General features: G+C 40.6%; 16 protein-coding genes and 2 long non-coding RNA genes across 35 annotated transcripts in view; 7 read left to right on the forward strand and 11 right to left on the reverse strand.

Annotated features, from left to right (window-relative positions):
* The window catches only part of LOC147338948 (uncharacterized), a 4,463-nt gene extending 3,709 nt beyond the window's left edge, over nt 1-754 (forward strand). Inside the window, exon 4 of the mRNA XM_086286638.1 lies at nt 1-754. This exon is cut by the window's left edge and continues 39 nt beyond it. Within this exon, the coding sequence (XP_086142764.1) occupies nt 1-296 (296 nt within the window). The 3' untranslated portion in view covers nt 297-754.
* Nucleotides 755-985: 231 nt separating this feature from the next.
* On the forward strand, nt 986-13,781 carry cog4 (component of oligomeric golgi complex 4). Its single transcript, XM_086286603.1, has 19 exons — nt 986-1,371; nt 2,574-2,656; nt 2,753-2,867; nt 3,252-3,426; nt 3,619-3,812; nt 6,491-6,596; nt 6,679-6,836; nt 6,921-6,979; nt 7,067-7,191; nt 7,302-7,420; nt 9,347-9,513; nt 9,626-9,791; nt 10,180-10,242; nt 10,343-10,456; nt 11,029-11,121; nt 11,201-11,284; nt 11,386-11,487; nt 11,775-11,903; nt 12,461-13,781. The coding sequence occupies exons 1-19, from the start codon at nt 1,237-1,239 to the stop codon at nt 12,593-12,595; spliced, it is 2,322 nt and encodes a 773-aa protein (XP_086142729.1). The 5' UTR covers nt 986-1,236; the 3' UTR covers nt 12,596-13,781.
* Nucleotides 13,424-20,001, reverse strand: gnao1b (guanine nucleotide binding protein (G protein), alpha activating activity polypeptide O, b). The gene is made up of 8 exons (XM_086286648.1): nt 19,606-20,001; nt 19,418-19,460; nt 17,091-17,232; nt 16,632-16,792; nt 16,413-16,541; nt 16,207-16,336; nt 15,290-15,443; nt 13,424-15,209 (listed from the first exon to the last, which is right to left on the reverse strand). The coding sequence occupies exons 1-8, from the start codon at nt 19,721-19,723 to the stop codon at nt 15,022-15,024; spliced, it is 1,065 nt and encodes a 354-aa protein (XP_086142774.1). The 5' UTR covers nt 19,724-20,001; the 3' UTR covers nt 13,424-15,021.
* Nucleotides 20,002-20,020: 19 nt separating this feature from the next.
* On the forward strand, nt 20,021-27,982 carry LOC147338951 (uncharacterized). Its single transcript, XR_015128413.1, has 3 exons — nt 20,021-20,520; nt 22,207-22,251; nt 27,120-27,982. It is a non-coding gene; the product is annotated as an uncharacterized LOC147338951 (long non-coding RNA).
* On the reverse strand, nt 23,456-34,925 carry tradd (tnfrsf1a-associated via death domain). Of its 3 annotated transcripts, none has more exons than XM_086286668.1 (5): nt 34,773-34,925; nt 28,637-28,800; nt 28,255-28,535; nt 27,094-27,241; nt 23,460-24,345 (listed from the first exon to the last, which is right to left on the reverse strand). In XM_086286668.1, exons 1-5 carry the CDS (start codon nt 34,874-34,876, stop codon nt 24,047-24,049), a joined length of 996 nt encoding a protein of 331 aa, XP_086142794.1. In that variant the 5' UTR covers nt 34,877-34,925; the 3' UTR covers nt 23,460-24,046. The 3 variants fall into 3 exon arrangements, with proteins under 3 accessions (XP_086142785.1, XP_086142794.1, XP_086142802.1); XM_086286676.1 differs by having other exon boundaries at nt 23,461-24,345; nt 28,637-28,797; nt 34,773-34,900; XM_086286659.1 differs by lacking the exon at nt 34,773-34,925 and having other exon boundaries at nt 23,456-24,345; nt 28,637-30,995.
* A 3,484-nt stretch (nt 34,926-38,409) lies between these two features.
* ogfod1 (2-oxoglutarate and iron-dependent oxygenase domain containing 1) lies at nt 38,410-50,638 on the reverse strand. 2 transcript variants are annotated; one of them, XM_086286706.1, is made up of 13 exons: nt 50,314-50,638; nt 49,157-49,302; nt 49,022-49,068; nt 40,928-41,028; nt 40,735-40,851; nt 40,561-40,652; nt 40,346-40,474; nt 39,736-39,849; nt 39,333-39,412; nt 39,022-39,263; nt 38,814-38,942; nt 38,678-38,736; nt 38,410-38,593 (listed from the first exon to the last, which is right to left on the reverse strand). In XM_086286706.1, the coding sequence occupies exons 1-13, from the start codon at nt 50,621-50,623 to the stop codon at nt 38,432-38,434; spliced, it is 1,728 nt and encodes a 575-aa protein (XP_086142832.1). In that variant the 5' UTR covers nt 50,624-50,638; the 3' UTR covers nt 38,410-38,431. The 2 variants fall into 2 exon arrangements, with proteins under 2 accessions (XP_086142832.1, XP_086142842.1); XM_086286716.1 differs by having other exon boundaries at nt 38,457-38,593; nt 39,038-39,263.
* A 2,054-nt stretch (nt 50,639-52,692) lies between these two features.
* Nucleotides 52,693-57,436, reverse strand: nudt21 (nudix hydrolase 21). The gene is made up of 7 exons (XM_086286727.1): nt 57,150-57,436; nt 55,912-56,112; nt 55,757-55,820; nt 55,587-55,676; nt 55,040-55,115; nt 54,823-54,937; nt 52,693-53,125 (listed from the first exon to the last, which is right to left on the reverse strand). Exons 1-7 carry the CDS (start codon nt 57,263-57,265, stop codon nt 53,104-53,106), a joined length of 684 nt encoding a protein of 227 aa, XP_086142853.1. The 5' UTR covers nt 57,266-57,436; the 3' UTR covers nt 52,693-53,103.
* A 1,688-nt stretch (nt 57,437-59,124) lies between these two features.
* On the reverse strand, nt 59,125-81,318 carry LOC147338955 (uncharacterized). 8 transcript variants are annotated; one of them, XM_086286755.1, is made up of 11 exons: nt 80,945-81,318; nt 73,467-73,760; nt 65,982-66,069; nt 63,703-63,987; nt 62,651-62,754; nt 62,096-62,561; nt 61,914-62,006; nt 61,796-61,832; nt 61,476-61,547; nt 60,115-61,395; nt 59,125-60,033 (listed from the first exon to the last, which is right to left on the reverse strand). In XM_086286755.1, the coding sequence occupies exons 4-11, from the start codon at nt 63,799-63,801 to the stop codon at nt 59,777-59,779; spliced, it is 2,409 nt and encodes an 802-aa protein (XP_086142881.1). In that variant the 5' UTR covers nt 63,802-63,987; nt 65,982-66,069; nt 73,467-73,760; nt 80,945-81,318; the 3' UTR covers nt 59,125-59,776. The 8 variants fall into 8 exon arrangements, with proteins under 8 accessions (XP_086142881.1, XP_086142911.1, XP_086142889.1 ...); XM_086286785.1 differs by lacking the exon at nt 63,703-63,987 and adding an exon at nt 66,721-66,791; XM_086286763.1 differs by lacking the exon at nt 80,945-81,318 and adding an exon at nt 76,239-76,444.
* Nucleotides 67,870-75,038, forward strand: LOC147338956 (transcriptional repressor CTCF-like). Its single transcript, XM_086286802.1, has 13 exons — nt 67,870-68,049; nt 70,012-70,257; nt 70,355-70,537; nt 70,637-71,006; nt 71,100-71,270; nt 71,468-71,601; nt 71,683-71,803; nt 71,887-72,036; nt 72,228-72,388; nt 72,478-72,660; nt 72,757-72,898; nt 73,202-73,348; nt 73,486-75,038. The coding sequence occupies exons 2-13, from the start codon at nt 70,033-70,035 to the stop codon at nt 73,740-73,742; spliced, it is 2,244 nt and encodes a 747-aa protein (XP_086142928.1). The 5' UTR covers nt 67,870-68,049; nt 70,012-70,032; the 3' UTR covers nt 73,743-75,038.
* Nucleotides 81,319-82,849: 1,531 nt separating the features above from the next.
* Nucleotides 82,850-98,508, forward strand: LOC147338957 (rho family-interacting cell polarization regulator 1-like). Of its 3 annotated transcripts, none has more exons than XM_086286809.1 (16): nt 82,850-82,996; nt 85,850-85,983; nt 86,113-86,191; nt 86,289-86,312; nt 86,390-86,443; nt 88,681-88,830; nt 89,073-89,136; nt 89,224-89,267; nt 89,349-89,474; nt 91,204-91,352; nt 91,474-91,582; nt 93,995-94,570; nt 94,647-94,894; nt 96,502-96,598; nt 97,271-97,361; nt 97,448-98,508. In XM_086286809.1, the coding sequence occupies exons 2-16, from the start codon at nt 85,892-85,894 to the stop codon at nt 97,507-97,509; spliced, it is 1,965 nt and encodes a 654-aa protein (XP_086142935.1). In that variant the 5' UTR covers nt 82,850-82,996; nt 85,850-85,891; the 3' UTR covers nt 97,510-98,508. The 3 variants fall into 3 exon arrangements, with proteins under 3 accessions (XP_086142935.1, XP_086142947.1, XP_086142940.1); XM_086286821.1 differs by having other exon boundaries at nt 96,505-96,598; XM_086286814.1 differs by lacking the exon at nt 82,850-82,996 and adding an exon at nt 85,479-85,729.
* A 1,537-nt stretch (nt 98,509-100,045) lies between these two features.
* Nucleotides 100,046-114,402, reverse strand: vrk3 (VRK serine/threonine kinase 3). 2 transcript variants are annotated; one of them, XM_086286833.1, is made up of 16 exons: nt 114,292-114,402; nt 110,989-111,200; nt 110,822-110,905; nt 109,466-109,579; nt 109,220-109,369; nt 106,445-106,591; nt 105,466-105,509; nt 105,247-105,313; nt 104,426-104,510; nt 104,226-104,328; nt 103,155-103,247; nt 102,933-103,065; nt 102,373-102,490; nt 102,234-102,292; nt 102,013-102,149; nt 100,046-100,416 (listed from the first exon to the last, which is right to left on the reverse strand). In XM_086286833.1, the coding sequence occupies exons 2-15, from the start codon at nt 111,197-111,199 to the stop codon at nt 102,013-102,015; spliced, it is 1,545 nt and encodes a 514-aa protein (XP_086142959.1). In that variant the 5' UTR covers nt 111,200; nt 114,292-114,402; the 3' UTR covers nt 100,046-100,416. The 2 variants fall into 2 exon arrangements, with proteins under 2 accessions (XP_086142959.1, XP_086142957.1); XM_086286831.1 differs by having other exon boundaries at nt 110,813-110,905.
* Nucleotides 114,403-115,739: 1,337 nt separating this feature from the next.
* Nucleotides 115,740-137,833, reverse strand: rab27a (RAB27A, member RAS oncogene family). The gene is made up of 6 exons (XM_086286834.1): nt 137,485-137,833; nt 123,584-123,752; nt 121,059-121,144; nt 120,879-120,982; nt 120,215-120,338; nt 115,740-118,510 (listed from the first exon to the last, which is right to left on the reverse strand). The coding sequence occupies exons 2-6, from the start codon at nt 123,734-123,736 to the stop codon at nt 118,315-118,317; spliced, it is 663 nt and encodes a 220-aa protein (XP_086142960.1). The 5' UTR covers nt 123,737-123,752; nt 137,485-137,833; the 3' UTR covers nt 115,740-118,314.
* A 1,547-nt stretch (nt 137,834-139,380) lies between these two features.
* On the reverse strand, nt 139,381-142,499 carry pigbos1 (PIGB opposite strand 1). Of its 2 annotated transcripts, none has more exons than XM_086286869.1 (2): nt 142,231-142,499; nt 139,381-139,724 (listed from the first exon to the last, which is right to left on the reverse strand). In XM_086286869.1, exon 2 carries the CDS (start codon nt 139,677-139,679, stop codon nt 139,521-139,523), a length of 159 nt encoding a protein of 52 aa, XP_086142995.1. In that variant the 5' UTR covers nt 139,680-139,724; nt 142,231-142,499; the 3' UTR covers nt 139,381-139,520. The 2 variants fall into 2 exon arrangements, with proteins under 2 accessions (XP_086142995.1, XP_086142986.1); XM_086286860.1 differs by lacking the exon at nt 142,231-142,499 and adding an exon at nt 140,081-140,235.
* pigb (phosphatidylinositol glycan anchor biosynthesis, class B) lies at nt 141,919-147,668 on the forward strand. The gene is made up of 12 exons (XM_086286848.1): nt 141,919-142,403; nt 142,491-142,614; nt 143,116-143,233; nt 143,334-143,438; nt 143,678-143,808; nt 144,333-144,473; nt 144,559-144,610; nt 144,711-144,922; nt 145,768-145,832; nt 145,918-146,140; nt 146,432-146,609; nt 146,682-147,668. Exons 1-12 carry the CDS (start codon nt 142,292-142,294, stop codon nt 146,793-146,795), a joined length of 1,575 nt encoding a protein of 524 aa, XP_086142974.1. The 5' UTR covers nt 141,919-142,291; the 3' UTR covers nt 146,796-147,668.
* On the reverse strand, nt 146,744-158,190 carry ccpg1 (cell cycle progression 1). Of its 2 annotated transcripts, XM_086286836.1 has the most exons (11): nt 157,941-158,190; nt 154,681-154,770; nt 154,105-154,222; nt 153,928-154,013; nt 153,651-153,834; nt 153,469-153,561; nt 151,950-152,294; nt 151,745-151,806; nt 150,823-150,942; nt 148,911-150,202; nt 146,744-147,641 (listed from the first exon to the last, which is right to left on the reverse strand). In XM_086286836.1, exons 2-11 carry the CDS (start codon nt 154,738-154,740, stop codon nt 147,449-147,451), a joined length of 2,553 nt encoding a protein of 850 aa, XP_086142962.1. In that variant the 5' UTR covers nt 154,741-154,770; nt 157,941-158,190; the 3' UTR covers nt 146,744-147,448. The 2 variants fall into 2 exon arrangements, with proteins under 2 accessions (XP_086142962.1, XP_086142963.1); XM_086286837.1 differs by lacking the exon at nt 153,469-153,561 and having other exon boundaries at nt 157,941-158,186.
* A 3,158-nt stretch (nt 158,191-161,348) lies between these two features.
* On the reverse strand, nt 161,349-189,213 carry prtga (protogenin homolog a (Gallus gallus)). The gene is made up of 19 exons (XM_086286881.1): nt 188,961-189,213; nt 187,262-187,564; nt 179,674-179,818; nt 179,362-179,495; nt 178,928-179,224; nt 178,678-178,837; nt 178,013-178,260; nt 176,681-176,845; nt 175,849-176,154; nt 174,971-175,159; nt 169,023-169,118; nt 168,745-168,931; nt 168,159-168,286; nt 167,867-168,037; nt 166,363-166,533; nt 166,147-166,270; nt 165,865-166,006; nt 165,508-165,621; nt 161,349-165,275 (listed from the first exon to the last, which is right to left on the reverse strand). The coding sequence occupies exons 1-19, from the start codon at nt 189,022-189,024 to the stop codon at nt 164,895-164,897; spliced, it is 3,525 nt and encodes a 1,174-aa protein (XP_086143007.1). The 5' UTR covers nt 189,025-189,213; the 3' UTR covers nt 161,349-164,894.
* Nucleotides 189,214-195,517: 6,304 nt separating this feature from the next.
* Nucleotides 195,518-238,434, reverse strand: nedd4a (NEDD4 E3 ubiquitin protein ligase a). 3 transcript variants are annotated; one of them, XM_086286902.1, is made up of 30 exons: nt 238,123-238,434; nt 236,974-238,007; nt 235,626-235,699; nt 231,456-231,534; nt 231,332-231,370; nt 231,017-231,070; nt 214,164-214,214; nt 213,710-213,771; nt 213,431-213,533; nt 211,695-211,858; nt 211,482-211,596; nt 209,480-209,641; nt 209,233-209,316; nt 207,973-208,092; nt 207,536-207,796; nt 207,255-207,332; nt 205,184-205,238; nt 205,030-205,088; nt 204,891-204,956; nt 204,289-204,518; nt 202,909-203,030; nt 201,123-201,193; nt 200,922-201,017; nt 200,749-200,822; nt 200,600-200,660; nt 200,445-200,504; nt 200,242-200,349; nt 200,029-200,125; nt 199,809-199,881; nt 195,518-198,285 (listed from the first exon to the last, which is right to left on the reverse strand). In XM_086286902.1, the coding sequence occupies exons 2-30, from the start codon at nt 237,016-237,018 to the stop codon at nt 198,183-198,185; spliced, it is 2,766 nt and encodes a 921-aa protein (XP_086143028.1). In that variant the 5' UTR covers nt 237,019-238,007; nt 238,123-238,434; the 3' UTR covers nt 195,518-198,182. The 3 variants fall into 3 exon arrangements, with proteins under 3 accessions (XP_086143028.1, XP_086143019.1, XP_086143036.1); XM_086286893.1 differs by lacking the exons at nt 231,017-231,070; nt 231,332-231,370; nt 231,456-231,534; ... (1 more) ...; nt 236,974-238,007; nt 238,123-238,434 and adding an exon at nt 223,296-224,861; XM_086286910.1 differs by lacking the exons at nt 231,017-231,070; nt 231,332-231,370; nt 231,456-231,534; ... (1 more) ...; nt 236,974-238,007; nt 238,123-238,434 and adding an exon at nt 215,995-216,021.
* On the forward strand, nt 236,501-238,480 carry LOC147338965 (uncharacterized). The gene is made up of 3 exons (XR_015128489.1): nt 236,501-236,858; nt 237,052-238,063; nt 238,150-238,480. It is a non-coding gene; the product is annotated as an uncharacterized LOC147338965 (long non-coding RNA).
* The last annotated feature ends 4,020 nt before the right edge of the window (nt 238,481-242,500 follow it).

The raw sequence follows: 242,500 nt of genomic DNA on the forward strand, positions 1-242,500 counted from the left end.
AGAGGGAGAGAGAGCTGATAGAAGCTCTGAGGAGAACGCAGAAGGAGGAGGCTCGGACTCTGGAGCATCAGAGGGAGCTGCTGGAGAAGCTGCGTGCAGCTAGTGCCAGAGAGGCAGCAGCAGAGAGGGAGCAAATTGAGTCTCTGAGGAAAGCACAGCAGGAGGAAGCCAACGACTTAAGTAGACAGCGAGAGGAGCTGCAGAAGGAAAAGGAAGAACTACAGAAGAAATGGGAAGAACTCCAGCAGGAAAGAGAAGAGCTCCTGCTGTTTTCCAGAGAGCAGCAAGTCTCTTGATTTTAACTTTGATGAATGCAGCCAGCATTGCTTAAAACACAAAATGCTCTGAATTTGTTTTAGTAAAATATGAAAATTTGAAAACAATAGGTGTGCAGTGGTTTGTTTGGGTTTCTTTTGTTACGGCTTCATCCTGGTATTTAATCCAGGACCCCATCTCACCTTGCAAAGCCACAAAAAGCAACTTTCAGTTAACTTTTCCCTTTAAAGATACCAAGAATATCAAATAGCTCAGACATAAAAATATGTTTTTAATACCATAGTAGGTGGGGATGATCTGCCAATGGCTTTCCAGGACAATATACAATAATGGTGGTGACGTGTGCTGGTCTATGCATTACATTTAACCCTCTACCGTAAACTATTATCAAGTTAATACAGAAATTTTCTCTTTTCATTAAGCAAACTTGAGAGCCACAAAACTGCTTTTGTTCATTCACATTTTTAGCAAATAATTATATGTTATTAAAATGTGTACTTGGTTAAATAAATCTTGGTTTATGCTTGTACATCATCTCATATGCGTCTGTAAACCTTTATACACCAATTTCCTTCCGTAGTTTTAGCCCCATACGGTCTCTCCGTTCACTGAGAAGTGTCGCAGTAGCGCCCTCTAGGGGACCAGTTTCGGTGCTGTGGGTTTGTGAGCATGCGTGGTGGTACGTGAAAAGTTTCTCCCCGAGTAACAGTTGTCAGGCACTTGTGTAAAAATGCTGACCTATCCTCACCACTAACAGACTTTAATATGTAATAAAATTTATATATTTATATTATACTTGGTTAAATATAACGTTGTCGACACGGTTATGATTTTAAGACGAGTTCGTCTTCTCTAAAGACCCGATAATAATGCGCCGAAACGCTGCCTGGCAGACTAATCACGGGGAATAGTAACAAAAATGATGACGTTGGCTTCTGTGTCCTGTTCCGGTGGCGGAAGATGGCTGACGGTGGACCCATAACAGCGAGAAGATGCGACTCCAGCTCTCTGTCCTCTGTGAGTATGGACACCATCTCCGCCCTGACGGAGCTGGAGGACCTGGAGAAAATTTACCAGCAGCTCTGCGAGGAGGAGGTTCGTACCAATGGCCGCTGACGGTGGTTTGTTTGCGACATACAGGTGCTGTCGTCATCCACGTAAACTTAACAGGCGCTCCTCCTCAAACCGCTGCTGAGAAGGATGTCTGCTTTAATAGATATTCACAAAAACAGCAAGCTTTAATAATAGTTTACTGTCATCAGTAGGAATGCAGTCATGCACCGTGTCACTTCATATTTATTGTTTTTCCTGTTAAATCACCATGGATCTCCTTCTTCCTGCTATCAGTTGTTTCCCAGTATTTGTTGTCGCTTCGTTTTTTCATTAAGTTTTAATGTGTTTATATTCAACAAGCTCCTACTTACATACATAACTCCTTTACTGCCTTTTAGAGGTGGGCAGATCGATCCAAATATCTAGTGTCGATTCCAAAACTAATATTGATATTGGATCGATACCTACTCCAGCATCCTGCGTTTTTCGCACCCATCAGATAAAAACCAGACTTTCGAGAAACACATGTCCTTAAGTCAAATACAGCCAATCAGCAATGTGAATATGCAAGATGGGAAATGATAACATGAAAACGCTCTACAGTGTTTGTCTCATCAGTCATGGTATATGATGACAGAGATGGACGAATTTACCCTTAAGTAGACCTGAATTTACAGTGTATTGTCTGAATGTTGGGGCAGAAACTGAGACTCATCAGACGAGGCAGCGTTGTTCCAGTGTTCTGTGCTCCAGTTTTGGTGATGCTGACAGGACTGCTGTTGTAGGTTCTTCTTCAAATGATTATTTCAATTACTGTTGCCTTCCCATCAGCTTGAAGCCCATTCTCCTTTGACCTCTGGAATCGGCAAGGTATTTTCTCCCAGAGATCTGCTGCTCACTGGATATTTCCTGTTCTTCAAACCAATCTCTGTAAACTTTAGAGATGGTTATGTGGAAAAATCTCAGTGGATCTGTAGTTTCTGTAATACTCATACCTGTCTGACACCAACAACCATCCCATGCTGAAAATAACTTAATTCACCTTTTGTCCCCATTCTGATAGTCATTTGAACTTAAGTAGGCTGTCTTAGTTACATCTACATGGCTAGATGAACTGAATGTGATTGCCTGATTAAATATTTGGATAAATGAGCAGTTGTACCTAATGAAGTGTGGATAAAGTAATGTGAGTTGTGGGAACTCTATAAAGTAAAAAACTGGTCTTTGTTTTGTTTTTATTGCAGAAAGAGGTGGAAACAGAGCTGGACAGACTGGTAGGGCAGGAGGGGGTCATTCACACTAAAATGCTGGCACTACACAGGATGGGGTACACACAAAATCAGCTGCTGGTCTAAAGTATTTAAATGCTAATCTGTGATGTGTTGTACTGAGAAAAAAAATGCTTTCTCTCTTTGCTCTGCAGACCCAACCTCCAGCTGATTGGAGGAGACGCCAGCCAGCTGTCGGGCATGATCACTTTTACCTGCAGCCTGGCTGAAAACGTCAGCCGTAAAGTACGACAACTAGACCTGGCAAAGGTGAGCATGCATACATTTTAAAGCACCTCCATCAGACCCGCTCAAAATCAGCAGTTTTTGTTTTGCTCTTTTTTTTTTTTTTTGCTTTTTGGCACTATAACTTGCAAATTTAAAACCAACAAACTTGTACCTTTGAAGTATGCAAAACATAGTATTTTTTTACCGTACTTGTTACAGGATTTTGGAGACCTTGTAACTTTATAAGGACAGGAGATGGCTTCATGAAATTTACAACCATCTTTGAACGTCAATAAAAGATGTTAGCATGTGAAAGGTCTCCTTTTAGGCCATCATTTTGATACCAGGTTCATTTTCTAGGCGTGACTCCTTCTGGGTCAAAACAGCTTTGATTTCTGAACATGTATCTCATTTGATTTCCCTCAGACGCGGCTATATAACGTCATCCAGCGTGCCGATGATATCCTCGACCTGAAATTCTGCACAGACGGGGTGCAGACAGCTCTGCGTAATGAAGATTACGAACAGGCTGCTGCTCACATCCATCGATACCTGTCTCTGGACCAGTCTGTTATCGAGCTGAGCAGGCAGGGAGAAGAAAGTATGGAGCCTCTTGTTCTACATCAGCATGCAATCTTAAACTGCAGGCTTAGGGTTAATTAAGCAAATGGAAAATGCAGTTACAGTTGATTTGAAAAATAAAGCTCCATATAGCAGTTAAAGTCGTTACATTAAGGTTTGGGTAAGTGCCACAAAGATACACTAACACTACCATTTCATCACGTCTGCACAGGCAGCGCTGTGGACGCCAGTCTGGTCCTACTGCAGGAAGCAGAGCAGAAACTAAAGGTCATTGTTGCAGAGAAGCTTGATGAAGCCGTAGCAGCAGTCGACCTGGCACAGGTGGAAAGGTTTTTCAAGATCTTCCCTCTTCTTGGCCTCCACCAGCAAGGCCTCGCTCGATTTGGCCAGTATCTCTGCAGTCAGGTCAGTAATGAAAACAAGTCCTTTATATTTGCTGCTTTAACTTAAAGAAAGCTGAATCTCCCCATCTTTAAGAAGGGGGACCGGAGGGTGTGTTCCAACTACAGGGGGATCACACTCCTCAGCCTCCCTGGGAAAGTCTATGCCAGGGTGCTGGAAAGGAGAGTTCGTCCGCTAGTCGAACCTCGGATACAGGAGGAACAATGCGGTTTTCGTCCTGGTCGCGGAACACTGGACCAGCTCTTCATCCTCTCGAGGATACTTGAGGGTGCATGGGAGTTTGCCCAACCAGTCTACATGTGTTTTGTGGACTTGGAGAAGGCATTCGACCGTGTCCCTCGGGGTGTCCTGTGGGAGGTGCTGCGGGAGTATGGGGTGTCTGGCCCATTGCTACGGGCCATTCGATCCCTATACAACCGTTGCAAGAGCTTGGTTCGCATTGCCGGCAATAAGTCGGACTCGTTCCCGGTGGGTGATGGGCTCCGCCAGGGCTGCCCTTTGTCTCCGGTTCTGTTCATAATTTTTATGGACAGGATTTCTAGGCGCAGCCAAGTGGCGGAGGGCTTTCGCTTTGGTGGCCTCAGAATCTCATCTCTGATTTTTGCGGATGATGTGGTTCTGTTGGCTTCATCGGGTGAAGGCCTCCAGCTCGCACTGGAGCGGTTCGCAGCCGAGTGTGAAGCAGCGGGAATGAGGATCAGCACCTCCAAATCTGAGGCCATGGTTCTCAGCCGGAAAAGGGTGGAGTGCCCACTCCGGGTCGGGGATGAGTTCCTGCCCCAAGTGGAGGAGTTCAAGTATCTCGGGGTCTTGTTCGCGAGTGATGGGAGAAGGGAGCCGGAGATCGACAGACGGATTGGGGCTGCAGCTGCAGTAATGCGGACGCTGCACCGGTCCGTCGTGGTGAAGAGGGAGCTGAGTGTAAAAGCGAAGCTCTCAATTTACCGGTCGATCTACGTCCCTACCCTCACCTATGGCCACGAGCTGTGGGTAGTGACCGAAAGAACGAGATCGCGGATACAAGCGGCAGAAATGAGCTTCCTCCGAAGGGTGGCTGGCCTCTCCCTTAGAGATAGGGTGAGAAGTTCGGCCATCCGGGAGGGGCTCAGAGTAGAGCCGCTGCTGCTCCACATCGAAAGGAGTCAGCTGAGGTGGTTCGGGCATCTGACAAGGATGCCCCCTGGGCGCCTCCTGGGTGAGGTGTTCGAGGCATGTCCCACCGGGAGGAGGCCCCGGGGCAGACCCAGGACACGCTGGAGAGATTATATCTCTCGGCTAGCCTGGGAACGCCTTGGTATTCCCCCGGATAAGCTGGAGGAGGTGGCTGGGGAGAGGGAGGTCTGGGCCTCTTTGCTTAGGCTGCTGCCCCCGCGACCCGGCCTCGGATAAAGCGGATGAAAATGGATGGAAAGCTGAATCTCATTAATCACAAACCACTTAAACATAAAGAGAGATCCGTGCATGCTGGCTGGTTCCGTGTGTGTGGATGAAAATTAAGGGGGGATGTGGATCCAGATTTGGCTTAATGGGGACATTACAATTCAGCGGTGATAGCACATTGGCAGTCCATGAGAGAGTGTCCAAAGTATGTGGAACAGCCCGTCAATGGACCACTCTTCATCTGTCAGCCAGCCAAGGAGACAAGTAAAGTTATAACGTTCAAAGAGCTGAAGTGAAACCGAGAGTTAAAAACAGAGAAAAGTGTCACTGCAGCCGCTGTTTGTGCTTTTCATGCTGTATTTTTTAATCTTTGGTGTTTGTTTCTCGCTGTTCTCGTTCCCGGTGATTTTCACTGCTGCTCCCTTCAGTGTTCCAGCCCGCTTTACAACCAGTGGTTGAAAACGCCTGTCTGCAAGGCTCTCCATAAGCAAATACACAGACAGCGGTAGCACAAAATTAAGCATAACTCATCATAGGTGGTGACCCTAACTGTAGACTTATGCTATTGTGTGTTATTTATGCATCATAAATTTCTTTTCTATTTTTCCTTAAATGTTTTGCTTTTCATCAAAGGATAGGTTTGGGGTTGGGTTCTTCACCAGTGATCAGTTAAAAGTTGTCTGGTTTACTGATGAAGGTCACCTGCCAGCAAACCAGAATGGGTTCACCGGTGGGGGTTTTACTTTGTTGTGAACACAGACAGCTGCAGAGACTACAGACGTACAGTCATTGTAATGTAACACATGTGTAATTGGTGTTGTTGTAGTGTAGTCCACATGGATGCCATTATTTAAAAAAAAAGAAAAAAAAAGGGCAGGTACGTCACGCAGACCCAAGTAGACCTCAGCGGACTCACAGATATGGAAACTAACCTCACCTCCTGCATGCTGGCTTGCCGTGCCAGCCCTTGGTCGCTCTATGACAGTGATTTTCAACCACAAAGGAAGGAAACAGTATGGTTTAAAAAGGCACAAGTAGTCACACATTGATTCTAAATGCGGGGATGCTTATCTGTTTATTAGGTTTTTGTACATAAAGATTCATATTTTTAACATAGCAGCTTAGTTTGAGTGACATGAGGGCAGTTGTGGCTGTAATAGTGGCCTTAGTCGAGGTGCATATTTTCTTTTTGTCTCCTATTTATGCATTTCATCACACTTGTAATTTCAGTTTATCCTGATTTGAGTCATGTATTTTAGTCTGCTACAATATGTCATTTTGATTCATACACTCTCACACAGCTTGCCTCCAAAGCTGAGGAGAACCTGCTGCTAGCGACTGGAGCAGATCTGGGTGAGAAGAGAGCTCTGCTGATATTTGCAGACACGCTAACGCTGCTGCTGGAAGGTGAGAAAACACAGACTGTGCGTGTCTGCCTGAATTCCCCTTTGCATGCTCTCTCCACCCGTGTGCTGGTTTGCGTTCACAGGTATCGCTCGCGTTGTGGAGACCCATCAGCCAATCGTAGAGACGTACTACGGTCCAGGCCATTTGTACACGCTCATCACTCACCTGCAGCAGGAATGTGATCGCCAGGCCCAGAAAATAGTTGACAGCTTCATCCAGCAGAGAGGATACCACACCAAGGTGTGTGTGAGACGCCAGCGCTGCGTCACATGGTTGCTTTCACTGCGTCCCTGACCCGGCTGTGACCTTGAATCTGCTCTTTAGTTTCAGGTCGTCCAAAGCAGCATGATGAAGAGTGTTCCAGGGGAGAGGATCGAGCCAAGGTGCGTGTGTTTGTCTAAGCGGGATGCTGCATTTCCTACATGTTTGAGGGTTTATATTTTTGTTTATACCTCTTCGTCCGCAAACAGGGAGCTGGATCCCGTCCTGGCAGAAGTCACTCTGATGAACGCGAGGGCGGAGCTCTACCTGCGCTTTCTACGTCGCCGCGTGATGGCCGACTTTGAAGTTGGGGACGCTCAGAGCATCACGCAGGGTAGCTTCATGTGTGATTTTCTTTTTCTTTTCTTTTTTTAATTGAAATGTGAATGTAAAGAAGTGTGCAGTTGAAAATGTGTGTTTTCCCCTCCGTGTTTAAACACACAGAGCATCAGCAGAACGTGGAGAAGCTGCTGAAACACTGCCTGCTGAGCACAACGATGCAGGAGCTGATTGGTTATTACATTCCCATGGAAGAGTACTACATGAGAGAGTCTGTCAACAAGGTCAGCTGAGTGCAGTGTTATTTCTGTACTTCAAAGACTCAGTTCACTCATCGAAGACTGTTTATGTGTCCGCTGCACTGACACAAACGTGAAAAGGTTGTGTAACATTTCTGTGGATGTGCAGGGAGCTGTACATGTCGAGTCTGAGGTTAATAAAAAAAAAGCTTAAATTCTGCAGGTCACCCTCTGCTTCAGGCTACATTAGCTGCTGATAGTATAATGCACTCAGATGACAGACCAAACTGTGGCGGTCATGTTGCATTATGGGTAATGTACACATCTGTTTTAGAAAGGGAAAGAGAATATGAGGGATTAAAAAAAAATTTTTTAAAAAGGCAGCTGGCTGGTTTTACGTGCAAATTCATCAGCATTTTCTTACTTGAATTTACCTGTGATTTCACTGCAAACATTAAAAATTGCTTAGATTACCAGAGAGCAGATGAGTCCCAAAGTGTGGCCTGCAGCCCCCTGGTGGGCTGTGAAGGTATTGCCAAAGGTTAATTGGCAATAAATACAGGCTGTGTCAAAAAGATTTATTCAATTTCAAAAGGTTGTATTTTTTTAAAGCAGTGGACATTTTAAATTTAAACATTTTATTTAAAAATTTAACACCATCTGCTTCTTGGAGTTTGTGTTTTTGTTGGGGGTTTTAAGCTATCGTCACTCCTGAGCAAATGCTTTGCTTCTCTCTTGAAAAAGGTTTACAGCTTTCCCTAGTGGAACAGTTCAGAGCATACATATTTCCTTCATCAGGGTTTCTTAACCTTTTCCCTGCACTTTAGAATGCCCAAAAACTTCACACATCAACTGTTTCTCATTTATGATTAGTGATGAAAAAAAGGCTCGGCGGTGCTCGTGTAATACAAGACAAGACAGGTCAGCCGGATAGATCAGCAATTTCCTGTTTGTTTACTTTTCCTGAAACAGTTATGTGCATTAATTTAACGTAGTTTTACTCCACATTCATCCCCTGGTTGTCCACCCTGGCCGTGCAGAAGATCTGTGCCTTACATAGAAAAATGAGGACATTTCAGCATATGCTAATTATAAATAGACAGACAGACTGATTCTCATTCAGTCGTGTCCTGAATGTGACAGTAATTTTACATGTGTTTGATGACTCGCAGGTCTGGCAATGAAATGGCTATAGTGACATTTTTAAAAACAAAATGTAATATTTGTAGACAAGATCTGAATATACTCCAAACATGCATCCAAAAACTTGACTCTTTAACACCCGAGTATCAAACAGGATGTCTGACTTATAAATAAAATATTTCTCATGTTTCTGGAACAGTTTAAAGTTTCTCTTTAGCCCAAACTTGTAGAAGAGCAACGGTAACGACAGCAGTACCTTGTCACTGCTTGTGCTACTGTATGATAAAGTCAAGTTGCTCATTTTACATCAGAGGCAACATACACTTTGATCTTAGATGGGCCGGACAAGTAAAAATACCCCTTTTGTCACTATAAAAATGTGTTAACTACACATTAAATACCTAAGATATCTCAATATAAATACAAAAATATAATATTAGAAAAAATGCCATTTCATCTTTAGATCTAATTTTTCTACCTTTTTTTTTTTTTTTTTTTAATGCGTTTGAGTAAATAAAAGAAATCTGTCAGCACCACTCTGTGTCTACATTTATAAGAAAATTCTGGTAGCTCATCGCCCAGACTGTCCTGTAATTATAAAGTTTTTGTTAATTCCCTAAAAACCTCCTGTTTTTATTACTTATGCACACATTGTGCATAAATCTGTGCACACATTCGAAACAAAAACCGTTTGCATATTATACAGTGAAAAAAAGAGTAACTTTCTATCATTTTACTGTTTATGTGTTACCTTATTACTGTAGTATAAAGTAACTTCACGTTTTTTATTTATTCGTTACCATGTTATTAACTCCTCTCCTCCCCCAGGCTGTTGCTATGGACACATACGAAAAGGGACAGCTGACCAGCAGCATGGTGGACGACTGTTTCTACATTGTGAAAAAGTGCATCAGCAGAGCTTTATCGAGTTCCAGCATCGACTGCCTCTGTGCGATGATCAACCACGCCAACTCCGTGCTGGAGTCTGACTTCAGGTCGCTCGCTCATTTTCTACCTCTTTAAAATCCTGGTTTTGTTTGGTTTTACACATTTATTACATTGACACGTGCCCCTTTCCTGCCTCATCTGCCTCTTCTCACCCGTCAGGGAGGTGTTGTATAACAAGCTGCGGCAGGGCTTCCCGGCTACAACACTGCAGGACATCCAGCGTGGTGTCAGCAGCGCGGTCAGTCTGATGCAGAGCAGCTTACAGCAGGGCAAGTTCAACACGCTGGGCATCGAGAGCACCGAAGACGCCAAGGCTGCGTTCCTGGTGAGACCGCTCGACACAGAAATACTTGCCTCACTCGTAGAGCAGTTCCTTAGAAATCTTTGTCAGACTGTAAGATAAATGAATCGCTCACATCTGCTGTATAAGCCCTTTAAAAAAGAGCTCAGCAGTAATTTAAAGGAGGAATCGAATGAATGAGCTAAGTGAGTAGCGCTTTAATTTTTAAAGTGGCTCTTTGTTAAAACAAGAGCGACTTCAAAAACCTTTTTAATATCATTATAAATTGAAATTAAGAAACACTTAAAGGCTTATAACTACCAGCTGAGGCAGGAGATGTCAAAATACCTCATCTCCAGCAGATTAGTTTTTAAAGCAGGACTGAGTCACGCTGGCTGTAAGAATCCTTCATTTGCACTCGTCCCCCACTCAGGTGACCCTGAATAACGTCGAGGTGTGCAGTGAGAACATCACAACTTTAAAGAGGAACCTGGAGGTGAGTTTGTGCCACAGCTCTTCCTTTCTCCTGTTCATCGCGTTATTTTTATTTTTCTCCCCAGAAATAAAAAAAAAATGTCAATTTTCTTTCCGGTCAGAACGACTGCTCCAAGTTGTTCAGTCAGGGGGTCGGCTCTGGAGAGCAAGCCAAGATTGAGAGCTGTTTGTCCGACCTTGTCAGCACGTCCACAAAGTTCAAAGATCTATTACAGGTTGGACGTGCACGCAGACACACACACACACACACCACATGCTTGTCTGCACAGACTTGTATATTTTCTTAATTGGAGTGGGAGCCTCAGGATGGAGAACTGTTGTTAGACCAGAGAGCGCCGTGGAGGGAGAGCTCTTATTTATTTAACAAGTCACAGGAGATCTAGAAGCGCAGCTTTAATGAGATCTTTTAATAAAGCCCTGTTTTCGAGGAGGTGCGTGTCGTTGTTGTGCAACCCCGGGGATACTCCGGGCGTGGCTGCCTGACATCCGGCTCCAATGAAGCAGATTGCACCTGCTCCACACGGTGCTTATGATTCCAGAAAATGCATCCCAGAAACAAGTTTTTGCTTCGTGTTGGCGCTGGAGAAGGCAAAGACTGGAACAGCATAGAGCACCCAGTCAGTTACTAAAATAACAGACCTCGTGCTCCCGGGGTATCCCAGTATCCCGTGAAAACATGACAAACCCACAACCCGTGTGCTTCCAGAATAAAGAGAAATGGAAAGAACTAAGAATTTATTTATTTATTTTTTAAGGTCAGGTATTTGTCTTTGGTTTTCTTTCACAGGAGGGTCTGACGGAGCTAAACACAACAGCCATAAAGCCTCAGGTCAAACCCTGGATCAGCAGCTTCCTGTCCATCTCACATAACATAGAGGAGGTAACGCTTTCACCTTTCTGCACACGAATAAATCAGAGGTTACAGAACGTCTTGCTGCAACTGTCTGCATCCCTCACAGGAGGAGTTTAATGACTATGAAGCTAATGACCCCTGGGTGCAGCAGCTCATCGTCAACTTGGAGCAGCTGATGACAGAGTTTAAGGTGTCTTTTAAGATTTGACTTTGTGTTTACCGGCTAAAGATACTCTTCCTCACTGTTTAGTAAACTTCTCTTCTCGTCTTCTGATCTGAACTCCCCGCCAGATGGCCCTCTCCCCGGTCATCTACGACACGCTGACCAGCCTGATGACCAGTCTGATAGCTATTGAAATGGAGAAGACGGTCCTCAAATGCTCGTTCAGCAGGGTGAGGCGCTTAGCTTGGCCACTGGGTGGCAGCGAGCTGCTTGTGCGTCACGTCACTGACACTCCCGTGAAGAAAGGCCTCCAATAATTTATTAATGAGTTCAGAAAGGCCTGTAGCAGAGGGTGCTTCCTTCTGGCACGGCAGCTTCTTCCTATTTTTGTGCAGCATGTTTTTACATAACCTCTAAATAAATTATGACACAATGTAGAACATATAGTCCTAAAAAAGAAAGTTGCCATGTACGTAAAACGCACCCACAGATGTTATTTTTGACTTTTCTGTTGTAGCTCGGGGGGCTCCAGTTTGATAAAGAGCTCCGGTCTCTCGTGGCGTACCTCACAACCGTGACAACTTGGACCATCAGAGACAAGTTCGCTCGCCTCACACAGATGGCCACCATTCTCAACCTTGAGCGGGTAATTTAGACTGTTTTAGAAACACACACACCATTTATGGGGGCTTAGCACCAGTGATGGATTGTAACTAACAATGTTTTTGCTATTGGGAAATATCTATGTGACAGCTTTAGCTGCTATCCATCCATTCTCTTCCGCTTATCCAATTTAAGGTCGCAGGGGGGCTAGAGCCTATCCCAGCTGTCATAGGGTGAGAGGCGGGGTACACCCTGAGCAGGACACCATTAGCTACGAGTTGCTTTCATTAACCTGGCTTTAGCCTACCTGATACAGCAATGAAATGTGGCCTGCTGGCTTAAATGCAGGAGTTCTTTCCCCTGTATAAGTCAATTTTTGGTATTCCTTTCCCCAAAGAAGTCGCCAGTCAGTATCACATTGTTAACTGGGATTTCTTTTATTCTTTTTGTCTCATAGCATGTTTAGAAATGACAAGAACAATGGGCTCATGTGGTTTCCACAGAGTGTGGACCACTCGTGCTTTCTGTCATACTGTTGTGAGCTGGAGAAAACACCAAAAATAACTGAAGTTACTATTACTTTACCGATTTCTTCTGCAGGTAACTGAGATCTTGGATTACTGGGGCACTAATTCAGGTCCCCTGACGTGGCGACTGACGCCGGCAGAGGTGCGTCAGGTCCTGGCGCTCCGCATCGACTTCCGAAGCGAGGACATTAAGAGGCTGCGGCTGTAACCCTCGGAACTGGTGTGCGGGTGCCTTCGATTGCTGTGAGAGTTTTCACTGCAGAACTCTGTTTGCAGTACGGACAAGCCGAGGATTTCTTTTTATCTGAATTCTTTGGGGGGGTTCAGACCTTCTGCTCTTCACCCCTGACTGATGACAGTCTATATCATTATAGCCGGGCTTTTATGGGGCAGGGATTTTGACGAATTTGATAGGAATTAACTGTAAAATATGAGAACGTTCTGTTAAATGTTTAATTAAAAGCGTGACTGTGTAATTATATCTCAGTGGGAGTTTAACCTGTAACTGGCTCTGAGAAACGAGGACACACTGGGACTGAGGAGCGGCGCTCTGCGGCTCTCAGTGAAACAGAGCAGTAATGAACATCGTACCCATTAAACTGACAGAAGCAGGTCAGACAGCTGATCCAGCCTAGTCATTCAATATATGAATAGCTCCTTGTCTACAGCGATGGAACACTTTTAACCTAATAAATCGAGAGCTGCTGTGCGACGCCTCTGATCCCCCGCCATCCGCCACATTTCACCGAGTGCCGCTCCGCTGCTGCGCAGGACCTGCTCCCAATCTTTTATACATATTTCTGACACTAAATACAAAGCTGTGCTCACCAGGCGATGAAGCATTAAAAGTGGTCCACTCTCATAATGTTCAGCCTAATTTCCCGGTCTAACCTTAGTTCTCGGCACAGATTAAAGCAGGTCAGCGTTTGTTTAAAGTTTTGTTTTTGTTTTTTCCTGAGCAGCGTTGCAACCGTGACGGTCTCGTTTTTTGTTTTCCTTTCAGTCCTGTGTAATCAGACTCAGACAAACGCAGGGATAGTTAGGAAAAGTGTGGCTTTAATGTAAACACAACATTCGATTGGCTCAGCACAAACATTCCACATGAGAGCAACCAATAAACTACTGAATAGGATGAGGGGTGCAGCACAAAAACATTCACAGTAAAAAAAAGAAAAAAAATCTGGTATAATCATAATATATATATACAGTACGGTGCTTTTTTTTTTTTTTTTTTTTTTTAAAGGTGAAAATGGAGATATGAGGGTTGATATGTGATGGCTAGAGAGTATACAGGGGTGGGAAGATGAATTTCTGGGTGCATGGGTGAAAATAGAGAGCTGGGTTTGTTTGTTTTTGTTTTGTTTTGTTTTTTTCCTTCTCTGTGAAAAGAGAAACATGACAGAAGAAAGAGGAGAGAAGGAGAGGAGAGGGGAGTGGTGGGATAATGGTTCCCTCCTCACTGATCAGGGGAGGGGAGGTGAGGAGGAGGAGGGAGTGGGGGAAGAAAAACTTGACTCCCCAGACAGAGGCTGCCTCAAATGAAATTGTTCTCCCCGTGCAGTCTTCTATTTGTACACAGATTCACATCGAAGGGTCACGCACCACACGGAGAACAAGATGTCATCGGAGGGCTGATTTCTACCCTCTGAACCGAAGGCGGGAATCTGTGCACCCCAGTTATTTTGTGACAGGAAATAAATAAGGTGGCATGGGATTTCAGGAGGTAGGAGGAGGCATGTAGGGCATGAGGCTTAAATAAATAAATCATTCACTGATAATAAAATGTTATATCTGTTGGTTAAATAATAGAGTCGATATAATGAGCTATGATTTCTGATGCTATTCCCCTAACTGTCGTTCTCAGATGGTTGGCACCGATATTTTTTCAAGAGATATCATTGGCTGTTAGGTATTTCCTCAGGCTACAGGAGGCCAGTGCTGATGGGCAGCCACTCTGAACAGAGGGATCCTCTCTTCTAATCGTGATTAAAGTAAAAGAGAAAACCGAGAGTGGAACAGGCCTGGGGGGCTACTCCGTCATGTGCACATCTGAAGGAAACTTTAAATAAGCCTCCTTCTTTTCCATCCATAACCCTCAGCCACAAGTACAGCACCTCCCTGACATCCCCGTCGTCATCTCCACACACAACAGCAGCTCTTCAAACGGCGCACCAGAGGCTGTATTCAGTCCAAAGACGCGAGCCTTGAGACTTGCACTTAAAAACAAAAATGCCCACAAATTCTGGGGACAATATTCCACGTTGTGCTTAACCCAAAAAAAAAAAAAAAAAGAGCACGCTCCTCGCATTACATTTCAAGCTCCGGCTGAATAAACCCCTGGTGCCGCCGCTTCTGACCCTCCCGGTTGTTGACACGGTCATAGACGAAACAGCAAACATTCAGCTCAAAAACACATTTTGAAAAAAAAAAAGACAAAAACGGGTTTTTTTATACTGAAATCAAAATAAGAGGAAGAGGAACAAATCATGGCAATAATCCAGTGTGGTGTCTGACGGCAGCTCTTTGGGTCCGTTTGGACGTGTAGAATTACATATTTATGTGTTTAAGTATCATCAAAATTATCATTATTAACACCTCATACACTCCATGACAACCTCTGTGCTTGGCCAGGCCTCAGTATAAGCCACACCCTCTGAGGTTGTTTGCAATAATGATGTCGGTGACGGCATCAAACACTACCTGGATGTTTCCCGTGTCTGTGGCACAGGTCAGGTGACAGTAGATCTCCTTGTTTGGAGAGCGGTTCTTACTCTCAAACTGAACCTGAATATATGCAGTAGCGTCTTCGTAAGTGTTAGCACCTGGAGAGAAAACAGCAGAGGGCGATTAAAGCGCGTCGCTTTGCTCGGGAAGCCGCTCCGACTGAGGGCGCGGGACTCACCTGTGTATTCTGGAAAACAGATCGTCAGCGGGGACTTCTTTATCTTCTCAGCGAACAGATCCTTCTTGTTGAGGAAGAGGATGATGGAGGTGTCGATGAAGAACTTGTTGTTGCAGATGGAATCGAAGAGCATGAGTGATTCGTGCATGCGGTTCTGCGGAAAGAACAAGTAAAACAATGAGGGGAGTCTAATAAAACACAGGCCCAAAGGAAAGCCGGCAGCGCTTCAGTAAAGATCGTTTCTTACTGCTTTTGTTACTTGGACACAGGCCCGGTCTGAGCCCAGAAAAACCCTGATAAACAATAAATCGCAGTCCCAGCTTTAATGATTGTTTAATCGCTTTTGTTATGAAACAGAACAAACACACATTTTACAGGATTATTATTATTCCTGTTAACTCAGCCGAGGCACTTGCCAAATATGCATGTGTGGGGGTTTTCCGTCACAGAGGCCTTTTAGAGCAGTTTTAGCCAAACACAAAGAGAAATCACCAGCCTTGTCACATTTTTTAACCACTTTTTCTCATCTTAGTCTGATTTTTTTTTTTTTTTTCACTAGAAACGGTTGGAAGTCACAGGAAAAGGCATAGAGTTCTGTCAAGTATGGTAACAAAAGTATTAAGCCAGGGGGGAAAAACCTGTATGTATCAATTTTATATTGAAGAAGAAAGTAAGAAAACGATAAATAAATGAATAAGAAGTGTTTTTTCCATAAAATTTAAAGTCTAAGAATGGAATGAGGTGATGTGTGGACTGTACAGCCTACCTCTGAGACAAATAGAGATTGCATAAATACATATTTTTATACAAATATATAACACGTGGCGAAAAAAACTTGCCAAGAAATCTTCAAGTTAATTGGACGACTTCTAAGTTTTATTGGATTAGCGTCAGTGGAGGGATTCAGGCACACTTACAGTTGTTTCATCTTCATGGAGCACCTGGTCGTACCCACTCAGAGCGACGCAGAAGATGATGGCCGTCACGTCTTCGAAGCAGTGGATCCATTTCTTCCTCTCTGACCTCTGACCTCCCACGTCAAAAAGCCTGGAAAAGGGCGGGGGGTGTCAATACAGAGCAGGAGCAGAAAACCTTTGAACTTCGAGCAGGAGCGGCTTCCTACCTGAAGTGGAGGTTTTTGAAGGTGAAGTGGGTTTCGACGATACCAGTGGTCTTCACACGGGTTCTCAGGATGTCCTGCTCTGTGGGCTGGTAGTCTGCCGCACCAATTCGGTCTAAACTGTCCAGATAGCTGATGAAGGAAGACAGGAAAAGCAGTGGATAAAAATGGTGGATTTTTTGTTTGTTTTTTTTCCTTTTGTAGTCTCTTTGCTCGACTCACTATTTAGCCGAATCATTAAGCTGGTATTCTCGAGCACGGTTGAAGCACTCCTGAGTCCCGGCGTCAGCCCATACACGCTTCATAGCGCTGAGGAGCTCTGCAGAGTACGGCTCTGTGTCCTCCATACGACTGACCACATCACAAACCAGCTTAGCATCGGCCTGCACGAGCACATTTCATTAGATCAGGGAAGAGCAACTAAATTATATCAGTATATTTATTATTCATCATCTGTCAGAGCTGTATATATGGGGCTTTTTAAATATGATAAATCAAAATACACATCTGTTCCTCTAAATGGATGCTACAAAGAAGTTGAAAAGTACACTAGATAAAACTGCTGCATCCAGTCCTTAAATCAAAACCCAAAGATGCTGTGAACTACATGAGACCAAAATTCGAGGTTATTTTGTTAAAATTGCAGCTTCTGAAGAGCTGAAGGGTGAAGGTAAGACTAACTTTTCGATCCTTGTCTCCAAACTCAATGCCCAGTGAATCCATGGCTCGAAGGATGGCTGCCAAGCTCTGGATGGTGTTGCTGTAGACCACAGGCTTGTACTGCTTCACATCATCCCCAGAAAAGCCATCTTCATGGATAATCCTGCACAAGTACAGAGATATAAAAGAGGGAAAAGTCAGACTAGTCCGTATGCTAATGCGCATGATGTGTGCGCATGTGTGTGAGGTGGTTACTGTCTTATCATGCTCTCTCCCGTGTTCTCTGCCTTAAATCCATCTTTAAGTGTGTGTATAGTGTGTATAATGAGGCAGAAATTGATCACACACTCCGTCTGTGATCAGTAATTGAGCAGTAATGCGATATTTATAATTTATGATGGGAAATGGGGTGGAATCAGTGAGAGCACCAATCAATCACACAGTTAAACTCCTCCATAATCCGGGTAGCATTAAATCATCCATCAGGACATCCTCACCCCCTGGCTTGATCGATAAAATGTCAGGTGCATCCTCCTGAAAACTGACCCGCGATCCACTCCTTAAAGCGGGCACCCCGTTCGCTCGCTTGTCATCAGCAATTGATATTTGATTTGGGGGGTGGGGTGGTAAATATGGGATGACGGTTTTAATATATTCATCTCATTAGTGCACATTACGAAAAGATGTTTCACGGCAGGGAGATCAGCCTCACGCCCTGAATCTCCACCACCATCATAAAAATTAACAGTCGTGTGAAATAAAACATTAACCCAGAGGGAAACAGGAGCAGAGGTGCCATCTAAAGCTGATAGGAATTATACCCGTCGATTAATCGCTCATGCAGTGAGTATTTCCAAAGTGAAAATACTCAAAATACAATTACGGATAAAAGAAAAGCACCATTCAATCATCAGAATAAGTTCCTGACAATTAACTAATTGGTGAAGCTCTAAGATAACTGTGACTATTGATCAATCCTACAAGGACGTGTGTGTGCACAAAATGCTTATAGTGACAAAAAAACCCTGCATAATAATAACTATTCTGACTAAACGAGATACAGGGAAGTGGATAGTTGTTATAAAATTATGAAATTATTAAGAATTCAAAGCACTAGTTTAAGGTATATGCTACTAATAAAGACCAATCACAGAGTGTGACAGTGGAAATGTATATAAATAGACATGCCTGACATTTCTGCAGCTGCAACTGACTGCTGTGGCAAGTGCTACATCAATCTATCGATGAAGCTGCTCCTTGTTTAATTCACTCAGTCCATGTGGAAAATCTACTCTGGTGTGTGTGTCTGTGCTGCACTTTTCTGGCTCTACTAAGGCTTTTCAAACATTTCCTGTTGCCTCTCTTTTACAAACTGGCTAGAGTGAAATTGCAATACTGCCTAAATACCAAGCTGCAAGATGATGAGTTGGCAAATCAAAATAAGGGCATGCAACCTGAACTCTCCAATACCTAAACTTTATTACTCATGATGTGTGTGTGTATGTGTGTGTAGTAAAAACCCATCCATCTGCTGCTTGCTTGGGCTGAAGGAAGCTCTGAAAGTGTTTGTAAACACTATCTGGCCCAGTGTGTGGAGTTCAGGGAAGAGTGGTGAGTTATGGGCAATCAGAGACCGCAAGGAGGGTAATGAGGTGAAGGGAAGAGGCATAGAGGGAGGGCGCAGTCGGTGCAGTTGCAGGAAGGAGACAGAGATGTTTCACAGGACAGAATAAGCAGAACAGCATGGCTTTTTCATGCTAAAACATCGACAAACTTAGCTAAGAGGGTTAGAGGAGATGACAACTGTGATTTAAAACATCAAAGAGTGATTTAGCTCAGACAGGGGGAGGTTTAGATGCTGTTTTAGAAGCCATATTTCTGCGTAAATCGGCTTTATGGGCAAAGTACTCCCGGCGATATCGGGCACTTAAAGCCATTAAGATTAAAAGCAGAGGTATTCACTAATGGACCTGTAGTCCTCACTGTAATTCACACACGCGCGCGCGCGCACGCACAAACACTCGCATACGGAGAAACAACACCCACACCTCCCCAGTCGCACACTCCCTGTAGTCAAGCCAAAGCCTCGTTAACTACATTTCAGCACCCCGGCGGTGAACAGCACCCTGGGACGCACCGGTGTGGCCTCCGCAGCCTCACTGTCGGTCTACAGGAGGTGCTCGAGTCACCGGCACTCCTCCTGGGCTATACGGCATCTCGAAACATGGCGGCTCAACCTGCCTTAGCCCATATAGGGGAGGCAGGCGCAATCTCAGGCCTTTCACTCTCGATGTGTGTAAGAGGGTCGGAATAAGGCCCCGAAAAAATTAAAATTAACGGACACTTACTTCATCTGCTTGACGATGGTGCTTTTGCCGGACTCTCCGCCGCCTGTAAAGAGGGGAGGAGGGCAAGAGTGAGAGCCGGCAAAGAAATCAGTACCACGGAGAGCACCTCCGCCCCATGCAGTCCCACCAAAAGAGGTAGACCGAGCCGAGGAGACGAAGCCCCGCGGCCGGGGCGGCTCTGATCTTACCGAGCAGGAGGAGTTTGACGTCCTTTGCGGCGACCATCCCGTCCTCTTTCAGGTTTTTCTCGATGGCCTTGCTCCGGTCCAGAGCGGCGCGCTCCTCGGCGCTCAGCGTACATCCCATGTTTCCAGGCGAATGAGCAATCCCGTCGTCTCCCCGGTCCGCCCTGTCCCTCGCCGACTCTCTGTCACTGCGTTGTCTCGCTCGCGCTCTCCTCCCGCGCGGTCTGCTACAGCATTAGGCCCGGATTGAGGGCGAAACGGAGCCGGGATCCCGAAAAGGTCTTTTCTCCGTGACTGTGAGTCTCTGGCTCCGTCCCCTCTATCAGAGGGGGTTGAGAAGGGGGGTGGGAGGTGGGGTCGTTGTGCTCGAGCCTGCGGGGTTGGGGTTGTTGTTAGGTGGGGAGGGGGGGTCTCGAGCGCGCGCTCTCTCTCTTTTTCTCTCGCTCTACAGGGCGGCGCTGATGGTGATGATGGCAGCGAGCGCGAGCGATTTCATCGTATCTTTTTTTTTTTTCACGAAAGCAGGCAGGAGGGGCGCTAGAGGATGAGGGAGGGGAGGAGGAGGAGGGAAAGCTGCGCGAGACTCACCTAACGCGGACAATCTGGCTGACGTCAGAGCAGCCGAGCTCTAATCACGTCCGATGAAAGATTATTCAAACGAAAGAGCCGTTTAAATGGCAAACGTCGCCCCCGTGTCTCGTGGCATCAGTGGAAATCGTGCAGCGGTGGGAACGTTAAAATGCCCCAGCGCGGTCACCGTCTATTCCCTGGGACAAGCATGACGTGCGATTATGTCAACAGCATAAATAGGCCTGACCTTGTGATCCCGGCGAGCGAGTTTACTGTGTAAAAGTACTACAGTGATTTTTAAATAACGTTTTAGGAGTTAAATACAAATTCCGTGTATCCTATGCACAGGTATGCTATATAACGTCTGCCGTTGGGTAACTGTAACGGTGTAAAGCAGCACAATCGCAGTCACTCATATAACCACTAGCATAAACAACTGTTTACGAATGCAAATATAACACTTTAAGTTTTTTAAATATTACATTTAAGATCTTAAGCTCATTAAAAGCTTCATGAGGAAAAATGTGAAGAACAAAAATTCCCAAATTAATGTGGTGAAAGGTACAAAAAAACCCTCTCAGAAACAGGGAAGTGGTCAAAAGTTTACATCCACTCATCATAGGTACAAATGTCACTGTAATATGGGGCTTTTAATTACTGTTTTTGTAACTGTTCTTTTTCTAGGGTGGAGTAATTGTACAGGATACATCTTTAATGACTTTAAAACACTAATTTGGCGAATATACACCCCAATAATTGCTTTAATGTCTCTTAGCAAGTTGCAACCAGACGCTTTTAGTAGCCAACAACAAACTTTTGGCATAATTCTGTCTGTATACTCAGCCATTATCCTTAGCAGAATTGGTAGAGTTCATTTGAATTAATATGGTGTCCTGGTATGGACCTGAGTTTTCAGCATAATCCACAAATTTTAAGTAGGGTTGAGGTCAAGGCTTTGGAAAAACTATTCCAGAAATTTAATGCTAGCCTGCTTTATCAATTGTGTCCAAGTTTCAACTGTCTAGCTGCTGTCCTTGAGGTGCAGTTGAACATTTTGGAGGTAATCGCCTTTTTCATTATTCCATTTATTTTGTGAAATGTACCAGTACCAGTGGCAGCAAAACAGCCCCAAAACACGATGCTGCCATCACCATGCTGACAGATGGAACAGTGTTCTACAGTGAAAGCCTCACCTCCTCCAAACATGCCTCTTGTGATCAGAGCATGGACTTTTTTTTCTTGGTCAGCACCCTTTCAGTCCGTGACTGGCTTCACTGTGGACAGAGACCCTGTTGTTACAGAAGTTTTCAGTTCATGGCAGGCCTTGTGGCTCCCAGCTTGTTCCTGAACATCCTAAACAATTTCCTCTCATCTGAGGGTGACAGGTTGAGTCTTCTGCCAGATTTTGGTAAAGTGAGGACATATCAGAATAACTTGTACTTATGTACAATAGTTTGAACTGATGATCTTGCAATCTGAAGTTCTTTAAAACTGGCTCCAAGAGACCTTCCTAACTTGTGTGAATCTACAAGTCTCCTTCTTAGAGCTTCATTGAGTTCCTAGGTCTTTCCTTGGAGTACTGGTCAGTCCAATGAGTGCTGTTAAACAAATCCTTTTGCCAGCAAAGAAAAACAACCAGTTGTAGTTAATCATAATCACTAAGGGGAATGAACGGTGGTGTTGTCAGTTTTTAAGACATTGTAGAACCTTTAGCACCACCTATTTAAAGTTTTAAGTCAGTGTTTGTACATATTTGAATCTGTATGATTGTGGCTCATTCTCAGCACCAAATTCTTGTTTTGTAAGTTATTAAAGATGTATTCTACACAATCATTCCTCCCTGGAAAAACAACAGTTCAAAGAAATACTTAAAAGCTCCAAATTGAGGTTGAAGACATCCACACCTGGACAACTGATTGCTCCAGACCAGCAAACTGCTTCCCAGGAAAGCAGAAGGGATGTAGCTACTTCTTTTTTTCACAGAACGACACAGAGTCCTGTAAAAACTTTCTTTTTGCATGTGCCTGTTTATAGGTTTGGGACAAACATACACAGCCATTCAGATGAAGTCTCTTTCAGGTAAGTCTTTGCTGATTTCGACAACACACAACCAAACCACATCCTGCACATATCCCATCGGCTTAGCTCCACAAAAAAAAAAAGAACATGTGTATCCAAACTGGCTGACCTGTTGTCACACCTGTTCACCTGCTGACCCCAACCCACAAAACATTATGTGGATTAATTTTATTAATCCACGGTGGTTAGCACTGTTGCCGCACAGCAAGAAGGTCCTGAGTTCAAGTCCACCATCAGGCCGGGGTCTTTCTGTGCGGAGTTTGCATGTTCTCCCCGTGTTTGCGTGGGTTCTCTCCGGGTACTCCGGCTTCCTCCCACCGTCCAAAGACATGCAACTTGTGGGGATAGGTTAATTGGATAATCCAAATTGTCACTAGGTGTGAATGTGAGTGTGAATGGTTGTCTGTCCCTATGTGTTGGCTCTGCGACAGACCGGCAACCTGTCCCGGGTGTACCCCGCCTCTCGCCCTATGACAGCTGGGATAGGCTCCAGCGCCCCCCGCGACCCTGAAAAGGATAAGCGGAAGCGAATGGATGGAATTTTATTCTCCATCATTATGATCTAAATGTTTTCTTGAATTCATCTTTTAACCTCCATCAGGCCTAAAAGTCATATCATTTAAATCACTTGATGGTATTAACAATATCAGTGTCAGCTTAAATCAACATATGCCACATCATGTCAGTGCGGGCGTAAACGTCTCTGTACTCCATAAACCCACAAAATTCCCAAAAATATTACTGAGGACACAGCCTAGCTATCACCAGCAGTTGGAGCAGCAGGGACGTGTGTGTTTAACTTAGGACACTATGTATGTCTATTTGAAGGGTCTGTATCACATTAGTGTGTGTGTGTGTGTGTGTGTGTGTGTGTGTGTGTGTGTGTGTGTGTGTGTGTGTGTGTGTGTGTGTGTGTGTGTGTGATAAACACGTCTAATCCACACATCACATCTGGATGGATGGTCAAGTTAAAAAAAAAAAAAGTAGGGGAGGGGCTCTTTTACAGTGGACCCTGAATGAAACCAGCACAGGAGCTCAACCTGTAGAAGCTCCATCCATCTTTGACAGCCAAGCTGAGATAAAACACACACACACCTACCTCAGATCTGCCCTGAAGCGCCCACATCATGACTCAAGCAATGACACACACACACACAGACGTTCAGCATCAGCAGTTCAATCATGTGCACGTGTGTGAGTGACAGCCAGCGCTGGTGGAGAGGGAGGGCGGATTAACACTAAATTATACCTGAGGGACTTTTGACAAAATGGTGTTTTCAGGTTTAATTACACTAATGCATCAAACAGAAACATGAAGCTTGTTTTTTTGTCTTTTTTTTTTTTTTGTTCCTCAATCATTTAATTTGAATGCACCCATTTTGTAGGAGAAAAAAAACAGTCTCGCACTCATTAGAAAGAAGACCCAACAGGTTCCATCTGTAAATAGACTTTAAAAGGAGAAACATGATGACAACGGTTTAAACAGTGCATTAAACTCATGACAGCATTTTTTAAAAAGTGATGACAGATCATTCAACTAAATTAAAACAATTATCAATAATACTAATAATTGAAAAGCAAAGACGTGAATCATTCAATATACGCACACACTCCCACACACACTCCTACACGCACGCACACACGGGGGATGATTTGAAGGACGGGATGCTGTCGATGACAGATGTGAAGAACAAACACACTGTGTGTATAACATAAGCAGGGAGGACAAAGTTGCTGCTCCTTGCACAGAGAGGACTCCGCCCCCCTTCTCTGTTTTCACAGCTGAGACTCAGAGTTACTCTCGCGGCTGCGGGTCCAGAATATTTTCAGCCAGGCTCGTGAGTTTGCAGTCCTCCAGTGCTTTGACCAGTCGGCTCAGCTTGGCCGCCCTCCCCTCCGCCTGGATGAAGCGGCTGAGAAGCTGATAGGCTTGCTCATACAGCCCTTCTCTCTCGTACTCGTAGGCCAGGTTGTCTATTGCCGGGCCCTTCAGAGCGCGGCAGTTCTTCCCCAAGGCCCTCCCTACGTGCTTCCACTGACGGCCAACTCCGTTAGAAAAGCTCTGCACATCTGCCGCTGTCAGCATTCGGTCCTCTGACGGGGCCACAGGATAAAGATGAAGGGAAAGCATTAATGTAAACCGCAATCAAGTACGATTACATAAACAGTGTTTTACAAACAGATGTAAACAGCAAGCTCTCACAGAAGAACTTAGGGCAGGGGTGTCGAAACTCCTATTAGTTCACGGGTGACAGTGAGTCGAACTCTAAAACCATTACACAATAATGTATATATAAAAAAATAAAATAAAAAAAACACTCCTCAAATGTTTCCATCTCTGAGGTATAAAAACCTGAGCGAGAGTCAAGATTTTAATAATAGCTGGAACCATAAAGCTAAATGAAAGACACCCATCATCCCACTCCACTAAAAAAAAAAAAAAAAAAAAAAAAAACACAGCCAGACAACAGAAATGAGCACTTTCTTTAAAAAAAAAAAACACTGCTCATTTAATAAGAAATGTATTTATACACCAGATGACAAAAATAATCTATGCGTCTCTCCATGTTTCCACATAAACAGAGTCCATCAATCCACCTTTTTAACTGCTTATCCAATTCACGGCTGCAGAGACAATGGAGCCAATCCCAGCTGTCACAGGGTGGAGGCAGGGTGCCCCCTGGACAGGCCACTTGTCTCTCAACTATTCCCAATCTCATTCACACCAATGGGCAACTTAGAATCACCAATAAACCTAATGTGCATTTTTTTTGAATGGTGGTGGGAAGCCTGTGGATTTAGAAAGTCACAACTTTTCAAAATCTACAAATACATTTTCACTTCCCAAACTTTTCCACTCCCGCGTAGTAATCCCAGCATCACTACGTGAAGAATCACATTTCAATTTATCGAAAAATTTGAGTTTTAAAAGAATTTACTGAGAGTCTTTAGCAGGCTGCTTCAATCACACATTTGACTCTTCTGATGTAGTGTTTCTTTTCAGCTGATAACTCCAAATGCTTTTCTAAAAATGTCCAGGTGAGAGCACCTTGGGAGGGAGCTCTAAGCAAATAATAGTACCTGACTCTAGTACAGCAAACTAAATAGTCATATAATCAAAACTACAGTATTTCATACTAATGCTGTAGTTTTCCAGGAGTAAGTGCACACCTGAATCCTCAGACCAGCAGTGTTACATTCTCCGCTGATGTCCAGTCATCCCCCACTATGAGTGTATGACTATGAGAAAAGCTAAAGGCTGCAGCTTTCAACCCAAACTTAAACACCAATAGGACTTGTGTACATGATGCATTATTAATTCCTTGCTTCTCATTTAGTGTTGATGTCAGTTTGGCTGCTGTTTTATATAAAGGGCCACACATAAGGGACACTCAGCACCTCTGGAAACTCCTGTAAACATCTGTAAAATTAACCACATTTATTTTCAAGCTTCAGATTTTTTCGAAACATGTAAACCATGTTTCTAATTAGGTAAGTGAAATTTAGCCATGTTGGTCCACTTTTAAAAGCAGGAGCAAAGAGTCAACAAGAAGGGCTCATCCAGTTGTGAGGCTAGAAGAGAGGCAGAGCATCTGCCAGTCATGTATCATGACACTGCTGGTGGTACACCCAGCAAACGTTTAAGACCCCTGAACTTGTATGACCTCCCTGTGGACATTTAATAAATCCCTTTTCTACATACATAGAGCTCCGATTGCATACGGCTGGAAAAAAGCTCAAGTGGATGCACCCCCACACTGTTTAATTTTAATGTACACCGACAGGACTTTCATACTTTAATACTGCACTGCCCTTTTGCCAGCTGTAGCTGCAGATTCTGCATATTCATTCGTTTCATGTGCTTTAAGATTATAAAACAGCTGTAATGAGTAATTTTCAGCCAGATGGGGACAGTGATAGGATACCTCTCCAGGCTATCTGGAGAGATGGACCGGTGGATTTGAACCCAGGACTTCTCACTGTGAGGCAACAGTGCTACCCAGCTGACCAATGTCCTAACAAGTCTAAAGTTCATCTTAACTTAGCTTAAGCTTTATGTCTTCACTACCTCCTGAAGTGCACATCGCACTTAGCACCTTTAAGTTCACTGGTTTGGTTTTCTGGCTCACTGCTTCAGCAAGCAGCTGGTCTCAAGCAGCAAACACTACTTGCTAAGCACCAAACAACAAACAGGCAAAGTCAGCGAATAGCCTGTGATCACAGAGCTGTGTAATCTCATTGTTCATATGGAAAAAAACTGATCAGAGCAGCTTTAAAGTTGTGCACTTGCATGATCAAAAGTACTGAAAAATCAGGTGCAATTAATAAAGAGCAGTCAGTTCATTAACAAAAATCCCTGCTGTTGTACTTTCACACTTTCCTTTTTTCCCATCAAGACCACCAACATCAATTTACAAACCCCAGGAGAGCCTTAATGTGTCACTGGGTGTTTAATTTCAGTTGTTTGGCAGCCACCAAATCTCCTGCATTTTTATTAATTCAAATTTTAGTTGACCCAATATGAAATCAGTCCAAGTATGAAAACCAAACACATTAGCTGCAGGCATTAATCTCTTCCCACTGACTGGCTGGATTAGGGAGTCAGCTGAAATAGTATTGAATTCATGTGCTGTCGAGAAAAAAAAAGTCAATCAACAAAGTTCTGTCAGCTTCTTGAATTTGTTTTTGCAGACACATGAGGAGAACGAGGAGATGGCAGTAAGCCCACCATTTGTAAATGAACGACAATCCCCGATAGTTAAATTACAGAGAATATCTAAATAATGTACTGTGGACAGCACACCACACACACGACTAGTAACAAGGACAGTCTCGACTCACCAAACACTCTGTTCTGAAACTTGAAGCAGTTGCTGGGAACGGGAGACTCTTCCTGCATGATGGTGACGGACTGTGAGGCAGGACCGCGGGCCTGACTCTGCAGCTGCTGCTCGAGCTCATCGATCTCCTCATCGCGCAGGCGCTCCGGCTGAAAGGCACAAAATGGCAGAAATCACTCAGAATAAAAATAAATGAGAACGTCAAAGTGGGCACACTCTCCGAAGGCCATAGTGACTACAATAAAGGGCAATGGCTTAAATTTGGCAGAAACAGGAGATTATTTGTTTCAAAATGCTAAATTTTGCGGTTACATTTTCAGTGGATCCAAAATCCTGCAGAGCAAGTACTCACAGGAACTAGAAAGAGAGAGGATATTTCCCATATTGGCTTCTCTTCTTTGGCTCTCTGGTAGAATCAAATTTAAAATCCTGCTCCTCACATACAAGGTCTTGAATAATCAGCCCCCATGTTAATGACCTCATAGTACCGCATTAGAGCACTTTGCTCTCAGACAGCAGGCTTACTTGCGATTCCCAGAGTATTTAAAAGTAGAATGGGAGGCAGAGCCTTCAGCCTCCCAGTTTGGATTCAGGAGACAGAAACCCTCTCTACTTTTAAGATTAGGGTTAGAACTTTCCTTTTTGGTAAAGCAAATAGCTAGGGTTGGATCAGGTGATCCCTGAATGCCCTCTTAGTTATGTTGCAATAGGTTTAGACTGCTGGGGGCTTCCTGTGATGCAGTGTTCCTCATTCTGGTCTCTTTTCACTCACTGTATGTTTTGACACCTCTCTGCATTTAATCATTAGTTATTATTAAATCTCTGGCTCTCTTCCACAGTGTGTCTTTTGTCTTGTCTCCCTCTCCTTAAACTCAACTGCTCCCAAAAGTTGGCTGTGTGGAACTCTAACGAGTGATCAGGCTGAACTGTCACTGAGAGAGTGTGGCTGTTAGCTTTCAGGAACAGGTATGATTATGACAAACCTGCTTGTGTGAATCTTTGTGAAAAGGTTTCACATTGCAGCTAAATTACCTTGCAAGAAAAAATCCCATTAGAAATCGGCCAGTGTCAGGCACGGTGAGGTGAAATGAGATCTACTTTTAAAATCTTTTTGCCTCTTTAAAATCACTGGAGAACAGTTTAACAGGAACATCAACCTTACCTGTGACAGGTGGATGTGCTGTAGGCAAAGATCCAGCTTGTCCAGACACCGATCCAGAGTATGAGTGCCTGCCTTGAGCTGGGTTTCCACAGTTAACTCCTGGGACAGAGCAAGCAGCCGGCAGGCGTGCTGGCAGAGATACTGTCTCACCGCTCCAGAGCTGTAGCTCTCCAGGAACTGATGACATGCTGCCACATTCACAAACTTCACCTCCACCCCCAGGAAGGGATCCGCGTCATGGACCTTTAGGATCTCAAATGTACCCAGGCCTCCAGCAGAGTCTTAACAGTGGAAGACTATGATTAATCAAGGTAAACCCTACAAGAGGTTTTTCCTATTTTAATGAGCATGCAGTATGAGAAATGCCTAACCGAGGGCTCACCTGTAAGTGTCAGCTTGATGACTTTGAAAATGATGAACTTTCCCTGTGGGTCTTTGTAGAGAGAGAGCAGGTTCACACCGGGACACAGCGACTGCAGAAACATGACTGCGCATCCCGTCCATTGACCTCCATCCACAGTCTTGTCCGCCATTCTCTGAACACTACTTGAGACAATTAATGCAGAAAGGTACACTTTCATATATTGTATATTCATCAAATATAAAGTGAAATATTTCAAGCTTTGTTTTTGCTTTAACTTCATTGATTTTAATGTACGGCTCATGAAATCAAGTATCTGAGATTAGTAGAATATTTGCCGAGATCAATGGGAATAAAAAAGGATTTACAAAGGAAACATCCGCATGTTTATACACTTGATACTTGGTTTGAGCTCCTTTGCCACTAATTACTGCATAAGTGCAGTAATTAGTGGCATGAAACCGATCAGCTTGTAGCACTGCTGAGGTGTTACTGAAGCCTAGGTTGCTTTGATTGTGGCCTTCAGCTTGTCTGTGTTTTGGTTTTGGGTATTTCTCGTCTACTTTGTAGATTTCTTGCGGTGGGAGTTAGGGTCAAGTGAGTTGGCTGGTAAATGTAGCAGGGTGAAAACATTGCCAGCAAACCATTTGGTGGTAGTTTTATCGCTGTGGACAGGTCCTAAGTGGTGCTGGGAAAGGAAATTGACATCACTATAAAGGTTGTTAGCAGATGGATTGATAAAGTGCTCTAAAGTCTCCTGGTAGACGACTGTGTTGACCACCACCAGCAGCAGCAGATGAAATGGCACCCTAAATTGTCACAGACTGTGGAAACTTCACACTGGACTTCAAACACGTTGGATTCTCCACTCTTTCTCACATATCCAGGACCTTGATTTCCAAATCAAATGCAAGTTTTACTTTCGGCTGAAGACGTCTGTATGTGGTGGCTCTTGATGCACTGACACCAGGCTCTGTCCACTCCTTGTGAAATTCTCTCAAGTTCTTCAATCCACTTTTTCCCCCTCTACAATCCTCTCAAGTCTTCTGTCATTGTGGTGCAAATTTTACAATACTCTTCATTCTTCCAGTCAACTTTCTATTTATATGCTTCAATACAGCAATGACTCTCTATGGCTTATCCTCCGTGAGGAGGGTGTTGATGATCGACTGGACAACTGTCAACTCAGCATTTTTCCTAATGATTGTGCTTGACCACGTGGTTAACAGAGTGTAAATATACTGTGAAATCCAAATTAAATATTCTACAATATTCCACTACATGAGCTACAAACCATAATCAACTGAATTTAATCAAAAACAAGTCTTGAAATAATATGCTTTGTGTAATGAATACAGAATACATGGAAGTTTACTTTTTTAAATTCAATTACATGAATGATATTCAATTTCTTGCACTAGCATAACAAATAAGACAGTGAGCCCTACTCTATCACCTGTTTGTAGGTTTGCTTGTTTGTTAAATTTGAGGATTTTCTCCTTTTCTCGTATTTCTCTTGTCTTAAATGTAATGTTTCTGGGTTTTGTTGTGTTATTTAAACATTTAACTACATTTTTGGATATAGATTTTTTTTTAACTGGTTCAAGGTAAGAGGCAAGGTGAACCCTGGATCGATCCATCACAGGGCTAACATTTGGAGACGGACATCCACACTTACTCACAGATAATTAAAAAAATACTGACAGCAGCAGCTCAGCCTCCTAGCAGATGCACCTGTTTAAATTTCAAGCTTTCAAAACTGACCTCTAACTTTGAGATCACGGTCAATGAGATTCAAACTCACCTGAGATTTTTAATAGATACACCAGCTGTATCAGACCATTGCTTCGTTCTCGAGTTATCACATTATCGCCCAACAAACTTGGGCGTCCACGTCCCCCAACCACTCGCTCAGCAGGATAATAAAAATACCCCATCAGCCTTTTACGACTAAGGGGCAAAAACAACTATTACTCAAACACGCATGTCTTTGGACTGTGTGGTGAAACCGGAGCATGCAGAGGAAACCCATGAAGATGTAGGAAATATGAAAGTCCACAGAAAGGCCCCAGTACAGCAGGAGGTTTGAACCCAGTGTAAATCACTGTTCCTCCACCGTCAGCAGGTAATAAAAACATGTGGTGAGAGACGTACGTCATCTCAAATTCAGGCTCTAAATTTTTGATCAGTGGTCATTAATTCTACGTCTCATTTTATCTGAAGCAGGAGATTCAGTTTCTAATCGTGTTCACTCAGAGTGATGGGATAATAAACCGTATCACCTCTGCTGACTTAACCGCCCGACCCACGGCAGCCAAAATACATCCACCATGTTTCTGGCCTCACTCCACCTTTTTTACCCCAGCTCCCTTCTGAAACCCTCATTACATAAAAACATGTTTAATCTCATCCCTCCCCTCCCCCACTCCAGCCCCTGACTCCTGTGCCCTGGATGAACCGCTGAAACCTGCTGGTGCTGTCTCTATGCATCCTGACTTGGAGCGCTCTGCAGGGAAAGAGGAACCTCTGAGCTGGATTAGGTGCACGTCCTCGCATTTTACTGAATCACAGTATGCTTGGCGGCTAGGTGTACAGGAAACGACTTAGGCAGTATGTAATTATTTGCTATCCTATCAACTGGTACACTGGAAGTATACTGTGAGATTAGTTTAGCAGCTGGATGAGGATTAAGTGATCATCGGGAGCTTAAAATATAAAATTCATCCTTTGCTGCCAAAAGCCAACCTCTAGTATTCCCTGGAGAGCTTGTTTGGGTAACAAAAAAAAAATTTGATTCAGAAGCATGAATCAAACGAATTCAAAAGTGGCTCATTTTGTCCAGTCCAAAAAAATACGAACAATAAATTCAGATGACATAAAAGGGTAAAAATGGAAAGTCCTCACATTTGAAAAGCATAAGCAGAAAACATTTCATAATTCCCCCTGACTAAGTTTGCAAATGATCATTTTCAATTATAAATGTAGCTTTTTAACATCTACTCGCTTCAATCCATACATAAATATAAGAATAACTGACACTGAGGGCTAATAATTTGTTTAATCATCCCTATAAATGATCATATCCTTATGACCACACAGCATTAAGTTACACTTCTAGCGTTTTTAGTAAAGCTCTCTGTTAGAAAACAAAACATGCCAACTACATGGTGACGCCATGCCATATATCATTTATCTGATGTCAAGTCTGGCAAGAGATTTAAAATGACCACAAATTCTTCTTTTTTCTTTTTTTTGGTCTAAAAAAACCTTGAAAAATGTGATCACAGGGTCTGAAGGTAACTCTGTTGCATGTGTCTGCCACACCTGTGTGGGAGTCATGCAAGAAAAAGGTCTTTATTGTCAGGAAAAGACCATCCCTACATGGTTATGTCAGCCTGGGGGGGAGCATCTGTGACTCAAGTGGTCAACAACCAGTAGTTAAATCCTTGGCATGTCCATTCTGTATGCTGTGGTGTTCTTTGGCAACATATTAAACCCCAAATCTCCTCCCATGATAATAATCCTCAGCACACCGACAAATCCACAAAGGAAGACCTCAGAGGCAGGAAAGGGAGGGTTATCGTTCCTGTGAAGGTAACACTTGTTACATGCAGGAAAACCCTCAAACATCTTTCAATTGATGGACATGAAGGAAGAGAGGTCAAAGATTTGCAACCCAATGTGAAACACCAGGTGGACAACACAAGCTTCTGTGGCTGAGAGCGTAATTACTTTTTCACACAAATGAATGATGTGGTGAAGCATGCGACCTTTATCTGTAGTCACTGTATCAAAGATCAGAGGTTTGCTCGTCAAAGAGAAAAGCCCAGTTTCCAGAGGATGTACTAGGTGCTATTTACACAACTGAATATTGATGGAAAACAGCTAAAGCTAGAAATATTGATTCCTCATATCCGAAAGATCCTTAAAGTAGTTTTAACAGTAACAGTGTGATCTGACCATCCAGAGATATAAAAATGAACTGACTCTGTCAAAATTCAGAGGTTTCAGCTCGTGAGAAGTGGGTGGCAAAATCAGAGCCTTCGTGGTCATTCATCATCCGAAGCTTCAGCATTCTGTGATTAAATCAAGTCGGTTTTTCCAAGGTTACAGTGTTTTTAAGTTTCAAGTTCAGTTTGACTTGTTTCTTCAGTGAACTGCTGGTTAGAGAGGACAAATTTTCCTCAGCAGAAGTTTGGAAAACCTGAGGCCTTACATGTTGGGAAGGCTCCTCTTTACAGTCAGTATGAATAAGAGGAGCACGTTTTGCATGCAGACGCATAAAAAGTGACTTGTGTTTTTGATCACCTTAACTTGGCAGGTCTTCCAAAACCATTTCAGTTAACCATAAACTTTGTTTACAGTCTATTTTTGCTCAGGCAAGTTTATAAACAGTTTGTAAACTGTAAGTAATGAATTAAGGGGCAAGAAAAAACATTTAACTCCTCTGGAATATCTGAGGTTTCTGAATTGATTCCCAGCAAAATATTATATGGAAAAAAGCACACAATGACTAATAACACACCAAACACAATCTGAAATTCCTCCTCTTCATCATGAATGCCTCTTAAAACTGCTACAGGAAGCATCTGACGGAGGTCGCGGCTGCTGAAGGCGGCTGTTTCAGTTACTAATTTCAAGAGTTCATTTGTTATTTTCCACCTTCACTGTTTGTTATCTAGCTGTTCATAAAGGACACGAAAATGTTTTCAGTTTATTCAGATTTTGTTTTTATCTTATTTTGACTTAGAAGATCAGATCACATTATTTCCAGTGTCTTTAAAACAGTTATCAATTTATTTTTCAATTTAGCCTTAGATTCCTTTTAATTTTGGGCTGCCATGGTATCAGAAAACCCTCTTCAGCATGGCTCTTGTGTTTCAAGTTAGAACATTCTAATTAGGGAGACACATCCAACGCAATGTGTGAGGGGTTCATCTCTGAAAACGACATTTAGCACATCTGAACTAACTCAAAGTTACATTAACAACAGGAGGCTAGTTGTGAATAAGTTATTTATCCCCCTGTACATCGAATATGACTAGCACTTCCACTATAAGTAGAGTATGGATGACCTGGGTAATGAAGCTGACTTAAAATAATGGTTCCTACACCAGCAGCCTGAGCCATGGATCCATGCTTTTATGTCAAATTCTGACCCTACCATCTGAATGTTGGAGCAGAAAACAAGACTCATCAGACCAGGCAATGTTTCCCCCCCCCTGATCTTCTATTGTTCAGGTTTGTTGAGCCCCTGTGAACTGTAGCTAGGGTGGCACTCGCTGTGCCCTCTGCTGCTGGTATGGTCTTGTGCAGCTGCAGCCTATTTGCTTCCAAGTTGGATGTGCTATGTTTTCATAGATGCTCTCCTGCATACCTTTGTTGTAACTAGTGGTTATTTCAGTTGCCGTTAATTTCCTATGAGCTCAAAGCAGTCTGCCCATTCGCCTCTAGCATCAACAAGGCCATGTGATTGGCTGATTAGAAATCTGTGTTAAGAACAGGTATATCCAATAAAGTCGCAGTTAAGTGTATAATAAATACGTACATCACGATTACAGCTTTAGCTTTGACTTCTAAAGTCAGGCAAGCCAGAAAAAGTTCGAGATCCACTGAATTATAAGCAAAAACATTAACAAATGTTGCTATCTGAGGATATTTTATTACATTGCTATGTTTCCTAGCTTAAAGTAACAACAAAACCTTCGATTACAGCTTATAAACTCATCATAAATTAAGCCTTACAGAAACAACAGAAAACACACCCAGAGTTTACTCAAATTATAGACTATGTAACTTTAATGTCAAAGCTATAACTGTTGTCCAACTTAAAACTAGGGGACGTGGTTGCTATGCGACCCGTACGTACAGGTGAGCTAGCTGATTACCTTCATAACAGTTTGACAGCTGCATTGGTTTGAGTCAGAACACCGCAAAGATAGCTATTCCGTTTTAAAATGTCAGTACCTTATACTGAAAGGGATGGAGGTTACTGTGAGAAATGTCACGCAGAATAGATAGAGCTACCGTAAAGCTACGAGCAGCCACGCCGCTGAAGCGGCCCAAAGCCTCGGGAAGCCCACACGCCTAGTTTCTGCCTAGGAGGTCCTTTGATTCACCGTGAAGTAACACTTTGACAAACTCGGCTCAAACTTACCTTAAAACTTTGTTAAAGTGTTTGGTAACGCTTCCTTCTGTGGAATCACACGGACAGTATGAGCTTCCTGGCTTCCCATTGGGTGAGCAGCAATCAAGCTGCATTCTGATTGGTGAAAATCAACGAGGAAAATCGTGACGGGAAGGAAGTGTTTTTTTTGTGTGCGTGAGGTTTTCTTTTTTTTTTCATTTTAACGTAAACGTTCATATGTAGTTCAACGAATCTCGTTACGAACAATTACATCTAGCATTTAATCATAAATATAAACCTGAACCAAAACACTGAAACACTTTACTGGCTCTTTGACGAGTCTAATTTCTCACTGTGTTCGCTGGGTTTTTGTGTGTTAACAGATTTAAACAGCTGCTGGGGAAAACCAAAACAATGCACTAGGCATATTTGCATAGTCACACAAAGCGATGCAGGGGTGCAAAGGTTTTCCGGAAATTTAGACACAGGTGCAACTGATCTAAGAAATCTAATCAAAAACATTAATCAAATGGAACTTTTATGTCATTTATGAACAAATATATCTGCTGGCTTCAGCTTTTAAATGTTATTTTGTTTAAATATATTTGTTTTTGGGGACTTTTAGCCTAACACAACTAAATCTGAATGTATATAGTCCTGTGCAAAAGTCTTGAGCCAACAGCTCATTATATTTTGTATAGTAAGAAAAATATTATTTTAAGATAAATATAACAACAAAATAATCAAAACATGAAGACAAAAATGTAACCAAGTTACAGCAAGTCTAAAAAAGTGAGTTTTTAACTGCTTTTTAATGAATACCACAGAGTCTGGAGGATCTCAGGCTCAGTGGGAGAGTCTGAGCACCACTGCTGCAAAAACTCTGTCTCCTTTAGTACTCACCCTGATCACATGATGTCTAGAACTTGCTAAAGATGTATGGATGTATGGAAGTTTACTGATCTAGACTAATGTTTGTCCATGAAACACTCAACACATAACTAAATTGGTAACAGTGTGACGTGTCGGTACTTCTAACACTTTTGCAGTGGCGTACAAAGAAGCTTTGTTAAACCAACAGAACAAGGAATTCCTATCATTCAGATGCAATGATATAAATGCAAGATATTAATTTCCAACTTAGAGCATGACACTATTGAAGAGTGAACCAGAGATTTAATGTGAACATCTAAAGTGAAAGCTGCATCAAAAGTTACCCCAAGGTTCCTAATAAAAGATTTAATAAATGTGGCATAGTTTCCAATATTTTAGACACAAATCTGCCAGGGGCACAAACAAGGATTCATGTTTTTCTTCAATAAGTTGGATAAAATTGTCAGTCATCAAGCTTCTAAAAGAGTCTATGCACCTATGCGATCTCTGTAACTTAGAAACACATTGGGGCTTAAGAGGTATATAACAGAATGTCATCTGCATAACAGTGATAAGGAATGTCCTTAAAAGCATTCAAAATGTGCTGAAGAGAGAGCAGGTATAACAAAAACAATCAAGGCCTGCAAACTGAGCCTTGTGGCACACATTACATCTGATTGGCAGCATCTTCATTTTTCTGCATGATCCCGAACACACTGCTGATGCAGTAAAAGCATACGTGTATAGAAAACACACAGTGGAACACTATCAGTAATGGACTGGCTTCCACAGAGCCCAAACCTCAACCTTGAAGCAGTGAATTGAAGCAGTGTGGGATCAAACAAAATGGCTTTGAAAGTCCATCAAGAAGCCTGGAGAACTATTCCTGAAGGCTAGTTAAAGAAATGATAATCAGAATCAGAATACTTTAATAATCCCTAAGGAAATTATGTGGGTTACAGTTGCTCCAAGACAATAACAGTAACAGACTAAACTAATTAAATAATACAATATATTACAAAGTTTACAAATAGCACGAGTATATACAAAATTGCTCAATTATAAATATCAAGAATATTACAGAGGTGAAATGTATATGATTGACATTTAACTGTAACCTGTGAAACTTTGTCATTTGTTATTTTACTGTAGAGCATGTGCAAAAGGGTGTAACTATTGCAGTGTGTACTGTGTATTAGATGGAGGAGTTGTACAGGAATGATTTCCTGTGTTGTAAATAAATGGTGGCTTTTTTGGCATCATTAGGGTAAAAAAAACAACAATAATCTAAAATAACCCTTTTAGCAAGTTCTAAGGAACCAGAGTGGTACTCCTCTTCCAGACACAGGCAGGCCACAGATAATAAGATCAGATAAGACCACATAATCGACACAGTTAATCTAAGAACGTTGTGAAAAGTTTATTTTTAGTCATGTTTTTAAAATGTTTTTCTCAAGCAATGCACAACGCTGGGCAACGAGCTTTCATAAATGTTTTATCTCATTTTTTTGTGTGTGTCAGAAGTCTATTTAAACCCTACCATATTAAAAAGGTAACACACAAAAGTGAACAGCCCCCAAAGATTCTCTGTCAGGAAATTTACAATTTGGATTCTTGTACATTTACTCTAGCCAGTCAGGTGAAGGTAACACGCCTAAATGTTGGATGTCCACAAAAAGAAGAATAAGATGAATCAGCTCCCGCATGCTTGACAAGTATAACAGCATGGATACATAAACAGTATAAAAGATTGATAAAGGCACTCTGATGCCATGTGTTGGTTTTGTGAATTCCCGTCCTGAAGCCTCAACATGAGCATTTTCGCAGTCGCCGTCTTATTTTTGAACCATTTTTGAAACAAGCACATGGTGGATTTAACTGTTAAAATGAGGGTTACTGCACAATCACAACTTGTGATTAAGAAGTTGGTATGCTTGTTAATACCCTGCCAGCTAGCATGGTATGCTTGCTGGATTATGCTCCTTTATAACTCTAATAATGACCATAATTCACAAGATGAACTTCATGTTTCATTCTGTATGACCTGAAAATAGCAACTGAGCCCATAAAAGCGTTTACTGAGGTCACAGAGTGAGGGGGGGCGAGGGTCTTTTTCTCATAAATGTGAATACAACCTGAAGTCTTCTTGGAAGCAGAGGAGTCGCCCCCTGCTGACCATTAGAAAGAATGCAGGTTTGAGACACAAGTTGGCATTACTTTTCAGACGCAGTAGCGCCATCATAACTACGGCTTTTCTATTTAAAAAAAAACCCGTTTTTGTCAAGTTTTGTTAGGCCTGAATGCAGCCCAGGTGCATACGCTATGCTGGGGACTGGCTCTGAATAAAGCAAGGAGAGCCATTTTCATACTTTTCCAGATTTCTACAACTTTAACAAATAATATAAGTAACTTTTTAAGGTGACCCCTATACCATAAGACTATTACAGAGGCCTGGGTTAAAATGTACACCAAGGTTGTTTTGTGCGTGTCTTTTTCCCAGCTTTTCTGTCCTCTCTCCACTGTCCTATTGCAATAGTGACTAAAAAGCCTAAAAATACACATTTTTAAAAAAAATTCCCCCTTCTTGGAATAACTAAAAAACTGAAGTGTCAGTAACATCACACAAGTCAAAGTAGCTTTGGTTGGCATTACACAGCATGTTGCCCATCATTGGTGGTTAGATCCAACCAAGACTCCATCCCTATATATTTACAAGTGAGAGGAGTGAGTGGAGTTCATCAGCCAGTGTAAATGCCCCCCCCCCACACACACACACACACACACACACACACACTCTTATGTATTTATATACATATTTATTCATAGTAGACAAAAGAAAAGTCATAAAACTCTCTGCAGGTGGAGCTGCCATCAGGTTCGGAGGTGCTTTTGTGGTTGACGTGTTTGACAAACTTGAGTGTCTCTTTGTCTCTGTAGACGAGTGCGAGGGAATTGTCCTCTGGGTAGACAGTCAGAAGCTGTGAAGAAAGAAAGCGATGATGATGACTGTCGAAGCAACATCCACACATGTGCGATTACATGTCACATTAATCAGCACTCACCTCCTCATCCTCTTCATTAGCGACATAACATGTGAAGCCGCCAAACTCTGACTGCCAGCCTATGAGAGAGAATTAAAAGTTCAGTACAGTCACATTGGTGTCCGACAGTTCGTTCTTCTCCTGGGTGTGAACTCACCGGCACAGCCGAAAGGCAAAACGAGGTCCAGCGCATATTCTGCCCGCGCTGCCTCTCCATCGTGCAACAGGGTGTAGCCGCCATGAGACCATCGACGTACTTCCCCACAGCACAAAGGGGTGCTCGGCTCTGAAAATACACAGAGGTCAAAACACACGAACAGCAGCGGCGGCGGCGGCTGAATGAAAGCACTCACAGCGATGCACACCTTTCTCTCTGCTCACATCTGCTGAGGATGGTTCATTTGACGACCCCGTGGCTTCTCCATCATCTTGCTGCTTTTTATCCTTCTCTTCATCGCCATTCTCTTCGTCGTCAGCCGGGCAAAGATAGTGCAATCGAAGGCCAGTGAAGTTGGAGAGGAGCAGGAAGAACGCTTCTGAATGAAGCAGCTCCCAGCATGCACTCACACACTGAGGCAACGAGTCCAGAGCAGCTGCTTCATAGCGCCTGAAAGCACACAGATTATTAGCCAATCTTAAATACAGAGTGCTACTTTAAAGAGTCAAACATACTCACCTCTTATTGGGTGGACCTCTCTTCTTCCACTCAATCTGAGAGAGCCGAAGTGCTTCACTCACCTCTTTGAACTTCTCCTCCTGAAGACAAACGCATAATCACTCAGCGGAAACAAATGAACACGGGAAAGACACGACACCGGTTCCAGCTCTGCTCTGATGCCTTTTTGAAAAGCAGTGCACACTGGATACTTGGAAATTACCTCATTACTCAGTGTTGTGTAGCTAAAGCTGAGGTACTTTCTGTGTGGAAAAAAAAAACCATGCGTGCTTCATCTGCAAATCATCTGTGAATAAGAATTTCCAGCTTTGGGAATTGCATTTCTATGGTGCAATGTCCGAAAACCGTTCTGAATAAAAAAGCTGCAGTACTGCGTCGGTGGAAAAGAGTTTTTAGAAGTTACCTTGAGAAATCCTTTGAGCTGAATTTCAGAGCTGTCTTCAAAGTTCTCCTGAATCTGCTCTTGATAAGAAATGTCCAAATAGATGGGATTGATCCACTCCAGCAGCACCGTTTCCTGCCACGAACACAAACAGCAAACACATGAGCTGGCAAGGAGGCCGTCCAAGAGAGGAACAATCTGACATTATAAGAAATCAACTGATGCTCACAACTGATTAAAAAAAGCTTACACTGGAGCCTGGAGATAGCTAGATTTGCATACAGAGCTCTCATAACACTATAATGTACACTCACAAGCCACTAGGTACACCAGCTCAACTGCTCGTTAATGCCAGTCAATGGAGGCATGTAAACATGGCAAAGACAACCTGCTGAATTTCAAACTAAGAATCCGAGTAGTCAAAAAGTGGTGATTCAAGGGACTTTGAACATGGCATGACTGTTGGCACCAGATGGGTTTCTCTTAGTCTTTATGCTGAGCTAAGCTAACAGATGCCTCCAGCTGTAAATTGATTGAGAATCATGCAAATTATATGTTATATTTATCAAACAAAACGTATAAAATTCTTCTTCCGAAATTTTTTGAGATATTCCCACAAGATAGCACCCACATCTCTCGGTAAGTGCGGATTCCTCTGGACGGGAGCCACTGTGTGGCGAGGAGGACGTTCCAGAGAAGGTCCGTGAAACCAGCCGCTCAGAGACAGCCGACATTTGTCCTGCGACAAAACTTCAGACACCTGAAGAAAAAAGAAACCCCAAACAGTGTAATTTCCAAACGCAGCCTTTTCAAAGAAATAGTAAAAACAAGAATATTTATTCTTACTTGGTGAAAGGAAACTGGAGAAACTTCAAAGAGCACGAGTGTGTTCCAGGAGGGTACGAGTGGCTTCACTATGCTCTGTGGCTGCAAATTACCTGACGACAAAAATGAAATACACACTTCTGTTGTGTAAGAGAATACACGCACGCGCACACGCAAACACAGTGGGACACTCACTGTCTGTTGTGTAAAGATCGAGGGTTCCCCCGTCGCTGCTCTGCCACGGGGGCACAAGATACAAGATGAACGCAACACGCCTCCCCTCCAACTCATCATCGTGGCACAAAAGAACATCTAGAAAGAAGACAGACAGACAATAACTAAAACAGAAACTCACAATGTAACAGTTTTCCTACTGAGCTAATCTCACCTGTATATTCATATTTGGCACAAGAAATATCCACAGTGGGCTCCAGCTCAACCCCCAGAACCTCCCCGAGCCAGGACCGGAAACGCCCAAACAGTGCTGCCCTACAGACAGTGGTACAGAAACGGGCACACTGTGAAAACCTGGCCGTGACCTTTAAACGCCGTTTAAAATTTGTAACTCTCACCACACGGACAGATTGTTTAGCTACCTGAAAGCCCTCTGTGACATTTTGTTAAGACATAAATAATAGATGACCACAGAGGGAGGCCGTTACTGTGTAATTACTGTATTTATTCCCCAGTGCTGCACTTCTTCAGCAGGTAAAGCGCATATACTCACAAATATGTATCCAGCACATGTAAGTGATTCACTGTAGACAGCTTATCATAATTATAAGAAGAAAGCAGCACGTTATTTCTCAAAGAAGAAAGGTTTACACTGGATTGTGCTATTTTGGCTTGTAGTTTGGCCCTGAGTTCTACTCTGCTCCGATGACTTACAGCCTTGTGTTCACTGCCAGCCTCAGCTCTGTAGTAGAAACTAAAGAATAAACCACCTTCCTGCTTTAACAAACAGTCCAAATATTCGCAAGACGTTTCAGTCATCATCACTAAATGTAATATACCAATTACGAGGGCATCTGTAATCTCTGGCTCCACCTGCTGGACCTGATAAATAAACTTCAGAATGTTTCTCATCCTTCCATCAACAGTCCAACAATATCAATATGGAGCTGGATACAAATACAAAAGTACCTCTTTTAGTCTCGGTAAATCTGCGAGCCAACATGAACAATGCCAGGACCCTGAAGGTGGCTCACTTAATGAAGTCCTCATTAATTTTCTTGCTTTGAAGCTCAAAACACCAGCTGTGAAAAGGATCTGTGACTTAAATCTACCTGATGAATTTTGTCCACATCTGCTTTGTGCCACCAAACACAACTCTGACCTGTCAGAGGCCTTTATTCCACAAGACCTCTGACACGAGGTGAGGCCACCATCGATCAGGATGCTCTGTGCGTACGGATACATTTTTATAGCGAGCAGTATTAAGGTTGAGGGTAGGGCTGGGCCATATCATACCGTTCACGGTAATACCGGGATAATGTTGGGCAACGACAAGAAAATGAAATATCGCGATAGAATATGGGTAAAACGCACATGCGCAGTGCCTTTGTTTTTTTTTTTTTGTTTTTTTTTAATTTTATTAGTAATATAAACATACAAACAAAATGCACCATATATTACAGATTCAGAGAATAAACATTTCTTACATATTAGCAACTTTCATATATAGTGAAAATAAAATATAAAGATGGGGTCACATAAATTAACAGATTATTAACTCACTAAATCAAAATCTTCTACAAAGGAAACAAAAAAAGCAGCCTTTTTCTTTTTAACTAAAGTCAAAGATTTAACCAACAGGTTTAGGTCGTTTTTTCCAGTGAGCCAGTGTTGGTTTAATCTTAAAAAAGCGACATTTATGTATAAAATACTTACACAAGATTAATAACACATTAACACCATAATTAGCTTTCTTTTCTTTCAAAAACACTCCAAACATTATCATATTTAAGGTAAATGGGGTAATTTGAATCCCACTGGAATAAAGCCAGGTATGAAAATCCAACCAAAATATTTGTATAAAATTGCACAAAAAGAATAGATGGTCCAAATCCTCCTCTTCTGTTTCACAAAATACACAATTACCCGTTTCTATTTTGAATCTATCACTAAGGAGTCTATTTGTCGGGTAAATTTTATTCAAGATTTTAAATTGGACTTCTTTCCCTTTAGGAGCGATAGGGAAGGTGATATAATCAGTTCTTATTTTTTCAATTTCTTCCCTTTGGAAATCTTTTAATATGTAATTACGTCTAAGTAAATTTGGAGAATAAAGACTCCTTAATGAAGATCTAAGAAACTTATTGTTGCATTTAACATCACAAAATCGAATACCATCTATATATAATTGCCTTAACTTGGGGGAGATGTCAGAATATATTATATCATTTACAACTATGTTTTTAAGTGACAATGGAATGGATTTTATAACCCGATTAAATTTACTTTTAGAACATTGGATATTAAACTTTTGGCAAAAATCTTGATGTCCTAGAACATGTCCTTCCTCATCTACAAAATGGGCAATTGCCCAAACACCTTTTGATAACCAATCTTGAATAAAAATAGATTTTCTGTTCATCAGTATATATCTATTGTTCCAAATTGGGCTATTATGTGGAGTGAAATTATGTTTAAATAACATTTTCCAATAAAGAAGGACCTGTTTATGGAATTCAGAGAGTTTAGCAGGTAGCTTAGTAATTTCAAAGTCACACTTTAGGAGAAAGTCGATACCCCCTAGTGTGTTAAAGACCTTACTTGGTATAAAAAACCAAATGGAGTGTGGATTATTTAGGAAGGATTTTAGCCATTTAAGTTTCAAAACACCATTCATTATGTCAAAATCAATTGCGTTTCCACCGCCTTCAATGTATGGTTTAACCAAATCATCTTTAGATATATAATGGCACTTATTCCTCCAAATAAAATTAAAATTCAAGCTATTAATTGTTTTAATAACTTTATTCGATATTGATAGAGAGTAAGCTGGATATATAAATCTAGATAAACTATCCATTTTGGTTAATAATATTCTTCCAAAAATTGTGATGTCTCTTTGTAACCACTTATTTAGGATTGTCTTACATTTGTCAACATTATCTAAAATATTTACTTTTTCTAAGACTTTGTGATCTTTTGAAATTGTGATGCCCAAATATTTTACCTCCCTCTTCACCTTTATATCGTACAGTAATTGTGAATTACACTCCTTTAATGCCAATAATTCACATTTATTTAAATTTAACTTTAAGCCTGAAGCTTTTGAGAATGTAGTGATTATTTGTTTTACCAGGGGAATCTGATGTTCATTTTTTAAGAAAAGAGTAGTGTCATCCGCAAGTTGACTAATTATTAAAGAATTGTCCATAATCTCAATTCCGGCAACGCTGCTGTTTTTAATTAGAATTGCGAGCATCTCCACAACCATTATGAACAACAACGGAGAGCTTCCACACCCTTGCCTAATTCCTTTTTTGACGCCAAATCTTTTACCAGTGCCATAGCCTAATGACACAGAGCTATTTATATCATTATACAGTATATCTATTATCTTCCTAAATTTATCCCCAAATCCAAATCGAGTTAGTGTTTCTAAAATAAAAGGATGTTCTACTGAATCGAAAGCTTTATAAAAGTCCAAGAAAAGAATAAAACTGTCATCACTAATCAGATCATTGTAGTCCAGTAAGTCTAAAACCAATCTGATATTATTATGAATGTTCCTGTCTTTCAAAAACCCTGATTGTGTCTCACTAATTATACTTGAAACCCCTTGTTTGAGCCTTGTTGCAACTGAGCTAGAGAAAATTTTATAATCTGTATTTAATAAAGTTATGGGCCTTAAGTTATCCAATTGTCGTTTATCTTTGTTTGGTTTAGGAATTAATGTAATTAATCCTTGTTTCATGCTAGACATCAATTCTCCCTTTTCAATACTGGCCAGTATAGCTTTGAATAAAATTTCCCGTAAGTCTTCCCAAAAAAATTGGAAGAAATTAACTGTAAGCCCATCTGGACCAGGGGATTTATTAAGTGCCATTTTCTTAACAGATGCATCTAACTCTTCAATTCTGAAGTCAGATTCACATAATTCCTTAAATGATTCATCAATTTTAGGGATCAGATTATCTATTTGATCAAAAAAGACATCACAATCTGCTTGGGAGAACTGTGAGGAGTATAAATTGGAATAGAATGTATAAGTTTCATTCTCCAAAATTTTAGGGTCGTCACATTCAATGCCATCAATTAACAGAGAAGATATAAAATTTCTTTTCTGTCTGCTCTTTTCTAAATTAAAAAAATATGAAGAATTTCTTTCCCCCTCCTCAATCCACTTGGCCCGTGAATGCACAAAAGCTCCTTCTGCTTTATTTAGGTAGAGCTGATCTAATTTAGTTTGCAACTCCATAAGTTTACTCCTTTCTTGGGTATTTAGATCATCTTTACTACAGCAATAAGTAATTTCTTGGAATAATTTACATTCATATTCTCTTTGCTTTTGACTTATGTTTTTACTGAATTGAATACTAAATTCTCTAATTTTGAATTTAATGAATTCCCATTTATTGATATATCCTACAATTAGATGATCAGCCATGATATCTTTTATAATTTTTTTGACTATGTTGCAGTAGTCTTCATTTTGTAAAAGTTTGGCATTGAACTTCCAATAAGTTCTTTTATTTGATTGTCTAATTTCCGATTCTAAGCACAGTTCAATAAAGCAATGATCAGATAGAGGTGCATTTGACATTGCAACTTTTACAGTGTGGCTAAGAATGATGTCACTTCCTAGCCAATAGTCTATTCTAGATTTACAAGCTCCATTTGGTTTAAACCAGGAAAAGCTCTTAATTTCTGGATTTCTTACTCTCCAAATATCTGTCAAGTTGTTATTAATCAAAAATTCTATAATTAGGTTATTTTTTTGTGGTCTACCTGTCCTTGAGGGCCATCTATCAGTCCATTCATCAGGAGTCATATTCCAATCACCACCCATTAAAATGTATTCTGTAGGGTATCGACCTTTAAGTTCAAAAATATTTGAAGTTATATCTTCTAACATAATTTTATTCTGACTTTCATTGTTATATCCATAAACGTTGACTAAAATGAAAAACAAACTTTCAACTCTCATTACAGCAATCAACCAATGACCATTCAAGTCAGTTCGTTGTATTACAAGATCCCCGGGAAAGTTATTGAATAAAATTGCTACACCCCCCGACCTCATTGAGCCATGGCTAAACAGGATTTTGCTACCCCATTGGTTTGACCAAAAAGATACATCACTATCAGATGAATGAGTCTCTTGTAGAAAAATACAGTTTGATTTTTTACCTTTGCAGTACAAAAATAAGGCTTTTCTTTTAACAGATTCTCTTAAACCCCTAACATTTAAAGAACCAAAACAAATGTTAACATTCAACATGAACTATAGACAGAATATCACTCACCACGTGAGAAAAAGAAGGAAAAAAAAAAGTACTAAATGCTGAGCTCCTCAGACCGCGAACAAGTTTCCACTATTTCAGTTTTTGTCATTTTTAGTTCTCCTGTCTTTCCTCAACTTTGCGTCCATCAATGAAGGCATGTGGACCACGAAAGTAGGCCCGTTTACCCGCACGTCTTGCTTCCTCCACCAGAGGCCATAGGCGCTGTCGATCTTGTATGTCCTCCTGCGGCAACATCTCCGCGAAGCTGATGCCTTCTTGCTTGCAGGTTGAAGAGTCTTTGGTGCGCCTCCACAATTCTTCTTTAATTCGCCTCTGTGTAAATAGAATAATGATGTTTCTGTTTCTGCCATCAACTCGTTTCCCTAAGCGGTGGACAATATCAACGGCCTCTTCTAAGTTCAAGTCAGGGGCAATCTTCTGAAGCGTTTGCAAAACCTTCACTCTAATGTTTTCATCTTTGTCTTCCTTCACCCCTTTCAGTTTTAGGCACCACCTCATTCGGTAGCGCTCTTGTTCTCTCACTCTTCTTTTCAAGTCTTCATTTTCTTTATTAAGCAGCTGTTCATTCGCATTTGCCAGTTTAACAACTTTCAGTTTGCAATCAACTATCTCTGCAGCATTAAACTCTACAGCCTTAGCCAAGCTGGCAACCATAGCTGCACTTTGTTTGTTTTGTTCCTTGATATCCTCCAGTTGTGCTTCAAATTTTTTGTCAAGTCCCATAATGGCTTCAAAAATAGTTTTATTGGAGATATCATCTTCCTTCTCTGAAGATTTTCTTTTCTCCTCTGGCGGTTGTTTTGAAGGAGTTGGCGGCGCCGAGTCTGTTCCTCGTTCTCGCTTGTTTAAGCCCACGTTGGCAGCTTCAGTGCTAGCATAGCCATGGTCACTGACTTTAGCATGCGACGACGTCTTAACAATGGGGTTTGACGGCACAAATTGCAGCTTTGCATTCTTAATAACCTTTTGGGCATCCATAGTTATAGTTCGAGTGGAAAGAGAATAAAGTTACTTAGTAAATTTTGCGGTCTTTCGGAGCTCCTGAAAAAACACGACTGTTCAAGCCGCCATCTTGGTGCCTCACCGCGCAGTGCCTTTGTTTTCATACGCACATAGAGAAAAAGGCACGGCGGCGTTGGAGACAAGGGTGAAAGCGGATCGTTGAATGAAACGGATGAACCAGAATTGGTTTGTAAAAATGCTGCAACGACAGTGGTGTGGAACTGGTTTAGCTTGCGTCCGTCAGATACACAACAAAACACTATTTTTGGTTGAGCGTGCTAGCGGACCGTCGTTATTACCGTGTTTTTTGGTAAATACGGCACACTTAAAATCAAACCTTTGATTTTTCTGAAAATCGACAGTGCCCCTTATAATCCCGTGTGCCTTATGTATGAATTCTGGTTGTGTTTACTGACCTCAAAACGATTTTATGTGATACACGGCGCTCGAAAATCTGTCAAATGTTTTAGTGCGACTTTGCTAAGATATGAACCCGCACCGCTTGATGGATTGTTGGAGCATTACGGCTACCGTAGGCAGGAGCCTCGCGGAGTGATACGTACTGTGCTTCAACATATAATACCGTATTGCATGTGTATAAGCTCTTTTTAAGTTTTGTGGATATTATAGATGGTTATGCTGAGGATATGTCGGCCAATTTCCACTGGAAATGCATTTTGGTTAAACTGTCAGCAAGGAATTTGCATTTGCACTGTTACGTTTTTATACAACTTTAATGTAAAAAAACCAGCTGCTTGTTTAAGTGAAAATACATTGATGGGGTTTTTTTTGCACTAATAAAATTGTGGAGTTGTAAAGTATTTTGTCTAGTGTCAATTATATCGTCAGTTATATCGTTATCGTAAATTTTCAAATCTATATCGTGATAAATGACTGAATTCATTTCATTAAGTGCTTTTAAATCTAAACTACGAATCCTTGAGGCCAAGTCCATAACATGTAACTGTTTCAATTAGATTGATTGTCATTTTAACTGACTTTTTTATTTTTATTTGAATTTTATTTTTTATTTTATTTGTATTCTTTCACTTATTGTTGCATGTGTGTTGTTGCTGCCTGCGTTTGAGTAATTTCTGTAACTGTGAGACATCTGCTGCTGCCTATCTTGGCCAGGTCTCCCTTGAAAAAGAGGTTTTTAATCTCAATGGGATCTTCCTGGTTAAATAAAGGTTAATAAATAAATAAATAAATAAATATTTTTGGTCATATCGCCCTGCTCTAGTTGAGGGGTCAGAAAGCACTCGAGTCAATAAGCCTTGGGTACCCAAGTCCAGTTCACCCATTTTCCTTTAGCCACTTTTTTTTTTTTTTTTTTTTTTAGGCACCAAAACATTTTATGCGCCACGTTGTGATTTGATATTGCTTGTGTTTCACCTTTAAGCACGCCCTTTTCTTTTCATCCACTTCCTTGCCTTCATCCTCTTCTTTTTTCGTCTTCATCTTCTTTGCCTTCTTCTCTGTTTTTGTCCTCTTCATTGTCATTCTTTGCTTTTGCCATTCTCCTTTTTGGATTTTTTTTATCTTCATCTGCCTCCATCTCACTTTAACACACTCTTCTGTCACACCAACCTTCTGCATGTCTTCCTTTGCTACAGTCGTGAACTTCCTCTGTGTTCTACCTCCTTTCCTTTTGCCTGGCAGTTCTTTATTCAACATCCTTCGTCCAGTACGTCCACTACCCCTCCTCTTTGCACATGTCCAAAACCATCTCAGCCTTGCCTCTGTAACTTGGTTTCCAATCCTGTTATAGTCAGGACCCATCTGGGTCACTCCCAGTGAAAATCTTAACATCTTAAACTCTGCCCCCTCCAACTCAGAGCTGGAAGTTCAGTCGTAGTTTTTAAATAATATGACAACAAGAAGACGAGTATAATAAAATGTGAAAAAAATCAAGGCTTCTGATTTTCATAAATGAAAGCTTTCTGCCCATTTGACAGCTCACACACACATATAACACAAATGAATTCAAACTATTTTGTTACCTCAGCCCTGCGATATGTGGCTCTGTTCTTTTCTTCAGATCATCTGACTGTGTGGGGACAACAAAAACAAATAATAAAAAACAAATGATAAGACACTGGAATAAATCAGTGTGAGGATGAATGAAAAAAAAAAACCTGTTTCAATTTATACAGGTCGTTTGATTTTTCATGGAAGTTTAGCTCCAGCAGCTCTTTCTTGAGGTTTTCTGCAAAGGCTTGGCTGCTGATGAAGTTTCTGAAGATGCAGTGAGGGAACGGTTGGCAGTCCAACTCCAGATCGCCTGCACAATAATTACACACACACACACAAAGGAAACTGTGTAAACAGCAAAGTTAAGAAATGGGCAAAACAAACGTGGCAAGATTTTCTTTAGAAGAGAGACAGAAACTTAAAATACTACACTGACCACGGCCACTGTCCAAGTGATCGCTGCTTTAATTTCCCGGTCAACTATACATAAATTGCTTGTCGACACGGTGTTTTAAAGCTGGTGAACTAGACCAGAAATCATTGATAACAAAAGAACAATAAATCTTCTTTCTCCGGTACTTTATACCCGCTCAGTTGCAATGCAATTTAACGCTCAACTACAAATCAATGGCTTTTTGATGGTGACCGGCGCGGAATGATGGTCAACTATAAATCGACATTTTCTCGACGTTGTTTTTGTCACCTGGTCGACTACAAATAGATCAAATATCAATGACAAAAAAACAACGGTAAATCAACGTTATTACAACGTCCCTATAGTAAGACCGTCGGTTTACCACAGTATTTCAATGTTGTTACAACAGTGGCATTTCAACCCTGACCATAACATGGAAAATCAACATCAATTCACTGTCGTCTTGCTATCTGGGGGGTCTTTACAATCTGTGAGGGCACAGTTTCAGAACAATGATTAAAGTTTAATTTGGGGGGATGTTTTCTGCCTATATTAGTTATTATAGCAAATGTTAGACAGGAAAGCAGGAAGAGAGGGGGCGTACTGTTGTATTACAAGATACTGATTTGACAACTATGGGGAGAGGGCATGCAGGTCCCCACTCCGGTTATAGTAAAAAATGTTACAGTAGGAACTGTTTCTGTTATGTATTTCAGTGTCCACTATCACGTAGCTCTCTAACGTCAGAGAGGGTTTATTCCAAATTTGCTGCTCCTGATTGAAGCAGATCTCCCAACAAATTCCCGTAAAACACCTATAACAGCCGCGTCAAAGCTGCAGGTTTCTGAAGACTGATTAACAGCTGCAGATAAATATCTGAAGCTGAACTTTGGTCCTCTCACTGACCGTGGCTGTAGGTAGTCTTGCGGCTCCATGCCTCCGTGACGGCTCGCTTCACCTGCTCGTCTTCTACGGCTGCGCAGAGCTCCGCCGGCTCCTCGCGGCTCTCCTTCTCGCTCTTTTTCTTCTTCTTCTTCTTCTCGTCTGTGCTGCTGCACTCGTCCTGTGGTCGTTTGGTGGTGGCCATTACAGAAACCTGACACGAACTTTCAAAACACGCGTGGACATGGCCTTGCACCATGCGTCGCGGATAAATGACGTTATTAACGCTTGTAGTTTGGCCCTGAGTGAAGACTGTCAGGCAGAACTGAACCATGACTATAATATTCACACCAAACTTTTAGGATCTGATTTCAGGGATTTACTTTATTATATTTTTACCTCTTTAGCTTTCGGGTGATTAGGTAATAAATCTATTACAGCAGCCAGGTAAGAAAGCATATTAAAGATATAGCTAGTATTGCTGAACAACTTGTATAAAGACATGGTCAGCCATTTTCAGGGCCACCTCCAAGAGGAAACCTGATGAGGTGAAGCAAGTACACAAATCAAAATAAATGGCCTGTATTTATATAGCGCTTTACTAGTCCCTAAGGACCCCAAAGCGCTTTACACATCCAGTCATCCACCCATTCACACACTGTTCACCCATTCACACAAAATAAGTCCGGTTCCTGTTATTTCAAGCGCTTAAGACTATTTAAAAGCAGATCTGGTGCAGACTACATAATTTGGTGCTAACCATAATCTCAAACACATGCCACAAGTTTAAAAACCCTAGAAAAAGAAACTGTGTTGTGGGGCTAAACCTTTATTGACTATGACAAGGATATTCTGTTCAATTAAAACCTGTTGGCTGAGAGCTGGGCTAATTAGAATAGAACTCTAACTTAATTTTCAAAATATAAACTTGACCAATACTTTCCAGTATTTTTCAAATATAATGAAAATGAAGTCTCAAATCAAAAAGTCAGTTTTTCCATGATAAAAATGTTATCGAATTAATCGACTACTGTGGGTGGTTCCTGGCTCTTACCATTTATTTAAGCTATGGTGAGGAATTTCCTTAAGTATAAGATGTTTTTGAAGCTTTTTTTAGTGGTTACGATTTTTTCATGCTGTCTAATTCTAGTCGAAAATCCACAGTATTCCCAAAATACATTGTAATGATTTTCCTTTTTTTTTTTTTTGGTGTTTTTTAAAGTGCATGTGTTATAAAACATGTCTCTATAACCTGCACATCCTCTCCTGTCTTTTTATGGCATCCATTTATATTATTATGATTACTCATGTCTGCAGTCACATGAACATCAGAAAGCTGAGCTGTGGGCAAATAATTAGAAATTATCTGAATGAAGGAACAAACACACCGTTTCTGTCAAGTACAACCTGAAAAACGTGTATCCTGATCACTTGTATCAAATAAATACACTATTAAAAAAAACACACACACGAGCCCCAGTGGGGCATCAATCCAGCAGGACTGGTATATGCTGGTTTGTGTAAGGAGCACGAGCCAGATAATGACTTTTAGGAAGATACCTGTGCATATACCTTACTAAACTATCAGAACTAGACCTCCGTGAGGATGGTATGAGGGCCTGATGTCCTTTAGTGGGACTGGCTTGATAAATGTAGACCAAAGCACTTCAGAACTGCAGGTCTGCCACTGGGACTCTGATCTCTTCACAGATGAGAGCACATGTGACAGGCATGAAAGAGTCTGGAGAGCCACTCTTTCATGCAAACATAGTTGATGGGAAGATGAGCATTTAGGGAGCCAAAGCTTCCCACCTTCAATCTTTGAAGCACTACAACAGGTTGTTAGTGGGAGACATTGCTCATCATCTCACTGCTGGTGGAAGAAACAAGACAGATGTAGATTTCTATACATTGATTTGCATTAAGCCACATTAGAATTCAGGCACTGGCACTGGAAGGCATTTCATCACTCGGCAGGATCACGATCCTGAAAATAGAGCGGGAAAAGGAAAAAAAAAAACCCAAAAAAACCCCCAAAGAGCTGAAGGGGAAGAGGTGGAGAAACATTCTCGACTGGCTGAGTCAGTCACCTGATCTGAATCCAAATGAGTGCCCAGAGCTGGATGTGGCTGTGGGGAAGCCTAGGAGAGCATCACTGACTGCACAGCATTTTCCCCATACATTAACCACAATGATGCACACATTTCTGTCTGACCTCCTCAAATTAGATCCCAGATTTTAATGGCACCTGCTGTCACTTTACCAGTTTTTGGTTGTTTTTAATTCAGCCTACATCACAAAAATTGCTGACTTCTCCAAAACGTCTTTGATTTGTATTTCTGAACAGCAACAGATGTAATGTAGCATATTATTGAAACTTCAAAAACAAGTCAGACAGACACGGCTGCTCTTTGCACTTTATAAAAAACGTACTCAAAAGACTGCTTTATTAAAAGAAAATAAAAGAAAACACGGCATTGTTACAGGTTAAAACAACAGGAAACTCAACGTTTTGGCTTGTTTAATTAAACACTGGCCTCCTTCGAGAGGACATAAAATCAGATTTTTAACGCACTGGAATACAAACCTGCAGACTACAACAACTCTTAAGGTTAAAAAGAAACAAAGAAAAAAAAAAAAAAAAAGAAGACATTTTCATAGTCTTCTTAAACAGTATAAACACCCCTCCGGTCTGCAGATATACCTGACATGACAAGCATTTGTTTTGTGAAAGATGGTGCTGAGGCGAAGTCTTTTCTCCACACTGCGGGACGCACTCACAGAGACGGCCGCATGTACTTCTGATCATTTGAGTTAGTTGTAGATGAAGTTAAACCTGTAAAAAAACAAAACAAAAAACAAACAGTGATTATTACAAAATCAATGCCAGTTAGACTCATGTTGACAAAGAGCTACTTTGATGATAAGAGCATCTTTTCCAGGACAAATCTGTACATTGCAGAAGGTTTACTACAAAGGAAGTAGCTGTTTTTAACCTGGCTAGAACTAACGTGCTCAGTTATGCTCACAGTTTAGATTTAAAATCCCATCGTCATTTCTTCACAACCCCCCCCCCCCCCCAATTTGTCACATGTTTCAGATCAAACTAATTTTAATACTAGACAAAGAGCAAATATAAAATGCAGCTAATAACGCGATGATTTCATGTATTGAGGGAAAGACCAGCTCGATTACATCACAGCAGGACACCGAGGGCCGTTCACATCCGAAGGCTCCCTCGAAAGTGACCTACAAATGTGTCCTCTTCCCGGGCTTTCAAGGATATGCTGAGCGCATCCCTCATAGCCCACCTTATCCCAAGTTTCATTGTGTGCCACCGGCTGTGGGCTCATCACTACCTGTTAGTGTCATGGTTGCTAGGCAACAGAAGCAGCACACGAGAGGCTAAGCCGCCTCATTTAGCAGCAGCTCTGGTCGGCCTTTGAAGGGCGCAGCCGCTGAATTGGGACGTAGCTATAAGAAACATATGTTCAACCCACTGAGCCATACCTCATCAACACAAGCTAATGAAGCTCCTCTGTAAGGTTGCAGCAGCACAAACTGTGTGCATCACTTTGTCACTGGAATTTGTGTCAAGTTAGTGATGCATAAAAGTTTATACTCGTGCCTTTTACCAAATGGAAATTCCAGCCATTGGGACACAGATTTGAAAATCGATGGGTTACATTTGTAGGCCATTTATCACTGAGAATATTCAGCTCCGTTTACCATGTTATATAAACTATAGGCACTTTGAAGCCTTATTTATTATGGTATAGAAGACTATCATAACTAAACACACCAAGCAACATAAAGTCTTACAGATTGAGAGGTCAAATGTGCAGCTGACACATTAAAGGATCATTATGGTCGCCCGATTGGTTGTTTGGTACACAAACAGTGCCGTGCCATTTATCCTGGCGCTGAGGCCACGGGTGTTTTTAGCTGCAGATGAAACCTTTTCCCAGTGTTTTCCAGAAAGTCTTTTCAAGCTGGTGCAACATCTGAGCTTCTGCACCGATATGCGATTCAAAAGCGGTAAAAACTAACACAAACATGCACTCATCTCTTCAACCACCCCATAGCAAACATGCAAGGTTACGAAAATTGACATATGCACATCACACTGATGTCACATCTGTTTGTGCACAGCTTGCACAAACAGATGTGACATCACTTTGCGTGGAAGACAATGTTATATAAAGAAAAATGCAGCCGTTAGAGCGCACGGATTGGTAAAATAAATATATTACCTCAAGAATTCAAATACATAATGATTTTCTGCAGCATCAATCTCTTGTCTAATTTGCAGGAAAAGTCTTCCATTTTGCTGTTATATGTTTTATCACCTGTTGTGTTGATAATGTCTCTGATCGGAGTGCAAACTTTGTGCACACTGCCAGCGACCAGAAAGAAACCCTGCTATGTAATTTCACAGCGCATCCCTCTGCTCTGAGGAATCCCTGCATCACTCGAAAACATTGCAGTTCTACTATTTTCTGTCCAAACGCATGCAAAAGTTCTGAACATTACCTGCTCAGCAGCTGTGGTAGACTGGAAATGATCGGTCCATATCCAGGAGCGTTGTCATACAGTTCAAACAACGGTGCAGCCACCAGTTTATAGTTTTTGGGCACAGCAAACAGTGCTGTACAAACATCAAACACAGATTTCAGAAACAACCAAAGAGACTCATCTAAGTCTTTACTTATTTTAATTAAGCATCAAAGAAATTTTGAGATACACTGACCTTTTTCCTGCAACTGGACCAGGAACAGCTTCTTATGCTCTTTAGGTTTAGTGATGTGAGCTGGAATATAGGGATACTGCAGGGCAAAAACTTCAGATTAGTTCACATCAAGATGTAGATGTGACAATATCCAACATGACTGATATAAAAATGAATCTAATATTAATTTCAGTCATTCTGTTGAACTGTCCTTCTTCCAGGGTGGGGTGATTGTAATGCATACATCTGTTGATATGCAGTGAAGTTGAAGAATTTGGAGGTGGTCCTCTTTCTTCATCATTTCATCCACTTTGCACAGTGTAGCAGTACCACTGCAAACTTCTGACAACTGTATGTATATTCTTGGATGTAGAGCAGTGTTTAAATTGAGCCTAATGTTTATTCCAAGTTTCTTCCTCACAGTAAGAATTACATGGCTCTGTACTCAGTATAGGCTAATACCTGAAGCCAAGGTATCTGTATCAGATCAGATCTGGAAAAGGTTGGCTTGATGCATCCCTAGTTAAAGTATCATAAATATCCTTCTGATCATCTTCTTTGTACTGACCTGTGGAGGCTCAAAGTTGGGACGCCACCAGTTACCAATACAATCATCGATCACCCAGTCCTGCTTCACACCATCCTGCCGTCCAAGGATCTAACAACAAATTTGAAGTTAATGCACACAGACTCAAAACAGCCGGCACAATGACACTAAGCTCAAAGTTTGGTAGCTACCTCGGTCATCAGGCGCTTCAGACCCTCCACCTCATCTTCCCCAGGGTTCAACTCTCCACCAGGCCTGCAGCAGAGAAGCAAACTGTGAGGCACCCGTGCAGGAAAAACTACCTCAGTTTGTTCACACAGTAGAGCTCTGAACATCAGACACTCACAGTTTAAAGAAAGTTGTGCCCAGCTGCAGGAGTAAAACATGAGGCAGTCTGTGTTCATGGACAATGAGGACACCCTCCACTGTCCTCCGCATCCCCATCTTATCAAACTCTTCCCGCATCCGCTGGAACCGGGCTGCCACCGAGCTGTCCTTCTCATACAGTGGCTCCTTGGTACCGAATGTGTAGTTGGTGAGGGGGTATCTGACAGGAAAACACACAAGAAGGCATTTCAGCATAAATGGAGATACCCACAGCGGGGTACACACACACACACACAGAAAGCTGTGGGAGACATTAGAATAATAAAAAAGAATTTTTTAATCTATGGCTATAACAAAAAGGTTTTTCTCAAGAAAATAACTGGTTTTATTTAATTATTCAGGGCTGTTCACATTTGTTCATTAAACAGTTAAAACCCAGATTTTATCCATGTTTAAAAAGTAAAAGCACCCCAAAAATTTTCATTTCACTGCTTAATTCAGGCTTTCAGCTGCCACAATCAACCTGATTAAGTCCCTAGTTTGTTTGTTTTTTCCCTTATTTTTTGTAAAAACATGTTTAAAAAAAAAAAACATGGAGTATTTATCAAATTCTTTTTTTTCTTAGAAATATTTATTTTCTGAAAAAAAATCATAATTGGAGAAAAATGTCAGATTAATTAATTAGAGCTGACTAATTGGTTATTTTCTTGATTGACGGATGATTTCAAACGTTAATAAACAAAGAGCCCTTTTTTTCAGAGCCCTTGTGAATTTGAGACATTTCTTTTAACCTTCATAAATTCTTAGAAATTCCTTAATATTATTTGAATGTAATTTTGTAAATTTTCTTAATATTCTAAGTGACTTAGTTACCTGTCAGGCAGCTTTATGGCAATCACATTTAAATCACGTCTCGTTCCCAACACTGATAATGGGAATAATTAGTTACACCTGTAACTAAAAATCTACATTTCTAATCTACGTTCAGGTGAAATAAACACCAAAGTTCGGTTATAATGTCAGAGTTACAGCCGAGATGTTTTTCCTATGTTTTACTTTCAGAATAACCCTCACGAAGCCTTAATAGGACCACAGACATCGACCCGCTAAGGCTTCTTCCTGCAGCGATCACAATTAACCGAACCAAGCAGGTCGCGCTGCATCCTGACTCCTCGGTGTGCGATAATTAACGGCCCCACGACGGTAGTGAGACCAGCTACGTGTGCGGTGCTTTTAGAATGATCCACACGGACTTACAGGTTGATGGTCCTCTCCAGTGTGAGCGGCTTCGCGGGCCCGTATTTGTTCCCAAACTGGACGGGAGCGCTGCGCGGCCAGCCGGTGGACGAGCGGCTGGGAGGCGGGACCGACATATCTAGCGTATGCTCAGCGACACTAAACCCGCCGGAAAGAAAGCACCTCCGCTGGGAGCTGGTTATTTATTGGAATATATGAATTACTTCAGAAACGCCGCCGACCCTCCACAACAAATGTCTCCGCCGTTGTTAACCTCGCTCCTCTTCCGGGTGAAGTGCGGCTTTGTGGTGGGGGAGACTCTTCGCCAGCGACCCCTGCTGGTCTGGATCTGAGACGTTACTTCGTATTTGATATGTAGCGAACTATCAAAGGGTGTGTCAGTGAAAATTGAAGTGTAAATTAACCAAAAATGACCTGTTTTACATTAAAAAAAAATAAAAAAAATAAAAAATTAAAAAATTAAATAACTATATATATATATATATATATATATATATATATATATATATATATATATGTATGTATATATATATGTATATGTGTATATATATATATATATATATATATATATATGTATATATGTTTTGTTTTTATAAAATATTTGTTTATTTTATTTTTTATTTTGGATTTTTTCTATTGCATACGAAAGGCACGAGTCGGAAGTATGTGTGGGTGGTGCAGGACAGATGGGTTCAAGGTGGGGATGAGATTTCATCAGGAGTATACTCTGAGCCCCTCCAGCCAAGAATACAGACGAGGTCAGGCTATGATGGACTGCGATGTCTGCAGATGACACTGTGATCTGTTGTGAGATTAGGGACCAGGTGAAAGAGAGCAGGTGGAGGTATCCTTTAGAGAGAAAAGGAATAAAAGTTGGTAGATGCGAGACAGAATAGCTGTGAATGGATGAGAGAAAGATTTAACAATGAAGCTGCAAGGAGCAGAGGTAGTGACAGTGGATGAGTCTTAATACCTGGGGTCAACTGACAATGCACGAGGGAGGTGAAAAAGAGAGTTCAAGCAGGAGGGACAAGGTGGAGATGGGGTTTATTTGTGACAGAAGGATAGCCGCAAAAGTGAAAGGGAATGTTTACAGGATGATAGTCAGACCTGTTTTGACATATGGTGTGGTGACAGTGGCACTAACAAAAAAAGATGTTCAGATTTTCACTTCACATTTTCATTTAATCTTATATCAAGGTTAAAAATTGGTATGTCGGGGGAGAGGTCAGGTTTGAGAGGCAAGGCTGAAGACAGTTTGGACATGTGCAGAGGAGGGATTGTGGATATACTGGACAGAGGATGTTGAATATTGATCTGCCAAGCAGGACAAGGGGAAGACCACAGGCCCAGCAAATATCCCCCCTTGTTGCTCGAGGGGGGTAATATAGACAGAACCCCTTGGGTTACCAGGGATCTGGATCTGATGCAAAAAGAAATCCACAATCACAAGCTCTGCACAGTCAAGTCAAATGAGAAACGCCTCTAAATTACAACAAATGCCTTTCATTTCTACTTTGTATTAACTCTTGTATTAACCCTCCATATTGAACTTGCATATCACGTGCACCTAAAGTAAGACTCTTTGTGTTTAAACTGTTTCCTTTCACCCTCCAGGCCTTTCATCACGCAGTTTCTGCATACCGGCAATCATATGTTTAAAAAAAAAAACGTCCTCAGCCATTGTATACATGTGCAAAATCGGTAGCACGAAACCGAGAGATGAAATTTGTTATGTAAGTTAGCTGACATGCAAAAGGTGACACCTTTCCTGATAATACACAGCTCGCACAGATGTTCAGTGGTTAAATGTAGTCCGATGAAAAAAAGGAAACTCTTGGAAATGTCTGCCTCATAGAAATGAAAAGGAAAAATACTATTTCATATGTATGACTGAGTTTTCAGATGTATGACAACTCTGTATACCAGAGTTGTTTATTGAAAGATGATAAGTAGAAGACCAGTTTCACTAAGACCCAGCTATGAAATGTGTTTAATTAGGCTTTTATACATTACCATTTATCTTTAATAACAACTCTTTTACAAATAAATTTGCTAAAGTTAAAGGCATTTAACTTTAATAAAAATAACAACATTATCAAACTTTCATTCTCTGCAGATGAAAGTTGCTCTTTTATGATCAAATTAAAATCTGTCAGTGTGTGTGGCCATAATCGAGGCTGAGGATTATTGTAGATGTGGGAAAAACCTCCACAAAAAGCTGAGATGAAGTTGCTCAAAGTAATGATTTCACACAGTCACTTCAATACTCCATTTAATAGTCATAACTATGTCTCTTATCCATCTATTGTAAACATTGTGTATTTTTTTTTTTACCACAATAATTGTCTTATGGTACATAATCACACGTGCAATGCAAAACCTCAAACATAAGTTAAAAAAGGACAAAGACACTGCTGGATTTGTTGATTACGTCACACCGAGGGGATCTCAGTTCTTTGGTCCAGTGGCCCACCCTTTGTGGTGTGCTGCTGTGATGTGGTGGTCCCTGTAGGAAGTGCCATGGATCATCATTCCCCTCCCTCTGCTTCACCCTTTACTGTGGCCTCTCCTGCCCCCTCCTCCGTCACAGTAGTTGGTCCCATGTTTAGCATTTTCTTTTTTCCTCACTTATCACTCACTGGTTTAGTTTCCTCTTGCTTTTGACCCACTATCACTGCTTCCTCTGTGCAGCGCTCACCATCCTCCACTGCTGCAGGTTCAGCTGGTGTGTCTGCTTCAGCTTTCACACTTTCTTCCCGCTCTTCTTTCGTTGTCGGTTCACTCTGGGCCACGGTTGGTTTCTCACTCTGGCTCCAACTGTCAACCACTTCCTTCTTCTCGTCTGCCTCAAGTACTTTGCTTGTTTGTTCCCCATCTGCTGCTAAAAGAAAAACAATATCATAAAACACACCATTCACCATGCACCTACATACAGAGATCACAAGCAGAACTTAAAACTCACCAGTGCCTTTTTCTGCAGGCCCTACACCGGATCTCTCATCAGATATCTGGATTACGTTATCTTGGCCTGGACTATCGCTAGCGGGTGGTGCAGCAGAACTTGTGTTATCAGTAGTGGGCAGGCTAGAGATAGTTGGTGTGAGCTTAGTGTCAACATTGTTGGGAAAAGGTGGCTCTGACCCAGTCGTGAGTGGGGAGCTAATTGCACCGGAGGTTGACGAACTAGCGGTGGAGGTGGTTTCTGCTCGGTTCAGACTGGTAGCAGTGGAAGTGGTGTCTGTAGGGTTTGTTTCACTAGAAGAGGTGGAGGGAACGGACGTAGTGGCTGGGTGAATGGCGGTAGATGAAGAAGCGGAGTTAATGGAGTCAGTGGATAATTGGGGTTGAGGTTGAGCTGTAGGAGTGGTAGAAGGTGCTGAGGTGGTAGGAGGAAGGGCAGCAGAGACCATGGTGGAGGAAGCGGTAAAGGTGGGGTCATGTGAAATTGTTACTGTAATTACATCACTTGAGTCAGAGGGAGGTGATGTAGTCATAGTGACTAATGTTGAAGAGCTACTGGATGTGACTGAAGCTGGTTCATGACTGACTTCGCTGATGGTGGTGGTAGACAAGCCCGGCGGCACATCTGACACGCTGGTGCAGGGCGCAGAAGCTGTGGTGGTGACAGAAATAGCTGCATCACCACCAGCAGCAGGAGCAACATCAAGTGAGAGAACGCCATTTGGCTCTGGCAAAGTCGATTTGGCTGACAGATTTGTTGATGCCGTGGAAACAGGGCTTTCGTGACTGGGAGCAGAAACAGTTTCCGAGGTGGTAATGGAAGGCCCGGCAACTGTTGCTGCTGAAGTGGAAGTGACAGCGAGGCTTGGAGTAACAGACTCTGAGGAGGTGGGGGTAACGGATGCGTTGGCAGGGGGCTCTGTGGGTGCGGTCGTAGTTTCGGGGACGGAGGTTGCTGCAGGAGAGTCAGTGCATACATCTGCGTGTGAGGGAGTTACAGTACTCGAAGGGGGAGCTTCAAAGTCGGTCGAGTCGGGGACCGCGTTTGAGATTGTCGGTGCAGCGGGAGCGGTGGTGGCCAGAGGTGACGGCGCTGCGGCTGGGCTGAGTTTAGTGGGCGTGTGTGTCTCTGCTTCCTGTATTTGGGCCAGCTCGTTCTCAGGTGTGTTGCGGCCAGACGTTGTGGGGGGTGGCCCCGGTTTGATAACCGGCTTTGGAAGCAGAGCGGGTTTCCCGGCTCCTTCATGCGCTGACACACTTGCCCGAATCTGATGCCTTGTGTCTAAAAAGCAAGCAAAATAAACGTGAAAATGGTTCACTTACTGTACTCTGTACACATGAGAGCGTAAACCAGCGTTTTACCTGATGATGCAGACATCGTTCGAGGTTTTGAGAAAGTGGGAGGTGGCTCGGGTTTACTGTCAATGATGGTACCTGAAGGGCAAAAATCATTTTACCACAGGAATTAATGGCCCTATAATAGACTGAAAGAACCACAGACTCCTGCTTGGCTTATCAGCGCAGCCCCTCAGATACTAAATCTTTTCATTGGAGAACTGATCCATGTCGAGAAGCCTATCCTTTTGACACAAATCCCTAGACTTCAAAGATTAATTTAGCCTCATTAATACTACGCTGGAGCTGAGAAGACTATTAAACGTATCACAGATAAAGGCACATACCTTCAGACTCGGCCTTTTTCATCTCTCCTTCTTGATCCTACATAAAAAAGGAGCATTTAGTACTTTTTAAGGCCTCTGAGATATCCATAACAACATTCAGACATGCAGATGTGCAAACCTGTGTCTCTCCTGGCAGGGGTTTGGAAACTCCAATACGCTGAAGCATGAGATGGAGCTTCTGTTCAAAGCTATTCTGGCCTTCAAATTGTTTCTAAAAGCAGCAGCAGCAAACCAATTTTCAGTTCTTATCCACTAATGAAAAAGACTAAAAAAACAGGCATTAACTCTAGCAACACCCACCTTTGCTGTGTTTCTGGCATTGGTCGACCCCGCTGCTGCTGAGCCAGATAGCAAAATGAGAGACTGGGACTTCCCCTCTCTGAGAGCTCGGCGGGGAGGCACTGCTTCGCCCCTCAGCGGCGGAGCGCCAGAAACAGGTGTCTCCCGAACAGCTGGCTCTCCAGAAACAGCAGTGGGAGCCTCTTTTGCTTTCTCCTTTTCATTTTCCTTGTCGTGCTCCTTTACTCGGTCTTTGTCTTTGTCTTTCTCGGATCTGGCAACCTCCCTGAGAGGGCGAATGAGATCAGCGATGGAGGCCTTTTTGGGACGCCCCTCATGGCTCGTCTCTGATTTCAAACCTCGCCTCTTTTTGAGCGTAAAGAAATCACCCAGCTTCCTCCGGAGGGTTTTCGTCGGGGCCGGACAAGGGACAGAGCTGGCAGGAGCCACTTCGTGCACTGTGATAGATTCCTCATCCTGCAGCTTCCTGTACAAAGAGTCGTATGTCTCAGTTTAAGGTCTATTCACTTGTATGGGTAAACATGAAGGGGCTAATTTGTGTGCCGTGATACTCACAGTGTATCAGCAGGCAGTACTCTCTTAGTAAAGAACTCTTCAACTCCTTCATCCACACGCCCCATGAGCTCAAGGACTTCATTTTCACTCTCGATTATTGTCTCCTAATTACCCCCCAGACACACACACACACACAGAAATCAGATATTTTGCACCACGGATCACACAAACTAACAAGGAACAACTCGCATCTTACAGCATGTAACTTTACATTACATAACTATCACTTCTGAAAACCCACACACTCCTAGCACTCCTCATGCCTCTATAGGTGTATTTTGGTTTGATTCTCTCATCCATTTATGTTACGATCCGGGCCTCCCTGGACTCAGTTGCTCAGTAACGTACAATGGGTGCTGGGGGGTGGAGTGGGAGGGGGTCGTCATTGGATTTTTTAAACGCTGAATGGAAGCAACATAACTCATTTTTGCCAATATAGGTAACGTGATATCAAAATTGGGAGCCGCATTGTCCTGATCACATTAACATCTGTGCCCACAAGTAGCAATGAAAGTCGGGGGAGGCTCGAGTCCAGAAGGCAAATTTAGCCGAAGTCACCGTTACATGATATCCTGTCAGGGGAATTGCTTGAATTTTGTCTCCCAGGCCATTTGTCTCCAAGGGAGTGACTGAATGTCTGCAGCCTAATAGCTCTGTGACAGCGTGATCAGCTCAGTGGAAAACGGATGAGCTCACACACATATTTTACACGATCACATGAAGAAACTGAATGGCTTCTTTTTTTCCTTTTTTTTTTAAGAGAAAGCAAGAAAACGAGCGCCCACTCTCACAGAGGCAGATTTCATTGGCTTCCTGAAGCAGCCGGTGACCGGTACAATGGCACTGCCTAATTCAAGCCGGGGACCAGGCATCTTTTACAGCACTCCCCCTCCATCCTTCCCTTCCCCCTGCCTCTCCCCTCTGTACCCTATTCCATCTCTCCTCTCTCCCTCCCTTCCATTTTCCCTCCTCTCTCCCTCAAACACACACACACACACCTTTCTCTCACTCTCCATTTTTACAGAAACCTCCCTGATTCTCCTGCACAGTACCTGCGGTCTGCTGGGACGATAGTTCAGTTTCTGTCGGTGAGGTCTCGGTCTGCTCTGGGTGTAGTGCCTGAGCACCGGTCCGCCCAATGGCAGCTCCATTGGGGAGACACACGGCACGCTGTTGCCGTGGAGCTCTGTTGCCGTGGCTCTGTTGCCGAGGCACCGTTGCTAAGAGCACGAGCAGCAGCGGCAGTATGTAATGCCTCTGCTGAGGTGGGAGGGGCCGGGGTGGCGAGACTGACAGATCTGACAACAGAACCAAGCCTTTCTCTGTCCCCCTCCCCTCTGTGAGAGGAATACCACGGGGGAAAAAAAAGATGGTGATAAAATAAGGAGGCAGGGATAAAGTGACCACACTAACATTTGCTTCATCCCTGCAGCCTCACCCATGAACGGCACATGCATGGATGCACCGATTTACTCCAGTGTGAAAAGGCTGAGTGCACAAAATGTTTTACTGTGGTTACGTAATAAATTAATAATTAATTTTATATGCGGAAAAGAAGCTATAAATGACAGACTGACCCACTCTGAAAAACTTCACATTGCATGCATTTAGTGTAACGCCTGTGTTTTACTCTACCTCTCCTGCATGTGGTGACAAGATTAAGTTATCTTAAAAGCCCGGTGTTTATGCACTGTGCATATTTATCTCTCTAGCGTATAAAGTGTACTGTCATTATTATATCATACCTATATATATATATAGTTATATCGGGTGTGTGGTATACACACACAGACCCTAAAATTGCACAAATTCTAATTATTATTTTCTCCTTTCGTCTAAAACATCTAAAACACGTTTTAAACAGCTTTTTTGTAGTTCTTATCTTTCTTTCCCTTTTTTTTAATCCTCTCTCCTTCACAAATGTTTGCTTTTGATCTGAATAGAGTTGTGCACGCCCCCACAACAGTTCCTCACACACACACGGTCTCTTTTTCACGTATTTCACTGTTTATATCGCTGTGCTCTTCTCTTACTGTTATGTCACTGTTCTCTCCTATGTTTCAAAAATTAAAACTCGTTCCTGAACCATTAAATAAGGCACACGCCCTTAGCAGCAGTTTCCATACATCTTAATTATGCTGCATATCCTCCAAAGGACGCATGCTGCAGGTTTCATGGGAATTTGGTTTCCTGGTTGGAATATTTGATAATCAAAACCAGGGCTGATATTTACATGGAGCTCATGTTTCTTTTCCAAAATAACAACCCACAAACAACTTGTTTTTGCATTTATGAAGAAAGGTCAGGTGTTCCACATGAAGTAACGTGAGAACAGACCTACAGCAGGTCACTGTAACCTAGAAGTAACTTGGTTATTTAGATCTTATTATTATGCTGACAGAAATCAAATAAAACCTGCAGTGCTCAGATTACAATTTCATCTAATCAGCAGGTTGTCTGGAGAAACTTCACCAGTCCAGAAATGCTCAGGACAAACAAGGGGATCAAGTGTTCACGTGTAACTGACTTTCACAAATAATGTCGGAGGTATTTGTACTTGCATTTCAAGAAATGTTAAGCTTTTAATGCATTACAGTTCAAAGGCAATTACTGTACTGCACAGCTTTTGTCTGCCAGCTGAACACAACCACGTCTGATCTTCAAAACGTGGAATATTTCCCAAACTGTGACAGATTATAAAGAAATGTGAGTCTTAATTATTAGACAAGTAGCTGACAGATGACGACATGCAATCATTTGCATCATTATTCACTATGCACATATCAGCTCAATGTTTTTAAGGTTCGAATACAAATAAAAAATTATGAAAGGAAACCCAGTACCTAGTAATCAAAGCAGTTAAGACTTTTATAGGCCCCAGCAGAGGCAGAGGCAGACATTTGATACACCCGGGGCTTAAGGTAGTATGCATGTGGGATTGGGGGGGTATCAAGACACGAGGACTAAACCCCAATTCAACCAGACCCCGAACTGATCCGGCAGAATTAAAACAGGTCTACAACAGTTCACAATCAGGACTACTTAGGATTTAACCAAGACAGAACCAGAATCAGAACTAGATGATAGTAGCACTAAAAATCATCATAGACCTGCACTACACTTATTTTTTAATTCTACCAAAACACTATTTAGATTGAGAAAAGTTTATATAATTATTTAGCCTTGTTGTGCAAACAAGCCTGCATAACTTAATAAATATAGAATTTGAAAAATAACAAACCTAAAAAGAAACACTAGGTACGAGATACATGACGACCTATGATACAGTGATACTTTTGGTAAACGACCATTTGACTAACATGTGTCTCACCTGCTCTTGTTCCATCTCTGTTCTGTCCTCATTCTCCATCTCCTTCTCTTGCCCTCTCTGTTCCTCTCTCTCTCTCTCCCTCTTTGTGCTGACAATCAAGCCAAACACCAACATCATCAAATATACAGTTGAAACCAGATATTTACACACTCTTCAGATAAAAACACTTTTTTAATTGTAACATCAAATCAGACTAAATGTTTATTTTTTTAGGTTGATAAATATAAAGAGTAAAGAGAGAAACTATCTGTATTTCTTAATTGTAAATGGCACCAAATTGTATTCAAAATTAAGCCACACTTATGGAGCTCCACAGTTCTTTTCCTGGTGTTTTGGTTGACATCTCTTGATTTTCCCATTTCAAAGAAACAGGCTCTGTGTTTTGCGTTACAGTATATGCATCCACAGCTGTGCCACCAATTTACTCACATGGACTCTACTAACCTATCAGAAGCTTCTTCAGCTCAGAATGGAATCGTCTGGAGTTTTCTTATAAATTAACAATAAACTTAGTGTATATGTGCTCCTAAATTTGATTAAAGTAATAAAAAATAGACAGCTCTGTCTCTCTTTATTCTGACATTTAACAAATTCAAAAGATATTTCAATATTTATTTATCCAAAACAAAACAAGTTTACTCTAAATTGATGTTGTACAGTAAAAAAATGTTGTTCCATAAAGTGTACGTAAATATCTGGTTTAAACTGTGAATATACTGCTGTGTATTGAACAACATACTTTCTTTTAAAACAGTGCTGCCTGAGAGCCCCAGAATCACAGGAATCCAGTACTGATTTCCAGCTTTGTCCCTAGCACACAAGAGATTTCTCCAAATTCTCTGAATCTTGTGACGATAATATGTACTGTAGATGATAACATATTCACAATCTTTTTACATTTTACATCGAGGAACAATATTCAGAGATATTTTCAATATTTTTCAATAATCAGGAATTGTTCCACAGTTTGTGGACACAGTTTATTCTAGACTGGTGAACATCTACCCATCTTTACTTCTAAGAAAGTCTGTCTCTCTAAGATGCTGTTTTTATACCCAATCATGGGTCTAATTAACCTAATTTCAAAATGTTCCTCCAGCGGTTTCTCAGCTTAAACATTTACTTTGTATCTGTGTTCTAGTGTGGATAAAATATGAGTTTATGGGATTTGCAAATCACTGAATTCTGTTTTTGTTTACATTTTACACACTATCTCAGTTGTATGGTCGTTTTTTGTGTTCTAGCTACTTTTATTTTATCTCATGTTTAATTTTTGTTCTTAATTTTGTGTTTAGTTCCAGGTCCCAGTTCCAAGTCTTAGTAAACAAAGGCTAAAATAAAAGATTTCCCGTTTAATTTTAGCTGCTTTTTTATTTTATTTCATATGACTTAAATATTTTATACATAGTTATTGTTTCTAGTTTGGTGTTAGTTAACTAAAAAACCTTTGAACCAAATAATTAATGGTGGGCTATAATTGAAAAGTCCTAAAAGCTAGGGTCCAGGAGCTCACTTTCCCATGGCAACAGTCTAAATAGGTTTTCTTTTCATCTTACATACACTATGCAGCTAATTATCACTCACGATTTCATTTGTGTGCATGTTGTAAACCCCAATTTGACACTTTCATGCCGCCCTCCAGTGGCTAACTGGATGAACTGCTTTAATACAGCAAACATTATTCCTAATCTTGACTCGATGCTGTTGAATGTTTAAAGGTCACTCCCGATGAAAAAAAAAACTGATAGCAGATCAGAAAACTAATCAATAACCTCTCCCTTTTAATAACCGTCTCCGTGGTTGCCACGCCCACGCCTGAATTCAAATCTGGCGCCCATCACCCACAGCAACATCCCGATCCCTCCTCTTTACTCCCCGGGCACCTAGTTGCGCAGGCGCAGTGGCTCTTATGGGCCGCCATTTTGTATGTTAGGCCCACTCTTCCAAAGCGGGAGAAAATTATTAGCCCGGCGCGGAGCACTTACGGCCGTCCGCTGCAGGACTGAAAGGAGCTACTGTAGGCGCTGAGCTTCCAAGTGAACATAACGAGGAAAGGAAGAAACCAGGAGTAAGTAGAGCTTTTACTTTGCCTCCAAACGCGGAAACGTTTTTGTAGGAGCCGTCGCCGGCCTCTAGGTGTCACGGTCGGGCTTACCGGCCAGGCGGCTGGCGGGGGGTGTTTGTCTCCCTCTATCGTTATCTAAAATGCACTAAATCCGTCTATAAAATGTAACTCCCTGTTTCAGTTGAGCATTTTGTTGGTTTTTGACCGATATTTCGATGTATGTGCACAGGGATGGCTGTATTTATCGGTGTTCCTGTTTTAAGTTTGTTCAGGCCTGACGTCCATCTTATCGTGCCCTTTGTTTCCTGTTTTCAGACGTACTCGCGCCTCCCGAGTTAACCAACTAACACGAGACAGTATTTAAGTAGTTTTATTTCGCTTATTAAACTATACATCATCTGTTGGACGATGTCCTGTGAATTGATAAAAACAGAACGGAGGAGAACGGATTTTTAGATTAAAAAAAATCACACACAAGCGAACAAATGCTTCCTGAAGCATCGGACTAAATGTGATTTCTGTTACTGGCTCACAGTCATAACCTATCAGCGTTCAGCCAAACCAGATAACCACTGGAAGGCAGGAATGAAGACTCTTTTAAACATTTGCATCGCAGTTATTAAAAACGGTTACGGTTTCTGCATCGTCCACCAGAGTTTCACTCTGGCTCGGGTGCTAGTTTACATGACCCGGACTCCTCGAACTCTGGCTTGTGCGGGGTGTCATTGCGTAATGGCTGTACGTGCTTAGTGTAAAGAGTCTAAATATGATAGTTTTTAGTACTCTGGTGAGTCTTAACATCTGTGGTCTCTACTGGGCCCAAGTCCAGGAGATGAGACTTTTATTGGTCCCTTGTATACTTTTACTGACTCACAAAAAGCAAAGCTAAATCCCGGGAGCTTAATCTGTAAAACTATAGCATAATTTATTAAGCGATTTGTTTTACATTATAAATAAAACTGTTAAATAAATCTAGTGTATTGTTTAAATCTTGCACATTTAAACCTGTGGCGAACTTAAAGTTAATCTGAATAGAGACAACTTTCATTGTAGCCTCTTAATTGTGCTTTGTAAAACAACCCATCTGATCAGTTGAAGAGGAGAACTTTTCTTCACGTTTAAACTATCTGAACAGGTACTTTATTTGAAACCCTTTAACTAAAAACAAGGTTTCTTGTCATCACACACAACTGCAGCTAGCTGGCCTTCTCCACATATGGTGACCAGTAAATGAAAAATGTTAAAATACTTTGTGCAAAATGCATTGAGCGCTGTTTGGTATGTATGTTCAGATGAGAAAGCACAAAATAAATGAAAACAGAGAACATGTTGGGTTGAGGCATTAAATAAACTCTAGTTACTAGTTGGTGGCCCTGGTGAAAATGGGGCATCGCTCATCCCTAGCAGAGGTGGGCTTTGTTTGTTTTATTTTGTGTTTTGTTTTAAAAAGTAAAAAAAAACAGCATGCTGCTCATCTGACATCAACTCCAAGTAAAAGACAAGGGAAACGGAGTTTGGTGTATAAGCCCCAAAAAACCCAAAACAAACTGTGGACAGTTTTACACACTAAACTGTTTTTTTTTTTCTAAAGTTGCCAGTTTAAATGGGTGTAATTGATATCCTGGAAATGGAAAAGTTTTGTATTCTGCTGGCAGCACTTTTTGTCATACTGCACATTCAGGAAAAGGAAAACCAAACACTGGGAATGTTTTCAGTGCACAGGCAAATATTGATACAAGGATTTTTTTTTTTAAATTGTTTTTTCAGTTAATCTAGGTGCTTTCATCATCTGGTCTAAACATGTCTGGATTTACTGAAAGCCATCCCGTTGTTTCAGTTTAGCCAGAGGGCAAAGGAAGGGGGGGATCAAATAAAAAAATAAATAAAGCACTTTTTGGTTACAAACAATTCTCCATCACACCAGTCTTTCCTTTTGCTAAAGATATTCACGTTCTTTCTGTTTAGCGCATTTGTTGGCTCATTGCCATGGAGGCCGAGGTTGTTTCCATGGAGTCCGCTCAGGTGACGGATGGAAAGGTCCTGCCAGAGGGTGGAGAGGCCTTGACGCAGGGTGAAGTCGCTGGTAACATGGAGATGATGGTGATGGATGCTCTAGACCCAACTCTTCTACAAATGAAGACAGAGGTGTTGGAGGGAGGTGGCACAATGACAGTTTCAGGTGGAGATGAGGGCCAGATCATCACGCTTCAGGTTTGTAAAGAGCACGGTTTAAACTTTTTAGCCAGATTATATATGTCAGGTCTTTTATTTTTGCCATCAAACGATAAAGTCCAGTCTCTCTTCACAGGTGGTGAACATGGAGGAGCAAGCAGGTGCAGCATTAGGTCTGGGTCAGCTTCAGCTCGTGCAGGTACCTGTCACAACTACAACTGTAGACGGGCTCCAGGCTACTTATGTTGAGACGTCAGCGGCTAACAAGGATGCAGAGCCAGTTATTTGTCACACTCTTCCTTTACCTGAGGGCTTCCAGGTGAGAAATGACTTGAGGCTACCCGGTGCTTTTGATTGTCTTTGATTTTCAGTGAAGTCTTTGTTCCAGTAGGATTCATTTGTCATATTCCTACACTAGGTAGTTAAAGTGGGCGCAAATGGTGAAGTGGAGACTGTAGAGCAGGAGGAGCTCCAGGCAGCCCACGAGGAGCTCCAAGGGACAAGGGTGGAGGAGGAGGAGGAAGAGCCAGCAGAGGTGGAGACCTCTGTGCCCCTGCAAGATGACCCAGAGTGGACAAAGGACCCTGACTACCAGCCCATTACTGCTGTCCGTAAAGCAAAGAAGGGAAAGAAGAGTCGCCTGCGCTATGCAGAAGGCGATCGTGACATGGATGTTTCTGTGTACGACTTTGAGGAAGAGCAGCAGGAGGGACTGCTGTCAGAGGTTAATGCTGAGAAGGTTGTGGGCAACATGAAGCCCCCGAAACCCACAAAGATCAAGAAAAAAGGTTAGACTTTGATCAAGTTACACGAAAACTTTCAAGAGATTTTTTTTTTTTCTTCTTCTTTCCCAGTGCTAAATTGAACATCTCTGTGTCCAGGTGTTAAGAAGACTTTCCAGTGTGAGCTGTGCAGCTACACCTGCCCACGGCGCTCTAACCTGGACCGACACATGAAGAGCCACACAGATGAGAGGCCGCATAAATGTCACTTGTGCGGGAGAGCGTTCAGAACAGTCACACTGCTGAGAAACCACCTCAACACACACACAGGTATTTGGAGAAAATACAGAAACGGAAACAATTTGCTGGATGGACTTGGTGAGCGAGGAAGTAAATTTTCAGAGTGTTTACTTATTATTACTGCAAAAGTTAGTGGGCATTTATCTCCTTTTCATCCAGTGTTGTATTTCAGATTTCAGCTACACCAGCAGTTAATATACAGTTCTGATTTTCTTCTTCGTTTAAAGGCACTCGGCCACATAAATGCACAGATTGCGACATGGCGTTTGTGACCAGCGGTGAGTTAGTGCGTCATCGTCGCTACAAGCACACACACGAGAAGCCTTTTAAGTGCTCCATGTGCGACTATTCCAGTGTCGAGGTGAGTTATATTAGTTATTTAATTGGGCATCAACCTGGTCTCTATACCATGGAATAAAGGCTAATGTGTCTCTTTTCCCAGGTGAGCAAGTTGAAAAGGCACATCCGCTCTCACACAGGGGAGCGACCCTTCCAGTGCAGTCTTTGCAGCTATGCCAGCAGAGACACTTATAAGCTGAAGAGACACATGAGGACACACTCTGGTAAAATCCTTAGATTTTCAGTCAAAGTGTGTTTTAGCTCCAGTTTTTTAGGAGAGTAGCTGACTCGTCTTCTTCTGTTGCAGGTGAGAAGCCATACGAGTGCTACATCTGCCATGCTCGTTTCACACAAAGCGGCACCATGAAGATGCACATCCTGCAGAAACACACAGAGAATGTGGCAAAGTTTCACTGCCCACACTGTGATACCGTCATTGCACGTAAAAGTGATCTTGGTGAGTGATTTGAGACTATTTCTACTTCAAACTGTATGCAGAAGGACAGTTAAAGGAACGTAAACATGTTGCTCTCAGTTAGTGGATTGCCCTGTGTTGTGAAACAGAATATTTCAGGGAGTCTTTATCTCTATAACAAGGCAATATGACATTTATCTGACTGGATTTTTATGCCTTTGTCTCCATCTTAGGTGTTCACCTGAGAAAACAGCATTCATTTATTGAGACGGGGAAGAAATGTCGTTACTGCGATGCTGTGTTTCATGAGCGCTATGCTCTCATTCAGCACCAGAAGACTCACAAGAATGAGAAGCGTTTCAGATGTGACCAGTGTGACTACTGCTGCAGACAGGTCCGTGTTGGGCTGGAATACGTTATGCTCCTGCTGTTTATTTTACTGCTAAACAAACGTTAAATGTCTTTTGTTCTGTTACCCAACAGGAACGCCACATGATAATGCACAAGCGCACGCACACAGGGGAGAAGCCATTCGCCTGCAGCCAGTGTGACAAAACTTTCCGTCAGAAGCAGCTCCTGGACATGCACTTCAAGCGTTACCACGATCCTAACTTCATCCCCACTGCCTTCGTCTGCAACAAATGTAGCAAGACATTCACTCGCAGGGTAGGACTGACCCTTGAGATCATAGTGCACACATGAGAGGGTTGTTTGTGTGCGTATGTCACAGAGGTGTGACGGTTCTGTGTTTTTGCTCCACAGAACACGATGCTACGTCATACTGACAGCTGTACAGGTGATGCTTCTTTAGAAGAAAACGGAACTCCACCACCCAAAAAGGGACGACGTGGCAGGAAGAGGAAGATGCAGTCCAGGAGGGATGATGATGATGACGACGACACAGGTCTCGTACACAAGTGCTTGAAAAGCTGATATACAAATAATCAAAGTGTCTTAAGTAAATATTTAGGAGCCTGTCAAAGAGGTTTGGGTGCTACATTAAATTGTTGCAGATCTTGATTTTTTAAGGCTGTGCAAGAAAATGTGATTAAGTCTAACAAGTTATTGTTTCCCCCCTTTTTAAAAAAAAAAAAAAAATATATATATATATATATATATATATATATATATATATATATATATATATATATATATATATATATATATATATATATATATATATATATATATATATATATATATATAGAGGGCGAGCTTGATGAGGTAGAGGAGGAAGAGGATTTGCTGACTGAGATGGAGGTGGAGCAGGCCTCGCCTGTTGTCCCTATCCCAGCCCCAGTGGAGCCACCAGTCAAGAGGAAGCGTGGGCGCCCCCCAAAGAGCAAACCAGACAGTAAGTGTTTAATTGGTGACCGTTTTTGATGTCATTTAACTCGTAGTGTGTAGTGTTGGATTTTTCACATATAACAAACTATATGTACCAATTTGAAAAGGTGTGTCTTTAGTCTGACCTGAAATTGTCCTAAACAGCGGCTGCTATCATCCGTGTGGAGGACGAGGCCACCGGAGAGGTCGACGACATCATTGTGAAGGAGGAGGTCGGAGCCGACCAAGACGATGATGACAATGAGGCTGCACAGGAGGTGGTGGTGGGTGGAGGGAAGTCGACCATCCAGATGGAGGAGCTGACCCAGGGAGAGGGTGCTACGCAGGCGGGGCAGCTGTCTGAAGCCCCTCCGAACGGGGAACTGACTCCTGAGATGATCCTCAGCATGATGGACCGGTGATGGGTGTGAGGGTCAACCCTGTTTTTAAAAAGGAAAAACAAAACCCATCCCTTTTATTAAGTCTGCAGTTTAATTCTTGGCATTTAGGATAACAAAAGTCCTCCACAGACAAAAACATCACTGTTGTAATTTAAGATTTGCTTTTTAAATCATGTATTGATACGTGACTCGGATGAGTGAAAAGAGTGTTTTGTTTTGTTTTTTTTTTCTCATGTTTGTTTGTTTTTTGGTTTTTTAAGTAATGATTTACCAACCAACAACTCATGGCAGTTAATTTTGGAGTGGCTGTAGTTCACGGGAGTATCTTACCCTTTTTGTTTGCTTGTTTTTGGGGGGGTTTCCCCTCTTGTCAAAAATCACAATTCGGTTCATTTCAAGATGATGAGATAGCCTCATCTCATCCAATTGTATTCTGGATACATTTCCGACCTCAAAATCTGCAAAGGCATCCTAATCGTTCTTTAAGTTTAGTTTTTGTTTTGTACATAGTGCACATGGTGTTAAAATCCAGATCATATTTATCAGTGAAGCGTTGGTAAATAGGAAAGTGCTGTCTAGTGCAGAGGAAAATTGTCTTCTGGGGTTTCACTTAAGAGCAGCGTGATGCCAAAAACATGTAAATTAAGCCCAGAGCTGAAAGTCTTTTGAAAAAATTGATTGCGGAAATACATTTTAAATAAAGGGGACTTTTGATACTGCTGCTAGTCACAGCCACTTCAAGATATATTTTTTTTGAAAAGAGAGTATTTTGAATTGTATTTCTCTTTTTCTGTGGTTAGTAAATCCCTTTTTAAGCATATTCTAGTTTTTAAAGCTTAATAGACTGCTTCTCTCATGCTCCTTGCTACTGTTACACCTGTAGATGATATGTATGTACTAAACATTGATGAGTTGATGAAAAGATGGTTGTTTTCGCTCTCTCGTGTAGCCATTCCACTTTGAGTTGTTGTTTCCCTTTTGTACCATTGGCGATGCAAAGCTACGTAGCAGCTTGAATGACCTTTTAATAACTGTGTGGCAGATGAGAACAAATCTACAACTGCACAACCAATAAATGAGACTAGTAGACACGAGACTTTAGGTTTCTGCAGCTGCAATAACTGTTTTTAAAAGTCTGGTTTGGCTGAGTAATTAACATGTTAGTGGCGCACTCATGGCAAAACGTTTGCTTGAATAATTGTTTATTAAAATTGGCTAAGAAACAGAGCGATAAAACAGAAATGTCGGTTTATTTTGCTTGCAAATATATTTTATTAAATGGAAACATTGATATTAAATTTTTTTTTTAAATCTTTATTTGTATGTCCTAAAGAATATTTGGGAAACGGGCTCTGGTGGGCTGGTAGTAGATGTCATTAACATAAACTGTATATAAAAGGTGGTCGTAAATGAAAGGTAAAACCAGTCCAGATGTGTTAAACCCCCATTCTTTCTCTTGGCCAGCAGAGGGTGCAAAACTGATTACACTTGTTTGAGCTCAGTAAACAGTTTCCTGCTGAGTTTATCATCTCAGTTGCTAGTTTTGAGTCGTAATCAACACAATATGATGATCGTTTTGTAAACTGGTCCCAGTTCAAGTCAAAAAGGATAAACGACCTTGAGATTGGTTAGATATACCACTTCGCTTATGTTTGGACTTGATGACGCAAATTCAAAACCTTCCGATTACAAGACGAACTCCCAACTCTTGAGCTAAGATCGCCCCTGGGGATATCATATTCGGGCTTCACTTTCCCTTCCAATCAGGCAAAGTGATCTCATTTGTTTATCACTCTCTATTGGCATATTCACGTGAAGTGGATTACGCTGGAAACATCTGACCAGTCACAAACATACTGGCAGCAGAGTGATATTTTTTTTGTAGTATTATATTTATTTATTTATTTTGGTTTTTAAATATGTTTTTAAAAGAAGAAAGGAAACTCCAGTATTAGGAAAAATTTGAAGTTGCTCACATAATCCAGTGTGTGAATGTGTGTGTGAATGGGTGGATGACAGGTTGTGTAAAGCGCTTTGGGGTCCTTAGGGACTAGAAAAGCGCTATACAAATACAGGCCATTTACCATAATCCAGGCTAAAGGAAATAGTCAGCTGTGTGTGTGTGTTTGCATTTTAAGTCCTTTGGTCAGTAAAACTGAAGTTAACCCTTTTTGAAGCTAGGAAGGAAAGGAAAAAACAAAACAAAAACATCATGCAAGTTAACAAGGCTCATCTGTATCACTAGAAGAACGTGATGGGTTATAGTTTTTTATTTCTTTGACTGCCAGTCCTGGTGCAGTTTAATGACCTGAGAGTAATGTAATATATAAATAAGAACTTAAATGCTGTTTACCTGTAAATTTGTCACATGGTCGACAGAGGTCTGAGGCATTTCCCAGGAATGATGGTACTTTCCAGAGAAGTGAAGTCAGCAGCATAAGTTACCATGGCGATGTACTGCAGTAAGAAGTCTTTGTCTTGGTAATAATTAAAACCCACAGCTAAACTCAAAGTTACCTGGGCATGCCCAAATCTTGCTTCTTAGTTCACCAGTGGAAATGCTCAACATCAGACCTCAAAAGGGATCTCCCTGACTGCTGGACGACATCACTGCACTGTGGCTGCATCCATCTTTTACAAAGTCTAAAGGTATCCCTGAGATTGCGTATTTGACATACAGAGCTAAGAAATGATGGTTTCAAATAGAGCATTTAGATTATTTGTGCACACATGACCTATTTATTAGAAATTTTGCCCATGTTTAATATGAACATTCACCACTATAACAGCACATATAGCTGGCTTTTGTGTATAAATGTGAGAGATGATACAATTGATAACATTTCACATTATAAATGAGTCATAATTTGGACATTATTCTAGCATAACTGATTTACTAAAATACTCTTTTTACAAATAAACTGCTGAAGATTTGTGACCCAGAGTGTATCTCTTAAATTTGAAGCTGTGGATTTTAATTACTATAAAGTCATTAAGATTTTACGTCCATGCTCACACACTCACTCATGGTTTTCTTACACTAATTGGGATCTTTGTGGGATCAGTCTGATCAGCCTCCAATAATAAAATTCTCAACTCCGTTTAATCTTTGGCTTCAGCGAACGTGCAGCAGCAGCAGGATCCAAAATTAATGACCACTTCCATTGCATGTGACTTGTCCCGTGAATTTTTATCATGTGAGAAAGGCACGCTGGGGCCGATTATAAATGCTTTTCACTGCCACTGCTGCCATTTTAATTTACCATATGCCTGATTGAACTAAAATAATCTCATTTTTGTATGTGCACCAACAAAAGGAGTAAACATCTGCAGGGTATTTTAATGCATTACTTTAAAAAGTAGATTTTTTTGTCCTGTTAGTTAGCAGACTCAGCAGCCTCACTTAATGCTTTTGGGTGATACTATCCATGGAGTACTGACATTCACACGTGGCACCCATCTTATTCAAACTGGATGTTTAGTGTCTGCTTTTCTTTTTACTATCGAAGCGTTAGCTCACTAAGGCCTTCAGAAAGGGCTGTGGATGTCTGAGTCTCCATCCATCTATTTTCTTCCCCTTATTTGGGGCCAGGTTGCGGGAGCAGCAGCCTAAGCAAAGAAGCCAGGACCTTTTGTCTCCCCAGCCACTCCTCCAGCTTATCCGGTGAATACTAAGGCATTCCCAGGCCAGCAGAGAGGCATAATCTCTGCCCAGGGTTCCATGTCCCAACAGTTAGCCTCGATAGCTGGGCATTGGACCATCAGGGCCTCTGCCCTTGACCACCACCCGGCATACATTGCACCTGCAGGAGATGGCCCGACATGAGTCCAGGCCCATGTTTCCTGTTTGAACCCCATGGAATAAGGCCCAGCCACCCTCCCTCTCCAGGCCTGGCTCCAGGGTGAGGCCATGAGAATCCTGTTCAAGGGAGGGTAAACTAAACCTTGATTTCTTCCCCTTGGTTTGGGTCTTGTGAATTGCTCTTCATCTGTCCCATCAACAAGGACAAATTTGCCTTGGGATGCCCTACCAGGGGACAAAAGCCACACACAAACTCCTCCATCATGGTAAGGTAGCCATTCATGGAGGGGTGTTTATGAGTCTGAGAAATAAAACTGTTTGAAATACATCTCCCTGCTGTGGAGAAGACAGTTTAAACTGGTTCAGGACTGGCCACCCTAGCAATTTTCAAACAGGTGGTGGTATATAAATGGAGGTATATAAATACAAGGCCATCAGCCAAAATGCGTACGTCAAACAATAAAGTTGTTCCTTAGTCTAAAAGCGAGACGGAAGTTTTAACCGCTCCTCTCTGAACATTTTAGAAGAAGGTGAAGTTGTGCCAGAAACCTCAGCCCCCACACTTCACCAAGGGATCTGCAAGCAGTTGTTGGCGTCAAAGTCTGGCACAGATTGGGCTTCCATGGGAGTCGTGCCATGAAACAAATCTCCAAAAAGAACTTTAGAGCTAAACTAGTTTGTTAAATCTGTAGGCAAACGCTTGATGCCTGATCCAGACCAAAGACAGTTTTCCAGGATAAAAACCTCAGCCATGAAGCGTGGGGATGCTAAAGCTATACACCTCATCAAAAGAGTGGTTGATGACAATTTAAGCCAATCTGTTTTAAAGTTAAGGTGGTCACCTCAGTCACCTCACAGCAAGAAGGTCCTAGGTTCAAATCCAGTGGCCTGCTGGAGTCTTGCTGTGCAAAACAGTGCAAAAACATGCACGTTAGGTTGAATAGTGATTCTAAACTGGCTGCAGGCCCTGCAATCGACCGGGATCTGTCCAGAGGGTGGATGGATCAGCTTACATGTCTGAAATAGTGTAGTGTCACACTTTTCACTCACTCTCATATGAAAAGCGTATCACAAACTATAAATGTCACACCAAATGAGAGACACTTTGTTTTTAACTTTAGCTAATACCTGAGTTAACACACAGCAGCAATCAGCCAATCAGCAGATGAACTGTCTTGTTAAATTATCAACGAAGAACACTAACTTGCTGATTAACTTACATTTGACTGTTTTCATGTCAGAAATTAAAAACCAAGCAACATTCTTATCTGCCTAATCATACTCATCCTGTTAGTTATAGTGCTGGCATACTCTGGCCTTCAGGTGCAAGTGTCACTGGCCATACACTGCACCTGAGTCTCTTTCTGGCTGTTGTCTGAGGTTTAAAAAGGTGGTTTGCTGCCTATCTTTGACTTTCTTTTATAAGTTATAGACACCCTTTCCCTTAAATCTCTCACTAGGGGTTCTTCATTTCCATCCTTGCTTACAAAAAAAGGTTGAAAAACATAATCACAGGGCCTCTTTGTGTCTCAACAGCCAGAAGGTGGAAGCTGAGGGGGTTTTGGCTACTAAAATAATATAAAAGCCTTTATTATTTATTCCAAACTGCCTGTGACTTCCTGGACCTGGATTTTTAAAATTTCGTTTTTTAATGCCTGTTTTTGGTTGTAATTTTTCCATTTAGCGTTTTCCTGTTTTTCTTCCCCTCTTTGAGCACCAGTGGTTTGTTATGGAAGCTTGTTTCTGCCACAGAAAAAAACAACCAACCAAACATTTGTTGGCATCCAAAAGTCACTTTTTTGTGTTTCTGAGAATTAACTTCTCAGAACTTTGAGTTATTAAGTTGAAAATTTGGGATAATAATTGCAAATTTTGAGTTGTGAATGGCATTTATTTATTTATTTATTTTTTGGTTGGCAAAAACAAGCTTTCATTGTGTGTGCAACACCGAAGGTCCTCCTGTTTTATTGGGTTATTCCATCTCAATTCATAAGATTTCCCACCTGACCATTTCAGATTTGCCTGAAGAAAGGAACAAAAAGAACTGCAGGTAAAAAACAAACAAACAAACAAACAAAAAAAACATAATAAAATAAAAAAGTGCATTTCTTAATAAGAATTATACAAAATTGCAGGTCCTTACTGTCATCAGTTTTCTCAAAATAAAATATTTGAAGGGATGAAGGCAGGGGTGTTTTAAGAAATGCTTCTAGCATGATTATTATTATTATTATTTTTTAATTAAACTACCCAGACAAACACTTGAGCTCAGTCACTTACCAAAAAAATCTGGTGTTATTCCTCATTTTCCCAGTATGACTTAAAAAAAAATGTCTACAGTATGTTTGTCATCATTTACAACACATACAGTGTGTTTTGTAATGGCACCCAGCACACAGCCTCTCTTCTTGACCAGAAAAAAACTTCCTGCTGGGCTTTGAGGTAATGGTAACTGAATTAAAGCATGCTGCTCTGCCTCTGAAACAATCTTTGCCTGCCCTGTATGAGCATTTTAAAAATTCATATAGGGAAAATTCGAGAGAACATAACAAGAAAGGTAAAATATTTGGTACATAGCGGCATACCTGGGGAATACTGTACGGCAGTTGTATGAAAATGCGCTCTGATGAGCTGTAACTAAAATATCAGGCCCCTGCATGCAAAACTGTGGTTTCTACGGGCCTCCAACTTGGCTGTCAGAGATAAGACATCCAAATATTTGCAGGCATCCATCATTCTGTGTTAACCAGAGCTGACATGTACTCAGTCACATTCATTCCTTCATTTTTAAAAAAATGTTTTTTTGTTTGATCAAACTATAGACAGTAGGAACCTGAAATTTTGCATAGTTCCCAGTAGGAAGTGCATCTTTCTTTGGAATTTCTTTCATGTAGCTCTGGGATGATCAGGTGGGAAGAATTAGATGAAATAACATGGGATGACTTTCCCTTTTTTTTTAAACAAACAAACAAACATATTGCAACAAACAAACACATCTTTTTTTTTTTATGGGGAGGAAGGCATTTTGGACCGTGTGTGATATTATATACATAAAATATTAACTTTATACGTGTATATTTTAAGGGGAAACCGTTTTTAAGAGCATTTGGTGTTGCTGAAGGAGAAGCTGTTCCTACATTTTATCACAGGCATGTTAAAACATGAGCCGTGAATGCAGCACATCTGTAAACATCTTACCCAACCATGCTAACCATCCGCGTCCTGCTGCTAAGGCTAAAGGGACACTTTTTTTAAAGCTTTTAATAACCTCGTGTTTTCTGTGATGGGAGGACTTAACTAAACTTAACTAATTTAAACTAGCTCTAAACTGTACAATCAGATGTGTCTGCTTGTCTTTTCTTGCGTTTATAATGAACTACAGTTGTGTTGCGCTGTTTAGTTGCGGCGTTATTTAACGTACGGGGATCTTCGCGGCGGCTCTCCCGGTTGTGCCAGCTGCAACGTTTTGTTGTGGAAGTTTGGAGGAAAAAGTGCCACATGCTTTCCCCCACCTCCTCCTCCTCCTCCTCCTCCTCGCCTCGGTAAAACTTAGACAAACGGTTCTCGGAGTTCCTGCACCTGATAGATTTAACGGCCCAATGAGAGGCTTCACCGAGCCGCCACCCCCGGCTTACGGCCACGGCTGAAGGAGAAGTCGGTACTTCCCTCAGTGCTCTCCTTCCAAAACGTCATATCTGTTTTTTTCCGATGGGTTCACGGTGGCGTCGCCAGCGCAGCACAAGCAGCAACGGAGAAAACAGTGACAGACAGAGGGACATCCTTGTTGCCACAGCAACTAACAGAACCGCGATTCCCGGTCTGGGGAACATTTCAAAATAAAAGCAGAATAAACGCAGGATTTTAACTATTTCTGCGTTTTCATGTGCCCAGTAAGCGACGTTGTTTTGTTTGGTTGTGTGAGTCTTAAAATGCGACTAAGTGCTCAAAATACGTGTTTGTGGAGACTGGTCTATAAATATAAATATCTGATATAACAGAAATGGAGGCATCTTCCTGCTATAGCTGGTCATTTTGATAAGCAAATTATTAAAAGAAAACAAAACAAAAACTTTGGCACAAGTTTTATTATAAGGAGGAAAAAAGTCAGTTGAGAAAGACTTTGATATATACTGTATGCAACAGATTTCTGCTTGTTTGTTTTGAGGATGTTATGAGAAGTCAAATCAGGAAATTGTTGTATTGTCCTGTCTAAAAACAGATTGTCTGTTTACCTTTTGAAATGGCAAGTTGCCATAATTTGATAAGTTAAATATGGAGATGAGGCATATTTAAGGAAGGTGGAAATAAACAAGTATTTACAGATTGAAAAAGTGGAGGTGTGGCTACAGACAGAATGAAGGTTTAAGGACAAATTGATGTCTGTTGTACAATGGGCCATTAGAACAAACTGACTCTTTCAGTCTTCTTTTTTCAGCTTTTCTCTTTAGGGGCCACGGCCACCAGATAATGTCCTCACATGTCCCCCTTCATTACATCCACCAATCTTCTCTGTGGTCTTCCTATTTTCCTCCTGCCTGCGGCTCGATATTCAGGATCCTTTATCCAGTATATCCACTTTCCCTACTCTGAACATGTTCAAACCATCTAAGCCTAACCTTTCTAATCTTATCCATCCTTGTCACTCCCAGTGAATTCTTTAGCTCAGGCTCCTGTCTTTTTGTCAGTGCCACCATCTTCAAACCATAGTAGGTCTCACTACCATCTTGTAAACCTCCCTTTTTACAATTTCTGCTATCCCTCTGTCACAAATTACCCCTGACACTCTTTTCCACCCACTCCACCCTACTTGCACTCTTTTCATTTCCTCTCTTGTGCACTGTCCGTTCTTTTCGATGGCTGATCCCAGATATTTAAAGTCATCGACACTCTTAAAGCAAGCATAACCTCTGTAGTGCTCTTTCTAAACATGAAGCCACACTGCTCCTCACTGACCCCCCCCCCCGGCTCAGTACAATGTTTAAATTCTTTAAAGACAGTATGATATTCAATTTTCATAATAAAGTAATAAATAAATTATTTACAAATAAATAAATTTGTAAAGCTCTATAGTTCTTAGTATTTTCCACCCCTCTGCTATTTGCTTCAATGCAGTTACTGCAAAATAAATAAAATAAAATACGTAATTGTCGTGTTGTTTTAGGTTAATTAGAGGTTTCCTCCCGCCAAAAATATAAAACTGAATAAAACTGGCTTTATTTGACTTGGGTAACAAGCAATTGTTTGGCATTGCCAGTCTGTCTCCTGGACCAAAGCAAGCTTTAACTCTGAAAAATGCGAGCCGGAAGTGGTATGCGGTGCTTGCCGTTGATTTTACTGTGAACACAAAAAACTGCGAAATCAAGGAGAAGGACAGCGCCCCGAATAACTGTAAACCTCTGCAAACTGCGAGCGGCACTGTGCTGGAAATGGGACCGGGGTCGTGTCCTCCGGGTGGTCGGACTTTAAAAGAGAGGTAGGGGGGCTTCTGTTTTTATCCCCAAGGTCACAAGCAGAAGCCTGGTCATTTTCTCTACATGGACATGAGTCCGTCCGCCGTGAAGTTGCCTTGCAGTGATGTTGTCGAAATGAAATCCGCTAGCAGGCTCCACTTTGTCCCTGTTTTTTCCCCAGCCGCTTTCGGTGTTGTGGTTTAGCGGGATGATACTTTAAGGAATAGAGGGGGTTAGAGGGAGAGAGAAGAAGGCGTCCTGGTGGAGTTTTTGTGGCCTGTGATGAGCTCCGTGGGGGCCCCGGTGGGATATGTGTGTGTGCGGAATACGAAATGTGGCACGACGGGCGGCTTACAAGTTTTGCGGGTGGGACTCCATCCCCGGGCTGATGGTGGAAGTAAAGAGCAGGGCTGGCCGAGGCGTGTTATCCGACTCAGTGGCCTGCTTTCTGCCGGGTGAGGCTAATCCAGTAATCTGTAATAGAGGTGGTGGCGTTTCATTGTAGCACCATCCTCCTCCTCCTCTTCCTCCTCCTCAGAAACCACAGAAACTACGGATGAGCGCTCTGTCTGCACAGTGGGAGCGACATGGCTGTTTTTGCTCGTCTGCTTCTTAAATGCCCCATAATTGGTCGATTAATTGAAGCCGTTATAATTAATCAGTCGGTGCTTTCCTCCTTATGTGCAGTTTTGTGGTAAAATACACACTTCGGAGCAGTTTTGTTCAGTTTAAACCAGTTAAGATACCACCTTTACCTTTACCCGGTACCTCTCCATAACCCGCTTTATTTTCAATTATGGAGCATTATAGCTTTAGTAATAAAGACATTAATCAAAATACTATCGTTATGTTTAGTTTAGTTATGATCGAATCGCCATATGTGACAGCTCCAACCTCAACCCTGTGTTTTGGAGAAGAGCTAAAGGACTTTTGATGAGCTTCCATTATAATATACCTCATGCAGTTGTTTTACTTAGATCTATAGGGTACATGTTATTATTTATTAAGGCAATTTGCACTACCTCTTACACAATGTCAGCTTTATTTTTAGTGTTAGTTAACTAACTAACTTATTTTGACTTTTGTTTTGTCTGTTGTGTATTAAATTTCTTAGTATAAGGCCCAAATTAGGCACCTGTAGCACTTTAACTTTGTTGTTTATTTGTCATGTTTATCATGTTGCTGTAACACAACAGTTCCGTTTCCTCATTAAATTATCTAACTAGCTATCTTATCTCCCTGACTACCAAGAAGCCTTCAACCCCCATTCTTGTTCTTTATTTATATACTTTTTCTATTTATTTAAGTTATTATCATTATTGTTATTAAGAAATGTGACATATTCTGACCATATAAAAAGCTTGTAGTGAAGATAAAAATGCAGATTTTTATTTGTCGTATTAAGCTAGCTATATGTGTTTGAGCATTCAGTGCATTAAAGTTATTTATTTTATTTTATTTTTTGGTTGTTTTTTTTAAACAAAGCCCTGATCTTGTGAGGTGTTTGGGAACAATATCCTCTTTGTTCCCCCCCTGCTGCGTGGAGAGGATTAATCCAGCTAATCATCTCTAATGTATGTAGGGGAAGGGATAAAATCACATCTGATGGAGAGGACACTGAGCGACTGGGTCTCGTTATTATCAATATAACCAAAGCCCGCTGGTGTATGACATATTTATGTGAGCGTGCAAGATGTGGGTTTCCCTCTGTCTCCTCTGTGTGTGTGTTACCATGATGACTTTGCACTTTCATAGCCAAGTCCTGCACATGTTTGGCTAAAGGTGATTGGTGGTGGGGATGTTTTATCCGTGAAAAACTCTTATAGGGCGTTACACCTTTTCTTTGCCATGTTCTAAGCACGATCAGCTCCAGCTAATCCCCCCTCGTGTGCAGCAACTAAGATTAGTGGGTTTAAGTGGACCCCCCCTAGTCCCTGTGTGAGAGGAGGAATAAATTCAGGGTGTATACGCTCATATCATATCACTGGTATTGATTGTGATTAGGTTTTGATTGTGTAATCTGTGAGAAACTGGTGCCACAATTCACTGTGTCCTGTGCTGACTCATTCACAGACCCCATGTGTTAATATGGGTTTGGCCCCTGCTTGGCGGATTTACTTTGGTTTTAAGTCTACAATCTCTTTTGTGACTAGTTTAGCTCGGGCACGACCCTCTCTTCCTAAAGTTTTCCCTGACGGCAGCAGCGTCGCTCTAATCTGCACCTTTACTAACTTAGCTCGGCGCGGTGAAGGGGTGAAAAGAGATGGTTTTCGATTCTCGGGCCAAACGTCTGTGTAGAATTTCCTGTGTAGAGTCAGCCGTGAGACTTCCTGTATGTACTGTGGTGTTGGATGTGGAGTGGAGGGTGGGTGGAGTGGCAGGGAAGGAAGGGGAAGAGAAGCACAGGCAGACTGCACTCGCTGCTGTTGTCAGCCATGGCCACTGTGGTTGTTGCTAACGCGAAGCTCGCCGTCTTGCAGACAAAGCAGTATGGACACACTGAGGAAGTGAAAGAGGGGATTGCATCCTCTTTTTTTTCTCCTTTCTGTTTTCTCTGTGCTCTTAGCTGAATCACTGATCGTCTTAAAGGAGCTGCAGTCAGATACAGTGAGGAGCGAAGCTAAGAGGGACATTTTGTTTCTAATATCTGCTTTTTGTGTAACTGCAGGACATGTTCTTCAGTCTGTTAAAGCCACAGTGCTGCACACAACTCTCCAAGCATGTTTCAGCACTATTGATATCTCTTTAATCAGCAGGTGGGCAGCACCCTTTCTGCCCTACTTGCCTGTTTTGAATGTGCTTAAACTGAATGATCCTGGTGGCCTCATCAGAAATCATCCCATCTATCGCTCTCTTTCTTCCTCCCCCTCCTTCAGCACCGTTTGATCCAAGAGAAGCGTGCCTTGTAAGGAAGCAGGATGTTCACAGGCTCCACCAAACTGCCACCCACTAAAAGCCCCCAGCCCGAGCGGCTGGATGAAGTGTACGCTGCCTTACGCCGAGGCCTACAGTGAGTAAACACATTTCAGGCTCAGTTTAGGGATGGCTGCCAGGTGGAATATCTCTGAACACGCAGGAAACAGCTGGGCCTCTTTCTTTAGCATAACGAAAGCAAAGATGATTTCTTTTTCGCCATCAGGTCGTACCTGCAGGTCCACCAGCTGGAGCTGGACAGCCTGGGTCAGCAGATCAGAGAAAACAAGAGGAATGGTCGCTTGGTGAGTCAAACCAGTCGGACCAGTACTGGGTGTGATCAGTATCATCATCCGCTGCTTTGATTTGTGTTTTTGATCGGTGTGTTTTTTTTCTCTGCAGGGGTCTTTGTATGAGTTGGATAAGGTGAGATTCAGGCAACGAAACTGAAATAATTTTCTTTACTAGTTTGGCAAGTGTAATAATCATATTCTCCTCTGCAGCACGTGAAAGCCATTGAGAGGTTCATGCGTCGCTTGGAGTTCCACCTCAGCAAGGTGTGTATTTACACATTCAACCCGTAATGAATGGCAGTGAGGGAAAGGACAACAGGCCATTGAAAAGGTGTGCTGCTCTGTATAATTCAGTAGGGCATTTTAGCATCTTTCAGCACATCACATCAAAACAATACATTATTTTTAATGGCTGCTGTGGACCAGTGTCTTTGTTCACTCACTGCTTGGGAGGCAGCTATTTATAGCAGCAAGTCCCTGATAAAGCCAGTTTGTAGAGATGCCAGGATACCAGATACCCAGTACCAGTAGAATTACATGATTCCAGAAACAAAAACCAAATGATTACTCCTTTATTAAAAAATCATTTTTAAATCTCTGACATGGTGACGGCACTCTGTTTATTTGAATTGTTAACATTATATTTTGGAGACACGACACAGGCTGAAATGTTAGGTTGGTTGCTCAGTAACCTGCTAACATTACCTTGAGGTATAAAGTTTGTTACATTAGCTTAAGCATTTGTATAATGTTCGCTAGGGATGGGTTATAAAGCCTAAAATCCAAACTTTGAGTTTTGTATCTAAAACGTTGCATTCATCCGTGTATTCTAAATTTTACTGCAGGTTTTATTTAAGCCTTTTGAAATAGGATGATTGCTTTTGATACACCCTTTATATCCAAAAAACTCACAAAAATACAAGAAACAATACAACAGCCTAAATACTTAAGCTCCCACCCCTCGTTGAACGCCACAGAATAAAAATGAGTTTTAAGCTTTACTTTAAAAATGTGCAAGGTGGGTACAGCCTAGCATGACCTGCTCATTCCACTGTTTAGGGCCTAAAACATAAAACACATTAATAACAAAAACAACATTTAAAGAAATATTATACATTTCAAGAAAATCTGTGATATTTCTGATACAGAAGAAAACATTACTGAATAATGTTTTATCAATGCCTGGTACAGGCAGCAGCATTTATAAGTGTTAGTAAATGAGTTCCCACATTTCCAGTAAGGTTCTGTCATTGATGATGCACTTCCTAATTTAAAGTACAACTCTACTAAAACAAGCTGCAGCATTATAGTGTAATAGTGATGACACAGCACAAGTCAAATGTTAGCACAGAAATGGCCTGGGTAGGGTTTTCCCCGGTAACTTTAGGTCAAAGTATAAAATACATGCTTAACTAATATAGCAGTGCACACTTTACCAAACAAAATGCTAAATATGCCAGAATAACATCATAAAGTACTTCCTTATCTGACTCATAATGCTTTTTTTTTATCAACAAGTCTGTTTGAGCCTAACCAACACAAGAGTTTTAACACAAAGACGGATACCGATATGTGTCATGTGTGTTTCTTGCACATGAAACATAAAACTTTTCCCCTAGAATTTGCCATTTATTTGTTCATTTATTGGATCAGCTGACTGTTGTGTTTGTGGCGTTCCAAATGTGGTGCTGACAGAGAAGCTGCAGGCTGATGTGGTATTGATGTCAGCCTGCTGTGCGAGCTGCATTGCAGCATGGACACTAAAGTTTGTGAATGTAATAACTTAAGAATGAAGCGACGTAGGATTTTGAAATTCACGCCACAGGTGCATCTACAAAAACTGTTGGGCAAGTTTGAATACTTGTGAATTCTAGTGACTCCAACCTCAACTTTTCTGAAAATCACCTAGGATTTTCAAATTTATACCATAGGAGCATCTAATAGGATGCTGAGTGGTTGCATTAGTCACCACCAGTATTTTTTAATTTTCATTTATCGGACGTTATCAGTGCTGCTACTGACAGATTGGTAGATGGCTAATATTAGTCGAAAATATCGACCCTGAAGATAGACTAGAAAACTTGTAGACCTAGTTTGCCTCCATTAGTTCTCCAACAATGGCCGCCTTGCAACACTCTGTACTAAAAAAGAAAAAGTACCATCACATTTTCAGAGTTTTGGTAGTGAGAGGTGTTTTGGATCTTTTGACATCCCTGGTTTGCACTGCCTGATGGCCACACGAAAAAGCAGAGATTAAGATTTGCTGGTGGAACATGTAGAAGTTAAAGAGGAAGCTATTTTCTCAGGAGGTGGTGGAGACCAAAACAGAGCAAAGGGGATGCTGAATATCGGATTTAAATTCAGCAGACAACTCCCAAAGGACGCTAATGTTGCTTTGTCACTCATTATATAACCTGCAACATTTATGAAATATAAATTAATGCTATTTTGTTTGATTAAACCGCAAAGGCACTAAACTTTTGTAATGTTTGCATTTCCAGGTTGAAGAACTGTACGATGCTTATTGTATACAGCGGCGACTGCGTGATGGAGCTAGCAAGATGGTGGCAGCCTTTAACTCTGCCAGTGGCAGCAAGGAGGCCCGAGAGAGTCTGAGTGAAGCCAACAAGGGCTACAGGGAATGTACAGAGGCAAGTAATGGGTGTGGTTCTGTTAGATGTTTCTATCATAACATGATTGTTTGTGTGCTTTGGGCTGAAGTGAATGACTAGTGAATTACCGATTAATCCAAAACCAAAGAAAAAACACATCTAAGAAGCAGAAAACATGAAATATCTGCCAAATTGACTAATCAGTCGCTAATTTTTTCGGCTCTTAATTTAATAGGAAGCTGTACAATATTCAAAGCTGTGTCTGCTTTTTTTCTCTGTAGCACATGTGCTCACTTGAGAGCGAATTAGAAAGTCATATGGGAGAATTTCATGTGAAGATGAAGGGTGAGTCGCTTTCTTAGCCCATGTGACTTCCCATTTGCTGCACTGTAAATGAGCTCAATTCTCACTTCTCAGTTTCTGATGTTTCAGGATTGGCTGGATTTGCACGTCTGTGCGCTGGTGACCAGTATGAGGTAGCACAAACACACAGGCGCACATTTTTATTTGCGTATCTGCGTCACCATTATCACACCCACTACTTTTGGCCCCGGCAGGTTCTGATGCGTTACGGTCGCCAGCGCTGGAGACTACGAGGCCGCGTAGAAGTCAGCAACAAGCAGATGTGGGATAGCGAAGAGTATATTTTCCTGCCTCTCATCACAGAACTGCTGTCAATCAAGGTAATGATACCACATTTATGTAAATCTTATGGAAAACCTGCAGTGTGATAGTTCATCTTTTACTAACTCCTACAGCCATTTTAATATGAAAAACACTACAAACAGTTTGCTAGTAGGAAGTGTTATAATTTTTTGTTTTTAAGCAAATGACGGATGTTATTGGTCCCCAAAGGTCAGAAAGTTCCAATAACAGCGACTGATCACATGCTCTGTGTACAGAGGGTGTATCCTCCCACCTGAGTTTGTTTCCAGCCCTGACAATTTACTCCACTCCATTCTCTCCCCACGTTTATTACATCCAGCTGCCTCAAAAAAAAAGATCAGCAAATCAAAAAAAAAGCAGCTCAACAAGTAGAAAGGCGAAATAATAAAGTAAAGTCATAAATAAGTAAAATAACTCAGTAATATTCATGAAAGTCAATCGAAGCAAGAAAATAAACCCATTTTTGGGTCAGACAGGTACATAGATTACAATATGGTGAGACAGAAGGACCACAAGGAAAAACATGTAGAGCAAACATGTAAAACATGTATGTCTTAAAATACAATTTTGTACCATCTTTAATGACTTTAAACAGCAGGCTGTGCCAGTGAGACATGAGAGATTGTTGAAGCTGTTAAAAAAATAGGCGATGATCAGTGAGTAGCAGTATGGCCTTATACAGATGTGATTGATGGAGACATGTCTAGAGAAGGCATGGGAGAGGAACTGTGGTACCACATGAGAAGGATGTGAGGGTGGTTAAGGTCACGTATGAGGACAGAGACACAGTGGTGAGGTGTTTGGTAGGAGGGACAGATGGGTATAAGGTGGAGGTAGGATTACATGAGAGATCAGCTTTGAGCACCTCCTTGTTTGCAGTGGTGGTGGACAGGTTGACAGGTGAGGTCACACATGTTTGCAGACAACAATGGGATTAGTAGTGAGAGTAAGGAGCAGGAAGAGCGTCTGGAAAGGTGGAGGTATAAAAGTAAAGGAGATGAAGAGGAATAAAAGTCAGTAGAAGCAAAAAATAAAATAAAATACATATGTATCTGAATGTAGTGGTGTAAATAGCTGGAGTCACCCATCCAAACAACAGGAAGTGTACAAGAGAGGTGAAGAAGAGAGTTCAGGCGGCAGCGGGAGGTACAGGATTGGACATCAGTACATCAGAGAGAGCTTAGAGACAAAAGTTAGAGGGGCGAGGCTGAGACGTTTCAGACGTGCAGAGGAGGGATGGTGGATATATCGGACAAACGATGGCAGAAAAAGCAGCTCAGTAAGCAGAGAGTGTAACGTGTAGCAGACAGTGTTTGAAATAAAGATGAGGATAAGGACGGATGTGCTGGGTTATTTCATGAGGTAGTTAGATGCTTCCTGTAGCAGTGGAGCTGAACCGTGATCTTTATCATGTTTTGACTACACTAGAAAAAAATACTTGTTGGTGGTCAGTTTGGTTTGTCACATACGCCCAGAATAACTCGCTAATATATTCCCTGCTGTTAGAGACGTGATTCATTCATTTTTTTAGACTTTGTCTTTGTTTTCTTCTGTTGTTTGTTTTTTCCATGTACAGATTAACAACTTCCAGACAGATAATTCTGTAGTCATAATAAAAGTAATAATAACCTTTACCCTTGCTCTTACACACGTTCATATATGTGTGTTTGTATCCACCTCTGAAAGCTTTAGATGACCACATGGTCTCTGCTCTCACGATGGGGTTTGTATTCTTCTGTTTCTAAGGTGACGGAGCTGAAGAGCCTGGCCAATCACGTGGTGGTGGGCAGCGTGTCCTGCGAAATGCTCGATCTGTTCTGCCCGCTGCCTCAAACACTCGCCGTGGATATCAATGACCTCGGGACAGTAAAACTGAACCTGGAGGTCACCTGGAGGTATTCAGACCTGCTACACACACACACACACACACACACACACACACACACCTCAGTTTACATGTGCAGCTTTTTTTTATGATTATTCACACGTCTTTTGTCTCGTTTCTTCTTTCTTCAGTCCGTTTGATAAGGATGACCAGACATCTTCCTCCAGCACAGTTTCTAAACGCCTGCTGTCCAATCAGAGCCCTCCAGACACACCTTCTATGCGAGAGCAGGTGTTTTATGTGAGTGACAACATGAGAAACATTCACCAACAGCTTTTTCCACTAACAACTTCTCCTTCACACCTGTTCTCCTAACATCGCTCGGTCCCAATTTCTATAAATCAGCTTCTTGCATTTATGCTAAACTGATGGGTGTCATTACTGTGGTTTCACTGGCCTGTTCTGTTTCAGCTGCTCCCCGACTGCTTCCTCTGTAGCGGTAGTGCTGATGTGTGTGAGGATGTTCGCAGAGGGTTGTGTGGGTGTGGTCGTGATGTGCCTGAGGCGAGCAGAGTGAACGATAGCCGTAGCGAATTGTGTGACAGCAGCAGTATGTTGGAGCGGAGCTGTGGTCCTTGTAGCTGTTTAGTAGTGGTTGAGTAGAATTCCAATATGTTCCTCCTCTTCCTCGCCTCGATGAAGAGCATGGCTCGGTGTAGGCACTGGCAGAGCCGCTTGCTGGTCAAGGCCTTCCACGGGGTGGCGGCGGACAGGGCGGCGACCTTCCGTTGTGAACTCAGCCATGCAGCGCCTCAGTTCACCACAGCAGAGTCGGTGTGTTGGGATGTAGTCGTAGCTTTAATATAGTTTATAGTGACGGAACAATTATTAACTAGTTTGTTAATATCCAATCAGATCCTAACCCCCCCCCCCTCAAAAAAACCCAAAAACTGATTGTGTTTAATTTTTAATTCCAACTGATCCAAGTTTTGTTGCGGAGATTTGAGTTTTTCTTATTTAATCAAGAAAGTTCAGTGTTTAAAGTAATGACATTTCACAAGTTACCAAGGTCCCAAAATTGTCCATCAACATCGCCTACACACAATCTTGCTATTGCTGGGTTGGACCCTCTTTTACCTTCGTTACCTCCTTAATTCTTCATGGCAGAGATTCAACAAGGTGCTGGAAATGTTCCTCAGAGGTTTGGTTCATAATAACATGATGGCATCCCAAAGGTGCTCTCTTGGATTGAGATCTGATTGTGGAGGCCGTTGGAGTACAGTGAAGTTATTGTCATATTTAAAAGTTCCAGTTTGAGATAATTTAAGTTTCGTGACACACAAGCAGTTGTTTTTATAACATCAAAGCTTTCAGCAGAGACAGGATGGTGGTCATGAAGGGATGGACATGATCAGCAACAATACTGAGGTAGTCTGTGGTGTTTAAGTATGGTTGGTTGTTGTGAAGGGGCTCAAAGTGTGTGGAAAAAAACATAGCCTCCACCGCCAGAAGCACTCTGAAGCGTCGACACACAGGATGGGTCCATGCTTTCATGCTTCCTTCAAATTCTGACCCTGCCATCTGAATGTGGCAGCAGGAATTGAGACTGATCAGGCCAGGAAACATTATTCCAGTCTTCTGTTGTCCGATGTTGGGGTTTCCTCAGTTTCCTTTTGATAGCTAAGAGGAGCAGCACCAAGTGTGGTCTTCTGCTGTAGCCCATCTGCTCCAAGGTTTGATGTGCTGCCATTCTTCTCTGATGTCTGGCATCAACAAAGCATTTTCAGACAGAGAGCTGCTGCTCACTGGATAGTTTCTCTTTTTCAGACGGTTCTTTGTAAATCCCAGAGATGCTTATGTGGGGAAAATTGGTGCCAAGCCCATCTGGCACCAAAACCACACCATATTTGAAATCATTTAAATCCGAGCTCTTCCCCATTCTGATGCTCAGTTTGAACATGTGATTGGATGATTAGAGATTTGCATTAACGCAAAGTTGAACAGGTGTAACTAATGAAGGGGCTGATGAGTACATGTTACACTGGTGAGAATATTAGCAAAAAAACTGAGTGAGAAACCTAGGACACTGCATGCTCGTACAGAAGCATCTCTGCTTTATCACCTGTTTTACTCTAAATAGAACTACATTTACAAAATAAAAATATTACGTCTAATAGGACCAGAAACAAGTGAGTTCATATGACAAACTCATCAGTGGAGCTTTTTTTCATAGATCACTGTGACATCAGCTTTACTTTTGTCCTGTCTTTCTCCCCTCAGACCCAACATTCATGTTACGTGGCCGGCCCTCCCTGAGCCCGGTTCTGTCTGAAGTTTCTTCCTGTTAAAAGGAAGTTTTTCCTTCCCACTGTTGCCAAGTGCTTGCTCACTGTCCGATTGTTGGTATTTTCTCTATATTATCGTAAAGTCTTTCTCTTCCAGTCTAAAGCACTGTTGTTGTGGTTTGGCCCTATCCAGATAAAACTGAACTTTTCAGGGGATCATGTCCAACTTGAGAAACTGTGGCTTTGTTTTTGTGAAAACCCTGGAAACAGTCAGATTACTTTAGTTGAATGCTTTTATCTTTAATCTTCCCCCATTTAAAGCTTTAAGGATATAATTTAATGATAGGTGTTCAGTTAGCATTGTGCTGCGTATCACAGTACAGGTGATTTAGTTTCTTGTTCTGATCTCGTTTCCTTTCATCTCTAGTCTCTGCTGAAGCGTCAGGGGGAAATGGAGAATGGGACGGTCTGGTCCAACTCCTCTGAATCCTCCGATGACTCATCCAGTCCAGCACTGGCTCATCACGCTCAGAGACTGACGGCGTCCAACTTGCTGCAAACCACTCTCACCACTCAGCTGTCATTCACGCCACACAAGTCCAGTGCATCAACGCCCTCGCTCTCATCCAACCAAGAGGAGGATGAGACCGAAACCGGGGAGGTTTTTCCTCAGACGAATGGCCATCTCCAGGCTTCCTTCTCCCACGGCCTCGCCAGTGAGAGCAGCCCGGATTGTACCGCAACTGACAGAGTGTCTGTCCAATCAGAGGAGCTCTCTGAAACCTCGGCAGACCTGAGCTGCTCCTGCCCCGACATCTCTCTGCCTCCTGCGGCGTTTGTGCCTGCGGAGGTGAACGATGACGCGTCCGTGGACTCGTTAGCCCGGGCTGAACAGACTGAAGCACAGACAGACACTGAAGCAGCAGCAGAGGAACACAAGGTAGACCAAAGTCAACCACACCAGTCCGTCCAGGAGATGAAACATGGCGAGGACGCTCCAGCGGTGAGTTCAGGAATAAATTTAACACATTCGTCTATAAACAGTGACGTATTTAACTCCTCCGTGTGTTTCTCCTCAGCCTCCTTTCCCCACATCTGCGAGTTTTAACCAGGAAGTCGAAACTGCCCTTGAAAGCTTCGACTTTCTCAACTGCTCCGATCTTGATGAAGAAGAGGAAGAAGAACAAGAAGACAGAGGAGAGAAAGAAGAGGAGAGAGGAGAAAAGGAAGAGCAGGATAATAAATGTAAAGAGGACCAAAACAAAAAGGAAGAGGAGGAAATAAAGGAGGAAGAAAAGAATGCAGAGAACCTGTACTGTGGAGGAAGGTCAGTCAGTGTGGGGACAGAAATGTTTGTCGACCGTGTCCACAACTGTTAACCTCGGTTTCTTTATAACAGACTATAAAGCTCCACACCAGCAGGTAGGAGCTGGTGTGGAGCTTTACAGTTAAGTATAAACGCAACTTTAAAAACTAATCATTAACCAAACTCAGAGAAACATGGAGCATTTAGGAGCTGATGAAACCGGAGATGAGAGACCCAAAAAGAAGCAAAATGAGAGGGAAAATCTTTGAAGATTAACATCAGGAATCGTTCTTGTGTCTCCATTTCTTCCATTGTCTTGAACATGTTTAGATTTTGATCCTCAGAGGTCATCGTGGCAGTAATTCTAGTTTAATCATCAACAGTCAGGTCTCCTCAGTACAGTACTACAGTGTTTCCAGGTATTTGGCAGACGGATATTTCCAGCCATAATCTGCTGTGCAAATGCTGTTTATTATATTTCTTACTGTGTTATGAAATATCACAGCTTTGTTAACAATACTGTAGATGTTTAAAGTTCCTGATATCTGTGACTCTGAACTAAAAGGCAGAAATGTGAAAGTTTTATTCTGACTCTGTTGCTCGTAATAATTTAATGTGGCCGCTAATGTATACACGTGTACACATACTGTATGTCAAAGATGGACGTGGCTTACCAGAGGGGGTGAGGGGCAACTCTCCCCTCCCCATCTATATGGCTCTCCCTTTCCTTCAGTAGTTTTTGAGCTGCTCAACATGGCAAACAACAATCAAATTAGAAACTGCTGTTAACTTTCAGCACTCACAATCCGTGGCAATAGGACTTTGGGAGGAGGATCCCATTCTTTTTAAAGATTTTATTACATCACTAAGCTATTTGAGAGTAAAAACTATCATTAAACAACTAAACAAAACAGAAATGAACCGTATTCAGAGTCTCAGGAGCCTCAGAAAAATCCTAGAAATATTCCTGCTGTGTGTCAAACACACTGATATCAGATTTCCCTACAAGAGTGAGCTGTGCAGCTTCTTCTTTCTACCTGTTAGCAGCTACACACTGCTGTTGTGATATCCTGCAGTTATTCTACCTCTTTTCTTTTGTTTTTGATTTACTAGTGGTTGTGAAGCTGCTGCGACAGGCTGATATAGAGGAGCTTTAAAACTGCTGATCTCAGTAAATCCAAGTTTTCTTCTTGCTTGTGTGGATATTTGCAGACCTGGGCAAAAGTGGACTCTGGGCTTGACATAATCAAAGCAGACTGTTTTCCTAGGAGAATCTACTGTAGAGGAATATTTATTAAACTGACAGCATTTTGTGGTGTTGAAATTTGGGATTATTTCATATTTTTAGCTTGTTTGTCCAGTTTCAAAGCACCAAGGTGGTGATGGCCAAAATAGAATTTCAAAAAGAAACCAAATGGCTGATGTCACAATGCCTGTGCATCTTTTTTATACAGTCTGTGTGTACACATATATTTATGTGAGCTTCTTTACGGTAAAACGTAACCGTGACGTTCTGTCTCAGAAACAGAAGTAACTCTAAATCGAGAGATCCAGGCTGAACGTGATACTGTGTCAGTGAACAGGTGCATTTATGTCAATGTCACAGCATTTTGTTTTGTCTCACTCAGCAGTGATGAGGAAGAGGAGGCTGATGGTCTTGAGATCCTTATGGAAGCTCCAGAAGGATTTAGGAACTCTGATGAAGATCGTTTCTCTGAATCACAGGTAAACAGACTATAATGTTCTTTAATGCTCTTTGATTGTTTTAGGTGTGGCGATGTGAGACGTTACATCTGTGATTGTAGCTCGTTAACGGCAGCATTACTATTTATTGCACAGTTTTCTTATAAAAATGCAGTGTTTTATAGTTGCTGTGGTCCATCCCACTTTAACTCTGGAGCTGTGTGTGTGTCATCTGTCATACCAAGTCTGTTTCTAGGTAGTGTGCACAATTTTGTTTGCACAGTGACAATAAAGGAATTTGACCTTGTAGAGTAAGAGTAGAATTTTGGGACATAATTATTCACACTGTGTGTTCAGCATAAAGCCTCAATCATACTTTCTATGTTTGTGAATCTGAGTTGAGTGACATAAATTTTATCATCTCACATGGGGTGTTGCATGTTTGCTTTTTGTGATCATATTGACGCGTCCATGGAGAATACACCACTAAAGAGAGGAGCCGAAAGAAGCGTATCAGAGTGCAGGGGGTGTAGCAATCCTTAACGTGTTTTAGTGCACACAGTTCATAATCTAAGAGGGTCGGTGCATATTCTAAATGCATGATGCATATATACATTCATGTTTTATGGTAACCATCTGATGTAGGTAAACTGAATCTATAAGGTGCTGCACCGTGCTGCCTTTACCAATGAAGAATTGTGTTTTATTTTTCAGGAGTCGAGCGTGGGTGACGTGCAGGATTTGGGTCATATAGAAATTTCTGAGGGTAAGGAAGAGGAGCACAGCGAGGGAGGCGAGGATGACGGTGAGGAGTCAGTCAGTAAACACAGGTGGTAGTTCTTCAAACTGCATGTGTGAGGGGTTTAATTTTCCCTCTTTTTAATCTCACAGGAAAGGATCAGGAAGAGGGTTGTTCTAGTCCCAGCCAGGTAGACCTACCTGACTTCGAGTGAGACCACGGATCCACACTTAAACCATTTCTCCCACTCTGGTGCCATCTGTGTCCCTCTTACACTGCAGGATTGGAGGCCTTGAGGATGTTCCACTTACTGCTCAGACAAACAGGCTCCTCCCAATCACAGTGGAGTTTGTGCACATATTCGCCTTGTTCTCACCAGGAATGATAAACCTCGAGGTTTCTATACCTCAGTCGTGACTGTAAACACACACACACACATACACACACACACACACACACACACTTCCTCCTCTTCGTCCTCTGACAGTAATCATACTTTGAACGCAGACTTTATCATGTGCTCTGGGTTAAAGTGGGACCCCACTTAAGTTTACACTTTCATAAACTGCTCCTGTCATGTGAAAAAAAACATTTCAGGAACAGCTTAAAAAGCGGCCTTTTTTGTTTTTTTTAAGTGATCTAATCATTTTCAGGTGGTTTTATAATTTCAAGTTGATGTTTTTCAAGCTACAGAGACGCATACAATCAGCTACCAAGATGCATTATAGTGACTTCAGAAAAAAAAAAGAAAAAAGAGAGAGTATTTGTGGATATGGAAGAACTACCGAGGTATTGATGTTCAGTGTTAACTCTCTGCACAGCCCGGAGCTCTTTCATTGCGAGACAGGGCTTCTTGAGCATGTGATGTTTGTCTGAAGACATGAAGTAATTTCCAAAGCAGCAATGTACCCTGAAAGTGAGAATTTTAGGCTTTCAGAGACAGTTAATGTTTAGAAACACACTCGGAGTGAATTTAAAGGTCAAAATCGTACCAGCGCCTAAGCTGTTATTAGAAATGAACACTTGAAGGATAGCAGAAGTGCGAAACTGTATTTAAACCTGCATGTGTAGCTGCCTCACACACACATACATACACACACACCGCCAGCATGTCTGCATTACAAAGCTCAGCTGATCAGTTTAGGTGTGTAAGCTATGCTCCGCTCTGAGAAAGCCATCCGGTCTGTGACTGTGTCAAAAAAAAAAAAAAGAAGCCGCCTCACGGGGGCGATATAGTCCGTCATGCTTTACATGTTTCTTTAACAGCCTCGTCATTCAGAAAGTGCCTCAAGCGACGTTTAGGTTTTAAATGCCACGACAGGAGAGATCAGGCAAAGAGAACAGTGTTTATTTTCTGAATTACTTTGAGTGTGCACAATAAGAGATATTTACTGTTTCATATAAAGAATTGTATATGTCTTGAAATGTCGAAATGTTTATGTTCAGAAATGTTTAAACTTTATAAAGGTTTCTTTAAAATTAACACGTGCTGCTGTGTTGAATGAATCAACTTTAGTCTCGCATGTCATCAGGAATGTGAAAGTATTTTATGTCCCCAAAATAACAGGAAAATGTACAGATGTCTGTTAGGGTGAGACTTTGTTACCTCTTAACTAGATACCGCTCAGTCATGGTTATATGAGCAGCCTCCCACCAAAGGCTTAAAGTGACCAAAGTGGGATTGTTTATGGATATTTATACTTCCTGTTGTTGCATTTTTACTTTTAAAATTGTTTCTTACTACAAACTAACCAGCTACTTTATAAGTATACCTGTTCAGCTGCACAAGTATCTAATCAGCCAGTCACATAGCAGCAACTCAAATGTATTTAGGCAGGTACACGTGAAGTTTAAACTGAGCATCAGAATGGAGAGAAAAGGTGATTTAAGTGATGTTGAACATGCTGGTCTACTGGGATTTTCCCACACAACCATCTCTAGAGTTTACAGAGAGTCGGTCAAAATATAGAAAATATCCAAAGGGTGAAAATTCCTTTTTGAACACCACACTGACCCTTAAAGCAGAAGATCACACAGGCTCACCAAAACTGGACAGTAGAAGGTTGGAAAAACTTTGTCTGGTCTGACGAGTCAACAGTTCAGACTGTTGGTGGTATAAAAGGTGTGGGAGATGTGCTCTTGGCACACTTTGAGCCTTTAATACCCACTGACTGGCATTTAAACACTGCAGACTGACCGAGTATTATTGTTGACCATCTCCACATGACACATTTTTCTTACACTCAGGTTTTAATTTTATTGTAAATTTTTCCCTGTCTGCTCTCTTCAAACACAGTAACATTATTAACTGATACAGACGTCTCAAGGCAGAAACTCGATGCCCTCAGTGGTGATGAAAACAGCTCATTTGACAGAGACTGGTTATGGTTACTAAAACAGTTGGGTTGTGTGAGGGTTAAGCTTGGCAAAAGTCTCAAATAAAGAGGTCAGTGTGTGTTTGTGTAATTCCTGTGAGCCAACAGCCTCAGCCTTTCTCAGCCTTCTGTTTGTGAGCTACGACCAATCAGAAGAGTGGAGGTAAAGTATAAAGAGGTAAAATGGGCGAGATGTGCACAAAGGTCCGGTAAAAGATAAATAAGGATTATTTTTAACTCTGAGTCATGCAAAGCTACTCTCCCAAAATTCAGGGACAAAAATCTGGAGCTTGAAAAAAAAAAAAAAAAAAAAGAATAACAGGTAGCAATAACCAGACGATGTATTCTTATCAGAAAATATCAAAGCTCACTGAGTCACTGTAAGAAATGTCGATATTTTATTTGTTGAAATGTTCAGCAGGATAAGTCAACAGAAAAAAAAACATCTGTTATAAAAATCACCCTGTTAAATCTAACTACCTAACAACACTGCAACACACAAAATATAAAAATCAGTGCTTTAGGAATTTAAAACTTGTATTTCTTTGAGGCTGAAAACCACAGAAGCCTCAACAGGTCCATAAAGATGATAAACCCCCCACACACACACACAAACTGTAAAACCAATGAATCGTTTACCTAATAAACTCATGACTTTCAGTGCAATAAAGCATCAGCATTTAAACACGACTTTAAAATAAGAAAACTCCAGGATCTTTCAGTGTCGTCTCTTTTGTGCGATCTCTCTGAAAATAAAACAAAGATTAGTCAGACTCAAAGGGTTTGATACATATGCAGCATCGCTGTCAGGTTGATGTCAGTTTTAACGCTTCAGTTTGGTTTAATTAAATCTCTGATAATCTCATCTGATCACAGTAATAATCCCCGTTTGCGTTCAGTCTGCTTGGATTTTGCCTGTTCGGCTACATAGATAAAGGGCCCTTTCATATAAACGGTGGCAGCTTTATCTGAAGATTGTATGTCTTCTTTTGACTGGGGGTCACCACAGCGGATCATCTACCTCCATCTTACCCTATTCCTAACACCAACCCTCCGCTTCACTAACTCAGAGCTGTCCCTGAGCTGATGAAGTCATTTCGAATCCCCTCCATCTCAGTCACGCCCAATGAAAATCTAAGCATCTTTACCTCATGTTCATCTGCCACCTCTAGCTTTGCATCCTGTGCTGTAAATAATAAACATAATGTCTCCAACAGATGTAATTCATAATGACATCAGTGTATAAATAATACTTTTTAATATCTGATTGCAAAGAACAGTCCTGTACTATGATACAGGCTTTGAGGCTGAGCAAGGGGTCTTTAGCACGAAACAACACGAAATTCAAAATTTTTCAGATCTGAACTTGTCATGTAACGTGTATACACACTGAAAGGGTTTTTACAAAAGGTTTGCCCTCAGAAAAACTAAATCTAAAGAGAATGAAGTCGACATGAAGCGATGATGAGCTGGTCCTGATGTTTTTAAACAAGAAAAGGAAGAAACTGAGATTCTGGGTTCATTCGATTCTCAGAAGAAGGCAGCAGCAGGGAGAATTTCATGGTTTGATCCAGCAGTAGAAGCTGTATCACAACAGCTTTCGTACATATTTCAGGATGTCAGTGGGGCAGTTTCAGCTCTTGTCATCAGAGCTGGAGCCACATCTGAGAAGGCTAAGAAATCATTTCAGAGGCCGACTGACCTGAAGCAGCGTCCAGCTGTGTCTGAGGTAAAATAGTGTTATCTTACTATTTCTATATCACTGTTTATTAAGTACTGGCGCACATTTTGAGCTATGATTGCACTTGTTGCCAAATGCAGTGACCTGATTGGTCAGATCTATTAATTAAAAAAAATTAATCCTGTGAGAAACTCAGAATCGGATGAACCCAGAATCTCAGTTTCTTCCTTTTCTTATCTGAAAATTTTAGTTTTACAAAGATGTTTCAAGTCTTACTGGGGTATCACCATGGTAACTTATGCTGTTATATCTGTTAAGAGATCAACAAATATGAATCAACCTCCCAGTGACCAATCAGCTGTCTAAAAACAGCACCACCATCTCTGTGCAGATACAAAGAGGCTCTATGTGATGAGCATCAATGAGAAATATTAAGATCTTGGAGAATATGTTTAAACTTTTTACTTTTAAAGCAACTTTTTAAAAATATGCTCCTAAAACACAACACCTGAGCCTCGTTGACCTTTTATTCAGAAGGCAGGTAAATGAGCTGACTGCTGACATCAGGTAAAGAAAAGCTATTCTGGGTATGTTGAACTTGCCTCAGGTGCATGTGAACATCTTTATTTCTGAGTTTCAGTAAAGGCGGGTGTGTCCTCACCTAAAAATTGAGGGGCTCCTCCACCGATGCCCCCAGCTGCACTAAAGCGTCGCTGAGTCCGGCCTTCAGCGTTGAGTAATTGGGCTGCTCGGAGTACTGCAGAGCCATCACTGCAGTCAGGTACGTTTGAAATGCTCCTGGAGCACAAAAAACAGAAAGATATCACCAAAGAAAATGCAGGAAAATGTGGTATATGATACAGAAGAAACACTGGAACTCACTGGAAACGCTCCTCCTCCCAAAGCACTGGCTCAGAAGTGCAGGAACATCCTCCATGTACCTGCAGCCATGTGTTATTTGCATTTTGTTTCACACAGAAGGTTAAAATTACACAAAAATGACAGATTATCTCTCTCTTACCTCTGTTTCTCGGTGGCTATCTGCTGTGGTTGAGTGAGCTCGGTCCACGGCAGCAATCCAGTGTGCCAGTGCAGCATGCAGTAACCCAAAGACTGCAGGTCGCTGCGGCGAGATGGAGCTGAAAGAGTGTGATGACAAAAATCAGTAAACAAAAAAAGACCTCAGATTTACAAAAACATCTCCTTGTTTTTCCACGGGTGAAATTTGTACCTTTTAACTTCAAAATCTGTAAAAACAAAAAACAAAACAAAAAAACCACCTTCACATGTGAAAATAAAATCATACTAATGTGAAGCCATGGATGTTGCCAGGCAGAAAGAAAAAAGGAAAGCCACAGAGAAGGATGGATGTAGTGACGCAAATGGTTGGTGTGATGGAGGAGGATGGTAGATGATCCGCTGTGGCACGAGCAGCCGAAAGGAGAAGCAGATGTGAAGCCAGTGTTTGGCCAGATGGAGCGTGGTCAGAGCGCTCTGGTTTACAGCAGCTTACACGATGAAGTATGATTTAGTGACACTGACAGACTACAGATGGCTCAGTGGACCACAGAGGCAACACACCTGCTCCTTTATGCGCGTCCAGGCTGATGAACTGGACGGTGCCCTCGTGTGGCGTTCGGCTGGCTTCACGGTACTCCACATGCTTTCCTCCTGGACCGTACCTGAAGGCATGGCAGTATCCTACAAGGTACACCTAGACACACACACAAACACACAGAAGCAGCCTGGTTACACACACTTCAGGACAGAGTAGTGCAGTTTGAAGCTCAGAGCACGTCTTACCTGTGACCTCTGTCCTTGTTTTATGTACACGTTCTCGGCACTGATATCCGCATGAACGTATTCGTTTGAATGGATGTAGTGCAGCACGTCTAACTGCAAGGGAAAAGAAAAGTTAGTCTCTTAACGCTTTATCGCCCAGGCCTAATGGATTTATTTTGTAATTCTGGCTCTAAAATTAAAATAATAACTCATCTTTCCAAAACCATTAGAATTTTGTCTCTAGTGCTTGTGAAATGGGAACAACGATGGGCACACATAAACAGGTCAGCACAAAGAAAAGTAATCACTGTGCTTTCCAGTTCTTCTCAGACACACAACTCCAGAAGCCCCACCCACTTGCTGTCCAAGCCTTCCATTTGTGAAGGTCAGCCAATCAGAAACCAGCTGGCTTAAAGAAGTGGGTCTCAGGAGTGGAGCAGGAGCTCGTTTTTTGTGGGTTTTTTGTTTTGTTTTTTTACTTCAGAGGTGACGCTCAGGTATTGATTAAAATGACCAAGTGGGATTATTTATAACCTCATTATATTTTACACAGATTTTTTTTAATGGCTCTGTATGTTTATCATTCGTATACTGTTTCCTTCATCTACCTCACACAATGTGAAAGCTCTTCATCGTTACTTTGTGCATGCAGTTTCTGCAGTTTTAAATGTCGCTGCTCTACCTCTGTTAGTGCAAAACATCACAGTTTAGTGAACAGAAGTGGAAAATTGGTTCTGCCGGAGGTTTCTTCCTGTTTAAAGGGAGTTTTTCCTTCTCACTGTTGCCAAAGTGCTTGCTCATAGGGAGTCAAATGATTGTTGGGGGTTTCTCTGTATGTATGATTGTAAGTTCTACCTTACAATATAAAGCGCCTTGAGGTGACCGTTGTTGTGATTTGGTGCTGTATAAATAAAATAAAATTGAACTGAACAGAATAGAAGGTTAAAGGAAGAGGAGCTAAAGCAGCTCGTTTCAGACTGTGTCTACACAAAAGTCCAGTAAGAGATAAATAAGCATTATTAAGAAGAGGAAAAAGTACAAAAGGTCCACTTTTAGAGTATTTATGTGACTAGACAATTCAAAAACACCAACTATTCTATAGGCCAGCTGAAGAACAACTTCCTCAGACAGAGGCTGATTTTCTTTCTCGATGATGGACTGGAGCGACTCGCCAATGCTGGGAAAAATTAGAAACCTACAGAAACGAAAATAAAATGAAATTAATGTAAACAGATTTACAGGTCAAGGTAAGATGCTTTCATATGTTTTGTATGTGCAGGTAAAGCTCACACCTGTACGAGTCTGTATGGAGACCAAAGCCAACGCAGGAAGGAATCCCCAGGAAGTCCAGCTTGTTTTGCTTGACCCACTTTTCCACTACAGAGAAAACAAGTTTTAGTAGGAAAATCATCACACAGGCAGAAAACACTGTGTATATGTACAGATGCACTGCCTTCAGAGTCTGAAAAGTCAGTTCAGAAAAGTTTTCAATCTACATTCTTTCTCACAGCCAGCAGAGGGCGACTCTTCTCGCTATAAAACAAACATCTATGAGAAAATGACCCTTATCATTGAATACACCTCCCTGAAGAGTTCGTCACTAAATCAACAGCTTAAGCGCTTTGAATATCACATGATGGTCAATCTGTAATTCACGGCCCCTGTTAGAGATTGCGGCCCTCGCCGTCTGGTTTAATAAAACTGAAAATGTGATGACAGAAATCGTCAAATCAAGGTTTTAAAACAGGAGTCCACAAGCCAAAGGGTGAAGTTGCTGTGCTGTGATGAGGGTTAAAGACACAACAATGCTCCTCTGATGCCTATCAAGTCAAACAGATGTATTACAGCTTCATGCCTCAGCTGTTAGCGTTTCTTTCTGACTCATTTGTCACCTTTGAGAGTTTAGTTTTGAGTCACCTGGTAATTTAAATCCTTTGTGTCAAAGTGAATGTTCTGTGCACAGACAAAACATCCTAACCCTCCGTAGGTGATAGAAACCGTCACAGAAACTTATCCTCTGTCTTTATTGAAATCAGAATAAAATCAGCTTTGGGAACTAATTCTGGTAATTATGGGCTTCTAAACGTGACAGAAAAGCACAATAAATCCTCACCGGACGCCGGTTTAGCAGCTCTCTGCAGGAAGTTCTGTTCATTGAAGATTCTTCCATCTTTAGTTCCCTAAAAGTGAAAAATAAAATATAACTTTGATTTTTTTTGGCACAGGGAAATTCAGGAGCAGAAGAAGCATTACAACAAAGTAGAGAGCAATTCAACGGATTATTGGGAAATAAATTGAAAAGCAGACACATTTATCTACCGTTTGTACTCACCAGTTTGAGGGTGTGATTCAACTCCTTTGAGCTTGGCCGAGAAACTGAAGAGAGAAAAACCGCTTTATTCATCTGTGATCATAAAATTTCCTATTAATATTTATCTTTTCTAAGTCAATAAATAGTCAACTGGTTTATCCTGCTGGAGTGCAATGCAGTGTTGACCAGCTACACTGGATTAGTCCTCTCTTTGCTTTAATAAAGTTTACTGGACTCAAACAGATAGAATATAGACTTGACTGATTGCATTAAATGTGGGCTGCAGTTATTATGTTTCCCTATTTGTGGTATGCTGTAGTTTATAGTACATCCAGTATCACTTTAAAGGTTAAAAACCTTGATGAGGGGCATGATTTTTGTAAATCACTCCAGCTTCTGACCAGTCACGCATGATCCAGCTTTGGTTGTACTCTGATAGAAAACATCTGCATGTAGAGAATTTGCTGAAATGCAATCTCAAATCCATGGACTATCATCTGCCAGCGATGTTGGGTTACTTAACGTAATCCCTGGTTCTTTGATAAACGTGTGAGGGGTTTCACTATGGGAATACAGACCACTCGAGCTGTGCTCAGAGCCAATCAGCCCTTCCCTGCTCATCATCAGTTCCTTCCCATGAGAAACCACACCGAGCTCCTTCAGCACACCCAGGCTGATTTGGATGCCAGAACATCACCGAACACGCTGCACTGAGTGAGTCCTTTTAAAGACGTGTGCTTATAGTTACACTCTGGGGACAGCGACCATATTCCTTCTCAGTGACAATAACAGCTGGTCGATGCATCACAGAAACATCTGCTGCAACAACTCAACTAGACTTCCCTCAAACACGTTTTCTGCCAGCTGTTCATATTGAGTTTGCTCAGTGGGACACAGCACATCAGCAATCACCACGACTATTTCACGTGAGTCAAACTCTTCAATTGTACATTTGTCTTTGTTTTCATGTGTTCCCCTTATGTCTTGTGACCAGTCCTACCTTCGTAGAGCAGCTCGGTTGCGCTCTGACTGAGCTGCCTGATCAGCTTCCACTTCTTGCCGGTCGTGTCGGTCACCTCCTCACCTTCAGGCAGCGGTTCCACAAAGGATGCATGCTTTGCCTTCCTGCCTTTATTTTTTCCAGTTGCTGCAAGTTAATGAAAACACTTCAAATTAATTAGTGCAGGAATAACACCCCCCCCCCCCCCCACACACACACACACACACACACAAAATTACACACCTAAAGTATGCTGTGCTGTGATCGACTCAACAAAATCTTTTTGTACAAAGAATTTGTAAAAAATTTCTGCACACTAGAAGAAATGGAAGAAAGAAAGACGACTATTTCTTTTTACCAGAATCACTAAAAACTGCTGTAATCAAACCTATACTGAAAAAGGACAATCTTGACAAGACACAAATGAACAACTACAGGCCGATCTCAAATCTCCCATTTTTAAGTAAGATCATTGAAAAAGCAGTTTCTCAACAGCTCAGTTACTTCTTAAAACAGAATAACTGCTACGATGCCTTCCAGTCAGGTTTTAGACAGAACCACAGCACTGAAACCGCTCTGACAAAAGTGTTTAATGACATATGTCTGAATACAGACAGTGGAAAAATGTCAGTCCTAGTTTTACTGGATCTCAGTGCAGCATTTGATACAGTTGACCACAACATATTACTCAAACGACTGGAGAACTGGACAGGTCTTTCAGGAACTGTACTAAACTGGTTCAAAACATACTTAGAAAACAGGAAATACTTTGTATCAATAGGTAACTTCACATCTGAGCAGACAAGTATCACATGTGGAGTTCCCCAAGGTTCGATCTTGGGACCCCTTCTGTTTAACATTTACATGCTCCCACTGGCACAGATTATAAACAACAACAAAATAAACTATCACAGCTATGCAGATGACACACAAATATATATCACAATGTCACCAGGAGACCGAGGCCCTGTACAGGCTCTTGGTAAATGCATTGAGGAAATCAATGACTGGTTGTGCCACAATTTTCTCCAGCTAAACAAAAACAAAACTGAGGTAATAGTCTTTGGCGCCAAAGAAAAACGATTACAGGTCACCAGAGAACTTCAATCTATACATCTAAAAACCACAAACCAGGCGAGAAATTTGGGTGTAGTGATGGATGCAGACCTAAACTTAGAAAAACACATTAAGACAATAACAAAATCAGCTTACTATCACCTCAAGAATATTTCAAGGATAAAAGATCTGATGTCTCAACAGGACCTGGAAAAACTAGTCCATGCATTCATCTTTAGTAGGCTTGATTACTGTAACAGCATCTTTACAGGTCTACCTAAAAAATCAGTCAGACAACTACAGCTCATTCAGAACTCTGCTGCTCGAGTCCTCACTAAGACCAAAAAAGTGGACCACATCAGTCCAGCTCTGAGGTCTTTACACTGGCTGCCTGTCCGTCAGAGGATAGACTTTAAAGTTCTGATGCTGGTCTATAAAGCTCTGAATGGTTTAGGACCAAAATACATCAGTGACCTCCTGACCCAGTATGAACCTTCCAGATCCCTCAGGTCATCTGGATCCGGTCTTTTATCAGTTCCCAGAGTCAGAACCAGACACGGAGAAGCTGCATTCAGCTTTTATGCTCCTTATATCTGGAACAAACTCCCAGAAAGCCTCAGATCAGCTGAAACACTCAGTTTATTTAAATCCAGGTTGAAGACTCACCTGTTCTCAGCTGCATTTGAATAAAGCACCAAATCCACACTTTTAAGCTTAAATTTCAAAACTTACATTTAACTACTGATTTTATCTACTGTTCTGATTTTATCTGTTTTGATTTTATATACTGTTTTGTTTGTTTGTTAATTAGTTAGTTAGTTTTTTTGCTTGTTTTAATCAATTTTAAATCCTGCTTTTTATTTGTTCTTGTTTCTAATGTCTCTGTAAAGCACTTTGAATCACCTTGTTGTTGAATTGTGCTATACAAATAAACTTGCCTTGCCTTGCCTTTACTGATTTTAATTTAACTTAAGTTTAATTTATTGATAAATTTATTTTACTAAGCTGAAACTAATCCACGCTGGGAAGCTTTGGATTTAGTTTTTATTATTACTATTTGCCTCTCATGTATCAGAAGCTTTATGTGAATTCTGTTTATAACAGTGATTCCTAAAGTGTGGGCTGCAAAGGTACTGCAGGTGGGCCACAGAAACACAAATTCAGTTTGAAATTACTCACAAGTATGTACACTCAGAAAGCATTTAAATATTTATATAAAAAGTGAATTAAATCCATTAAGATGAGGTGGTTAGTTTGTGACTTTACTCCTTAGTCTTAACTAGATGTAATGTTCTTGTATTGAAGTTTGTGTCCGAGTGGCAGGTTTCTCACACGTTCTCCTTAAAAGCTTTCCACATGACTGATGAGCATTAGGAATTTTTGATTGGATTTAAGATTGGGGGGCCCCCATGAGATTTTCTTGTATATAAGTGAACCATAGCACTTCTGTAAAAGAAGTGGTTAAATTTAAAGGTAACTCTGAAAAGCCTAAGGGGGAAAAATGTAATTAAATTATTAATTGAATAGATATTCTAAGAGAAATGAATGATTACTCTTGTTACAGCAATAAAACTGCAGTAAATGTGGTGATTGTAACGACACCAGAACAACAATAAAGCTCCCGATCATTAAACATTTTGTGATCTTTATACAAACCTATCAGTGTACTTAACAATGTGTGTAACATGCTCCTGTTACATCATTCAACGTGTAGCTCACCTTTTGCAGGAGACTTAGAGTTTGGTGAGGAAACAGGTGAAGCTCCATCTACTGCTGATCTCCCCTCTATCCAGCCTGTTTTTGCAGACAGCTTCTTTTCTTCTTCTTCTTGCTTTTTCAAAGGACTGCAGAGCTTCCCTTTCCTTTGCACTATACAGCAACAGTTAACAAAGCAAAGAGGAACGGTAATGGAGATTTCATAAAAGAACTGCAGGAACGGGCAGATAAATCAGTGCTTCTGCTCACCAGATCGAGGAGATTTTGCAACAGGAGACTCTACGATTGGCTGCGCCCCAGTGTCGAGTTTAAAGGTGACCGTGTTCTTCTTTGGTGGAGATTCCTGCAACCCAGCGTCATTATCTGTGGAAGCAAAGTACTTCTGGTTCAGGGCTTCAACTGATTGTGATTGAGTATGACTAATTTGACTAGTTTGTCCAGACAAAGCAGTCTGGACAAACATAAAAAATATAAGCTACAAGGTTATGCATCCAAATAAGCATAATAACATATACTTAGAAGTAATAAATAACTGGGGGACAAATATAATTACAAACACGAACAAAATAAGTGGAGTAATCTATAGGCACAGTGAGTAAAGAGTTAAAGTAATCAATAAAAAAAACTTTGGGGGGAAAAAAAGGAATAAAGCTTCCTTTGACTGTGAGAAATGACATCACATCTTTGAAGCCACAAGGAACCGGATCAGGGTTTAGCTGACTTCCAGAGGTGTGAGATACGACACGCTGATAACAAAAATGTAAAAGAAAGACTTTTTTTTGTTGCACAGAGGTACAGGGAACAAGTGAACCCCCAAAACATCAATGAAGGGTTCGTATTTATCTGCGTCACTAAAACATCAGACATGGGGAGCCGGTTTAGCTCACTGGGGTGAGCAGGCAACCACATGGTGTATAGCTAAGAGCGGCCGGCCAATATTTGAATCCGAAATTACTTGCCGCATGTCTTCTTCTCTCTCTCTCCCTCCACTTTCCTGTCACTCCTCACTGTTCCTATTCAATAAAGCCAGAAAAGGCCAAAAAAAAAAAAACCCCAACAGATTTTCAAAATCTTAAAAAAAACCCCTCAACAACATACAAAACAGACATTCATGAAGTCATCGATCCAGAACTCAAGTATTTTACAGCATGAATAAAACACATGGCTTAGATCATAAGCCACAGTACTTGAATGTATACTAAGGACAGCTTTCTTGCACCATTGATCTACCAGCCCGATTCCAAACTCCAGGGCCATCCATCAGCCAAGTGATTTTTAATTCACTCTAAAGGCCAGAAGAGCCTCCCATGGCCTTTCAGTGTAATGTAATGTACTCACATTTACAAAGCACTTTAACTATAAGTTTGTTCTATACACTTCAAGGTCTTCAGACCCACCAGTGCACGAACTCCACAAAGAAAGGCCCCAGCTGGAATCACAGTGAAGCTACAAAAGGTGGAGTTTTTTAGAACTAAACACTTCAGGGAGCTGAACCCTTTGGTTTGACATCCCTGCTCCAGCTGAATTTACTCATGCTGTTTTCATACCTCATTATAACTGACATCTTAACAGGATAACCTGTATGATCTCCTTTACCTTCTTTACCTTCTTTGTCCAGGCAAAGGGTTTTGCGAGTCCTTCGCAGTGCAGGACGTGGTGTTAACGAACTTAAAGTGTCAAATCCCTGGGCTGGACACAGAGAGAGATTGTTAAAGCTAAATTACTTGGTATTTTAAGTATTTATTTGATGACATACTGCCACCTGTATTCACCTGTACTGAGTTCACAGCTCGTGCTTGGAGTGGGGCTTGGATTAACTACAGATGTTGCTGCTGCATTTCTCAGAGGCGAGGAGAAACTTGAGTTCACAGATTCAGATTGAAATGGACTTTCAGGACCGGGAAGTTTCTCCCCACATGAAGGACAGAATCTGAATTCAGGCTGTAACTTTGTCCCACACTGGGGGCAGAAATGGAAAGGCATTCTGCAAGAGTGAGGATAAAACATGATTATACATCAATCATCTGCTCCAGCCACGTCGTGTATCTGTCCGAGGTTTATCGTGTGGATCAGGAAACTACACACAAACAATCTGACAGTTGTTGGCTGGTAACTCTGTTAGAAATGAATTCGTAGTACAGTTTTTAGCCACACCAGTCTTCACAAAAGCTTTGCAAGTGTCACAAAAAAGTTTTCAGAAAATAAAGTCAAGTTCATAATTCTACTCCCAAAGTAAACATGAGTTTACTGAGAGGATTCTGGATATTTCTTTTTATCAGTGCAGAGGTAATATTATATAAACCAGGCTATGAATGTTAATATATCCCTCTGCAAAAATGGACAGCTTTAGTGAGTGCAAAGACTACATGAGATTTTAAGCTTTAAGTATGGGGGGAAAAAACAAAACAAAAACATCCATCCACTTTCTTAATGGTAGGTTTTTCAGCATTGTACCCTCTGCAGCATTTTATCAGCAGGTGTCCTGAGATGATTCATTCTTCTCTCTCCAGCATCGCCTCCACCTTCACTCCTCCCTCCCTACAGAGCTCAATGTTGTCTGCAAACATAGTTCTGTCTATCACCACTGCAAACAAGAAGAGGCTCAGAGCCAATCCTTGAAGTAATCTAACTCCCACCTTGAAACCATCTGTTACTTCTACTCCTGACTGACTTCCTTCATGGAGCGCCACAGTTGGCACCCTATCATATCTGTAGATCCACAAAGAATCTCGCTCTGATCTTCACTATGCACCTCCACCAACACTCTGGCTCATGGATGGAGCCAGCATATTACTGATTATTTGCCAGGTTAAAAAAAACAAACCTTGTGGTGACCCACTATATCACCTGGGGGTACAAACTGGTGTTACATGAAAGTATAGCTTGGCCCCATTTCAACTTCAGTTATCTCACCATACAGTATAGAGATGGTTTGGACATAAAGTCATAGTAGTTGTCTCCTCACACTCTGTTGACAGCTTTAGTTAATTTTGGAAGATTTAAAACTCATAAAAAGTAATTTACAAACAGTACCTAAAAGATTATTTATTGAAAATTCTAGACATTTTTTTAAGACAATTAATTTAGAGGTAAAGATCCCAATTTAGAGAGCATCTTTTATACTTTAATCATATAAATGCTGTTAAAATTATAGATACTCTTTAACCGTAACCAAAGCTTCAAATAATGAGGTACGATCACATTCAAGAAATCCCTCTCAGAAAAAATAAAAACTCGAGATTTAGACTGTGCTAAATGTTGAGTTTCTGACCTTTTTTTTTTTTTTTTTTTTTTTTTTACACTGTTGACTTTTTATGGAAGACATGGTCTTTATCAAACAGTCAGCTCATGTACATGTAGCAACACTTATGTTTGGGAGAAGCACCAAAACAAAGTTAAAATGAGAAATTAAATATCTCATTTCAGACAGAAGATAAATGCAGTGCCTGGACCAGTGCTCGATATAAGATACATAAAGACCAATTTTGACCTGTGAAACATGCAAAAATGATACACTATTGTGCAAGTCTTGAACCACCCCTCATTTCTTTATATTGTGGTTCCAAGGAAGCATACTCTTGATTCTTTCACAGGGGTATTGAGCAATAGTTCTCCAGGCTTTCCGAAGGTCTTTCTTTGGACATTAGCTGCCTTTTCACTCATTTTAAGTCCATTTAACACTGACATATAAATCGTTCAAACGTCAAAAGGGGCACCTAAACTAAGGGATGAACCAGTGTTGTCCACACATAACTGAAAATTTAGCAAAATATAACTTAAAATATTATGTTAAAGTAAATGAATCTATGAATAGTGTCAAAGATAACACAGTTTAACAGACATAAAATAGTATTTTTGCAACAACAAGGTGAACCTCAGAGCTATTAGCTGAAAACTTGATATGTCTCAGTGGGATGTACAGTGTGCCCTTAAAAAATGAAACTGGACAAGAAGAAGACTAAAGAACAAGTGTCACAAGACAAGAAGAGAAAGTCGTGTTCTTAAGAATCAGATAAAAAAAAAAAATCCAACAAAGACTTGAAAAAGGCCCTGAGTGATGAAGTCATTTTATGTATGACAGCGTTTTAATAGATAAAGATGAATGGCTTAAACATGAACTGAGCTGCGGTTTGGGGAAGGCCTCAAAGGGTACTGGCAGCAGTTCCCGGGCCTGGCACGAAAACGAACAGTTTGTAGAACTGGGGGACTCGTATAGAGATAAGAACCGGAAGGAGCGTGTTTGGAGGCGTGGTCCCGCTCCTGAAATTCACATACTTTATCTCCAAAACATTGATCCAGCTACTGTTCACAAAAGCTTAATCAGAAATGGTTTCATTAGCTGTCAAGAATCAATGTATAAGGAAAGAGAAACAGGGAGTTTGAGAGTGATCCCAAACACACTGCCAACACAGTAAAAACACCTGCACAGAAAACACACACAGTGCAACACTACCAGTCATGAATTGGTCTCCCCAGAGCCCGGACCTCGACATTATTGAAGCCTGTGGGATCATGTTGACAGAGAACAGACTAAAAAGCAGCTGACATCCAAAGAGCAACTTTGAACGTCCTTTAAGAAGCCTGGAAAGCTATTCCTGAAAACTACTTAAATAAATTACTAGAAAGCTTGATTAAGAGATTTCAGGCTGTGTTTCAGAATCAAAGGTGGCTCCACATTTAGCAAAGCTCTGCCTGCTGGATTGTGTTGCATAACTTTTTCCAGGGAACCGTTAAGAAGAGGTTTAAACGGGGCGTAAAGGAAACTACAGTCCTTATCGCGACAGGAACTCCTTACTTAGAAAATATAAAATAGCTGAAGACCGAGTACGTTTCACATGAAGTTTATTTCAGCGTGTTTGCCGCTTTCAGTTTAATTAACAAATAAAAAACACTCGTATACTGACCAAACATTCGTGTTAGCTAGCTAAAAGTCAAGCAAAACTTTGAAAAACCTTTCGGGCGGAAGCGCCGCCAAAGTACTGATATTAACTTTTGTTTAAAATAAGTCTAAAAATTTTGCACCTGGTTCTGTTCGTATATAATAAAAACCTACAAACAGTTAAAACGTCTGGTACCTTTGTTTTGCTGCTTCTTCTTCACCGCATTGACAATCTCACAGGTGGAGCTACGCAGGCGCAATGCTGCCCTCTGCAAGACTTCAGGACAGTTGCAACCAGCTGTGCTAAAAACCACAGAGTGAGATCTTCTTCTTCTGTCATTTTTAACGGTAGCTTGCATCCAAAGATGCTGCACTACTGCCATCTCCTGGCTTTTACTCTCACTTCACTTCTAAATCCTTAGAGCCTCTCGATGCACAAAGCAGGATTATAAGAGTTTTGTATTTTATAATTAGTCTGTTTCATTATAATTCATTTTAGTTGTTCCCGTTAGTTCACTTTCCAAAGCGAATTTTCTCGTTTCACGTTAGTTTTTGTTTGAAAATGTTTTCATGGTAGCTTTAATTATTCAATGATACAATGCTTTGAAAAACTATTTGCTTCCTTCCTGAGGTTTTTTTTTTTCAATTTGTTTAAAATTTGTTTGATCATTTGAAACATGTGACTGTGAAAAAAAAATATTGGGTATCATCATAATATCTTTTTGCCAAATGTGAGCTTTTGTATTCTTTTTTGTCATCAATGATTTTTCCCCTTCTAACTCTCCCATTGATGCCATTTTTGTCCATTCTCTTTCTTTTGTTGAATCATGAACTCTGACCTTAACTGAGGCCAGACAAGCCTGCAGTTCTTTAGATGTTGTTCTGGGATCATTCTTGACCTCTAGGATGAGTTGTCGATGCACTCCTGGAGTAATTTTGGTAGGCCGGTCACTCCTCGGAAAGTTCCAAGTTTTGTCAGTTTGTGGCTAATGGCTCTCACTGTGGCTCACTGGAGTCCCAAAGCCTTAAATGTCTCTGTAACCCTTTCCAGACTGATAGATGTCAACTTTTATTCCCTGTAAATCCTGGAGAGGTTTCTGTGAGAAAATTCCAGCAGATTAGGAGTCTGGTACAAACTACCATGGCATGATTAAAGTCACTTAGATCACCTTTCTTCCCTTCTCTAATGCTTAATTTGACTTCAGCAGGTTATGTTGGCCATCTCTACATGCCTAAATTAGTTGCTGCCATGTGATTGACTGACTACACCCAAGGTCCTGCTGTTAAAACCTTTATTTCAGAATTATTTTTTGTTTCTAAGAAGTCATAACATACTTTTTATATACACATGAGACTTTAGGAAGCTATAACTGTAGCGGCCTGTGGGAAAACCAAAGCAGTCTCCTGCTACAGAAATGGTGAAAAAAAAAAAAAAAAAAAAAAAAATCCATCTCTCGTGTACTCACAACAAGCTAAAGAAATGTGTATTAATTTTTCATTAAATGTCTGAAAGGTTTTGTACAAATCTGTGAATTTAAATCAGAGTGTCAGTGTTGCATGTTTGAATATTGGCACAGATAACATAACAAGCATCTGGTATTAATTATACTCAGAATTGGAAAATAATTAAATAAAACAGTCAGATACATAAATACAAATGTTTATTTCTGGATATAATTTACACATTTTGCATATGAAAGTATGGCACAACTGACAATGACACATTTCAGTTTTGCCTTTCTTATGTGATCAAATCTCATTTTCGGTGACAAATAATGTGACTCAACTAAAACATCACTCTCAAACTTTCATAAATAAAATGTAACTTCAGTGTTTAATGTAAATATCAGAGGTACAAAATTGATCTGAAAGATTAAATGAATACCTTGATTGTAAACTAAAGTGCAAGCCCCATTTTTTTGCCCTAAATATAATACAGCATCCGAGCGCATCAGTTTTAAACACATTCAGCAACAGTGTGCAACCAAGAAAGAGCTGAGAATTAAGCAACAGCGACAGGTGCTTTTGTTTTTATATCCACAGGTGCTGATAAATAAACAGTATCCACACACAGTCAAAGGACAAGCCAGAGGGGATTCCTACAAATTAAGCTCAACATAGCCAGGCTTTTCTGGCGTTAACTAGCTTAACAAAACCTGAACCTGCAGTATCAGCTTTCTTTGTTAACTTTCTGCTTCAGGCTTTGCGTACACTCACATAAAAAGATGCTTTTGATGTATGATTTCCCTCTAATTCTGCATAGAAATGAGTCTCCGGTGTATCACCAACTTTAGACAAAGACTAAGTGATAGAGATCTAAACAGCAAAATGGAAGACCAAGTGTAATCCTGCAGGAAATCGTTAATCTCCAATTATCACAATCACATTCAGCAGTAAAATAAAGTTTGAGTTAATATATTTAAATTCCCTTCACTTCAGTCTACCACTGGATCAATGTGAACACGATTTTGTAACATGGTGAATAAAGCCTAAAAATGTAACTGATCGGTTTTCTAACCTGTTATCTAGTAGCTGCAAACCCAGCAGTGTGAAACAGACTAGCAGCAGATTTGGATCAAGCAGCCAACGTGAAATTTCTGCATAGCCGCCTGAATTTCAGCAACAGTGTGAGGCACAGTTAGCACTGCTGTAACCTTACAGCTGGGCTTCGCGTTAGTGAGGTAAGGCTCTGCAGCTTTCATGTGTGAAATGTGTTCCTTTAGCACTTGGAGCATACTGTAAATACGAGCAGAAACTTTTGTTTTACCACAGTAATCTAGTCAGGTCGCATTAAAAGCTCTGACCTCTGATTTCGAGGTCAAGTTCACTGAGATTTGAACTCATCTGACATTTTCAGTAGTAGCAGTAGAAACAGTTTGAAAATCCTAGGTAACATCCTTCTTGAGTTATCGTAGTTATTCTATAATTTACATTCGGTTTAATCTGCCGATAAACTAAAGTGATGGGAAATCATCGGAATTGAACACACCGAGTAGCGTTTGAATGTTTAAAAGCTTCAGACATTAAACAAGTTGTCAAAAACGCTGTTTTATGCGAGTGTGCTCAGAGTCTGAAGCAGAAAGCCTGATTTTCCCACCACACCACTGGGTTTTTAAGTTTTATTCAGCCAGGCAACGCCAGGGAAGCCTGGATATGCTGAACCTGCTTCGTAATACGCCCCTCTGGAGTAATAAATATTTATTTGTCAAGGTCTTCGGGACTTTACGAATACTACAAATGATGATAAATCTGAAAATCTGGGTGAAATTCAGGAAATTAGTCAAAGCCTCTCTTCAGACACAAGTGTTATTATTGGGATAACAACAGGCTTCTGCATTTATTTAATCAGAAGCCATTTTGATCATTTTTAGTCTCCAAAATATTCCTCAAAAGTAATCTGAAAGTCCACACACTGATATTTTAGCTTAAAATATAAAACTGAGTATTATGTTTAGCCCAAAAAAGTCCAAATATGCACAAAAGTTTGTTTTTAAACATTTTCTGCAACCGTCTGTTTTCAGCCGCAGGATAGATAACCCGAATCATCCCCGTTCCTGAGTTATTGCCCTGTTTTAAATCACTTTATTTAATTCATTCTAACTACTGAATGTACTTTTTTTTTTTAGTAATTATTGGACTTAACTGTACATAATAAAGTTTAGATGATTTAGTGAAACAGAGTTTTGTAATTTTGCAGGCAAACAAGCACAAAGATTTAGGAAGGAAATTAAAGAGTGTTACTTGTCCATCTAGCTAACACCGGATGGTCACTGTGAGCTACATTTCCTCTTGCTGTGGCACCGGTGAGATTACAGCTTAACATTCAGAAGAGCATCAGTAGAACATAACCTAAAGATCCATAAATAGCTAATTTATCTCTAAAGCAAGTATATTCATAAAACCTGTGGCATTGCAGTTCACCTTTGAATATATGATCTGGAAATTTAAGCTATTCATCATAAGAAATAAATATCCCAAAATCACAACCAGCATGAATTAATCATTCAAAAGACTCATTAAATCAATTCAAGTTAAATGCCCAAATCCAAAAGGCATTTAACTCAGCACTGACAAACTGGATGGAAATGTGTAACACACTGGTTGAATGGCACAAATGATCATCACAGAGCATATAATAATAATGATAATAATAATATACAGACTCCCACCTCTTCATCATTTCCCACCCACACTATGAACACAGATGTTTAAAATAAACCTAACATGCACATCTGCTTCTGTCGGAGCCCTCTGAGAGGTCTGGGGTGAAGGGTCCGTTAGCTCGGACAGTCCCGTCGGGGATCCAGGACTTGTCCACACATCGTTCCATCCTCTTCATGATGAGATCCAGCAGGACTTCCACGGCCTGGCTCACGTTATCCCCGTTTGCAGCACTCGTCTCAAAATACGGGATTCTGCACGGAAACATTTTTCAGTTACAAAACAGGGATCAAAGACAGCAGCTATAGTGTAGCTCAAACCTTTGTTGATGTAGGAGTGCAATTAAAAAGTTGTGACTCTGCTCATAAGAAGCAATAATAATAATAATAATAATAATAATAAAAATCGGTCATTGAAACACTGGTCCAGAGTCATTCATCGAAACGACCTGAACGTCGCCCCGCTCACAGAAGGGCACACCGAAACAATTTTACCCTCCCCACCTGCCCCATTCGCCAGATCCGACTCCACCCCAAAATGAAATTCAAGCTGAAGGATCGCCGTTTTGACGCAGTGAAGGCGTTCAGGACAAGACTTTCATGGAGCTGAAGTTGAGAACATGAGTATTGATTTTGTTAGTTTTTATGTGCAGAGCTGTGGAACTAAGCATGTTGATTAAGTTTGTGAAATGGAGCTAAGTGTTTTCCTGAAACAGCCTGACGCTGTTATTTCTAAACTAATTAGCAGCAAAAAAGGTCATTTACTGACTTACTGGAGATGTTTTCATCTTTGGATTACCCATCTGCTGCTGTGTACTTATTAAAATACACAGATATAATAATACGACAGTACACGGACTGCTACAGTATTGTTTGATCAGTCGGTTAACTGATATACTTAACCACACTGAGATAAGGGTGTTAGATATTGTTTATATAAATTGAATTGATATACCTTTTATTAGTCCCACAAGGGGAAATTTCATAAGGCTGTCGACCTATTGCACGCAATGGCGGCACCATCTTACCCTCCGACCATACATACATTACACAAAACATCACATGGAGAAGACAGGTCAGAGAGGTATAACAATGGAGAAATGCACCACATGAGGAAAGATGAGGAGAAATAATAACTCCCCCCAGACTGAGCTCCAACAGGGAGATCAGTTAGAGAACAGAAAAAACACCTCTGCACATAGCACATGAAAAAAAACTCTTAATACACCAAAGAAACACATGACAAGCAACAGGGGTGGGTAAAGGGTGCAGCATCGGAAGGGAATAAGCGTCGAAGGCGTTTGGAAAGGGAGGGGGGATGAGTGTGTGCATATCAGTGTATATGTATGTGTGCGCGTGTCCAGAGTTCAGCTGAGACAGTGTCCTTCGCCCTGCTAGGCTAAGTAAACAGAAATGAACAGATAAATATGGCACAGACTATATTAAAAGTAAATAAATTCATTTAAAATAAATACAAAAAAAAAAAGAAAAAAAAAAAAAGGGAGAAATGTCTGTGGGACATCTGCAAAGCTGAGGTCGTCCTCGACTGTATAAATGTCATTTTATAGTCCGTTGTTAGGTGGTTGCCAGGTAGACATGATGCCGTTTATAGATATAAATGAGAAGTTATTGCCAAGGCCATTGGCTGATTGTCATACAGTGCTTTTCTACTCTACTTGAGGACTCAAAGCATGTCACATATACATTCAGAGCAGATGGGCAGAGATGCCATATACTTGAATGCATCGTTTATATTTTTAGTAAAGGTGTGTCTGATGGGTCCCAAGCAGGATATTTTACACGTGTGCACAAATATTTGTTTTTCAAGGAGGACTAATTTAGTTCAACATTGTCCTGCATGAACTTTGGCAAACAAAGCGGCCACTGCCTCCTTGGCAAATGTTTGAGGGAGAGGTTCATGTACAGATGGATCACAGGCGGGCAGGCAGACAGACGTACCCGTACTTCTCGGCGAGTTCACGAGCCTGGTTTTCACTGATCATTCTCTGGTCCGACAGGTCACATTTGTTCCCACACAGAACGATGTCCGGATTTTCACAGTATGCATGGATCTGTAACTGACCTGAAACGATCAGAGGTTGTTGTTGTTTTTAAATGCATAAAGTTGTGTTTCCATGGAAATATCTTAAATAGTGGCAAACACATCAAGGTTTCATTCACGTACTAGTTGATACAGCTGGGGTTAGAGTAGGGAAAGAGTAATAAGAGGGAGATTAAAAGTTTAATTACACTTTGGGTCTAAAACCAAACTCCACGAGTCGGACATAATAAGCCTTTGTGCACAGTCAACAAGAAACAGATTATTTCTCTGCTAAGGCAGAGCCGACGTGGATGTTTGTTTGTCTGTCTGTCTGTCAGCAAGATTACTGAAAAGCTACAGAGCTGAATTTCATAAAACCTGGTGGAGAGATGAAGGCCAGGCAAGAAATAAAATCTGGATTACTTTCTTTACAAATCAGTAGAAGGGCATCTACAGGTGCCCTTGTAAATATCCAGTGACTGGTGCACTTTTTATTAATTACACCAGCGGTGAACTGATTGTTAATTCTTCCATTTTCATGACTAAAAATGTGCTTTCAGCTCAACACATTAGGACACATACTCATCCAGTGTCTGACGTTGAGGAAACTTTGCTCGTTTGTGAGGTCGAAGAGGAGGAGGAAACCCATCGCATCTCTGAAGAAAGCAGTCGTCAAACTTCGAAACCTGAAATCAGAGGAAGAAAAAACACTTAATGGAGAAAAACAAAAGTTAGAGATCAAGAAGTTAGAACAGAGTTTACCTCTCCTGTCCTGCAGTGTCCCACAGCTGCATGTGGATCTTCTGTCCTTTGCTTGATGTGCCATCTGGACCAGGTGATTTGTACAGCTTAGAAACAGAAAAATATACATATACTTAATTTAACAGATATTAAACTGGGATGTTGAGGATATAGCCACCCCATTAACCATGTAGGAACAAGAGGGGGGAGAGAAAAAGAAACAAAACAAAGATGATGATAGAAAAGGTCTGAAAACCAAGCTAATTGTCAGCCAGTTTGAGGAGTTTAGAGGTGTTTCTGTTTGCTAATGAATCTTATGATAATCCTGATATTTATGACTGTGCAGGGAGTTTTGTACTATTCAAAAGTAAAGTTTAAATTAAGTTATGAACAGGGGATCCGTGTAAATGTAATTATCAGATACCAAATCAGAGCTGTCAAACTAAAAATGGGAGAGAGGAATGAATCATTGAATCATGCCTATGAGTGTTGACAGAGCGTTTAAATGTTAAATGAGAAAATGTGAGAATAATTAGAGTACTGCCAGTTTGTGCTTTTTATGACTGCATTTTTTTTTAAACAAAAATTCTGACATTTCCATCATAAATCAGTGCAGTGAAACTAAAGGGAAAATTATGTTAATGACATTTAAAATTTCCTGGAGAAGCAGGAACCATGAACCAGGAGCAGAAGGCTCCTCCTGGGCTAATCACCTATGGCCAACGTTGAGATGATGGATAGTTGACACAATTATTTACAGAGTTTGTCAAAAACTGTAGATTCATCAAACTTTAATAATTAGAAGGTCAGAGACAACTGCCCATAAAACAGCAAATGTGACCTTGATAATGAGTTTATATTGTGTGAGCTCTCATTGTGTGCAAGTTTGATTAAATAATGACCCACACTGTAGGAGGAGTAATGACTCATGTGAGCACAGATGGACGACGGACAGTTCCCCGTGGCAGGAGCTCATCAGTCCTGCAGCCGGATGAGCTGAAATGTGACTTAACGCTTGAAGTGGGAACTCGTCTCTCTCTATGATTCCACTCCTTGTGTCTCCGCACACCAGAGATACAAGCAGAGGAGTAGGCAAGTAGAGACACCGGGAGGAAGAAGTTGAGGCAGCAAACATTTAAGAAAATGTTTTCCTGATTTTTGAGCCTCATTTTGAAGTTGCATGAATAGTTTGTTATAGTCAAATTACAGCACAACTTGATACCAGTGTCAGTTTATTTAATATATATATTTTCAATAAAATCTACATCACTCTCAAGATGTTATTGTTCTTTTAAAATTCTCACAAATGGTGAGGTGCAAAAACTCTGAACACCTTAAACAGCTGAAACAACTTATGAATATAATAAGGACAAGTTGTTCCAAAAGTCCTCCTTCCTCTGTGGTTTCTATATTCCAGCTGTGTCTCACACCTCTGATGTAAACTTTTGCCTGTGTATCCTCCATCACGGCTTCTCCTCCTCCTCCATTCTTAAACACAGTGTACTGAGCAAAACTGCAGCTTGGTGTCTGATGGAGAAGTGCAGTTACCCCATGTATTAATTTAAAAAAAAAAAAAAAAAAAAAACAGCTGGGGAAAAAAAAAAAAAAAATGTTTTCTGTTCATCTCCCCAAAACAAAAAAACAAAATATTCCCCAGCTGTGCACTCATTTATATTTAAAAGTAAAGTTTTTATGTTTAACGAAAAAAAAAAAGAAAAAAAGAGGTACATTCAAATCCTTCAGACCAAGCATTGAAAAGAAAGATAATGACCGATACATATAACAGGAGCAGGTTTTCTTCTCAGAGCTGAAGGTCAGCAGCATTAAAGTAAATATGAGATGTGCTCAGCTGTTTGCCAATGGTATGAAGTGTTTATTCTTAAGGAGGGTGCTGCCTGCTTCTCAGCAGTATTAGTCATTACTTTCTGTTGCAACATTCACCGGTAGGCTTTTGTAACGTGGAGTGAATGATCTGGGAATCTGTTTAAGCTCCTGATCAGGCTTCCTGTACAGCGTGAGAGTGGAGTAATATGTTCATTAAGATTTCAAAAACACTGACAACATTAAAACAGAAAGTCAGAAACAAAAAATAAAATAAAAAGGAAGCCATTTGTCTTAATGCTGTACATGGTTATCCATATGCAAACAGCTCTTATTTATTTAAAAAAAAAAAAACAAATGCAAACTGAGTCCATTCAAAACATAACAAACCAAACACTTGATGGTTTACATTTACAATTATTCATAATTACTTTCTGTTATATTTAAATCTTTTATGAAGTTAAGAAAGTGTGTTCAAAACGTCAAAATAGTTTTGCTTTGGTTTTCAGTAGATTGCAATTTAAATTTATTTGTTTTATCCAGTGACTAACATCTGGTCTTTCAAGGTTTTTGGTGTTTTAAACATTGTTTGTCGATTTGTAATCAAGTGGAAACAGCTTTGGGTCTGCTGGACTTTCTTTAAGGTCACTTCCCTCACACCTGATGTCCTCCTAAACTGCTTTGATGCCAAAGAAGAAGAGCTGAATGAAAGAGCACCGACTCACCACTCGTTTTTCTCTGAAGTCTATTCCGACTGTAGTGATGAACTTGGAGTTAAACTTGCTATCTGTGTACTGGTACAGGAAGCTTGTTTTCCCCACGCCAGAGTCACCAAGGGCTAAAAATTTGATGAGGTAATCATATTCCCCATCAGACATAGTGAGGCCTTAATTTCTGAAACACATGAACAAAACAACTCAGTCAGCCAACAATCTTATAAATAAATATAAATGGAAAAGTGAAGCCATAGTCATATCTCTATTCTTCAGAAATTAAGCAGAGAGTGGAGTGAAAAAGTACAAAACTAGAACTAAACATAACTCTTGTAAAGTTTTAGTACATGTCTTATCCAAAAACCTCAAACACAGAAACTCTACAATATATGACACGTTTAATATTCAAAAGGTACACTCATCATGAAAAGAGCAAAAGTACCAATGAACTACTGTGTCTGTGTAAAGGTTATTATTATTATTCAGTACATGCTGTAGGTTAAACGCAAACATGCACACACCAGGAAAACAAGATGTGTTTATGTACTATAGAAAACAGTTCACTGCTAAAGTATTAATTAGTCCTGTGGTTGTTCATATTTGCTAAAACTATAGTTGCCACATAGACATTTATGTCTTCATCAGTAAGAACCAGAAGTCTAGAAGTGGAGTGCCAAAGACAGGCGCTCTGTTACGCAAATCCAGTGGTTGCTAAATGTTGTGCCGTATGGCAGGGCCTAGTGTGCAGTGGATTTTTTTTTTTTTTTTTTTTTGGGGGGGGGGGGGGACCGACCATATTATCAATGAAATGCACAACTGTAAAAAAATTAAAAAAAAAAATTTTTTTTAAATGAATTAAAAAAAAAAGTTGCATATATACCGTCTGTATGAATTACTTGGTGCTGGTTAAAGCAGACTTCTGTCAGATGTTACTGAATGATGGGAATTACAAGAGCAGGATTTAGCAGTGTGCTGACAGACAATCCCAGAGACAGCTCGTTTGGACCAGTATTTGACCAACTCTCTGTGTACAGCCTTTCAAGTTTCTAAAGATGTAAAGATCTGCATATGTTAGATCAGGGGTGGGGAACTCCAGTGGGTCTACACACCTGAATCAAATGATTAGTTCATTACCAGGCCTCTGGAGAACTACAAGAGATGTTGAGGCAGTAATTTAGCCATTTGAATCAGCTGTGTTGAATCAAGGACACATCTAAAACCTGCAGGATCACCAGCCATTAAGGTCTGGAGTTCCCCAACCCTGTCTTAGATAAATATTAGAGCTCTGGCTCCACTACAGTGTGAAGATAATGTAAGTTACCGTTCTCCAGTCCAAGCAGCAGATTTTAAAGTATTTAATTACAATTGCATTTAGGGCTGGGCCATATTATACCGTTCACGGTAATACCGGTATAATGTTAGGCAACGATAGGAAAATGAAATATCGCGATAGAATGGGAGTAAAACGCGCATGCGCAGTGCCTTTGTTTTCATACGCACATGGCCGATTGTTGAGTGAAACAGATGAACCAGAATTGGTTTGTAAAAATGGTGCAACTTCCGTGATGTGGAACTGGTTTGGTGTTTGTCCGTCAGATACACAACAAAGCACATTTTTTTGCAGAACATGCAAGCGGCCGTTGTTATTGTCATATTTGTCGGACTAAGATGCTCTTAAATCTGGGAGTAATCTGGGTCCTAAACTCCGTATGCTTCAGGTCAAACAACACTGCAGCATCACTTAGAGTTAAAAACTGTCTAAATTCTTTCATCTTTAATAAAACGATCAGCATTGCTGCTTTACCAGGTGTAACTATAAAGTTTAACTTCCAGGCATCCATGAAAACAAAAGTTATTACATTTAACGGAGTTAGAAGTTAGCAGGAAGCTAGCGGAAGTTAGCTCGCTAGTTTCGCTAGTTACCTAAGCATGATATAGCATGTTCTGACTGAGAGATTTCTGAAAAAAATCAAACGTACAGCTCTGCTATCACTTCCAACATAAATGAAGACAGGAAACTAAACAGCAGTGACGTTTGTAGGGTTACTGAAGTTGGGCTAGCTGGTATATAATGATGTGCTACGTGATCGCTAGCGACACAGCTATGTTAGCATAACATAAACAGTGAAGCTGGAGGACGAACACTAACACTTTTCCACTTATAAAAGTTAACGTGAAGGTTCTTCATGGTTAGAGACAAATGCAATCGCATGGCAGGATGCTGTAAACGGACCAAACTTCAGTCAGGAGAACAACTGAGATAATCCGTCCACAATACGAGGTTAGTCATTAATATACTGCAACAACATGGGAATAGAGCAGCTGCAGAGAATTCAACATTAATGAAACAATGGTACAGAAGTGGAGGAAGCAAGAAGAATGAGTTTAATAAAGTTTGATTTATCTGACTGCTTTGTTTCGCTTAATGTGCCTTATAATCCCGTGCACCTTATGGTCCGAAAAATGCGTACTGCACACTGCAGTTTAATGTTGCAAAGCACCTCTTTTTAACCATATAACCATATTATACGTGGTTATGCTCAGGATATGTCAGCCCATTTCTACTGGAAATGCCTTTTGGTTAAACTTTCAGCAAGGAATTTGCATTTGCACTGTTATATTTTTATAAAGCTTTAATGTACATAAAAACCAGCTTCTTGTTTAAGTGAAAATAAATGGAAGGTTGTCTTTTTGCGCTAGTAATGTTGTGGAGTTGTATTTTGTCTCGCATCAATTATATCGTTATCGCAAATTTTCAAATATATATCGTGATAAATATTTTTGGCCATATCGCCCTGCTCTAATTGCATTTATTTTCTGATGCTTTCACATGAACTCCGTCTTCCCTCAAATAACAACACTGACAAGTCCTCTTCACACATGAAGAGGACTTATCTGCGGTCTAAAACTTTTCAGATCCGGGACAGTGCTCAGACATTAGCTAGTCTTCAACCTGCCAGCTCCAGATCATCTGAAGTAAAAAACAGAAAAATATAAAAAACTTTTTTTTTTTAAAGCAATTGGTAAAACTCGTGATTTAAAAAAAATCTTGTGTGGAACTGTTTACTAGGCCAACACATGCGAAACCAAACATCTTGGAAAGCATGACAACTCCAAACAGAAGGGTTCAGACTTTCTGCTAGACTTCAAACCCGGGACCCTCTTGCTGTAAAATAAGATGCTAACCACGGATCTACTGCGCTAAACATGACCGTGTAACCACAGACACCAACCGCAGCATTCAACCTCACCACAACATTACACTCAGAGCACTGTAAAAGGCACATTAAACCTTTAACCACGTCACAAAAGATCAGTCTTAGAGCTATTTTTCTCTGCAGTGTAATTGTTTGTTAGTCTGTAAAAGGGCAAAATGCAACCAGTCTTCAAAATTTTGTTTTATGTAGGAACATCTTTTTGAACTCCAAAAGGACCAATGAAATTTCTTTTACTGTTAAGTACCCCTTTAGATACTAGAGCAGGGGTGGGGAACTCCAGGCCTCAAGGGTCGGTGTCCTGCAGGTTTTAGATATCACCCTGGGTCAGCACACCTGAATCAAATGATTAGTTCATTACCAGGCCTCTGGGAAAACATCAACACATGTTGAGAAGGTAATTTAACTATTTAGATCAGCTGTGTTGAATCAAGGACACATTTAAAACCTGCAGGACATATTCAGACTTTATCATATAGTCTGACTAAATAGACTCATGTTCTATTAAACTACAGTGAAAATTGGCAAGATACATGCATTCCTTCTTTTAGAGTTTTAAGTGCCTTCCAGGCTTAGATTTGTACAGTGAATGGCAATGTGGGGCTAATCTGTGTGTGACGGAAGAGTGGTTTCATCTTGCTGACACGGTGACAGGAAGCATTTTAAATTCCTCTCCGACTAAAGACACGCACTCTGACACAGACAATGCTTTATGTTCCTACAGCTTTAACGTAGTTACAAATTCTCTGAGCAAATTATATTATTTTCTACATACTTGAATTTGTTTTTACCTTAGCATAAGGACACTAGACTCCTAACTCAATAAGACACGGACTGTGTTGTAGCTGCTGGATGTAACATTTTCATTTGTAATGGTCGAATAGGTCCAATCAAAACAGTTAAAAGATGGCGGAGATGTATCATATGACCACTGCATAGAAAAGCATTCAGACAAGTCTTACATTCTTTCACTCTATCGCTCATTGAACTCTCCATCTGGGACTATAATAAGCAGCTTAAGACTAAGTGCAAAATCAGGATCCACGATAAACACCCTGAGATGGAAATGCCTGCTTTAAGCACGGATGTGGCCATAAACAGTGAGCAAAGAGCACCAAGTCAGACGACAGTGACGTCTACATTCCTTCTCGTGTGTCCGTTTTCACTCAGGCGGGTTAAAACTTCTAAACAAGGTTTTAATAATAACTTTAAAAGCCTTGGTGTTTCCATTAGGTCTCCTGGAAGAAACTCAGGTTGGCTCAACTGCAATCAGCATTACATAAATCCTGAAAGAAGCTACTTTCATTCTACATTTCAAATAAAGGGGATATATCAGTATTATTATCTTTTATCAATACAAATGTAAACTTAATGACACATATTTAATATTTAACCTTGTTTGCATGTTTACACACACACACACACACACACACAAAATCAATCTCATAAACATGCAATAACCTAGAAGTCTGAAATTAAAATAACTGACATGTAAAGTTATAGTCTGTTAGATTAGCCCTATTATACCCATTTCCATCTGCATATTTTTGGGAATAGTGTTGCAAAGTTCAAAATAAGCTCATCTTATACTGGGCCTTGGAGCAGCCCCTCACTTGCACCTCTCATTTTAAAACCACCCTCTCTTTAAGCCATACTTTATTCGGATTGGGTGCTCCTCCTAAAGCAATGATTAGAAAAGTAGGTAAAAGGGGCTTCTGTGAGATTGAGGGGCTATGTCTAATATGGCAAAGAAATCATGCAGATCAGAGCACAGTGCTCAGCACTGGGCCATCAGTATATTTTTACTGGTCCACAAAAAAAAAAAAAAAAAAAAAAAAAGCACAAAAGGTCAGGGTATGCATATTTAATATAGGAATCCACCATATAAAGATCAGCGTAACGGCCATCTTGAAACTCCTGCTCTTAAAGCAGCGTGTTCATGTTTGTGTTTTACAGATTTAGATTCTTCACCACAGAGATCAACAAGATCTATCAGACAAGTTCATACTGAGAACCATGTATTAGCTCAAACAATATGACCAGTGTTGGGACTAACGCGTTATTAAGTAACGCGTTACAGTAACTACGTTATTATTAAGCGCTATATAAATACAGGCCATTTACCATTTACCATTGTGGTAACGAGCACGGTAACTAGTTATTATGCCAAAATCAGGAACGCGTTAGTCGTTACTGGGATTTAGATAGGCTCGTTATTCGTTACTTCGTGTGGTGGCTATCGCGGAGCTTCCACAGATTCAGTAACATTAGCAAGTGGTGGAGGCCAGCAGGTGGTTGAGGGAAAGGGGAGGCAAGAGGAGAGACCCGAGGTGGCCGCCGGTCCGAGTGTCAGGTGAACTGAACTTCAGGTAAGAAGTTATGACCTGCAGTCTATCTGGGTCAGATATAAACCAAGTTTAGGTGGAGTTTATTTTTGTTGTGCTGACTTTTTCATACTGCGTACTAGCTATCATGACGGAGTTTCTATACAGCTGGGCGAGTGCTATGTTACTGATGTTGAACTTTAATAATTAACCTTATGAACAAAATAGAGTTGCCAACAGTCCCCTAAAAAACAGAATTGTCTCGTATTCAGAAAAAATATCACGCGTTTTGTATTGAGGTGAAAAGGAACACCGTTTGTCCCGGACTTCAGCTACAATGAAAAAGACACAAAGCTGGAGTTATTCTGTGTCTTTGCTGCACAGCTGCCTCTTCTTCTTTCATTCTCGCCCCCTCCCTCTCCTGTTTCTACTTCAATCATGAAACTGATCAATGATCAGCTGATCGGCTTTTCTCTCTTGTTTTTTTATCGCCGACTTCGCGCCACAAAGAAGAAACCAGCAGATGTCGTGTTAAACAACAGCAGCACGTTTAAGCTTGATCAGCTGTTGTTAGAATTTATTTAATATTACTTTCTAGTATCAGCTGATGTTTGCTGGAGCCACAGCTGTAAAAGCTGCTGGTCATGATATCCGTTTGGATATGTGGTGAGAGGGAAACATGAAGATGAAACCAGGAGATGTCCTTACTGAATCATCAGAGCTGAACAGGTGATGGAGAAACAGGTTTAACTTTTAGTTAACATGAATGAGTTGAAGGGAAGTTATGAACTGTTTCTGAGAGACAAATAACACCAGGATCCTTTTCTAAGTAGCTGACAGCTGCTGGTAACTGTGCAGGGGCGGGTCTAGCAAAGTGTTGCCAGGGGCCAGGTAGGGCATTAACAGGGAGAGGGGGGCACAAAGAAATACTTTTCTTTCTTATTCTCATTTACAATGTCTAGCTTTTAAAAAAAATAATTATCTGAGTCTTACAACAAACGATTGATAGATTGATGCATATATACCATCAAGACAGTGTACATCACTGTCACAACAGTGTTTGTTTTCAATCAAAGGCTTTATGATTTTTCCTATAATGGTGGGCCGGTCTCTAGTCAAAATGCCCAGGACGATTTTTTTGTCCCAGTCCAGCCCTGTATGCAGCTCATCTGCAGTCTGGTTTTACCTACATCTTCCTATTCAGAGGGCAGAATTTCTGAGTTCTGAGTACAATCAAAAGCACCACGACTGCAGTTTTTGTGTTGGATGTAAAAAGCGCACATGACGCTGTGATGTAGGCTAGAATCATGGCGGCGGTCAACGACGGTCCAGGCGTGGGATTTCTCTCGTGGAAATATGCACATTATCTTTTCCTTTCTATTGGTAGGTGGCACAGTGCACTTGTGGCAAGTAAGCAAGCTAGAAGACTGGCACTCTTGCTGGGTATCCAGTTACAGAAGCAACACATTAACAAGAGAATTCTGAGTAAAACCAAAGTTACTTTCCCTAGTAACTAGTTACTTTGAAAGTAACGAGTAACTTGAAGTAACTTAGTTATATTACTAGTTACTTCTATCAAAAGTAACTAAGTTACTAATTTAAAGTAACTTACCCAACACTAAATATGACAGCTTAGATTAATTTCAAATAAAACATAAGAAAACAGACATAACCTTTTGTAGTCTAAATTCGACCTACATGGATGTGATGGTTGAAAATTTGTCTGGAGAAATCCAGGGAAAGAACTCCAACAAGATTATAGGACTACACTAAGCCTACAGAGAAACATGGAGGAGGGGCTGTTTTTGCCCTTTAGAAAACTTTCAGGCCAGAGCCCTAAACCCTGTAGTTGGCCTATGAGATGCCAAGAAAAAAAAAAGAAGTTAATGACTGGTGTGAAGGTACCAAAAGTTTAGCACGTTGAAACATGCAGAAAAGTCTCTGCGTGAGTCCAAGCACAGGCAGTTCTGTAAGAAACAGGAGGGCAAACTGCACACTTTAAATGCTACTGTGAGGTTTCATGAATTCCTTGTTGGGGGTTAACTGCCACTCCATTTCCACATAAACATTTAAACCATATAACCGATTAAAACACCACAACATCACATCAAAGCAAAAACTAGTGTAATCCTTTAACTTTTTTCAGGTCAGAAACAGGTTTGTTAAAAAAAAAAAAAAAGTCCAGATAGGGCCCACAAAAAAAAAAAAAAAAAAAAAAAAAAAAAAAAAAAAAAAACCCCACGAGAAGAAATAGAGCATCTTGTACAGGATGGATGGAGTTCACTCTGTGAAAAACTGTAAGAAGTAGTTTAGAAATGTTATAGCGTAATACTGGAAAAAAAATTGTGGTATTTCCACACCTTGTTTAAAATATTGAGAAATCTCCTCAGAAGCGCTTCTGAAAGCTACCATCAGCGAGCATGGCTCCTCGCTGTAGCCACCGATGCAAAGACAAAACAAATGCAAACAACACACCAACTTCTCTGGGCTCAGGCTAATTTAAAATGGACTGAATGGAAAACTGTCCCGTAGCCTGACCAATTAAATCCTTTTCCAGGATCTGTGATGTTATGGAAGGCATTAGAGCACACACATTGGGCAACTCGCCCACCTGTGAAGGCACCATTAATGCCAAACAATATACTTACAGTGACTTTGGAACAGTATGTGTACAGATGCAATCTTTTCCAGCAAAAGGCAGCAGGCCACATATTTCAACAGCACCATTCTGTGGTAAGAGTTCAGGTACTAAACTGCCCTGCCAGCAGTCCATACTGGCCACCCAATAGTGCATTACATAACAATAAACAAATGACAAAGAGGGCTACAAACTGTTAAGCAACTGCTGAATTAAGCAACAATGTAAAACTGTTTCACTCATCTTCCATATACTTAGTGTTGTTAAAGAGGTGATGCAACACAGTGGGAAAAGTGTTGTTTCTGAAACGTGTTAGCACGCAACTGAAATTCTGCATAATTTTTCTTCTTTGTAGTATTTTTACTTGGGTATAAAGTGTAAATATGAATTATTGCACACTGCTTGTTATTTATCTTTTAATCAGTGTCCCAAATATTTGGAAATGATGTAAATTTTGAAGTGTGGCTGAACTGCTCACATGCATGTAGATCAACAACTAAAGTGACTACAAAACCATCTAAATAGTTTAATCAAGAAGTAAACACTAGAGCCTTTACCCCAAAAGCTGATTCTGGTTATCTGGGCGAGAAACGTTTTGTCACTCATCCAAGTGACCCCTTCAGTCTCAGCTGACTGCAGGTTTCTCCAATCTTACAAACAGTACATTTGCACAATGACTGAAACTAGCACCACTGACAAACATGGGCTGTGAGGTCAGTTTCTTGATCATTAATATGCAAATTGTCATGAACATTGATCAACAACTACTGATCAAAGACCATTGATCAGTAACCATGTGTACTATTCACAGAGTTGAGGAATGGCTGCAATCACAGCATTGGTGATGCAGATGATGAAAGATATACCCTTAGGCCCCTTCCTTGATTCAGAGATTATCTTTCTCTTTTCACGTAAATGGCCTTCTTGACATCCCCCTCAAACCTGTGTTCATTCCTGTCCAGGATGTTTACATCCTCATCATTGAAAGAGTGTCCACTGATCTGTCGGTGTAAATAGCCCATGGGGTCCTGGCCTGACAAGTTAGCTTTTCTGTGTTGTGCCATCCGCTTAGCCAGAGGTTGTTTGGTTTCCCGGATGTATAAATCAGAGGAATCCTCCAGGCACTTAACAGCGTACACTACATTACTCTGTTTGTGCCAGGGGACCGGATCCTTGGGGTGGAGCAATTTTTGGTGCCGCTTATTTCTGGGTTCGAAAGCCACAGAGATGTGGTGTTTAGAGAAAAATGTGTCTTAGCTGTTCCGATACTTCTGACACATGAGGGATCACTAAGGGTTTTCACTTAGACAGTAGTTGTCCTTCTTCTCTCCAAGAGAGCCTTTACAGCCTTTAAAGTAGAATTTATTACAGCATTTCTTTTTTGTTTCATCCTCAGCAAAATGTTGGAAAAGTCATTATATAAGTTAACCTAATTACTACATTTGTTAAGATGTTCACTAATAAAAATCATGTTTATCTAAAGGAGTTTAAAGTCCTTGTATTGTGTCTCACTGGAAAAGAAACTGAAAAATGTGCTTCTTCATTTATGACAAGTCAAAAAGTACTCTGTAATAGAGAAAAAAAAACTTTCAGTTTTAAATCAATGGTTTTAATAAAAGCACTGGATTAACCTTCTAGGACTTGCAGCCAGTTTTACAAATAGACCAGTTACTGTTTTTAGTGCTCAGAAAATGGGCCAATATACTTCATCTACGAAGATACACTAAAGAATTTATTCATTATTAGCATTAGTATTCTTTTTTAATGAAGGTTTTTCCTGCTACCATATAGCAAACTGGCAACTATGTACCTAAAGATAACAGGACCACATGTTACTAAAGAGAAAAAGAAAAGAAAAAACCTACCCTGTTTATGTTGTTTGTTTTTTTCTTTTTAAATTGACGGAAAAGCTTGAGCCAATATACGAAATGTGCTTCGGCTAAAACAGGTCACAGTGACACAGTCGAGCAAAACCACAGTGAAGATTGTGTCAGCGCATTTCTGCAGATTATTATCAGCTAATCAGAGACGTTCTTATTGCGTTTCATTTAAGTACAAAAAAATGGCACATCATCATACATCAAGAAAATGCATTACATGATATGCGTGGCACTGTTCTAAAATGTAAAGTTTGAGGTAAATTGCACAGTCATACAGCACTTCACAAACCTAGTATAGCTGTGAAAAGGATGCTCTGATAGCACAGTATGATCTCTTGTGTTAGGCAAGAAAACATTAGCTGTGAGCATCAAAAAGAAGAAGCAGCAGCAGTCATGTCCTTGTTACTGCCTTACAAAATGCAAATCTTTCATAATCAATAACACCAAGGGTCCTCCTCGTTCACTGGATGTACACCGCTCTAAAATAAACGTATTACATGCTGGCTTCATGTAGGAGATCTGAACTCTTTACTTGCAGTGTAAGAATCCAAGTGCTGCCGAGACTCAGAGGTCCACCAATAACCATTTTAATAACTTGTGTGTCTTTGGACTGTGGGAGGAAGCCATACTGTCTGGGGAAAACCAACACAGGTACGGGGTAAACGTGTAACCTCCCCACAGAAAGGCCTCAGACAGCCAGTAGAACCACTACCCTTCTTGCTGTGAGGTGACAGTACTAACCACTACACAACCTAAAATAAGAGTAAAGACACATAGTGCAGACACGACATACAAGTTGTAATTCATGTTATACTTGTCTAATGGCTCCACCCTCAAACCCTCCCATTTAATCCCCGAGACTGGGATTGGCACTACAAGCTTGTGACTCCTGAGGCTGGAATTGTGCCTCAAACCAGGGAACTTGTAACTGTACTTGTCACATGTAACACAAGTGTGTTAACCACTACACTATGGAGCCGGTATGAAATGCCTCCATAGATGCGAACTAAGCCTGTTGCTGGATTTAAGTACATTTATCTCATTATTAGGGCAAAAGGTGACATGCAGGTTAGGATAATGGGTGGTGCTTAAATTGCCCCTTTATGTAGCAGTCTGGCGACCCATCCAGGGTTGGCTGGACGGGCCGATAGATGGATGGTGTCATTACTAACAACTTCATTTTATAAATGAAGGAGGATTACTATGACATTTGTTTTGTTGATGGTGTGCTTAATATTCAAAATTTGGAAGCTTAGAAAGAAGATTTAGAAAAAAAAAAGCATATTTAATTATCTGAATAGTTTTTAAATAATTTTTGGTTGTCTAATTGTTACAGTTCTAGGAAACTTTAAATTGCACAGCAAACCAATGTTGAGATCCCATTCTATAACCTAAATTAAGTGTTAGGCTATATTTATTTTTGTATATTTTATGGTGCAGTGAACTAAAAAAAAAAAAAAAAGGATATTTAACCAATTTACCCCAATGGAAGCTAAAAAACAAACAAACAAAACATCACGCTTTTGCTTTAAAACAACTGCATCTGAACATCTTTATCTGTGGTACACCTGCATTCCTAATCTAACCTGATATTCCACCTTTCTATCAGCTAGGATGATCTGTCACCAGCTTCAAAATTACTCTCGTTTGTACATGTATTATATTGTCTGCATCGACAACACAGTCTAATAGAAAAATGTGAAACAGTCCCAAAGAAGTAGTTTGTTTGTCCTCATGAAGGTGAGATGTCACTTTTTCATCAGTCAGCTGGACTTTGAAACTAACATGTACGCATGAACTGAGAGATTTTTGAAACTAATTAAAACGTACAGCTCTTCTATCACTTCCAACATAAATGAAGACAGAAAACTAAACAGCAGTGGCGTTTGCAGGGTTACTGAAGTTGGACTACCTGGTATATAATGTTGTGCTATGTGATTGCTAGCGACACAGCTAACTTTTTTTCCACTCGATAAAAGTTAACGTGAGGGATTCTGGTGGTTAGGGACAAATGCAATCGCATAGCAGGATGCTATACACGGGGCAAACTTCAGTCAGGAGAACAACTGCGATTATTCATCCACAATACAAGGTTAGTTATTAATATACTGCAACAACATGGGAATAGGGCAGCTGCGAGAAAATTCAACAGTAATGAATCAATGTTACAGAAGTGGAGGAAGTGCAGTTTCTGGCTTTCCCCATATTTCAAAAGTGCTTCATCTCTTTGCTATGACTGTCGCCCGGCATAATTTGCAGATGATAATGGTTTTAGCCGCTGTGATGCTTTCGACCAAAACAGGAGCAGCTTGATGACATCATCAACATGCGCTATCACAGTAGAGCGGAATAGTCAAAATCTCTATCGTTGGCCAAATTTATATCGTTTCTATCGTATATTGTTTATGTTGCCCACCCCATGCCCAACTCAAAAGATTGACTGATAGATGACAAAAAAATTATGCCACTGAAAAAAAAAAAAAAAAAAAAAAAAAAAAAAAATCAATAAACAGGCTTCCATATAGTCAACATAAAAAAAAGCTATGCAGAGGTTGTTGTTATTACAGCATTACATGCAAGACTGGACAGAGGAAAAATCATATTTGGGGACATGTTAAGAAGTGTGGGAAAAGTGTTACCAGGAAGACAAAAACAGATTAGAGGTTAAGACCATTTCACAAACTGCGATGAGACTTAGCACTGATGGTGGAAAGCTTTTTTTATAGGTTTTTAAAATTGTTAAGCGGCAGCTTTAACTAATCTATGTTGTTTCTTTAAAAAAGGTCCTTAAATGACAACATTGAAAACTTTTCTGATAGCTTTCTTATCACATTTGTTATCACACATGTCATACCTCTGCCATGTTGTTTGACCTTAATTTAGTCTTGTTTTTTCCACATCTTGTCCAGAGCTGTCTAGAAAGAAATCTTTAAAAAAAAGCTGTATAATATACCCTAAAAGATCTCAGGGCTGTACCTTGATATGCATGGGAATGGATTTAGAGGCCATTTCTGTCAGGCTGCCATCCATGCAAACAAAAAGCAGCTTTAATCATTTGTCAAAGCTAAAGTGGAAGACCCACCCTGGGCAGCTGTCCAAAACAGAAGGAGGCAGCTCCTTGGGAAAATCCGGATGTGCCAGTACCATAAACCTCAAGCATAATAGGCAAGAAAAAATAAAAAAAAAACAAAGAAAAGAAAAAGAGTGCTACACAAGTGATGTATTTGACTGGATATGGAGGTCCTGCATCAACGATCTAGTCATTAAAATACCTTGTGAGGACTTATCAGCAGCAGGCAGTCAGAGGCGCACAAAACCCATTGCCACGCTCCAATCGATTAACCGAAAACAGGCCGATAGAATCTAATAATCATCAGCTGGTCCTCGTGTGTGTCACTTCTGATCACGTGACTTGTTAGGCAAGAAATAATCACTTATTTAAAACATTTTTTTAAAAACAACAACAAAAAAACAAAAACCTTAACATAGATCCTGTGAAGAAGGCAGAACTGCATGGCAGCTTCCTCTATCAAACAAACTGCTGCCACCAGTTTGGTCTAAGCATGGCAGAGAAGTGTGATAAGAGCTGGAGACAGCCAGAGTTTCACACGTTTCAACAGTCTGCTCAATTATCGAGCAAGTGTAGAGAAAGCTACGAGCTCTATCTGGCTATTTGAGGAGAGGATAAAGCAGGTGCTAAAACGTTTCCCCACGCCAGCGCTCCTTTACTTTAACCACACACAAACACAAGCAGTCCCAAAGCAACATATTCGAGCGAGGTAAAAGTTTTCTTGCTAACTGCTGACAGATGCTACAGGCTGGTTTCTTCGATTTATATTTCCTGGAGTATACTCACCCGCCGCGGGGCGTTGCTGCTGGGCGCTTTGTCGCGTCTTTAAAAATGTGGCTAAAAAAGTGGCCCCTGAAGACTTTAGGGAAAGTTAGGAAATGAAAGTTTTACTTTGTCCGTCGCCGCTGGCCTTTTAGTCGACATGAGAGCAGCCTCATCAGCAGTGAGCAGCCGTGGTAACTCGGTCGGTGTGGTCGTGCTGAGAAACAGCTCCTCCTCACGGCTAACGTCAGCTGAAGGAAACGGCAGTTACAACACACAGCCGGACCAGACCGCACTGCTTCAACTGACACACGATACCTCCTCAGGAAACGTCACATTTTCTAATAACTACATACGGCGGAGTGATAACCGCGCCAATGCAAACTGTAACTACGCCATGTGCTCGTTTTGAGGCACTTTTTAATTACGCGATATTCAGCGCAGGGGCGTTTCCAGGATTTTTTAAAGTAGCGGGCACAAAGGGGTCCCACGAACAACAGGCAGGGGGGCATGGTACATAAGTATATGTAATGCAGGATATTAAAAAACCAACAGAAAGTCAGACTTTTTACATGAGAATCCTGATCTTTTAAAATAATTTTTCTGACATTAATTACGAATTCTGACTTTTCTTTATTATAATTCTGACAATAATCTCAGGATTCTGAGATCTAAATTTTTAGTCAGAATTCTGGGATTAATGTCAGGATTCTGCCTTTTTTTTAAATTAAAATTCTGACATTCTGTAAAACAAAAGTAAGAATTCTGTGATTACTGTTAGATATAGATAGATAAATACCTAGCTCAACTACACATTTAAGTCATGGTTCTATCTTATGACTCAAAGTATACAGAAGAGAGCATGATGAGGACCCTACCCAGTCTTTGGATTGGAACAGTGTAGTGCTGTCAGTGACACTCTTGAGTTCAATCCCTGAAAGATGCAATTCTTAGGGGTGAATAGTTTTTATTTCTGTAAATGGTGAAAACATTGTAACCACTTCTATGTTGGCAATATGTATTCATAATGTAGCTGGTCCCCTGAAAATGATTGCTGAATGAGTAATTCTATACGAAATCACTTGTCTGAAGCTATGAAGCACATGTTAGTTGATAAAATGGTAAAACCTTTTTAAAACTCTGTGTAGGCTATATATTATTACATTTGGGGGAAGTAATTACATAGTTCTGATCACTTAATTGTTTAGATGTTTTAAAAAAACAGTCATATTTTTGTGTTTCTTTGTGGTTTTCTGTTAGAAGCACAGGAAATGGGAAAAGTCTAGAACTGCATCTTTGACAGACCTGGTGTAGTTCAAATAGGCACCTGTGTTGAGTTTTTTTTTTTTTTTTTACAAAAAAAATTGATCTGGGCACACTGCACTGATATCACAACACAATTTTGTGAGGAACGCCATGGGGGCCTATCAGATATCAGAGGTTATTCCACTCGAGGTCTCCCTTCAACCATGGTTTTGTTTATATAGTGCTTATAATTAATGATAATTGAATGAATTACAAATGTATATATATTTTTTATATAGTTGCATTGTTAGTTCATTTATTCCATGAAGAGACACAAATGTATTTCATGTGGCAGAACAAAATGTGACCTGTTTTCAGGCTTCTGAGAACCACAAACCTCATTTTCTCTTTGCAGATGTCTACACGTGAATGTGGCACTTTATAACACTCAGCAAGGGCAACTAAGGACAACTAGAGGGCTGTTACAGTGCTTTTAGTAATGTTTGATCAATTTAAGTTATGTCTAAGCTTTATGGGCTCACAGTCTCATGGGTAACAGCATTTACTCATATGAGAGATACCTCCTACAGACAACTGTTAGAGTGTAAGGAAAAGACTTTTCTTTTTAAGAAACTGATGAGTAACTAATTTTGTTAGAAGTCATTCTGAAACAGATATGAGAACATGAAATTATTAAATATTTATTCTGTAAATTTATAATCACAAACAGCAGGAATCAGTATGACTTAATCCATGGTGATCTTGTCTTTTTGTTTGGCCTCCAGTCCAGCAGCCTCCTGCCTTCTCGAACTCCTTCAGTCCAGTTCATTCTCTTTCTTTGGCTTGTCCTGGATCTGCTCTCCGGATGTCTTTGGCACAGTCTCGAAATAAGGTCTGTAGATGTAAATTCCACCGGCAACTCCAAGCATTGTGGCAAAGGCTAACTGTGTGAAAGGCAGTCTTCTTCGAAACATGATTTATTATTCTTTTAAAAAAATTAGGATTTCCCAATAGTGAACCTAAAAGAACAACAAAAGAGTTATAAGACACTTTAAATGCTCACGTCAGTCCAGCACACAGCTTTGAAACATGTGAAAACAGTAGTGAAATCACTCATCTCTTTACCACAAAGGCACAAAAATGTGAGGAAAGTGAAAAGTCTTTTTAGGTCTTAGCAAATTCGTTTGCACCACCGCTCAGTGCTTTTTTTTTCCTCTGGAAAACTAACTATATGTATACTATTATTTTGAAAAATCCATATCGGATAATAGAAGAGGCCGATCGCTAGCTTCACAGTGTGTTCACCTTCTAGCTGGGAACATTTGAAATTTAAAAAATTTTTATTTAAAAATTATTTGTAACTTTCATAGCTCACCGAGGAAGCCTTTTGATCGATGTATTTGTAACTGCGGAGCAGACGCACAAAGATAAAAACCCGAGGAGATAAAAAACAGAAGAAAGAACAAGCAGGACAGTCAGTTACAGCAGGATGACATTCTTCTTCTACGCTGAGAAGAAAACTGCACTGCACCACCTACAGGAGCGTAGAGTTACTTGCTCACACACACACACACACAAAAAAAAAACAAAAACAAAAACAAAAAAACCCACCGAAAAAGCAAACATATTTTGACATAATACCTAAGCTAATATTATGGGACACATGAGCAGGTGAAGTTGTTGTTTTTTTTTTATTTTACTTCCTGTCAGGGCTTGAGTTTCAAAGGAATATTTTTCTTAAAAATATGACACAATGTAAGATATGACATAATAATAATAATAATAATAATAATAATAATAATAATAATAATAATAATAATAATAATAATAATAATAATAATAGACCTTTAAGCCCAATTCTATTTTTTGGCATAATCCATCATATAATTTTGAATCAATTGAAAAATTCTCTTTTTCAATGTTGTTTGGTAAGTTTTAATATTTTAACTTTATAAATATTGATTCAAACAAAAATTTAATTATATGCATTGCTCTTCGACTTACATATGCCTGCATATTCTGGGGTCGGCCCCGGACAAAGCGGATGAAGATGGATGGATGGATGGATATTCTGGCATATAAAATAAAATTATTTTTTGTGGTTATACTCACTCTTTCAAATAGATGCAAGTAAAACACAGCAAAATAAATACAATCAAAGATTCTGCTGCATTAAGTCCTGTCGCTTTTAAATCTATTTTCATCTCTCTAGCAGGAGTGGAGCCGTCTGACCTTTGTCCGGTGCCACAGCAGTCATGTCAGCGGGGGGATCCGGGGCCTTGTCTGTGAATTTCACATTGCCATGTCGGTTTGCTAGGTGCTTGCTCAAGTTTAATTTTTACACTGTAGAAACACATTTTCTTCCCACACAGAGTGTACAGTGGACGCTAATGTTTTTGTCACTTTTTACAGAATCAAACTCAAAGTAATGTTAGTACTTCCAAGCTTTAAATGCAGTATTGTCATACTGTCTCCCACACTCTATATTATCGACTGTTGATCTACACACTTCTGTTGTTACCATGGACGTTGCACATTCGTATGTAATTGTCACACTCACAAACAAAATGGTTTAGTAATGCAGTAACACAGCATGCTCATGGGAAGGTAAGAGTAATCTAATTAGTTTTTTGCAATAGTAATCCCTTACTTTACTCGTTACTTGAAAAAAAAATGTAATTGCATTAATTGTACTTGTAACACATTGCTGCACATCTCTGGTGGTCAGTATCTGAAAGTAGTCCAGGGAAGGAACAGTAGTGAACTAGTGACAGAGGCATGGGCAACCAAGGCTCTCTGACGAGCTACAGAGGTGTCAGAACACCCCTGTGCATTACAGATCAATCTGATTCCCGTCTACCACCAAAAGCACCAACAACAAACTGGACCATGGGGCAATCACCTGTTTAAATGAATCATGTTTTATTTTACATCACGTGGATGGGCAGGTGTGTCCATGTTTTATCTGGTGAAAACCAGGCATCAGGATGCACTATGGGGAGAAGGCAAGTTGGTGGTGGCAGCATGATGCTTTAGACAATGTTTTGCTGGAAAACCCACATGTACCACCTACATAAGTATTGTTGCAGACCATGTACACCCTTCCATGGAAACTGCATTCCCTAATGGCTGAAGTCTGCCACAAAGCAAAACAATGAGTGTGTGGTGTTGACTTCGCCTCCAAATTCTCCTAATCTAAATCCAGTTGAGCATCTGTGAATGGATAATATATGCAACCTTAAAACAACAGGATGACAAAATAAATAAAGGAGCTTTTATTTTGAAGGCGGGGGAGAACATTTCACCGGAAGTAGACATGATTGCGGAAGCGCTCCATAGTTCATTTAGCTAACTGAAGTTAACTCACATTTATGAAGACTTTTTGGAGATGTAACAGTCTAATATGCTTGTTAAATAAACCCGAAGCTCGCTCGTCCCTGTCGGCAGGCCTGGAGCTCAGTTTTTCTTCACTTTTAAAACTGATCGTATATGTTAACTTTTTGATTGTGTGAGGAGCGAACTTACCTGCTGCAACACATCCGGGGACAGGTGAGGGGAGCTATGCCCGCAAGAGGTTTATGTGAAGATGGAGAATCTGCGCTCACGTCTGAAGTTTGGGAGCAAAGTGGAGGACGTGAAGCTGAGGAGACGTAAATCCCAGCTGTACTCCAGGCAGGAGGAGAGTCCCCTGAACATCGGTGGGGCTCTGAGATTTATCACAAAGAGAAATAAAACAGATGTTCACCGCAGCTGCTCAAATGTGCTCATTTATCTGACCTCCACAGGTGTGCTGAGCGTGACCGTGTTTTGTGTCGTGTTCAGACTGATTAACTGCCTCCTGGTTCAAACCAGCTTCGTCCCGGATGAGTACTGGCAGTCTCTGGAGGTCTCCCATAGGATGGTCTTCAAATATCCTTTTTGGGAGACACCCGTCACAGAGGGGACAGTGGATACGTGCACATTTATTCATTCATTTACTTTTATTTAATATTTTAAGCAACTTTGCTGTGTTCAAAGTCACTTAAATCCCCTTCCTTCCCCAATGTGATGCTCAGATTCAGCAGGTGTCTTGATCATGTCACCATGTCTAATTGCAGTTGAGTTGCTGGCCTGTGATTTGCTGATTAAATATTTGCTTTAACAGTTGAAAAGTTGCCAGTGATTGCAAATTTGGTTAGACTGTTGAGCTCTACTTTTTTGTGCTTTTCTGAACTTCCTAATTGTTGCCCCTGATACAATTCCACCAGTTAAACATTAAGAAAATAAAAAACGAAACTGAAATCTGCAAACCCCCTGTTTATGTTTATGGTTCCCAGCAGAGATACATGAAGTGACTGTTTACTGTTTTAAATCGCAAAAGGAGCTTTATGCCATTGTTATTCTATCCTGTTATAACCATAACACAGTAACTTATGGGTATCTGACCTGGGAATGGAAGGCGGGAATAAGAGGATTCTCATATCCACTTCTCTTTGCATTCTTATATAAGATCTTACAGTTCATCAGCTACGACTCGGTTCAGCTGCTGGCAAGTTTCTTTATTATTTTCTCTCAGTAATCTTTTTTAATGAGCATTTGAACGATTTCCTGTAGTCACGAAGTTTCTATAAACTTGTCTGGCTCTTCAGATTTGGCTTCCGCGAATTCTTCAGTCGCTTCTGGCTTCGTTTGCTGACGTGAAATTCTTCTTCCTGCTTCAAACGCTGGAAAATCAGGATGTTGCAAGATGGACAGTAGGTGGATGTATGCAGATAATGAAAGATTTGAGTGAATATAAGCAGACTGTTTTGCATGGTGACTGTGCTTGGGATTATTTTAAAGATGGAAGATGGAAACCTGCATTTTGTTCAATTCACACTGCGGTTTAAGCATAATAATAATAATAATAATAATAATAATAATAATAATAGTAAAAACGGCTTCAGTGCTCTGCAGTTTTCATACCTAATCCTCACTTGTCTTTCACCTCCAGTTCTTCTGTCACATGTGCTCCTGGTTTATGTGGTTCTGCTGCACCAGGACTCTGACCAACAGCATGGAGGCCACCATCACCACTCTGGCTCTTTCTTACTTTCCTCTGCCCGGGTCCAAAACACACAGCAGGTCTTGATCTTAAATAGAATTTATTCTAAAATAGATTTAAGAAACATGAAATAAATAAAAAAGGGGGAAAAAAAAATCAGAAAAAGTTAAAAGTAGAAAAAAAACTGAATTAAAAAGTCAATAAAAATACATTAAAAACAAGAGAAAAAAATCACACACAATAATACATATCAGAAAGTATCCTTGAAGTGAACTTACACTTTTCATTTCACAGTAGTGTAAACTGTAACCTCAGCTATGCTTTAAATAAACAATAAATTAAAACCAAAACAGGCCACACCCGACTCCCCATCAGTCTGAGCCCTCCCCATCACTCCACATAACCAGAGACCAAAATAAACATCTGAAATGTAGCTTGATCAGAGTTATAAATAATAACCTCCATCTAAACTGATTGCCGGCAGTTTTAAAGCAAAGCTGTGCACAAAAGTCTCTCCTGTTGAATTATATAGAAGCGAAATGTACTTTTTATTTACCCTGATGATCTCTGTGGGGTGTTTTATATACACACTGCTGTTTTCCAGTAAGAAGTACTTGGCCCTGGTGGCCTTGGCTGTGATTATTCGCCCGACAGCCGTGATCGTCTGGTTTCCTCTGCTGTTGTATCATTTCTGGCAGGAAGACAACAAACTGAGGCTCATCACTCATCACTACATTCCCACAGGGTTCGTACTTTCAGCCTCTTCTCCTCTATAACCGTTAGCTTTACAGTGTTTTGTCTCCGGTGTATGATTGTTCTGTCATCACTAGGACGTTGGCCGTTGTCACTTCAACAGCGATTGACTGTTTTTTCTATGAGAAGGTAAAATCTGTGTGTCACACACACACACACACACACACACACACACACACACACCCAGCATGAAGTCGGTTGGCTGTAACGGCTCCTTTCTGTTTTCCAGTGGACACCAGTGCAGTTTAACTTCCTCAAGTTTAACATCTTGCACGGTGTGGCTGATTTCTACGGCTCTCACCCCTGGCACTGGTACCTCACTCAGGGCTTTGCCGTGGTGATCGGCCCTCATCTCCCGCTCTTTCTTCACGGTTGCATGCTCGCCTTCAAGAGATACAAAATCCTGCTGGCAGCTGTCGTCTGGACCATCGCAGTTTACAGGTGAAGCTGCAACACACACTGCTTACCTGTTCTTGTGATGCTGGCTTATGGTTATTAAACACAAATGCAGAGTTTCCCTTGCCCCTTATTTTTATTCTTTAAGAAAAAGATTAGTGTGAAATATTTGATGTCTGTTTGGACCCCGATTGGCTGCAGAGTGGAGCCTTCTATGGGTGGAGTTTCTTTCAACGCATGCATGTGTGGATTTTGGATCTGGGCGAATTGGAGGCTGTGTCTGTGGCTTTAGCTCTTTTCATGTTCTCTGGCATTTTTTTGGTGTTGCAGAGCGTGCATAGTGTGTTTGGCCCATTTAAAACATTTATGTTGGTGGTGCTCGTCAAAGAGACCTCTGCACAAATGTCACGAGCCAGATTTTTTCCAACAGAACATTGTAACTTAATTATTCACTTCACCATTCAGTTTGATTTAGAGTCTGACTCATTTATTATTTATGATACCAATTTTATTTTGGTGATTTAAAAAGTTGATAGATCAGCCAATATATATATATATATATATATATATATATATATTTTTTTTTTTTTTTGCTCACCTGTTTCTGTTCTAGACATCCAGGATGTCACATAGTCAAAGAAGAGGAGAAGGGACGGAGTTTAAATTGATGGTTTAAAGATCTCTGTGCAGATTTATTTATTTTTACGCTCAACAAAACCCTTTGTTCATTTTGAGTTCTCCTAAGACATTTGCAAACGTTTTTCTTTATTTTTTTTAACAGTGTGAAACCTGTTTAAATTCCAGCTACTTGTTATGTAACAGATTCCTATAAAGCTTCCTGTGGGTCCTGGTTGGTAGACAGTCTGACCTGTTTTATTTTTTCCTTCCAGTGTGCTTCCACACAAGGAGTTCAGATTCATTTATCCAGTGCTGCCTTTCTGTATGGTCTTCTGTGGTAAGTCACGTATTCACATCAGAACTGCAGTATGTGGTCATTTCCATCCAGATGTGTTTATATAATAAACGTTTTCTTTCCACAGGGATTTCTTTGGCTCATCTGAAATCGTGGCGTCGACCTGCAGCAGCCGTCTTGTTATCGGCCAATCTTATTCCTGCTCTGTACACTGGTCTGATTCACCAGCGAGGCACTCTGGACGTCATGAACCACCTACAGCCACTTTGTGACGTAGGCAATGTCTCCACCACCCGTCCACAGCCGGATGTATTCTTTCTCATGCCTTGCCACTCAACACCCTTCTACAGGTATTTGATGTGTTTCAATAGATTTCCAAACCACTGCATTCAGTTGTTTTCATTTCACACAGCATCCCAAGTTTTCAAGATTTGGGATTGTCTCAACCTGACATTTAAGATTTATTCACTTAAAATCAGTTTTCAAAATAAAACACTGGAAACATGTTTTAATAATGTATCTGCTGTGGTACGAAAGATTGATTCATATAAACGTGCTTAGCTGTCCTCTGTCAGTCTTCAGAGCTCATTTCCTCGATCACATTATGATGCTATGCAGCTGATGGTCCTGTCTCCTCACAGCCACATCCACTGCCCGATTAAGATGAGATTTCTCGAGTGTCCTCCAGATCTGGGAGAGGAAGCTTACGTGGATGAAGCTGAGAGATTTTACGAGGAGCCTCTTCTCTGGTTCAGGACCTCATTCCCATACAAGTCCTCTCTGCCCACCCATCTGATCATGTTTGATGTTTTGGAAAAGGTAAGACACAAATTACATTTCTAATTTTTGCTTGCAGTGTTTTTAAGCACATTTTGTGTGTTTTCTTCACAGGAAATCTCTGTATTTTTGGAAGGGAATAACTTTGTGAGGGCAGCAAAGATATTTCACACTCATTTTCCTGAAGGAAGAGTCGGAGGAAGCATCTTTATTTATGAAAGGCACTGACAAACACTGGAACAATGGGAACTTTCTGTCCTTATGGCAAAACATGTGGGGGGGTTTTCTTTTTCAAATGGAAATAAATATTTTACACTTAAATCTTGTCATTCATTTTCATCAATTTAAATTTTCATCAATTTAAAAAAAACATTTTATATACAGTTATATTTCCTCAAATATTATTTTTTCCAGTTTTTTCCTTTTCCATCACAAGTGAAACTGTCCAGTTAAATTAAGTTAAAGGTGGAATGATAGGAAACAGCATGTGAGCTCTCACATCACACAAAGCTGTTAGTGTAGCAGCAAATTAAAACCATCAAACTGAACACAGAAACATCCAGAAGTGCCCCCCCCCCTTTTTTTTTTTTTAGTCTCTGCTGTTTTTAAATGAAGGTGTTGGGGCTGAAGAGGGAGGTGCTCATCAGTCTAAAATTTACCAGCCAAAATTTAAAGAATGACTCAGTTTAACATCTTAGATAAACTCAAGCTACATGTAGTTAGGCCGCGTCTTCCACTCCAACCTAATGATTTCTTCACCAAACACCAAAGAGCTGAAGGCCGTTCAGTAGCATTCAAAAGTTGTGCAAACTTACAAAAACAAAAAAGATGACTTTGCAACTAAAGTTTGTAGCCATTGTAATAAACTAGCTGAAATCGCTTCAGTATTTGGGGTCAAAGGGCATCGGGCCCAGCTCTATCTTCACGTCAGCCATGTGTCTGTCTGCGTTTCTTCCTGATCGGCTCCACTTGCGTTCGCTGTGGGGTCGAGACCGGGCTCGCTGCTGCTTACGCTGCTCCTGCTTTGTCCTCGATTCCTCCTTTGAGTCTGCCTCGGGTCCTTCAAACGGCCCACTGGATGATTCAAACACAACACAGACGAATGACATCACTGTGAGCGTGATGATATAAAGAAATTAATATGAACCGGCTGCAGCGCTGAAGAAAACAGGTTCAGTCCTCACTCAACTAACCTAACCCCAACCTTTGTGGGGGACAAAAGGTGTATTTTTTTGTTTGTTTTCAGGTGCAAACCTGTTACCATGGCAATAGTAATTAGTGGTGACGGCACTTGGTGTGCCTCTAATAATGACCTTCACTCCCTGGCTTAAATGGACCCTGTGTAAATGCTAAAATGTAAGCAGACATCAGAATAATAGAACTGGTAGAAGATGCCACATACTTATTCCACTATTTAAGCTTAAAGTCAGCCAGAAAAGTCAGAGGTGGACTCCAAGTACACATTTTATTGTAAAGATTCAATCAGCTTATCTAAACACCCGATGAAGGCTTGTACAACCCAATAAATCATTCATAAAACTGTTTATACACTTATCCCTGTGTTTGAATTGTATGCAGGACTAAAGGAGAAAAACCATTTATGATTTGTATGTTACACCAGTTATTTCCAGTAGATAATCAAACTACAGACATATGAATTTTGATTAAATTACTTCAGTTATTAATTTTTAGAACTACAAACAACATTCAACCAAAAAGAGGAACGATTGAAAACAGTGAAATTACATTATTTACAAGTAATTTGAGTTACAGCAATTGATTGCAATTCTTCACCAAGCAGTCAGTCTCTGATGGACTGCGGTTGTTTGGAGTCTTGAGTTCCACCCACCAGGTGACCTGTGCAATCGCCTTGTGCTCAAAAAGTTGCACAAGTAACAATTTGCAGTCAGTTGCAAGAAAAGAAAAGAAAAAAGTAATGAAAAAAATGAGCTGACCTTCATAGTTTTACTCTAGTGTGACTATTGAGCCATTATTTTGCTTCCTTACAGTTATCGAGCCACCTTTGATGAGCTCCGCCCCATTTTCCTGTCAGCGTGAGGCTGTAAAAGTGTCTGAGCGCTCTAGTTTGATTATTACTGTTTATTGAACATTTAGAGGAGCTGGCTTTATTTTTAAAGGTCTGTTTTTATTTTAGTTATTTTTCACACATTTTTAGTTTAGATCACTATAACAGCTTCACTTGGACTGTTTCCGAGAAATTTGGTGGATTTTTTTTGTAAATTTATGACTTTAATCTAGAATTTATTTTCACCCATCCAGAACTTTTATAAATTATTCAGACGCAACCTAACAATAAATTAAAGGATCTTTCTGGACGCTCACCTCGGGCTGTAACTCTTTGTGTTTGTTTCTCCAAAGAAGTGCCTGTAGATGTAGTCATCAACATCCCCGAAAGCGTCATCATCGAGGCCGTGGTACTTGCGCATGTCTGCGAGAAAGTTTTCAACCCCGCTCACAAAGTCTGTGAACAGCATCTGGTCGTGAATGAACACTCCGTTGCAGAAGAAGTTGTTGATGAACGTCTCCAGCTCCTTCCAATGGTGGAAGTGGTCGACCTCCTGCTGCAGGTAGCTCTGCAGCAGCTTGTGAAACTCGTCAGCTCTGATTGGCTCTGTGGCTTTGTTGAAGAGCCTGGTGGATTCCTGGTAGGCACAGTCGAAAACCCCGGAGCATCCCTTCATGTGGGCTTTGTGAGCGTTTTGTTCCCAGTCCTGGTGAACTTTGTCTCCTGACTTCCGGGTGTTGTGGCCAGAGTCGTGTTTGTGTCGTTGATGAGGCTTGTGGGATCTGTGCTGCCACGACTCCCTTGTATTCTTCTCATTGCTTCTCTGTTTATAAAACCCTCGGGCTTTATTGATGAAGGTTGAGGCAGAATCCTTGAAATGTCTGAAAGTGGATTTGACAGAGTCAGAGAACTTCCTCAGGTTCTCCTTCACGGCCTCTTTGGCTTTTTTAATCTGCTCCTTGTGGTGGTGTACGAACTCCTTGGTGGAGTTCTTCACAGCATCAAACGTCTCCTTCACTTTTCCCGCCATGCCATGCTTTGGTTTTTTCACTTTGGGCTCTGTGTCTCCTTTGGCTCTTTCCTCTTTGGTCTCCACATACAGCCGCTCCCACAGGTCAGAGCGCTGCTGCTCAAAGCTCAGCCTCTTCTCCAGCTCCATCAGGCGGGACTGCAGCTCCTCCGCCTCTGAACCCAATTCCTTTCCGGCTCCTGGGAATCGACTTCTCAGTTGACTTAGCTCTCTCCTCAGCTCATCTGTGACCTTCCTCTCTTTGTCAAATTTCTTTCTCAGCGTCTGTGTTTCGACCATCATGTTAGTCAGCTGGCCGTGGAAGCTTCTGGTCACCTGCTTCTCTTCCTCCAGCTGCTCTTTCAGGTTCTGGTTTTCTGACAGCAGCAAGTCGGCTCCTTCTTCCATCGACTCCAGATCTCTGATCTTAGAGTGCAGACTCTTCAGCTCCTCCTGTAAGGCTGACAACGACATCTCTTCTCGCTGCAGAGAGCTTTTCAGCAGCTGGTTCTCAGCTGCTAACTTCTGCTGCTGAGACACCATGTTAGTGTTCTCCTCCTCCTTCTCTTTCAGCAACATTTCCAACTTATCTCTCTGGGTCTTGATGGGAAAAAGAGGAACAGACATAAGATTGCATATGCTGTGATTACCTGAAGCAGTGCATTCACTAAAATCATTCAATATTTCAACAATAAAACAAAATATTTAGTATTTCTATTTTTAAATACCAGAAAAACGCAACCAAGTGTGGTGGAGGAATAATTCTTCTTGCATAGAAACACCCTGTTCTTCTACTGGGTTTGCAGAAATCAAGTGAAAAGTGTACGCAGCAACAAAAACATTATGATCCAGATTTGGGGGGGGGGGGGGGGGGGGTTATAGAGCTGATCAGCACGTCCTATGTTGGAATATATGCTGTCACGTTGTCAGAAAGAATTATCACATGTTTTCATGTGCACCATCACAAGAGTAAGTGATGTCATTTTCCTGGGTTTTTTTTTTTAAATTTTTTTAAAATTTTAAGAGATACAGATTTGGCATTTGTGTATCTGGAAAAATGTGTACATTTTTTTATTTATTTATGTAGGTATTATTACATACATATACATAACCCCGGGATATAAAGTTTGTATTGATGTATATTAAGTTAAAATGCTCAAAATAAAATGCGAAGTGGCTCTGACAGAATATTATAAACTTGGAGTGTCACCATCAGTTACCTGAACATGAGCCTGTTTCAGAATGAGCTCCTGGTTCTCGTTCCTAATACTCTCAAGCTCCATGAGCAATGGAATTTGGTCGTCATGCATTTCTTCCATGCCATACTCGAACAACTCTTCCTAAGTGAGAAAAAGAAGTAAAACAAGCCCATCAAAGTCCTGCTTATGGCTCCTCCATCTTTTAATTTTTTTTATCTATCTAAGATGAATATGGTTCATGGGAGCTGAAGCTCAATACCCAGATGGTTGTTGGTTCTATATTTTTTTCACATCTTATAAGAGCAGAGGTGTCCAACATGAGGCCTGAGGCCAGATTTATAAAGTGGGAAACAGCAGTGAAATCATTAAGTACTATTAAATGTCTTTCACTTTGACTTCTGGTTCCAGATTTATTAAAATCTCAGCTCTGGTTGAAGTGAACTTTTTCACAGTGTATAAAGTTATAAGTTAAGAAATATGCAGCAGTGTTTTGTTTTAATGCCCCACTTCAGATTAAATTTGGACTGAACTAAAAAGAGTTTGACACCCCTGTATAAGAGGAAGGTAAATATCCACATTTAGTCTTTACGACTGTGACTTTCTGTTACACTAGTACCAACTCAGCTCGACTAGGTTTTTAGCATTTTCCATTAGGTGGTAGTACCTGATATCAGATACTCTTTTAGTACCTACTCAGCCAGGGATCCAAGCAATCTGAGTCTGACTTTTGGTAAATTCTAACGCTTTTTTTACTGCACAATTGTAGATCAAATTCATACACACAACAGCATTATGAAGGATTTAAGAATAAAAGCAAATAAAGTGATAAATGATCCATGTAAGAAGTTACAAAAATCAAAAGCACGGCACAGAAATTCATGATTACTGTTCTACCAAAAATAATAAAATTACTCCTCGAGTCGGGACCTGTGTAGTCACTGACCTGGGATGTAAGGTCCATCACATAGTCATCATCAAAGAGCTTCTTTTTCATCTCGTATTTCTCTGTAAGTGAAAGTTTTTACACGTTAGTTCCACAGCCTACAGTAGACAGGAAACAGGTGGAACCACATGAGCTACAGTACATCCCTAAAGTTGAGGTCCAAGAAAACTTTCTGCATTTATCCCAGTAAAGCTGGACTACTCACCATAGAAGTGACCCAAACACAGGAAGGCAGCTATTACGACAGTGATGAGGATCGACGTTTTGAAGCTGCTGCTGTTTTGGACTCTCTCTTCAACATCCCGAGCAGCTCTTCTCACTTCAGTCTCCTCCTCCTCTTGCTGCTGCTTCTGTTCTTTAACCTCCTGCTCCCCTTTATCATCATCATCACTTGGGCGAGATTCCAACACAGCCTCGTCCTCTGGGTCAGTCACGGTGTTTGTGGTACTCCTCCTCAACCTTCGTCTTCGTACAACAGTGCTGGCGCTGCGTCCAGCCTCGTCCTCGCTGCTGCTCGAGTTTGTCACCGCTGGCGGCTGCACTGGGAAAACTACGGTTAAAAAAATGAGAAGTTTTACATGAAGAGAGGAAAAAAAGCACAAAACAAGAAACAGCACACATGCAAACGGTTTCAAAAAGCAGGCATTGGTGCAGTTAATCATGCAGGCAACAAGCCTCTGTCAGTGCGCCCCAGGGTGGCTGTGGCTACAATGTAGCTTGCCATCACCAGTGTGTGAATGGGTGGATGACTGAAAGTGTAAAGTGCTTTGGGGTCCTCAGGGACTAGTAAAGCGCTATATAAATACCATTTACTGGCAGTGAGACCCCTGATCCATTTGTACACTGTGGGCCACATATAGCTCATTTGAATCTTACATGGGCTGAACCAGTGACACTGCCCTGAAGTCTAACTACACCTTTAATGGACAGTTGCACCTGAGTACTACTTGTTGGCCCCTGTCATATTACCTTAAAGCCACAGTGGATGCTCTAGCTCACTGGTTTAGCTTGCTTGAGAACCGGTATATAAGCCAGCACTAACAAAAACAAAGCTTAGAACTCTTTGTTTAATCAGAGATTTGCTTTCCTCGGTTGCTGTGTTTGAAAAACACAAGCATACACACTTATCTACCAATTCCTAAAAAGAAAGAACTAATTTAAAGGACACTACTTCTCTGGTGCTACTCCAGAGACTGTTCCTGCATTCACATTCAGAAAACTACAGAGTTGAGTCTACAGTACCACTGATTACAGACAGTTTGGCAGCCTGGACCTGGCTATCCCGATCTCACGGTTTTGTAACCAAATGGGAGGAACGAGGCAGATCTGACTAAGAAACTAAGGAATACTGCAGTCATTTAAAGGCAGCCATACCGCAAGACATTTTAACTGTTCTGGTACCATAATTCACAAGATAAACACCCCTGTGTGTTAAAAATGTATACCACACAAACCAGATGAGACTTTAAATGTAGTTTGAAACCCTCTCCACTGTCTATGCTTTACATACAGGCTATTGTTATTATCTCACTTCTCCACACAGAAAAATTAAATAAATAAATCAAAGTATTTGACTCCTCATATTTGCTCAGGCACACAGGCTTTAAACTGTCTGACAGCATCTCATCACCTCACAGTGATTCAGCTGCATCAGGATTAGTTTCGAGCGCTGCTCACCAAGCTAAGCATCAAATCAGAGTCACTGCATTTTCAAATCAGGCCACCTGGAAAAGAGCGGCCACCGGTCAGCTGACTTCTCAGACGGCTGCTTAAGTTCATCAGAGTCTGTGGAAGTTTCCAGTGACTCAACAACAAACCTGCTTTGGCAAACAGGAGAAATGTTTGTGTTGTTGTTTTAATGTTGGTAATAAAATCAGCTGTCTTTAGTGTGTGCGCGCCGTCCTACCGGTCTCTGCAGCACTGAAGGCGTACTGGCTGCTGCAGGAGGTGCCGAGGTAAAGATCTTCATGGACGGCTGCCTCTTCTTCCACTTCGGCATGCTCCCCCTCCTTCAAGTCTGGCAGAGTCACGATGTCGGAGAGGTCGCTGGAGGACAGCACGGGCTCTTTCCCTGCAGCTTCGTCTCCGACCTGCAGACGATACAATGAAGACAAGTTATACAGCGAGAAGAAGGGACGAGGCTCTGGATTAATTATTCCGGGGACATTTTCATGTCCTCTCACCTCTGAGGCGTTCAGTGTCTCATCTAAAGTTTGTTCTCCCAGAGTGTTGTCCAGTGAATCAGCAGTCCTTTCTTCTGCACACACAGCTGTCAATGTGAACATAAATGTGTGTTGTGTCAAACAAACTCCAATCAAAGTCACATCTGGATAAAAAAAAAGAAGAAGAAGGAGCTTTACCAGCTGATACTGATGTCTGAACATCCTGCGCCTCTGGTTCTTGCACCAGAGGGCGCTCTAACAGCTCAGCTCCGTACTCCACTGCTGTCTCGGATCCCAAAGTCTCAATATCTGAACCCTGCAAACACAAACGTTCAAAAACCAAACACACAGGATGAACTTCATTGAACTTTCTTTATAAATACCTGACCGTAATTAACTATTCAGAAAAGGACAATTTAATGATGAATTATAGCTGTAACTGACCAGCTATAGCAAAAAGTTGAAGGTTTTATCAATGAAGAAAAATATTTTAAATTTTTCTTGTTAATGAGGAAAAAAAACTAAGCATAAACAGGCTAGTGCTGTCAGTGTCGGCAAACTCTGGTTTACAGTTAAAGTTGTTTATCTTGTAAAACTCTAAAATAAACTTGAAGAAAGAACACAGGAAACTGTAATGTAGCATATCTCTTCAACATGTTCAACAATTCATTGACATTTTATACTTAATGACCCATGCAGACCTGATTAAAATGATAAAAACCATAAGACAACAAGTGGTAAGGATAAAGGATAAACAGAGGAAAGGATTTATACCTCATTACTAATAATAGTCCAGCCACAGGAGGACTCCGCATCGCTGGAGGTCTCTGACATTTCTGTCAGCTGTCAGCAGCACACAGACGTCTGGAGGAGAGAAGAAGAACACCTGAACTTGACTGAGCATCATTTTCAAATTTACAATAAAATTGTTTTCAGAAGCTTTACACAAGTAAAAGTAGAAAACCAGCACTGGAAAAATATTACGTTCAAAGTAAGTCTAGTAATAAAAGTAAACAAATAAAATATGTATGTAAATTCAGAAAATTTAGATAAAGTAAAGGCACTCACTGGAGAAAAATAGCTCCTGAGTTTCTTATATCGTTATGCTTTTATCAGACATACGGAAATATAAAAGCAGAGTTTGGTTTTTGTAGATGATGAAAGTCGAGTCCATTTTCTAATATATCAACCTGCAACTAACTATAATGATCTGCTGATTATGTTTCCAATAAATTAATTACTTAGTTCCTAAAACTTCAGAAAATACTTTATATTTCTGTATTAAATCGACACTGTAAGTTAATGTGATCACAGCAACTGTGACTGACTGCTGCCATTTCTGATATCAACTTGAAGAGAGAAACACTGCCGCCAGCTGCAGAGCGACGCAGGTACACCAGACAGATAAGTGCAAATGCTGCCAACGGCATCAGCCTCTTGACTGGGCTATGTTGTAGGCTGAATTTCACATTGATATGTTGTCCAAATAACACCTTAAATCTCCCTTAATTTTCAAAATTACTGAAGGTTAAAATGAGCAAAAGTAGCGAATTTTAAAAGCTGGAAGGAAGAAATGTACAAATATTAACCAAGCAACCAAAAAACAATTATACAACCAATACCACAATATTGTCCTCTGAAATAACGTGTAGGTCTGAAATAAAGTAAATAAATCCTCCAGTTTTTCCACTTCGATGCAGCACTCAAGTTCTTTTTTTATGTTGCACCGTCTTTCCCATCCCACCCATAAACAGAAACCTAAGCTGCTGAGAAAAACACTTTAAGCTTGTTCAGAAGTCACGCAGGGATCAATTAAACGCTTCAGCACCACCACCCACACCCAGCTACAGGCATGAGTAGGGTGTGGGTTTTCACAGGGATAGCAAAATAAATACACATAACAGTCTAACAGTGCAGGCAGTGACACCAACAGCTGCACAAATCACTGAGTTATTATTTCTATCTGACTTAGACTATGCCTGCTGTTCAGCCTCTTGTAGTGAAAGGCAAAGTGAGATGTGCAGGTGAGAGTGGCACAGCATGCAATTAAACTTCTATCAATCACTGCACATCCTGTTTATACAGCAGGGACTACTTTCACTCCATTTTATCACCAAGCTACATATAAAGAAAAAAACCAACCCCCCACACATCAGTTAAATAAATTCATCCACCCATCACGCGGCACTCGGCTGACCGGTGGTGTCACTTTACATTCGACTGCCAGACTGCTGCAGCAGTGGAGCTCCCGCTGAGCTCCACCTACACCTGAGACAATATGTTGTAGTGAAAAGATGAGTAAGACCTGTATGCCACAAAAAATTCACAGCAGGCCTGTCCAACTCATTTTCGTTTGTAGATCTGACTGTAACACGCGAAAGAGCTTTCTGCTCGTCTCCTCCTGCACCATTAGGAGCTTTGCACACAGATACATCTTAGGCTCCAGAAGGTTCTTATCTAGATGTTAACATGTTGCCTAGAAACCATGTAGCAACAGCTTAAAATGATCTGTTTTTAGTATTTAAGCACTTATCAACACCTTATAAAAGAACTGTACATTCTTTTTATTTATCAACAAAAATATCTTATTCATATCCACAAAAGTTGAATTATGCACAATATAGTATGTTGTCCTCAAGTTGCCTGGCAACCACCCTGCATTGGGTTAAGTGGCCTGTTTATAGTCTTTAGATCTGGGGTGACCAACTCCAGTCCTCGAGGGCTACCATCCTGCAGCTTTTAGATGCATCCCAACACAGCCGAATTACCTCTTCAGCATGCCATGACGTTTGGCAAAGGTCTGTTATGAAGCCATTCATTTGGTTCAGGTGTGTCAAAACAAGGATGCAACTAAAAGCTGCATGAAGATAGCCCTTGAGGACTGGAGTTGGTGACCCCTGCTTTAGATACAGGGTTTTTAAGACTGATACCAGTTCTCAGTGATTTAAAAATCCAATATTTACTCATATCAGCCTAATTATTACTGAACATTGTTCTGCGTAGATCAGCTGTTTTTCGTCAGGACACGGAAGGCAAGCAGTGGTTGACTTGTCAAATCTAGAAAAACCAGACAAACTAACATGAATCAGTCATAAGTCACAAAACTCATTTGTTATTTACCGACCATTTACCGGTCTGCAACGTGCCCTCTGATGGGCACACTATTAAACATCAACATCACAATATAGTTGCGAGCAAGGTTATAATAACTAAAACTAAATATGCATAATGGCAAAGAGGCCAGCAGAAAGTACAACAAAAGTTAGTTAATAGTTTTATAAAGTTTTAAAAGTGGTCAAATAGGACTGGGTTGATTATAATGCAGAACACTGACCTGATACAATAAGACAGAGTCATAAAGATACTTGGATAACAGCTAATTTCTTTATTGTATATACATAAATCCTGTAAACTACAGCCTGTATATAAACACAGATATTAGTCATAAAAAAAATCAGACAGAAACATGAGTAATCACTTTTTGGCACGAAACCTCATTGGAGTCTTGTTGTGGCATCCCTAGATCTACGCGGTACTGTGATAATACCGTTATAACCCCTAACTTTGGCAGTCTCAAACTCCTCTCCCCGAATCCAGTTACATGCCCCCCCCTGTCGATGTGTTGTAACCGCAGCTAATGCCTTTTTTTACAGCTGGTCACGAGCTGATACCTGGCAGTGTAAACAAACAGAGGAACCAGCGCCCTCTGGCGGTGAAGGCTAGAAGACGATGCCAACCAGCGCGCGGCCTCACGCTGAAAAAAAGCCGCTGTTTACGTCTCTAACGGACAAATTTGCGGTTAAACCTGCAGCAGCTACGGGCAGCGAACACCAGCTTCGTCCGCTGACATCAAATAACCGCATTTGGCGTCAGTTTCGCTGTTACTGAACTAACTTCAGAGGCTTGTTATTACCGTCACCTCTATAAACGTCGTCGGAACGTATAATTGAAACCGTCTCGAGACTATCCGTTATTTTTAACAGTCGTTTAACATCACTGCAACCTAGAGTATGACGATAAGTGCCTAAACTCACCAGTGTTTTGTTCCTGGCGGCGAGACAGCTGTTTGCAAAAAGCTCCACAGTTATTGCAGTATATGCCCGAGCCAGTTTATCCGTTGACGCTGCGTAACCGACCAGTGGGAGGGAAGTGTAGTTTTAAAGGGTTTAGCTGGACACGCGGCGCAATGTCTTCTGCGACACCCGAAACTACATATCCCATGGGTCAGCTCGGCGGCCAAACAAACTCGGCGAGGGTGGAGCGAAAATCCCCGTGCGGCTGCAAAAAAGAAAAAAACATAAACAAGGAAGCGTGACGAAGCACCGACACAGTAACAGCAACGAGGGCGGAGACACGTCGATGAAGAGCTTTTCAAATGAGTGTTTTATATGTTTAGATGTGCAGCCTAAGCAGAACATTAAATAAGCAAAACGCCATACCTGAAAACTTTAACTGAACACACGTGGTCGTTGTTGTTGTGAGCTCAAATTCCCTGTCTCTTGCAAAAGACTTAATGAATACATAATATGTTGCTCGACTGGTTTGGGAAAACATGGTGTTGCAATCTAACAAATACTAAACAGCTGCAACTGTACTCGAAGAAGAAGAAGATAATAGTTTGTAAGAGGGGAAGAAAAGGTAAAGAAAGAGAATGCTTGAACATTTGTTCATGTTCCTGTAAAGCTTAACAGGTCTGTCAGTAACTACCGACACGTGTATGTGTGTGTTATTGTGTTATACATATATATTATGAGCAGGGCAAATAGGCTTACAACACACTATTAAGAACAATAACAACAACAACAACAACAGCAATACAAATAAAAACCAGAGCTAGAATAGCAATATGAAACTAGACAATGTCGTTTCTGGAGAAATTGCAGTGACATTTTTGCTACTTGGTCTGTGGCTTGTTACTCAAACCTCTAAGGTAAATAAGTTGTTAACAGCAGCTGCTAGTTGCATCATAAGAAGCTCAATAAGTAAGTAGGTGGCTATATATATATATATATATTTATATATATATATATAAATATACATAATTATCACGTTCGTACAATATAATATTTATATTGTACGAACGTGATAATATGTATCTTGTAATAACGTGATATTATGTTGTTCAAACGTGAATAGTATATTGTACAAACAGGAAAAGTATCTTGTTAGAACAATAAACCTTTCACGTTATAACGTGATACACTTTTTCTTTTGCCTGGGTGGCAGCTCTACGCTTCCGTAGTACTCTGAGCCACAAACCACACAAATTAAAATGAATCAGTTGTGAAGAATCGTTTCTGTTTGCTTTCATGTTAAAGTCACAACACTTACTTGTTATTTACAGACTATTTACCGGGTTGTAGTTTTAAGTAAGACTGTATGTTTGAGATTTTAGTGATATTGTGCAAATGCAAGAAAAAGAAGTCCAACATTGAAGGACATATTCTGGTCAAAAATAACTCCAAGACTCCACAGTGTTCCTGGAGCCCAGCATCTGGTTAAACACCATGTTTGTAAGATGTTTAGGGCCAAGTGTAACCTAAAGTTTTATCAGAATTTACAAGCAGAAAATTGGCTAGGGATGGGTATCGTTTAGGTTTTATCCGATACCGGTGCCAAATCGGTACTTTTGAAACGGTGCCGGTGCTCAAACGGTGCTCAAACCGGTGCTTAAAGAATGGAGAACACAAAATTGGTCCAAAAACCTCTCATGTTCAGCTGTTTTTTGTAAAAAGATAACAATGTTAGCCTTTTCTGCAGCTATGGGGCATATATGGTATCACTCTTGGCTGGAAGCAGTGCTTAAAAACTTTATCCAAAAACCTCTCATGTTTAGCCGTTTCCCTCTTTTTCTTTGGTCATTTTAGCCTTTTTGGCCAGGGTGAAGGGAGTATCTGCCATCAAACAAGAAGACAGACGCATGTAGCTATGATGATGTTTGCTAGTTCACCTTACATGCATTAATGTAATAACGTGGTTAGCCTACTCAATGTAAATCACACACGAACAACATTAAGCTACTCACGCAGAGAAGAACGGCTGCTGCTGCCATCATCATCCGTCATCATTTCTGCTACACTGGCAGGGCTAGGGGCCAGGACTCTACTCTTCGTGTTTTTGGGGATGTTGGTAACTCTGGGTCTGATAACAGGCAACCCACGCGCAGTAGATGCGCTTGGTGTGAGGTCTCGCAGCAAGCTATCAAATACGGCGCATTTCTGGGCTTTAAAAAAAAACGCTATGCGTCGCCAGGTGTTTCATCGGATTTGAGGTGTTACCTCCTTTGACAGTATCACAGTATCACCTTAAAGCACTTGTTGCAGGCTGCTGAGTTTGCATATTTTGCTGTGAAGTACAGCCAGACTTTTGACCGCTTCGCCTTGGACATTTTTAATCTGTAGCTCTGCTCTAAAAGAACGTACGTACCTGGACCCGCCTACTATCCTCGGAAACGTAAAATGATTGGCTAGAAGTGTATCACAGCTCAGGAAAAAAAAGCACCGAAATAAAGCACCTAAATGTGCGCTGCTTTTCGGTCTGGTTACTACCGTTTATGTCAGACACCGGTACCCATCCCTAAAATTGGCAGTCATTCAGGTCTTTGTATCTTTAAGACATTGCTGCAGTTTAACTAATTGGTGTGTGTTATCTAGCTAATTGGTGTGTGTTATCTAGCTTCACGGACAGATAAAGTTGGGTATCATCTGCATAGCAGGGAAAATTTATGCCATACCTTCTAATGATACTGTCTAAGGCAGCCTTCCCCAACCCCCGGGCCGCGGACTGGTACCGGGCCGCGAGAGTTGAAGCTCGGGTGTGAAATTTATGGTTTTCAGGGGTTTTATCGTTAACTCGGTTTCCCTGGGTCTTTCCCGTGTTGTAGTTGTGTGTCTTATTTTGAAAGAAATATTTTACGCGTTATCATAGCAACCAGAGAGCATTAAGGGGCAGAGAGGAGGATGGTACTCTCAATGTTGTTGGCACATTTCAGGAGGACACTGCTAATAAAGTTACACAGTGAATTCACATTTACTATTATATTTACAAAATACCACCGTTGTTCTCTTGGTCATATCATTTTATTTTGTTGTATTTATCTGCCACACTTTAAAGGCCGGTCTGTGAAAATATTGTCTGCCATTAAACCGGTCCATGGAACAAAAAAGGCTGAGGACCGCTGGTCTAAGGGAAACATGTATAATGTAAACAGAATTGGTCCTAGCACAGATCCCTGTGGTACTCCATAATTAACCTTAATGTGTAAAGAGTACTCTCCATTCACATGACAAATTGGAGTGCATTAGATATCTATGATTAAAACAACTGCAGTGCAGTACCTTTAATACCTATGGCAACTGCACACTGTATAGAAAAGTAAAAAGAATGCTCAGAGTTTCAGATAGAATCAACAAAGACCGACTACAACAGCAGATATTATAGCATTTCTGTATTTTTATTTAAAGTGAGAATCAGACTTTTTATCATTAGCTGTTTGTATAGAAACTTCTATCTAAACATTTTGGAAACTTGCAAGTCATTCAGCTGGCACAGACCAAATATAACAAAACATTAAGAGAAAATATCAGGTAACATAATAATTACATAAAGATACATTCAATTTCAAACACTTGAAACCTGCTTTGTCCTGATGGATGAGCAGCTGTGGGTCCCCCTGAGTCTGACTGTAAATGACCCTCAGTGCTCCTCCACACAGGATTAAAACATTACTGCAGAAGACTGTGTGTGTTTAACCCTTTAAATTCACATGTTTTTAACATTTATAAGATGAAAAGCAGCACATCAACTTCCCCAGTCCCACGTTTGATGGCCGTACATCTTGGCCCTTACAGGCATTAAGGACCCCAATCACGTTTAATCTGTACCCATAAAAACAATATGGAAACAAACACCAGAGGTAGGACTCATGTACCTGCATGAACTACTCAAGGGTCTAATCCAGAACCTGCTCGACCAGAGCGGTGATGTGTGTGTAAACGCACAAAGTTCAGATGTTTTTGGATTCTGGATCGGGCCCTTAAAGCTCTGCTCAGGCAGTACGTCTGAAAACAAAGACTCAAACTGTTCTTTGCAAAAGCAGGAAAACAGTATTTAGCATTTAAAAAACCACAACAGCAATTGTTTTTGTGGGAAATGAAATGATTAAAAAACACACTGTAACGTTTCCATCCTCCTGACATCATACAGTAATAAAATGAGTACAACAGCAGTGGAAATAACATTTCACACAAAGACAGGATGATTTTAAACTGATCTCTCGCCAACATGCAACGGTGACCTTTTAATAAAAAAATCTTTGGTTTGCTTTTTCTTAAGAAAGAAAGTTAAACTGATTGTGTCACCTAAATATATCAAATGATTGAATCCTCTGCAAAGTCCTCTGATTAAAAATACAGAAATGTGACGACTTGTGCACCCACTGGCATTTTAGCTCATTTATGCCATAAAATTACTTAAAAATGAAAAAAAAATTTCTTGTGAGCACTTAGAATGAAATTAAACTATAGAAATATAATAATAATACACTTTAAACATATTATTCCTTCTAATTATTTTTTTACACTAATTTACAGGAGACAAACCAGTGGATGCACGTTGACACACAGCTGTACTGCCGCAACACAGACTGCTAATCCATATAAAATACTGTATTTAACTCTTATAACATTATAACCATGCAGACGTATGTTTGCTTCAGCATTTGAGGAACTCTGCTGCAGGATAACCTGGCTCGTGTGCATAAATATTAGTCATTGTCACTCCATTTAGTGCCTGTGAATCCTGCAGGCACAACTTTCACCATTTATTTTCCTTTAAAATCTTCATCGTGGGTCAAGGCCACTAATGTGCAAGGCTTTGTTTGATGATCAACTGATCTCCGGTTTCATCTTTGGTCTTTGGTTTCAGTTGTTCCAGCCAGAGATCAGTTGAGAAACTAAAATAAAGGTGATAGCGTCACAGTCACCGCTGCACATTGGCCTCTAATACAAACTACTTTCCAGACAAGTGCTAACCTTTATCTACTCTAAAGCAAAGCAAAAATACTTGGAACAAAAGTAACTACAAGTACATCATCCTCTAACAAAAATAGACTTTTTATAAGTAAATGTTGTCCATTCGATTCTTCACTTCAGTCTCTGATTGAACACTTCCATTACAACCACTCTTCATGTGTTGCATCCTCATGTGGGGTGTCTCCCTCAGAGAGATTAGGCTTTGGTTTTGGAGTCTGAGGAAACGCTGTCCACATTAAGGCTGATCATAAAGCTTTTCCATACGGACATGCCGCTGCAAGCACTTCTGGTGTGAATTCTTACACAGATACAATGAAGAAGAAGTCAACATACAGACATTAAAGAACCCGCAGATGTGTCCGTCTGTGGTAAGGGCAGCACAAACATCTGAGCTGCTGGCACATAATGTCAGAGATACATTCATAGCGTTTTCTTTGAGGCAATTACACGCGAAAACAGCTTAGTACTGAGAAGTTACCCTGTCAGTCCATCATATAACACTACACGACTTTTCGCACGTACTAAACTTTGTTCCCTGAGTTTAGGAAAACAATAAGACAATAAAATTAAATCTTAAACGAGGTAGTATAAAAACAGGAGTAGCAAGGGCGACTGCACACCGACATAAAGATGAAAAAAGAAAGATAAAACAGACATTCATTACATCAGTAACTGATAAAAAAAACTGAACAAAGACCTATTAATACTGGCTCAGTGCCTCAGCAACATCTGAGGTGATAAATAATAAACTGTGAGTGTGTGTTACATCCTTCAGTCCACACCACAGGTGGAGCGAGAGGAGTGAGCTGCAGCGCCCTTACCATCCTGTACATCAGAACAAAGCAAGGAGAGAAGACGAGGAAGTATAAAGTGTAATGTGACGGAAGCAGCCCATCACACAACGCAAGGTTTAAGTAGTTATTAAATATACAGTGGGAGGTTTACCCATGAGGCAAACCGAGGTAGATAATCCGCAAAAAGGACCTCCCTTTCGCTCCAGTGATAAACTCTTAAATAGCATCAGAAATGTCACTTTGACACTCCTTTTTAAACATTCATGGTGGGTGAGAAAAACACGTACACACACGCACACAGATGCACACACACACACACACGCACACAGACGCGCACACACACACACGCACACAGACGCGCGCACACACACACACACACACACACACACACACACACACACAGGAAATGAAAAGAGAGAGTGAGAGAGAAAGAGAAGGAAGTTAATAGGATAAAACGAGCTTTCCTGTCAACACTTTATACTGTAGAAGGACTTTGTTAGCTTAGCGTTCACAGTGTGTAGAAACAAAGAAGAAGAAAAAAGAAAAAATCAACACAGTCATATAGGCCAGCAGTTTACCTGCACATTCAAATAACATTATCAGGTTTGTTGTTTGTGATTAATTCAATATTATGGTCTTTTCAGTACTTTCATCATTAAAAGGATTTTTAGGTTGGCTATGTCAGAGTAAACTGACATAACCACTCCACATTAGTTCTTTAAGGCGCATGTGTGTAACGTAAAGCACTGTGCTAAAAGCCACATATTTCAGTGACATTTAAACACACTTTGGTTACTGAAGAATGTGATTAAGTATTTTAAATTATTTAATTTTTTTTTTTTTTACTTTTAGTCTAGGCGACTAGTCTGTTTTGTTTCTTTTCCTGTTTAACATGCTTATATAACGTTTGTTTTACGGGGTATGTGTGTGCCTATTTCTTAGCTCTGTGATGCAATTAAAGCAAAAAGGCAAACTCATAACAGCCCAAATAAGAGGCAGCGTGGTTCCAGACATTCTTCGCTGCACTCACTGACGTGCAGTGTAAATAAACAATAAAGTCAACTCTGGTGAGTGCGCACACTTTTATATTATGTGAATGTTTGTGCAAGTAAACCACCGCCTTCACACTCACACACACACGCACACATACAGAGGCACGCCTTCACACTCTGCTTTGGGCTTCGTGTCGACAACTGCCAGCATTCATTGACTCCTTCGCCTTCTGTTTGCTCTGATTTTCCTCTGACAGTTCGTTCAACTCTTCAGCGCAGCTGCTACAGTCAAACTCGGTCCCGTCCTCTGCCGTGGGAGACGCAAGGTGGCTGCTGGGCCCTGAGGACAGGTTGGTCAGCTCCGTCTCGTCGTGAGAGTAGCGGCCTGAGTCACCGGTGGCGTGGCTGCCCTCGCTGTTTGAAGATCCCTCTGTGTCGCCGGGATGTCCGAGCAGGGTCTGCAGGTTGGTGGGCTGGTTTGAAGAAAGCTCCTCTTCATAGGTCAGCACTGTGGTGCCGTGCTGGTATGAGGCCGCGTCAAGTCTTGTGTTCTGCAGCGCAGAGAGAAAGTTTCTCCTATTAGTCTGACTGTTCACGGCTCAGTTTCACATCTGCAGAGATCTTAACATCTTGAGCAAATCAACAGAAAAAAATATTCAGCCCTCATGAGAAGTGATTCAAACTAGATTTAAACCCAACAGACACAACATACCATGCTGTCGTCTTCAGGTTTGATTATTTGGTAATCACTTATTGAGAAGGACTCATTATTCTTAATCTCACCTGTGTGGGTTTACTCTCACTTTTCACATCACTGCTGAAGGAGAACCATTTCCTTTTCCTCTCAGCGGTGTGCTGAATGGGGCCGAGAGAATTGATGATGAGATCTGTTCCACCCTGCAAGAAAAGCAGCAATAAAAGAAAAGAGGCTTTATTACAGTTCAACTGTTGTTTAAGCAGCTCACATTGGCACTTAATTATAAACCTGCACTGTCATTGTGGCACTGATTATTTGAATTTGTTTTGTTTTTTTACAATGTCACATTTCTCAAAATGTAAATATAACTTAACACATTTAATTAAAATATTTAAAGTATATTTTTTTCTGGATTTTAGTGTCACGAGTATGACATGCTGTACCTTTGCATCAAGAAAATGGCTTAGATTCATCATTGGCATGCTCACATCAGCATGCTCAGCTTCTCCTTGAGAGGATGGAGGTCTTGCAGCTGCAGCAGATGTGCTCATTCCCTCTCTGCATGTTTTCACAGCAGAAAGTTTCCTGAAAGGACACAAAGTGACGTGTTCATAGAGGAAACCTCGATGTCTTGAGACAACTGTTGTTGTGATTTGGCTCTATATAGATAAAAGTGAATTGAATTGATGTGGGACATGGTCACTACACTCAGAGACACCAGGTACCTGTTTTTGCCTCTGCAGATGATGATGAAGGCACAGATGATGATGCAGATGAGAGCGATGCAGACTCCAACGCTGATACCGGTCATCGACTTCTGATCCAGGTGGTAGAAGTTATCAGAAAACGCTATGGGCCGAGGAAACATTGTCAGGTTATCATGTAACCTCTTAAAAAAAGAAACTCTTTACACTGTAAGACATCATGTTGGTTTCACTGACTTGTGGAGCCACGAGAAACCCGGATATCATGACCAAGGGGGAGACCTTCTCGTACTGTCAGCTCCACCGCATGAGAAAACGGACCGTCGCCCATGTCGTTGGATGCTGAAACCTTCACGAAGTAAATCTGGCCAGGCTTCAGGTTCTCCAGCAGCGCCATGGTGATGGTCCCTGTTGTGAGATGAAATTCTGTCTGAATACACCGGTGTGTATAAAGCATAAAAGAAGCAAAGACCACAAGGTTCTCCGTTTAATAGCACACTGTTTGTCCATGTTCAGGTAGTTTATGACTCTTCTGTGGCACTGTAATCCATGATGAATAAAAATAAGTTCATGAAGTAGAACAATTAATTAAAAAAATGTTTACTAGAGCCAGATTGATACAGGGTGCTTAATACCAATACCAATATTATCAGACACTAGACCGATATGTAACAATTTAAAAATCTAATATACCAGCTGATCTATTATTTTCTTTCAGACACACTAAATCTCTGTCATCTGCGGTTACTCACAAGTCCTTACTAAGATAATATAGCAATTCTGTTTAAAAATCCTGTTTTATTGTTAATTGTCCCAACTCAGCTTGGGAAGAGCTTCCAAACAAAACATGTTCCAACAGGGAAGTTGCAGAGCACCCTCTGGTGGACACACTATGCAATGCCAACACCCATAAAAAGGTTAAAGGGTGTTTCTCCCGCCTCTTCTTTAATTTTTTGCTTAATATATATTATAAATATGGATATTGGTATAACGACAAATAGCTGGTAACCAATATACTGGTCAAGCTGAGAACTATCCTGTGACATTTACAATCATGGATTTTTTTTTAACTATGTTTTCACAGTAACCCTTATAATAATAATAATAATAATAATAATAATAATAATAATTCATCTTATTATAGGCACCTTTAAAGACCCTCAAGGTCAGCTTACAATAGGACAAAAAATAAAATAAAATAAATAAAAACATAAGGCAAGGAACAAAACAAAACAAAAAACAAGCATGAAAGTGTAAAATCAGGTATAAAAGCTAAACAAGGTAAAAACAGACTAAGACGGAATCATGATGAAGGGTATACAAGATTAAAAAAATAAATAAACACACATAACTGAAATCAATTCTGACAATGCCTGTGATATCGGTTTATTGTGTGTACTTACTAAGAGTCAAATTGTGAGCAATAATCTATCATAGTATAAGATGTATAACAATTATTTACCATCCATTATTGCAGTAAAAAGATATAGGCTGTTCATTTACAGAAGAGATTTAAAAGCATCTTTATGTGCAAATGGTCAACAAGACTGTAAATCAAAGTCTTTGTTGTAGTCTCATTAAACCACTTGGCAGTAAGACAAAGCAGTGAACTCTAGAGAATTCTGGGACTACAATGAAGACAGAGGCAGAGTCACTGATTCCCAGATGACCGTTTCCTTGACAGTCATGCATATATACACACACCTGTACATAAATGCTCTTGTTCTGAGTCTCTCCTTACCTTCCCTTTCCATCACCTGCCACTCCCCAGCTATCCAGTCATTTCTGGAGGCATACAGGATTGTGTAGCGTGTCACAGGTACATTGAGTTCATCTGGAAGCTTCCATGAAACAAGTGCGGTGTCTTCTTCAATTAGAGTCACTTTGATGTTGGAAGGAGGTTGCGTGGGAGCTGGGAGGTGAGAATGAAAAGACAAAGTGAACTCAGAACAGCTTTAACATGGGGATGTTCGTCTTTGTGCATGAAGAAATGAAGAAATTAATCGGTGAATAAGATGTTTCTGCATTTTCACCTTTAGGGAAGGTGTTCTGATAGACCACAGGGCTCCAGGGGCTGGACAGCTGGTCAAGATGGAGGCGAACAGCAAATTCGTACTTGGTATTGGGCTCCAGATCTCGCACGAGGAGTCTCTGTTCACTCCTGCAGAATACATGCACACTTTAAGAATTGTGCTCTCCTTTACAGATTCAATACTTACTGGCAAGACATTCCAGCCAACTTCAGACAGCTATGTTTAAAGAGGGTCAAAGAAATGGCCAGAAGAGGGCGATATGGAGCTGTGATGGCAGTGTAAAGAAAGAAGTACTTGTAAACTTTCCCAAACAAGTGTGAAGACAGCATTTATGTTGTTAAAGTGTTGTAAACACACAGTATAAGAAATGCATTCAGCTGATTTTAGGTTGTGATAATCAGCTGCTGCTAAAAAATCTAAATTACTGTTTAAAAAAAATACTGTTAAAATAAAAACTATACTATGAAAGGAAACCAGGCAGTCGTACAGTAAATGCAGCAAATGCAGTTGAAATTACACGCTAACAAATATGAAAATCAATCTACATGTAGTCATGTTCACTTTGGTCTGAAGGGTAATTTCTTACGTCTGCAGGTAGAGCACCAGGGAGGCATTCTGCAGACCAACTGGATTGCAGCGGACGGTATAGTTGACTGCGTGGCTGGAGGTGAATGCTGGTCGACTCCAGTGCAGAAAGACGGTGGTCGAACTGTTGGTTTTAGCATACACGTTGTGTGGAGGAGGTGGAGGGGGTACCAGGCGATCTCGAACAGCTGAGAGGTACATCTAGATTAGTACTGTTATTTTTTCCCCACTTTTTCTGCACCATGTGGTCTGACTTTTCTATTATAATGTGGGACTTACAGACACATCCAGGGGTGCTGATAGTCTGGTCTGCTTGGTACCCATCTCCCACAACATTATAAGCCAGGATCTTAACGTGGTACTTCTTCCTTGGATCTACATTAAGAGATGAAAAAAAAAAAAAGAGCACTAAAGATTTAGATTGACAGTTCCTTACACAAGTCAGTATAGGCCACAACAGTGCCAGATGTGTTTCCTAAAGCTAATGGGAAGTGGGGGTGTTGTGTGAAAGAGAGCTGGCCGGTGTGGGTGTGAGGTCAGTGATGTGCTCTGGTTTGATGGCGTGGTGAGAACGAGGGGTAGGGCAGGGCGACAGATGCTCTGTGCTGCGAGTCCTTTGGTCAGTTTCGACACCACCCAAGGCAGCAGAACAGATAAGCCCCCCCCCCATCCATCACCCTGTCACCCCCAGCCTTTTGACCACATATAAAGAAAGCTCTTTCTCTGGCCCCGTCAGGCCTGCTGGTCATTGGTCAGTGGCCACACCTACTCGGGTCCTGAATCTAGGGGTTAAATCTGGAGTGAAAACCCCTTGGGGAGGACACTGCTGATGGTCAGCAGCAGTAGCAGACCTTAGTGACCCTGGAGACCCTCTGCTGAACAATAGCCAACTGACCACATGTCCCTTTTACCCCTAAATGGTCATAATTTCCAGTGCTTAAAAACAGTAAACAAAATGTGACCCAGAGTCTCTAAATAATGTTTCAAAGATGCAGGATCACAGTTTGGTGAGAAACACCAGGTGGATGTGCAAAATAACAAAATCCAAACCAATCAATCCTTACTACTACAACTACTACTATCAGAGTCCTGTGTGTCCCGCAGACAACACAAACAGATGTATTTGATGTTCAGACATTTAGAAGCTCGAGAGAATAGGGAGACCACAGGAGATGAATTTATCTCCATGGAAGTTTGCAAAGTTTAGCGTGGGTGGAGCTACACACATTGCACCCCCACAGAGCCCTGAGGAGTTTCACTGGAGCCACACCAGGGCCAACAGGTCAGGCCAAGATAAAACTGAAAGAATCTGGGGTCATGGGTGTGGAATATGAGCTGAACCTCTTTTTTTGCCCAGGAAGCCTAAAACCTTAGTTATTCCTAAAGACAATTAAAAGCAATGAGGAAAAATAAAAGAACACAATATTCAGCAATGTAAACTATCTCATGAGTTGCTGCAGAGTAGACAAATGTTTACAGAGAAGAAGGACTGTCCCTCTCTTTGTTACTTCCAGAACTAAGTGAAAGCAGAATTCCTCGACTTCTACAGCTCTACAATGTCCTCCTTGTTATCTGGAGTTTCTGAGCCGCTTGTTAAGCCTTACCTCTAAAGAGGAGTAGGCATGTAGCATGCACCTCTACCCAAACCCACAATACAATGGGCCTGCCGTAATTATGTGAGAGAGGAGCTATGAGTGGGGGGGAAGCTGTGACATCTGGGCCATGACCTTTGACATGGAATCTGAGCAAGCTAAATCCTGCAAAAAAAGGGGGGAGGGTTACCTCTCTCCCCTTGAAGGGGGAGGGTCAAGCGGAGGAAGTGAGTGAAAAAGCAGGGAACCACCAAGAGTCAAACTGGCTTAAAGTAGCATCATATCAAAGTGTCCTGATAAAACCATGAAGATGACTCTTGAAGCTCTCAACAACACAGTCAGGTGAACAAAATCAAAGCAACAAATGACAACAACGAGGATTTTGCCTCAGCAAAAGATAAGAAAATAGTCTGAACTGAGTGTTCCTGATGATTATTCTGTTTAATTTACAGCACATGTAATAAAAAAAACTTATATGGCATGTTTCAAAATCCATCAAACAAGCTACTCAAAAAAAGCAAAAATAAACTGTAGTAAAAAAAAAAAAACAGAGAAATGAGGAGACTTAATAAATAAAAGTCACTTTTAATTAAACAAGCACAATCATTACAAATGTTGTAGGGGATGATGCAACTCAGACGAAGTGACTCACTCACTTTCCTCGAGCTGCGAGTGCATCACAGTTAAACTGAAAATGTTTAAGAAGTTTCTCCATCTTCTTACATGAAACAATTCACTCACAACTGTATAACTGGGGTTTCTTTGTTTAATTAAAAGACTGAGTGTAAATATTACTGCTGGAAGGTATTTTTCATATGCAGAACTAGATTTACAAATTTTAAATGTGATTACAATACTACACATTGTATTCCGCTTTCAAAGCCATTCCTCAGGAGAAGATGCTTTCCTGTCCTTTCCACTGGGATACAGGCTTTTACTCCCATAAATTATTCTGTTTGGGGATATTCAAGCCATTTGTGACCCCCCCCCCCTTTTTTTTTAAAAAAGCTAAAATGCAGTTCCTGTTGGCCCTTGCAGTGTTGTTCTGTTGCGAAAGGCCCCCAGGCCCGAAGAGAGGCAATAAATGTCAATTCCTGCAAGAGCCCTCACACCGGCATCTATTAACCACCACCACCCCTACTATTCCTGTCTTTAGCCTCCAACACAAATCAGCAGACACACATGCAGGTTAAACATGACATAGCCTTTTTAAAATGAAGACTGTATTTCACACAGAACATGCTTTGCCTCATGTTTAATAAAAGGAGTGGACAAGATGCAACATGGCCTGCAGCTGTGAGATAAATCTGCAGTCCTGCCTGGTGCCAACAGGTATGAGAGGTCTTTAAGCTTCAGCTATGACAACTTGTGCTGTTCATGGGCCAAGCAACGAATACACATGCGAGGAAAGGTCACATCACCGTGCCATTTATACCAAACTGGAGCCTCTAAAACCACATTCCTGCTTTTTATGGTGTGCTTTCAATCATCTGGCTTGTCATGAGTGAGTTCAGAGCATGTTCTCTGCAGCTGAATCAGCAGTTTGTGGTTTTTCCTACAGATGACAGTTCAGAAATCAATACTATTGACTGCTGTATACAAAATCAAGTAGATTATGAAAAAATTAATTCACAGCACAAGCTGATTTGATTTGCAATGATAAACAGCTTCAAAGCTGCTTCTAGCACATCTTTAAAGCCGAGTTTAAAAGAAAAGCAAACACAAACCTATATATAGTTTTAGGGCAGCTTTCTTATTAAGTAACCACATGGGGCCAGGCAACTTAAGCTATAAAATGTAATTTGAAATGTAAAACTGCCAGAACACAGGCACTGAAACACTGAATTATAAACCCATAAATATTTCCAAAGCATATGACGCTCTGTGACTAACACTGCATCAGTCTACGAGCTCATTTCAATCAGCTTTACTAGCTGCCATTATCTAATGAGAACAATTTGCAGTAAATAACAGTGTAACAGACACAGTTAATGTATTCATTCATAATTCAATAATCCAATAATTCATCTAAGACCACTTAAATGTAAATCCAAAACAGGGGCGGAAAACCCATAAGGGAATATGGAGAAAATTCACTACAACTAGACTGATGTAACCGATTACTGCCTATCATCTAAGCTGGATAATAATAATAATAATAATAATAATAATAATAATAATAATAATAATAATAATAATAATGGATTGCATTTATATAGCACTTTTCGAGACCCTCAAAGCACTGTACAATTCCACTATTCGTTCACTCTCACATTCACACACTGGTGGGGGCAAGCTACAGCTGTAGCCACAGCTGCCCTGGGGCAGACTGACAGAAGCAAGGCTGCCATATCGCGCTGAGAGCATTGCTCATTGCCTGATCATCTTTAAAGATCACCTTAAAAGTGAGGCAATGTTGCTTCTAAAAGAAGGAAACACACATTCTCCCCTTATAGAAATAAAAATAACAAATAAATAAGACAGAAAGAAAGAGTTGTTGAATTCACTGGACTCTTCCACAGCTTTAGTTGGTCTGGAGTGGCCAGAAGCTTACTGTGACAAATGCCAATGCAGTCAAAAATATTTATAACTCATGCTAATGCTACTTTTTGACTCATTTTAACATCCAAATTTCCTTTCAACCTTTTTCCAATGCAAACTTCATTTTAACAAGAATTCAAATGTTGTAACAAGATTGTGTAAAACATAATTATCAAAATAATTTCAAAGGAAAAGAAAGCAGATATAATTAGAGGAAATGTCAGACTGCTCACAGCACAGAAATGCCTTCTGTGCTGCAGGATGCGTTGCCACACAGGACGTCAGACACTTCAGTTCACACCTTTCTCCCCATGCACAGCGCTGCAGCTAATTTATGAGGAAGAAATCTCAAACCTGTGACATAGTGAGCTCACAAGACATGCTCATTGTTTAGCTAACAGCTCTCAGTTGGTCAGAGGATGGTTTTCCTTGAAATTCTGGCTAATACACCATCTTTGTGGCCCTCAAAGCCAAACAGAATAGGAGTCTTTGATCCTAATTCTCCTCCAGCAACACTGCTCAAAGGAGTCATAAAAGGCATGATAAATCAGCCTCCACAAAACAGTCTTACCCTCTTTAAAACACGGCCATGGAAAGCTGTTTTAACAACGAGGAACAAAAAGAGGATTCTTTTAATTCAGCAGAAGCTGTATTTTACAGAGTGACCACAGCTCGCTCGTCCTCCCAGAACAACCCAGAACATCCAATATTCAGGGCAAAAAACAAGAAAACAAAAACCAAAACAGCTTAGAAATATTTCATACAACCATTCTTGCTGAAACGTTTAAGAAATACTGAAACCCCCCCACACACACACACACAAACTTTAGCTGAATATAGAGGAATCTTTTTACTTTTTCCAGCACCTCAAGCTATAGCTATCATTAAAATAATATTCAAGGTATAACTTCATATCTAGGCAAGTAATTTTAGTGTCTGTGACTTTATCTGCACTAGATTCAACTATGAGTTAATCCTAGCAGGAGAAATGGGTTTAGTTGTCATATTTTTCATAGGATGTGGCAGAATGAGCCTAAACAGTTGTAGTGTTTACTGAAGTAAATTCTAACTTACTGAACACCTGTATCATTTAGACTTCACACCTACAGTAATATAGAATGACTCCTTGTCTTTCTCCCTTTCTGATCTCACTTGAGCACAGAGGCTTCTGATTTACAACTCAGCTGCTGACCACCTGGCTGACCTCCTCTGGCCACATATGGTCAGTTGTCCTTGGAGCTAGCCTGAGCTCCCTTTCCGCTCTCAAACAAAAAAAGATAAAATGAATCTGACCTAAAGGGCAGAGAGGCTGTGATGTGTCCCGAACACTATTCAGCAGCAGCAGAAAAGCCGCACACTGATGTCCCGCAGAAGTCAAGAGGTCGTGGAAACTGGATGTGATGCTGATATATTTCCCACTTAAAGAACCTCTGCTCCAAATGTGACATGACTTAAGCTAATTAATCGCTCACGTTCCCTAAAAAGATGCATCCAGATTTTAATAAAAAATCTTAAAGACTGCTTTCTCTACTGTATGTATATCCATAAATGACAGAGATACACACATGATAAACAAGCAACAAGGCAGGTAAGCAACAGGATGTACACCTTGTCCATTACTTTAGTTGTTAGAATACTGGCATTCAAATTATGCTAAGTTTGATCATTTCATCTGAATATCTGGGACACTGAAATCAAACAAATGTCTTAGCTGGGAACTCACATGCAGCAGCTACCAAAACACAGACGGTCTCTGATTACACACACACACTTTCCCTGCAAAGAACCCCATCAGTTCAACACATCTTTTCATAGCAAATATCCATTTCCAGCCATATTAAATCATTAAACTATGACACCTTTAATTATGACGTAGGCAATATTAATAAAAAAAAAAAAAACAAGTACTGTTAAACCAATAACACGTTGTTAAAAATCAACATTTTCAAAGATTGCCTGAAAATCTTAACAGATCTTAAAACTTGCAAAGTAAACACGAAACTTCCATCATGTGTTGGTGTTCATGTGAAAATACTGTAAAATGACCCAAACAGCCAAATTGGTGGCAGAAGGTAACCTAAGGTGAAAACTCACCGAGCCCTCCGATGGTGTGTTTATTATCCGAGGCGTGAAACTGAACTGGGGTGCTCTCAGGCTGGCTCTCCTCATGGTAGAATAGCTTGTAGCCCCGCACATTCGCTGAGTTTCTGGGTGCCAGCTGCCAATGTACCAAAATAGTGGTGCAATTTAAAGACTCCAGATGCAGCTCAGGAGCCAGGGGAACTGCAGAAGAATAAGACCATACGAACCACATTTATTTATTTATTTATTATAAGTACGTCACAGTCTTCTTATAAAGTCGTACAAAAGAGGAACTTGATCCTAAAACAACTACAATCCATTATTTGAGCTGTTTTTGAGTGACAGAGGAAGCTTCTGTCCTGACCAGGTAAATGTTTTTGAAAAGTTAAATAATGCCCCCATCCCCCCACACTTTTAAATACTCAATAGAAACCACACGTAGAGATAAGGAAGCTTGTTTCACACGTTTAGGAATGACGGGAATGAAGTTTGCCAATAGAAGTTGCCTTTCAGAGTTTACACTGGACACTAAGGGTAAAAGAGATGGACAGAAAAAAAAACAAATCCTCCCCTCCCCCTTCCCAAAGCTTCAGATCTAGCTCTAAACAGCCATATATTCTGTCCAGCTCTGAAGCCCGAGGTCTCCCTTTATGACCCATGACCAAAGCCCTTCCAATGTTACTGACAGCACAGGGTAAAGGTCAGAGAGAAACAAATGCAATGTCTTAACAAGATTATTAAAGCGTGCTCTTCTCAATCTCTTGCCCAATTCACATTTTTGACTCAACTTCCTCTGCTTGGATGAGAATCTATTTAAAGTACAATTCTGACTTCATATTTTTGATTAAATGCTTCTATTTTAGAGGTTATGAGGACAATTCTTCAAGTACCTTGAGCACCGGATGCCTTCGGGGTACGGTGCGATGTCCAGGCGGACTGCTCACCCCACCCTACGCTGGTGGCGGCAACAATTCGAAGAAGGTAGATGGTGTCGGGTTGCAGGTTTTCCAGGAGATGCTGGGTCTTTTCTCCAGGAAGTTCTATCTGTGAGACCGCGCTGTCAGAACTGGTACGATAGGATAAGCGGTAGCTGCAGACTCGGCCACGACTCAGCTTGTCTGGAAGAGGCTGCCAAGACACCTGGATGTCTGTGGGGCTGCGACTGGTGAGGCTGAGCTCAGGGGCGCGGAGGGGTACTGTGGACCAAAGTTTAAATGATGAGCTCAGAGCATGTACAAGTAAACCTGTAAGCCAAAAGCTTCACGGTGCTCTACGCACTCAGTTTCAGAATGTCTTTGTTTTTTGTCTTTTAACTCTTTCTTGTGTATTACGTCAAAGAGAGACTCTGAACACCCAGCACCACTCATCCATCTACTCAAACCTTCTGTTTCCCAGTGCTAGCCAATCTGAAAGCCTAAAGAAATGCCCAAACAGGGAGGAAGTTGCTTGTTGTGCACCACCTTGTAGCTAACACTGGACATTCAAACCTCCCACTGCACCCCGTCATATGTGCCAAAAAACGCTATCAGCAATCTCTAGTAAAACCACCTATGCAACTAAAAAAACATATGAAACAGCCTCATATCCTGTTTTTAATTATATCACACAGGAAAGACCATGGCTAACCCATCTGCAGAAAATTCAATGACCTTAAACAGGGCTTATTTCTTGTTTTGTATTGACTGCATTAATGATTTTTTTGTTTGTTATTGTAGACCTCACCGTCCTCAAGTGTGTGCTGAAACACGTTGTCCGACATGCGACTGGCTCCCATTGGCATGTAGGCGACTACATAGAAGGTGTAGTTGTGCGCTGGCTCCAGATCATCAATAATATAGCGAGTTGTATCGTTTCCAATGACAATTTGATATTCCTCATTGTTTAACCCTGGACAAATGACAGGATTAAAAAAAAAAAATGTTGAGATAACAATAAAAAGCAGAACATTCAAACTTTAGCCCCCAGCCCCCAAAAATCAGCAACAATATGATACAGTTTTGTTACTGTAGGTTTTCATAATTTATTCAACATTTTATGTATGTCCAGTCACTTTGTCTTATTTTACCACTGCTCAGCTTGCTTTGTGCATTCCCATGTTTTTTTTCATTGTAATAAGAACATTATGCAGCTGCAGTTTTCATTTCCTGCCCCTTGGAACAACCAGCCAAGTCAGAAACAAAGACGGATTGGTACCTGGTCTAATTTCTCACTTAAGGTACTTCAGGCAAACAAAAATGTATTCTGTGTAGTCTGAATGCCTCAGTACGGCTCCCTGGAAGTCTTAACAAAGCTTGACTTCCTGTCCAATTTAAACTATCTTCCCCTCATAGAATACACACTTTTGGCCACTCCATCACACTGGCTAAAAAGTTCCCTTTTTCAGTAGATCTTCAGTTAAGTCCCAAGCCTCTATCAACAACCTCAGGTAAAGAGCACACTGCCTGATAACCAGCTTCTTTAAGTGGCACCAAGAGGACAAAAAAAATCTGTGAAAAGTGCAACAAATTCCTGACAGATGTCAGTTATTTGTTCAGCGACATCCTGTTTTTTTTTCTCAGACATCCTTATTCCCACCAAAAATCCAGCAGGTGTTCTTTTTTCAATAGTTGAATTCTGTACGTCTCTCCTCCTCAATGGAAGTCAGTGGCATTATAATGAAGTGCAGTTCTTGAATGCACAGCCTGCACATTTTCCTGAAATGCTACATTGTTTAAATGTGACTCTTGTTGTCAACAGAAAGAAAGTTCCCAGGAAAACTGAAAGGCTTTAAGGCTTTTCTGCTGCCACACTACAACCGTTGTGCTTCTTGTGAATAGTGCATCCTGTGTTTTATCCAGCAAAGGAAGGAACCCTGCATCTTTAAGCTTAACATGTCTTGTTGGTTCAGAAAACGCAGCTGTTCCAATTAACTCCGGAGTACAACAACACAACACTAACGTCACAGTGTCTGACAGAAAGTAGGATTTCTGAAACTGCCACGAAAATCCTGTCTTAATGTACTGTTCCTGTTACCAAAAAACCCAACAACAAAACATGTGTGTGGATTCTGCTTACCTTCAGCCTTCATGTAGTGTACAGAGTAAGCAATAACTTTATCCGAGTTATACAGAGGCCTCTCCCAAGCCAGAAGGATGGCAGAGCTTGACACAGTGTCAGCTCGGATGTTCCTGGGTGCGCTTGGCCGGTCCTCTGACATCACCACAATGAGCCTCGCCATAGTGAGGACTGATCCCTGCTCATTCTCTGCCTGGCACTGATAGATGGCGTCATCCTCAGGGATGATCTGGTTGATGACTAGTTTGCTGGAGACACCCAGAGATAAAGAGTATGGACCCAGATGATTTCAGGTGAAAATTTTGAGGAAACCAACAAAATTTCCATTGGCACATTTATAAATATACAGGGTGGGGCATTTATATGGATACACCGTAATAAAATGGGAATGGTTGGTGATATTAAAGTCCTGTTTGTGGCACATTAGTATATGTGAGGGGGCAAACTCCTCAAGATGGGTGGTGACCATGGTGGCCATCTTGGATACAACTTTTGTTTTTTCAATAGGAAGACGGCCATGTGACACATCAAACTTATTGGTAATGTCACAAGAAAAACATTGTGTGATATTTGAAAGTTCTGGTCAACTAGAACTTTCAAATATCATCTCATGATAATTTGGGGTCACAGTAATGACTCTTTAAATGAACTGGAGAGAAACATGCCTGTTGTACATCTTGATCCGACCATTAGAGTGAACTTTTTCTCCGTTCTTAAGCCAAGTGATGCGAGGCGTTGGATTTCCTTCAGCATGGCACACAAAGCGAGCGGTGCCAGCTCTGGGGCGCGTAAGGCTCTCAGGCCACTCCACCAAGGAAGGCGGTGCTTTAGAAAAAGAACAGCAATATGTTCAATTCTACGTGATCATCACAAATAGAAATCATGAACAGCCTGAGTAGTATATTCTGTTTTTACCTAGCACAGTGACATTAGCTGAGGCCATGGTATAGTTCCTTGTGCCAGGTGTGGTGGCTCTGCACAAATAGACGCCTCTGTGCTGGGGCTTGATGTCTGTGATAATGAGGTTGCCGTTCCCCAGCACTTTGGTGTTGTAAACATCAATAGGTTTGCTGTCTGCTCTGCTCCAGGAGATGATGGGTCGGGGATTGCCTGTGGCCATGCATTCCAGGATGGCAGTTTGGTGCAGTGACACCGAGATGTTCTGTGGTGAAGCGATGATACGAGGTCTCTGGGGAAGCTGCGGTCTGGGACCTGTGGAGAGAGAGCAGAAGACAGCTTTAGTGCACATGGTGAGCTGTAAGGCTTTCAACTGCTTCAGAGTCAGACTTTTTAACTCAACTGTGTGCTTAAATATTACAAGTTTGCAAAAAGTGAGCTGGCTAACACACCTGGGGTCACAGTGAGGGTGGCCTCTGTGCTTCGGCGTCGACTAGCAATATTGGTGGCGACGCAGCGGTAATTTCCAGCGTCAGCCTGCTGCACGGCCTGAATCTGAAGAACACCACTGGGCAGGACTGTGATTCTGAAAGACAGAAACACACGCACCCACACAACAATGATACTTACAATATGAACCAATTTCATATGAAACATCTTAGACAACATGAAATAATGGCTAATAAAGAATCTTACCTAAAATTTGTGTAGGAATAATGTAAATGAGTAAGATGAAATTAAACTGAAAACAACAGAGTGCATACCGTTCAGTGGCGAGGGGTAATGTGACCCGATTGAACTCCCAAGTGATGATGGGAGGAGGGTGTGCAACAGTCTTACAGGAAAACCTGGCGACTGAGCCTTCAGTCGCCACAATAGATGTTGGCTGAACTGAAAATGAGGAAATACCTGCAACAAAACCAACCAGGAGACAGATTAGAGACTTGTTATGTATGCAGAAGTACAGAGAATTAATGTATATCATTAAAATAATAAACAAAAGTGTTACAAGCATATCCAAGTTTGTGATTATCATGACATCATCCATCCATCTCAGTCAGATATAGAGCTGGGCGATAGAACGATAACGATATGTATCGCGATATAACTTTTACTCGATAGAGAAATTAAGCTATCGCGATAGACCTCGCCGCTCTTGTCCTCAAAAAAAAAAAAAAAAAAAAAAGGTCAGCCAATCCAAATTAAGTAGCGCAGAGCCGCAGCGTCACGGCCGCAGCGTCACGTCGCGTGACTTGTTACGTACAGCACAAGTGCCAAGCCGCACGTGTGTTTGTTTGGGAAGCAGCCAGCGGGTAATGGAGGAAATGAGTGTGCCGACTAGAAAAGTCAACCGAGCGTGACCGAAGAGAAAACAGATGATGGTTCCAATGCCGGAGAGATTGTCAAACGGAAGAGCCATAGAAGTTCCGTAGTGTGAAGGTATTTCGGCTATTTCAAGTCTGACAAAAATAGAGTAGCGTGCACTGTAAATTGTGCCGAAAGCAAGTCTGGAAATACAATAAACTGGTGCATGCGTCACACTGTGCGCCACGTTATTGTTTCGGTGAAATGAATTTCTACAATACTGTTACTGTTAATTCTACTCTCTGCAGTGTTTAAATGCTTACATATACACACAGTTACTGTCCCTCCACACTTACGACTCGGTTCTGCTTCTATGCCCCAGCTTTGTTTACTTTTTCCCACCGAGGCTTCTAGACTTCTGATTGGCCAACATTTCTGCACGGTTAGGAATCTAGCGCCACCTGCTGCTTTGGCATGTTCATAGCAGCGTTTTCCTTCATTTCTGCCTTTATGTGTGGACGGGATTCTTTTTTAAAACGAAAATGGAAAATCTCCGTTTTCAAAAATACCCGTGTACGTGTGGACGTAGCCTCAGTCTCTGACTGGAAGCGCTAATTCGTCATTCGGCTTTTGTCAGACTAAAGTAACTGTTAAAACTGTTTGAAAAGCTCAGCTATACAACAAGGAGAGATTGAGAATTTCCTTTTAGTTCTCAGTTTATTTGATATTGACAAAAGTTAGTCAGTTTTGTCTGTTCTTCTGTAAAACAAACTAAGATTTATTTTTAGAATTAATATTTTGTTTCTAAGTGGAATTGACAATTTAGTCTGTTTCGTTTGTCCTATTTTGAAACTTAAACGCTTTAGCGGCTGCCTTTTGTGTAGTTTGCAATATTTGCCTTTATTTATCTGAAAAAGTCTCATGTTCCTTAAGTATATCTACCCTGTTGAACTTATTATGGGAAATAAATATTTAAATAAAAACAAGCTGCTGATTATTTAAGATAAGATAAGATAGAACTTTATTAATCCCTCGGGTGGGTTCCTCTGAGAAATTCGATTTCCAAAAAAGCACAGCACCGACAGAAGTTACAGAGTTATACACACACACATATATATAAATACAGAGACAATATAAATAAAATATACGAAGGGGATAAATAGAATAAATAGGAATAAAAATAAAAATACAAGTGAATTGCACATTTCAAGTATTGAGTCTATTGCACCGTTGACTATTTACAAAAGTATTGCACAAAAGGTATTGTACAGTGAGGTGAAGAGGCACTACAGCTTAGTTGTTCCCTCCTTTGTCCTCCTGTTTCCCCTCCCTCTCCCCACCAGAGAGGAGTTAAACAGTCTGATGGCGTGTGGGACAAAGGAGTTTTTAAGTCTGTTAGTTCTTGTCTTTGGGAGAAGCAACCTGTCACTGAACAGACTCTTCTGATTGTTTATGGCCGTGTGCAGAGGATGCCTGGCATTGTCCATAATGTCCATCAGTTTCTTTAATGTCCTTTTCTCTGCCACTGTCACCAGAGTGTCCAGCTTCATGCCGACCACAGAGCTAGCCCTCCTGATCAGTTTCTCCAGCCTGGATGAGTCCTTCTTTGCTGTGCTGCTCCCCCAGCACACCACAGCATAGAAATAGAAATATTTCACATTTTACTTGTGAGCAACGGCACATTTAAATCTTACAAATATAGTTATTTGGCTTATATCGTGATAGATATCGTTATCGAAATACCAAATAAACTACAAATAAGGAAGAAAACAAAGAGAAACCACAGAGGAAACAAGCATAAACCAAACAGTGAAATGAATGATATCCGAATTACTCATTGCCAGCTATAATCCTTTACACTCTGATATTTAACATCCTTATCGGGATACTTTTCTTTTAGCTCAGTGCTATGATAACCTCTGCTTTCGAGAGAAGTCTCCAGGAAATCCCTTAACTGCAATAAACACACAGTGGTGCGTATAGGGGAGGGGGTGATGGATGGCTGTGTGTAAGCAGTGCTGCCAGCTGCTGTGGTGTTAAACAACAGCAGAGCTCAGACTGCGTTCAGTGAATTATGACTTTTACACATTTAACAGAAACTGTCAGCTTCAAATCAAACTGACATTTGGAGAGGAAAGAAAGGATCTGTAGTTTGATTCCAGAGATAAAATTAACTTCTAATTACTAAATTGCAGTTTTATTAGGACTATTTGGGGTTTTGTGTCATGCAAGGGACTTCATGAATGAAAACATTAAAAAGGCATGGCTGCTGGCTTCATCCATTTCTGATGAACCGTTGGACAAAAGTCAAACTGTTGTCAGGATCAGATGTCGTCACCATGGACACGTTTAATCTAATTAGCCTTAAGCTGTTGCCTCCTTAGCTCCACTGTGATGTTTGATGTGAGGACAGAAGCAGAGAGAGGCATTGAAACCGCCTCTCCCAGGCCCTCTCCTGCCCCTCCTGTTTTAACACAACCTCTTACAAAAATGCCATTACCCTGCTGAAGTGATATGACTGCAGGGCATGAGAGATGAGCTGCTCTGATCCTTTGCCTCTCCACTCTGCCTTTCCATTCACTCAAGTGATGCTCGATTGACAAACAGCGGGACAATCATTGATTATTGATTAACCACTAAGACAAGAAGGAAGAAAATCTTTAACTGCTGAGGGTTTGTTGTGCACTGTTCCAAGCTGAAAAACAGGAGGCGGACTCTTTGAGGGATGATGTTTGCCAAGAGGCATCTAAGACGTAGATAAAATCATCAAGGCAAACAGCCGAGCTCTTTCTAATTCAGTCAAATATACACATTTTCTGATTCGGCTATTTATTCTGTGTATTTCACAGTGAGTTATGTGGTGTAATTTCCTTTCCTACACCAAAATATACCAACATAACAATCTCTGGTGTAACATTTTGGCCTTTACCCTAAATCAAACAGAGTAAATACCTCAGCCTTATTCCCTAAAGGCTTGACAAAGCAGTTCCGACCATCTGCCCTTCCCAGCAATCTCACCTCTCACCTCTGACCTCCACAAATCCTGCATAGCACCCAACTATGGCAGAGTCCTGTGTGACCACCCCAAACTAGTCCTGTTGCTCAAACTGCCAGGAAAACTACCTAGAAAACACATTGCCCCAGCTGTGAGGCTTTCAAATACTGTTTTACAATAATAATAATAATTCTTTTGTTCTATCAGTGACATCTTCCAGTTGTTTCTGTTACAACAAAATAAAACCGTACAGATGGTCCAGCTGCTTTTTTACAATATACAACAGCCAGAATTGACAGATAACATGAATTGAAAGGTCATTGTCTTTTCTCTGTCTTATTTAATTGGATAAGCAGTTATAAAAGCTGTGGTTTTAATTCCCACCACACAAAAGGTCATTATGGCAGTTTACTGTTGCTTGTTTATTGTTTTTACTTGAAAAAGATTATTTCCATTATGTCAATTTGAATAATACTGCACCTCTAGCTTTCTAGAGATTTGACGAAAAGCACGTTACACAGTTTAAATCAACAACATGCACTTTCCATGACTTTTCTAAGTAGAGTTAGGTTACCTTAAATCTACTCTTCTTATGAGCCTGATTCTTGTTAACTGGAGTGAACCACGTGCTGAGACTAAAATAAACCAATTCCAGCAGCACTATTGAAAAGCATCGTCATTTAATTATGAAGAGTGATGAGTCCTTTACTATGATCACTGGCCCTACTGAACATTGATACAGGCTCTGAAAGAAAAAAAAAGGGCTGATAAGAAGAAGAAGAATGCAAGGCTGAAAAAACCCACAAAATCAATCACTAGCTGCATGGCAGATGTGGCGCTGCTCCATGCAGGCTGTCGGACAGTCAAGTGACCACTGGCCTGGCTAAACAAAGAGCTATTCCCATGAGCAGTGTGACCTCTCAAAGCTCCGAATGGGCAGTGGGGGAGCAGTGTTGGAAAGAGCATTCATCCCCCTTCTCCAATTCCTTATCTCTGCTGCAAAGTTTTCCAATCACTCAACAGCAACCCTGCACTCACAAACAGTGGCTTCATTGTCTTGAAACTCCCTAGCAGAGAACAGAGTTAATAAAGTCACTCTGTAAATACCCGTGTTCTGGTTTTGGCAACAGTTTTATCCTTTGTTGTGGTATGAAATAAAACATATGAGAGATAGATGCTCATGATCACTATGAAGGAAACTAATCAAGCCAGATGCGCACCCAGCATTATTGCAGGACAGATTTTAGGCCTACTCTGCATCCCACTGCACCTCCATCTATTGAACAGTTAAAAGAAACCTTTGACCTTAGGGCCCGGTGTTCAGGGGAACCATGGTAACCTTTTGTAACCAGCAGAGGAGAAAAGCAAGAATCTTGGGTTTGAGTTGTCTCACTTAAGGGCATTTCCTTCACTCAGATTGCAGTTCACACTGTGCAAGGTTTGCATTTGTCTTCAAAATGTGCCAAGCTGGTGCAAGTCAGATGCATTCCTTAGCAACTTAAAATAATGTCACAGTCCTGACCTTGCAGGCTGTGGACACACCAGCGAGGTAAAATAAACTTTGCAGCAGCTCCTTAGAATACCTCCTTTAAGGCATGAGCATAAAAAAGTGAAGACTACCCAGAGTAAGAATTCATGCCAAACTCTCTTAAACAGTGACAACTTCACTTGGGAAAATTTGTTTTCTTATAAACATGAAAAAAGTTCAACAAACCACTAACCCAGGATACTGTTATCATAATCTCTGTTATCTGACTTAACAGAGTTCTATGCATTTTCTGGCTATTTTTGCCCATTTCATCAACAAAAATTATTATTATTATTATTTCTTGTTGGACAGCAGGTAGGGATGGGAATCAAGATCAGTTCGTGTGCCAGAGGAAGAAAACAGTGACCATGAGGCATTCACTTCCTAACACACTGGCCATAATTTTATTGTCTTAGTCTAGTCCTCAGATCTACCAAGTATCAACCTTACGAGCTGCAAGAACTGTAGTTTCTCTAATGGCCACTCAAGGCTTACTACAACATACATAAATCCCTACAGACATCCATGTTAAAATTTCCAAATTTACAGCATGTTTGCAGCTGCATTTCATCCACCTGGATGGTAGAGGATGGTTAGGGGCGTGGCCACTTTGATTGAGAAGCCTCCATAAACAGGTACCTGTAGCCTATCAATGTCTCCTAGGCCTCACAACTACTACCACTGGAGTCAATGAACTGTACATTTTCACTGTGTTTATTCCTACTGGAAATTTTTAAGTGAATAAACTGTTTCATTTCACTTCATCAGCTTTCACCAGGATGAGGATATCCTTTCACTAGCAGACAGTGCCCACATTACATCAGTATGGGAGCTACAAATACACCAGAGCTGTAAATGTTTATTAAAAATAAAATTGGAAATTTTCCTATTTTTATACAGTATTCACTTGTAGTGGTATATTTTTCTGGGGAGACAACTCAAGAGTCAGTCCCTGTACTGAAATCCCCATCAATCTGAGGTCTGTTGACAAAAGTCACACGATGAGGCTCAGGTGTCACATTCCTTTTCATCAAGGCCAAATCCCTTCTCACCTTTGTGCTTCAGGATCCTGTGTTTAAAGTTACCTTCCATCACCACCATATTTCTCAAACAACAATGAACATCCATCCAGAGATGGAGCAACGTTTGAAAAAGCTACCAAGGAGCAGACCGTCTGCAAAAGCAGCATAAATCAGCTGAGGAACACATGAAAAGACTCCAAAATTCAGACATCAATGAGCAGACCCCCATGCAACAGGCATGTCATATGATAATTAATCAAAATGCAGATCTACTAATATTTAACTTTTACGACTAGTGCAATTAGCCTTGCTGTGGTGACCACTTCCAGCAGCTCTGTCCACTTTTGCCCACGAAGAATGCCTTCTTCTTTTGTGAGCCGGGAGTGGACAAAAAGAGAGTGAAAAGCTTTATACTCTTTCACCGGGGCAGTGAGGCAGAAGACAATTGGGTTAAGCCTACGATGCCTACTGACCTGCTAAGGCCTGCAATAAAGTTTGGTCATTTAGACACTCAGGGTAAAGCCGCAGTATTGGGAGAGCAGCAATTCACATTTGTGTGTGTGTGTGAGAACCACTTACAACAACCCCCACTACTACCTCTGTGTCCTTCAACTGAGCATTTCTCAGGTATGTGAAAACTTTATGAGCTACCAGATAGACCTTCCAGCAGGTCTAAGTGCTGTTTTAAAACAAACTAGTAAAGCTTACAGGCAGCCTTTATCACCTCTTAACTTAAAGCTATAAAGCAAACTAAACCACTCAATCAATTAATCAAGCCACACTTTTTAAACACCAGAAAATGTCTGAGTTATGACTGGGAGCTCTATCAGAAAGCACTGCCTGTGGTACCGCTCCAGAATAATTAATGTAAACACAATAACTGTTATGTAACACATGCTAATTGCAGTTTTTTGGCACAACCTGCTCTTAAAATCCCCTTCCCTACAGCACTGCAAAAAAAATTAAATAATTTTTTGTATGTATTTTTGGGTTACTAATTGATCAAAAGCAATAGAAAACGCACACATTTTACAAAGTGGCACAACAAGACAGCAAATTTCAGGGCCTGTGAGTGGAAGAAGATATAAGGTGCCAAAAGACCAACTCTGTCTGAAGCCTCCCCTGCCTCCCCCTGAAAATACGAGGCCAACTCGCACAACGCAGGAGGAGAAAGCATTCAAAAAGAACAATTCCTCGAGCCATCAGGGTGCAATAACATGAAAGCCAGGGCCAGTGAATAGGGGTCATCTGCTCTTTCGCATTGGAGAGCCAGTATCCCACACTGCTCCTAACCTTTCAAATCTCCTGGTCCTTCATTAACACACCAATGGGCATTTTCCTCAATTCCCAGCAGCATCCCTTTTAAGCTCTAACTTTGAAGACTTTGTCCATCTTCTTGCTGCCACCAAAGCTGCCCAGACCAGACCAGACTGAGCATCAAATAAATATGCGTATAACAGCAAATCATGCTAGATTACACAACTCATATCCCTGATACTCACTTGCGATTGTAAGGTGGGCTTTCTGGCTCAGGATTGCTCCATACTTGTTCTGAGCAAGGCACTGATAAAACCCCTCATCTGATTTGTCTCCTCTTCTGCTCTCCACCTCTGAAATAAAAAGGGAGCCGTTGGAGAGCAGGTACACCCGCTCATTCTCCGCGATTTGTACTCCGCTCTTGAGCCATTTGACGTCGATGGGCGCCTCTCCATGCGCCTGACAGTCCAAAATAGCTGCTTCTTTCCGCATGACGGTGACATCGAGGGGCTCCTTGATGAAAAACAACTCACTAAAGCACAACACACCTGCAGGTAGAGAGACCAGGAAGAGAGTTGTTATGATTTAAGGAATTTAACAGCATTTGTACACCAGTTAAAGAGTTTAAGACCAGCCTGATGTAAAAAAAAAATTAAAGACGTTTAATAATTTCTAGCTGGGTCTCATCAGTGTCTGTGGAGCCAGTTTACAGCACCTACTAAGGGAAAAATCACATATAAAAGGCTTGTAGGCCTGCCAGCAGGAAGTCTACTGTCCAGTATAGTCATAACACTCAAGCTTGAGGTCTTCCTGCACCACCTACTTAAGGCTATAAAGCTGAAGATGAAACAGATTGTCCTATTAGACCAAGCCTGTAGTTTAAAGCATTAACAGGACAACGTGCAACTATATTTACATCTTACAAGCTTATAAAATGTATAAGAATCTTTTCTCATATTACTCATGAACCAACTCTGTTATATGTATTTATTTTGCTTTGGTAGCTGGATCTGATCTTTGATTTCAGCTCAACACCTGACTCACAGTTTCTACTAATACTCTGTGGTACCTTTAAAGTATATTCAGATGTTCTAACGCAGGGATGTTAAACTCATTTTACATTGGGGGAACTTCCTCTTTATCTGTTTTTCCACATGACAAAGAAATAATGCTTTGGGCTTAAACTGTAAGAGATAAACATGTAAATTTACAGAAAAAAAACTTTGTTGGGTCACTGTGAAGAGCTGTAACTATACTGTAATTATAAAATGGATATTTCTTGTTTATTGACAGAATGTCATCTTTTTGTTTTTTAACAGTCAACCTAGTGCAAAAATGGTGGCTTTTTATAGTAGTTACTTAAAAAATGAAACTTTCTGTCATTTAATTGTTAATCTGTTACTTATTTTGTTTTGCGCAGTATCAACGACCATGGAGGAGGTCTGTGTTAGTAATAAAAGGTGTAGCCACATATGAAAATACAATTAAAAGTCGAAAAATGATGGCTTCCTTCACATTTTCGAAGTTATCTAATAGGCCAACCTGGAGTCTTTAGCTGTACGATTCTGGCGCCCGGGCCCCATGTTTGACACCCCTGATAATACAGTTTTTATATCTACCTGTAAATAGATTACAATTAACCAGGTGAACATTTGAAGTTAAGACTGACTGTTGAATGAACCAAAATAGGAAATATTGCCTTTAATACTCATGTTTTATGGCTTTTAAAATAAAACTTTTTACCAAATATGTTTAAAAACTGCCTCCGTGTCTTCGGTTTATTTTAGGCAGCTAGCTAAAAGTTAAAACCGTTAAACTGAATCTGCGAGCTTCCGTTAAAGTCCGCAGACTAACACACACGTCCTCACGGGACAGTCAGTGATGTCCATACAGGACGCCGCGCACTCACAGGTTAAAATGAGTAAAAGTGGTCCTGCTTCTTACCTGTGATTGGAAGAAAAACGACAAACAGCAGACGCTGGTATAAACTCCTTTTAAATCGCGCCATTTACGTGAATTGTCCGCGCATGCTAGCTGCTCTCTGTCCTTGCTGCTTCCTCCACATGAGCTGCTCTGCTACTGACGAAGAGGACTCCCTACTCAGAGGTGCAGGAGGACAGCTTCCCTCGTCCGGCCGAGGGTGGACGGTAACACCAATTAATCACATCCATAGTACAGCGTGTGGTGCGGCGCCACCTAGCGGCAAGGCACGGACACTACACCTGGGAAAACATTACTATAGAAATTTAACTGTGTAATTTTAAAACTGTGTATATACTGTATATTCTGTGTATTTATACTCTCACTCTTATTGCCTGTTTATGCCCTGTCCTTATCTTCAACGTCATGCTGCTCTGTTGTACCTTAATTGCCCCTTTTGGATAAATAAAGTCTTTCTGATTCTGATTCTGATTTGTGATTTTTGCAGTGAGTTCACAGCAAAAAGCAAATGAAAAAACAAAAAAGAAAAATTCAATTAAAGAAGAACAAATTTTCAGTTTTATTATTGCAGGACAGTCTGTGCAATGTGCTACCAGAACATTTTCAGTAAATTTACATAGTTATTTCTTATAATTTAGGGCTTAAGCGGTATCTGTTTGACTGTGTAGAAAAAACAAGCTCTACTGTTAAAATTGTACTTTATATATTGAAATATCTCAGAGATTAAATGTGTGATTAAACTCAATTAGAAAGTTTCAGAAAGTTCAGAAAGTTGCACTGGTCCTGTTCACATAAGATCAAAGTGAGCTTAATGTGGTTCACAATGTAAAATTAATATGATATCCCTGAGTTATAGTGTTTGCCATCTTTAACAAGCTGTTGCACCTGAGTGATCAAAAGGAATCATGGTCAAAACATGAGCGCTGCCAGCTAAAAACAATGGAAGGGATCCAACACAGAGTGTGGCAAAAGATGTGGTTCCCAGTCGGCTGTGTCTCAGGCAAGCCCAAATTAAGTTGGACTTTTGTAATAGGAAAACATACAGGCAGATCATGAAAGTTGCCATGAAAATGGACAGAAAAGAATATAAAAAAGGTTTTAAAAATAACACAAAAACACTAACATAGGGTTCAGAGTCACCTGACTCTGTATTTCTAATATTAAAAGTAGAGAGGCTGTCTGTCTCCCAAATCCAAACTGGGAGCTGGTTTCACAGGAGAGGGACTGAACGCTGAAGCCACTGTCTCCCGTTCTACTTTTAGAAAATCTGGAAGCCCCAGTAAAGCCCGCAAACTGAGACCAATGTGCTCTACTGGGATAATATAATTCTGTGAGGTCAAAGTTCAGTTCTTGAAGGAAAAACAAAAAACATGCTTTTGCATGTGGCAGATTTTCAAAAACAAAGCATGATGACAGGTAAAGTTTTCTGCGGTAATGTCCTTATCGTGATGTGTAAATATCTGTATTCAAACAGAGAAATCTGTTAGAAACAGAGAAATGTTTTAGTGCAGTGATGATGGCATATAGAAACTTAGCTGACTTTGTGTCTGAAGCTAGGATTATCTGTTTAACGCTTCTATGGCACCGTAATGTAAATGATAAGGTACAACTACTTTAAAAAAATAAATAAAGCATTAAATAACTCTTTATTATCTGACTAGCCTTCTCCGTACACACAACATCAACCATTTGCAGCATTATAGTTTAGAGAGAGATCAGCTGGTGACCATAAATAGTGTTTAATGTGTTTTATAGACTATTTAGTAAAACACAGTAACATGATAACTGAGAAGCCTTCATCTGCTGTGGAAAGCTGTTAGTGGAGGTGCAGAAGCTCCAGGACGAATGAGTACACATAACTAAAATACTGATGTCTTATTTGATAAGTTTTCAAAGTCAGTGATTAATCTTCAAGCTGAATTTGCACATATTGTTGCTCTGCTCTAATAAAAGCTGAATTGTCTTCTTTGGCCCATTAATACTGCACGATTTGTATCAATAACGTCATGGTCAGATGATTCACAGTCATTTTCTGTGTAGTATCAGCCCAGCACCCATGATACTGCCCAGCAGAGCAACACCAACATCACTCGCTCCACCCTTATCAACAAACTCCAGTCATATTGATGGGAACAGATCCCTCAGTATCAGAGGCCAGACTTTTCAGACTGAAAAAATAATGTTAATGGAAATGAGTTTGTCCTTTAAACCTGAGCTCTGCAACTATGACAAAGCACCGATAGGAGCAGGACAGCTGCTGTGTCAATGTCCATATTGATCCGATGTCCATCACTTATTGTGGGGAGAGATCAAACCCCCCACCTCCACATGCTCCTTCCCTTCCTCCCTTTGTGAATCTCTATAAAGCAGCAGGGCCACAGGCCAGCTGTGATCTGAAAACTGAAAAGGAAGAAGGGGAAAAATGAAAACAGAACTCCTCTGTAACTGGTTGGGTTTATCAGTACATCAGGATTTTTTATTGAGAAGGAGACACTGACTACAGTAAGAGACCAAGAAAGAACCAATCTGTGGGTCTCTGCCTTCAGTCTTGTATTTAATAACTTAAAGCATGCTCTCTTGGGTTGAGATCAGGTGACTAATTTGGCCTTTGAAGAATATCCCATATCTTTGCCTCCTTTCTTTGCTCATTTCCTTCTAGGCAAGAGAGTATGGCCCTGCACACCTCACAAGTCCTGGTACTTCTGTCACCAGTCACATAATGTATAAACCCCAGTGACCCATTCAACTGTCAGCCATGCCATAACATGAACATGAGCTGTTCCTTTGCTTCTCCATACTTTTTTCTTCCCTTTATTCTGGTGTAATGTTTAACCTTTAATCATTTATCCTGCTTTCATTTGTCCAAAGAATTTGGAAAAAAAGGGGGAAAGAACCTTGTTTCTAGCAAAGTCTAACCTGGCCTTCTTGTCCTTGGGTTCATCCAGGGGTTTGCACCTTGCTGTAAACCCTCTGAATTCACATTCATACATTTTTATTGTTGATTTAAGTCTTTTTATACATCAAACTCCTTGTTTTGTTCTTCACTCCTTTAGATGTTGTGAATTTAGCATCTTGTCAGCATCTGTTTACACCTCATATTTAAAACTACAATAAAAAATCTGCTTATTGTTCTTTGAAATATCGAGGAAACACTGTCTTCCCTGAAGAGTTAATGCAATACTTAAGTTCATCCCCTTTAAATAAAGCTGAAAGTTTGCAGTTCAATCACATATTGATTGGTGGATTGATTTGAAATCCACTGTGGTGCACAGAGGCAAAATTACAAAAAAACCCCAACCCTACTATCATATTTCTGAACAAGATTTGATCCATATTGATCCATATCAGTTGTTCAGTGATATCCACCCAAAACTGCTCAACAAGAGGACCACAGCATTCTCCACAACCACAGCAACACAATTTTAACGATGCATGATCACGTTTCTTCAGTGTACAGGGTTTGGCATAGCTCCTGTGTAATATTTATAATTGCAGTATTGTGTGTGTGACACAATTAGATGTTTTTGTTCCATATATTTTCATAGAAAGGTTATTACCCAACCATAAAATTGATTATCAGCTCTTCTATTAAAGACGGTAAAAAAAAACCCAAACAAACATCTGTGTGTTACTCTAAGTTTACATACACATACATGACTGGTGAGGTTTCCCCTTGCTGTACTTGTACCATAATCCAATAACTGGCCACATTCTCAGTTTAAGTGGTGGGCACGTCTCTTACATAACATAGGAAAGTGAGGGTCTGACCTCATTCATGGTCAGTGAGGATCAATAAAGAATTTAGTTTCAGCACCTGCCAATATGCTGCAGTTTGGTGGGTGGAGTGATGTTTAAGCTCTGCGGCCAGATCAATGAAGTAAAAGTCATTACTGGGTTATGAATGTTGGTAAGGGTGTGGGTGAAGGGGAGCCAGCTTTCCCCAAAATCTACCATCATTGGCTGAGGGCTTTATCTGCTACCACCCATGCCCATCCCCACTGACCCCTGAAGTGTCCAAAAGGCCGGCCTGAATCGTGTGTAACCTTTCCACTGACCTCCGTGGAGGGTGAGGCCTTCCTTTTTTTTACTGCCCTGATGGGGGGTTGTGGAGAAATTAGGACTTTGGCTCTTCAGCTGAATCACACAAAAGGCTCCAGCAAGAGAGATGTAGATGAGTCCTCTCCACACGCTACTCTTCTTCACCAGAAACAGTTCACATGAAATGAGCCCTCCCCCCAACAATAATAGGGCTGTTATACAGTGAAATGTAGCTTAAAATGAATCACAGCTGGAAATGAAGAAGCAGAACTCAAAGAGAGAGATTAAAAAAAAACAACAGCCGGTGTGAGCTGAAACAACACCAATTTGTTCATAAATGTCGTTTTTCATATTTTGTAACATAACCTCAGATCAGCCAGAAGAAAACGGATGAATTAAACACTTCATATGCACTTAAAAGCTCACTGAGCTCTCTATGCTTAAAGCAGATTTAAGATGTTAAAAGTATCTCTTACAAAAGTCTGGGTTAAAATGAGTCCAGACTTGCAGGTATACCACTGACTAACTACAATTTGTGTTCACTTCAAAGTATGGATGTTACTGCTCTCTTGTTTCCTATTATAGGACACACATTTAAACAGTACCATGTGATTTTGCCGACATGCTTTGGTTGTATCCACACGTGCAGACATCTGCCTGCTTTTTTCAACTGTCAGTGTTTTTCTGCACTTGTCCCTTACAATTAATCTGTTAAATAAAATAATATTAATAAAAACATAGCAATTTGGTGATGCCCCAGCTGCTATGTTCAGGAAATCTGATTGTGTTTCATCTCCCCCAGCTGGAACAAGTCAGTACTACAACCACAGGCATGTAAGAACATGCTGGATCACGGGGTTAAATCAGATTTAGACAAGCGATTTTTATTTCCACACAATAGTCAAGTTACTTTTATTTACAGAGCACATTTAACCCAGCATGCTCTCCAGTTAAGAACCCAAGTACTAAACAGTAAAACTCACACAAACAAGTGACATGATAAAAATTTTAAAAAAGCAAAGCAAAAATTACTCTATTAGTGAAAAACACAATAAATGCCAAAGCTGCTGAAGTTTAATCTGAGGATCAGAATGTGGAAGAAAGGTAATTTAAGTGACTTTAAATGTAGCACGGTTGTCAGGGGAAGACGTGCAGTATAGGGCCCTGGGTGGTTTCAAGCCCAGGCTGTTACATTTCAGACATGTTACATATGGCCTCAGTTATCATCATAGTTAGATTTTTTTCTTCAGTTTGCCAACCAATCTGCACTGTAAATATGACACACTAATCCCCTGCTGTGAAGAAAAGGCAATAAAGAGGCTGGACTGTCATTCTGTTGTAAGGCCTGTAGTTAACATTAATCAGTAACTTCCAATTTAGACATATTTACACTGCTACAAAGAACCACTTGTATGTAACCTCTTCATCTCTGAAATAAATCAATCATGTTATTGATAACAGTGAATGTGAGACAGGAATTTTCCATGACTTATTGAAAGCATTTAATTACTATGTGTTTATACACCACTCTGCATTTAATCATTAGTTACTATTAAGCTCTGGCTCTCTCCCACAGCATGTCTTTGTCCTGTCTTCCTCCCCTCACCCCCCAACCAGTTGGGGCAGATAGCTTCCCCTGTCTGAGCCTGGTTCTTCTGGAGGTTTCTTCCTGTTAAAAGGGATTTTTTCCTTCCCACTGTCGCCAAAGTACTTACTCAAAGGGGGGTCATATGACTTTTGGGGGTCTTCTCTGTTTTCTTTGTATTATTATTATAGGGTCTTTACCTTACAATATAAAGCACCTGTTGTTGTGATATGGCGCTATATAAATTAAATTGAACTGAATTTATACTCTAGACTTCTTTTAGGCAGCCTAGAACATGGTGTCAGGGGATAGCACTTAGTGGCTGTCAAATGTGGGGCCCCACAGGGATCAATGTTAGGACCACTTACCTTACTCAACTTCACTTCTCTAGCATTTTCTTCCATGTGAAGTATCACTTATTTTGTACCAATCACTATTTGAGCCTCACTTAAATGATTATAATGCTTTACAAAAGGGAATTCCTTTTGTATGAGCCATGCCAAGGTCAAAGTTAGATGCTCCCTCTGATCCTCTTTTTCATGGTTACAAACTTTTGAAGCTAACTGAACTAAGCTGACTTATTTCAAAATGCTTGTGTTATGCATAATGTAGCATTAGACTTAACAAAAGACTTTGTGAGCCTATTCTAAATATATCAATCCTCTAACAGATATAACATGAGGGGAAAAAACAACTTTCAAAGGGTAATAAACTTGGATACTTAAGTTTGCATTTAGTGTGACCTGGCCACTTTTGTGGATCTGTAGAGGTGGAGGTCCACAAATTTGGTACTCTTTAAAAAAAAAAATAGTTGCTACTAAAACTTGTCTGATTTTGAATCTCAAGAATCTTTCAAAACTTACTGGCTCCCTATCAGAAGGACAGCAAAATAAGGTAATAATAAAAAGGAAGAAGAAGGAGAGACTGGATAAGTGTTTTTACATGTCTTTATTTTTCCAATACATTTATATTCTGTGTTATAGGCCATCACATTGGGATTTAACAGCTACAGTTTGTTCTGCCCTTTAAAATGTTTTACATACACCATCGATGATTTAATGCACTTACAGGTGTTATAATAACAAAGTTTGATATATCCGAAATGAAGTACGTATTAATTAGTCTTCAGTAGGCAACAGGATGTCTATTCATTTCATAGACCAGCGAATTCAATGACACATGATAAATAAAAGGCATTGGTATTTAAATACCATTGAAAGGAGAGAATGTGCTTTTCTCTGCAAAAAAAATGCTCTCAGCAATGCTCACATGTAAACATCTGAAGAGATGTGCGCTTAAAGCATTGGATCATGATTTTAAAGAGAGATTTATGCAGGCGACAGATTGGCAAAGATTTCAGAAGTAAGACTCATCAATATTAACAAAGTGCTTCACTTTATAAAAGAATAGGTATATAAAACTGTCGTCAGAGACAAAAACCAGCCCACAACTTTCTTTCCTTTCATCACCGACCTGTAAACACGGCAGTTATGTAAACACGTGTCTTACCGTTCAGAAAAAGTTCAAAGTACGGCTTAAGCACAGTTACTTTCTCACAAAGTAACTGCATACAAAAGGTACTACAAGTAATTAATTTTGAAAAGAACAATCTGTACACATTTTAACAACCAACAATATATATATATGTTTTTGTAAATTGCACTCTTAAAAATAGAGCACTTTGCTGCAATTAGACACCCTTGATGAGTAGAAGACAATAAAATGTCATTCACTGACAAAAATCAAAGCATAAAATCTAACACGCCGTATTAAAACTGTATAAGTCAGTCTGTCTGCTAACGTTTATGCAAAGCTAAGGAGCTCTAACGTTAATGTACATTTATTTATTCTTCTGCTTTATAAACAGTCAGTGTTGAACTTGAGCTCGAGGAGCTATCGAACGAACAAGAACAGATACTGACTGTAGAGATGCATCGAGACCTGTTCGACAACACCGAGCAACTCCCAAGTGGCAGTTTAAACAAATGCAGTCACATTTGCATAGTACATCAGCACAGTCCAACACTGCAGACAGTCACTTCTCCAAATCTGCACACAGACAAGAGCGTATTTAGTCTGTTACTGGTCCGGGTTTTTACACATCACGACCACAATGATTCACCAAACTGACTGACGGCAGTTGCTCACATTCCTACGTAACCTGCACATTTTCTGCTAGAAATGCTTCTGAGGTCTATACATATATATATTTGGGACACTGCATCAGTGCTTCAAAAAAAACTGGAATGGAAAAAAAGTAAAAAAATAAATAAAAAGAAACTAAATGAAAAAAAAAAGTTTAATCTTTTTTGTTGTTTAAGGACATTTTAAACTGTTGAACAGAAACACCCAATTAGTGTTTAACAGCAATGGAGACAAATTAAGTGGCGAGCATGGCTTTTTTTTTTTTTAAGCATTAAATTCTTGCCTTTGCTAGAGCGCAATAGTTTTTACACCGAGCATGAAGGACCTGCATGTAATAAAGTGACAACATAAGACCCAAAATGAGCTGAACACGACTGTATAAACAAGCACGCACAAAAGCCGTGAGCTCCGGTTTACTACAAAGAAAGAATGAGTTTTGTGTGCACCTCAGGCGTAATTCAGACTATTCATTCACATGTTTTTATAGAGAAAATGGGGCCTGATGAAGTGGAAATGACTTACTAACATTAAACACCTACTACTATTATTAATAACTAAGGCAGTGTGTAATGTACAAACAGATGAGCTTTCTTGTTTCTAGAACTCGGCCAGGATTTTTTTTCCTCTGAACTTTCACCTTTCTTCTGATGCAGATTTTCTTGCAGCTTTTGATTCCACAAATGGGTCCATCACATAATCCTGCTCTTCCCCTGCCATCTCTGATCAGTTCCTCAGTTTCACATTTGGTACAACTACCCTTTTTTAAATGGCCAAATTAAATAACCTGAGGTGCAAACAGTGGTTTCATTAACAAAACCCCCCCCAAAAAACCCCAAAACAAAAAAAAGAGTGGTTACATCCATTCATGTCTAAAGATGCAGTGGAAAGACTTGTTTATGTATTTACAGTTTCAAACACTGATGTTATTAAGAGAGGACAATCTGACTGAAAGGATGTGTGTACACATCTGTCTTTATGCATGTGGCTGGGCAAAAAGTGAGTAAAACTAAATCAAACGTCCATTTTTAAAATGTAGGTTTTTATCATAAACTGTACAGCTGTTATTCACATTCAGATACTCTTATCGCTTCACAGAATCAAGTTATTTAAATATATGAGCATTTTCGCAGAACAAATAAGAGTGAATACACCTTTGAGCGACTTGCATCAGAGAATTAAATACTAGGATAACCTGATTTGTAAACTTTACAACACGCAGGGTGACGTAAAAACACCTCCATCACTCCAGATTTCATGTCTTTTCTTCAGCTGGGCCCCGACAGAGGACTCATGTGAGTCTTGTTGCTCTCCATCTTCACAGCCGGCAGGTTAAAACCTGAGTCTGATACACAGCTTTTTTGTTGTTGTTATTTTTGTATTTTTTCCCAGGGGCATCACGCAGCTTTGCTTTACTCCAATGACAGCAATGTCAGTTCAGCTCATTTCCCACGTATGCACTAATCCACCCCGTCGAAGCCTTGTGCATTCTCTATAGCGATGTTAAGCTTCTCCCTCAGTTCCTCAAAGGACTCGTACGGAGGAAGGTCCAGCCGATTAAAGCTTTAAGAAGCAAAAGAACAGACAAGAGTTAAAATTTAAGCAGTGGCAAAAAGGGAACACGCAGGAGCGTAAACACTGTGATGTGCCAGTGAAACTAAGAATGACAGTAATGCGCCACTAGTGGGCTTCCACAAGTCTGCACTATGAGATACAGTAGGCAGTTTGAAAGCAGCACAAAACATGGATGAAGTTTCTGGTCTGGGAAGTGAAGCCAGTGCTTAAATCTGCATTCTTTCTAAGACTCGTCTGACTGCATGAAGATTTCTGGTTGTGCAGAAGTTTATGAAAAAACTGCCTTCAGCTCTCCTGCTCTGCGACTTCTAGCACTTTCCTGATGACTTTGCAGCCTTAATCAATAGTTTCTGGTCATGCTGAATAGAACATGAAGTTATAAAATGTGGTCATTATTAGAGTAGTAAAGGACAGTTATCCAGGGTACACCGCTCTTCAGAAACCCAGGTACAATCTCACTGCTCACACATCTCTGCAGACAGTCATCTACATGTTGTAGCTCTGTAGTGTCACCAGGAGGCGTTGTTCCAAATGTGTGGACAAACAGGTCTATGGGCTACACCTTAGAGTGTCATGTCTGACTTCAACACAAGCTTGCTTATAACAGCACCTCACTAAACAGCCACATTACAGTGGGTACATAGATGATTGATACCAGTCTCTTTTCAACAAGCTGCTCAATTTCAACACAAAACATGGGCAAAGCAAAGTGATGCTAATGCTTTAAACTGGCACTCTTTCTAAAGGCCAGTAGGGCGATGAGACTCTGGTTGCAAAGAGAAGCCAGAAAATAAATCTATGAGAAAGGATTTACTGATTATTATTATTTATAAATAAATAAATGGATAAAATGCCATTTTCTATAAATGTTCTGTAAGGCACAGTGTTTATTGAAAACACATCAGATCTCAGTGGGGGGGGGGGAAACCCCCCAAATAATGTTGATATCTATACTTATATGGACTAGGTAATGTGTTAGGAACACCAACTATTAGAATATGTGCTGTTACAACTCCGGGCCTTCGTGCAGGATTTGTGTTGAATGAGTTTCCTGGGGAGAGGCTCATGGGAAAATCTGAGTAAATCCAGTCTTTTTGGGTTTGTGGATCCCTGCTGTTTGTGTGATTTTCCATGTATCTTTCCAATTTTACAGGGGAGATTGATGGGCCGGTGATTGGTGAAGGTGTTTTTCTGGAGTATGATTAATTGTTTTAGGGATTCCCACCTATCACGTAATTCTTGTAAGGTAACAGTAAAAAATATAACAAAGCTGAAATGGCTAAACTCAACTGTGCTAATACTACAAGCTTCACTGCTAGATCCAACGCAAGAAGAGCAGAGGAAGAAACAAATGTGCTTTTATCCTTTTTAAAAGTTGGCAAAAACCTTCAATAAAATCTGAAATGATCCTTTGTTAAAAACAACTGTGTCCAATATAAAAGGGAGAAAAAAACAGAAGAAGAAGAAGGAAATAAAAAAAAAAAAAGAGCAAAGCACAGTGAAATGCTTACCATGTGTGGGCCCTGGGAAGTTTTTCACGTGTTCCCCAAAGCTCGATGGTGAAGAGCTGCGGTCCATTAGAGCCTGGTAAATAAAACCATTAAAAATCAGATGACAACAATAAACATGAGTTCAAGTGGAATTAATTTGCAAGAAACAAAGAAATCAACCCAAGGGCAAATAGTTAAAAAAAACCCCGTTCATTTAGAGAGGGAATAATTCTAATCTCACCATAGAGTTCAGCAAAGCCATTCATCGGGACCCTGGATGTTCCCGTCACAAACTGTAAGAGCCGGATTCGCTTTTCTGCATCCATCAGCAGCACCGCCTGTAATAAAACAAAACAAAAAGCATGAAAAAAATACATATCAATGAAGCTTTTCTGCACAGACGTCCCTGCCCCAGCTGCAGATTATTAGCCACAGGTATGGAAACTTGTCTCACCTTCCAAAACCACAGGATAACCATGTGGTTGGAGCAGTAGCCGTTCTTATACTTTGTGTTCGCTCTCCAGTCGTTCACGTCCACATCTCCAAGACCACACATGAGCAGCTGTGGAGGAAAACAAAGCAGATACACTGAACATTTTCCATCCCTGAGAAACAGTTTTGGGGTTTTTTTGCTAGTTGGATCAGCTAAAAACTCACCTCGAGCTCATTCTCATCAAAGATCTTGATCAGATCTTGCGGTACCAACTCAAAGAAGCCCTAAAACACAAAGTATACCAGACTTTTATTCCTTTGTGTGTCTTTAATACCCGTACCGTGTTTAGCAAGTTTAAAAAAACAAAACCACTGTTTACCTCCTTGAAGGCAGTCATCTGCTTCTGTATTCTGTTCACAAACCTCCACTGAATCACCAGGCTGTTAATCACAAAACGGCATGTCAGCATCAAACTGCATTTACACACACACTGAGAAAAACAAAACAAAGTAAAAGCATTTTTCTTACTGGATGTATTCATCCTTGTTTTCATTGGTGACGACAATCTCTGAGCCATCGGGTTTCAGGTCATGCTGGTGAGTCTGAACAGATGGTGGTGTAAGAAATGAAGCATCAGTCAGAGAGACACAAAGCCGCGTCACAAATTAAATTAAAGTTAAAAACAAGGACGTTCAGCAGACCTGTCCAAACAGCTCTTCATCTATAGTGAACCTCATGTCCAAGTCTGTTGGGTCGTGCTCCAAAATCCACTTCAGGGAGTTGAAATATTCACCGTCCTGAAAAGAAAAGAAAAGAAAAGAAGACATTTAATTGAAAATGATCTACATGACATCCAAGATCCCGAATCACACCAATGCAATAATTACTACAGTCATACTCACAACAGACTCCATGTCCTGGAGGGTGATTGGCTTCCCCAGCATCATCTTGTAGAAGGGCCGAATGAAGAAAGCTGTGAAGTAAACAAATACGCAAACACTTACAAAGATATTTACTGGTGACGTTTTTAAAAAGGTGCAACAAGAGCAGCTCCCATCAAGCCAAACATGCCTCCCTCTTCCATTTACATTTCCAAACACACGTGCTAACTATAGTCAGCTGATTGTAAGTGTGTTTTCCTGCTCCTCTTCCTCTTGTTACTTTTACTCTCTCTGTTACGCATAGTGTTAGTGAGAGTTAATGTGGGTGAAACAGAGCACAGGAGAGCAGTGAGGACAGACTCTACCACCGAGCTGAAAGTCAAGTATGTATATGTTACAAAGAGCTTTTTTCTTTTATTCTTTGCTTTTTGGCAAAGCTGACCACTCTGGAGTGCACTGTGTCATCTGTTTCGAGTGTCCCCTCTGTTGGCTTTCTCAAATTATAAAAAACTTGTGGCACCAGTGTGACCTCTCAACCTGAAGATGAACCTACGGTAAAAAATCCTGGTGAAAATCCTAGGTGATTTTCAGAAAAGTTGAGACGTGACCCTGAAGATCTGAGAAACCTCGACATCGTGGTCACCGAGATTTGAACTCGTCTGAGATTTTAGTAGATGTCCCTATCTGACGAATTTGAAAATCCCATCTCAAGTTATCTTGAGAACAAGGCGACATGGGATTTTCAAGGCGACATGGGATTTTCAAGGCCACGGGTGTCCACGCCAACCACCTGTCTAGTATTGATTTCAGGAAGTCATCCCCTCATCCTGCGCTTACAGTGGTAAATGGTGCAGCCATTGAAATGCTGGATAATTACAAGTACTTGGGGGTTGTTCTTGATAAGACCCTGTCCTTTGAGTCACATCTTGCTGCTACAGTGAAAAAGGCCCAACAAAGAATGTATTTTTTAAGGAGGTTGAGAGGTTTTAAGGTTTCATCTGAAATGATGACTCTCTTTTATAAAAGTTTTATTGAATCTGTTTTAACTTTCTGTATCATTGCTTGGTACGGTAGTATGTCCATGGATAATAAGACCAGACTTAACAATCTGGTTAAAGTGGCGGGCAAGATTTCAGGGAGGTCTCAGGTCCAGCTTGTGGACTTTTATAACAGGCAGGTGCTGAGGAAGGCAACTTCTGTCCTGTTGTGTTCAGATCATCCTCTCTTTAACGATTTTCAACTGCTTCCATCAGGTCGTCGTTATAAAATGACTGCAGTGAAGACAAAGTGACACAAATTGTCGTTTGTACCTAGTGCTATTATCTTAATTAACAACACTAAATTGTAAGTGTTGTTGCCATTGCACATTGCACTTTTTTCGATGGAAAATCTAGGTTGTTTTATCAGGCTTATATTATATTATAGTATTTTTTTAATGAGTGTACGTGATGTGTTGGTTGTATGTTTGTTGTTCGTTTTGACATACTGCGAATCAATTTCCCGTCAGGGACAATAAAGTTGACCATTGACCATTGTATGGTGACGACAATACCCCATCAGCCTTTTACAGCTAGAGGTAAAAACAACTTGAGAAAGCCAGCAGCCTCAAATGGAGGGACTCCTACCCAGAACCATGCACAAACACCCAGAAAAGTTACCAAAATGCAAACAATAAAGCGCAGACAACAACACACAAAGAAAGACAGTGAGGTAATTTTTTCACTTTCTTCAGATAAAAATACTTCCTGCTGCTACATGAAGAACTCTTAAAATATCTGACCATTTTCAGCAGCCATGTGACACTCACCATCGAGGAGTTTGCCGTGAAACACAGCCATGCCTGCCACGCGACCGATGAACTTGAAGTAGGTCAGGTGGTCCTCGTTGCATAAACCTGAGTTGGGGTTAATCTGAAGTGTGTAGTTGTCCCTAAAACATAAGGCAGATCAGGAAAGTGTCTTTAGTAAATGCAGTAGTACTTGCATAGCATTTTCTACTCAATTTGAACACTCAGAGCTTTCTGTCTACAAGTGTCATTCATTCATACAATAGCATTTTTTAACCTGATGTTCACACTCTCACAACTTTAGGTTCAGTATCTTGCCAAAGGTCGTGGAAAACGGCATTGAACCACCAATCTTCCCACAGGTCAACAAGCCGCAGCACCAAATGTTAGTAGGAACAATTACTACTTTTGTGGATCCTAGCCCAGATAGCCGGACTGAACATTCTCACATGGTTTGTAGTGACACATTTTGGTTCACCTGGATTTTTCTGCGTGAAAAGAAGCCAAATCACAGGGAAAAGCTTGTGCAAAATCATCAGCTGATTCAAGCCAGGATAAATGATCTACAGCTGTGAAAATGCCCTTAGAGAGCTGGTCCAGGCCTTTGCTGTAACATATACCACAGTTATTTGATGTGCTTCGTATCACCAGGGTTGGAGATTTTGATTGAAACTTTTTTCAGCCCACATTTTCACAGCCAAAGAGAGTTTCGATTGCCTTTTGTGTGTAAATGTCTGCAGCACCTCTCCCTCATTCCTCTGTGTGTGTGTGTCAGCTCTATTTTTTTTTCTCCCTGTGTTTCTCTGTTGTTCCCTGGTGTGAACGTGCTCTGTGTCATTTTGTGTATCTGGGAGTGGCTGAAGACTCCCATGCCTGTGGCTGCTTTTTGCATAAACCCCCAGGTTTACGCATTGCTCAAAATTCGTAGTACATCTCCCCACCGCTTTAAAATTAGCCTCTTCCTCTCCTTTTCCCTTGAATGCATCAGCCCCCCCTTTTTACACTTATCCCACTAGCTTCCTGTCAGCCTCTTATCTGTCATACTCCCCCTGACTCACTCATGCTGCTACAGGACTCAACCAGTTCCTATTTACAGTGAAAATGAAGGTTAATAAAGCATAATGACCTGTAAATATGCCCCCTTAAACAAAAATACATCATCCCAAACATCGTTACCTCACAGAGACACATTGAAATTAGCAGTGATTTAATATATCGATCTCGGGAACTGTACAGAAGTCCTGGATTTGAAGTAAATACAAGCACTGACATCTTTTTGTCCACATTTTAGCTGTCAGTGTAGAGGATGCACATCACTCGTGCAACATATAATTGCTTAAAAATTTCCAAAAGTGGGAAAACTACAAGTAACAACAACTGAATACAAAAATAAAGACTCACGTGGCGGAATACTCGAATAGCCCATAGTACGGGTTGAACATCTCTTTGGACATGAGGAAGAACCACTCCCTGGCCACGCCACCGTAGTCCAGTCCTTTTTCTCCATCAAACTCCACCCACAGTCGTGCCTTCAACAGGTCTGGCCTCTTGACCGAGAGGATGCGTCGGTATGAGTCCTCCAGCACTGCATTTCGTTTCAGCTTCATCTCAAAGCGGTTTGGGATGTCCGCCTACATTTAAAAAAAAAACAAAACAAAAGCACAGTGGTGAGTTTTCGGTTACCTTTAAGAAGTTATGTTGAAAATCAGTGTGGCGGAGGTGGTATCCCTGGGTCAGCTGCAGGGGAAAAGTGGTCAAGGGGGCAATGCCAAGGAGGCTGGAGAGATAGGTGGTGGGGATCTGTCTAATGAGGCTTCTGCCTTTTATAAACAGTAAAGCTGGAGAGCAGAGGGAAGTGTGTGTGCTGACAACCAACTGGAAAGTCGAGGAGCTGGGTGCCGAAACATACATGTGTGTCACTTCAATAAACACTTCTAAGTATAAAATATCACAGTGTGTCAGGTCGATCTCTACAATCAGTAAGAGCTTTTGAGGATGCTCACCGGTTTCTTCAGCTTCTTCTTGAAGTAGTCATACTTCTGTTTGTAGTCTCTAGAGTAAGGCACTGCCTGTAATCACCAAAGGATGGAGGTCAGCAACAGCAACAGCAACAGCAACAACAACTTTCAAAGTCATACTCACTGGTCCAGTTATAGCAGCGTTCTGCAATCTGGGATCTTCCCATTGTGTGTTCTTTGTGTCTATGAAATAAAATATATCAAAAAGCATATATTAACAAGAAAACAGATTAATGTACTAATCAAAGATGTTTTCGACTTAAACACATCATACGCACTGTGATCTATGTAGAAGACCCTGCCATCACTGTGGACCCTCTCCTCCCAGCCAGGCTAGAAATGAAGAAAATATCAAATCTATATTAATCAGGCAGATTAAATATCACATCAGCAAACCAATCAGGGCACCACATACAGTGTTCAGCCACAACAGTAAAACCACCATTAGTCTCAAAAAGGAAATGCAGTGATGGATAGTTTGAAGCACATAAACAGATTAACGGGACAATTATCTCTAAATTATATCAAGGAAACGGAAACGCAATGATACCAATTACATTCAAACAAAACAGGGAAACGAAATAAACATAGAAACAGCTGATGAGACATCAACTAGCTCAAGGAAATGACTAAACATCTGATTTTTGTTACACCTTATGTTAAAAGCAAGCAATCCTGGAGACAGTGTGGTCATAACAACTCCCACATATTTTGGAAATTAAGTAAAATTCAAGTATTTCAGGAGAATATAGGTGTAGCTCTAAGATGCCAGGTTATGAAATTTCAGTAGATGTCATGGTACTGTACCTTGGAGCAATTAAAGAGGGTGTTGTTGTTGTTAAAAAGTCATTTTTGCAAAAATATTTCTTACCTAAAACTATAACAAAGACCTGGGATAAACTTGACCCACCAGGTCTTAAACAATGGGTGAAGTAACATCTTTATAAAGAAGAGGACGATTTTCTCGCTAAAGGCCTAAAGGAGATGCCTTTTTACAAAAGTGGAAGAAAAGAATCACCTTTATGTCAACTGAGATGGTTAAGGACAGTTGGGACAATATATTCTGAGAATGTAGCGATGCAGTGTCCCACCTGTGCTTTTTGCTAAAACTTGAAGAGAAAAAAAACCTTAAACACTGGCAGGTGGACAGGTGGAGTAAATAACACTGATAATCTTGTTAAATTTGGGAAATGCCAAGGAGTGGCAGCAAGCAAACGGGCAGCCAATGAGCTGGACACAAAATGTTTTCATAGACGGGTAACTGACGGATGCTGACAACAGTGGTCTAAGAGGATAAATGGTGAAGGGTCAAGTGTGCACAAAGTTAACTGCTGTGCATAAGGGGAGGAAGGTGGATCCATGCGATCTGATCCTACAGAAGAGCGAATGTAGTAGAAATTGATGAAAACCTCAATTTGGGCTGCGAGAGAAAGAAACTGCGTCACAGCTTAATGTGTTGTCCACTGATATAAAAAGCCTACAGTGGGATGAAGATGAGCCACGGAACAATGAAAGAAGATGGGCCGTTTGATGAATCACTTATTTTCTCTTGCACCTTTGTATTAACTGGGAGAGGTATGTGAAGCACGCAGCTGATGGATGCAGATTGGCGCTCTGGGTAGTTAAAAAGAAATCTGCTCTTTCATCGTTTCAGAAAACAAAACATTTATTTTAAAAATGAAATGAGAGTCTGATTTTATGCACTGCATGGCTAATGTAACACATTTTGTCACATGCTTTAAGTGATTAACACATGTACATTTCTATGGAAGTATTGTGAAATGGTCATGTGTTTAAATTCTTTTACCTTAGATATTATAATGTCTTTAGGGATTATTTTTCTCATTTAATTTTTTTAATTAAATTTTACTTGTATTAAACATCCCATTCTGAATGTATAATTTTTTCCACAACATACTTTTTTCCTATAAATAGCCATATGTTGAGAAAAAATTCAATAAGAATTTCTTTAGACCACACAGCCCACTGTGTATGTGGCCTGCAGTGGCCTGTTTAAGCAGGAAAACTGCAACTGTCACATGACAATTTCAAAATATGACCTCTTCATTCAATATTTCCAGAACAAAGTGTTGACTTGACCTCAAATCTGATAAGGAAACTATGGGATATGCTGAGAGACTCAGCAACCTTGAAAAACACTGGACTTTAAAAGTTTCCTTTGCCAATGTCTCAGTCCCCTATTTTGAAGATTTAAAGATGCGTTGGTGGCGCAAGTGGACTGGACTTCACTACGCATGGTGGTCTTAATGTTTTGGCTAGCAGGCTTTTTCCCCTGATAGGTAATCCTCAAAAGTTGATGCCTGTGTTGCATCTTGTTACTGAACTTACCGGCAGAGGGCCAAGATCGGAAGGATCAAGCGAGGATCTCCTCCTCATTTGTACAGGAATCCTTATCCTGGGGTCTTCCTGTTCAGAGAAAAACAAGCAGGGTGTGTTTCAGTCAGAGAGGAAATCCTCACACAAGAGATGGTGGTGAGTTACAGCTTGGAAATTCACTTTCTTTGTGGCACAGATTAGAAAAAAAGTCAACTAAATAACTGAAACCCAGTCTAGTTTTTCTGAATTGGACACACAGGTGCATTCAAAGCCTTTGGCTGCTATCTTCTCACCCAGGTAGTTGTCTTGGTATTGTGGTCGATGAAAAACGGCCTTCCATTGGGTGCACTGCGAACTTCCCAACCGAGCGGCAGGAAGCCAGATTCTCGCGTGGCCTCGGGGCTTGGAGTGTGCTGAGGAGACTCCTCTGTTGCTGCTGATGGTTGGGATGGTGTAGGGCTTTGTGATAAGCCTGCACTACTCTGTGCCGCTGCTGCTGCTGCTGCTGCTGCTGCTGACGGTGCTGATGGTGCTGGTGCTGCCTCTGAAGTTCTCTGTACAAATAAAAAGACTCCAGTGAGATTCTAAATCGAGAACAGACACACTGAAGGGGAAAATTGACAGAACAGTGCTATTTTAGAGCTTTAATCTAATAAAAAAAAAAAAACCCCGGGGTTTAACAAAGGTTTCTATGCAGAATGTGAATAAAAAGATATGAATGCTGAAGTACCTGCACGAGAGGTCGTGTCCATGTAGTGGTTCGGTTGTTGTGGTTGATAAAGTAGCGTCTTCCTTTACTATCTCGCTTTTCCTCCCAGCCTGGAGGTAACCCAGTTGAGGTTGGAAGCAGCTGTCAAATTAAAAATAAGTAAATACATTCTCAAGACGATAATTCAAGGACAATAATTTGGCATATGATATAATTTCCACCATAATCATACAGACAGTCATTATAAGGCACTCTATGCAAATGGATTATTATTAATGTATCCTGTCCAGTTTGTTGGCCAGGTTCCGTTGTGGTCTGACTACTTCGTGTGGAGCCTTATTACTCCAAGCTCAGAGGCTGAAGAGCCTATGGCCACCAACTGCAGTCCAAGATGCCACATTGATGAGGCCCATCACAGGATGAGAGACTCACTGGCTGAATAACAGGACTGTTGTGACAGCTACCTCACACAGAGGTCAGGGACTAGTAGTGCTGGGTCAGAAACCCTCTTGTGATTGATTTGGTTGCTAGCAGATTACTGGAGTAGTCCAAAATTTGTATGGAAGATGCCAAACATATGCAAACACTCACCAACTGCTCACTAGTAATGAAACTAGAAAGTCTGACACAAACAGGAAAAAGATAACTCAATAAACATATTTACTAAATCAATCATGACTGGCAGGGATTGCTGACTGCTCTCTAGGCCTGTGTGACTCAGGCTTGTGACACTAAGGGAAGATAAGATGGGCTGATTACAAAGGACTGAACTTTCAAAATAAAATATAGAAACTCGAATTCTAAACTTTCTAATGCACATGAACAAATCAAAAGCATGACTGGTAATAATTTCTATAAAAGACAGCACGGTGGACTAAAAACAACAACACCTGGACCAACAGCAACAGACACAAATCAGCAATCAGAGCTTTCAGCAAAAGAGTGAAAACAAGATGCAGCGATTCATGAGAAGGCATTTCAGATTTGATCTGGAGTGACAAGTTTTTTGTATGCACAAAAATAGTATAAGTGGTCAAATGACTAACCTGTGGGAATAATCGTGATACAGATTATTAATTGTGAATCTAGCAAACAGACAAACTCTAGCAAACGCAATATTCCACATAAAAATCTATAACGCAGTTAGCAATGCTGTATTCCTTAAATGTCCCTCCACAGGAACTGTGACAGTCTAAGATGATTGAAAAGTGAACTCATAAAGACTGAAGCATTCAGATGTAAGAACATTTTGGGGACTTCAACAGAGAGCGAAACACTCACCACAGGATTAGCAGGATGTTCCTCTCCTGTTGAGGTCTGGGCACTTCCTCTGCGACTGGAATGCCTTGAATTACTGGTGTGATCCTGCAGGAGAGCGGAAGGATGACTCTGATGACCACTTGGCCATTAATGTGCATAAATTTTCCACCACTCTCCCACTCTCAGCTCACATTTATATGATTACGAGCCTACTCCCTCCCTCTGCTTTCAGTAAGTCAAACCTCAAGCGACACAGAACATAACTCACGATCTGGGAGGGGCGCTGCTCGCCAGCTGCGGCAGCGATGTTAACGCTCCTCATTTCATCGCACAGTGAGTGGAACTCCACTGGGGTGCGGGGTGAAGGTGATCTGAGCTGGTTGCTACTGTGGTACTGGGTGGAATCATCCTCTGTAATGATCTCCCAGCTCTACATGATGACAGAGAGGAGACTCCAATGAAGCAACAGCAGTGCAGGGCTGTCAGAGGTAGTATGACAAAGATCTGAACTTCTTTGTTTAAATATACAGCGGATTGAGAAGACGAGCCCGACGCATGACGTCTGCTTTGCTTAGGCTGTGTTAAAACTGATAAACCTTAAAACAGGTTTTAAAAACATCCCTGTGCAGTTAACCTTTTTTTTTTACAAGCCTGTAAGCCTGCACATGGTAGAATTAACTTAATATATACATAAAAATCAAATGAATTGGGCTCTATAATCTTTTTTAAGAGCTACTTAATCAGTACTTCCTGTCTTTGTCCTTTTCTCCACCGACTCCCTTTGCTCCACCCCCATCAGTTTCACCTGTGTTCAATCACACCTGTGTATTTACAGTCTTCTCTTGTTTTTCCTGGTACCCACATCCTGCATCCTTCTCAGGTGCCTCATGGTTCTTTCCAGATGCCCTGTGTTTTATTCTTGTTGAACTTTCTACTGATATTGTTTTGGATTAGCCCTGCTCATGTGAGCAATGCCCTTTGTTGCCATTTTCCTCAAAGTTGAGCTTAATTGTACCATTGCATGTCTTTGCAACACTGCAACAGTTTGTATCACTATTAAAAAGGATTAATTAAGATCATGTCCTGCACTGATTTTGAAAATGCACAGTGTCCATCTGAGTTCAATCTGAGCATCAGAATGGGGAGGAAAGGTGAATTCACTGACTATGAATGCAGCATGCTTGTTGGGGCTAGACGGGCTGGTCTTAATATTTGAGAAACTGCTGATGTACTAGGATTTTAAGAGAAGACCATCTCTGAATGCAAAACAACTGCTCCAAACCTCAAAGCAGATGGGCGACAGCAGCCGTAAACCCCACCGGATGCCATTCCTGTCAACTAAGAACAGGAAACTGAGGCTACAGTTCACACAGGCTCACCAGATTGGACAATAGAAAATTGGGAAAATGTTGCCTGCTCCAGAGACTCTTGATTTCTGCTGCGACATTCACATCACAGGGTCACAATTTGGCATCAACATGAAAGCATGAATCCATTCTGCCTCATATAATACTGGAGGTGGTGTGGGTGATGCTTTCTTACAAACCTTTGGGCCCCTTGGGAACTAAATGAGCACCATTTAAACCCCACAGTTTCCCTAACTATTGCTGCTCACCATGTCCATTCCTTTATGACCACGGTGTATCCATCCTCCAAAAACTCAAATCATCTCAGTAAGGGTTTCTTGAACCTGACAGAAAGTTCACTGTCATAACATGGCCTTCAGCACATCGCATCTCAATCCAATTGAGCATCTTTGGGATGTGGTGGAACGAGAGATTCACATCATAGATGCACAGCAACTGTGTGATGCTATCATGTCGACATGGACTAAAATCTCAGAGGAATCCTTCCAGCACCTTGTTAAATCTTTACAATAAAGAAATTAAGGCAGCTCTGAAGGCAAAAGGAGCCTAAGATTACATTTATGTACTAAATATATTTCCAAGCAGAACATCACTGAGAAGGCAGCATCAGCAATATTTCTGATTATTCCTAACAGACTGCTATAGACTATATCCTGAGGCAAGCAGCAGACTCCTTTGCTACTGTGTTAACCAGCTAGATGCTAACCACGTTTATGTTGGATGTTTGGTGCTAAGCAAGTACTGCAGAGTTGGGTGGGTTTCGAAGTTTTTGCAGCAAAAACAGCATTATGAAAGGGTTGGACTCAAGTGTTAAACCATGAAACTTGTTCTCTAATTTTATCAACATTATCAGAAATCCTGGGACATAACAAGGAAACAGGGAACAAAAAATGAAAGAGTTACCTCTGGAGACTCTTGCGTGCTATCCTCATGTTCTGAGATCTGTCTGCGTGTTATGAAAACATGCGCCGCATCCGTATTACTGTTCTGTCTTCGTTGAACTTCCAAATTGCCGTCTCTGTTCAGGGGGAGACAGACACTTAGATTCTCACTAATGAAATGCATCAAAAGGGTTTTTTAAATTAATTTTTTTATAGGATATGGGAGCCTTCTTACTGCGTGGTGGGCCGTTGCCATTGTGTGGTTCTGGTTTCATGATTAACATAGTAGATCCTTCCCAGATTATCTTGCCTCTCCTCCCAGCCAGGAGGAAGAGGAGGCAGGATCTGGTTTTGTCTGGGACCTGACATATCATGTGTCTCCAGAAGTTCCCAACCAGGCTGTTAAACAAGGAGGACATCATTTTGAAATGCTAAAGAACTAAACTAAGCTGTACATATGGAAAACTGGAGATAAAAAAAAAAGTCTCGCCTTACTGGAAAATAAAATTAAACGGCCATTTTCACAGAGCTTTTTCACATTTACAAACACAGCTACTGATATTAATATGTACAAGTTACTATATACAAAGTTCAGTGCAAATAACTTTGTGTGTACTAAACTTTATCTGGTACCTTACTATTACTGTTCTTGGTAACTGTGAGTGGCATGCAAATAGCTGCAGCTATGCATAATGGTTGCTTTGGCCTTGAAGGCCTACTTTACCCTTTTCTTTGAATAGTTTTTTGTATTCGGGATTCTTATTTCCTACATTTCTCAGATGACTGTCTCAGTTTCACACACGTTCACGCTTTGTCATTTCCTTTCTATAAATTCCACTCCCAATTTTTGTGGTGCAAACAGTGAATTTATATGCAAACAAAGTAAGGGAGTGTGTACATCCATTCATGGCTAAAGATGAGGGTGGAAATCACGTTGGTGCACACACACAATACAGTTCACAATGACTGAGATTTAGAGAAAGTATCATGGATGTGCAGTATCGTGTGTGTATATGTAAGAGATTTATACACCTGACACTCTGACTTGTGCTTTGATCTGTCAGTAAGGAGATGAACCACAAGCTATTTTGTACCTAACGCTGAAAACCAGGTGACAAGGCCAAGGTTATAGCTGGGATCTCAATGTGACCCAGCTTGTCAAAACGAGCCATAACAGTTTAATAACTTCGCAGTGTTAAGATTTAAGTTAATCTAAATCTAAATGTTAATTTACAATACTGTTCAAAAGTCTTAAATCACCCCTCATTTCTTCATCTTTTGCTCAGAAAAATGGGAAACTGGTGCACTGATTTATTGAAATGTACAAATATAAAAGAAACAGAGTTTGTACAATTTTAATGAGCCTGAAAGTCAATAATTGTATAACCCTGCCCCTTTATTCTTCAACACAGCCTGAACTCTCTTAGCCAAGAGTTAGGATAATTTCTGTAAGTAGCCTTCAGAAGTAGTCATTCAAAGCTCTTCTTTGGATGTTGCCTGTCTTTTGTTCTGTTGTCTGTCAGCATGATCCCACACTGCCTCTATAGTGTTGAGGGTCTGAGCCCTGGGGAGGCAAATTCATGACTGAAAGTGTCATTGTGTGTCTTCTTGTGTAGGTATGCTTTTTTTTTTTTTTGCATTGACAGTGTGTTTGGGATTGTCATCATGCTGAAACATACTGACGGGCTGCAGTGCCACCCCTCAGCCTCCTAGCAGATACACCTATAGCATAAATTTGAAATTATGCAGCTTAGTCATATCATATGTACATTAATAGTAATAAAAACACAGATTCTGGTTCACTCCTTACAATTAAAGATGCAAATTAATGCAAACATTTTCGTGTGATGCTCTAAAAGCGAGTGCAAGGACTTAAATTCAGCACCAACTACTAACTGACCTGACACTCATGTTGAACAAATGGAAGCACTGCTAACACAAAAGCATTCGTAACACTAAGCGTAAACTTACATCGTTGTCCTCAGTCTGATCTGCAGTTTCCTCCTCTGAACCTGGGTTTTTTGGCAGGTAGGTCATTTTTAGACGCAGATGACCTTTAACTCTGGACTTGTGACTGTGTGGGAATGGCAAAAACGTAAATAAATAATTGTTTTGTTTTCTTTGTTTTTAGTGGAAGAAATAAATATCCAAAATGCTAAAAAAAATAATAAATGAGTGAGCCAATATATGGGAAATGGAATGTAAAACAGAGAAAGACAAAAGATTAAATAACCATGAAATCATGCCAACCTTCGTGGGTGAAGCAGAAAATCCTTGAATGTGTATGGCCTTTCATTGTTAGGATTTTCTGTCTGAGAAAACAAAATAAGAAAAGGAAATCTTTCATTTCTTCACACTGCATGAATAAATCTGCTGTTCAGCTCAGGATCATAACACTTTTAAGATACCAATGGGTGAAATGACAGTGACCGTGCACAGTGAGGGCTAATTTGTGGGTGCTGTATTTATAACAAAACAAAAGCAGCAGCATAACATAAACACAACAGACTGTATTTCCAAAACTGTGCACACTGATGTGGAACAGGCAGTAGAATAAGGATGTCCATGTTTATATTTAAATGGTGCCATAGGTGGGACTGAAGCTAAGAGCTCACACAGTGAAAACCAAATTACATTCAGCCTACTGTGATCTTAGATTAGAGACATCAGTATTACAATGAATTTTCTACAGCCAAGCACTCACCGGTATTTGATTTAAGGGGATATCCACCTGTCCCAGGAAGTCATCACGTGTCTGAAAGGGAGAGAAAGAGGGAAACGCATGGACATCAGAGCCGTGACAACATCATCTACAAACACAGAGGACGGGCTGTTAATCTGATGTCTAAGAGTCCCTGTTCCAGAATGCAGGTTTAGCTAAACCTGAGAAAACTCATCTCAGCTCTTCTGCTCCAAATTTCTGACCCACTGGACCCAAATCAGTTGCCTGACAATCAGTTTCTTTTTCTTATTTATACAGTTGATATCAAAGCACATACACACGGCTTTTACAATTAGTCTGTCACCAATTTCACCAGACATCATCGGTTTTTTATCAGCTCAGAATATACTGTATATGCTACACATTTAAAACTGTGACAGTAACATTTAAGTGCACGTAGTAGGTAAAGAGACTGACATCCAGCCCAGCAAGTATCATCTACCCACAAAAAAACAGGGACTGATTTTTTCCATTGCACATGACCAAAATCAGTCTTAATTTGTCTAATGCAAGTGTGTCAAGCATAAGGCCCGGGGGCCAGAATTGGCCCGCTAAAGACTCCAATCTGGCGAAGCAATTTGGGCAGCTTTGAAAAATGTGAAGAAGGGCATACATTTTAGACTTAAGTGTGTCTTCATAGGTTTTACAACTTTTCCTATTGATAAAGATCCATGATCATTCATACTACACCAAAGATATATAACAGATAAGACATTAAATGACATACTTTTTTTTTTTTTAGTATCTACTATAGAAATCTATGATTTTTACAGTGAGTTCACAGTAAACACACAAAAAACATAAAACAAAACAAGGACATTCTGACAATTAATTTTAGTTTTGTTTTAAAATCACAGGGCGGGCACTGTGCAAAGAGCTAACAGAACTTTTACTGTAAATTTACATATTTATTTCTTTACACCCAACGCAGCATTTATTTTTTTTTTTACAATGTAGAAAACCTATGCTGTATTGTTGGACTTATATATTAAAATACCTCTGAGATTAGATTAGTGATTATACTTTTTTACTAATATATACATATTTCATTTCATTTCATTTCATTTATTTATTCATTTTCAGGCACAACAAATACCTATATTGAACATAAAATACACAAAACAAAAAACAAAACGTGTATATATATATATATACACACACATATAGATGTATATATATATATATACACACATATAGATGTATATATATATATACATAAATAATGTTTTTTACATGATTCATGAAATTAAATTAGCAGGACTAATTTCCCCCTTAAAACATCTGTCAAAAGAAAATTTAGTTCATTCTCTAGTTTCTGTACGCCTAAGTTAAGGTTATACAAGCATTAAACATCAAAGGCCAGATTAACAGTTTAACAGCAGAGTATCTTCTCTGTGTTAAACAAACCACAACTAACCACAAGCGCAGACAAAGCATCACCGAAATAACACGAAAGGTGATCAGAGCAAAAGCTCCCTGGATGAGGAATGTTAACATGCCTCGTCTGTTGGGAGGGGGGATGATTAACAAGCTAAAAACAAGTTTTGGGAGACAAAACTTTTCTGAGAGAAACCAGACAAAACACATGTCATGTGAAATAACCTAAATGTGGCAATATTCAGTCAAGTCAGACACACAGGTTTAAGGTTTCACTCTACCACGTCATTACCACAGTCAATGGCATTGACTCAATGGCATTACATAGCACACAATTCATGTTTTTGGACAAGTTAAATCTATAAATTTGTTTCAATGACACTACGCTGCATTCTAACTGACGGGCACAAATAGACTTATGAGATGCATTAATTACTTTTTCTGTTTTGAGTTATCGTCCTGCTGCTTCAGTTTTTCCTGGTTTGTTAAAAGAGGAAACTATGGGTGGAGCCATTGAAATACAGATGGCCAACAAGTGGACCAAACTATCAGCTGTGACAGTATGGGGGGGATGGGAGTTCTTTGCACTGAGTTAATCGATTGTCCTTGGGGTTTCCCCCTCCTTTTTCCTCTTCTGCCCTCCTTGCATTTAAAAATGGTCTATTCCTTTAATATATAGCATAAGTTCTTGATTTACACAGGTTAGTTTGTTGAGTTAGGGTCTTGATTTGTTAAGCAGTTAACTCCTTTACGGGTTCACTTCTTGCTTAAAATAGTTTGTTTTCATTATTTTGTATTTTTGGTATAATTTTATGTGTTTTAGGGTACAAAATAACCATCATTTGTGAACCTTTGTAAACATTACACTTACTTGTGCATGTACATCATTTCCTCAGTCCCTTATATGGCATAAATGGGAAGCTGCAAGTGGCTTCCTCATCCTCTACCCCAAAAAACAAAACAAAACCCCGAAACAAAACCTGGGTGTGGCTTAAGAGTTTGGCAGGACCTTTAGTGTGCCTTGGGCAGAAAAAGTATTTAAAAACAACTGATTTATAGTACAGAGAACCACTTTAATATCTCTAAAGAAGTATGTCTGTGTTATCTGCAGTGACTTCAAGGTTGTACATCTCTCTCTTTTATCTCAATCATCAGTAAGGGCTAGAAATATTTCCTCTCACCCGATTTTTTCACAAGACACTCCCTTTAACAAACCGTCTTTAATTGTAGATTTAACAGAAAACGTTTCCTGCTGCACTATTTTCCCACTTCAAACAATGAGAGTCATTTAACTGGCTCCATTTCCGTGTATATTTAGCATGTTGCCCAGGCAGGAATGTGTTTATCAGCCGACGATGAATGGCTGCTCTGTGTTATTCCAACAGAGACTGGGATCAAAATAATGTAGCATTTGCCAGATGAACCGTCTTTGCTTTGAACTCTTCACACATTCACTGCATGCCTTTATTGGAGCTGTTAAGGTCTCGAAAGCAGAAGGCTGAGGCCAAGCACAGTGGGAGTCAGCACGTGTGACCAAAATTAACACCCATGGCAGGTCAAACTGTCTAACAGGGGTACAAAGTGTTTATGTGAACAAATTTAGATGGAGGCCTCCTTCATCGTGCCCTTGCACTTCTAATAGAGCAACTGAGAAAAGCATAAATCCAGATTAAAATAAACTCTGAGCAAGCTTTTCCAAAATTACAATGAACTGTCCTAAAAACAGCAGTCTCTGTTTTATGCAAGCGGTATTAAGACAAGCACACTTGTTATCGTTGCTGTTATACTGGCAGGCTTTGCATTTCCATTAAGAAACCGCCTGCTTTGCACAGTATTTCCTTCATGAGGTCTTCTAAGAATACTAAGGTTAAACGCACTGTCAGTCCTCTGTGTTTATTTACCCTCCACCATATTATGGAAGTCAGAAATAATTGTATTTATTTTGGGTTTGTTTACAATACTGAATGACTGGAGATTTAACATACAGTAAACAGAGCAGCTGTGGCTGTATATAGAACACTGTCTTTATTGTTTACAGTAGTTTATATTAACAGAGGGTACCCATATGGAAAATAATTAAAAACTATTATTAGCATTGTCTAACTGATACTATGACTTACTCATAAAAGTGGCTCCCCCCACATTTCTCTCCTTTTTGTAATAGAAATCTGCTAAAGAATCCTATTTAATTAGTAAATCATAGTATAAGACATACAGGGCTCACATAAATAACTCATAGAGCTCTTTTTGATGAATAAAAGTAAGAATAAAAGTTAGATAAAGAAATGTTTCATTTCTTTTTAACGGAGACATTGCGCTTATAAAACATTGAGAGACGCTCTTAACTTAAATAGATTACTTCCAAACAGCAGACTCTTGGATTGCAATGTTAAAAGCAGAAGTACTAAAAATCCCAGTTCTTGGAGTGAAAATCCAGAAGCAAGTCAATCCACACAGACTCTCATATTAAAATACCCAATTTTAGCTATAGAAACTGTTTACAGCATGGTTGAAAACAAAGACATTGGTACTTATGGATAGTTTCTCCCTTTATTAATTATTTTTTAATGGAGTACTGTGTTGAGAGAAATATTAAAGCTTCCTTTCCAATTAGTTGTACTAACAGCTCATTTAAGAAATCTGTGCTCCAATTTTGGTGATTGAAATATTTTTTTATTTGTGTAATGCACTCAATAGGAGGTTTAATTCAATTCACTTTCAGTTATATTTATATAACGCCAAATCACATCAGTGGTCACCTCAAGTTGCTTTATATTGTAAGGTAAAGAACATTAACAATCATATGACCCCCTATGAGCAAGCGCTTTAGTGACAGTGGAAAGGAAAAAATCCCTTTTGACAGTACTACACCTCCAGCAGGACTAGGTCAGACAGGAGCGAATATCTGCCGTGACCGGTTGGGGTGAGAGGAGGAAGTCAGGACAAAGACACGGTGTGGTGTCTGTCTGACTTCAAAAATTAAACATATAGTTAAAATGTGGGCACCAAAACCAAACATCTTTTTTTAATATAGGCTGTGGCTCCATCCTGCTATATATATTACTGAGAACTTACAGTATATATTGCAGCTGAATCCATTTTTCTTAGCATCCCGTGCAAGCGGTTATTACTAAAAGCTAGCTAAGGATAAATTGGTTTTACCCAGAAACACAATCTCCAGAATGTCCAGATCAGGTGTTGTGTTTACATCAGCTGATCAAATCCACTGATCTCTCTGCCAAATAAATATTTAACTCAGCCACAAACCGTAGTGCATAAACAATTAAAGCTAACGGTTTGAAGTTGAGTAGGTCACGTCTATATCAGTAGCGAACAGATGATGGAGTGAAATCAGAGCCTCCTGGGTAAGGTGAGGCTAAAGATAACAAAGGGGAAATGCATGCTACGGACACGTGAAAAAAAACTGCCCAAGATAAAATGATAACGACAGATAAATGTCCATTCAGAGCATCCCTGCAGGCTCATGTGACACTGAATGCAGCTCAAGTTTAGCATATGGCATTAAGCAGTGCTGACCACAGACTGCATGAGGTTGCGGCAAACAGCTACAGACACATGTTGGTAGCCTCAGCGATATCCATCTTGGCTCTGCAACGAAAAGCTGCTTTTGACAGGTGGGCAGCAGCTTGTGAAAAATAAGCTTCTGAGGAGCTAATGTGGCGGTGGTAGCGTGGTGATGATGGATACTGAACTGAAAGCTGACACAGGTGTCAAAACAGCACTTCATTGCCATGACAAAGTTAAGGCAAGTTAAAACACATTATGTCTGACAGCCTAGATGTCATTTGTTATGCTCTTGGGGAATATGCAAACAAATTATTTAACTACAGGATGAAGAATGATGTCAAATATTTCCAACTACTGGCTGTAACCCAGTCTGTAAACCTTTTAAAGCACAGAAGTTGGGCTTTGTATAAATCATATGGGGTTAAAGGGCACTTTGCTGGGCTATCTCTCTAAATACACATTAGTTATTTTGCATGTTAACTCAGCAGCTCCACAAACCCACTTGTTTGTGTAGTGAGATACCCCTAAAACGTTTAATGCTCTATGAAACTGTAAATGCTTGTTATTTCGCTATATAAAATCATTGTTAACATTCATTTGATTCATGTCTTCACCTTGTTGTGCAACACATTCATACCTGGTTATTCATTAACTATGGTGATGACTCATCTGGTGACTTTGGGAGTGCGGCTAACCAGAGCAAAGGAAGTTTTCAAACACCACCACTGATATGAACCTACATGTTCAGCCGCACACAGCTTCTCTTTGTTTCTGGAGCAGTATTTAAAAGTTTTAGGTGATTGTCCACGTGCAGCTGAGAAAAACAAATTCTAAAAATATAAAAAAAAGGTCCAGAAATAGACAGATGCTAATTTGTCATATTGCAGTATTATTAAGTCTGCAACAGTTATATGTTTGTATTTTTGGAGTACATATGTTGGTTAGCAGTGCTGGTCTGTTTGTACTCAGGTGACCTATTTTTTTGAAGTGGCTATAAAAGGCAGTACAAAGTACAAATTTATACATGTTTGGGCAATAAAATCTGTAGCTGTTTTTAAACATTTCCACTACAGATGTGGGAGGATTATTCACGACCTGTATGGGTTTTATTATTGTCGCATCTTTTTCTTATAGTTACCTAAGATTATGATGCACAAGATCTTAGATAACCATTAGCACGACTCACAGCGTAGGTGGACATGACAATAAAAACAAAAGCGTGTAATACAAAAGACTTTCAAGAAGAACTTATAGTTACTGTGGTTTTGCATTTTAATTAGTTCATTTTTTGTTTTCACTTTATTTACAAGGTCTTGAATAATTAGGCCACATCTTATCTTTAAGACCTCATAGTACCATATCACCCCAACAACTTCGCTCTCAGACCACGGGCTTTCTTGTGGTCCCAAGAGTATTTAAAAGTAAAAACATAAACAGATATATGCACCAAAGCCTCTTCAACGCCACTTCACACCAAAGAGGTTCCCAGTTTGAACCTTCCTGATCAGATCGGGCTTTTCTCTTTGGAGCTTGTTCTCCTTATGTCTGGTGATCCTGAAATTGGCCAGATATCTGGTTATCTGTCTTGCCTTTGCAGCCCAGTGATGGATTAGCAACCTGTCCGGTGTGCTACAGCTGGGATAAGCTCCAGAACCCCCACAACCCCGGTTAAATGACACTCCAGTCGCACAGGCCTAGAAACCAGTCTATGTCTTCCTGGCAACCACAACCCCGACTATTTGGCGAATGGGTGCTGGAGGTTTCTAGCAGGTTTCTCGGTGAAACTGCACCACCAAAAACTGTTTGGCCACCTGTTTTTTGCACTGAAGACGCAGCCCGTTCTCACTCCCGAGGCGTAACATGTCGACGTTTTGTCACGTCCCGCGGCGTTCCTGAGGAACGCGAAAGGAGACCTTCGGCGTTCTTATGGTACGCGGCGGGTTATGGCTGGAATCCAGTGCAATGACGCTCCCGCGGTAGTAGACGTTCCAGCCCTGTATTCCAGCCCTAAACCTAACCTTATCCCTAGCCCTGACCATAACCTTATTCCTGACCTTAACCAGGACTTTAACGATGTTAAATAGCGTGTTTCTAAGCGATTTGAAGAAAAAGAGCAAACATGTGTAGATTCAGTCCGGACGGTTCTCCTATTTCCTCTTTTTTCCAAGGTCATCATTTAGGAACGTGGTGGGTAGCCGAAAACGTAATATGGTGACGATTTGTCACCTAGCGTAAAATATTATGCTTTGGGAGTGAGAACGTGTTGGAAGACGCTGACTCATCTGCAAACACCCGCCAACTACTCACTGAGGGGTGGGTATAAATGCATGATGCAAACTAGAAATAGAGATCATTCACCTTCAAAATAAAAGTGCATTTTGAAACATGCTGGTTGTACAATTAAGCAGAACTTTTACTTTTTCAAAGTAATCCGCTAGCGACCAAGGAAGTCAAAATGAGGCTTTCAGTGCATCAACCTCTTTGACACCAGTAACCATTTGCCAACTAGTCTGGGACTACACATTTTTCAATAGAAGACTAAGTTTACTAGTGGATTACTGAGCAGTCTCTAGGCCTGTGTGACTGAGGCCTAAGTTCTTAAGAAACTGGATTGGGGACAATATTGTTTTAGTGCAGTTGTTATTTATATGTCAGTTAACTAAATGGTTTTTTTACAGCTAGTTTCAGTTTAGTTTTAACCACATTCACCTTGTGAGACTAAATGTGTATGACGCAGTCAGTTTTTATTGTATGAAAATGTGTAGTTTTAATCTAGTTTTTTTTGTGTCAGTGTTTTTTTTTAATTATTATATGGAGAACATATGTCAGAGGGAAGAAGTAAGAAAATCAGTGCAGGTATTACAATTAAAACACAGAACGTTTTGACTCACAGCAGAAAGGAGTTGACTCACAGTCTTGTCTACAGACTCATTAAACACATCCATCAAAGCCTTATTGGCAAGTTGTGAAACAATTTTTCCAAATTAACAACTTTCTCAATTTTTTTTCTTTTATTAGCAATTTTTTTTAGGAGTCAAATTTTTTATTTTTATTTTTAAAGATAATTTACAAGTTTTTCCATATTTATTATTTATAGTTAGGCATGAAGCATGTTTTGGGCCTTCTAGAGTGAAAGTATAACTGAGATTTACCTAAGCAAACGTAACTATTTTAAAAATAAATGGACTGACTAATTAGTGGAGGAAGCCGTCCTACTTGACATTCTGCTAAATGGAGGGGGGTAGGGGTGGAGACTGACACTTGATATTTCACAAACACTGGCTGGCAGTGGCACCAAGGAAAGCAACACACCACCAGTTTACTGGGAAAGGCTCACACTTTCATTCCGCCTACATTACATTAGCACCACACACATGCACGTCCACAGATGGCTGGTATGACTGCACAGCGCTCTAGTATCATGCAGTTAAATTTGAATCAGTGCTACACACCAGTAGACTATCTGGAGTCAGGCAGAATATTTCAGAGGCACTTTATTTATATCAGCAAGGGGCACCACTTTTCCCACTGCTATAATTAGCCTGGGTAAATACTTAGGCCAATTACTCATAGTGCTAACAGAATAATAAAAAAGGAAACTATTCAAAAGATGAGTTCACACACCGACAGACACACAAACAGGTTGAAAGGGAACCTTTCCCTCTTATTCACTGATTTCTGGGAAACTAATAAGCAGATGGATTTACTGTAATGCAACCGAATACCTTTGAATGTTTGTCCACATTGGGCTTGTTAATTGCATGACTTAGCTGTAGCGATCTTCTCAGTTACTGAACGTCACTCTTTCTTGACCCGCAGTAAACTGAGTTTTAAGAATGTGAATGGCAGAGCTGTATATCTGTATATCTATATAGACATAAAATACACAGAACTATTTGAATGTTGAACTTTATGCATGGGAAAATTAAGCACAAAGTCAATATAAAATATAGTTGTTATTTGCATTACTTTACACAGTCCAGCTGTTATTTTAGTCCCGTGTACATGGCAGTTAAAGTCAGTGCATGTGGAATCTCCTGGAACCAGTTTAACAACATTTCAGTGAATCCACTTTGTTCTTTACCTTAACATGCTTTCCTGAGCCTTGCTGTGTCACATAAACTAAAAAAAAATGCTTATTTGACAGCTGTTATCTTCTCTATACACTATGAGGTATAAGGCCTGGGACCTTCCATTTAAGAAACTTACCTCGGCACATTGACCTGAGCTTATGGGTGTATTATTCCATTTGTTGCCCGTGTTTATATCAGGAAGAGAGGTAGGCAACTTAGCCGGGCAGCAAGGAGACAAATGAATGTGCACATGTGGAGAGCAGGGGCTGCTGAGTTTGGGATTCGAAACGTGACATGAAATTCCAGTGTTGGCGTAAGGCACCTCGAGGGAAAAGCTCCTCTGTATGGCGTGATGACAGGGTTTTTCCTGGTGGCCTTTTCCTGATGAACAAGCTTTCAGGTTTTTCTCAGAAGGTTTAGTTGAGGAGAACAAACAAGCAGAGGTACTACGATAAAGTTTCTTGTGGCAGTCGTGATCACCCTCTGGGTGCTCTGCTGGGTAATGAGCCTCGGGATATTCCACATTGACTGTAGCTGTTGTTGTGGCTCCTTTTCCTGATATCATTGGTTTCTGGTGGGCAAAGCGCAGCAACAGGCTGCTGGAGTGACGATTTGATCTGTCTAGAGATGATGACACTTCCTTTATTTTGCTCATGTCCTCTGTTTTAGATTTTGGTTCGTCCTGTAAGGGAATATTAAACTGCACCATGTGTTTGGTGTCCCTGAACTCAGCTGAACAGCTTTCTTTTGGGAAGCGATGGCCGATTACTGCCGTGTTGGTGGACCCTTTGGAAGTCACCTCCTCATCTGTCAGTGAGTATCCATTAACAGAAGTCTGAAGAGATGACTGATTAGAGCCCTTCTCTATAGGGAGCGCAGGAAAAGCCACTGGACTTACTGGGGAAGCAGGTGGGGTGCTGCAGGGGCTCTTTGGGAATATAACTAAGGAGGAGCACCGCCTCAGGGGGACCTTGGACTTGCAGCAGTGTAGACTCCTCTCTTGGGTGGTCTTATGCTTTTCTGGTGCCTCTGGCTCGAAGATGCTGTTACTGCTACAGTAGCCGCCATCGCTGGCCATGCTGCTGCTGCATGAACCCCCGTCAGAACCCGCACACGCTCCTCCTCCTTCACCAGCTCCTGGTTCTCCATCCTCTACGCTGCCATCCACCTGTCCGCTGAGCTTTCCACAGGGCTGGAGTGAGATCTGTAGAATTCTCTTCTTATTACATCCTCCGGTGTTAACCCTGGGTATGAACACTGAAGAGTATTGATTATAAGCATAATCTGGTGACAGAGGAGTCACCTTCAAGTGGACAGAATTGTGCGCCAGACTCTCCGAGGGGCTTTGAGCTGACACACTGACTCCGCTTTCCTCACCATGGCTGCTGAGGCTTTCTGACAGAGGGTCCGTGCTGCTTCTCCTTGACGCAAAATGCAAGCGGAGCCGACGTGCCATTCGTTTAACTCTCTAATCCCTGCAGCGCCAGCGGGAGCTGCATGATCAAACTTGCTGGCTGGGAAAAGGAGAGCAAAGCAACTGCTCCAAACTCTGCTCTGTGATCACAATCATTAGGGACTGCGCATTGCCAAAATAGCTCTGGTGACAACCTACATTCCTCTCCAGGCGGACCATGGCTTTTAGTCAGGGGAGGTCAGTGGTTCTGTGTGGAGGCATGACCCAAACAGATGACCTTTGAAAACAGATTAATCTCACTGCTGAGCCCCCTTTAAAGACACGGCCGCGGAGCAGAAAGCAACACTGAGAGTTGAAGGAAAAAGCGGACCTGCTTCATAGCCTTAGCTCAGGGCTAGTTAACTGCACCCTCTGACAAATGTGTAACACCTCACATCTGCTGCTGCCACCTCACTCCTGTTTACTCCCTTGGGGAAAGAAAAAAACAACAACAACGCGGCAGTCGTCCACGCTGCATCTTCGACTAAAGCTCTGGTCAACTGTTACTTCTGCTTCAGGCCACTCACCCAAGACTTCACTTCCTGCTGCAGCTATGCTTCTTATGTTTCTGCTGCTCTGCGCCCCCACAAATATTTTTACCCACTGCTATTGAATTACAGGAAATCAAAGGGACTGACTTTCAACATAATTCTGCTTCAGAGTGAGGACTGGGTGACAAAGCTCAGCTAGCACACAATAAAAATGCCAAAGAAAATAAAAGAGCACCCAAACAAATAAAAACACTAATAAAAATGCTTTTTGATCCTCAGTGACTGAACAACCTGCTGCAAATCATCTGCTTTACTGCAGAAAATTCAACACGATAAGAGGGAGAAAGATTTGTGGGACCGCGGTGATGCGACACCAATCACTCAACACTTCATGTAACAGTCAGTACTCATCTGATTTCCTCTCAACGCCTGTTACTCTGATATTGCTCTGCCTCTAAATCGGTTTTAGCATAGTCTTTAATAGTAAGACGCCAGGCCAGGATAAAGCAATGATTCACCGGTGGACACTTCCTGCTGCGGTGGAAGTCATCACCTAAATTTTTAAGGAGCATGACAAACTGCCAGAAAAAACCCATGATTGGCCATTAATCCATCCATGCATGCATTCTCTTCTGCTTATCAGGGTCACAGGGGGGCTGGAGCCTATCCCAGCTACCCATTTTTACGGTTAGAGAAATATCATAAAGGTGATCAAACATCTGCTGCCAGTGTCCAAAAGCCAAACAAGGCGAATGACCTCTTTAAAATCTCTCAGTGAGACATGCTTTTACAGGAGACTCTTTCCGGAGTAGTGTAAAGAGCTTGGAAAGAAAGCAACTGGACTTCTTTAAGTTTATTGAAGACTTATTTGGCACCTTTCTAAATTTTAATTTCAAGGACTCACACATGAATTCATATAATTAAGCACTTTCTAACTATCACACACTGTCTTTCTCTAATGGATTTTTCTGAAGAACTTTGGGGATCAAACCACTGACCTTCTTTTTATCAGATGACCCGAATGACTGAGCAACATGTCCTGTTTTGTTCACTTATACCATTTCTGATTTACTAGAATGTTTCTACTGATAAACTTACTGCAAACCAAGATATCAACAGCTACATGTTTGAAGCTAGCTACCTGCTAATGTAATAGTGTAAGTAACTGCTACAGGTTCATTTTCCACACATGGAAGTTCACTGCAGGTTCCATTTAGGATTAGGCTTAATCCATGTATGAAAAAGCCACTGATGTAGTTTATCTTCACAGAAGAGATATATTTAGTGTACTATATAACAAATTTTAGTGATATATTAATACCTCCAGCTCCAGTCCCAGTCTGAGTATGTTTTTCTACCTGCCTGATTGGTTTGGATAAGTTTGGTTGACTCTCAGCGTTTAGCTTTTTTTCATCGTCTTTGTAAATGTTGTTTTGCTGTAGGCTACAAAGCAGCTACCATTGTATCACTTTCTTTTACCATTTGAATCGTGCCAATTAATTCAAGTGCAGGTAACCATAGCAACTTCTGCATTCATGCTGTCTCTGGAAGTGGGGAAGGGGCTGCTGCAAAGACACACTCATGTATTTTAAGCGAGAACTGTACAGCAGCATCTGATTTACTTTTTTATGGTTTTTGTGGGTGTGTCTAGCTGCCTCTGAGATAACTGGGAACTAGATATGACCACACTGCTGTTAGATTAGATTATGGGGGTCTGCTGGCATAGCCTGGAGAAGTGATTTACTAAAGAGTTTAACCCTGTGGAGTCTGACCTCTTGCTATCAGAATATGTAATTTTACTTTTTTTAATTGTTCTCAAGAGTCTGGGTAATCAAGGCTGTGTACTATCTAAAAATCTGGCCAAAAAAACAAAGTGTCCAAATATATGCATCCATCAAAGTTTCACATTTTGTTAAAGTAAAAGCTACTTTTGGTGGTGCTAGAGGACATGTCATAGTCCAAAGGAACAAAGATTTATGCTGTGGGAATAATAAATGTTTATTTATTAAACTCTCAAGAGGCTATAATTGAAAGTCTTAGCCAGAAGAATCTTATCATCCCAAGATGTGAAAGCTCACACTGTGGAAACACCATGTGGAAACAATAATCATCCAATCAACACATCTCGTATGAGACGACCAACAAAGCACGTTTCTTGCTGAGCTCTCGGTGTGCCAGAGCTGCGCACACACACACACACACATACACACACACACACACACACACACACACTTTCACAGCTCTGACACACCCTCCAAAATACTCCAACGTGTAACTGGAGCATGACAAGGCAGAACTGAGTGACTCACCCCCGTCTTTATTTTATCATGTGACTGGAAACCTGTGATGTAGTGACAGGTTCCAGAAACATTCAGCCATTTAGCTGCAAACGAAAGCTCGTGTGTTGACATTTTTTTAATGATCTAGCGACTGACTGTACCTGAAAAGTCTGAGCAAAACCCGCTGAAACATGTTGAATGTTATGGTAACAAATTTATGATGTAGAAACTCCACGATTACAAAAAGCATCACAAGACTATTAACAGTGAGGTGATTCAGATTTCACAAGAGTTAGAAATGTGAATGTAATTATCATAAACTGATGGGACTGCTGGATGGCTGCCCAATGCTTGGCTTTTTATTGACTTGTAATTCCAAGAATCTACTTTGCCGCTTCCTGGTATTGTTGGGGACCAAACTTCACCAGTGATAAAAGTCTATGAAGCTGTATACAGCTCCAGTGGGAAAGGGGCAGGTGATTCACTGATTCTACAAACTGCAAGACATGTATCGCAGTTATAAGAAATGTAGCTTAGGACACTACAAAGAATGACAACTTCTTTTGTTTACTTTCCATTATAAAAGAAAGTTAGTTATGAATGAAATATTAAATATGGAGCAGCAAAACAATCAAGAAAACAATCCAAAGCTTCCAATAAAAAAACCTGTATGAGCTTTGGAAAACCTGTTTTCCCCCAAGTGATTGCTGGAAATTGCTGGGAGCCAGTAGATGAAATTGGTCCCAAAGAGGTACATGCAGTGCTGCACATAGGAACTCCTTGCAGTTGCTTTGCTCACTAGCAGATTGCCACAGTTGCCACATGTAGTTTGCATGGACTTCCAAAAAAATTGCAGACTGCTCGCCGAGCGGTAGTAAAACTGTGAAAAGTGAGACGCAAACTAAAAAATGGAGACTGTTTGACTTCAAAGTAAAAGCTGGTCGCTCGTCAACCAGTCTCTAGGACTAAGCACTAGTAGATGTTTTTATCATTATCATTTTCTAGCCTGCTTTGTGGACACAAGTGTAGTTGGTGCTTTTTTTTAGCGGAGGATCAATGCAAATTGAACAAGAGCAGCTCAAGACAAATATCTACACCAAGTCTCTGAATCCAGATTAGTCTCTGATACAATCTTGAGAACATCAACAATGTCTTCTGATATTTATTATTTCAACTTATAGACATATTATTGCTGTTTCTTGAAGGAGACAACAAGGAGAGCGACTCCAAAAGTTAATCAATTCCTACCTCTGGCAACACTTTTATAAATATGTTCATACTTTTTAAAATAATCGTAAAACCAAACCGTAAAACCAAAGCTTACCGTGGCAGATGCATAAAAGGAAACACAGGAGTTTTATTCAACGTGAAGCTAATTTGTAATACGCATGCACATCTCTCTGGTGCATGAATATAAGAGTGATAAAGAGAGTTTTCAGTTCATTTCTGCCTCTGTGAGTTGAAGTGATATTTAGTACAGTCACATAAGGACTTCTGAGCATCCATGTTGGTTCACTGCTTGACCGTGTTGACTTTGCATACAGTTACAGACTGTTAGCTGCGAAACTCAGAAGTGGTCGTGTCACTAGAGTCCGCCTGTTCGTGCGTACCTGCTTTGTATCAGCCCAGAATGAAACTGGGTCAGCAGCTTATCACATGTCCCCCTACATTTAGGCTACATCCTAAAACCTTTAACATCACTTTGCGCCAATTGTGTGATCAATAAGGAAACACTAGACGCAGGCATCGATATTCTCTTCAGTCTCCTATTCAAACTATTCAGCTGCATCCTCTCCATGCCCTTAAGATTTGCCCCTATTTACAGTCATGAATAATAAGGTATCCCAGTTTCCAACAGTACTTCAAGTGTCATGGCAAAATAAGGGCCTCTGTGTATTTGACAGGCAGACAAAGCACAGTTAACCTTGTAATGACTGGGGCATACCCTCCTCCATACAAATATGAAACATACTGTACCATTTTACGACATGCAACGGCTTCTTTGCACAGCAATAAATTTTCTTAGTCAATAAATGGGCAAAACTGAGTTGTGCAGTGTGAAAGCTGATCATTTTTTATATTCAATTTATTTAAGACGACCTTATAAAAAACCCTGCAAAAGTATTGCCTACTTTAATCAAGTTTGTTACTCTTGTGTTCTTAGAATAAATTACAAATATTTTCCTTATTATAAGATATAATTTAAAAAAAAAGTCTACTGAGCTAGTAGATCTGATCTTAATTTCAGTGGAAAATAAGGCTTTATAAGTTGCAATTTAAGACCATAAACATGATCTAAAAGTGACCTTAGGCTCCAGCAACTAGCAATTTAAGCCTATTTTACTTCTGCTGGTCAGACAGGAAATGTATATGTGCTATCTTGGGATTTGTAAATGTGTTGAACCATTACTCGAAGTTATCACTTTCTGCAGACTGGAGCCTGGTTCAAGTGTGCAGAGCATGAAAGTAAGTAAAGTAAATGCTCATTATAGGCTCAGATCGTGGTTGGACTCAGATCTAGTGGACAATGCCAAATGACAAAAACGCACTGAAGCAGATAAACTGGGAATATTACTGTTATGTTAGCACTTAATGTGATAAAATGCAGAATATATTTGCAGTAAAAAACTTTTGTTTCATTCATTGTCTGTCTTCAAATCTCATATCTGCTGACTCTCATTCACATATAAAATAAAAATGTAGTATATAATGCCACCATCTCATCTACAACCTCATTTGACTTGACCAAACACACACATATACAGATCACAGTAGGAGGTCTGTATTTGTTAGGCAAATCTGGGGAATTAAAAAAAAATTTACTAATTAATAATGTGTTAGAGACCCAGTTTACTCTTAAATGTTACCCTGATCAGTCTGTCCCATTCTAACAGGAATTATTGGGGCGCCCGTTTAGCCTACTCCACAGCTCCACATTACACTTTAGCTCTACAATATTTGACCAGCTTTGCATTTAGACAATCCAACCACAACTAAAGAGCATAATCCCAGTACCTTTAGTAATTAAATCCCCTCCAGATATCACATTTCACGTGGATTTTACACTGTGTGTGGAAATACTGACGATAAAGATCTGCTGCTGATCTGCTCACTTATTTTCACTTATTCACATTTGTTTTCACATTTGCACTGACACACACACACACATGGAAACCCATGCCCAAAAGCTCCTGGCAGACAATTTTTGTGCTGATGTTAATCCCAGAGGCGGTTTGAAGGTCTGCCAGGTTTTACACAGTCAGCGACCGCACTCTATAACTTTACGTGGTATGACACTTTGGTGGTTGACTTGCTGTAGTACCTAAAGTTTGCAGTAGCATAGCTTATAACGTATAGCTTGGTTGTGAATATCTCGGAGGGAGGACACTTCACCAACTGACTTGTTGCAATGCTGGCATCTAATTACAGTTTCACAAATTCAGCGAGCGCATCGGAACAACCCATTCCTTCACAAATGTTTATAAAGGCAGACTGCACATCTAGGTGCTTGATTTTATACACCTGTGGTAATGTGACTAAAAGCACCTGAATTCAAAGAATAAGATTTGTCGCCCAATGCAGTTTAGTGTAGATCATATACAGAAACAAAAATAAATAATTAAAACTAACTCACCAGCCGGTTCTCATCAAACACCTCAAACAGCAGACGATGCTTCTTGGGATCAACCTGAAACACGACAGACACTTTAAAGTCAAAGCTGCTTAATCGACCAGTACAATAACCAAGATGCGTGGACAACACTGCCAGAGTAATTCAAGCGTCACATGTTATGGCTACATTTGATTTAAATCTGATTTTGGAATCATGTTTTTCTAAGTAAGCATTGATTTGACTGATATCGCATCAGAGTACATTCGTTTTATAAAAAAACAAAAAAACATTACATGCATTTTAAAATGTGCTTAATGTGAATCACATTTCACTTACTCTGAAAAAAAATTCTTCATTCCACTTGGGGTCCAGTGTCTTCGGGTCAAATGAAAAGAGAAAAGAATAAAATAAATCAACGAGATATGAGCACGACTTCAAAAGCAGGTGTTCACGCATTTACCTTTTTGATGGTTTTGGTCTGAAGGCTTGCGATTTCTCCAGTGACAGGATCATACAGGGACAGTCTGGTATAGGGATCACTGCAAAGGAAAAACAGAGACTCATTAAGTCATTGGTCTATACAGATTCAAACAGTTATGATCTGCTTCCTGCCCTCAGCGGTTTATTCAAAACACTTAATATCAGCCTCTACCTTCAGAACGTAAGAAACATTAACGAAATTGTTCCAGCTTGACATGCTCATAATTGCAGTTTCTAATTTATTATAATTCTAGGAACTGTGCATAGAAACCACATCCATCAAAGAAACTGTATTATTCATTGCTCTCTCTTAACAAAGCATTAGTGATGCATTAAATGACGAGCGCTCCACTAGAGCGGTACTAATAGAGCAATTTTGGCCATTACGCGAACAATTAAACACGAAATGGACATAAAGACAGAAGAGTCCCAAAACAACCAACAAAATCAACAGAAGCTCTCAATTATGCGTCTTTGCTTTGTATGCCGTGCTATGTGGAAGTTAGGGGAATTATTTTCAACTTTAAAAAACTAAAAGTGGGGGAAAGGTATGAGTGAAAAGTGTTGTAGACACACTGGTTTGTGGTTCTTTGGAGGGAGTCCCAGAGTTACAACAGTACAACAAATCCCCATAAAAACCCTGAATGAGGGGTGGAAATAAGAAGGGTAGCCAGCTGTATCTAAATATTTGAGGAATGTTAACCATCAGAAAACAGAGTTTAACACTTTAAGACCTAGCATAGAACCAAGTCCGCCAGAGCTTATATTATATTTTTACATGTTGTAGTGCCATTTTTGGGAGCATTTTAAGTTGATATACATCAATACAAGCATTATAGCCCAAATTTGAATAATATGTATGCATTAAGTTCATAGTAATTACATAAATTGCAAAAAATGCAATAAACTACAAAAAAAATTGAAAATCGTTTTTCTTTAACATATATTTCTAGTTAGAGAAATTTAAGAGGTTTATCCCTCAAAACTGTAAATACAAAAAAGTTGCACAAAATAGTTTCCCACCACAGGAATTTTATTTTAAGTGTCTTCATAGTTTTATTTTTGAAATACACCAATTTTTATATACTGCAGGAAAAACGAAAATAAATATTATAATGGAAATTTGCAAAAAAAACAGCATATGCATCAAAATAAACTATTTCCAGCAGTGCAATATGAGTCCTAAGCATCCCAGAAACGACACAGAAAGTCATAAAGTCAAACATAACTTTTAAAAGCACAAGTATAGGCTCATAAGGCCCTGATGGTAAAAAACTACATTTCCGCAAAATAATGTCACTTCCGGTTTTGGGCAGGTCATGGCGGACATGCGATAGTTCGCGCCGATGGACGTAGGAAGTGTTACAAACAGCTGATCGGATCGGCAAAGCGTGTTTCTGGAATATTATGTTTTTGTTGCTGCAAGTGCTTTTTATGCAGTTTTTGCAAAGCTATATGTGGAAGGAAACTGTGACCGAGGACAAGCTGATGGCATAAGAAGTACAACTCCTCCGGTTTCATATGCAAAAAAAATTTATTGCGCTAGCTTACATGGTTGCAGTGCTACCGGGATTTAAAAATAGTTATGCAAAATGGAGCGTGCCCGCTCCGACCGGCTTTAAAGGGTTAACTAAAGCTTTTCTGCAAATGACACAGAACAAAGTCCTTCTGTTTTTTGGAACAAATGGAGGATTTAATATGAATCAGTGATTCACAAATTCTAGTAAGCTCTGATTGTAATGTAAAGAGGAAACAGACAGGAACAAAGTGCCCCCTGTGCTCTGGAAGTTGGTGACTTAAGATTTCTTTCAAATCTGCTGTGAACATTTTTAATAATCATCGATTTATTTAAATAAATGATCACAAAGAAATTGTATGGTTGTCAAGTTAGGTGTGGCTGTGTGCAGGCAGGAATAGGACCCAAGGTGCAGACTCCGGAGACAGACGTGAACTCAAAAAGGCTTTAATTAGGTACTCAAAAATATAACATAACTGAAAAAACTCAAAACAAACTTAAACTGGAGAAATGACAGAACACACAGCTAAGAAAACGGTAGATCGCGACACGGACACAGAGAAACACTGGGCTTAAATACACAGAGGGAGCAATCAGGGAATGGGTAACAGGAGGGAAACCCAGCTGGGACAAATCAGGACTGACGAGACAAAAGGAAGCGTAAACTGAACACACTAAGACAGAGACCTTCAAAGTAAAACAGGAAACACATAACAGACTCACATGCAGGTAGGGCTGCTCAATTAATCGAATTTTAATCACGATTACGATCTGGGCTTTCAACGATCATTAAAAATGACTGAGCCGATTATTAGCCCCTCCCTCATTTATTCGCGACACCTTAAAGGCCGGTCCGTGAAAATATTGTCGGGCATAAACCGTCCGTGGCGCAAAAAAGGTTGGAGACCGCTGATTAAGAGGACCCGAGGGAAGCTCGGAAAGCTAAGCAGGAGTTATTTGGAGAGGAGAGTGACTGCTGTTGGTTGAAAAGAGGTAAAAAAAAACAACTTCAGTGGTGTTGCACACTATGTTATATTATTTTTTAAAGTCATTGTTAACCCTTTAAATCCGGTCAGAGCAGCACGCTCCGTGTTGTGTAACTATTTTTAAATCCCTGTAGAACCTGAACCGTGTAAGCTAGCGCAATAATTTGTTTTGCATATGAAACCGGAGGAGTTGTACTTACATCTGATGCCATCAGCTTGTCCTCGGTCACGGTTTCCTTCCACATAAAGCTTTGCAAAAATTGCATAAAAAGCGCTTGCAGGAACAAAAACATAATATTCCAGAAACACGCTTTGCCGTTCCTATCAGCTGTTCGTAACACTTCCCACAGTGAAATGATGCACCTGCTGTTTTCTTTGCAAATTTGCATCATAGGATTGTTTTTTGTTTTTCCTGCAGTATATAAAAACTGTATCTCCAAAATAAAACTATGAAGACACTCAAAATAAATTTCCTGTTGTTGTAAACTATTTTTTGCAACTTTATTGTATTTAAAGTTTTGAGGGATAAACCTCTTAAATTTCTCCAAGTAGAAATATATGTAAACAAAACAAAAGCGATTTTCAATTTTTTTTGTAGTTTATTGCACTTTTTTGCAATTTATGTAATTACTATGGACTTAATGCATACATATTATTAAAATATGGGCTATAACAGTTGTATTGATGTATAGCAACTTGAAATGCTCCCACAAATGGCACTACAGCATGTAAAAAAAATAATATAAGCTCTGGTGGACTTGGTTCTATGGTAGGTCTTAAAGGGTTAAATAAATATCGTCAAATAATCGTGATCTCAATTTCAGTGAAAATAATCGTGATTATCATTTTTGCCATAATCGAGCAGCCCTACATGCAGGCACTACAGAGGGAACAGAGACGTGGGATCAGGGCAGACACAAACACTGACTGAACACGGGGATATAGGAACTTAAGATACACATAGACGCGAACTAGACAAGGGGATGCAGGTGATAGGGGAGACAGAGCAACTAAAGAAGACAGAGACATAAGCCATAAGACAGAACTCAAAGAAACCAAAAACTAGGAAGTATAAATAATATCAAAAACTCAAAAACCCTGGGTCGACGACCCAGGCATCCTAACACAAGTAGCACATGTTGCTTTTCTCTTTAGATGTCCTGCAATGCTGCACATTAAATATGTTTGTATTTTGAATCGCTGATAAAACTAAATGAGAAATGCCAAAGAATCACACTGAGGTTTGGGGAAATTTATTTAGAAGATAAAAAACATTAGTCATATATTTCTAAAACAGTGGATTAGTCTAATCAATCAAACTGGAGAACAACCTGTAACTCTTCTGATTTTAAAGGTTCAGGCTTCTAATTCTGCTACAAGTGTGTGTGATTTTTTAAAGTTTACGACAGTTGATAATCCTATTTCTAATTTCATAAAGGAAGAGCTCTGAAGGTCATGTGGTATGTGGTTAGATTGCAAAACACATTAGTGACAATGCCCTGACCCCTGAGTCTCAGACTTTTCCAACACTTCCTGTGTTGGAAAACAGTGGCTGTATTAAGAATGCCCACTTAAGGCACAGGTGAAATTATGTTGTTGTTGTTTGAGCAAACTGGCATGAAAAACAGACCATGTTCCTTCAGCTTACCTGGCTCCAAGAATATCCTTTTTGGCCAGTCCAATTCCAGCAATGACTTTCACCTTCAGGATTCTGTTATCCTCCTGAATCAACAAAATAAAATAAAACAAGTCTATTTACAGTACAGTAAGATACAAATAGGGACAGAGACTGCATACAGCCTATAGCTTTGACTTCTGCTGCACATATGTACACACACAGGCAATATTACTCAGTAATCATAGTTTTCTGACTTTTTATTTATTTTTAACTTGTGTCTTGTTTGCACACTGTGGGTCGAGAGTGTAATGATATTACACTCCTGTGCGTGTCCTGTAAACATGGCAGAACTGACTTTGACTTCAGTCCAGTCCAGAGTTATCCTAAACTGGATAAGCAGAAGAAAACAAATGGATGGATGCATGGATGGATGAGGACAAGCATGAGGCGACTTAGGTGTATTTGATTATTAAGACTGAGCTATCTGTGTCGCTGAGTCAAGAGTTTGGATTGTAACACTGGACCTAAACTTCTTAAATCTTCCACCTGCCCAGTTTATAATAACTCTAAAACTAATGAACACTAAACTGACACTCACCTTTTCATACAACACAAACTAAACAGAAAACCCACAAAAAGCACTCTTATTATAGCTTCATAATATAGTAATAATCTGCGCATGGGCAGTCTACTGTATACCGATGACTTGTATGACAACAGGTGTCCAATAAGTGATAAAAGGCAATAATAAGAGTGTACCAGCACTGATGCAGTGTGGCTTCAGTCTGATCGTTACCACATGCATGCACGCACACAGCTCGCCGTGCAAGCACGCATGCAGTGGTCTCAGGGTGATGTAACATCCTCACAACACTTGGCTCTTGTGCCCCATTTTTACCGTAAAATCAGTGAATCATCGGGAGATTTCGCAACCTGTCACACTGACCCGAGCTCCTTACTCTGCATTCCCCGTTTTGCTTTCTTGTCCTTCTCTGAATCTTTTCACAGACATCTGCTGCTTCGGTAGAGCTCAGTTTTGTTTGTTTGTTTGTTTTGTTTTGTTTATCTTGAGCAAACACAAAAGACGTTGACAGCCCAGGAGACGACGGGTTTCCTGCCCACGAAAAACAAAAGCTCTATTATTTTCAAGGCTCCTCTAACACTGCCTGGCAGTAGTTGGGAGATTTTCAAACTACATCGATTGTCTGCTAATAGGTAACACATTTATCTGGCGGAGACGAAACTCCGAAGCGAACAGACGCGGTAAGTTAGGGAGAGTTAGCTCGCTAACTCGACGCTCCGGTTAGTTTCTAGGTTAGCTGCCGTTGGTTAGCTGGCTAACGACAGCGGCCTCGTTTATAAACCCCCCCAAGTTTACCTCATCTGTCTGAAGTCCTGAGATCTGTGAAGAAACTGAAGCCATAATAGTATCCTCGCCCTTCTTCCTCCCACACAGCGACAAGAAGAGGAAGAAGAAGAAGGAGGTGGCGGTGCGACAGTCAGTGCTCCGCAAAGGTGTGCTTTTCCACTCCGCTGTAAGTGAGGTACTCCCTCCGTGTGTTTACCCTGCTGGATGGCGTGAAACTAACCTACTGATAAAGCTGTGACACCTTCGTCACTCTGTATCCATCCTCCTCCTCCGCCTTCTATTCCTCCTCCTCCTCATGCTTCCTCTTCCTCTCTGGGTCCCCCTGTCACAGCCTGAGGAAACCCAGAGGGAGCTTCCTAGAGATCGATGTAATGTCACAGTGCGTGCGTTATCTAAAAGAAACCATACATGTTTATTACAACGTAAATGAGACAGGCATTAAACAGGTTGTTCGCACTGATAGAGAGTAAAAAGCACATATTTGAGTGTTATGAAACAAAGATAATATATTCAATTAACCCGATTAAAAAAAAAAAAATTAGTTTAGTTTTGAGTTTAGTTTTTTCCCAAGGGTTTCCACTTCCCCATTTCAGTTTGAAAAGTTTAACTTTAGTTTCGTTTTAAAGCCCTACTTTCTCTGACAGTACTATCTGAACACTCTTAGGCAAGCTTTGTTGTAATTTCTTTAAGTAGTCTTCAGGAAGCACGTTGAGCTACTGTTGTGATTTGGCGCATTTCTGTACCATACAAAAAGACTGATATGTATTGGTGTAATTGCGCTTCTTTTGATTGTGATTAAACTTCTTTACACTGACAGAAAGATGATTTCACTGGTCAGTGCTGTAGACAGTCACTGTTGTACCTCTATCCTGACCTCCTCCATACACATTAACAACAGTTCGAACCAAAAACTTTGCATTTATCACTCTGTAAGAAGTGTTTCTGTCATGGTCCGGGTGAATACGGGGTGTTTCCACTCTGCTGGGCTCCACCTTCAGACGGAGACTCCAATCAGCTTCCACACCTGGTTCCAATCAAGTCACCTGCATATAAGACCAGCGTTCACGACAGACCCCTGCCAGATCTTCTGCTAACACATGTTAGTGCTAGGCCGCCAAGCCCTTGCGAGAACTCTGGATTACTGTTTTTTCTCCTCACCGTGTTTTCTTTCCTTTTTCGCCATAGGACCCATCTGCCTGCCTCCCTGCTCAGCTCTTTGGACACTCCTCACCCGGAACCCCCTGGACACTCCCTCCTCGATTGACACCCCAAATCTGCAACGCTGACTTCACACCTCCCTCCAAGCCGCTGACCCCTTTCTCCATTCCCCGGATCCCTCTGTGGAATCCAGCCCTCAGAGTTTCTCGTTCACAGTCTTGCCTCACAGTTTTCCGCTCATAGCTTTCACAGTTCATAGCATGCATAGGTTATAGCATTCTTAGTTTTCTGTTTTGTAACTTCGCTCAGCTCTGTAAATAAACTCTGTGCTCACGCCCGTTTTGCCTCACTCTGTGTCTGCATTTGAGTCCACACCCACTGCCTGGCCCTCTCGGCCGTAACAGTTTCCACAAGGACAGGGCTTTTACATAATGTCCACCTGCTGTGAGATAACATTTTAAGCCTGACACTTCTTGTTTTGTCCTACATATGTCCAGCTTTCTCCATTTTTTTAAGGACAAAATGCACACCATGCCAAGATATGAAGCTTTCAGCTAATAGATCTTTGGGATTCACCTTGTTGGTAAAAAAAAACAAACAAAAAACAAACAAACTATTTTTTTATCTGTCAAACGGTGTGATTTTTCTTTGATTCAACTACAGAAATGGAAACAAATGATGTGTTTTGTGATAAGGTGCTTATAACAAAGTGCCTAAAGATAGAATTTTAAATTTATTCTTTGCTAAATTGTCTGTTATGTCTAGACACAACATTTTTTTTAATGTCAGAATGATTCATAGGTTACTGTTAAGTGGCTTAACAAACAATAACGGCAACAACAAACATTCCTCTACAATTTATCAGGTACAAGGACCGCACCGGAAGTGAGTGAAAAAGCAGCCAATTTCCAAAAAAAAAGCTCCAAAAAGCCTGAGAGCACCTTAAAATAATTCCAAGAAAGTTGATGTGGTGCAAGACCTTTCCACAGTATTGTACTGTAGTTCTAGATTTTAGTTTAGGTGTAGTTACTTATAACACTTATACAACACCAATAAAACTCCAATACAAATACAAATGCACGTGAACGCAATTATAAAAGCATAAACTGTAAGATCAGCGACACTGCTTAAGATTATAACATCACAATAAAGGAAATTTACAGATGAAGAGGTGGAAGGAGTAATCTGTTAGACACCCATGGAAAAATACTACAAGAGTGGTGACTCGGTGTCACATGGCATGTTGAGCTGCTCTGCATTTTTATCCGATTCTTCCCAAATTATTTTGACAGTGTCTCACATGTTTATAGGGCTGTTAAACTAATTTTAGTGCAGGAGTTATATGGCGTCAAATTTGATCAATTGTAAAATACATAATTAAAAAAAACAGCTTTTCACTTCTTCATTTTAGTGAAAGTACATTCTGAAAACATTCACATTTAATGAGTCAAACTGATCCAAAATGATGAACAACCTGAGACGTTTTAAGAAAAAGCTATTTCTTTTTGGGCTTTTTAGCCTTTATTGAAACAAGAAACTTTTGGTCACCTGCTCACCTGGTCACCTGCTCAACCTGGTGGGCTATACCGACGCCCAGGAAAAGCTTTATAACTACATGTCTCAGTTTTTCCACATTCACTGATTTGCTTTCATCATGTGAACATTTACAGATCCAGAAAGCCACAAAAAACATCACATGTAGAGTTTTTATAACTAAGCAATTAATTGCTTGCTGTTGTTGTTGTTGTTTTGTTTTTGTTGTTATTTTTAGAAGTAATTAATGATTTCACTTCATGTTTGAGATGAAGTCTAAACATGCTTAAAAGTCAAAACGTCCACTACAATGATACGAATACACAATTAAATATGAAATAAATATAAATTTAAAAAAGCTTAAAAATGTTGTACACTTGCCTTTATTTAATTTGAATGAGGAGAGAAAATAAAAATGTAGGCAGATGTAAACATTTTAGGAATGTAAACCATCTATAACACAAAGTTTAACTCAAGTTCCTTCTTTTTTCAACACAGAAAAAGTCCTTCTGTGTTTTTTGGAGACTGGAGGACGTGGCACAATCTTCCAGCCCTGAACGTCCCCAAGGTCAAACCGTGCAAAAAACTCAAGGGCCATATCTCAGGCTCTACAGGCCTCACTTAGCGTGTTAAATAAATGGAACAATGTGACAAAAGTGGAGATGTTTGGGCATAATTCACAGTATCACATTTGGTGAAAACTAAACATAGCATATCAGCACAAATGCCAACACACTGGTGAAGGGCAATGATTTGGGCTTGTTTCACAGTCACAGAGCCAGGGCAGTTTGGAGTCACTGAACTCCCCTGTATGCCAAAGTATTTTAAAGTTAAATGTGAGGCCGTCTGTCTGCTAAACCTTTGTCCACATTGTGTCATGCAACAGGACAATGATTCCAAGCACAGCAGCAAATCTGCATCAGAATGGCTGAAAAACAAAAGAACTAATGGCTCAGTTAAAGCTTCATCCTGATTGAAATGCTGTGGCGGGACCTTAAGAAAGCTGTGAATGAACAAATTCCTGCAAAAATCAATGAACTGAAGCTTTGTTATTAAGAAGAGTGACCCAAAATTCCTTCACAATGATGTCAGAGACCGATAAAGTCATACAGGAAACAGTTACTCCAAGTTACTGCTGCTAAAGGTGGCTCTACGCGCTGCTGAATCTGAGGCTGTAGCTGTCAAAACGTGTCAAAACTGGAACTGATCAGTGAATCACAAATTCCCGTATTCACCTCTTCACAGAAATAATCAAGATTTTCACTTTCACTTTTCAAATGTGAGGATTTGTTGTTTTTCCTTTTTTGTGTGTGTATCAATGTAATGTAATTTATATATATTTGGGTTGTAACATTGCAACAAGCTCTTTGTTGTGTTGTTGTATTTTCTAAAAGTGCTACACAAATTAAGTTCATTGTGATAAAATGCAGTATATTTGTCGATGCCATGCCTTTAACCTGCATAGTTTTTTTTTATTTATATCAAAATTTCATGTGTCCTGCATTGTCCCACACAAACATGCCCTTTGCCCCACATTTAGTTTGTTGGGGTCCGGTCAGCCCACACCTTATGCAGACGCTGCTTCAGTTTTTGATATGCATTTGTAATTGTACCCTGTTAAATGCGTTTATAAGCTGTTGTAATCACAGCTTATATAATGTACAAAAGAACTTATGGCTCAGTTACCATGTGACTCTCCTTCCTGAGACACAAGTTTCCTCGCACTAAACAATAAAACATTCACGGCCTCATCACTCTTGCAGTCACACAGCTACTGTACACATGCCTTGGTTTGTTTAAGTTCTTTCTTTGTGTTTCTTTCATTGAAAAGAAACCATTTGCATTCATCAAGCCAGTTCTCGTGGCTGTGCCACCCGATTTGTGACAAGTGGGGACCCGTCCAATAAATCTAATTTCCTGGGTGTGTCACATTTCTTTTTATAACTAAAGAACAGCTTACATTCACCTAAAAATCGCCAAGGTTGGAAAAATGTCTTTGTCCCACAGAAGAGTCTTTAAAAAATAGATAAGCCTAAACTTGTTTAGTACATTGAATTCAGCCGTGGTGGACACTGAGCAGAGGGAATGCACATGCTCAGTCTCAACCGCCTGATGTTGATATTATGCTTTATGGTTAGGGTATGTGTCTTTTTATGTAAGCTTTTATTGTTTTGTTGGATGCATGTATGCATGCATGTGGAGCCTGTTATAGTCAGTAAAGATAATAGCCATAATAAGGGTCACATTTTTCCTTTAAAGTACAAGTTTGTGCACAAAAAGTGCTGCATGCAGGATTTCACCACAGACAGTGTCAGCTACAGCAGGTGTGGAGTGGAAGCTGTGGCTCCAACCTAATTAAAATGAATTAAGGATTCAGCAGTACAAAAAAACTGTATGCAGAGGGAAACTGAATAATTATGTCATATCGCTCTTCATATTTTTGTGGGTATTTTTGTGACATTTTGTATTAATGTTGATAATTTAGCCGTATACAAAACAAAACTGAGTATTAAAAGAAATTGCTAATGTGGAATCCGAGTCCTCTGAAATCCATGGAAATCGGTCCGATTGTGACTGTGACTGTTGAAAACTCTGCTGCAGACCTCGTGCTGGACATTTGAACCCATTGTTTTCGAATATTCTGGTTAAACCTCAACTTTTTACAGTCAGTATAGATAAGAGTTTTCTTGGCCTGTTTCTGATTACAACAAAACCCATGTTTGTATCTGTGAGTGGATTTCAAGAGTTCAGCCTCTGATTAATGGAGTTTTTTCTCTGCTTGAGGCTTGGATGAAAAAAAGCTGTTTGGAAAACACGTGTCAAAGCCAAATTGCCAAGTTTGAAG

This window comes from Aulonocara sp. 'chitande type north' Nkhata Bay, linkage group LG1, assembly GCF_057382095.1.
Source record: "Aulonocara sp. 'chitande type north' Nkhata Bay isolate Kocher_YH1m ecotype deep benthic linkage group LG1, A_spYH_male_GT1.1, whole genome shotgun sequence".
In the NCBI taxonomy this organism is placed as follows: domain Eukaryota; kingdom Metazoa; phylum Chordata; class Actinopteri; order Cichliformes; family Cichlidae; genus Aulonocara; species Aulonocara sp. 'chitande type north' Nkhata Bay.

Coding starts and splice junctions, on each gene's coding strand:
- ccpg1 (XM_086286836.1), bottom strand. CDS start 154,740: ATGTCAGAGACCTCCAGCGATGCGGAGTCCTCCTGTGGCTGGACTATT. Junction 151,807..151,949: donor GTGTTTGGGTCACTTCTATG/GTGAGTAGTCCA, acceptor TTTCACTTACAG/AGAAATACGAGATGAAAAAG. Junction 147,642..148,910: donor ACAAAGAGTTACAGCCCGAG/GTGAGCGTCCAG, acceptor TGAATCATCCAG/TGGGCCGTTTGAAGGACCCG.
- nudt21 (XM_086286727.1), bottom strand. CDS start 57,265: ATGTCGGTCCCGCCTCCCAGCCGCTCGTCCACCGGCTGGCCGCGCAGC. Junction 55,677..55,756: donor TGAAGCGCCTGATGACCGAG/GTAGCTACCAAA, acceptor ATTTGTTGTTAG/ATCCTTGGACGGCAGGATGG. Junction 53,126..54,822: donor CTACCACAGCTGCTGAGCAG/GTAATGTTCAGA, acceptor GTTTTTTTACAG/GTTTAACTTCATCTACAACT.
- LOC147338956 (XM_086286802.1), top strand. CDS start 70,033: ATGGAGGCCGAGGTTGTTTCCATGGAGTCCGCTCAGGTGACGGATGGA. Junction 70,258..70,354: donor GCCAGATCATCACGCTTCAG/GTTTGTAAAGAG, acceptor CTCTCTTCACAG/GTGGTGAACATGGAGGAGCA. Junction 70,538..70,636: donor CTTTACCTGAGGGCTTCCAG/GTGAGAAATGAC, acceptor TTCCTACACTAG/GTAGTTAAAGTGGGCGCAAA.
- cog4 (XM_086286603.1), top strand. CDS start 1,237: ATGGCTGACGGTGGACCCATAACAGCGAGAAGATGCGACTCCAGCTCT. Junction 11,122..11,200: donor TCTCACATAACATAGAGGAG/GTAACGCTTTCA, acceptor CATCCCTCACAG/GAGGAGTTTAATGACTATGA. Junction 11,904..12,460: donor CCATTCTCAACCTTGAGCGG/GTAATTTAGACT, acceptor TTTCTTCTGCAG/GTAACTGAGATCTTGGATTA.
- nedd4a (XM_086286893.1), bottom strand. CDS start 224,615: ATGGCACGTCGGCTCCGCTTGCATTTTGCGTCAAGGAGAAGCAGCACG. Junction 211,597..211,694: donor TGGCAACGGCCCACCACGCA/GTAAGAAGGCTC, acceptor CCCCCTGAACAG/AGACGGCAATTTGGAAGTTC. Junction 204,957..205,029: donor ACGCTGCTATAACTGGACCA/GTGAGTATGACT, acceptor TGGTGATTACAG/GCAGTGCCTTACTCTAGAGA.
- pigbos1 (XM_086286869.1), bottom strand. CDS start 139,679: ATGTTTCGAAGAAGACTGCCTTTCACACAGTTAGCCTTTGCCACAATG.
- LOC147338957 (XM_086286809.1), top strand. CDS start 85,892: ATGTTCACAGGCTCCACCAAACTGCCACCCACTAAAAGCCCCCAGCCC. Junction 91,353..91,473: donor AACCTGGAGGTCACCTGGAG/GTATTCAGACCT, acceptor TTCTTTCTTCAG/TCCGTTTGATAAGGATGACC. Junction 96,599..97,270: donor ATCGTTTCTCTGAATCACAG/GTAAACAGACTA, acceptor TTTATTTTTCAG/GAGTCGAGCGTGGGTGACGT.
- gnao1b (XM_086286648.1), bottom strand. CDS start 19,723: ATGGGATGTACGCTGAGCGCCGAGGAGCGCGCCGCTCTGGACCGGAGC. Junction 16,793..17,090: donor TTGGAGACAAGGATCGAAAA/GTTAGTCTTACC, acceptor GTGCTCGTGCAG/GCCGATGCTAAGCTGGTTTG. Junction 15,210..15,289: donor CTGTTTTCCAGAATACACAG/GTGAGTCCCGCG, acceptor TTTTCTCTCCAG/GTGCTAACACTTACGAAGAC.
- ogfod1 (XM_086286706.1), bottom strand. CDS start 50,623: ATGGTTCAGTTCTGCCTGACAGTCTTCACTCAGGGCCAAACTACAAGC. Junction 49,303..50,313: donor CAAGACTACCTACAGCCACG/GTCAGTGAGAGG, acceptor ATTATTGTGCAG/GCGATCTGGAGTTGGACTGC. Junction 40,852..40,927: donor TGCCAAATATGAATATACAG/GTGAGATTAGCT, acceptor TCTTCTTTCTAG/ATGTTCTTTTGTGCCACGAT.
- prtga (XM_086286881.1), bottom strand. CDS start 189,024: ATGGCGCGATTTAAAAGGAGTTTATACCAGCGTCTGCTGTTTGTCGTT. Junction 179,819..187,261: donor AGCCCACCTTACAATCGCAA/GTGAGTATCAGG, acceptor GTTTTGTTGCAG/GTATTTCCTCATTTTCAGTT. Junction 169,119..174,970: donor ACACACCATCGGAGGGCTCG/GTGAGTTTTCAC, acceptor CTCTTAATGTAG/ATCCAAGGAAGAAGTACCAC.
- pigb (XM_086286848.1), top strand. CDS start 142,292: ATGGAGAATCTGCGCTCACGTCTGAAGTTTGGGAGCAAAGTGGAGGAC. Junction 144,611..144,710: donor ACTGTTTTTTCTATGAGAAG/GTAAAATCTGTG, acceptor TCTGTTTTCCAG/TGGACACCAGTGCAGTTTAA. Junction 144,923..145,767: donor TGGACCATCGCAGTTTACAG/GTGAAGCTGCAA, acceptor TTTTCCTTCCAG/TGTGCTTCCACACAAGGAGT.
- vrk3 (XM_086286831.1), bottom strand. CDS start 111,199: ATGCCTTTCCATTTCTGCCCCCAGTGTGGGACAAAGTTACAGCCTGAA. Junction 105,510..106,444: donor AACCGAGCTGCTCTACGAAG/GTAGGACTGGTC, acceptor TTCTCTCTTCAG/TTTCTCGGCCAAGCTCAAAG. Junction 102,293..102,372: donor ATAGCCACCGAGAAACAGAG/GTAAGAGAGAGA, acceptor ACATGGCTGCAG/GTACATGGAGGATGTTCCTG.
- tradd (XM_086286659.1), bottom strand. CDS start 28,919: ATGAGCCGTACATTAAAATCAATGAAGTTAAAGCAAAAACAAAGCTTG. Junction 27,242..28,254: donor AGCACATCCACCTGTCACAG/GTAAGGTTGATG, acceptor TGTGCCTTTCAG/CCGGAGCGCCTGCGCGATGA. Junction 24,346..27,093: donor GTTTCAGAACAGAGTGTTTG/GTGAGTCGAGAC, acceptor TGGCCCCGTCAG/AGGACCGAATGCTGACAGCG.
- rab27a (XM_086286834.1), bottom strand. CDS start 123,736: ATGTCTGATGGGGAATATGATTACCTCATCAAATTTTTAGCCCTTGGT. Junction 120,983..121,058: donor GACACTGCAGGACAGGAGAG/GTAAACTCTGTT, acceptor CTCTGATTTCAG/GTTTCGAAGTTTGACGACTG. Junction 120,339..120,878: donor CAACGTCAGACACTGGATGA/GTATGTGTCCTA, acceptor TGATCGTTTCAG/GTCAGTTACAGATCCATGCA.
- LOC147338955 (XM_086286739.1), bottom strand. CDS start 67,660: ATGTTTGCTGTATTAAAGCAGTTCATCCAGTTAGCCACTGGAGGGCGG. Junction 61,396..61,475: donor AACGATGTCTGCATCATCAG/GTAAAACGCTGG, acceptor CTTGCTTTTTAG/ACACAAGGCATCAGATTCGG. Junction 60,034..60,114: donor GCCTGCAGAAAAAGGCACTG/GTGAGTTTTAAG, acceptor TTTTTCTTTTAG/CAGCAGATGGGGAACAAACA.